Source organism: Acanthochromis polyacanthus, chromosome 2 (assembly GCF_021347895.1).
Source record: "Acanthochromis polyacanthus isolate Apoly-LR-REF ecotype Palm Island chromosome 2, KAUST_Apoly_ChrSc, whole genome shotgun sequence".
In the NCBI taxonomy this organism is placed as follows: Eukaryota; Metazoa; Chordata; class Actinopteri; family Pomacentridae; genus Acanthochromis; species Acanthochromis polyacanthus.
Genome location: NC_067114.1, coordinates 30058842 through 30347199, shown reverse-complemented (window position 1 = coordinate 30347199; position 288358 = coordinate 30058842). Strand labels below are relative to the sequence as shown.

General features: G+C 42.0%; 9 protein-coding genes across 17 annotated transcripts; all 9 read left to right on the top strand.

The window, feature by feature from the left end:
• The first annotated feature begins 45683 nt into the window (after window positions 1-45683).
• On the top strand, window positions 45684-58159 carry hoxb9a (homeobox B9a). Its single transcript, XM_022195942.2, has 2 exons — window positions 45684-46484; window positions 54910-58159. The coding sequence occupies exons 1-2, from the start codon at window positions 45872-45874 to the stop codon at window positions 55143-55145; spliced, it is 849 nt and encodes a 282-aa protein (XP_022051634.1). The 5' UTR covers window positions 45684-45871; the 3' UTR covers window positions 55146-58159.
• Window positions 58160-71112: 12953 nt separating this feature from the next.
• On the top strand, window positions 71113-77579 carry hoxb8a (homeobox B8a). Of its 2 annotated transcripts, none has more exons than XM_022195940.2 (2): window positions 71113-72398; window positions 77089-77579. In XM_022195940.2, exons 1-2 carry the CDS (start codon window positions 71966-71968, stop codon window positions 77496-77498), a joined length of 843 nt encoding a protein of 280 aa, XP_022051632.1. In that variant the 5' UTR covers window positions 71113-71965; the 3' UTR covers window positions 77499-77579. The 2 variants fall into 2 exon arrangements, with proteins under 2 accessions (XP_022051632.1, XP_022051630.1); XM_022195938.2 differs by having other exon boundaries at window positions 77086-77579.
• Window positions 77580-81007: 3428 nt separating this feature from the next.
• On the top strand, window positions 81008-89085 carry hoxb7a (homeobox B7a). The gene is made up of 2 exons (XM_022195941.2): window positions 81008-82183; window positions 87603-89085. The coding sequence occupies exons 1-2, from the start codon at window positions 81631-81633 to the stop codon at window positions 87869-87871; spliced, it is 822 nt and encodes a 273-aa protein (XP_022051633.1). The 5' UTR covers window positions 81008-81630; the 3' UTR covers window positions 87872-89085.
• A 3922-nt stretch (window positions 89086-93007) lies between these two features.
• Window positions 93008-177883, top strand: hoxb3a (homeobox B3a). Of its 8 annotated transcripts, none has more exons than XM_051938237.1 (5): window positions 93008-93461; window positions 137748-138092; window positions 162378-162444; window positions 168863-169554; window positions 174100-177883. In XM_051938237.1, the coding sequence occupies exons 4-5, from the start codon at window positions 168978-168980 to the stop codon at window positions 174966-174968; spliced, it is 1446 nt and encodes a 481-aa protein (XP_051794197.1). In that variant the 5' UTR covers window positions 93008-93461; window positions 137748-138092; window positions 162378-162444; window positions 168863-168977; the 3' UTR covers window positions 174969-177883. The 8 variants fall into 8 exon arrangements, with proteins under 8 accessions (XP_051794197.1, XP_051794200.1, XP_022051623.1 ...); XM_051938240.1 differs by lacking the exon at window positions 93008-93461 and adding an exon at window positions 114847-115858; XM_022195931.2 differs by lacking the exon at window positions 93008-93461 and adding an exon at window positions 124897-125642.
• Window positions 102317-107106, top strand: hoxb6a (homeobox B6a). The gene is made up of 2 exons (XM_022195937.2): window positions 102317-103945; window positions 105874-107106. The coding sequence occupies exons 1-2, from the start codon at window positions 103363-103365 to the stop codon at window positions 106155-106157; spliced, it is 867 nt and encodes a 288-aa protein (XP_022051629.1). The 5' UTR covers window positions 102317-103362; the 3' UTR covers window positions 106158-107106.
• On the top strand, window positions 110749-114372 carry hoxb5a (homeobox B5a). The gene is made up of 2 exons (XM_022195936.2): window positions 110749-111641; window positions 113027-114372. Exons 1-2 carry the CDS (start codon window positions 110951-110953, stop codon window positions 113272-113274), a joined length of 939 nt encoding a protein of 312 aa, XP_022051628.1. The 5' UTR covers window positions 110749-110950; the 3' UTR covers window positions 113275-114372.
• On the top strand, window positions 130020-135876 carry hoxb4a (homeobox B4a). The gene is made up of 2 exons (XM_022195935.2): window positions 130020-132516; window positions 134014-135876. Exons 1-2 carry the CDS (start codon window positions 132045-132047, stop codon window positions 134316-134318), a joined length of 777 nt encoding a protein of 258 aa, XP_022051627.1. The 5' UTR covers window positions 130020-132044; the 3' UTR covers window positions 134319-135876.
• A 3058-nt stretch (window positions 177884-180941) lies between the features above and the next one.
• On the top strand, window positions 180942-185502 carry hoxb2a (homeobox B2a). Its single transcript, XM_022195928.2, has 2 exons — window positions 180942-182501; window positions 183935-185502. The coding sequence occupies exons 1-2, from the start codon at window positions 182018-182020 to the stop codon at window positions 184789-184791; spliced, it is 1341 nt and encodes a 446-aa protein (XP_022051620.2). The 5' UTR covers window positions 180942-182017; the 3' UTR covers window positions 184792-185502.
• Window positions 185503-209452: 23950 nt separating this feature from the next.
• Window positions 209453-212431, top strand: LOC110952400 (homeobox protein Hox-B1a-like). Its single transcript, XM_022195925.2, is given in 3 exon segments — window positions 209453-209491; window positions 209493-210276; window positions 211845-212431. Coding segments are annotated over 3 exon segments (1161 nt in total). The 3' UTR covers window positions 212183-212431.
• The last annotated feature ends 75927 nt before the right edge of the window (window positions 212432-288358 follow it).

Below are 288358 nucleotides of genomic sequence, written 5' to 3'. Positions count from 1 at the left end.
TCTCCTTGTTGCAAATGTGGTAAGAACACAGAGCAGCAGCAGTGAAAAGGTGAACCTCATGTGATCATTTTTTAGTTATTTGCAGACTGAACAGGGCTTCTTACAGCAAATTAGAAGGCAGTGTGTCCTCTCTGAGTGGATGCATACATAAAAACACACATCAGATGAATCTGACTTAGATTCCTGCCATGCATAAAGCAGCTAAAGATTTTTGCACTTTCATTTAATTTGTGTGAAACTCTGTAATAAAACATTTTCTGCATCCAGTGGGAAGAAAATATCCCATAATTTTAGTCACAGTGCCACTGAAATAAAAGTTTTACAGATGGCCGGGCGCGTGCAACAAGCAGCTCTGCTCCAGAACACATCTGAGGTGTTTCAGGTTTGCACTAATTCCGCCTGCAGCTGCTGGAACGGACCGCTTTAGGTCTGAAGTCCTTCTTTAACTCACATCTATAAAGCTCCATGTGCAAAACACTGCAGAGAGCTGAGAACATCCACAGACTCTTCAGTGGACTCCCTCTGCTCTGAGAACAGAATCACACAAGTAGTAATTCTGTTAAACATAAAACAGTAAACAGCAGCGAGACTACGGAGGTTAGCGGTACAATGTGTGTTAGCTTTAACGATTCAAAGTGAAGCATCCTCCTCAGAGATCACAGCAGCTTTTATATGCAGAAGTCTGAGATAAATTCAGATTTTAACGCTGTGGTTCTCCATGTACTGACCTCCTATCTGGGTTTGTATCAGCTACAGCTGCAGACCAACAGTCACATATAAACTATTATGATCAGAGCTTATCCAAAGAAAAAAAACAGAAAAAGTAACAGAATTTATTTGTTACGTGTTTTTTTTTTGTCTTAATCCATTAATTCAATATTAGTCAAACCTCTATTGGTGATAATTTTCACATAAATAAAACATTTAGTGGCAAAATTATAACTTGTTGTCACCTGGTGTCTTAGATCTTTTTAACTAATCTATTAACATTTTAGAATAGAAGTTTAGCTTTCTGGCTTTAGCAGATAGACTGCAGTACTCAGTTAAAAGTCTGACGTGTATTCCATCTTGCTTCATCCAATATGCTATCATGCTTTATATTCTACCTGTTTAAGGTGCTTTGTCTGACTCTTTCTGCCTAGAATAAGAAAACCGATGATCAGGATTTCAAGTTAATGATAAACAGAAGAAAGTTTTATTCCCTGAACCACGTGAGACGTTTAATTTCTCTGCACGGTTCATAGAAGCTGCAGAAGTAAGATCATCTCCTCTGCAGATATGGAGCTACAATCCCTCCTGTCCTGTAGTCCTACAACGTCCAGATTCTGTCCTCCAACCATTCTATTCTATTGGAGTTTATGGGGACAGCAGGAGCAGAGGAGAGGACCCACCCCCTGACACACACACACACACACACACACACACACACACACACACACACACACACACACACACACACACACACACACACACACACAGCTCCCCAGAGTATACTTTATGCTTTAGACCAGGAATGCAGGACTGAGGCTCGTTTTTCTGTCTCAAGTTCATGTCCAACAGACCCCCCCCCCCCCCCCCCCCACACACACACACACACACATTCAGCCTACCGTTTTTACCACCTCCTCCTCCTCCTCTGTCTGCATTGTGGACGCTCTTTTTGTTTCCCAGGTTGGACTTTGCAGTTGAACTTGAGACAGACAGACAGCTTGTAAACAGTTAGTAGTCTGGCCCCTGTCTGGTCTGGAATGGCCTGGGGGGGGCCCAAAGGGACGTGGACACCGGACTGAACAATCTGCTTTTAACACAAACACCTTCACATGAGGAGACGTGGAGATGGTCTGCATCTTCTACATCCATGAATAAAGACAGAGAGAAGTCAGACTTTGGGTTTACGAGGTGAAAATTGAATTCAGTAACTGTCTCAGAGGTCACTTTATGTTGGACATAAAGTTATCTGTCTCACTGAGATTTTATTGTGCTAATGCAGCTGAAGGATTAAAGTTTTGAGCTGCACTGTGTGAATTAAACTAGCTGGTTGTGGGTTGAGCTTCCACTGAGAGAGGATGTGAGATGAATTCTGCTGCTACTTTGAGGTATTTTGAGGTTTTGTGAAACTGAATTGTCTCTTAACTGAGATATGCAACGAAATGAAACCGACCTGGGATGGGTAGTGTGCGTGGGTGTGTGTGTGAGTTTTAACAGCTCGGGAAGAAAAGGAAACGACTGTAAACACACTATACAGCCGGACGGGCCTCCAACAAAGCCGATGTGTGTGGGATGGAGAACGGCAAACAGAGACGGGACGCAGCGCACAGAAAACTGTTTTTACCCCACATTTTATAGAGTGTATAGAATTTACTGCATTTGTGGAGGAGATGAGCTTCAGAAACAAAGATGACAGGAACATCATCATATTTGCTGCTGCTGAGGAGGAGGTTTGGTCAGTCCTGGTGGATGTCTGTACTTAATGTGCTTTTTAATTTCTGCATTACACTGAGGCGTCCCGTCACATTAATATAAGACACTTTTGTCTATAACATGCACACTGTTTTGTTTTGTAATCCTGCCATAACGCTGCAGTATAATTAATAAAGTGCTGCATTAAAGCACCTAAAACAGCAGCAACATAAAAAAAAACACTCAGTGGTCAATTTTTTTCTAAAAGATCTCTCTGTTCATGTCTGGTGTTTTTTATTTTAAATCTTTTATTGTTAGGGCAAGAATAATAAACGTGTGAATAAATAAATCCAAGACACAGACCTGCATTAAACTTGTTTTTTCCTGATATAGATCCATGCAGCTGCCATGTCTGAGATATTTACTGAAATAAAAAAGTCCATTTATATTAGCTTTTAAAAGACAAACGTTTATTCAGCTTACTTTGTTTTAATGGATCATCGTCTATTTAACATGTAGTTTATCAAACATAAGTCAGGATTTCAGTAGAATGTTTGTCAGTGGTTTGATGGATAATTAATTTGTTTTGTGTTCCTGAAACTATGATTTAATGAAGACAAACATGCTGCCACAGTGGAGCACTGATGCAACTCTGCAGAAGCTGTTTTTAGAAGGTTCTAATGAGAGAACTTAGATTATTCAGAAGCAGAGTGTGATCTGTGTGCTCCAAAGTGTTTGTAAGCAACAAACAGAACAGGCTCTATTCTCAGCTATTCACTTTGTCAATAGGTTGCTCTTGCATTAAAAAAAGGAAAAGTGAATATCATTGTTAATAAAATGTGCTAAAAACTATGTTGGCAAACAGATCAGACTTGAACCCCCAGAGGCTGCATCGTTTGGAGGTAATTGAGTAGAAACCCAGCGGTAACCATGACGAGGCTGTAATGATCTGAGCTTCTGAACGCCTCTGAACTAATATTAAATAAGAGCCACAGAGGTAGAGAGGAAAGAAAGAGGAAAAATAGGATTTAATACAATTTTAGTGCCTGGTGTGGGGGGGAAATGGGTCTCAGAATTAAACATTATTAAGACATGAAATATTAGACTGAGCTGCAGCACGGAGCATTAAAGTTATGGCATCAGCAGTGGAATTTAATTAAGCCCTTAACTTGCACTTTATTTAGTATTTTCATTTCCAGGTACTTCACACTTCAGTTCCACCACATTTTAGGGGCAAATATTACATTTTATAAATCTTTGACTATGGCTACTTTGCAAATTAAGATTTTACATAAAAATGCATCATAAGCAGCTCCTGATCGTTTCTGAAGTCACACTAAAGGCTCAGATCAGCTCCAAACTGCTCAGATGTCGACGGTTTAAAACCTCAGAAGGTTCAACGCCCCAAAACGTCACAAATAAATAAAATCTGAGAAAAGTCCAACAGATTAATGTGTAACGGAGCAGCAGGATTTACCCTTTTCCTCCTCTAAGTATGAATTTAGATTTAGAAGGAGGTCAAACCCCTGGACTGGGAACCACTAAACTAAACCTCAGAAATTCACATCATGTAGTTAAATTTAAACATTAAAACATGAAGATCAGAAGACTTCAGATGAATTTTGCTGATAGGAGACCTGGTTTGTGCAGGACTTTTATTTGTAAGTGAGCATTTTTATTGAATGTTTTTAATATTTGGTCCTCCATGTGGCATCAGGAGCAACAAAAATGTTAACAGTGAGTGAAAAACATGAAGATTATCATCGACACAGAAATATTCTGTCCAGCAGACAGACGTCCTCTAATCAGATTCAGGACAAACAACCAGAAACTGAACCTCCTCTGACTCCATCTTTCTCCTTCTTGAAAATGTTCATAGTAGGATTCAATATTCCTAAATGCTGGTTTAGTATATAAATACTGGAATATTTTACTGAGAATTTCACCAAACAAAACCAAAGATGGTTATTTCTTTTCCAATAGCTTCAAGACTCATGATGTGCACTCTTCAATCTGCAGCCTGTGAAATGCTAAATAATGTAAATTATAGTGATTATATTATCTATGACCGGCTCAGTGCATCTGTACTTCACAATGAAAGAAGTAATTCAAATAACTGTGCAGAGGTATCAATGAGGCAAACTAAGACCTTTGCCACTCAACACAGGAACGAATAAAACTCTTGAATTGAAAAGAGAGAAATCTAAGCTGGATTTATGAAACAAAAGCAAACTAATTATGGTAGAAGAAGAAGAAAAAACGATAAAGGAAAAAGAATGAGAAGAACTTTCATATTTTATGTGAAACCATGCCGTCTGTAAACCGGGAAAAACATTTATGAGGGTTTCAGGGTTTCAGGAGACACTTCATCCAGTTTTTTCACACATATCACAAGAATAGGGGCCTTCAAAATTAATCAAGTCCTGATAAAAATGTCGTATTTATGCAGCTGCAGTTTTTGTTGAACTGTATCAGGTTCATATTTATGAAAATGTTTAATTAAATATGGGATCTAATCTGGTGTCTGATAATCCAATGAGTGAAGGACTCGGGTCAGGACTGGAGCCAGAAACCCTGAGTGTGAACAAATATTACTTGTAAGAGCAGATTCCTTACATGTTGTCAAATCTGAACACAGATCTTGTATAATATCATTCCTGGAAACACATACACTTTCTGTATGCAAGATGTGTTCAGACATACGTGGTGGTTTTAGGTGTTAAATACACAGCAACCTCTGGAACACGCCCACACACACACACACACACACACACACACACACACACACACACACACACACACACACACACACACACACACACACACACACACACACACACACACACACACACACACACACACACACACACACACACACACACACACACACACACACACACACCTTCCTGTAGCGAGCAGCAGACCAACATGCAGCAGAAAAGATGTCGCCGTCTTCAAACAAAGCTGAGGTAGGTTTAAGACTGTGTGCAGCCGTTAAACATCCAAATGCAGCTTCAGCCAACGCACCGGTCATCTGTGAAATTTTACAGCCATCTACACGATGCTGACCTTATAAATGTGAGTGTGGTTGTTTAGCAGAGAAATGAAGGCGCGTTGCTGCTCACAGAGTTGCATTTTAAATACCATTCCCTCGGATTTTCTCCCTCATTTGCACTGATTCATGTTGGACATAATTAGTTTAATTGTGAAACAAGTGAGGAAGCCGTTGGCACTGAGAGAGAAGCCTTTATGTTGTTTAGTCGGATAATTTGCACAGAAACCATGACATGAAAACAATGATATAAAACAGCTGTGGGCTCAATTTAAGTGCCCCAATCAACAGTGAAAGTCCAATAACTGAGCAGAAAGTGAGCCAAAACCTAACAACAGTTCAAAACAGGAGACGGCAGACGTTACGGCTCACACCTGACTCCAAAAATCAGCTTCTATCTGCTCATGTGAGAAGTAGCGTTAAGGGAGGTAGAAAAAATAATATTAATTCAGTTTATCATGTAAAACGGGAGAAATGGGCTGGATATGAACAGAAAGGGAAATATTATTTCAGTCTTTTCCCCAAGCCTAGGTTTTCAGTACTCATTGATTTAATAAGCAAATTTTACATTTTATTTGTTTGTTTCCCTGATAAATAAAATGTAGCTGTGTGTGGCTCAACAAAAATGTCTTTATTTGGCAAAATATGCATTAATTAAACCATCAAAAATAAGCTTAGATAGATGTCTAGATAAGAAATTAAAGGTCCCTAGAATGAAACCTTGTGGCACTCCCCCTGCTTCTGTAGAAAATAAATGACTTTACAGACAAATTAAAGTGTAGAATTAAGATTAGCTATCAGATACATTCTCCTACATATTTTACTGCCCTGTCTGTTCTATATAACATCTTTTAATGTGTAGTGAAAAGGCCCAGGGTAAATATTGACCTGTGGTTGGTCGTGTTCAGAGGATTCGCTCACTATATGTTGTCTTCTTTAAGGATGTTACATCTGCAATCTGCTGAAACTAAACTCTAGCAGCTTGTTGCTGTGCAGAAGTTTAGTAAGTTCAAATATCAGTGACACATAATATGAGACATTTAAATGGACTCAGCAGCAGTGGACGCTTGTTTCTGGTGTTGGATATGTCGCAGTAAAATAGGACAAATATCAGTGGTGAGGAGTCAGTTATGTGCTGTAAAAGAATACCACTTCAAGAACTCAGTTTTGGATAATAGACGTACAATATTTGGAATAAATTTGGATAACAGCAGTGGCCCTCACATGCAGCCATGCAAATTTGAATAGTCAAGGAAATGGATTCATTATACAACAGTAAGAACAGTCTGTCAGTAGTAAGTTTTGCACTAATTTTTCAGTTACAATTAGTAAAGAACTGTGCCTTAAATATGCACAGTAATGAGCATTAAATAAATGATTTTCCATTATGGTTACAGTCTTTAAATACAGAAATGTCCTAAAACTCATGATGTAAATAATTTCCAAACACATATTTGTGTATAAAAGTTACAGCTAAGATAATGTTTTATAGTTCTAACCTACAGAGATTATTCATTTGTTTAAAATCTTCTTTTAGGCGTGTTTAAACCTCATTTAACCTGCGCATAAACATTGTTTTGGTGTATTTAGATGTACATTCACACATTTTATTGTCTTTATCATTCAGATATAATTTAATTTGTTAATTAATACATTTAAAACTCTGATGCATACTCACCCTGTCATTACACCTGCAGTTTTCTCACATCCTTGAGAATCATTAAACTTTGAATACGTGTGGATTGTTTGTGCACACTTTGAATCTTCTGTAATAAAAACTGTGCACCCTGTCAGATACTGTTCGCACGATGACTCACTCCATATTCCATCATTCAGTATCAGATAACAGACTGTCATATCAGTGATGGAACACAGCTACTGGATAGAATAATAGTGAAATAAATGTCTGGCAGAGACACCATTCTGCTGCATGTTTCTATTCCAGCACGTGAACCCCACACACACACACACACACACACACGCAGTTGGCATAGTGATAAGAAGCAGATGTGCGTTGGGATCAGCTGACCTCTGAGTCACTTCCTGCTCTGACCGCCATGTTGTTGCTCCTGTAAAACCGTGTTAAAGAAGAGAGGATTTCCACCTGGGTGGTTTGGGAGCACCTGGACAGACGTGCATGTGTCACAGAGACTTTTTACAGCTTCTGTCCCCGTCTGTAGCTTTAAAAAAAACACACGATGCAGCAGATTCAAATAAAGATAAAAGAATGTAACCCAATCTAATTCAAAAAACATCTTCAGATGGTTTAAATTTATATTTTCAAAGACTTTTCATTTGTTTTTAAGCAGCTCTGATACACACATTGAGATTTGGACTTTTCAATCAAAGGCCTCCTAAATATCTGCGATAATTTACACTTTAAAAAGTGTAGAAAAAAATCATACATAACACAAATTAAACCAGGACTGTATTCTTAACCATAATAACTTTGATTATCCTTACTCCCAGTGATCTACAGACAACCAGGGTTTAGTTGGTTTACAGGTTCAGTCACTCTGTGGCGTCTTAACATCAATTCATCCACAAAAATGTGTCCATCTTCACTAGTTTTAGTCTTTATTATTATATAACAGTGATTGAAATGCATTTAATTGTGTTATCTGGTCCAATAAATCTAAACTATAGAGTATTACAGAGTCTAGTATAGCTGTTATTTTGAATATGAGCTTTACTGTCAGTGGATTTGATTAAATCCAGTTTGCAGATCAAACCCTCCTGCAGGTAGCATGGAGAGATAGACGGCAATTTAAAGAGAAAAAAGGTCAGAGAATGACACAGAGCCTCATAGTGTTTGTAACTGGGTGTAAATTGGTCTGATGTCCTGCATAGGTTTTTATTAACAAAAGAAGAACTGTTAAAAGTGAAACAAGAAAAATATGAGAGCAGCTCAGATTATATTGATAACTGAAAACAAAATTAATTTCCTTTTAATGCAATTATCAAAAGCCTGGATGTGCATAATAATCAATTCAACACCACTGTTTGATGGCTGAAAGTGCACAAAGGTTTTACTGTCATCAGCTTACTGCAGTTCAGTGTTTGCAGTCTGTAGACGACATCAGTCACACGTCCGCTGTTTAATATCTATAAATTACTTTCTATTAAAATGTGTGTCGTGTACATCCAGATGTTTTGCTGATGTGCACGTGTCAACCCTGAAACCACAGAGGACTTCCACGTTACATCCCAGACTTAACGGCTGCCTACAAGCGTCCTGAAACATGCGGCTGAGAACGCACATTTATCACCATGTTCAGTCTGAATTATTCTGTTTTTTAGTGGCTTGTTGCTGGTTTGAGACACGAACACGTGCACATGGGAGGGATGAAATTTAACATCACAGACTTATAATGAGAATTATTAATATTAGCTTTTAACAACCTAAGAGGCCTTATTTTTTGCAATTGTCTCATTTTGTCTTAAAATTAAATATGGCAGCATTTTGCTTATGAAAATCTTTTAAGGTCCTAAATGTCTGTCTTTGTGCAGCTAATGTTGTATTTTGGTTGCTTCAGGACAGAAGATAGAGCCGGGTTCTGCCCGAGGTTTCTTCCCTGTTAAAAGGGTGTTTTCCTGCCACTGTCGCCTTTGGGCTGCTCTGGGGGGTATATGGGTTCTGTAAAGCGTCTTGAGACGATTTGACTGTAATTGACGCTATATAAATAAAATTGAATTGAATTGAAGATACTCACAGAGCAGTGCAAATCATATTTGTGCTGAACTCTTTAGTGACAGAGAAAGATCTACAATCCCTGACAAAGCACATTTCATTTATTTATTTGTGCATTTAGTTACTATTTCCATGTTAAGGTTAAATGAAAACACAGAGTAAATCACTCGTTGTGGGTGGAATATTGGTTTTTGTCATGTTACAGCAGACATCAGGGGTCATCGTTCCAGCAGTAAAAGCCAAGTTTGGTTCCCTAAATCAGGATTTTAATAACCCATGGCTGGCATCCATCTACCCAGGATCACTGACTCAGGAGATAACAGGACAGAGAGGACTCACCAGACACAACCTGTTCACTCTGCTGCCGTCTGGACGGAGATAGGAGCTTCTGCTGCAGCGTTAGAGGACGACAGAGCAGCTTCTGCCCTCACAACTCCTCCTCATCTGGTCTATACATCACATTTAGAATATAAATTTAGCTTTTTTAATCACCTCTTTTATTGCTCTCTGCTGTTTCTTATATCCTGTGCACCATCTCAGTTGGACACAAATATAAATTGAAGTGAACAAATGCAGTGCACACAAAAATACTTTAGTTTTTTTTTACTTTCTCTCTCACTCCTTCTACCTTATAACTTTAAATTGTTGTACCTCACTGTGTCAAAGCTTCTTCTGTCAATACTGTATAAATTATAATCCTGATCATTCTTTTGTTCTCTTTATTTTGCTTATTCTGCTCATTTTTTGTGTCATTTATGCGGTCTCTATTCATGGCTTTTTCTGTCCGTTTGCTGCATTTCACAGTACAATTGTGGCTCGTATGGTAATAAAACTTCACACAGTCTCTGCCTGTACGGTGTCTTTTTATTTTTATAGTTTATTTGTATTCAGATCACAGGGAAAACCAAACCTAATTCAGAAATGTACCTCTAGCTGTGTGTCTGTAAGTGTTGGAGCAGAATAAAAGATGAATTCATCAGCAGAGCATGGAGGTGCTTTACTCAGACATGATCAGACAGAGTTTAATGAAAGATTGAAGTCATTAAATCAACAGATTTACGTGGTGATTTTAGTATTTCCTCTGCTGGCTGTGACTTTAAACCTTACAGCAAGTCAGAGGTGATTTGCTTTTTTTCTCCATTATTATAAAGTTAATCTGAGAAAGGTTAATCCAGAATAAATACATCATTACACATCTCATGAATGGTGATCAGTGTCATTCAGTGATATGTGTGTGTCATTTGCCCACTAAAACTATCCCATAGAAAACATTCCTGTTCTCTCATTCTGTCTGATGAGATTCAAACAAACTAAACAGATCTGTTCTTCTGCATAAGAAAGACATCAATAGTCAGACGTTTGTGCAGTTTACCAGAGGACCTTCAACAAGAAATGGTTTCTTTCTTAAAACTAAGATGGAACAGCAGCATTTCTTTTTAAGAGCAGTGTGGTAAGGACTGACTGACGTGGACCGATGCTTTCATCCTCTGCGGTCTCTGATGTGGATCAGCCTAAGAACTGCCGACTGTGAGGATAAAGAACAAAATAATACTAACAAACTTTAAACCAACCTTTTCTGCCTGGTATTATTAGCATGTTGTTATTTTTTAAAACTGTTTTCTGTTTGTTATTTTACTGGTGTTTTAATCATACTAAGCTTAATTTTAAATAAAAATGTAGCTCTTTTTCATTTTTTTATGTTCAGCACATGGAGTTGCACTGAATACATGATGTGTGCTTTATTAATAAAGTCTGACTGATTATTGGTTGATCATGTGAAACGACAGCAGCTTTTGATCAGCTGTTCTGAATACATGCAGCGTCTCTGCTATGAACTTTATGTTGCAGTGCAGAAATACAGCTGATGGTTTTATTTTTCTTTTGTTTCTGTACTTCATTAACTACATTCAACTTGTATTTTCAAGCACAATCATTAAACATGTCTAAGCAGTCTGAGCCACACTGAATATGCACACGTGGTAAAACTGGAGCTGCAAGTTGAAGACTGTATATCATCAGTTAATAATGCCTTAAACTGATGGCATATTATTTACAGCATGTAAGGCTAATCAGAGGATCTGTAGGGACCAGACTGCCTGAGGTCAACACCAAATGAAAAGTGATAACAACACGAAGAACAAGAAGTCTTTTTTAGACGCTGGCAGCTGCAGCCTGTCAGCGTGGATCCACCAGCCCATCAGAGCTGGAGCTGATTACATACCAGGCTGAAATAAATGTGACAGAAACTGCTGGCTGCACTGTAAAATAAGACACAGTGAGATAAAATATATTGATATGGATTCATATTGACTGAGGCAGAGCAGAGTTAGGGTTTGGTGTTTGGCTCTCTTTCTCCATCTAGTGTTCTTTAGGGTGAACTGCATCTCAAGGAACCCTAAATATTAAAGCACCAAATGCTAACTTAAGTCCTCTTTGGTCGGTTTAAGATCAAGAGCTGTAATGTTAAATAGATAAAGTCAGGAATTTCTCCTCCAGCAGACCTTGGTGTTGAAGGACAAACCATGATGAGTGAATGAAGCGTCTGCCTTAAGTGGGTGTGAGAGAAAAGAAACTACAAATATGAAACACTCTGCAGGCTGCTGACAAGTTAACCTGCAGAGAAGAACAAGAAGGACAGAGAGGATGAACACCAAGTACAGGAGAGAGAAGAGTGTGGTGCAGAGACTTATAAAGTAGAAAACAGATGCTTAGTAGTCGTAGATTTCAGCTGCTTCCTGGGTCAAATACCAGCAAAATGGACAACATTCCCCACCTTTTAGTTAGCTCATCTTCTCATATTCTCAATGGATGTACCGAATCTCCTCTGGATGACTGAGCAGTGTGTCTTAGAATAAATCAGATTTACTGATCCAGACTCTAGTCCTGATGCCGTGGAAGCAGCTCTCCACACACCGACCTTTTCTTAAAGCATATAATTTGACTACACAGCCGTCTATTAGCTCACCACATATTCAACCGCTGCACACAGAGTGATGCTGTTTGAGGAGAAAGAAGAGAAAGCAGAGGTTTGAGGGTTTCAGCTCAGTAATAAATATTAAATCATATCACTGACATCATTCTATACGGTTTTCTGTTAACAAATCTCATGAAAAGACCAATTAGTCGTCTCATTATTTCCTCACTTTCCTGCTCTCTTTGTGGCTCTCAGGCCCACAGATGTAAATCTTTAAAGTGTGTATGGTTACATAGTTTTTGGTTTGTTTGTTTTGCCTAATAATTAGCATTAAATAATTCCTAAAATAGCTGGACACAGTTACAAAAGGAATTTACTGGTGACTGCTTTCAACAGTGTGGCTGATGTGTTTTAATAATTAGAATAAGTTATTGAGTGAATTTGATTAAATTAATCTGATTAATTCCTGTGTTGTTGTTTTAATCTTTTCTTCATAGGATTTACTAGCAATAATAAAGACAGAATCAGTAAACTTCTCATTTAGAATCAATCTAAGACAGATATCCTCTGTTTCTATAAATATTCACTTCAGAGAGAGAAATCCAGCAGTGGTGTGTGAACAGAGTCCTGTTCCTGCTTTTAGAGCAGCATCACTGAATATACAGCAGATTTATATGTGACTTGATTCAAAATTAAGGAGACACTACAGCAGGGTTAGCAAAAGGCTAGTGCTAATATGCAAATATGATGCATGCAGAAAACTACATGTACAAAGCACCAAACACATCATAACCACAGTACAGCTAAAGAACAATACGTTGTGGCTTCATACAGACTGATCTGAGCATCATCCTCCCCGGTTTGGAGATTTACCTCTAAAAATCATGTCCCATTCAAACAAAGAAGGTATTTACAGTTACATTGTGAGAGAAATATATTTTCTCCTGGACTGTTCATAATGCATCATAAATACATCTTTACTTACTGAATGTTGCTCTCTACCCTCACTCCTTTTCAGCTACTAATCATACTGTATGTTAAATAGGGCGGGGCTCATCACCATGGTAACCCAGAAAATGGAAGCCCCCCTTCAGGCATGTGGTGAGATGGTCTGATCTACTGGTTGTAGTGGCTGAACATCTAGCCCGGTCTCAGAACGACAGGGCCACGCTGGACACAAACCCTGTTTCCACCCATCCTCCCTCCTGGACCGTGTGGCTCTTTGAAAGTGGAAACCTACATTATTACATCAGAAATGTTGCTTTACTGGGAGGAAATGTGTTTGTGTCAGTCCAGCTGGAAGTGATGTTTCCTACGGTAGACAGACTTTGCATCATCCTCTAAACCACACAAAAAACATCATTGTCTTGGTTGTCTCAGCAGCTGTCTGTTCATACAGTAGTTCTGAGTTCTTTTGTTCAGACATAGAATGATTAGACAGATGTTGATTACCTTCTTGACAGTTTCATTGAAAGCTTTCTAATCGTTCTGTCTGAACAAAAGAACTCAAAGCTACCGTATTAACATGAAGACATGATGGACGGTTTTGAGCTAGCTGCCTGTTTAATTTAGTACGGAGAGTAAAGAGTGATGCTTAAGCTATGCAAGTGATGTTTTTCTATAGAAATAATCATCCTGGATGGACTGACCTCCTCCAATAATGGATTTCGGCGCCTATTAGCCTCCAGTATACATAGCTCTGTCAATATTTCTGAGACACCAAACAAAAAGTTCAAAAACTGGCAACAATTACACATGAAATTTACTGAAATCTGGTCTTTGATGTCTCAGAATTCCCCTCTGAGTATTAAACGTACATATTTAGAAGTGTTTTCCCATGAAGATAATCCTGAATGTAGCTTACATGTAACTTTACACTGTAGTTTCTGCCTCCAGCTAACATTCAGCTCTATTCAAACACTGTTAAACTACTCTATGCGACATAATAAAGGTGGACTAACTCAGCCGTACAAATGCCAAAAAGAATCCCACCCTGCAAGTAGACAAGATTAGTTCCTTACAATTGTTCTACACAAAACCCCAAACATGGAGTGTGTACTCTGCAGCTTCAAGGTAAAAATGTTGAGCCGTGGTGTTCACTGCTTTTTCCTCATATAAAGAAATCCTCCATATGGAGACGTAAAAACTGGCCTTTCACTGGAGGGGGTCGTTAAATGTTTGCTACTTGCAGAGTTTTCTCTGACACACGTATAACAGCATGTGGTATTTGGGCGAGAAGGAAGAAATAATGAGTAATTCCACAATTTTTCTCTAACAAATTCAAGGCCTCAATTTTTATCCAAGAGATTCCTTAAAGTTGCTTTTGTATGCTTGCAGAACAAACATGGAATCCAAAGCAGCTGGACTCCCACAATTCATGTTTACGGTGAAATGCAGTTTCTACACCTCCTATGAACATGTGATCAGTGTCTGGAAATGTTACGTGGATCAGAGACAACATGTCAGCTCCAGATGTAGGATCACACATGGATCCATTATCCAGATAAGGTTTGCAGATCCAGATGTTGATACCAGGTGTCAACATCTGGATCTGGTTTTTACTCCATGCAGATTACAGAAACCATCCTCTCATTAAGATAAACTCCTTTTATTAACCCTTAGATGCATCAGTGGGTCAGAAATGAGCCGGTGAGGTCGTTTTCTTGGAATATCTTTGTAATGAAAGTTTTTATCATTTCATTTTCCAGCTACAGACAGTTTAGAATGACCAGTTAACCTCAGCATGTTTGTGGACTGTGAGGAAGCTGGAGAACCTGGAGAAAAGCCACACATGTACAGGAGAACATGGAAACTCCATGCAGGAAGATCCCAGGAAGGCCGGGACACAAACCAGGGATTTTCTAATGCAAGGCGACAGTACTAACCACTGATCCAATGGGCATCCCTATTCTTCTTTTTCAATCATCAAAATGTTCAAAATCTGTCATAAAGTGAAAAATAAACACATTTCAAACATGAAATCTTTGTTGTGTGGACTAAAATATAATTCAAACAATAATATCAGTTATTATTCTTAACCAAAAACACGCTGAGGATCATTTTTAACCCATTTATGTTGGAGTGTAGGTCCAATCACTGGAGCATCTAAGCGTTAAGGTGACTTTGTTTTAGAGGAGAAGATGTTTTGCTCCAGACTCTGGTGTCATTTTGTTCCAGCTCAGGTGTGACGCAGAAGAAAACAGCAGAAGACAGAAAAGCGCTCCTTAATTCAGTCTCAAGGTCAGATGTTTGGGGGGTTAGAGGGTTTAGGGGGTGGACTGCTGCTGCTTCTGCTGCTGTAGGGTCTCCAGCTTTATAGAGCTCAGAATAAAACCCTGATCGCTCTGGGTTTTCTATCTCCTTCTTATTCTCTCTCTTGTTTTTCACAGAAAGACGCCCTTTATGGAGCCGCAGCCCGCTGACGGGCAGCGAGCGTGTGTTCAGCAGACTTTAACTGTCTGTCGGTGGCAGTAAAAGAGCCGGTGAAATACACAACCGTAAAAGAGCTGCGGGCCAGAGACCGGTGCGTCCTGGGAGACGGAGAAGAAGGAAAACACACGGGGCTGGAGGCTGATGGTGAGGCAGATCAGACAAAGAGCCTTTTACTGCTGCTTGGAAATGACTCCACACAGAATCCATCCATCAGTCAGGGTTTTCAGCAAAAGGTGTTTTTACGTAAAGATGATGATGTCATAACTCCAAAACCACATCAGTCAACTGTCAGAAATTAATCTGCTTTCTTCATAAATATTATATTTTATATTAACTAGTGATCACAGATTTATTGCACATGGAAACCAGTTTTCATGCAAAACTGTGACAAGCATTAAATAATGCAACAATCTGACTGGTAACAGCTGGAATACTGATGAAGTTATCCGTTTTTAAATGATCTTTCTTTCATTGTGCCACACTGCCACCTGCTGGTCAAACCTGTGTTCTGCAGGTGTATCTCATTTTCTGATTCTACTGCAAGACTGGCATCTCTGAAGTTATTTTAAATAATCTTAAACTTTGCTTATTTTTTTAAAATGTACCTTATCTTACTTTAGATGAAAAATCATCAGGGGGATTCATAAAAAAACATCCCCAGTTTGCTGATTAGAAGCTCTCAGATCATGTGTTTCTGCTCGTGAGCTCACATCCAGTAGCATGTCCAACGAGCTGCACGCAAACACAAGAATTCATTTCAGAAATCTGTTCAGGACCAGCTAATGTCTTGTGCACAGCTGCTGTTAAACTGGAATTAGAGCTCCATGTGGCTGAGAGCTGCACAACAGAAACCTCCTCCATGAACTCACTGCACATTTAACTCGTACAGTTTCTTCTTTTTTTCTTCTGCCCCACATTTCTGTTTTAATAATTGAAGAGGAGAGAGATCTGGCAGAACAGAAAAAAGAAAAGAAAGCTCTGCTATTATGACTCATGTGCCCCGTTCAGAAGAAAACATCTGGATTCAGCTTCACAGTATGTGGTGGAAGAAGAAGCAGCAGCAGAAGTTTAAGCTTCTAGACAAGATTTTTACATGAATTTGGATGAAAACAAGTCAAAATGTAATTGATTATAATCATTTCTATTTATAGGGAGGACAATGGTGATGAAGGAAGTATTCAGAACATTTACTTCAATAAAAATTGTATCATTACAGTTAAAAGTTTCTGTGCAAGTTTGATGAGCAAAGTATAAGAGAAGCTCTCTTTCTGCAAATAATAGTAGCTTCAAACTTCCTAAAGTAAAAAATGTAACAAATAAAATTCTGTATTGCATCATATGGCCAGTATTTTGTACTTTATGAATTTTAGTCCTAAGGAGCCAAGAAGTAGGTCGCATTGATTGAATTTAAAAAAAAATAAACAAAAAAAATATAAGTGTAAGGTAATATCTGAGGTACTTAAAAGTGAGAATTTATTATTTTTGATGAACTTGTACATTATTTTTGAAATCATCTCTTGGATTTATGCACCTGATGTGAAATAAGATGCAGTTATGGAACATTAAAACCTTAGAAAAGTTTTGAAGGAAAACATGAAATTGTCTGGATGACCTCAAATTTTTGAACGGTAGTGTAAATTGTTGCTGCATTTTTTTTATACTATATTTAACTGTATTTTAACTTTATTTTGCTGTATTTTAGTACAAGACCACTCAAAAGTTTGGGGTCATTTAGAAATGTCCTTATTGTTGAAAGAAACTCAGTTTTTTAAATGCAGATACCATTAAATGAATGATAAATCCAGTGTAGACATAGTTAATGTGGTAAATGACTATTGTAGCTGTAAACAGCTGATTTCTAATGGAATATCTCCATAGGGGTACAGAGGAACATCTCCTGTGTTCTAATGCTACATTGTGTTAGCTAATGGTGCTGAAAGGCTCATTGATGGTTAGAAAACCCTTGCAGTTATGTTAGCACATGGATAAAAGTGGGAGTTTTACTGAAACATGGATTTATCTGGGTGAACATAAACTTTAGAACAGTCGTGTATGAAATTTAAAAGCTCCGACTGCAGCACAAACACAAAAGTTTACTTCAAATTTGGATCTTAGTGTAAATTTTGCTCATAGTATTTACATCCTTTGCAAACATTTTTACGTTTTGCTTTAAATAGCGTTTTTATGCCAAAGTCTTAATACTAACTGTCAAGGTGTGATGTGCACTTCTCTGATGCATTAAGAGCCACGTTTTTAATCATTTTTCTTCTGACAATGTGACCAGATGAAGAAACATCCTATTCCCTCTAATCCTCCACACAGAGAGCAGGAGATGTTCCTCTGGGATGGACTGCTGCAGCTGGAGGAGGTCACACCATCGATCTGATCTACTCACAGCTCTGAACTTTACATTTCATTCAAACCGACCTCGACCTTCAGAGACGCTCAAGGTCACCGGGGCCGCGAACCAGCCTGTAAAAAAATGCAAATCTGGCTCCATAAATATGTTTTAATTCTTCTAATGCGCTCACTGGTCCGCTTTAATGAAAAATGCCTCAATTCCCCCGCGGCTCGTTTTATGGAAAACAATTTGTGAAGGCATGAGGGGAAGAAAGACGGAGGATGTGTTTGGATTCTTCTTTACCATTCCTCACGGTGACGCACACATGGAGGAGAGAGAAGAAGAAGAAGAAAAAGAGGCAGAGTGGGAGTTTCGGGCCTCTTTCTGTGTTGTAAAACTTTATAGCAATCTGGGGCCCCGTTGCCATGGTAACCGGTTATACGAGCTTGACCGGGGGTGTGGACGTGAGTGGGGAGATCTACCATTTGTAGAAGTGTGTGTGTGTGTGTTCTCTGTTTATAATTATGGGAGGGGGGAAGAAGAGTGTGTGTTTGTGTGAAATTAGGAGGATGGAGAGAGGAAGAGTGTGTGTGCAGGAGAAAGAGAGAGAGAGGAGAAATCAGTGGAATGTCACTTTTGAAAGCAGAAGGCTCGACTCTCTGCAGCATGTTATTCACACACACACACACACACACACACACACACACACACACACACACACACACACACACACACACACACACACACACACACACACACACACACACACACACACACACACACACACACACACACACACACACACACCAAGGGTTTTACAGCAGGGCCCGACACACCAGACCCCCTCAGTCCCGGATCTGAGGACGGACGGACTGACTGACTGACATTAGAGCTCAAACAAAGCCTGGAGACACACAGAAGGAATAAAAAAGACGAATAATCCTCCATCACGATCAGCGCCGTGCGTCATGCGTCATCCCGCCACACGGTCTCCAAACACGGTGAGTTTAACCCTCTGGATGAAGCTCATCCACTTTAGTGATGAGCTAACTTTCTGCTAACGCTCTGACTGTAAGCAGAGAGATCATTACTGAGCAGAAAGATTAAAGTTGGATCTGGACGCCACATGTGTCTCATCCACAGTCCGAACAAAGACTGTTTTTACATCCATGTGGGGTTTCATGTTGCCGGTTGGTTTCACGACGGTTCATTTAAATACTGATATTTTGGAGTTTTGGAGACTTTAAGAGCTCAAAAAAAAGTTGTAGCAGCTTTGTTGTTATGAACCTTGCTGTTAGAAGTCAAACAGTGATCCAGACCTGCTTACATCTGCATGGCTGGTTGTTGACTGTAGCTACAACTTCTCCCAGATCTGTTCATATTTTCCGTTACAGTTTATTCATAGGAAAGAATCAGAATATAATAACTGCGCAACTCAAAGTGTGCACAGCTGGTTTTTGGCAATGGAGCGACTTCTGTACTCTGGTGCTTAATAAAATCAGAGGAAAAGTCCAAATATAAATGAAGGGAAAGTGATTTTGTAGTTACTATTTTACACATAAAGCAGTGCGGTGGCTGGATGTAAATAAAGAGGAAAGTGGAAACACAAAGATGCATGGACTTAAATGTAATAATGGTGCTGTTAATCCTGGATGATTTGTGCTTGTATATGAGCACTACATGCTGGATAAAGTTCTACATTTATAGCAAAAACAGCAACAGTCTCAGTTATGAAAAATGAATAAAAACCTTCCTGTTCTCTCAAAACGTTTCACCTTCCAAATAAAACATTTTTAATCAGGCCTGCAAAAACCTGAGAGCCCACGTTGCAAATACACACAGAAACATGGACAGAATTGTGCTGTATTTTTATGTGCACCGATAAGGAAGACGTCTGATCTTAAACATATGTACAGCCTCTTTTCATTTGAACTTGTGGATGAAATCCACCAAACTGATTATTTTTATTGAGTTTGTTTGCTCACTGATCACTAAAATCGAACAATTATTGCACAAAAACAGCTTTTTGCATCTATGTTTCAACTTTAAACTAAAAAAAGAGATTATCTTAAAATTATTTTCAAGCTCTGTAGCAGAGTAGGAGTGTCAGGGACAACAACGACACCTGCAGGCAGAAAAGGTGAACTGCATGCAGACATCCTCAACACAACGTACATATTTTATATATATATACACACACGTCATTGAGTTTAACCATCAGTGCCCTCATGTGCGCATGCGCTCATTTTCTTCTGTCTTTTCTATTGGATTGTTATCAGAACCTTTTAAATGTATTAAGATATTTATTTACACTGTAATTCTTTGCAGCCACAGTCTGATATTTTGTAGTTTAAGAGTCTAAAATAAGTTGTGACTGCAATAAATTCTGAATAAACTAATAAAAAAATACATACTTTGCCTTAAATACTGACAGTAAAGACTGCCCTGTTTCTTCAAGCAGCCAGCAGCTCTGACAAGACATTTTTGTAGGTCTAAACAGTGTTTGTCCTCAGCTTTGATTACAATTTATGTTTCCATCTATAAAGATAGAACTTCTATCCTATAATGCTCTTTAAAAAAAAAAAAAAAAAACATTAGCTAACACTGTACACTGGTTTGTGAGGCTATTATTCCTGAACTTTAATACTGAACACTGATTTTTTTCTCTAAATTACAGGACAGATTTAATTTGTTTTCTGTTCATGCTTGTTCTGGGAATGACCACATTTATTCCTATAATATTGTAAAATGTTGACTTTATTCTGAGATGATTTATGTTGGAAACTGGTGCTGCAGAAAACAAAAATTGCATAATTGTTTTCACCAAATAAGAAAAACATATTTATAGTTTGCTTTCCACTAGCACTGACATAACTGCTGTTTTCACAATCAAAAGCTGAATAAATCAATCTTTAATCGGTTCAAACACAGGAATTAACGTCTCACAGTATCTTTAAACGTGGTGTCATTTCATAGTAAGGACTTGAAAGATTTTTTGCTCGTTGCTCAGCTCCAAATGCTGCTTCACGTTTCCAAGAGTTTAAAAAAAACAAAGCTAAACTCCTGCTGCTGCACCAGGATCTCCTCATTTTTCTCCTCTTATGACATCCTCGGCCTTCCAGCATGCATTCCTCAGGAACATTAGAATACTTCACAGAGCATCCACTATCAGAGAGCGATGCTGGGCCTAATCGGAGGGGAAATTCCACAGCGGGCTGCTGCTCTGAGCTGCTCTGTAATTGGATGCAGCTTGAATCTGTCTGTGCCTCCTGCTGCTCAAACACGCGTGGTTCTCATTTGAAGAAGCGGTGAATTATGAACAGAGCGCGTTTTAATGGAGCCCGCAGTGCCATTACTGATAAATAAATAGGAGAAGACGGACACGTCAGAGCGCTGGGGGCGTGGCCTGCCCGTGAACCTCACACTGCCATTGGCCGCCTAACAGGAAGCGATTCCGGCCAAACTGTGTCTCTGCCCTCATCAACCCAAAGTATGCCCCCACCCCCTCCTGCTGATGTTCCCACAGCCATGTCAGAAGGTGTGTGAACATTAACTCTTTCATGGACCAACAGCTCCAAACAGGTCGAACCGGCGGTGCGCTCCAGTTGCTCCAAAATACCTCCAGAACCGTTGCGCGCAGAGAGGAGCGACGGCAGCTGGAGCTACACAGCCTGGATGTCACCCCGGTGTCAGCAGCCAGGCGCCAGGTGGACACGTGATCCGATCCTGCACCGAGGCGTGATGATGGAGCGATGATGGAGCGAAGACGCGCAGAAAACGCGTCCCCAGCTGTCCGTGAGCGCACGTGTTCACCGTCCGCAGCATTCCAGCTAAAAGGAGCCCTCCCTCCTCAGGTACGGACCGGCCCGGTGTCAGCAGCCGGACCGGGGATGCTTCTGCAGGTTCGGTTCGGGACTTCAGTCTGCTCCCCATCACTGCTGCGACCAAACTCATCCAACTAGTCCTCCTTTTCTTCTCTCTCTGGATCCATCCCGTCATCTCATACCTCACATGCCGCTGGATTTCCCAGGATGAAGGCAGTCGGTTGAAGGAAGATGTCAGTCGGTTCTGGTCCAAACACAGCCGCTAGGAGAGGAGGAGGAGGAGGAGGAGAGCGGCCTGGTGGAGGGAGAGGAACCAGCAGAGAGAAGCTACAAGGTACGAGAGGTGGAGAGGAAAAAGTGACAGAAAGGGAAGATTATAAATGTGTGTGTTGGTGGTGCAGGGGTTGATAAAGAGAAAAATGAAAAGTGGATGATATAAAGGAAGAGGCAGGAGTGTGGAAGAAGGGAAAATGAAAACAGAAAGGGGGAGGAGACTCAGGGAACAGCGGCTGGAGGTGGACGGTGTGGCACAAACAGGAAAGGAGCGGCAGACGGCGGGTCGGGGAGCTCGGCCATGGCAGCAGCCAGAGGGGGGAGGCTGTTTGGTCTGGAGGCGAGACAAGGTGACTCCTCTGTCTCTTCTTCCTGTCTGCCTCGCTCTGTCTTTATTTGGTTTTATGGCGGGCTCTTAAAGACAAAGAGACTCATTTTGCCACACCGCATCTCTCCCCGAAATGAATTTATTGCTCTGCCAGGATGGAATGGTCTTCTTCCTTCTACACCGAGTCCAGCAGACGGACAGGAGGAGCCCAGAGAGCAAAGTGTAGCAGAAAGTCAAGCCTCAGGACACAAAGCAAACACAGCCATGTTTGTCCCTCTGAGGAAAACATTCAGGGGGATTCAGACACGAAACACCGAAAAATAAGAAACCCAAGAATTTTAAAGTGAAATAGAAATAACAGAAAGCTGAGAAGTCAGTGAATTAATCATCAAAAGTCAAATAAATGTAGAAGCCTAAACTTCAATTTAACGTACACACACACACACACACACACACACACACACACACACACACACACACACACACACACACACACACACACACACACACACACACACACACACACACACACACACACACACACACACACACACACTCTTATCTATTCAGCAGCTGCAAACTTGGCCATATTTATGTTACATAAACCATTTTTATTTCTTTAACAGATTCCATTTCCAATAAATCAGGATTCTTTGCTTTCCTTTCAGGCTTTTTTTTCTCACTGAACTGACAAATATTATGTTTTATATTTCTCAGAATTAAAGGCTGCACTGTGTTTACCTTTACACATTCAGTTCCAAATTTTTAAACATAAAAACGAAACTACATGTGCAATTTGACACAATTTTAAAAAAACATTGAATATGCTTCCTGGCTAATTTAGCATAAATGAAAGAAAAAAAAACTAAATCTGCATTACAGCACAGCGTTTAGGCTTTTTAAAGAAAAATATTTATTTCAGTATTTGACATTTGAGTGAAGCACATGTACTTTGGTGTATTTTAAAAGCTTATATTGTAATAAATTAATTTTCTTAAATTATTGCCGGAACATTTTAAATTTTCTGAAATATGTACAAAACAAGAAAAGCGTTTGTTCAAGTGCATAAAAAGTAAAGCAAATACAGTTAGCTTTTTGTTTTTTTCTTCCAGCTCTGCTTTCATCCCATAATATGCAACATAGAACTGTACAAATACGTTCTGATTTTATCTGTCCGGGCTCAAAGGGAGCTCCATAAAATGGGATTTAAACCTTAAAATGAACCACGTGCGTGTGATCTTTCCTGCCGCGCGGTGCAGTTATTTATGAATTCTCTGATTTGACCTTAAGATCTCCGCTGCTGAGAGAGAAACCAGAGATCCCCGCGCAGAAATCGTGGGATGGAAGCGATGTCACCGTAAATCATAATTATTAAACCATAGCTTTGGGTCTAAAACGAGTCTGAGCGCAGAAAGAAGCGAGAGTTCAGGTTTAATCCCCGCTGCTCCTCACGGTGTGGGAGCGTGTTGGTGGAAGACAAAGAGGCCCAGAGAGTTTGCTGGCTAAATATGGCGACGTGTGGATGCATGAAACTGATCTCAAATGATAAAAGCGGAGACAAGCTGAAAGGAGATATGTTGCTGCCACAAAAAGAGGGAATGGGAGGATTTTCTGTCTTCCACCGTATACAGGCCGTGCGTAAAAGCTGCCTTCTTTCACTCCAGGACGCGCTAAAATTACAGCATTCTTAAAAATAAAATCTCCCTTCAGCTAGCTGATTGTTCCAGGCTGATTCTCTTCTGTTTTATTTAATGATCTTGTCTAATGTTTCATTTATTTATCAGGCTGTTTACGGCGTTTGTTGCAGTGTGGACAGAACAATACTGATTAACACAGCTTCCTAGTGTGTGTGTGTGTGTGTGTGTGTGTGTGTGTGTGTGTGTGTGTGTGTGTGTGTGTGTGTGTGTGTGTGTGTGTGTGTGTGTGTGTGTGTGTGTGTGTGTGTGTCAGACAAGATGAAAATGAACTCAAACTCGGTCTTCGTCTTTTTGAGTGAAAGAACGCTCCAAAATAGAAAGACATTTCTGACTTTTTAAAAATAACTTCCTGCGTGTAAATAACACCTAACAACGACATTAATTACTGTTCAGTTTCTCATATTTATTGCTCATAGTATGAGTGTTTGAATTACTATTTATCCAGGATAATCATTTAAATTATTTGTCTTCCCCACAAAATTAAATTTAAAGGAAATAATATTTTGTCCAGTAAAATAAAAAGCTGTCTGGTATAGTCATTGCTTTCTGTTATTTATTTTAGAATGTGTAAAATAAAAGGATCTAGTTTATCAGCCGTGTTTCCTCTCCAGATGAGTCTCCGGGTCTCTGCAGAAGGCTGCCCGGCACTCGACTCCTCGTTGTCGGCCAGAGCCCATAGGAAGCAGCGCAGTTCTCCCACGGAGCAGGGAGGCTCCGGAGCAGCCCAAGAAAAGGAGTTCAACCTGTACCTGAGCCGACAGCGCCGCCTGGAGATCAACAAGAGCGTCGACCTGACCGACATCCAGGTGATGATCCAGCTGCAGAACCTGAGGATGAGGAAAGAAGCGCCGCAGCGGCATGGCCTCCTCCAGCATCCAGTGATCCAGACCAGGATCTCCTTCCAGATCCTTCCACACGGAGCAGGAAGACGCAGAGAGGATGTGGAGGAGAGGAGCTGTAGCTGAAGATGAAGGTGCGCCGTCTGCTTTGAGTTGCTGCAGTCTCACCAAGCTTTTACGCACTGGACACACTAACAGATTACAGGAATAGAACGAGCTGCAGCTGCTTCAGTGAGAGGGCCAGAGACAAGGCGACAAATGAAAGAATCCACTGTTTATGTGTGACGTTGTGTTTACTACGGAAGGGACAGAGTGGAGTGAGGACAGTTAAACTGGACATCACTGTGAGTAAAAATCAGATGGAAAGGTGCTCGGGCTGATGCCTGAATACTGGAGATTTTTTTCTGTTCTTTTTTTGGTACAAATCCGAAATTGTGAAAATGAAAAATGACACATCTAAGCCGAGCTCTGGCTGAGGACGGCGGTGCGTTGGCCTCCTGGACGATCCAAGGTCGAGCACATGAACCGGAGAAGGAGCCGGAAGTACAGCTGATACAGCAGCGGGGTGGAGGCTGCTCGCGCTGCTTTTCTCTAATTCTCTGGGTGTTTTTTTTTTCACTTTCCTCATCTAAACACAGATCAAATGTGCTTTTTGATGCAGTTGTATTTATGTATTTTTTATTTCCTATCCAGGCAGCGTGGGCTCAGTGGTCTGTCCTCATCTGATGGTGAGTGTGTGTTTTATTTTTCTGTGCGTAAAGCAGGAGGTTGTTCAGTGAAAAGGCCGCGTATGGTTTACAGTGTGATGACTGCTGGTTTGAAATCATTATTTTATTTACTATTCATTCAAAACTGAAGGATATCAGGGAATCCAGGCCATATAATCAGGATTTATTAATGAGAACAATGAACCTAACAGTCTAATGACGTGCATTTGTTAAATAATATTATTTCTCCTGTTCTCTATCCTAAAATTTATTCCAACTTTTTGACACCAGTTGTGGAACTGTGTTTTAAGATGAACTGACTGTTTTAGAATCGTGGACACTTTTAAAATCCAGCAGGGACCTCCGTGAGTTAGAGGAACACATTATCTGCACTGCTTTTTTTAAATTAAAACATATTTCAGATAATTCACCGTCTGTCCTGGAACATTTACATCATTTAAAATGGAACATGTTTATTTAATATAAAAAATGCTGCAATAAACAGACGGCCTTTCAGCATTTTAGTCAATAATATTATCACAAAACAATTAAAAGCACATTATTAATGATAAAACTCATTAGTCATGCACTTCTAATATATTCAGAATAAAATATTTTTGGTTCTTTCCACTTTTGCTGAAACCACCCCTTTTATTTATTATACTGCTGGCCTTGAATGTACTAAAAGTTAATTCCTAGTGGAAGCAGCCTGCACTGTATTTCCAGCAGTACGGCCCCACTGTCCCCAGCCTGAGAACAACATCCCTGAAAGAACATTCAAGAGAAATTTCCACTAACAGCGTTTGAGCTTTCACCTGTTTTTATCCCGATACATTATTCAGTAAAGTGCATTCAGAAGCCTGAGGCAAAAACAGAAAACATAAGAAAGTGTAAATGTCAATAATTTAGTCATTTTAATTTGTCTCATTAAATTCTTAAAATAAGCTGCTGGCTGCACTGCTATGGTGTTTTAAAAGCAGTGATAATGTGAGGTGTTTCTGCCTCTAACACACTGGAAATCCATAATCCTGACATGCTGTAATTATGCCTACAGAAAGCCTCTGTGTTTGTCATCCGAGTAGAAATTAGCAGCTGTAATTTTACCTAAAATAAACCCGTCAGAGAAAGTTCAGCCATGAGACACAAGCAACAGGATTTATAAATTATTCCTATATGAACTAAAGCTAAGCATTTCCAGGACTTCAGTTTTTATTTATTCATGTGTGGAATCATTGTAAAAACACAACCAATAACAAAGCAGTAAGTAGTAGTCCTGCTGCTGTTGTGGTAACAGCAGAGGTGATGCAGTAAATTAAGAGTCCCAGTAACTCCAGCAGAAGGATCCAAATCCATTAATTTCATGTTTGTGCCAAAGGAGTGATTCACAATTCCACTAGTTTGTGGTTGTGTCTTTTTGGAGGATTTTCTGACTCACTCTGCTGTGTGGGAAACGTGTTAGCGCTTCTACTGAGGGGATATTTCCTGTGAGAGCTTTCTAATTTCTATTTCTGCATTTTGAAGACTTCCACTTCCCGTTCCTCTGAGCTGGACGTACAGATGGCACCTTATGTTCCGCTGGTCACACAGATAAAAGATGCTGTTGTCTTTTAATAACTGTAAAACTCAAACAGTACATGTAAAGTTTATGACTGACAAGTTTTTGTCATTACCTTTAATTTTCCATTTTATATCTGATTCTTGAGCACTCAAAAAATAATCACTTGAATGAACTTTAAACAAATATGGAGAGGGTTTCCAGCCTGATAAATGGTTTTCTTTCAGCATTAAGCAGCTCTGTTGGACCAGTTTCATTTACTTGGGTTGGATCAACTTTATTTACTGGTGTAGTTTTAATTCAGTAAAACTAGCTGGCTCATTTTCAGTAAATTAAGTCAGATCCAAGTCTGAGAAATTACTTGACACAACACAAGTACAATAAGTTGGACCGGCATCATTGCTTAAAACTGGAGAAAATAATTTAGACTTTATCTTACAATCATTTGAAGAGTTATTGTTTTAGTCTAAGCTAGATTGACTACATTTGTGGATCAAATAGAAGTTAAGTTGTTGAGTATAATGCAAATACTGCATTATTTAATCATGTGTATCCTATAATTATATGATAAAACAGCACGTTATTGCATTAGCATTAGTGCTACCAACAGCTCAGCAGTATTACTACTAACAATATTAGTTTAATGTCAGAAGCAGCTCTGTTGCATCTACAAGGACTGCATTTGAGTTCTGAATGAAGCATCAGAGCTTTCTATAGTACAAGTTAACGGTGACATCAGGCTTTATTATCAGGATCAGATGCACTGATGGAGCTGCAGTAAATGGCTCCTGTGGTCTCTGCATTTCTCTTTATAGACTCAGTAAATAACTATTGTCCTGTTTCCTGACTGATCTGGGTTAATGGTTCAAGACAGAGGCTGCAGAGTAAACTCAGCTCCAGAATATCATTTTACAGCACATATCTAGTCTCCTCGCTGAGTTTAGAGGAGCTGCACGTGCAAACAAAAGGAAATGGTCCAAAAAATGGCTGCTACAGTTAGAAATGTGAACATGTTGGGACAGTAGAGCCCCAGGAGTCAGCAGTGGATCCTCAACCTGACCGTCACCCTGCTTCATCGCCGGCTAAATGTGACACTCTGGGTTGCTCTGTTGCATGAGAAGCGACCCACAGGGCTTCAGCGTGGAGCTTTGATCAGGAACACATGGCTGAACTTCCTCTGCTGCAGCGATAGCCAGCTGCTGTCCGTTTGTGAGGAGAGGAAAAGAAAAGGCGCAGGGCTAAAGGAAAGCAACGCCGACTGTAATTCATCGGAGGGGGGAAACAGAGCAAATACAAAGTGCAGAGTGAGACAGGCGGGAAAACAGAAGGAAATAAACAAGAGCAGTAAATGGAAGAAGAGAGGAGGACGGTCATAAAGGAGGGAGGGAGGGAGGACAGCCGCAGTTCCTGCTGCAGGTCTGCAGGCGCCATGTTCTGCAGCGCCACGCCGTCTCCAGCCTCTTCCCTGTTCGTCTGCATGGCTCTCTGCTCTCCCTCTGTCTCTCTCCCACCTTTACTTTTTACCACGGGGGTAATTGACCAACTAGTTTATTGGCGGTCGGAGGAAGTGGAGGAGGCGGTTGTACAAGTGGTGTATATTACTGCATAGTGTGGTTTTACGGTGGCCGAATTGCCCCTCATTGCCTATTGGTGGTCAACAAAAGACACTCCAAAGGAAGGTTTGCGCCTCCTGGAAAGTCTGCCTCCTTTGTTGTCCTTCCTGTCTGTTGTGTTCTCTCCTAACGCCGGCTTTGTCTCTAGAATGCACATCCTAGGTTCTCTGAGAATGAACAGACACTGATTTCATATTGGTCGTCTTCTCTTCTAAACTGGAATTCTTTAATTTACTGACACACATGGTAGCTGACCTCTCCTCTCAGTTTCCTCTCGGAGTTCATCATTTTGCTGTTTCAGATCATCTTAGAAGAGCTCGAGAGGTTTCCAAACTTCTTTTCGCATCAGGGTCACACAGTTGGATATTCATTAAGCCAAGCAAGAACCTGGTGCTGAAGGGATTTTACTTGTTAGATATGATTTAGGGCAGCAGTCTGACCTCCTGCTGCTGGATTCGGTCACATGCACTCTAATCATTTGATTATAACCAGAGGAAGGCAGTGCTGCAAGTCTTGCAACTGTCACATAAAAACCTAAAGCGAGTTATTGTACTTGCGTGACAGTTAAACTGTATTTCAATTAACGTGGATTTGTGCTAGTCAGTATTTCAGATGACTCTTGGCATACGTTAAACATAGTCGTCTGTAGGTGTGTCAGCCCTCTGCTACAAATGTGAAATAGATGCAAAGCAGAAGGTGAAAAACAGGCGAGCATGAGCAGCTGTGGGGAGTCCTGTTTGGACAAAAGTGAAAGTGAAGAAAGAATGTAGCAGTAAAACTAAAAAGTAGTTCTGTAAAGCAGAAACTACATATAAAAATGTGAAAGTTTAATATGGTTTTACCCTCAAGTTCTTAGAGAGTAAAGCGAGCGTTAGCAGCTGCATTCAAAGTCAATAAAAAGGGAAAAATAGGTGCTAATTTTCTCAGGGCTGCAGTGCAAACTTATGCAAAGATGTACATGAAGCATTCAAAGTCTTTCAACCTGAGCAGAAAAGAAAGTGCTCGTCCTTCGTTTTTTACAAACGTACAAGAACTCAATGAAAGAGAAGAGAAATTCAAAGGAAATAAGAGAAAGACCTGGAGTTCTGAGCACACAGATGTACAGACATGCCGCCATGCGTCCATCTGCTGCACAGTTAATGTTTACCTTGGTACGCTAGATGTTTTGTGCAAATAAACAGCCTCTACAAATGGCCCTCATTTCTGTGAAGACGTCAGATGAACTTTCAGCTCAGCTTTGAAGACATTAAAGGACAACCAGCTTTGATGTTATTTCATTGGTGTGACTGTCAGTTCTTCTGGTGATGGTAATAAAGTCATCACCATCCAGTCAGACAGAGCAAGAAGCAGGAGAAGCTCAGTGTTGACAGTTCAGCTGGATGCCTTATCTGCAGGCAAACTGTGTGAGTCATAATAATATTGATCACAAGGTTATATATTGACTGTAAATTTCATCACTACATTCCTGATTCTTGCATGAAAGCGGTGTCCATGAAGGATGTGACTTCAGCAGGAGCTTCCACTGGACAGGCAAAAAATAGCAGCAGATCTGTGCGAAATGCTGAGGAACTTTTAAGTTTCTTTAAAAGATTTCATGCAACATAAGATTGATGTGTTAATTCCATGAAGTTTCTACATTCTTTCTCACCATCAGTTTCATCATCTCATTGCACCCTCTTCTTCTTCTTCAGTGATTTAATGTCACCCAAATGGTGAATTAGTGCCTCCAGCTGTTTATCTCAACAAACAAACTCCTGATTTTCACATAACATCTATCCATAACATGACGTTCTCATAGCCTAAAAGTCGTACGGTTTGGTTGAATGCACCAAGCATGTGACTTTCAGCTGGAGATCATTGGTCTTTTAACTATTGTACTGTCCTTAACTGAACAATGTAGGTGGTGAGTTTTTGTTCCTATCAAGGTCATTTCTGAAAGGTTTTGGGAGATAAAGATGACGTCATCATGATAACCAGCTCGACTGGCAGACAAGACTGATGTCAGTGTCAGATAATTCCAGTTCAAACATGAAATATGCTAAATACAAAGGTCTTTTACTGCAATGGGAAAAAGGTCAGAAAAATAACTGACTTGAGATCTGTCTGCATGAGAATAGGTAGTAAGTAAAAGCTTTTTTAAAGCCAATAGCTACATGTTATTGTGACAGCGCCATCTAGTGGCTGTAATCATGATGGGAGTAACAGAAAGAGAAGGGTAAAGCAGTCCAACAATGGAAGAATCTGTTCATTTCCCCGTTTGAACCAAAACTCACCATTTCATCTCCATAAACTTAACCAGAGTGTTACGTTATTGCGTAACCATGGCAGAGAAGGTCACTGATCTTAACCCAAACCCTGATTATTTACTAAACCAAAGAAAGTTGCTTTTGTGACTAAACCAATCCAAAGAGAGGTGAAAACAGCCTTGTATTTCACAGTATCTCTGCTATATGTTGTGACACTAGTAGGGGAAGCTTTACTTGAATTTCCCTCGGGATTAATAAAGTATCTATCCATCTATCTCCTACATCCATCCATCCATCCGTCCAACTATCTAGTTCTTATACAAGGAACTACAGTCTTCAGTTCTTCTTCAAACATCTCACTATGGATGCTCCTGAATCCTCATCACTCCCTTACATGGATCTTGTGAGAAAAACATGACGCATTTCTGAAGGTTTTTCATCAGCGCTAACCTCAGTGAGAAACGTGCTCCAGTTCCTCTGAGCGCTATTCCCCCGATTGACCAGTTCCAGTCCTCTAATGTGAGGCAGCTGCAGGAGATACTGGGTTAGCATTAGCATTAGCAACTTAATCCAGCTTTGATGCAGCTGTAGGAGAGGAAGGAGAGAACAAACAGCGAGGCCGATCAAATGAGATCAGATTACAAAGAGTTAGGGCGGATTGCATGCTAGACCATCTCCTGTCAGTCTGCTGGGAATCTGTGGGCAGATTTAATCCAGTGTGGGAATGGAAGACGCTAACAATGGAAGCTACTTTATAGAGTTATAAAGAATGTCAACACAGGGAATTGATGTTTCTGGAAAAAAATAATGAATTGGATCTAAAAAAGTGTTTGATTTGTGAAAACTGAATAGGAGCGTTTGGAAGCCATGTGATCTGTCCATTTCCATTGGTTTCAGAGTTTTTCGCACTTCTCTTGCAGTGCTCTGGTTAATCCTGAATGAAATCCTAGAACCAGCTGGAGCGCCTCCATGACCACTGCTGCTGTGACCGGAACCAGCGGATTCATCCAGGAGCTGTGTGATGTAGGTAGTTTCAAGTTGTTGGGCTGGATGCTAAAGATCACAGGAACCTGAAACTGCCTGAGTCACACCAGCTGCATGTCAACAGACCGAGAGGAGGCAGCGCTCAACCCAGCTGATCACTGAACGCATCGCTCTGCTTCTAAACAGACAGTCTGATGGATAAAACAAACTGCAGCCTTTTTAGATTGGCTGCTTCTGCTAAAAGCCACGTGAATTCAGAACACATGCTCTTTGAATTTGAGATTTAAAGTGATTACACGGTGGTTTTCCCATCTGTTTCTGCAACAGAAACCTCAATAAATACTCTGTTTGCTGCAAGGTGCTTCTAATGTCTCCATGTATGTTTTGTCTGGTGTGTACTACATACGTGTGCCGATGAAAAAGAGGCAGCTAAGTCTGGTTAACTCTCCTCCTCCTCCTTCATAAATGCTGATGAACACCACCAGGTGCTATTTGGGACTCAGCAGGTGTTGGAATTACACATCTAATGAGAATCAGTGCACCTAATAAAATAACTCATTGACTGAACATTTTATAGTCCTGGTAAGTTTTTCCACTTTATCAAATAGCTTTCTTTACGCATTAAGCAAATCTGTTGGTTTAACTTAATCTGCTTGTCTTGAGTCAACTTAATTTATTAGGGCTGATTCAACTTATTTCCAAGGTTCTACTTAAATTAATAGAGTTGGGTGAACTAAAAAACACACTAGTAAATGAAGTTTATCCAATGCAATTAAAAGAAACCAGTCCAACAGGATTGCTCAGTGCTGAAAGGAATTAATTTAATCACATCACCTGATTTAATTAAGATTATCCAAATAATAACATATTTAATTGAAACTCAAGTCTACAGCTTGGTGTGAAGGATGGAAGACAAACTGGAGATGTGACCAAAAAACTGTGACCCCAACAGCACAAACATGCAAAATTCAGCTTCTGTTCCATTTTTTATGATAAGCTGATAAAAGATTATAAAATAATACAGCACACTGCTTCCCTGATTCAACAATGCCAACAGAACAGACAGTAAATATGTATAAAAAATAGTCTAGGATGATCTGTCGGTGATTTATTTTCAGACTTTTAACTTGAAAGGTAGAAGCTGGTTAGCCTGCAGTGCTAGCTTCAGTGTTAGCAATGAAATACAAACTTAGCAACACGACGAGTTCTCAGTGATGCAGAGCACACACTATGTGGACTGTCTCCTATAAAAGTTCACACCCCAGATGCTGCATGTCTCCTAGAAACTCCTGTTGCCAGTTACCATGGAAACTGCCCAAAATATGGTTTCAGCTTTCTTTAAAAATTGTAAACCATAGTTACGTTACTGCATTTTACTTTTTCTTGTAGCAAAGCTGGGCTAGCAATTCAGATTTGAAATAATTAGCAAACAAAATATGATGCATTATATGGATTACTCCATAATTCTGAGAACAATGAGGGAGATGTCAATCAAATTCAGTCCTGAGAATACATGTAAACAGCCAAAATCACTGAAATGACCTGTGTGGATGTACACAACCTCACAAAGGTCCATTTAACCCTTTGATGCACAACATGGGTCACTTTTGACCCATGTTGTGCATCAAAGAGTTAAGTAGTGAAACATTGTATAATCAAGGCTATGTGAATCTATTTTGTACAGTAAGTCTGAATCTTTCATCCACACAGAAAATATCCTCATTACCACGTCCAAGTCCTGATTCTGAGGCACTGACGCGACCGTGTTCGACATGTTTGAACTGGGTTTGTAGTTTTTATGAAGACCGACTTCTGTTTGTCCACTTAGACACAAATGTTCTGACTCAGAGCTGAAGTCAGGACGTGGTTGGTGTAGCTTAACATAAAGGCTGCATTTATGTCCTTCAAAGCGTAAACAAATGAGATGTAATGTGTTAATTCTTGAGCTGTAAAGATGTTGGAAAAAGACAAGCTAGTTTGCCTCTGCTCCACACATCCACATCCTGCCTCCATGCTTTAAATTTAACCCAAAACATGAGATTTCTATCAAGAAACAGACTCAGTGTAGTTAAAAATCCACTTGATCTCTTAGGTAGATGTGTCAGTGGGTCAGTCATTGTAGTGTCTGTCAGTAGCCTCACATTCTGTTTAAAATCCAAACAGTCTCACCTCACAGAACTTTTGGGAAAGGTTCTAAATGCACATTCATAAGTCATGTAGTTGAGCGATGCTTGGGTTCTTTAGTGTTGGGTTTTATTAATTAATAAAGGAACATCATCTGCCTTCAATGGAGAAGCACATACAGTACTGTCAATGTGAAATAAGAACCAAGATGAGGTGTGAAAATAAGTGAGGGTCTGTTGGATTTGTTTGTATGACAGTAAAATGTTGCAAAATGAAAACTATTCGCAGCTATTTGGTACGAGGAATTGTTTTTGTTGGTATTCATTAAGAGTGCATGAGCTTATTACACCCACCCTTCATGAATAGAACCCTTTCTATCATTCCTTTATGCAGATCTATACACATAGGGGCTGCACAGTGGGATAGTGGTTAGCACTTTCACCTTGCAGTAAGAAGATCCCCGGTTCAAATCCCGGCCTGGGATCTTTCTGCATGGAGTTTGCATGTTCTCCCTGTGCATGCGTGGGTTTTCTCCGGGTACTCCGGCTTCCTCCCACAGTCCAAAAACATGCTGAGGTTAATTGGTTACTCTAAATTGTCCGTAGGTGTGAATGTGAGTGTGATTGTGTGTCTGTATATGTAGCCCTGTGACAGACTGGTGACCTGTTCAGGGTGTCCCCTGCCTTCACCCGAGTCAGCTGGGATAGACTCCAGCACCCCCCCATGACCCTAGTGAGGATAAAGCGGCGTATAGAGAGAATGGAGATCTATACACATGGCATGCACACTGACACACACATGGCTGCTGTCAGAGATGAGCTAACCACGTCCTGCCTCCTACTCTGTACTCATTAGCTTAAAATGACAACTCATGCCTTCAGAGTGACCTCAGCTACTAAAAGAGATGCCTGAGCTCATCAGCAGAGGGTGAGTCAACATGAAGTGACCAGTACTACCTCATCAGGTGCTGAAGCACAAAGACAGGTCCTGATAAAAACATCTCTACACATTTTCTAGTATTTCCTCTTATTCTTCAGAGACAGATGGGAGCATTTCTTCCGCCTCAGGCCTGCAGGCAGTGCAGTGATCAAAGCCAAGCGTAGCAGCCCTCTCTCTGCTGCGAACTTGTCATTTGGACTGTGTAAACATGATAAATTTAATGGCTCCTGGAGTCCACTGCTTGGCTTAGGCTAACAGCTAAGTGTGTTTAAAATCTGCTTTCACTGATGCAGGATTTGTCTCTATAGAGGAAACTTTGGTCATCAGAAAAATTAAACAAATGATGGTGCGTCTGTGTGTGTCAGAGGAGGGTCAGATGGAGTTGGCCTTTCCTGCTCATAGCCAGCAGCAGCCCTTGTACTGAGATGATAAACGCCGGCCGTGTTCATTTTCAAACATAATATGTTTTATGAAGTTCAACGTGCTGCCATGAGGCTGTAAATCTGTTCCCTCTCTTACTCTCCGGTGTCAGTGGCGGAGGGTTTCTGTATAATTTGCAGTGCATTTAATAGCGCATTAACATTTAGCAGCCACAGTTCAGTGTCTGGCTGCGAACTGGCGCCGCTACAACAGCCCCAACAAGCTCTGCATTCTCTCAACATCACATGAAACACACAGAGGAGACTGTTGTTGACATCCACACTGTAAATGAAGCAGCTCGCTGTAAAAACTCATGGGCCATTTTATTGAAAGCCACTAATGTTTAATCTGTACCTCAGTGAATGAAGATCAGTTTATTAGTATCAACATCAGCGCTGGAAATCACGAGTTCCTGCTTCAGCTAAAGGAGAGAATAATCCGATTCATCGGGCTGATCGTACTGAGCATTCATTCAGTAATTTACAAATATTATCAGGTCATGCTTTCTGATCTTGAAGTACATTTTCTGATGACAGCTGCATTGACTCACATTAGATTTGGATAAAGAATTTAGCAAAGGAAATGATTAATCTAATGCATACTGGCTGAAGTAGTAAACATGATCTGCAGGCTTATCATTGAAAGATAAAGTCCTAAATGTAAGCTTAATTTAAACAGGAAATGGGCAACATATGCAGGCCTTTTTGCACAATTGGAAACTTTAAAGGACAGAGAGGAATTGGACATTAATGGACACGGCAGTGCACTACTCAGCCAGTCAAACAGTTATAAAGTAAAGTTTTAAAGTAAAACTGTGGAGCTGCAGAGTTTGAATGATTTTAAGCATCTGGTTAAAGATGCATCTGAGTTATGGAAGATGTAGGATCTTGTATTTTGAAGCAGAAGTCTGGATATCTTAGTCTTAACCATGTACTAAAAGTCTTTCTCACAATCACAGCTTTAAGTAACCAAAACTCAAAATAGCTGGAATTCCCCTTTAAATCAGGGAGGTCAGACTCAATATGAAAATATTTTAATTTCTTGTGAAAAAAAGTTCAATTTTACCAACATTCATCCTCAGTTTATCATTTCCACATTACAGCTTCCAGATCACAGAGTGTCTACAAAGGAACACAACATTTAGTCACCTGGACCTGAACCACAGAGGATTTACTTTAAGATCAAAACGACCAAAGTCAGACAAAAAAAAGACAAACCCCCCCAAAAAACAAGACAAAATATCACAAAACAAGACACAAAACAACAAAAAATAGACAAAAAGGTCAAAAGTGACAAAAAAAATGGACAAACGAGACAAAAAATTACACAGACAACACAAACCAGACCAAAAATGACAAAAGAAAACACAAAACGACAAAAACATGAGACAAACAACAAAAGTCAGGCAAAAAAAGACAAAAAAACCCAACAAAAACGAGACAAAATGACAAATGAACAATCTAATATATTACTTTATGATCCAAATAACGTATGGTCTAGAAATGATTTTAAATTTATAGTTTTACTAATTTACAATCTGCAGTTAATGTCTTCTCTGTAATTTTTACACTTTGAGGGCCGGATTGGACCCTCTGGAGGACCACTTTTGGCCCACGGGCCTCATGTTGGACACCCGATTTAAATAACCCTGGAAGTAATGGAGGACAGATTAAATTCCTATAACATAAAAATACTCCCTTGCATGCCAGAACTTCTATGATACCAGCATGTGTTTATTATGTGGAGAAGCCCTTTTGTTGTTGCTGGTTGCTAAGTTCATATACTGTTGTTAGTAAAACCCTTACCCAAACATCGTATTTCATAATTTAATCATGTGTTTTGAGGAAGTGGGCGGCATGGTTCTGCTGTGGTTAGCTCTGTCGCCTCCCTTCGCCTCTGGATCTGAATCTGCTGGTTGGCTGATGCCTTTCTGTTGCACAGTTTCCATGTTCTCTCTTTGAATGGTTCTCAGTCTAATCACAGTCCACAGACATGCATGGTAGATTAGCAGCAGATTCTGAGTCACCTCTTGCCTCCAGTCAGCTGTTACAGACTGTATCCCTGCATAAGCCATAGAACAGGCCAGGTACGGCTAACTAACAGATGAATGGATGTTTTTTATGTAACACCTGAATCTGGAGATGAATTAAACGAGGAAAATGTGCAAGATCTGCCTCTGAAGTTATACTGTCGTTAGAGGTCTGGGGTCACTTAGAAATGTCCTTATTATTGAAAGAAAAGCAGTTTTATCAATGCAGATAGCATTAAATGAATGATAAATCCAGTGTAGACATAGTTAATGTGCTAAATGACTATTGTAGCTGTAAACAGCTGATTTTTAATGGAATATCTCCGTAGGGGTACAGAGGAACATTTCCTGTGTTCTAATGCTACATTGTGTTAGCTAATGGTGCTGAAAGGCTCATTGATGATTAGAAAACCCTTGTGCAGTTATGTTAGCACATGGATAAAAGTGGGAGTTTTATGGAAAACATGGAATTATCTGGATGACCCCAGACTATTGAACAGTAGCATATTACTGCTAAAACTGGTCTAAACCAGAGTTTTGGTAACATGGCAGCCCAGAAGTTATAGTAATTGTTCCTGCTTAATTATCTGTTAACTCTTAATAGAACAAAATGTAATCTTATGGTGCGGTATAGTGGTGCAGTTTTTTTTGCTTCTTTTTGCAGTTTTTGGGAAAAAATCATCTGAAATGTCAGTATTTTTACAAATTTAGTATTTTGATTTAGTATTTTGAGATATATATATAAAAAAAATGTGTGTGTGGTAAAAGGTACTGAAGGGAAACGACCAGGTTCAGGCCATCTACACAAAATACAATTACATTCTTCTACCATTTGCACTGGTGTGTCAAAAAACTTTCTGTATTTGATCATTATCAAACAATCAGGGATGAATCAAACATGGCCACCAGTTCAGCTCAGACTGGGATTTTTGTTGCTTTTCTTCACACAGACTGTCCTTTAATAATGAATGTTTGTTTTTTATGGAGCAAGGACTACAGATGGAAATTAGCTTGAAGCTATATCTGGTGCAGCCATCTTTTTAATGTAACTGCACGCTGTCCTTTTTCAAATAAACTTGAAAGAAAGAAAGAAATAATATAAAAATACTTGAAAACCGTCCGTCTTGGATCTCATCTTGTGTCTGTTTGGCTTCTTTGGAGGCTCATCTCCATTTCTCTTCCTCCCTGTGATGCTTCTGTTGACCACCACAGCTTTGTTCAGATGACAGCATGAAGCCCCAACAGCAGATCTCAGACATATTTAGCTCTAAACCACGAGGACCATGTTCCTCCGACACAAACCCACAGCTTCTGCTCTGTCACAAACAAGTCAGAGAAGAAGATGAGTACCGTTCAGATTCTTTCAGGAAAGCAGATGATACAACAACATGCAACTGATAAGATTTTGTCAGTTGAAAAAGATGAAGTTAATTGATTTTGTTCTTGCAGCTCATCAGGTTTTATTTGTTCAGATAGGTTCGGATCATTTGACCAACTGTGACTAACATGTTTGGTGAACTAAAACACAGCTGAATGTGTTTTTATTACATTAATTCACTGGGAAAAAGTCAGTTCTTTGTGCTTTTGAGAAATGTCTTAAGGGTCACTAAAAATGAAGCACATTTTACATTTTCTACTTTACAAATTCATTAATTTTACAGCATCAGAGGTGGCCAGGAGCAAGATGTTGCATCTGGTCTCCCTGTCTGTCTCTTCAAGGCATTGCTTTGATAATTTAGTCCGATCCACTGGGTTGTAGAGGAATAAACAGAAAGGACATAAACAGAAAGGACAGCTGATACGACCGCTGTCATCTTTACTAATGTGACTTTTAATAAGCAGAAAAACAACTAGAAGTAGGGGACAGAATAAAACAGCTCTCTCCTTAAATGAAAAGATGATGCAAGCAGGCAAATTAAAGAGTTAAAATCCTTAACGAGCGTTTTATCGACTAGTACAGCACTGATTACAATCCTGAGTTAACCTCTCAGTCAGTGAAGTCACAGTAAGCCGAGGATGTGATGATAAATACGTCACTCTGCGGCCGACATTACAGAGCTCAGACATGTTGAGGCCACAAATGAAGTGTGAAATCTTTCACTTGGGACAAAACTAGCAGAAGAAGCCAAAGGAGTGAGAATGGAAACACGACTGAAAGCAGGCAGCCTGCTAATTAAAAGAAAAAGAGAAGAGCTTCCTGGAAGAACAAAGTAGTAAATAAACGAGCAAAATGTGTTTATTTCATTTGACACACCCACTGGACCAAGATTTTTAATGTAGCTGTCACAAATATGGAGGATGGGATGAGAAAAAAGCACAAACAGTGCTTTCAGGAATAATATAAAATGTGGTTTCTGGTGGAAATTAGCACCTGGATGCTGCAATAAATGTCAGCCAGGAAGCAACATTTTATTTATCAGCCTATTCTGATGCAGAGTAAAGGAGTGATTGGAGTAAAATGCTGAAGATTAAATTCATTCGTGACCTGCTGATGAGAGCGTCTGACTGATGGCAAAATAAAGCTCGGATACAGAAGCAGGATTGTTGTTCTCAGCTTGTGTGGCAAAAACATATTTTTATACTTCCTGACACATGGAAGCCATCTCGCTGATGGAACTATTTAATCCTCTTTTCTTCTGTAGTAAATCTCACAAGGGATGGCTGAAATAAATTGCTTTTTTCTTCTGTTTTACAAGGAAAATAAGAGAGATTTCCCAGACACTTAAACTAGAATTAAAACGTTCTCTGGAATTGTGTGAGTCCACCAAGCATTTAGTTCAGATCATGTCTGTGACCATTTGGATATAAAGTTAAATTAGCTTATCATTTTAGGAAATCTGTTTGCATTAATTTAGATTTATTTTCTCTATAAATATTGTGCTGTGTTTAGGTCACAATGGCTTTAAAATTTGACCTTTTACCACCAAATTCTAATCAGTTCTAGACTGTAAATACATCTTGATTATTTTCAGGCTCTTTGCAGATTTACTCCAGTCTGTTCTACACGAACACACAGCTGAGGGGACTGATATCAGGACAAACTATTAGCTTATTGTTTAGTCCATGAATTATTTTAGGAATGCTCAGTAACACGAAGACTACTCCTTAAGGGAACTAGTTTTTTTTTTGCAAAAGGTGACTTGCAGTGACATTATTTATGAACACTTCATCTGTATTTTTATGTCATTAATTGGTCTGTTTCATACTTTTAAAACTATTTGTACATGAACAGATCATCTGTACATGAGCATGGGGATGCAGATAATTTTTTTGTAAATAACAAAAACATAATATTTAGCACCCTCCCCCTGCTGATAATTTCCATACAGTCCCTAAATTAGAAACTCTGATCCACTGAGCAACTTCTGAACATACAAAATGACAAGAATTCATCTCAGGAGAATCAGAGCAGTCTATTTTATGTTATATTTTTTAAATTTATGAGTGTATTTTTGCTTCATTTTCCTCAGTAACAAATAAATTATCTCTGCATATGGAGCACATTATGTTCCAAAAGCACACAGAGACTTAAATAAAGCCTCTAAAGCAGACATAATGCAGGACCTTTGCATGTCTCTGCCTAACAGGGGAACACTGCAGCTCAGGCACCGCTATCTCAGGCATGTGTTAGTGGTTACCGCCATACTTTGCTGGATGAGAAGGACACATAAAAGAAGTTTTCCAACAGAGTTTTTAATAAAGCAGGTTTTCATTGAAGCAAGATGATGCGAAAGATGGTATTCAAGAAGGACACACACACGCACGCGCGCGCAAAGAGCGTCCACGGCAGCTGGACGCGCCGCTGAGATGCGTCTCAGGACATTTGCTGTCGCTGAGTGTGTGTCCCACATCACGATCCGTTCCTCCTTCCCCTGCTGTCGAGGATCGGCGTTTAATAACTCTCCACTGACTTCATTTACAAAGACAACTTTACCATCTGAGCTGTAAAGAGGCTCGGGGAGAATGCCTGGAGCCTCTTCAAGCTTTTCAGCTGAGAAATACGATGCTGTGCATGATGTATGAGGCCCAGGCATGGGGCCGTTATTAAAATATATAGCTTGTATCAATCACACAGGTTATCATACTCGATAGCTTTTATTGGAAGGTAACAACCGGTGCCTTTTCATCAGAATATGACGCCTAAATCAGTCACTGCAAATCATATCAGTAAGTGTTAAATGACTGTTTTACTAGAGCGCAGTTGGTGTTGTGGTAAATATTGGCCCGCATCAAGCAAGAATTCATATTACATTTGAAGGTACGGAAACAGTCATTTGACGGCATATTAAGCAGAAACTGTAATCACTGCTGATCACATTATTTTATGGAATACAAATTTTGATTTCAGTCCACACACATGGGCAGAATGTCTGATTTAAAAACACTGATTCATATTTAAGTTAGGGTTTGGTTAAAATTATACCACATATATGTCGTCTTACGTGTGTTAAATACGATTGTAAAAGTTAAATAGAACCTGCTCTTCTCAAATAAACTTCTCTTCTGCATTATATAAAATATAAAAAACACATATTTATCTATTTCACCTTCTATTAAGGTCATCTCCCGGACTTTATGTTAAAAGCAATACATACAGAACGTTAAATTAGGGACTTATATTAATCCAGGGTTGGTGATTTAATATTCTCTGTATGATAGAATAAACTAATTCATTAAAAAAAAACTCTGACTAAATGAGGGAAGCTCAGTTTTTACGCACGACAATAACCAGAGTTTAAAACGCCATGTAGTCAAAAACACGATTTAGACTGTGTCTCCTAAACACTAAATTTTATATTTTGAAAGTTTAAAAGTCGATTTGGCTAGTATTTGTCATTTGTCTGGTATAATACGCATATTTCTGGTGACAAAACATTTCAAACACTTTGCTGAGTTTAATCTTTTCAGAGGAGTCCTACCTCAATAATAAACTGGTTTGGATCTAAAGGACTGCATCGTAATTAGCTATTTTAAAAACGTGTTCTTATCTACTTGACCAACTTTCTAAATTTAAAATATACATATTACATTTTTTAAATCCCATCAAGGACAGCTGGAGATATTCGATCAGAGTCTGCCCTGAAACATGTATGCATGTTGTATTTCTTACTTTTTATGGCTTTTTCTTCAACAAAGTACTAAACAATATTAAAGCGCAAAAGATTTTCAAGCTAAAATAAGATTTCTAGTTGATTCTGGTGTGAGAAAGGTTATTTTCTGTCCAGGGCGTGCTGCACCCCAACACAATATATCACCTCCAAAACAAAATAAGCCGTGAGTTTGGGATAAGTATAGACCTAATTAGAAATTCTAAATTTATGCCTTCTAAATCCAGGTCCGTTAGTGGAAATGAAAGCTTTCGCTCCAGGAAAAGCAAATTACCACCTAGAATTCAAGTCAGTATTTCAAATCAGCAGAGATGATGGCGGCCTCGCTGCTCTGACAGGGTTGCCTCCGTAATTTAAAATCCGTGAAGAAGAAAAAAACGTGCAAAGCTGGAATGTTAACTATTCTCTATGAGGAGTTCACTTAGTGACTTAAATTATTCTTTTTAATGATCCAGCTCGTTTTATGGTCGTTCAATGACTTCTTATGAGGGGATTCATATTGAGTCCAATGCTAGGAAAGGGATGCTGGAAGTGCCATTTATTGTACTGTAAATACCTTTACTGCTGCCTGTAAACCTAAAACAGCCTGCGTGGATTGGTTTGGCCACGCTGGAAAACAGTCACTTTAATGAACATGAGAGAACTTTGTCTGGTGTGAATTTCCCTATAAGGCTTTAAAACATGTCAGGATATAAAACAGAGTGAAGTGGAAGCTGCGTTTAATCCTCAGTACTCTTTACAAGCAGCAAAGCATCGTTTTCTGGCCTGATTCTGTGATTTGTTTGACGGAAAAATACTTTAACTTCATGATATTGTGCATTTGTTAATTTGTGGCCAAATTTAAGTGGAACAAGACTCAGTGTTGTGCGTTTTTTTAATGGAACCCCACGCATTTCTCATCGTTAGCGCACTAATTGTGAATATGTGCGTGTGGAAAAGGGGGGTTCTTTGTCTCTAACGTCTTGTGTCACACCACTGAGGCAACGTGTAGAAAATGAAGGTGGTTTGCAGATAATGTCTTCAAGCTTCTCAACGCCAGTGTCTCCAATTAACGCGCTGTCTGGTTGGCAGCCTGGCCTGCAGGGCGGAGGCCCTCCGAAAATTAAAATTCCCACAGCCTGCGGTCTGAGCAGAGGCCATTTTGACTGAAAAATATCCCGAGTATCTATGAGTGCAAAACAAAGTGGGTTTGTCCTCTGAACATGTCGGAAACACCGCGCAAAGAGCACGTTTAGGAGTCTGATATAAAAAAAAACAACTGCGTAAAAATGAATACGCAGGAGGTTGAGGCAATAAAATTAACATTTTTTTATTTCACTAAACTGAGGCTCTCCAGAACTACAAAATACACAATTAATACATTATTATGGATTTCATCGTTTTCTTGTGGATTGAGTCGATTCGGGGCATAACTTACATTCCAAGGTGCAACTTTAAACAGAACCAGTCTGATTCCGCATCCAGCACATCAGCCCTCAGTGAAGTTTACAGTTTTCAGTCTGGCTTCTCACTGAGTCGCTGCAATTCAACGGAAGCTCTCCAGATGGAAATAGGTCCTTTCAGACGGAAGGACGGAGGAATGCGGTGAATTCAAGCTCAAAGGCCAAAGCTGGGCGCCAGAGTCGCAACTGATGTTTAAAGGATTCTTGGTTTGGGTTTGTGTTGCTGCTCCTGAAATGAACAGGCACCAGCCGCTCAGCCAGCCTCTGGTCCAAATCATTCTCCTCAGCAGATCTGAAGCTGCGCTACGGTCCACCTTCAGCCTCGTAAATAACCACGTTAACCCCATAAGCAATGTGTAGTTCATATTTAATCGTCGTAAATAACGCTTTTGGCTGAATATGTGGCGCACAGATAGGATTTATAGCCCCGACTAGCAGGCCGCCATCTCCAAAGAGCCCAGGACTCCACGTCTGTGATAATTATAAAGAAATATAAAGACTTACAATCCCGGTGACTTTGACAAAGGTCAGATGGAAGTCAAATGTCTGAGCAGTCCAGAGTGAAGCTGAGTCTCCAGTATCCTCATTAAAAGCCTGATTTTATCCCTCAAACATTGCCGAGTGAGTACAAGTGAACACAAATCCGTGCGTCCAGCCTCCCCGGTGCCTCCACCGAGCTCCGGTCGGAGCTGTGTTCGCTCCTGGCAGCCTGACCGGTGAGTGAGAAGCTCCCTTTAGCCGACCGGCAGGAAGGCTGCAGCAGCCTCAGCCGCGTTTACGGTCCGCACCACCACAGGCCATATATCAGCCCTATAAAAGTAAAGCAGCCGCCCTCATGTAGGATTTTATTATGGTATTAAACGGACCCCAAAAAAGTAGTTGAAGTAGTTTACGCTGTAAAGACAAGCGGCATAACCACGCAGGACCCGATTTAATGGCGCTCGTTAACAAAAATGACTGTTAATCTGCCAATAAAAACAGTGTCGAGCAGCTCCACAGCTCAGAGAAAAGCTTCCAAGTGGGCCCAGAAAGCGGGTGAATAATTAAACATACCTGGGTGCGAGTTTTACCATCTATCTTGTCTTGGAAGGAAAATATCTCTGCTGTTGACTCGCCTTAAGTGTGGGACTATTGGTGCTTCTACTAATGGTGTTTTAAATGCAGACTCCCTGATGCTGGGATTGATTTAAGTGATTGCTTGTGCACAATTCAGCAAGACTGGATGTTCTCTCAGCTATTCGTTTTTCTCCAGTCTCACAGTGAAATACACGTGTATCTATTTTGCTTAGGTAAAAAATAAAGATAAATACATAAAAATAATGGCGGCACTTATTTGTCAGCCATTGTCTCCACTTTGCATTTCATGCGTAGTGTCCAGACGACGCATAATTTAACGGTTTTCTATAATTCCAGCCTGACAGCAGCCATAGATACGCAGACTAGATATACGCACGAAGTGTTCATTTTGCATATTGCATATAAACAAGACAATTTATTTAGAGGGAGGCAATCTATTAGAGAGAGAGACACGGAGAGAGAGAGGCAGAGAGAGAGAGAGGATAGGGAGGGGGCGCGTGTGCAGGATTGATTTACGCTCCATTGACGCTTTTTCAGGCTCGAAGAAAAAGTCCGGCCAATCAGTTTGCGCCTCTCACAGCCCGACAAACCCCCGCGCACCGTGCGAGGCTGAAGGCTGTAGCACTTTGTTTCGCTATAGTGAGCAAGTTGTTTGGAAGGAAGGGGCTAGAGGAGAGAGAGAGAAAGAGAGAGAGAGAGGAAGGGAGGGGGCGAGCTCGCAAAGAACAGAAGAGAAGAAGACGAAAAAGAGAGAGAGAAGGAAAGAGAGGAAAATCCAGTAATGTCTCTCTTCTCCTTTTAGTGAACTTGCGGCGTTTCGCAGATAATGTCCGAGAATGTCCATTTCTGGGACTTTGAGCAACTATTACGTGGACTCCATCATAAGTCACGAGAGCGATGAACTCTCAGCCCCGGCTCGCTTCCCCAGCGTCCAGTACTCCGGTTCCAGCTCCGCAGCGGCCGCGGGCGGGAGGCTGCCCGGCGGCGCTGCCCAGGCGGAGCATCCCCACCCGGAGTCCTATCCATCCTGCAGCTTCCAGCCCAAGCCTCCGGTCTTCTCCTCGTCCTGGAGCCCGTTCAGCCCGCACCACGGTGCCAGCGGCCTCCCCGCTGTCTACCACCCGTACATCCCAGCCCAGCACGTGCCCGCCGCGGACACACGGTACATACGCTCGTGGCTGGACTGCGCCCCGCGCGGCTCCGAGTCCGTCCCAGGGCAGGGCCAAACGGGGCTGGTCAAGCTGGAGCCGCAGCTCGGACATCTCGGAGGGGAGATCCCACCCAAAATCGGCGGACAGCACCAACACGAGACCACCACGTACATCCTGGAGTCGACGTCCACGGCGGCGCGAGAGCTGAGCCACCATCCCACCGCCATCCCGGGAGCAGGGTTCGAGGAAAATAAGGACATTTGTGAAGGCAGTGAGGACAAAGACGGCCCGGATCAAAGTAAGTTATTAAAGCAGGAAATAGGGCGCGGGAGAGGGAGAGAGAGAGCGTGAAGTGGGAGATTGTAAATGCTTTTAATGCCGCCATAAAACAAGAACAAAGAGCCGGAGAGCCCCCACCTTCTGCTCTCGAAGTTTACTGTGATATTTAGCTCGTATCGTCCCCGTGTTAGCGGTGCTCACTGGCAAACACGCACAGGATGCACACAGACAACAGATAAGCAATGACACTAATGCTGTGTGTAGTTCCCCTTAGTTTCCTGGAGTGACACACTCTTTTATTAACCTGCAAGTAGTGGATAAAATAACGATGTGAAACGTAATAAAACAAGAACCCAAAATAGGCTTAATAATTCAGCATATTTGGACCACCTCCTCAGATAATTTTAGCAGAAACTGAAGAACTGTAGGGGTCATTGTTGTATTTTGTATTTCTGTGTGAGGTGATGTTATTGCCTCCATAAGACAGTCTGAAAGTGACTGACATTATGGTTAGTTTGAATCACTTGGCTGGAAGCCCAGTTAAACACATAAAGCTGCTTTAGAGCTTCTCATCTAAAAAGAAAAACTTATCAATTTATTATAGATGCTTGTTAAAGACAAACGATTCTGGTGTGTCTGGAAAGCTTTAAGCAAGTAGATCGGACGGTTTAGAGCAGAACCAATAAATCCAAAAAATAATCTAATCTCTCATTTTCACCAGCGAAGGTGTTCAGGTTGGATAACCTCCAGATAATCAGGACATGGGCACTTCTGTCTCCTCTGAAAAGCACCTACTTTTAAATAAGTCTTTTTCTCGCTCTTTATTAAACTGCAGGTACATTATAGATCATAGGGCTCTCATTATCTCCGGCACACATGTGCTTCTGTCTGCTCCGTCGCATTTTAAAGCTCCTGCTGTCAGTCAGGCTGTAACAAACTGTCCCATTTAAAAGTGTGAACATGTCTGAGGAGCGGAATGCTACACGGTATGCTCGGTGTGGAAACGTGCCGGGCCCTCTGCTTCCTGATCCTGCAGCTTTACGCACGAATGAACAGTCAATACGGTGTGGAAAGATGAGCTCCGGAGCTCCACCGGGCTGCACCGGACAGGCCGGATTATCTTTTATAGGTCGGGGTAACTAGTCGTATAATATGGTAATGCTTCTGGGTGGACAGAGAGACACAGATACGCACTATCCTCTGCTTCTGCTTTGATTAGGGTTTGGACACATGTGCGCGTATTTCTCAGGAAGAGGAGCAGTGCATGTGTCGCATTTACCCTCACTCTCCTCTCATGATAACAATAATAATGAGGATAATGCAGTCTATTATTAGCTGTCCTCAAACAACACGTTTCGCTCCATCAGCTGAACACGTCTCCTGTATGTCTTCTTCTAAAAAAAATCATCAAAATCATAAAAAGGAGCCGGGGCCGTCCATCACTGACCTGGGCGGCTCGGAGCAGCAGAGCAGGCTAGATTAGTTCTCAATAGAGCAGAGGCCTCATAACTCAGCCTGCAGCGTGGACTCAGTGCGCTGAGCGGGACTCCCATCTGAAGGAGGGACGGTCAGGACGAGAACACTGGACTCTTAAAGCGCGTATAAATCTACATGGAGGCTCATGGAAATCCCACAGCGGCTGGTGATGGAGTTTCAAGCTGTAGCTGAACGAGGACAAGAGTGAAACTTAGATTTTTTTTTTCACCTAGAGTGTAGGGTTTTACGCGTTGCATGTGAAGGGAAGAGGATGTTCTTACGTTGTTTTTATTCTGATAAATTAATGCAAACCTTTTTTTTTAATTTAAAATGACTGAAAGCTGCATTTGATTGGACAGTCATTGGATTGGTGTTACTCTAGTCTCGGTCGCATGTGAGCGGCTGTTTGGTTCATTTGCACTCCGTAATAATAATAATATTCTACCTGTCAAGAGTCGCAGTCATGTTGATATAAAGCCGTGCAGGGTTCGGCCACTATAACAAGGGTTTGTTCTGTTTTTCTATCATCACTCGCACTAACAACAACATTTCATCCATCACGTGTTGGCGGCTCTGGCTCCGCTCGAAGCTCTTTCCCAAAAAAGCTTCTTGACTTATTTTTTTGGGTGGGACAGAAAAGCGTTCCCTAGAAAGATATTCATTAGATTTTTCTGAAAAAAAAATGTATATATCTATATTCATTATGTTGGATGTGAACGGGCTGTGTTTCCCTGCACTAATCCTGCCTGATAAATCTCACATGTGCCAGAGGAGTCTGATCCATCCGTCTGCTGTGAGAGAGAGGGAGACTTCCACCTCCATACTGGCCTTTTCAGGAGAAGAAACACAAATTACAAACCCTACACACGCTCACATATACACACTTTATGACTGCACGGCTGCCACACACACACACACACTCAGCCACCTTATTACAGCATCAGAGCGCGCTATCCATCAGCAGAGAGCTGGTTAAGAGCTGGACGGAGCCCAGCAGCCCCAGTCTGAATTATTAGACTTTCCACCAGTAACACTGTGTGTCCCAGTCTGGCCTGGTGGTCGTGAAGGCCTGTCTGTGGAAATGAGCAAAAACTAAATGAAAAAAAAAAAAGAAAATCCCTCATCTCTTCTAAAGGGTCAGCACTTTCTCCTGTGGTCTGTTTCCATGAGTCTGTGCTGCAGTGGGTTAGTGTGGCAGGTAGTGGGAGCTGCACCAACCAGTGACTAAAGAAAGGAAAAGGCTGCTTCTATTGTTCACCAGGCGGCCATTTTGAACCGTGTAGGTGCAAACTGTGCATGCATTTCTGCGTGAGAGCTGCCATTACTTCCATACATGTTCCTCAGTGACACCTCAGGGTTGCTGCTTATGAGGGAATCTGCTTGGAAATACAGATTTACACTTCAGAGCTGTTGCAGATTTTTATTGTTAGGATGAATTATTTTGTGCTGCAATAGAAGAATCATCTGTTGTCATAAAAGTACCCATTATCTGTTTGGAATGATTTGCTCACACTTGCTTCCTGTGGTTTAACATTTTAAATAATACGCTTATTTGCTTTCTTGATGAGGGCATAATGAGAGGATTATCCCACAACCAGGAGCCAGTTAGCTTAGCATTAAGAGTGGAAACAGAGGAGAAAAGTTAGCCATGCTCTGTCCAAAGCACCTCCAAACCTCACTAATAGGTTCTAGATCATCTATGAGGTTTTCACTAAGGCCTTGCTTTGTCAGTGACACTAAAACTTCTCGACTGCCTACAAAACATTTCAAAATCTAAAAATCTTTCATCTCACATAAGGGGCATGAGAAGGAGGAAGAAAATGTTTTACAGACTCATTTTAAGCTGCATCGTCAGCCCCACTGGGTTTTATGTCGTCCCAAAGTCATATTTTGTGCTCCATACCCCCTCACATAAGTGGCCTAACAATGTAGTATTCAACAGGGGCCAAATTCCACCGAGAACTTTGGACTTTATGAGCTGCTAGCCTGCAAAACATTACAGCATGGCAGAGTTTTTCAAAGTCCTTGCTTCTTTCCCCCCTTTTTCTTTTCAGATGAGGAGTTTCGGAAAGATAGTTGGCGTTTCGGGAATCCTGAAGGCACACAAGCCGGTGCCTCATATGTCCTGGCAAACAGCGAAACCTCCCTAAAAGAATGTTGTTTTTTGTCAACACCACAAGTGTAATGCTTTCCAGCTCCAAACTTGTAAATCTGATCAAATGAGGGCACTGTGAAAGCCAGTTGCTCAGAGCAGCAGCTCAGCTGGAAGGCAGGATGCTTCAGATTGTGATAGCGGCTGGGATTTACTAAACTGTCGACATGAGCTCCTTGAATTCAGGTCTTATTCCCCCTTTAGCGAGGAATCCGAGGAAAAAATGTAGTTTCGGCATGATTTATCCGTCTTAACAGCAGGGGAGACCCAGGCTCTGCATGCATTCAAAATGGCTGCCATGTGAACATCAGTGGAATCCTACTCCTTCCAAAACACCACGTCCAGTTAATGCTGGCATCCAGCTACACATTTCTCTTTGTGTTCCTGGTGCTGGGCGGCCATCCAGAATAAACTACAAGATTACACTTCAGTCTTTGTGCCGGTGCTGCTGCTGCCGGGCAGAGCGAGAAAGTTATTACCCCCGAAGTTTATTAAGTTATAACGCCGGGTGAGCAACCCCATTAATTGGCGTGTTGCTGTTGGTGGCTGGGTGAGATGGGGTGTAAAGGTTGGGGTGGATGGGGGTATTGGGACAAGGGAAGGAGGGGGGGGGCAGATAAAATACGACTTTGGGAAATGTAATAACGTGCCTCTGGGATATGAGAGGTCAATTTCTGGATCTATTAGGGTGAAATTGCAAAGGCGGAGGGGGGGGGGGGGGCAGTGGAAGAGACGGGACGTGATATTAGTCTTGTATCCGTTTCGGTCACTGTTTCCACGCATGAATCAAGGTGGACGCCCGGCAAAGACACACACACAGGCCAACAATCCAAGACACCACGCTGCAGGGCCACAGGCTATAGCAGCGCAGCTTTACGGGAACATCAATCTTTCCGTCCGTGTGCCTGTCCGTGTGCACACGTCTCCTCTGCAGCTACACATGTGGCCCAGAGAGAACTTTCAGATTGGGCTGTACGACCACAACACCCCCCTTCCACTCACATTTTCTTCTTTCTATCTATCATCATCGTCTCTGTCTTCCCACCCCTTTGGAGAGAGAGAGCACCCCATCTCCCCCCTCCACCACCACTACCACCCCACCCCTCCACCGGTTTGTCATCCCGGGTGACAGCCACGGTGGCGGCACAGCTCCGAGGGTAATGAATGGTCCTGAAGGTGATTATACACCCAGGGAATGCAAAGCACCCACTTTAACATGTGACAAAAGCACTGCACCCCTCTACCTCTTCCACTGCCCCCCCCCACCAGCCCACCATCACCTCTTTGCCAGACATTATTTTACTCTGAGATGAAATCGATCCTCTACATGCTGGCCATGTTGGAGGAAATTGATTCCAAAGGGTATTAAGGACGTATTTACTGATGATGGCCGCTAACGATAACTCCACTGGTGAGGCTGTCTCATGTCAGATCCACACAGGAGCAGAGGCTGAGGTGATGATGCATCTGCCACAAAGTCTCCTGCATCTAATCTGCTGAGATTAAACAAACTATGCAGAATTATTAGGAGGAAAAATCTCCACAAACACATTCTGCAAAAAAGTAATAAAAGTTACTACATATTGGTAGTGCAAATGTGAGGCTATAATCACGGGTTTATTCCCAATCTGTCTGCTTGTTTTTGTGTATTTTAAGCAGCAAACTCAGATTTTTTGGAATAGAAATTAGCCTTTTTATTTTCTGCATTCCGTGCAGCTTACCTCTAAATTCTAAAATGAAAACAAACATCTTGTAATCACTTTCTCTTCAATCTCACAGATTTATGTAGCAGAACAGACATGTAATGGATCAGCTGATTACATTTTGCTGGTAAATCAGATCTGGGATTTCCACCATGAGAGAGCTCTTTTGTTTTGTTGGTCATTGAATTCACATGCTAGTCTTAAATAGCAAATCAAACCGTGAGCACAGATGACTGGCATTACGGAAATATGATGAGAAGAATGGGTCCAAACATTCCCTCCAAACAAGCTTTGCTCTGCTTGGTCAACCATCTACACATATAAGAGTAAAACTAATAATAGCAACTACATGAATAAACTTTGGGCATAGATTTAGACAGCAATATTCACAAGAGGTGCTATATTCATTTAGTGTCTCACAAGATAAATGATAGATTTGATGAAAAGCAAAATTAGTCAAAATGAAGACATTTTAGGTGAAAATTATGCTAAAATCTCAAAATTGTGACAAAACAAGTCAAAAAGTTGTTTGTTTTTTTGCCAAAAGAAAGGATGTTCTCATCTTAATGAGTTATTATTACATAAGTTAAACTTAAAATTTAAAAAAGTACTTTTAAATCAGAATTGTGCCTTATCTCATCTATGCTTTAATCCATTTTCTGATGGAAATGGATTTCAATGAGGAATGGAAGCTTCACATTAGTATAAAAGAAACTTAAATCCATATGAATCTGACCAAACAAGAAGTCAGGGTGCTTGTGCCACACAGAATTGTCCTTTGTGTACAAGTGGGAGAGAAAAAAACACTGTCATGGATGTGATTAGCAGTTGCTGAAAGTATGATTGTCATGTAGTAAAATATTACCAGATATTAGCAGTGAAATGGAAGACAGATGAAGTCTCCACCCAAGATTAGTGAGGGAAATGACTGGCTCCTCAGGCAGAGAAACACACACATTTTAATTCTCCCTGTCTGGCGTGAAAAGGCGCGGAAGCTCCGTCTTTCAGCCTACGACTAGTGAGATCATCCCTTCTGCCTTTTTAGGCCGAAGGACTGAGGCTGCATTTAACATACGAACAAAAAATCTTTATCACCCCATTGCCCTGCAGACCTGAAACTGCTCCTGGCTGCACAGATAAATCTCTTTTTTTTCCGGACATTAGAAGCTCTTTGGCCTGCACTCTGTCCAAACTGATTTAGATGGAACCTCTATTCCAAAACTCACTCTGATGGTTAGATTACACATGTGCTGTGTTTCACTCTCTCTGACTTCCACCGCCTTGGGAAAGCTCTAGTACAACAAAAACAGCCAGTGACTCTACTTAAACCAACTTTTTACCAATAAATCCGGAGCAGAATCCCCTCCTGGAGTCACATTTTGGGGTTGTGCTCCAGACTCTGAATCGGCCTACTGACTGGGAGGGAGTCATTGACGAAATGTCACGGAGAAACAACAGCATAAAAAAGAAATAATCCCAGCGTGGGTTTGTTTTCCACTTTGCATGCTGCTCTCTACATCTCTGCAGATGACCTTTCATGGTTCCTTGTTTAGCTTTAGCTGTTCTGCTGAATTCTAAGGAGAAGCTCCACCCAATGAAAAGGCAGAAATTTAAAGATCGACCTTTATCATTGAATTTGTTTTGTGATTTTACACTCTGTAGAAAGTGGGAGCGTCTGTTTGTTGGTTTGACTGACTGGAAACGGAGCCTGACCAAACCACAGGGAATAATTGCCTTTGGTTAAAGGTTTTATTTAGAAGATGTAAAAGTGAAAATAAACCAGAAACAGCTTTGGTTTTATTTGTAATTTCCCCAAATCTGTTTTGATGGTTTTTTCATGGGTAAATTCAGGTACTGTGCAAAATGCTCAAAATTGGGCAAAGGGCATCCTCTTTCTTTTTGCTTGGAATTGTCCTTTTAAGAGCCTCGGTGCTGTGAGACTCCCTGCAAGCTGTCTCATAGCTGAGATGCCTCAGTTCTCTGCAGAGGGGAAGAGCAGATAGCTTTCAGCCCTAAACCAGACCCATGCGTCCCAAACAAGAAGTCTCTGCTAATTACATCGGTCTGAAAGCTATAAAGAGGGGTGGGGTGGTGGGAAGGGGGGGATGGAGGAGCCAGGGTGGCCTGGCAAACAAGAGAGGCTGATACGACAGGAAAAAAAAAGGAAGAGAATGAGAAGGAAAAAAAATCATGACAGCGGATAATTCATAATTTGCTCTCAGTGGAAAACAAGGAGATCACATTTCAGAGCCCTTATGTTTACGCATTACGCTACAGCATTGTTATTTACTATTTTAGACCAAAGTTTCCACAACGAAAGACGTGATTTGTGCTTTTTATTTCTTTTAAGCGAGTTGGGGCTTGTAGTTCTCACTGGAGCAGAGTGTCATTACAAATCATTTACAGAAGGCCATCACTGTTAGTTTCCTCAGTGTTGACTGCGCAACGATGCAAAAACACATTTATGTATTTAGTTATTGTTCTGCTTCTATATAAAAGAGTACTGAGTGAGATGAGAGAGGATCATACAGTTCCAGTATTCTTACTGAATGAAAATAACACCGCGTTACTTTAAATTTAGCTTTGATTTTGTTCGAATTATTTTACGCACGCAGTTTTAAGTTAACTGATACATATTGAATCATAGAAATGGCTCTAAAACTGGTTCCGTTTAGAAACACACATACTGTGATTGTATAAAATAATAATAGGGCAACAGGAACATCTAAGTCGTGAAATCAGACCGTTTTTAGAATTTCGTCCTTTAAATTCTGCGCATTGATGAGCTCCGTTCATATTCCCTGTTCTGTAGGTCAGAGAGAGCAGCATCTGGCTATGTCAAATAAAACAGCCATGAATTCACTCGTGTCAAAAATGCGCCCCTTTTGACACCATAAACCTAGTTTACGCACTAAAGTGTCAATTGCAGAGTCAGGTGTTAGGGAGCTACGCTTTTACGCACAAGGCTGTCCAACTTTTACGCACGGAGAGACGTTGTTCAGAGTGTTTCTCTACTTAAATGTTCCAAAACACAACTAAACAAATTACAGAGTGAATTTAGTCTTTATTCTAATTTAATGCCTTCCTTTCTCATTTATTTCTTCTTTTTCCAGATGACCCCTCGGCCAACTGGCTGCACGCACGCTCCTCCAGGAAGAAGCGGTGTCCGTACACCAAATACCAGACGCTGGAGCTGGAGAAGGAGTTCTTGTTCAACATGTACCTCACGCGGGACCGGCGGCACGAGGTGGCGCGCGCACTCAACCTGACGGAGCGGCAGGTGAAGATCTGGTTCCAGAACCGGAGGATGAAGATGAAGAAACAGAGCAAGGACCAACCCAAGGACTAGCGGGACTCACACAAACACTCAGACGCACGCACGCTCACACCATGTATCCGACATACAGCCCCTTGTTTCTTAGACACGAAATGGCCTTTCCCAAGAACTGCAAAAATATACATATATACATCTGCTGTTTTCACTCTGTCTTAACCTTCACTTCGTGAGCTTCACCCCAATCTATATCCTACACATGATCAATTGATTTATTGATCCCTAGTGGACGCCGTAACGTTAAAACTGAAGTCTTAAGAGCGTCTGATGTTCAGTGAGATGGACGGAGGCTGGAACTTTGGAATCATTTGTATTAATGGAGGATGGTAGTAAAACTCAGACGACCAACAATTCCTCCCGGACTTCTTCTCCTTTAAATGAGTCTGACTCCACATAAAACTGCGGATTGGACTGTTTGCTTGATGAACTCATGCATTGTTCTTGCGTCCTCGTGGTTTTTCGCCTGCATTAGATTATTAATTAGGCTTTGATAATAGGCTACATTATGAAAGGGAAGGAAAGGAAGCAGCAAACCGCGAAGTGATGCTACAGAGGACTAGTGGGAGGGAAAACGGAGAAAATGAAGCTTTTTTCCCTCCAGCTCTTCCTTTTATTAGTTATTTATTGTATTGTTGACACCGGAGAGGCGCGGAGGTGCTGAAACCGGGATTTCACACGGCCATTAATAAGCACGAGGAGCAGATGGGCTGGTGCACGCAGACACACCGCGCTCCATCCTTATTTTTCTTCTTCTCTTTTTTTCTTGTTTCTCTCATTGCCGACAGAATTTGATTAGAAAGCGACTGATTGTCGGCGTTGATAGAAGCAGCCAGCCGCCGTTTGTTTCCCGGTTGTCGGCCTAAGTAATGAGCAAGATACCGGAGGGGGGTGGAGGAGGAGTAGGGGAGTGTGGAAGTGATGTGGAAGCAGGGGTGTTAACCCGACTCAGCAGCTGGGGATCCGATTAGGCTGCTGTCAATACCGTGGATCTCCGCCCTGCAGCTTTGCTCTCCGGATGCTTTATGCGCGGCTCCTCTGCGGCCTGCATCGGCTATCGATGCCGCCCTCTGCGTGTCACACGAGCCTAAAGTTGCATGTTCAAACTAAGCTCGAAGCATCAAGGCTCCGTTTTTCGGTGAATCTAAGTTAGATTTATTCAGGCAAATTACATCCTCAGAATCAGTGAGGATCCAGCGCTGCTCTGACCCCAGTTCCACGATGGAAACCGCAGATTCTCTTCTCCTCAAACCCTGACGCAGCATGCTTGTGCACCACTTACTCTCAGATAAACACGACATTTTTAAATTAGACTGGCCAGTACAAATCCTCTAAGGCTGCTACTTCTTTTGCTCACTTCATTCTAGTGCACAGATCCGCGTGTGCACGTAGCACAGACTAAAATCAATAACTCCTCCTTGGTCACCACAGTCCAAATCTTTATTCAACGTGTTCCCTGGCGTTGCATAAAAAATAAGAATCAGCTCTATTTTTATACATACATTATATTGTGTATTATCTGCTATGCAAGGCGGCTTTCTCTCATTTCAGGAAATAGAAGTACACGCGTGCGCAACGGCGGTTTCCAGACACAACCTGGACGGAAAGAGCGAAATATTCCATCAGACGTTTACTGACATTTTTTTAAACTATATTCATTTTTTTCCTCAAAATATATTTCCTAGAGGTTCTACTACAGGCCGATATCAACGGACAGGATTTATTCCCGCGCTAAATGTTTCAGCAGTAGTGTGTACATTTAATGGCTCCGAGGATTATCTGGGTAGACTTCAGTTTATGCAGATTTTTATTGATCTGGGCGTTAAAACGTGAAGAGGCCGTGCTGGAAGGCCGCTCTGCTGTTATTTGAAGTGTTGGCGTCCCATGGCAGTTTTATGGACAGATCATAAACAACACGTTGGCCCGTGTGTGTGTGTGTGTGTGTGTGTGTGTGTGTGTGTGTGTGTGTGTGTGTGTGTGTGTGTGTGTACACCTACACATATATTCTTCTACAGCCTGTAGTTCACACTAGCGTGGGTTTTCCCTCCAGTTGAGTTGATGTCGTGTCAGCTTTTATTTTGAAAGGAACGGGTCCACAACCAGCCTCTTACGCAAAAGTCAAACAGAGAAGCGCTACGATTCTTTTTTTCTCTCTATAAGCAGCATCAAATCCTCTATTTAGAGTACAAATGTTTACATGGTTTGCGCATGCCTCAAGTCCCTCGTCATTTTGAAGACGTTATTTCGTCGTTTAGACTCTTTGTGTGTTGAATCTGTCGGAAGGGAATGCTTACTGAAAAATAAGAATAAAAAAAGACTAAATAGGAGTTTCTTGATAGGAAATATTTCTAATTTATTGTATATAAAGTGAGTAACCTCGTCTTTCTTATTGGAATGAGTTGAATATGATGAATATTGTTTTTGTCCTCTCGGGATGTGGCATCTTACTGTAATATAGATTTGTTTTTTCTTTTTGTCTGCCATGTTCTTTAGACTGTTTTTTCCATGTTGTTGTGCCGACTGTCTGAGTTATCTGTTCCGATGTCAGTCCGATGAGCTCTTTGTGTCTTTGATTTGTTTAATTGTAAACAGTACTGAGTTAGACTCTGCTGATGGGACAGAGGAGGAAACGGTTGGAATAAAAACGAAGCAACGCTTCGATATAAATTATAATTCTTAATTATTGACTCTTTCTTTCTGCCCTTCACTTCCTCCTGCTTCCTGTCCCAGTATTTACTCACCTGATTGGAGGAACACAGATTCTGGAGGTTTCTTGCTGCTGATTCTAATTCCCTTCTGCTTTTTTGTCTTTTTTTTTTTAACTCGACAAGCCATGTGGACGCAGTAAATTTAAAAAAAGGTTTTCTTAACGAGCAGGAGACCTCCAGTCACTGTGTTCCTCTCCTCCATGTGAAATGTTCTTACTTGTATGTTTTCTGCTCTTCTTTCCTCTGTGTCGTTGTCTCTCTCGTTTCTTTGTGCGATGGCACTGCTGATGCTGGATTCCTATTAAAAGAAGATACTTTACATAAGACCTGCTTCCTGTGGTTGCATTACTGCTGTTTAATAAATACAAGGCTAGAGGAGAAATTATGGGGGTATATATAGGTATATTTATTTGTGTATTTACCGTAGACTTTTGCTGTTTTCTGGAGGGAACGTGACGCTCTGTTCCTCCTTTTCATGCATCTCCAGATTGGATTCGCTCTCTGTGGGAAAACAGAGAGACGGAGGCGACAGAAGGGGGGAGAGAGAAAAGAAGCGGATGAGCAAGCATGTGTTTGAAATATGTACACTGGAGCTTAAAGGAGAGGGGCGTCTGTTTGGCTGCAACACCAAAAGACTGTCATAAACACCCCCCACCACACACACACACACACGCACACACACACACACACACGCAGTCACAGATGATGAGTGCATTCATTAGAAGTCTCATCCGTCCATTAGGAGCTTGTGAAGCCGCTGTGGTTCCTGTGTTTGTCTCTGCACCAAATGACTCTGATAGACACAGAGTCTGATTAGGGCTGCAGGGTCTCTATTTCCTCTCTTATTTCGCACATGCTATAGAAACTGTTCTAATAGCTCCGAGCTGAAGTTGCAGAAGTAGTAAAAGTTGTCCTTTTTTTGCTGTTAGTGCAAATAAAGTGGAATGGAAACTTCAGGAAGTGCCCCTGCTTCTACAGTTTACACCAAAGCAGTGCAGTGTGTTATTTAACAAATACTGTATGAAGTAAGTCAGAGTGTTTGATGTTCAACAATTGCTCTGCGAGTTGGTAATTGTGGTTATGAGCAGCAGCATAGCCCAGATTTTATAAATACTGAGGTCATGGATCTAAATTCCCTCATAGCAGCTCCACCCCACTTCAACACTTGCTTAGTCGCCAAATAAATCTCCAGATATGTTCAGATACACTGCAAATGTTTAAGGCACTTTAGAAGTCATAGAGCAGCATCAGAGAGGAATCTGACGGGCTGAGGATTCATTCTGCAGCAGGACAAGGAGGCCACACATCCAGCCTGAGTCATAAAGAACAAACAATAAGGAGGAGGAGGCCTGCAGATGATGTGGCCCCCACACAGACCCCAGCATCATGGAGCCAGTGTGGGATTACATGAAGAGAGGGAGGCAAGAGGAGCTCTGACAACTTCTCCAAGATGCTAAAATCAGCAGAAGCACTGAGTGTAGTGAGAGGAAGACTGCTGCTAAAGGGAGAGTTCAAGAATTAAAGAAAGTTCATGTAGTTTCTTCTGTTGTTGAGCTTTGCAGTCAATTAATAAAAGAAACTGTGTAAATTAAAGGGATATCGAGTAAAAAAAATTAGAATTAGGCTAAAATTCAGTTCTAAAATTTAAAATCTCCAAAGATGAGCTACATTTTTGTAAATCTAGAAAACCCGCTGTCTTAAAAAAATACATTTACTTCATGTGTCATTTTTTAAACTGTAATAAATAACTAGAAAGGCACTCGGACAGCGCATACCTCCGCCATGCCGTTTGTCTGTGTGTGTGTGTGTGTGTGTGTGTGTGTGTGTGTGTGTGTGTGTGTGTGTGTGTGTGTGTGTGTGTGTGTGTGTCTGCTTGTCTGTTAACAGCATAACTCAAAAAGTCATGGATGGATTTTCACCAAATTTTTACAGGATGTCCGGAAGAGCACAAGTAAGAATCGATTAGATTTTGGAGGCGATCCGAATCACCGTCTGGATCCAGGAATTTTTTGAAGGTCGAAGGACAATTGAGAGATGGCCTGGCGGCCAATTGTCCTTCAACATTCAAAAAATTCCTGGATCCAGACGGTGATTCGGATCGCCTCCAAAATCTAATCGATTCTTACTTGTGCTCTTCCGGACATCCTGTAAAAATTTGGTGAAAATCCATCCATGACTTTTTGAGTTATGCTGTTAACAGACAAGCAGACACACACACACACACACACACACACACACACACACACAGCCAGACAAACAAACTCCGGTGATTACATAACCTCCTGGCGGAGGTAATTATCAGGTGACTTTGTTCATTAGTTCCAACATAAAAATGGCAAATGAAGTTAACTGGTGCTTTCTGTTTCATCTTAAAGATAGAGTCAGCAAATCTAATCCAATGAACGTTTGGTTAAATCCAGAGAACATCTCCTCAGAGTGTGTAGATAAAATATAACCCAGACCACCCCGACTCAGAACAAACGGAGTGGCTCTTTTCCAGCGTGTCCTGTGCACATCTGAGCTCGTGCACAGTCGTGTTTGTGCACAGTAAAGTTGGCAGTGAGGGGGAGGGGAGAGAGGGAAGTGAGAAGGATGGTAAATCTGGAACAAGCTGCAGAATCACACACTCCAGTTTGAAGTAAAATAAATGAGTCTGATGTCAGTGAACAGTTCAGTCTGCAGGATTTAGGAACTAACTGGAGTAGATCAATAAAACAAGCAGAATAAAGGCTGACTAGCTTTGAAAGATTACTTTTTCTTTCACCAAATGCCCTTCTGAGCACCATAAGCAAAGAGCAGCGCTGGTGGAGGCAAATGAAATCATATAATCCAGATTTTAGTCAGATTAAAGGCTAACAGCTTCAGCATGAAGACACAAAACCTTTTAGTTTGGTAAAAATGCTGGTTGGTGTTTGGTGCTCAGGTATAATAAGAAGCTGTGGATGTACAACAAAAGGTGAAGCTTCATGTTTGAATTAACATTTTAAATTTCACTAAGGGTCTCAGAGTGCAGCAGTGCGGGCTGCATGGACGTTTATCACACGCGTGTTGTGCTCTCTTACATGTGTGTCTTGTGTTTGCCATGACTCTTTAATTTTTAAACACTGCATAAAATTAGCATTTTAAATTGGTTCAGATTGGCTCGGTAAATTAGGCTGGAGGTGGAGTTAGAAGCTTTAATGTGAACAACATGGCAGCTAACTGCCCCTGCTGCCGTTAGCTAGCATTAGGCTGCCCAAACGGATTTAAATAATTAAAGCACAGCAGACAAATGTAAATGTTCTGCTTCTTCTGAAACATCCAGTCCACACGCTTCCTCCACACGTCTCTGGTTTCTGCTTCTCTTTCACTTCAGAACACACAGCTAGGTCCAGTTTACTCAGGTGGATTTAGGTTAACAGCTCTTATGTGCAAAATGAGTGCAAGGCTCGAAATGAATTAATTTAATTAACAGGATAAGAACAAATAAATGAAGTGCACTGCTGGATTTCAAGTAAAGTACAGCTACAAATAAATTAGATTATTAGGCAGGTTACTTCTGTGGATTCAGCCAACTTGTTGTCCTTTAAACGGAGCTGACTTCCCTGTAAATGAAGCTGCAGCAACACAAACTGTTTATTTTAGAGGATTTAAGTGATTGAGGCCAGTCATTTTACTTGTTAACTTAATTCAGTCGTGTGAAGGAGTTAAAGCTGGTCCCATAATTCTCCCTTTTCTCTGCAGGCAGTACTTATTTAGAATACACCTAAACACCACATACTGTAGCTGTTAGAAGATATGAGGCACTTCTTTGACTTATATTCATGTATCTGTCAACAGTTACATCTGCTGTGAGAGCTTACAGTCATTTACCACAGAAAAACACGAGAATAAATCCTAAAGCTCAAGTCAGACTGTGTCATTATAACTCTCTGATGCATTCACTGCATTTTTTCAGTTATGAATATAGGAGTTAGAGTGGTTGGCAAATATATAAACAGTAAGAATGTCTGCAAATCAACTGCTCAGACTTCACTTACACGTCATTTCTGTTGACACAGACTCTGACTCACTAAAAATATCTTCTAGATCTGTTTATGGCTCCTTAACAGTGTGATAAATGTTGATTATTTTATAGAACTGTGTTTTCTAGAAGCTAAATGTGGCCTGTGAGGCTGTTATCCAACTGTGGCAGGATCAGTGGAAGCAGCTTTGGTGAGAACTGGTGAACAAAGTGTGAGCTCCATCCTGCACCAGCCAATGAGGCCTCAGGATGGGAGCATATTTAGGCCTGGGCCCCAACAAAGACATCCCATAAACCATCTGTGGACTCGACGGTGATTGTGATACTTCTGCGAGGTCTAGGAGGGTCGGAGCTTCATTAAATCCAGAAGCTCTCCTGCAGCCCGCCTCGGTCCCAGGGCAGGACTGCAGGCTGTGGGGGGGGCGGGGGGGGGGGGGGGGGGGGCGGGGTGCAGGGTTTGTGGTGACACATGGCACAGTAAATCTAAGAGCTGGAGCCTCACGCTACAACACACACATCAGGTTAATACAAGGATGTGTTTGAGCTCCACCGGGGAGACATCATGGTCACATCTGAAGGAGGGGGCCGAGCAGAGCTGCTGCTGTGGGTGAAGTGAGGGGTAGTTAATGGACCGGAGCAGTAGGTGGAGTGAAAGCAACAACATTTACAGCAGAAACCACCTTCTCTTTTGGTTGATTTTTTTTGTGAATGTTCTGAAAGAAAATATTAGAAGGTTTAAATTTAATAATTTTAAATATTTTTAGGATTTTTTGGACGATTTTTACTATTTTTTTAAATATATCTGCAAGAATTTGATGGATTTTTAAAACTTTTAAGGTAAACTTTTAAGGAATTATTGACATTTTCTTGTTGAAGGTTTTGCAAATTTAAAGGTTGAAAACATGGAAAAAATATCACTTCAGATTTTTTAGGATTTTTTTTGGAAGATTTTTACTCATTTTTTGAAAACATTTACAAGAATCTTCTTGTCAAATTTGGGCATTTTTAAGGTAAATTTTTAAGGAATTATTAGAATTTTCTTCCTGAAGGTATTTTTTGTTAGGGGTGTGACGATACACTCAGCTCACAAGACGATGCACGATATTAACCAGACGATATTTTCACATTACTTTAAGAAATCTAAAATGACAAAATACATAACTGGACAAAGAGTGTTTTTATTTGACAGTCACAAAAAGATGCATGGGCATTTTAAAATGTTTTGTAGCTCACATCTATGCATGACTGAAGCATGAGCTTTTAACTGCTGACCTTCTTTCCACAAATAAAAATAAATATTTCTTTTTTATTGTGCAAACAATATGCGCAAAACTGCAACCAAAGTACTATGTCAATACAGAGTGCAAAAAACTGCAAACTTGAGTCTGTGACTGTTTATAAAGGTTCGGGACCACTGTGCGTGTAAAATGCTTACCTGATGGAATGGTGTACTTCGGTTCCAGTGTAAGGAGGAGTCTCCGAAATCCCGGGTTTTCCACCACAGAAAACGGCCTCATATCAGCTGCAATGAAAACGCCGATTTCTCTCGTTATTGCCATGGCGCTTGAGTGTGGAAGTTCAGGTGCAAAGGCGTCAGTCAGTGTTGTCCGGCCTTTAGCTGCTTTCATCACAGGTGCAGGTGATTTTAGCCAGCTGTGCTAGTTCTGTTGTGTCTTAGCATAGTGCTCGTGTTAGCTGGGGTGTACGGCATTATTTTCTTACACTGCTCACATATTGTCCGTGTCTTGTCCGTCACTCGGGTGCCGTTTATTATCTCCACTGGGTACCCAAAATGCTGCCACACAAACGATTTAAATGTGGCGGGGGCATCTTCATTGGTGATTTCAGACTCCAACGTCATTCTGGCTACTGCTGTTTTCCTTCTCCTTCTTTTTGTCAGTTTTTGGCAGACGAGACGCAGCAAAGGCTCATTAGTGCCCCCACAGGTCACAAATAGATGTTTACATAGTCTGATAGGCTTCTGCCCTGTGCCCGCGAGACAGCTTCTCACTTAAAATAGAAATATCGTCATGATTTAATCTCGCGAGATCTCGTCACACCAGTATTTTTTTTTTTCAAATTCAAAGTTTGAAAATGTGTGTGTGTGTGTGTGGGGGGGGGGGGGAGTCATTTTACATATTATCAGGATTTTTTTTGGAAGATTGTTTTACTCATTTCTTTGAAAATATTTACAAGAATTTCTTGTCAAATTCGTTTTTTTATTTTAAAGGAAATTTTTAATTTTCTTCCTGAAGGTTTTTGCAAATTCTCAGAAACTTGGGGAATTTTTTGCTGAATTTTTGGATTTTTTTCTGACAAGGAAACAATATTTTTCGGTGCTCTTAAATGAAGACAACAGGAGGTTTAAGTAACAGCAAGCAGCAGTAAGTGGAGACAGATCACTGCTCTGAGCTCACAAATAAGATGTTTAACAGCAGCGGAGACATGTTTTCAACAGGAAGTCAGGCTGGAATGTTTCCTATTTATTGCTTATCTACATAAATAAAATCCTCCAGATTTTAACAAGATCCTAAATTAGAATATAGTCATTTATATTCAATCGGTTCTAATTCCAACAGTGTGTAGCCCACTGGTCTGGAGTCAGTTGTGGTTCTGCTGCTGAAACTGTCACCTAAATGTCACCCAGAGCCCTCTGAAGCCACCCAGAGCACCCTGAACCACCCAGAGCACCCTGAACCAGCTCCAGCTCTCCTCCACAGCGGCTCATTGTGCGGTGATTTAGCTGTGCAGACCTCATCATTTCAGTGATATTTTCAGAAACTAAATGGACTGCACAAGACAAACCACGTGCTGCTGCTGCTGCTGCTGCTGGCAAAAATTCATATTTCAGCCCTGGTGAACGTGTCCAATCCAATATGTCTTCACTTTATCCTCTCATATTAAAAGAGTCTACAGATAATAAGCGGCTTCGCTCTGGCTGGATGCTGGAGCCCAGCAGGCCCAGAGCAGCTCTCCCCTGTCCCCCGCTCTGAATGAGCTGTTTTACACCGCACAGCTTCTATAATTCATCAGGCAGCAGAGGAATATCATTCATATTCATAAATTTTCTCAAAGAGAGTTATGGTCCCGCTGATCCAAACGGCTGTATGGATCAGATCGCATCAGCCATTCTGGACTCATTAACAGTTGGACCAGGAGCCAAACGCTGCTGCTGCTGCGCACATGTTCCACGGAAAAATAATAATAATAATAATAACATCAAATACACGAATGATGGCAGCGCGCACATGGCACAGCTGCTTCTGGAACGAAAAACAAAAAAGAAGAATAACATCAAACAGAGCAGAGAAAACAGCTGGACTGGTACAGAGGGAAAATAATTCATGTTATTGTTATTATCATGGAAATATAACAATAATAAAAACATTATTATTAAAATATATATTATTAATATTAACACAAATAATAAATATTGACTCAGTAACTGACCTACTAGTGTTTTTTTTAAACTTTCAACTATATTCCATCTTTCTTCTCAACAGAAAAGCAAAATGTGACGCTTATGAGATGTTTTTTTTTTTTTTTTTTTTTTTTTTACCTTTTTTTAATTTTGTTTTCTGGGAGAGAAAAAAAATACAAATTCCAAGACAAATAAATACACAATTTTAAAATAATAATAATCCAGAAATAACAATCTCAGCTCCATAATTCCTTCCATCAAAATACATTTACAGTATTTCATGATAAATAAAAATTATTATTCAGTACCACTATATAATACAGCAAGGACTGATTTTACAAGTATTATTTACAAATAAATATTAATTAATTAATTCCACTGGTAAAATATTAATCATTAATTTAAAAAAAGAATATAAGAACAGGAATAATACAATGAAAAACAGACAAAAATATTTGAAAATAAATCATTTGCAGCCATTATTCCCTACTAAAGTTCTAAACTAAAATCTCCACAGTAACAGACAGTCCATATTCTCTGTTTGGCTTCAGTCTCTCCTCTGTTGGATCACCTGAACCCTTAAAGAAGTCCATCGCTCCGTTTTCTTTCTTTTTCCCTCCAAATGATTCACACCGTCTGCATTCCTCAGCAGTCCATTTGTCCCAGAAATCCCAGCACATCTCAGTCTGGTTTGATTTCTTGCAGCGAGCCGCCCGTTGGAGCTTCACAGGAAGGATGAGGCTTCCTGCATTTATTTCTTCTGTAATTGTAAAACCACCAGTGGACTGGGTCGGTCAGAGCAGCCCGTCAGGCTTTCTTTCATTTCTTTTAGTTTATTTTGTTGTGGGAGCGCAAAAATCTGATCACTTCTCCCGTCGGACCAATAAAGCTCTGGCAGCTTTCTCTCCTTCTTCTTCTTTCTCTTCTTCTTTCTCTTCTGTTTTTTCTCACGTCAGTTGTTTTGCACATTTCCTATTTTCAAACGCGGAAACAAACAGCACGAGAGGAGCAGGATGTGCTGCTGCGCGCACCGGGGGTCTGGAGCGCACGGGCACAAAAATAAAAAAAGAAGAAGAGCCGGGGGTTTGGAGGAGGTGGAGGGGGGGTGGTGAGGGATGCGGTGAGCGGATGAGCTTGAAGGAGCCGCCGCCGACTGTCGTAAAAACAGCAAAGAGGAGAGAAGACGCAAAAAAAGAAGAGGAGAGAGCGAAGAAGAAGAGGAAGAAGAGGAAGAAGAGGAGAGAGAACGAGGATCCAATGCAGTGCGGCGCAATAAAAGAATATGACGGCAATAAAAGTTTATAGCGTATAAATTTCTGAAGGTTAAGAACTAAACGGCTGTAAAGCAAACACACCGAGAGAAGGAGAAGAGGGGAGCGAGGAGAGCCACACAGAGAGAGGAAATAGGCCTATTAGAGGAAAAAGTTTCAAATCCCCCCGCTTGATAATTTATTTGGAGGTTATAAATGGACTGATATTAGCTGAAGGCACAGGGAGAGGAGGGCAAATGTTAGTGCAAAGGCTCCAATAAGCTCCCAGATATGAGACTTTGTGGGCTTCAGAGAGGCGCTGGAGCGGAGGGACAGGCCTGGATGTGTGAGGAGATCTGGAATAAAAATCCAGCAGCTCCTGGAAGAGCTTCCTCCTCCTCCTCCTGCTGCTTTTCTTTTCAGCTTTGGGAGTTTTATGGTTTTGTAGCCGTTTGGCTCTATGGGGGTATTTTGCAGCCCGTGTGTGTGTGTGTGTGTGTGTGTGTGTGTGTGTGTGTGTGTGTGTGTGTGTGTGTGTGTCCTATCCGACCTCCCCTTTGTCTATCTCAGATGCATCCTTACAGCCGGGGCCATAAACTCAAACACCCCAAACACACGCAGACAGCAGGCCGGCAGACAGGAGGTGTCGTGGCCGGGTCTCAGGCTCCTTTTCCGGCCTTGAGGGCACGGCTGGACCCCTGGGTTTGCCCTGCACAGCGGGGGAGGGGGCAAGAGGAGGGGGAAGAGGAACATCCACATGATGTTGAACCCTCTGTAGGAATAGCTTTAATCTGCACTCATTATTTTCTTATTATAACATCGCGTGTGTTATCGTTTTGGTTTTAATCTCGCGCTATTTCCAGAGTTCTCACCGTGGCGCTGCGTAATGTGGGTTCATGTCTCCACAGAGGTGAAAGTGAGGATTGTGGGGCTGCAAGTCTCTTCAGATAATAGTAACAACCGCTTTTTTACAGTCTGTTTACAGCCTGTAATTTAACCGCTTACACACACACACACACACACACACACACACACACACACACACACACACACACACACACACACACACACACACACACACACACACACACACACACACACCAGGTCCCTACAACATAAAAGCAACGATCATCTGCGGTAATAAAACGGGGTTGTCTGCTCCACTGCAGGAGAAACAGACACTTTTTACTTCACATCACTGCAGCTTCACTCATTTCTGTTTATTTTACAATTTAAGGAAGCAGAGGTGAAAAATATTCAGAAATGTTTTAAACACAACCGTAAACAAAACTACAACAACAAACTAATTTTAAAACGAGAAAAAATAAATAATGATCTTGGAAATAAATTATTTGAAATAAAATCTAAGCTACGTATTGTTGGACTTTCATAATTTATTTGTATTATAATAATACCACTCTATTTTGTTCCTAATTGTTCAGCTTCTTAATTAAATACTGCATAAAGGACAAATAGAACATTCCTGATATAAAATATATAATTCTTATATTATGATATATAAATTTAGTATGTTTATGTTTATGCGTAAGAATGTTATAAACAAACTGATAAATAAATCCTACAGATCTGGTAATGATATAGAATTACACACAGGATATAAAGTATTAAATAAAAGTGGAGCGCTGTTGAACAAATCTCGCGATGTTTTTTTTCCAATATAATTTCTGTAGATGTTTACATTTTTAAAATAACGGGTTTTACAGTATTTGCATTTTTATTTCAGTTATCTCAGCTAAAACTTACAACAAAAGAGGGGCAACCTAACATTTTACAGCTAGAATTTTAGTTTATCTCCAGCTATTTGTGTTTGTTTTTTTGTTTTAATTTTTCATTCCTACAAATTTAGCAAAATGTGTCGGTTTTTCCAAACATAAAAAAGAATATACAGGAGTAAGACATTCCTCTGTCCACCTTCTCTTTTACTTCAACATTTGCAGTTATCATTATGGATCATTTTAAACACAGACCAGATTGTACTGCCCTGTAGTTGGGATAAAATGCAAACATCTTTAAATGCGTTAAATGTTTTCACTGGATTCTTCCCCTTTTATTCCCTGTCACAGCTCTGTTTTCGTTCCACTCCCTTTCTCGCTCAAATCCCACATCGGGCTTCCAATTACACCTCACAGTTTTATTTTAAAGCCGTCTATTTAGCTTTATGTGTGCGGACTTAATAGAACCATAAAGCCACATTACAAGCCGGATTCCTCCCCTTCCAGGGTTACTGCCACTGACCGCTTGATGGCGCTCTTGCTCCACCGATAAAGCAGCTCTGGCCTCTGGCTCTGGATGCCACTGTGGAGGACGCGCACACTCAGAGGCTCCTTTAAGGGGGCAGACTCGGCCTATTCCTCTTCTTAATGCATTTTAAAGGGGGTGTTTTTAAGAAGGAGTGGGGTGATTAGGACACTTTCTGACTTTGCTGTAGAACATCCTGACATCTGAAGCTGCTCCAGGTCGTTTTCACACCGGACCAGTAAAGAGGAAGGGTTGAGGCCTTGGAAAATAATAACCCATAGGCATGCAGGATACGTATAGTCTGCCAGGAAATGTTTATTTTTTTTCCCGGTGCAAGAAAGAAAAAGAAAATTACAGCAAGGACGCACGCACCTTGACTCAGTGTGTGGCTCTGGTTGGTATGCGGCTGGTGCTGGTGCTTGGAGACGTTTGGGCGTAATGAGTGCCAGAAGCATTTTAATCTCAGGTAAAAATGTGACAAGCACATGCAAAGAGGCCCTTAGTGATGCAAGTCGAATCAATTCTCTACAGTCCCTGCAGAGTTAAGATGTAATCAGTGTCAGCGGACAGATCTGACGCAGGAAAGACGTGAGGAGTGAAATCCAGTTTTTTTTTGCTCCAAATGCGTTTGCGGTGAATGTGAAGGTAAATGTTTCCGGCTGGACGGAGCTCTCTGACCTGTTGTGAGTGTATTCTGCAGGACAGAGCCCTAGCAGTCTTCACGCTCCTCTGCTTTAGTGGTCTGACAACCGGAGACGTGCGTGGACACTTGTTCAGGAGCGTGCAAACTGATCACAGATAGTGGCTCTTTTTTCATCCACATTCATGCAGACAGTCAACAGATCTCATAAGCAAACTCTTTATTGGAAGTGTAAAACACGGCGCGGTGGAGTTCCAATAAGATCATATTCTGGGGTAATAAATCGGGAAAATACTGCGGCAATTACTCCTCAGAAAGTCCGCTGGAAGATCAGCTGATTTAACGCAACGCCGTGCGTAATTTCAGTTCTGGAGCTGGCAACATTTGGGCCTCGTGTGTCAGAGCTGTAAAATCTAAATAAATTAAATTGGGATAATGGCATTTTTTATTATGAGAGCGGATGAAATGAAACAAACAAACAACATGAGCAGAAGCAGAGGACGAACTGGTGATTTAGGCTCAGCACAGGTTCATGCACCCACTCCATCACCACTTCCTCGCATCTGATTGATTCCAGCATTTTTCCCCTCTTCTACTTCTTCTGGATAATCTCTGCACTTTAGGCCATCTTGCTTTTTACGAGCCCTGGCTGTTCTACGAGGCTGAGCTTAACCTTTTCCACAACTTATCTCTTGTTATAGCGCTCCTTACACCTCAGCTCACAGCCCGACAGGATGGACCACGGCCGTATGGAAAACAAGGCGAAAATGACAATTAAATACGGGTAAGGATGAGGCGTTTACGGCCTCCGGTCGCGTAAAGGGCGCGTCGTAAACCCCCTCCACCTCCCCTAGTTTTTTGTTTTTTGTTTCTCTGCTGCGAGGACGTAAACAAGCAAACACTGCCCCTCTTTTTATAGTTTGTTAAAGCGTTTACAGCCACTTTCTCCCAGCCTATTACCCTCCCCGGTCCTCCTTACATGTTTATGGAGATCAAATTTATAAAAGTATACGATGATCAGAGAGCATGCGTCGAAGCTCGTTTATTTTCTGTCCATAAGCAGCAGTCAGGGATGGAAGGGAAGCAAGGAAGGCTCGACAACCGGTTTTAAAACCTCAATTACATTTATAGGCAAGTACTTGTTAAAACCCATACCAATTAGGGCCGCGCTACCCTCCACTCCTCTCTCCTCAGTGTGAGTTAACCTCTCTCTGCCGAGCTCTCTGACATTTTCGGGCCTCATTCACTTCGCTCTCATTGCAGCCACGCGCTCTCACTTTAAGGATTCAGGGAGAGAAATGAGAAGCAGCAATTAATGACACACACACACACACACACACACAAACACACACACACACACACACACACACACACACACACACACACACACACACACACACACACACACACACACACACACCATCACCAACCAACCTCAATCTCAGCTTCAAAGTAGAAAAAAATCCATCACTTCTTCTTTTGGTTGGTTGGCTGGAAGACTAGTTTGTGTGTGTGTGTGTGTGTGTGTGTGTGTGTGTGTGTGTGTGTGTGTGTGTACTTGATCAGATGCAAAGCGGCAGAATTCTCATTAACCCCCCTTCCTTCTCCCCCTCCAATCCTGCTTGATGATGCACCTATTCTTTTTTCTCCCTCCTCCTCTTCTTCTTCTCTCCTTCCTCATTCTCTCACTTCCTTTACATTATCACAGGCGCACGGAGCTCCTCGACTATCATCTATAGGCTTTACAGGCGCGTGCGTGCGTGCGCAGGCGCAAAAAACCGAAGGGAAAAGTGCAAAAAGAGTCTTAGTGCGTGTTAATGTGCGCGAGTAGTTTGTGCACGTTTGTCTAGAAAAGCCAATGGGATGAAGAACTGATAATAGATGCAAATTATCCCTGAAACCGACACACACACACACACACACACACACACACACACACACAGAGGAGCCGGGAGGGGAGAGTAGAGAGGGAGAGTGAGCGCGCGCAAGAGAGAGAGCCAGTGGGGGAGAGAGAGAGAGGGAGAGAGAGAGGGAGAAAAAATATGAAACAACTCATTTGCAGAGGAGTAAATCACGGAAAACCCGTTTGAGAGCGCGACAGGGCTCCCGCTTACAGCGCGAACACCGGAATTGTGATGCGCACGAGCCCTTCCTCCTCCTCCGCTTCACCCTCTTCTTCTTCTTCTTCTCCTTCTTCTTCTTTTTCTTCTTCCTCGCTGGAGATTTTATGGAATCGGTGTGATTGTTGTTGTTGTTGTTGTGGCGGTGGTTTCTGCTCTGGCCGGCTGCCGTCACCGTTACTCACACCGAGACCGGCTGGCGTGTTGTGGCCGTGAGGGGGGAAACACCACAACAACGGTCACCGACAACCGGCGGCAGACCTGCCTCACTCTCCCTCCCCTCCGCTCCTCTGTCTGTGTGTCTCTGCTTCACACCGCACGACAGAAGCAGCAGAAAAAAGAAAAAGAAAAACACAACCGAAAGCCGCCGGTCGCCTCCTGCAGCCCCACTCTGACTCTACCGAGCCGAACACAAACTAAAAACAACAACACAAAAGATGAGTTCATATTTCGTCAACTCGCTCTTCTCCAAATATAAAAGCGGGGACTCGTTACGCCCGAACTACTACGAGTGCGGCTTCGCGCAGGACCTGGCCGGCAGCCGGCCCACCGTGGTGTACGGCCCGGGCTCCGGCGCCACCTTCCAGCATGCTCCGCAGATCCAGGACTTCTACCACCACAGCGCCTCCACGCTGCCCAGCAACCCGTACCAGCAGAGCCCCTGCGCGGTCACATGCCACGGCGAGCCGGGTAACTTCTATGGATACGACGCCCTGCAGCGGCAGACGCTTTTCGGGGCTCAGGACGCGGATCTGGTCCAGTACAGCGACTGTAAGCTGGGAGGCGCGCCGGGACTCAGCGGCGAGGACGCGGAGGGGACCGAGCAGAGCCCCTCGCCGACGCAGCTCTTCCCCTGGATGAGGCCGCAAGGTGAGACAGCGGAGAGTCTGGCTGCTTCAGGGGCTGTTTTTCTGTTTCTCTTTTAGACTTCTTCCAAACATCTTCTCCCTGAAAGGTGAGAGAGTTCACGGAGGAGCAAAACGCTGCTGCTTCTCCTCCAGCAGGAAAATGTAAGGAAACAGTGGGGGGAAAGTTAGAAAAGTGGCTCTAAAAGAGACAATTTAGGGAGGGCAATTAGGGCTTCCAGAGTTCAGAACGGGAAACAAAAGCACGTTTATGGTTTTATTGGCAGCACCAAAACTTGTGAATGAGTTTAGGGTTATATTACCCCGGCCATAGAGAAGCTCAGAGGAGAACAGGCTGGAGACGGTGGAAAAAGGGGGGAGGCAGAGGAGAGAGAACGGAACCTCTGAGACCTCTCCATGAGAACCCCCTCACACTGGGAAGCCCTGCTTGGGGCAGATGGGGGTGGTTGTTGGAGGTAGTTTCCACTCATACAGAATCATTTCAGACATGAGGCTCTGACCCGGGTTGAGCTTTTACGGCTTTTTTCTTCTTTTTTGGCCTTTACGACTCGTCTGTGGTCTCAGGGATTATTTGGATACATGGTGGCCGGTTCTCCACAGCAGGGCGAGAGTGCATGTGTGTGTATATCTGCTGGTGTGTGTGTATATCTGCTGGTGTGTTTAGAGACAGTAAAGGGACTATTTTCTCAGCTTCACAGCGTGCGTGATCTCCTAACTCTCACACCTGTCTGATCCGCTGCCTGAAATATCAAAATCATCCTGCAAGTGATGTGTGTGTGTGTGTGTGTGTGTGTGTGTGTGTGTGTGTGTGTGTGTGTGTGTGTGTGTGTGTGTGTGTGTGTGTGTGTGTGTGTGTGTGTGTCAGGGTGAAGCTGCTTTTGTGGGAACATCTAGTTTTTTTGTGATTGTAGCTCAAACAGCCGGCCAACGTTGGATTCGTTCAACAGAAATGGATTATAAATCACACTGTAGAATAAAACAAACGTGATTTTTTAAAACAATTATTTGCTTTAAAGGCAAGCCGGGTTTGTAATTGATGGCTTAAAGCAACACCACAATAAGACTGATTATGCAAGGAGGCATTTTTGTGTGTTGGAGAGACGTAGAGGGAGACAGAGAGAGAGAGCTGGGAATGGATTGGCATGTATAGTAGCCTATTTTGTTTGAGCCCATATTTCTTGTGTTGTGCTGGTGTGTGTGTGTGTGTGTGAGAGAGAGAGAGAGAGAGAGAGACAGAGTGAGAGAGGGGGAGATTTTATTTTATTGCTTATGTTCTCGGCTGTATTTTTAAAGTGCTGCTGCAGACGGGTTATGGCCTGTACAGGACTTTGTGGCTTCATGATTATAATCATAAAATAGAAAAATAATAAATTTTTTAAAAAGCAACCCAGGTCCTCTTAAAACTCCTCTCTCCCTGCCTCCATCCTTACAGCTTTTACGCGCCCTGCTAAAGACAACAGTGAGCGGCTAATAGTGGCTAATTCGTATTTACGCACAGCTTTATGAACTTTTCCCTGCAGTTTGGCGTCTTCACGGTGTGTGCTGCTTGTAAACTCCCATAATTTACATCTTTAAAGCCTCTGTTATATTTTCCCTGACTTCAGTTGTCTCCCTGCTCTCCTGTGTGTGTAACAGCTCCCTCTTTTTCCAAATCATCCCCGGTTTTAAATACGACCGGCCGCACTCAGGCGCAGAGGGAAACGACTTCATGAGGGCTTCGGTCCTTCTTTACCGACGCTGACAGTGATTAGTCCCGTGATGAATAGTTTTCTAACACTATACTCTGGTTTAACGGCGAGCAGGCAGCTCTGATCATCCGGGGGCTGAAAAGTCGAGTCAAAACAGGAAACCAGGCTTGTCAGAGCCCGTGAGGCTGAGCCGCTAAAGGTCCGAGCCTGGTCTGTGTGCGCACGCAGCTACAAGCCAGCGCGCGGCTTTGATGGGATATTATCGCTTCTTGGTGTGAGGATTTATTAGTTATAAAAGCAGGGGAAAGGCGGAGGTGTCTTTCGGTGGGTGAAACGGGAGGATGGAGCGCAGCGGCGAGGCGGCTGTCCTCCACGTTTAGCTCGGAAATTTCCCTTTAACGAGGGGGAACATTTCATAATTTGTATTATAAAGAGGGATCTCGCCTCCTCCACACCTTTTATGTTAGAGTCTCCTCACCGAAGGAGGGGCTCCTGCTCTCTGAATATGTCTGGAAACACTCCTGAGCCCCCAAGCAGGAGGTTTAATATCCGAGTTTGACTCTAAACTCGCGAATATGAGCCCGTTTTACGACTTCACCCCTGTAGTTGGGAGTCTTGATAAATCATTTTCTCTGTACGACCTTAAACAGGAGGGGGAAAAAAGGGAATAGAAATCTGATTAGGCCGATGAATGAATGTATGTCTGTAATGGCATTAGTTCCTTTCGCCTCGGCTCTCTCTGGCCACCAGTGGAAACCTCCTTCCTCCAAATGTCAACTGCCAACTGCTGTGCATTTGTTTAGTGCTTATTTAATTGGCTTTGCAAAGGTTTCATACGTAATAGGTCTTAAAATGTTCACAGTCCCAAAGCTTGTATCATTTCCCCACTCCATAAAAGACACTAACCCAGAAAAACATCCAATAAATAATAAAAAAATTGCACGTATTAATCTAAAATAGCTGCATATACACAGCGTGCACAGACAGGTTGGGGGTTGAATTCCCCGTGCGTGTTGCCCAATCAAAAGCCATTCAGATCAAAGCGTCTGTGGCTTTTTTTTTTTTATCAAGGAAAGTGTTTTCCATTTCCTTTAATTCATGGCTGGTGACAGCAGTGAATGTGGCGCCCACTTCCCTTCAGTCCCTATAGCACGAAATCACGGCGCCAGCCCTGTGACAGATAACACATCCACGACGTTCACAGCACTGACAAGTTCACGCATTTCCATAAAGACTCTCTTGTCTTCTCCTGCCGACTACTTTGCCATAAAAAGCAGCTTTCTGTGCTCAGACTGACGCTGTGAAAATCTGAGGAGACCACGAGGGTCACTGCTCTTTGTGAAAATTAGAAACCGACCTGCAGGAGTTGTGGTTCCTCTGAATAATGGGTCCAGAAGATGTTTTCACTCTTTACCTGCAGGCTTTGGAGCAGAACATAATGAGACCAGGCCTGATAGTACTGGACTTCTATGTGATTATAACACTAAATGCGCTTCCATCAAAGTCATGGCCCTCTGCTTTAATTTAATTCTGAAACTTTACTGTCCTGGAAACAGGGTCTGTGTGTGTGGATCTGTGCGCAGATAGCTTCAGAGTAACTCCTGGCGATAAGACGCTTCAAGAAATAAAGGAAATATAAAAATGGTGGCACTTACACTGTTGCTTAAAGATTAATTCACAATAATAAACGCAAAAAACGGAGTTTTCCTTCAGATCAGTGATTAAGAAGCAGATTTTTTTTTTTTAACTCAAAGCTTTTACGGTCACTGGCATATTTTGTCCATGGCGCAGCGCTCCGGTTTTATAGCACAATAATCTGAGGATGACAAACATTTTATGGAAATATAATCACTTACACAAATGTCCTCCTTGTATAAACCGTGGGGAGTGTGCTGGCAGACTTTCATGCTTAAATGTGTCATTTTATACGTCATGTCGCCCACTTTCTGCAAAAACAACTTGTAGTTTATTAGGAGCGTAAAGATGTGATTACGCACATTCTGCACAGTCTCATTCAGAGGAGTTTAGGGGATTTAAAATGATAATATCAGCCGGTTTGATGGAACAATAGGAAATATTATCTTGTGCGCGTGTTGTCGTGGTTTGTATAACGCAGGTGATATGTTTGTGCGCAGAAAGTGTGTGTTTATTTAGTATGTAGACGTTTTACAGCGGAGTACATGATCAGAGGGAGAAATAATTCCTCCTTATCTGCGCTTTTCATTGTATCTCAGCATTTCTAATTAAAAGTCTTTGCTCGTCGTGAGAAGAAGCTACTCCTTAATCTTCCAGCTCCGAACTCTGCTGTGCGGGATCAGTTTCCCCCTTTTAAGTGTTTACGATGTATTTATAGCATCAAATATTTATGTGCACTTCTGGAAGTGCTCAGTAGGTTTGTCTGCGTTATATAAGAGACTTTATGATGGGTGCAGCTATGGGGAGGGCTTCTGATGGACTGAAGGAGTGTGTTTGAATCCACAGCGCATGCTCTGAAATTAAAACTTCTTCACCACCTTTAATTAAGGACACCCTATTGAAGTCAGACTCTATAAATGTGCGTTTATTTGGGGTCAATGTGCAATTTACATTCAAATGTTCAATCACGGAACAAAGGAATTTATTGGCAATTTACCAAAACTACATCCTCTAAACCAGAAGTTCTAATTCTAACCAAAACGTTTTAAGTCTAAATGTTCCATCAGTGCTGGGACAACCAGTGGATCATTTGATACAAGAATGTTGTCTTTGATTTCACTGTAAATTAAATATTTTAGGGTTAAAATAAGCAAAAATCAATTGGAAGATGTCCCATTTGGTGTATTATATCTTTGACTAATCAATAAACTGTAAAAATATGAATGAGAATAAAACAAAACCTACAGATTAAGTTGCATATCAGTTGAAACTATGTAAAGTGTGCTGATGTGCAAGAATGTAGTTTTGCCTCTAATAATGCCTCCCCCTCTGTCTCCCCCTATCCTCACCCTCCCACCTCCACCCCAGTAGCTGCGGGTCGGAGGCGGGGCCGACAGACCTACAGCCGCTACCAGACCCTGGAGCTGGAGAAGGAGTTCCTGTTCAACCCGTACCTGACCCGGAAACGCCGCATCGAGGTGTCGCACGCGCTGGCGCTGACGGAGCGGCAGGTGAAGATCTGGTTCCAGAACCGCCGCATGAAGTGGAAGAAGGAGAACAACAAGGACAAGTTCCCGAGCAGCAAGAGCGAGCAGGAGGCGGTGGAAAGGGAGAGGAGGGAGAAGGAGTTGCGGGACGGCGGCAGCGGAGGCGGCGGAGGAGGAGGCGATGGAGAAGGAGGTGGAGGAGGAGGAGGAGGCACGGTGGCGGTGGCGGGCACGGCGGGGTCACAGGCCTCCGTGAACGAGGATTGCTGCGAGAAAACCCATAAGCAGATGTAGGGAGGCGAAATGGAAAATAAAGAAAAAAGAATAAGGAGCAGGATGAGGGGAGAGGTTTGGGTGAGTGTAAATGCTGGACAGGATGGGGTGAGGGGGGTGGGGGGTGGGGGGGGAGGGGAGGGGGACTGTTTTTGTCTTAACTGAGGCCATTGGACTGCCCCGCTGTCTCCACTGTTTCAATCCATGGAAGGGAACTTGGGTCTTCAAAATGCGCAAAAAAAAAAGAAAAACGGCGAGTTGGACGGACTGGAGAGGCCTCACCCCTCTGTCTGAAAAAAAATAAACAGAAACTCTGGAAAAAAAAAGAAAAATTGACGAGGGTGGGGGTGAATCAATCCAACAAACATAGTCTACACTAGTGTTTAAAAGAAAAAAAAAGAAAAAGAAAATGATAGCTTCCTTTCTTTGTGGAACAATTATCGTGGAAACATTTCTATATTGTTAGAAGTTTATCATTAACAATTTTATCTTTGGCAGCTGTATAGTTTTTAAGTTAAAAATGATGATGATGGTGCACTTTTTACTGTACTTCTCACTTCTATGTTGTTGTTGTTATGGCAATGATTGATGATGATGATGATGATGATGATGATGATGATGACGTAGCAATTAATGAAATTTCCAACAACATGAAACTGCCTATTTATGCCGTTTTAGTAGGTCGGGTCTCTTTTTTACACACTCTAATTGTCGTTTTAGTTCGTTTTTTGATCGATGGTGTTTGTTTTATGTTGTCTTCCTTTTTCTCTTTTTGGGTAAAAAGCATGCGCACAGTGCAGATTAAAAAAGAGAGAGAACTTCATAAAAATAAAAACGAGGAAAAATGTCATAAAAATGCCTCTTTTCTGCCTTTAATTGGAAGTGATGACGATTCATTTCTGAGCTTTAACTTGCTCTTCTTCTCCACACTTTCCCCTTTCATCCCTGTGCGCTCTGTCAGCACCCAGACTGATAAAACCGTTCAGTTCACGGGGCCAAACATTTAAGCCTCGACTCGGAAATCTCCTCTTAAAACAACAGATGCCCCCTCCCCCCTTCTTACATCCTCACCCCCCCCCCCCCACACACACACACACACACACACACACACACACATCTATCTAAACTTGGCTTTATTTATGTCCTGGTCCTCCACCTCCACTTACATTATTACAGACCTCTATATTCACCATTACACTGCCTTCCATCATCATCACTATGACGACTTGAGGTCGGATTGTTTCCATATGGGCAGTTCAAACACACTCAGAGTGGATTTATCCTATACAGTCCCAGTGTTTGCAAAGCAGCAAATATCTACCTGATCAGGTGCACGATAACTCTATCTGGGGACATTTTGTGCTTATTTTTATTTGCTAATCCCACCAGAGGAGCTCGGGTCTGGCTGCTCCAGTGAGCAGTTAAGATCATTTGTTAAAAGACAGCTCTAAATATTTAGCACTGCTTCCCAAAAGAGGCACATTAACAAACACAAAAGGCCAACATGGAGCCAGTAAAGTATGAAATATCCAAGCTTTTTACAGTGGGCCAAGTTCCAGAAACAATACAATTCATCTAATGCAGCCAACCCCTCCTAAAGCTTCAGACTTTCTGTAAAAAAAAAAAAAAAAGTAATCTGGAGCCAAAGCTAAAATAACCCTGATTGTATCATCAAGGTTAATTGTCTCACTTTGGGTAGCTCTTCCAGAACATAGAAGTGGTTTCACAGCAAGTCTAATTAGCACTTTTGTAGCAAATAAACTTAACTGGGAGCAGTAGAGTGTCCTTCAGATGGTTTAATCTATCAAGACTTTGTGGTTTGGTTTAACCGAAAACATTCTAATATTTTTTGAGATAAAACACACGATATTTTGCCAAAAACAGAACAGTAAAGTCTGTCGCTTATTTCAGACTCACTTTTCCAACATTAAGAAAACCGAAGAGGATGCCAAAACGACACTCAGCCTTTTGTATCTGGACCTGACTGGACGAAGCAGTGGGGAGCCATGGGAGTGAACACAAATAACTTCACATGGAAGCTTTACTGCATTCCCAGAACCCAGAAACGGATCAGCACTGGACCTGTTTGGTGTTAGTGTTCAGAGTTAGCATGTGTGAATCTAATTTCATTTAGTAATATGCACCAACTGAGAACACTAAAGGTTAAAGACTTGTGGCTGCACTAGAACACTGAGCTAACAGTTCAATGCACTAACAAGACGACATAAGGAGCGTTTTTGAGAGATGTTAGAACAGTTGGACTAATGATGCAAAAACTAGTCTTAGTCGTGTGAATTCTCAATGAAATGTACTGTTTATAAATCATCAAAAACCAAAATGAATGGACTGCAGCTTTGGGGGTCTGAGGGACCAGTGGATGCTCATCTCTGTTTGGACTTCTCTGCTGTATGGTATCACTTGTGTTTGACAAACACCTGTTCTAAGAGCTCCTGCACCACATTTCTGTTCAGTGATGGACTCATTTGTGATTACAGATGATTCAGCATGTGGTGTTAAACACACAACAGTCGACCCTCCATGTTTTACAACTTTGTGGACAGCTGGAGCAAACAGAGAAATTACCTTTGACCATTATAAAGGGTGAACGAATTAAAGGCAACACGAGGATCAGAGGTTTTACGCATAACGAGCCCAGTGCTTAGTGCTCACACACCAAAGCTACAAAGTTGAGTTTATACAACACCCGCTCATAGGAGGAAGGCTCAAACAGGTCCTCCAGTGTTTGTAAATGAAACAAACAGACCTTCATTTTCCAATCCTCTGATTGTCCCACATCCTTCCAGTTAGAAAAAAAAACAACTTCTACCAGACCTTAACGCACGCATACATCCTCGTTGGCCTGTTAAACATTACACTCGGCAGCACAGAGATTTTATCCTGCTGAACTCAGTGCTGCGTGGCGGGGAAAGGTCAACGTCACGGGTACGGATCTAAGCACGGAACACCTGCACGCCAGGTGAGTTTCTCCTGCCTGCGAGGAAGGACCCAGCGCCAAGGAGCAGAACTAATCAGATCTGTACTCACAGGCGGAGGTGGTTTATGCTGAACGCCCCGCAGTGTGGCTCTTCTCTCTCTGTAATGGATTCAGAAATGTGTTTGCTCTTTCAAACATACATCCTCTCCCACTTCTAACAACCACTTGGGTTTCTAGTTTGTGTGCTTAGTTTATAGCTCTAATATTTCAGGGAGCGCGACAGAGTGGTAAGAAATATTAACCTGTAATTCTCCGTGTTTTGATTATTGGCTGAATTAAAGTGGAGTGCGGCCTCTTCACGCTGCAGCAGATGGAATATTTCATGCTGGGCGTTATTGCAGAATGATTTTCGAAGTGACATGGTCTGCTTGCTTCCATAACACATTGTTGACATTACATCTTCATCTATGTGATGAAGATGTAATGCCGTTCCATGACTCACTTCATCCCTGGCTGCTCTGACCAGTCAGCAGCGGTCCTCTGTGCACCCAGCACACAACAGCCTCCCTGTTTGTTCTGCTCTCTGACTCTCTCTTCTGCCTGTGTGGTCTCCGCACTGTATGATTTGGGGTAAGACACTGAAAACGGGGGAAATCCATCTCCCTTTTCAGTCTTCTCTGCAACTTTACGCACGTGCCTAGCGTCGCTCCATTCCTATCCAATCAATATCACATCTAATGTTGTTTTCCGCTTTTTGCGCACGACTTCACCCGCTTCCTACTCGGCACGCGGGGCTGTAAAAGGTTTAAATTTGAACTGGACGTTTGTCAGCCTCAGCCGTTTTGTTTTCTAGCTCTACATAGCTCGGTGATTAGTGGACACGTTCCGAGCTGCTGCTTATTGATTGTGTTATATGGATGCTATTGTACGCTGTATGCTGAGAGAGAGTTGCAGCTTTCTCCACGTGAGCTGCAGCTAATTTCTTCCGTTATAATATTACATCCAGAGGGAAACCCCGTCGGCCATTGGGCATTTTGACATCACATGGACGCGCCATCACGTGGTCGGAGAAGCAATGGGAGGTAGGGGAGGAAAAGTGTGGGGTGGGGTGATTTTTTTGTGTAAATCTAGACAGTAACACCCCGCCAATAATTCACAGTCCCTCGTAAAAAGCCGACATTAAACCGCCCCGGGCCTACAAATCATCGGCGCCAAATTATGAGTTCGCTGTACTTCGCCAACGCGCTGTTTTCCAAATACCAACAAGCTGCCGCGAGCTGCCCCGCTCTGCTCTTGACAGACTCTCGAACTTCTCCCTCCCCGTCTTCCTCTGCTTCTCCTGCCGTGTCTTCCTCATGCGCCCTCGTATCCAGCGGATATCAACACCATCATGTCTCCAGTGAGAGAGGCAGAGGTAGGCTCCCGTTCCCTCCCTCTTCTTCTCCTTCTTCTTCCTCCTCCTCCTTCCCTTCCTCCTCTTCTCCTTCATCGTTCAGCTCGTCTCTTTCGGGACTGAACGGGAGCATCGGGGGTACTCAGCATCCTCTCAACCCCACAGAAGTGCGCACAGGAGGCTCTTATAGCTCTCCGGGAGCTGGGCCGCTGCGCTCTTCTCTGCAGGGGTACCCCGCGGAGAGAGTCCCCGGTCGGCCTCAGCTCTCTTCACTGGCTGCAAGTTTTCCTGAGGCGGCCTGCAGGAGGCAGAGCAGCCCGGAGCAGCGGCAGCCAAACGACGAGAGGCTGCGGATTTACCCCTGGATGAGAAGCTCAGGTGAGGAGGGAGGGGAGTGGAAAAGTTATGAGAAGTGATGAGATGATTTGTGAGCGGTCACAGGCGAGTTGGAGTGGTGTGTGTGTGTGTGTGTGTGTGTGTGTGTGTGTGTGTGTGTGTGTGTGTGTGTGTGTGTGTGTGTGTGTGTGTGTGTGTGTGTGTGTGTGTGTGTGTGTGTGTGTGTCTTGGACCCAATAATTACGTTAAACGCTCTTTAAACTGTTGGCCCGGTTGCGCAGCGGCCACTGCCGGTAGCTGAACTATGCCTGTCTGTCTCTTTCTCTGTCACTTTTTTTTTACAGCCTCTCCCTCTCTTTCTCTCTCTCTTTGCAGATCTTTTATGGCTCTGCGACCTCCATAAAACCATAATTTAAGACTTTGTGAATATTCATTAGCTGGTATTGTGTTTAAGCGGGGGACAGGGAGCACAGGGGTGGCTGCAGCTTTATCCTGACCTGTTTGAAAATGAAGAAAATCTTCGTCTTCGGTCGTTCACGGTTATGCTCATATTCAGTGTTTGGCTCAGCTCACCTCTGCGTCCTGATAGCCTTGTGTTACACTGTCAGTACTAGCAGGCCCGCTGAATGCCTATTGTGCTATTGTACTGAAACCACAATCCGCTAATACTATAAACATTATAAATTAGCAGACGGGTTTGATCTCTGAATGCCTGCCCTTTCCCTCGATTGTAAAGCGGCTTTGTGAGACAGCAGCGGACTGGGAGCTGAATGGATGCGAGGCCTCGGATCACAACAAACACACAACGTACAAAGAGCATTTTTATGTTAGAGTCTAAATACTGAATGGTAGCACGTCAAAACTGGGAAATATGGCGAGAGAGTCGGTGCGTAAAGCGTGCGTAAAAGTGAAGGAGATGTTTTTGTAACTCTCAAAAACAGAAACGCGGAACAGCACAGGAGACACGAGAGCTTGTTGAAGCTTTTTCGCCCTCCATTAGTGCGCAACTGAGCGGAGGCCAGGCGCGCCCATGTATTTTTAGTGGCGGGTTTAATATGGATATGTGTGCGTCAAGCTGCTCACGTCACGAAAATCGATCCATCTACTTGATATGTAAAGATAACGGCTAACTTTTTAATTAAATACATTTTTCCTACTCCTAGACTGAACGAAACAGTCATTTTAAAATATTTTTTCGCAGAAATCAGGTCCCTCCTCACTAGCTGGGGCATTCTGGCAACTACTAAACCGCTTTTTGTCTTTTGTTCTTTAATTTTCGTCACTGTGCCATCCTCCAGTCCCACTGCCCTCTGTGTACGTGTGATAGGAAGGGCGCACAGCAGCATCTGTGGGTGCCTTTCATTTGGAGATCTGTGTGATAGATTATTTGACAAGATGAAAACCAAATCATAAAGTTAATCGTTTTTCATTTGCTTTCTTATGAGGAAACTTGTTTGGAGCTCTCTTTTGGAAAACTAGAGCAGTGAGGGCCGCGGATAATATATATATTATCATAAAAATGTAATAAACAACAATGAAATTAAGTATCACTTTTTACGAGCAAAGAAAAGAGGCTCATAATGTAGTCTTCGGATAACTGTCTGATTTTCCATAGTCAGAATAATTCCTAACATCACACACTATAAAACAAAATGAAATAAAATCTGATTTGCATTACAGGAAAATAGAAAATATGTGAATAAAACACACACACACACATGCTGGAGAGGAGAGTAAAACATATTTCTTTCTGTTGGCACTTCTAATCTTTCCTCTGCTCTCTGCTCTGTGTATGTGTGCGTGGAGGGAGGGGGCGTGGTGGGGTCGGAGCAGCCAGCCTGTATAATGAATTTATAGATTTTAATTTAGATCCGATTCCAGTCCAAGGCGTCGGGAGATGATTGGAGGGAGAAGCCCCGGATGTTCCGCCGCTGAATAAGACAAACACATGCGCGCTTATCAGACGAGCAAAAACACAAAAACACACTGCTTGTGTTCTACTCGGATTTCTGTCCAACTTGCGTTTCTGTGCCTGAAAGAGAAAAGTGGAGGAAGAGTGAGAGGACAATGCAGCTCCTTGTTGTTGTAGACGACCAGATAAATTCACAGCTCCAACTGGAGCTCACGAACAAATCAGCGCCGACAGAAAATAAGTAGTGGAGCTGTTTTTTCTGTCTCTCACCACGCACGCAAACACTCACACAAAGTGTCACCTCGCCATGTAGCGAGAAGGAAGTGGCGCAGAGATAAACATGCACACACGTACTTAATCACGCACACTTCCACGCTGCAGTCACTCACACGTACTGACCGCTGCTTTCAATAAAACCACGGAGGAGGGTTACGCACGGAGGGAAACATGATGCGTGGGGAGGGAAAAGATTCTGGTGTAGCTTTTAGGAAGCACAGGAGGTAAAAAAAAATGTGTTTAAGTAAAATAGGGATGGCGTGCTTATTTCACACCAGTAAATACAGTTAGAAATAGCTTTCCAAAACACATGATGGTCCAGAGGCAGACATTTCTGAACGCTATGACCAAATATACCAAACATATACCACAGGGAATATTTATTTTTCAGCTGTTGTTTAATTTATTTTTTATTCTTTTCCTTATCTCTCTATTCAAATCATTAGTTGTTGCAGAGATAAAAGGAAAAAATAGTGAAAGCTCTTTGCTGCAAACAGTAAAATGAACAAAAACGGTAAGATATTTAATGACATGAATGAAAAGCAGACACACACATGGAGAGAAACACTAACATGATGTCATTAAATAGAAGCAGGAGCAGCACAGCAAAAAATGATATAAGGATTATATGAATAAAATCCATTCACTTTAATATTTATTTTTCCAATGAAATAAAAAATACAACTGCAGACAGGAAATACATGACTCATTCTGTGTGTGTGTGTGTGTGTGTGTGTGTGTGTGTGTGTGTGTGTGTGTGTGTGTGTGTGTGTGTGTGTGTGACAGTAAACCTGACAAAGCTGAAGTGATGATAAAAGTTTTATCATTATTGCTTGAAATCAGTGAAAACTCGTTTATGATGGCGCTGTGATTGTACATCGGTGACACACTGAGCTCATCCAGACAGCAGAGAATCCACACAGGAACGAGTGCTCGTATATCACTGGAAGGATTCATTACAGCTCCTGTCATTTAGGATCAAATAGGCTGAATATCTGAAATACTGAGGTCAGGACTGCAAGATCGGATTTCTCGATTCAGATGATGCAAACTTTGCTTCATGTAACTAAAGATTTTAATCCTTTATAGGACCTCTAACATTTAAATATACACAGAGATTAATATAGTATTTCCTTGTGTTCTTCTTCTTCTCTCCTGCTCACTGTTTGACCCTTTGAGAATTCCACTGGAAACTCTTCCAGCACACTTTTATGGGCCTTCACTAAACACCAGCTAATGCCGTTAAAGTTGTCACAAACAGTCACAAAGCCCCGGCTGACTGTTTCCAGGCTGGTCACTCCTTTTTATTGCTGCTCAGATGACCAGCAGAGTGAGCCTGGAGCTTATTCAGACATTCACCAGCGCCACAGCACTATCAATGCAGCACAAACCTAAGAGCTCAGGGGCCAGCTGAACTAAACAAAACACTTCAAAGATGCTACAAGGCTGCAGAGTTCAGCAGCAGATTGGCAGAGAGCTCAGGCGTTACCTCCCAGAGCTGTCGATGCAGCAGAAGGAGCTCTCTTTTCACTCAGATTCTGCAGAGGAAATGAGTTCAGACGTTTGTGTGGCCCACAGGCGACCTCTGAGCTGTGAAAATGTGACCCAGTTTCTCTTTAACCTTCAGGCGCTGTATGACCTGCTGCAGACAGAAGGTCAGGATGCTTTCTGTGCTCTCACTCAGCACACACTCGTGCATATTTCACATGAATAGCAATGGAAGGATCTTTTATTCCCTTTTCTTTAAATTAAATTAGCACAGCTCTAGCGTGGCTGTTCCACGCCAGCAGCCTGACCCTCAGCATTAGTCCTGTGAGTCTATTTCCACTAACTGTATTAATTCGAGGAAACAGGTCGAAGCGGCTCAATAGCACATCAGAGGCCACAGTGGGTCTGATTTTGCACTTTTTTCTCTGCTTTAAAGTCCCCCATTAGTCATGTAGTTTATCTCCTTTAATGACAAACAGGGTGTGGGGTAAATATTGAACAGCAGCTCCCATAGACAGCAGCTGAAGCCACGCTTCAAGCACATCATTAGGACAGTGTTTTATGCTGTTTACTGAGCCACAAGTCACATGGGTTTGTCAGGAAGTGGAGCTGAAGGATAGTGAAGTCTGGAAGAGGCCAGCAGGTCTGAGCTGAAGCATCCGAGACTCACAGGTTTAGACGAGATTTCCCCAATCATTCCAGAAACAGCGTGATGTCAGAAGTTATGGTAAAACTGAGCTCCTGCAGAACATAAAAGTGTGTGGGAAAGTGTTTGTTGTAGCACTGAGTTCTGCCTCCAGATTTAATTCAAGATAAATGTAAATAATGTGTTTAATGCAATGAAAGTAGATGTGTACGTGAAGAACATTGTATTTATTCATGTTTTATTTATATGATCTAATACAGCTTTAAAGAAAACAACTGGAGGGATATTTGGGGGCTGGGGATGGAAATAATGAAATAAAACATCAAAATGAGAAGAGTTTGGCCAAACTCAGATTCTAAAATGTAAAATTTTCATTGGTTGATGGTAATAAAAATGTTATTTTACTAGTTTATTATCTGAATATTTGAACCTATCACACCAGAATTAGCAGGTTATATTCTTCAGCTACTACTTACCGTAATTATTTTTCCTTTTCAAACATTTCATCATATTTTTTATTTCTTGGTAGAAACGGTATTCTATACAACGAGATAGCAGACTAAAGAGAAAAACAGCCTCTGAACCAAACACTGCAAAATGCCATACACTGAGCCAAAACATGAGCAGTTATTTCATTCAATGGAAATATTAAAGAAAATTGCACTTATTAAATCAGAAGTACAACCCAAGTTTATTTGGTTTTGTTATAATACTCTCTGACAAAGCCATTATAATTCTGGACTTACCTTCAGTACTTTTGATGCATTTAAATTTTCATTTATTAGTTTTTTTTGTGAACTGTGATTCCATATAACCTGAATATCCCTCAGTGAGTCTAAGCGTGTCGTTATTTAAAGACATGAATCCACTGTTCCAGTATTTATTATTTAGATCTGCTGTTCTGTATTCTGTGACCTGAAGATGGATTCCAGTTGTTCTGCAGCTGGAAGCATCTTTAGTGGCAGTGGCAGACCGAGGCCCCGGAGTGACACTGTGATGCACGAAGGCTGTTTTATTTTGAAATCTGTTTGTTGAGCTGCTAAAATGATGCTTAAAGATGCAGCGGAAACATCTAAATCCAGGCCACAGAATAGAATATTTCACCTGTCTGCTCCCTGGAAATGTGTCTTTTCACGCAGGTCCGGACAGGAGGAGGGGACGGCAGACGTACACGCGCCACCAGACGCTCGAGCTGGAGAAGGAGTTCCACTTCAGCCGGTACCTCACCAGGAGACGGAGGATAGAGGTGGCGCATGCGCTGGGCCTCACCGAGCGGCAGATCAAGATCTGGTTCCAGAACCGGAGGATGAAGTGGAAGAAGGAGAACAAGGCGGCAGAGGGCGGATCTCCAACAACAGCACCTGGAGAAGAGGAGGAGGAGGAGGAGGAGGCTGATGAAGAGGAGTGATTCTACCGGACACTTTAAAATGACAGCCTGCACTTATTTCACACCAGTGATGAAGATGCAGCAAAAATATCAAGTGACGTTGGCCCAGAAGTGACTCCCAGTAAAAGCAAAAAATACTTCAGACTCCAGGCATTTAGTTTTTAATGAGAGATCCTCACAGACTGACATCACTCTGCTTTTACTGTAGTGTTTACAGCTCAGTAGAAGTGGTTTAACTATCAGCTTAGATCATTTAAACATCACATTTTAGAACAAACCCGTCATATAATCCTTCACTTTGTTTCCTACAGAGGAGGAAAGGGGGGAATAATAATGTGATGTACAGAAAGAGATTCTTCTTAGAGCCTGATTTTTTGCACACTTAACTTTTTGTTATTAAAGCACCTCCGCAGCGAAAAGGGACGAAGCAGCTGTTAATACAGTGAAAAAAAACAGCAGCACGTATGATTTCTGTGGATATAAATCTCTGTGTTGTATATGTGCATTTATTTTAAATGTTATAGACTTGATAAGATCACCACATATCTCCTGTAGAGCCACAATCTTAATTTCTTAAGTGGAACTGCTCCTTTATGTTTGTTTTTGGTGTTCTTGTTTTTTTTAATGATAATTTTAAGCAGTCACAATATGTAACGTTTTATTATCATTACTATTAATTTAATGTCAACTATACATTATATAAACACAGATCTCAGTGGTCTTGATGGTGCTTCTAAAAGTTGTAATTCTGGTGGAGAGAAAAAAAAAGCCCTTTTCATTTATGCCTGACACTGTTATTTTTAAGGTGGAATCAGACTTCAACACTGCAGCTCTGACTGTCACCAGTTTGCTCCAGTTTTAAGTAAGAATGAGTTAGATCTTCCCTATTTGATTATATTCCAATAAAGCACAGACACACAGGAGACTTCCTCATTTAGGTGGGATCAGACATTTAGATGTATTTGGAGGAGCAATTATGAACAAAGACTTCTATTAAGGCTGTCAATGGGTTTTTAATGTTCTTATTAAGTTTAAAATAACCTTTTTTTTTTTTACTATCTGCATGAAATTAAAAGGCAGTAGGGATTATGGGGTGTGTGTTATTAAAGAAATAATTAAAGGCTTTTTGTTTTCAGTGTTCATTTCTGTATTTGCTCCAGTGGTTTCATGCTGATCTTCATTTTCACACTAAAAGACACTTTTATTTTCTTGTATGTGAATAAAGTTAATGAAAAAAAAACTGAGCTTGTTGTCATTTCTTGCAGCTTCTTTACGTGGAAATATTCCAAAAGAGGAGCTACAAACGTTTTCATATTTTTGTTGTGTTGTGCTTGAAGACAGATCTCCAATTAGACCAGTGCTTCTGAAGCTGCTAATATAACGTCGGTAAGAACAATAAATGCAGTTTAAGGCAATAAGGAGTCATCATTAAAGCAGCGATGCTCAGTTTGGAGGCAGATTCCATTAACCAGGACTGAAGTGACAGAATGTGGAATCTGACTGGTCCTGAGTCTGTTGGTCTTGGATTAGAGTTAATGCAGTAGAAGTGGAAAATCCTCTTTAACTAGAAGTCACCTCTTCACAATAGTAAAGATAATGGGCTCACTTTGGGGGAAATATTTATCTTCTGTATTTGGAAAAACGTCTGATCTGCTAAAAGCAAACAAGGTGTGTTTGACATGAAAAAGGAGATTTGTGTTTAAACGGGGAAAACTGGAATGCAATTCCTGATATGCATTTACTTCTACCGTCCACACATCTATTATTTATTTTTCAAAAGTTGACTAAAATGCCATTTATTAACTGAAATGACTGTCTTACAGAAAGGAGAAGTGTCCCGTCTCACCAGCTGCATTAGAAGCTTTTTGAGTCTTATCCAGCTTTTAGAGGTTTTCAGTTGGATGTGAGGCCTTCGCTTTCACACATTACAAACCGCAGTAATGAGTAAGTAGAACGTGCCCACCTTGTTTCCAGGCTTCAGCGTTTTATTTTCTCCTCGCTGCTGCGGCGGTGGACATTCAGAGTTCAAGTTTCAGTACATTTCTCTTTATTTTGTTGAGATGCAACCGCGACTAAAGCTGCCATCCTCCTCTAAAAAATTAAAAGGAAACAAAAATATTGACATCATGCAACAGAAATTATAAATAAGAAAGCATCGGCGACATAAGGATGGATATCTCCAGCGTATCACTTGGTCTGTGGCAGCAAATTGATATTATATCAGTGCGTAAAAACAGCATTACGCGTCATTTTCTGATACCAGGCTGGAACTGTAATTCAGCTGCAAAGCTTAAATATTTTCTTTCCCATCACCATCAGACACTCGATAAAGGAAATACTCTAGAATATTAAAAATAGACATTTCTTTCCCACTTTGGCTGTCATGCTGTCCAAATATTTGTTGACAAAAAAAAGTTTGTTTTGTAATTTCAGTGACATTTAAAAAAACACAAATTTTAATATTAGCAATTCGGTTTATATTTTCTTTTCTTTTTGATGCGTTTTCTGTTTAAATAAATCTAACAATGGAAGAGCAAGGTTGGATCTACATTATTCTGAGAGGAAATTGAAGTGTGCATTCAATGACACAGGAAAAAAATGAAGTTCTACAACCTTCAGAAGGGCAAAGATCGTTCAGAAACTGCAGGTATTCACCCCTAAAACACACATTCTACCTTCTACCTGAGATACACTGCAGCCAAAACATCCAGGTCTGCTTCAGCTGCACGAAACGTCTCCACATCCAGACGAAATTTCCAGGACTCGGGTTACCTCTGGAATCCTCGGCTGTCTGTGGAAGCAAAAAAAGAGACAACATGAAGGAACGGAGGGCTGTGGGGGATGTTAGAGCAGGTCCTGATGTCTTTATTGCGTCCATGAAAAGGCCAGAAGCCCCAATAAAAGCAACAAACACACAAAGAAACCAACAGATCGGGGACCGAGCGGCCTGTTTGTGCCTCCTGCTCTTTGCTGCTGTTTTGATTTTTGTTAATCTTTAACTCGGGGTATTTGCATAGAGGAAGCCTTGGATCCGTTTCTCTGCTGACCAGACGCTGTGCGCTTTGGAAAGGTCACATGTGGGTCAATGAAGGTTTAAAATCAAGTTTTCTGGGATTAAATTGGACTAAATCTAAATGTTGTCTGTGCAGGAAACTGATTTTCTACGAGCAGCCAGGCTTTAATCCAGGCGTGGAGTTTGCCAGTTGCCGTTATTTTGTCCTGCTAATAGCACTTTGGGTTGAGGCTGTACAGCTAAATTCATAATTGTAAATTTGATGCCTCATAATAGAACAACTAGAGAACAGCAAAGAGTGTACATCGAAGCAACCAGCAACACAGAAAAAGGTTATTTGGGGAGCAGAACTTGTCCAAGACGTTTGTTTGAATATCCCACAGCTCCGTAAATGAGCGTCGCTAATATAAGCTTGGACAAATTCTGGACCCTTAATTGGTCTTGTTAAAGCAGATATGGAGGCTGTTTTTACACACTGCAGCAAACGAGGGTGCATCTTATTTAAAATTCAGGAGACGACTGAAATGGGATGTGTGGGGGAACAGGAACTGCGTTAAGAGATAAAAATGATGCGTAAGAGACTTTAACACTGGCACAGGAAACCGAGTTCTCTTCCATCACAAGAAATTCAAACTCAGCTATTCAAGAGTGTTTTTACTTTGCACATCAGGCTGGTTCTAAATGCAAAGTGTCTGTGTATCTAAAAGAGGAAAACCCATCACTGCGTTTTCGTCTTTGCGGTGTCTCTGAGCATCCTGCGGCTCCGGGCCTGCAGGCCGTTAAATACTGACGCTTTGCCGCATTGCGAAACCGCTTTTACGCACGGCGTTCCAGGCCCGCACCAGCACTCAGGTGATGCTGTTTCTGTGTCTGCAGATCGCCACTGGGCTCAGGTTCACTTTGCTCACTGTAAACTGGAAGTTATGCAGCATTTCACTGCCCTGCAGCAACGTAGAAACAAACAAGGCGACAAGGCGCCATCGTGACATGAATTCCTATTTCACTCTGGAGCCTGAAATATACTTATTAATATTTGTCAAAATGAAAGAAAATGACTGATTGTAATAAGTAGCTGAGTGGTAATGATGGGTTATTCTGTTTCTATGCATGGAACCTTGGTTTAGCAAACAGAATCTGTTGTTTTCAGCCTCCTGAAGAGCCAGACTGCAGGTCGGAGCTGTTTTCACCAAACGAAACCTCTTCACTGTTGACTGTTATGAGAGACTGCTGAGGTTTACTCACACCAGACACTGTCCTCCTACAAACACACAATACTGACGCAAATATCCACAAACTGCTCTGCTACAGTCTCAATAACGGTGGTCTGTATTTTATATTGGTATCAACAAAGTGTCATAACCAGCAGAATTTTAAATAAATATCAGCAGAATAAAATAAGCACATCTTAATCTGTTTAGCTTCTAGGCTACATATTAATCTGACAGCCAGTGCTTTTAACCAGATATTCACAACAGTGTTTCTACTATCAGCAAATTAATAGAAGAAAATACAATAAAACTAAATGAAAAACGCATTAAATTTGGATCATTTAAAGGTGAAGACATGTGCAGGAGGAAAGGCGAACAAACACCAGGATTCTCTGCTTGTTTTCTGTGTTTTGGAGGCTTAAAGGTTGCTGTTTAGGAGGGCAGAAGAAGAAGAAAATGGCGTCGCAGAGAATGAGAGAAAGAAGGAGCAGCTCCCCTCTAACAGCGCTCCATGAAGAAATGCAATAAATTCCTTGTTGTTTTATGAAAATTTACAACTTTGTGATACAAGTTTATGAGTGGCCGCGCGCCGGGATTGGCCGACGGGCTGGTCATGTGGACGCGCTTAACGTGAACATGAACTTTTTATGATTTCCCAAGTGGCTATATTGCTGCTGCACTCCGCTCCTCCGGCCCGAGCAGCCGCATCTCCTCCGTGCGCTCCGCCCGGGGCTCGGGAGGCGCCGCGAGAAGGAGCCCCGGCGACGGCGGAGAGGAAGAACGACCGGCCGGCTCTAATTAAACGGACTAGTTAATGAGAATACTAGTTGTGAGCGTGGAAAACCGGCACGAGGAGACGCTGACAACAACCCGCCCCCTCCTCCCCCCTCCTCCCCCCTCTCCTCCTCCTCGCTCTTCCTCCTCCGCTATGGCTCCTCGCTCCGGCTGCTCTCGTGCTTGCCGTCTACGCCGAATCGGTGGACCGGGATTGAGGGGGGGGGGCAACGCTGTGGTGCCGGTTTGGAGATGGCCAGCCGCCACCGGAGGAGACACCGGAGATGAGCTCATTGCTTTTATTTTTCTCATCTGACATTTCATTTAGTTTGTCACCGCGTGGTTGAGGAGGATGGTGATGATGAGGATGATGATGATGAAGATAACGCCAGTGTTTTGGCTGCTGGGTGACAACGACAGAGGGGGGAGAACGTACGCCCCTCCGATTCCTCCTCACCCTCACCTCCCTCCCCCCCCACTCCACCCAATTATCCTCCATCCATCCGGGCTGGGGCTCGTCTCGTGCCATTCCGGGGTGCCGTGGCTTCCCTTGCACGCGGGACGCCGAAGTGAGTTGCAGGTGTGTCGGGGGCTCGTGACGGATTATCAACAAACGGTAAGAGGCTCGTTCATGCACGTTTCTGCTTCATCCGGTAGCCCTGCGCGCGCTGCCCCTGCATGCGCATTGTGTAAAGGAGCCCGACGAGCCCAAAAAGCGGCGGAGCCGCAGGAGCTTTGCGTTTCTCTGGCTGCTGCTGGTTGATCCGTTCCCGTTATAAATGAGGTGTTACTTTCCCAGCTCAGATTAAAGCGCTTCCTCGCCGGATTAGACTCCGTGATGAATTGTCCAGATGAATTGGCTCTCTAAGTGGTGGGATTAGGAGCGCAGGAGCCATCCATCGGTTCAGACTCGGCTGTTGGAGATCCGGAAGATTAGCTCAAGTCTTTTTTTTTTTTTTTTTTTTGCTAACGCTGTGCATGGAGTGCACGCAGGGAGGGGGTAGCTGGTGTGTTCATGAGAATGAAGATGGCTTTGATGTCTGGGCAGGTGTGCAGGATTTGTCACAGCATCGTTTTCTAATGATTTTATTTTATTGATATGGAACATTGGTGCGTCTTGTTCCTTCACTTGTTGGTGCACCTGGCTGCAGGTGGATTGGCTGTAAACTGAAGCTTCTGTCTGTCTTTGTGCTCCTGCCTCTCCTCCTGTGTTGTTTAGTAACTGTTTCACTTCCAGATCTCAGTGGAAAAGCTTCCAGGATCTTTCAGCTGATTGACAGCCAGTGTGTGGTTGTGTGTGTTCAGACACAGGAATGCTCCTCAGTCCGTCCAGCCCACTTTTATGACTTTGCTTCCCCTTCTCATTTCCTCCCTGGGGCGGCGGGCTGTTTTTTTTTCCTGGAGCTAACCGGTGAAGACACCACCCAACAACCCCCCACCAGCCTACTCACAAACACATCTGTGGGTCTGTCTGTCTGTCTGTCTGTCATCTCTTTGGTCTCCAATTTGTTGCTGTCTCAAATATCAAACACCTCACTGGTGGGAATCCTTCATCTCAACACACACAGACACACACTCACACATACAGATTTTTTCTTCTGTCTTAACCTGAGAATAATTCAATCATTTTAGCCTTTAATGTAGGGCTTTCAGGACTCTTATTTTTATTCTTATAACTGTATGTTGTTTGCTATTGTGCCATCACTAAGCAGAAATCGTGAAAGATTCGGCCTCCTGTTAAAATTTGACAAAGATTTTCCTTTTTTAAAGGTTGAATATTGCCCCCTCCCCCCAAAAAGCGCACAATTTCGCAAATGTTGTGGGAAAAGTGTCTTTATTTTTAGTTATTTCCAAATTAGTCATATTAAAACATTTATACAAATAGACATTTAAGTTCAGCAGTTAAAATAGTTTCCGCTGGTGTCCTGTTCTGTAGATGAATAACACATCTTCCTAGACTATATGGACTATCGCACACTGCTGACAACTGGAGAAATATATATATATATATATATATAGTAAAGAAAACACTCGTGAGTTCTTTAATCTTCCTTTCTGAAACATTACATAAATAAAAAAATGATCAGTCATAAAAAATACCATCACTCCAGAAAAGTAGGAAAACATTGCATTAATACTGAGCAGCAGCAGCTCCGAGTGTGTTAGTTTAAACCACAAGTAAGGAGAACCAGTAATACAGGCATTAGTGGCCTGATACGGCTGTTATCCATGACATATAAAAGCGCAGCATTAGATTATTATTTCTCTTATAATTTATTTTAGTAGTCCGTTTGTTGTTTTTTTAAATGTCAAAGTTTATGCAGTTATTGCTTTAGAATATGTTAACCGGATTATTGGCAGTATTAATAAATACTATGCCTTTAAATTGCAGTGATTGTAGTTTATGAACGTTATGAATGTAGACTAGTTCCTCTTATCACCAGGACACAATGATTTTTGCTAACCTGGGGAGTAAATAAAAACAGGAGAAAAGAAAAAACGCGTCAAGACGCATGCGTAGACCTGAAAGAGATTCATTTTAAAACGTATTAAATTCAGGAAGAAAAAATAATTCACAATTGTTAGAAACTGAATAGTTTGAAATATCCAAGTTATTTCATGAGGTCTACCTAGTGGTGTTTGTACCTTAAACAGATTAGGGAAACGATTCTACTGATTTACTAGACTTGGTCGCTGTTGTTGTTTCTGCAGTAGAAGTGATTAATAGTCACACAGATGCATTTGAAAAAAATATTTAAATTGAGAATAGCACATTATTATTATTATTATTACCTCTGAAACGGTCATTCTGTCTTTTTCGGCTGCAACAACAGAGGCAGGAATATTGTGTGCTTTAAAAGTCACAGAACTCAAGCGATGCTCATTAGTTTATTAATATAAAAATGAACTTTGTCAAATATATATTATACATCGAGCCTATATCAATATATTCTGTAAAAAATGAACTTTAAGTTGCAGCATATATAGAAGATCCAAATCCTGAAATGTCACCAACTGAGGAGTAAAAGTAAAAATAAAACCATTAAAGGCGGGCTTCAATTACATTAATGCGATCATTGATGGTAAACATCGTAGGATGTCAGGGGCTGGTTTTCTGGAAAAGAAAAAATCAGGCTCACACGTAAAAATCACTCCAACTCAAGGCAGTTTGAGGAGCTGCAGCGGCGGCGGTCACACGGACTCTGTAGCCGGGACAGAGCTGCTGTTGGGCGGCAGTGGTGAGCAGAGAGCCTCCGGGCAGCTCCGGTTCTCTCCTAACAAAACGCTCTGGTGCCATCTAGCGTCGTGTTGACAACAGTAGCCTCCAAAAAAAAAAAAAATCACAGCACACAAACACCCACAATCACAGGCTCAGTGCTGCGTGTGCGTGTGCGTGTGTGTCCTGTAGCTGTTGACAAACTGATGATGTGTGTTACTTCAGTGTCCTCTCTGGAATTAAACCACGCCAGCCATGACGGGAGGCAGAAAGCGCGTGCATGTAGTAGTGGTGGTGGAAAGGGGCGTGCACGTGTCTTTTCTCCCCGTGTTTGATGTGAACGCGCAAAAAGAGACAGATTTGTGGCGCTGGAGGAGAGAAAGAGAAGTTTCTTTCTCTTTCTCTCGCTCTTCTCTTCAAGGTTAGGCCTGACTGCTGCTGCTGCTGCTGCTGCTGCTGCTCTGTGCTGGTGAATGAGGCGTGGAGAAAGCCGTGCGCGTGCACCAAACCCACCTACTGGGCTTGTACGTGAGTGTGAGTGTGGGTGCGCGCGTTGTGCCCAAGGAAACAGAAGCTCAGGATGTAAAATTTGTGCTGATTGGTCAGGGTCGCTGTTTGGATGTGCAGAGACAACCAGCGGCTGCGCTGTGCACGATTTCATGTGCGTGTTTCTAGTGTGTGTGTGTGTGTGTGTGTGTGTGTGTGTGTGTGTGTGTGTGTGTGTGTGTGTGTGTGCAGACATAATAACTCGTCCTTGCGCTGTGATTTCATCATTTTTACTGGCGCTCTTCTGCAGATCTGTTGTGCAACCCCCCCAAACACACACATCCAGGTGTGTGTCCGTGCGTGTCTGTGTGTAATCATTTGAAGAACCCTCGTGCACGGGAGGCGGGGGACGTCATGAATCCACGGTGTTGTGTTTAATTTACGGCTCCAGCCTCATCTGACTTTAATCCGACATTCAGAATCAACTGGAGCCCATTAAGATCAGATGGAGAATCAATATTCTATCTCCTTCCTCTCATTTGGCCGATTTCTTCTCTGCTCCACAAACACCTCGATTGGATTCTGTGTGGAGGGAGATTATGATTACTTTGGCGGGAGTTTCAGGGGGGAATTCCACATTATTTTTGTAGCTCCATGATAAATCCAGCTGCATCTGTTCTCACGTACTGTCGTTTACAGGCTGGTTGGTGCTGCGTCTAATTTTTTAAAATTCATTTGGTATTATTAAAAGCTGCTTGCTGTGTATTTGTCTATATTTTAATGTGTATTTGTGTGTGTATTCAATTTGCTAACTTGCTGTTTTTATTATGTTTCTAGTATTATGATAAAGCTCCATGCGTTCACGAAAAAGAACATTAATAAAAATAATAATTAAAATGCATGTTTATATTATTGTTTCTATATAATTATGCTGACTATAATTCATAATATGCTGTTATACAATATGATTATTTGACGTCGTGAACATGCATGTGCGCGTGTCCGCTCGTCTCCTCTCATTCAGTCCGGCAGAAACTTTGCAGAAAAACAAGCGGTCCTCCCCGTGATGCCGCATTCATCCTCCCGTTAATCTTTAACTGCTCCCGGGGCCTTTCTGGGGCCGACGGCTCGCGCCCACCGGCAACAGTCCGGTGAAGTGACCCGGAGCGCGAGCTCACGGAACCCTGAAGGACACGACCGGCCGCCCCGAGCTGCCTGGAAACGATTAATGCATTGAAACAATAATTTAAAGAGAGAAAAAAGCACAAGTCAGGCGGTTTCTCTGGGTTTGGCATTAACTGGAGCCGGAGAGGTCGGTCAGTGCGCGCACACGTAAACACACGCACACGTCCCAACAGAAATCTGTTTAAACTTCTGCAGTGCTGTGGAAACACTGAGGTTAAATATCTTTTAGTTAAATTGGGGTTTTCACTCTTGTGCCCAGACGATCCACGAGGATCTGCATTTTTTTAAAAATCTGTGAAGTTAACTTTGGAGAATAAACTAAGTTGTAGAGACTTTAAACATAAATTACTCACATGTTTATATACAAGATAATTTCAGAAATTCCTGATCCTTTAAGGAGACATCATCATTATTATTGTTATTATTATTATTAATAAAAATAATAATAATAAAAATGATAATAATAATAATAATAATAATAATAATAATAATAACATAGTTTAAATAAAAGGAAACTCATTTGGCTCATTATTTAAATTTTGCATATTTTCAAAATAAAAGTTAATTTTCATTTAAGGAATTAAAAACAGTTTATTGCTGTAATTGTTGCTGCAATCTTAAATTCTAACTCCTCGGTGGTGAAGCAACATTTAAATGCGTAACTCCACTCTGGTTTTCTCTCCCTAATGGTTGAAATAAAAATCTTGCTTTAAAAAAGAGGAAAAAAAGTAAATGAGTGAAATAAATAGTGAAGTTTTAATTTCATAGACAGTTAATTATTTCTCAGTGCTTGTTAACAGTAATGAGTGAGTGCAGCCGCTATGAGCTTCGTCGAGGCGCAAATGAACCGCAGATGAACTGTACAGCGCGCACGCGCACGCGCGTTCCTCGTGTGCAGAACAGCACATTTGTTCATCTGCTGTTTGCTGCGGGCCTGTTTTTCACTTCGTCGCCATTCCTCGGACTTTACAAGGAGTCATAAAGAGTCATAAAGCCATAAAAGTCCCGAGTTCTCTGTGTGTGTGTGTGTGTGTCTGCCTCACGCACGCGCGCACACACACACTCAACGAGGTGAAAAAGAGCCATAAAGCTATAAAGCAGCAGTCCGACTCCTTCAGCTTTAATTGTCGATAATCTCTGAAGTTTCTCAGATTCCTGGAGTTCCTTCAGCGGCTCTCTGCTGTTTACTCTGAAGCTCCATCACCTCTGCACGGCTCTGATTTACTGCCCGGGAATATGCAGGGAATACAGCGGGCTTAGAGCGCATATCCGTTCAGAAAAACCTCCTGACAATTGGAAACCGTGGGAGCAGCATCCCGGAATATCAGGCTTTACTATGGGGAAATGCTTCAGTATCCTGCACAGACAGTCTCTATTTATCAGCCTAGTATTATTATTATTGTTGTTATTATCTTTATTATTATTGCATCTAATAATAATAATACTTTTAGAATTAGTGCTACTAGTGTGGTAATTGTGATAGGCTCACATGCTAGCTATAACGTTGTTGCTGTTAAAGCAGGCTAACAGTAGGCTAACTTAATTATTGCGGTCTGTTTTATCTTTCAGAAGGTCCAGTCTATTAGTTTCCTATTTATTTCCTCACTGTGTTGCTAAATTACTAATTAAATTAGAAATTGGACTCCTTCTTCTATAAAAACTTAACAGACTCAATGAAAACTAACTTCAAACTAGCTGAACAAAAGGACAGCAGAGCTAACTGTAACTGTCCAGCATCATTATTTACAGTAATAACTCTGGCTAAACTTCAGCAGGCTAATGCTAACATGCTACACCGAGGAAACGGCAGACAAACCCAGCAGAGTGACTGTTCTGGGCTGAGGGTGTGTAAGTCCTTCTGTTACCCTTTTATGCTTCTTTTTTTCACGCACACATGAACTGCTGCCTCCAAACGCTCCTCAGCTCTCGTCAAACTTTCCAGTCTCCATTTCCAGTCCAGAATGTTCCTTTTTTTTCTCCTCCCTCCTGTCGTTTGGTACCGTTTGTTGCTTCTGCTTCTCCCAAACTGAGACACACCTGCAGAGACACAACAGACACACACAGCTTAGTGTATGAACACACAGTCACATGCTGCTGGATGCAGAGAAACGAGGCCATGTTGTTGCTTTCAAGTTATTTTCAATGAAAGACTGAGACACAGTTGCTTTAACCCAGTTTTAAAAGCTTCTACTGGGGTTAATATTTAAGCTAACACTGAGGTCTGTGATGCTAGTTTTATCAGCATGGATCTGTAGCTTTCTGATGTGCTTTTTGGTGTTATAAAATTCAATACTACTACATTAATTGTCTAAAGTTGCACATGATTTGTAAAAAAAAGGCTGAAAATGTAAATGAAGTTAGCCTTTTTAGCTTACATTCTTGTATTTGTACTGTAGCAATTCCAAAAGACGAATTTTATGTGATAGCTTACATTTTCATAGCGTATAAAGGCTAACTGAAAAACAATATTTGGCACATGACGTTAGCCTACTTAACTTATATTCCTGTATTTGTACTGTAGCATCCCCAAAATATGTATTTTCACATGATATAAAAGCATATATTTATCTACATAGGGCAAATTGGAAAGCAGGCCTTGCTAATTTTCCCATTTATGAAACATGTTCAGCGTTTAAAGCACATATGCAGCCTTTGGTGGAAACCCTCGGTGAGGCCTGCCATTAATTTACGCTGCGTGACACCATTTAATTCAAAAGACGGTAAACAGCATTCCGAGCGGTCTGCTTGTTTTACACAGACTTATCCCGTCCCAGTAATTTCTACTGTAGTTAACTGCTACTTTGGATAAATCAGAATATGCCATTTATCTGTCAGGACGTCATATTTCCCCTCCAGGCTTCAGCAGGTTCCACTAATACTATATGCCAAAGCCACAATCTTGTTAAGACCGAACTAATGCATATGGCTGTGTATATATATAATGATAGTATTACCGTTCTGTGTGTGTCCCGGGCTGGAGGCCATGCCTGTCCTGTCCCGACTGTTAGTGCTCATTAATGATTAAACCACAGTCAGCTCCAACACAATGCTGCTGCTTCCCGTTCCCACAAAGCGGAGAGGAAACGGAGCGTCCTGCCTGCAAGCAGAGAGAGACACAGAGAGAGGAGAGAGGGAGGTCAAAATGAAAGTTTAAAAAAAGAGGCGAGATTCTCCATATGTCTGTAGGATCCTGCAGAGAAAGCGAGAGCCCAGCATTAAACTTATTATCTGTCCTCCTGCATCTGAGAGAGGAGGCATCGGATGGGAGGAGGGCGAAGTAAAAGTAAAAATAGAGCCTTTGTCTCTATTTGTCAGTCGGACTGTCTGCAGTTTGGCCATGCAGACAAGTCAGAGCCTGTGCAGGGAAACACGAGAGAGAGAGGGAGACTTATTTATGGCTGCGGTTATTTTATGACCTCAGCAACACATATTCCGTTTGGAAGTGAGAATAGAAAGAAGGGAGACTTTAAAATGCTCCGTCTTCCATTCTCTCCTTTTGGTTTTGTCCATCTTTACAAAAAGAGAACGGGCTGGAGGGATAAAGAGGGAGAGAGTTTAGTGAGTCATTACAAAATGTTAAGCAGGCCTGCACTGTGTGTGTGTGTGTGTGTGTGTGTGTGTGTGTGTGTGTGTGTGTGTGTGTGTGTGTGTGTGTGTGTGTGTGTGTGTGTGTGTGTGTGTTCTCTGTTTCTTTGCATTTTTTGACTTTAAAAATTTAAACAAGTATACTAAAAGTTGCCAAGATAACATAATAATAATAATATAACCTAGTGCAGGAAAGTTTGTGGTGAAAATTAAGTAATTAAATTTTAATTTTTCTCTCTCTTTTGCATATGTGAATATATTTTTACAAACTGTAAAATGTGAAGCATTTATGCAGCATTTCTTTTATTAGAAGCACATTTCTGTACTGTATAGCTAACTGCTAAAAATCTCTGACCTTTTTCAGACTAGCTTTCAGTATTTCTGCATATTTATTTATTGTGTTTTTAAATGTATTTTTATTTGCACTGAGGCTACTTCAGGCTAAATAGGAAGAATTTAAGACTGCTCATTTGTAATTAATGTGATTAATTCAGTGGAAGTTGTAAAATTGCTAAATGAATCGATGATGGCCACATTTCTCTTGCTCGTGGCCGCAGCATGTATACTGGAGGCTGCATTAAACAGATTCCTCTTGAATATATGGCCACCTAGGAAAGAGTTTCAGGAGCGAGGCTATAATCAGTGTCAGGAAAACGGGGGAAAAATGGGAAAGTTCGGGGCTGTTTCTTTTCTTCTTCTCCTTTTACATCTCAGCCTAATCAGTGTCACAGTAGAAGAAAATAATAATTCACGGCGCGCATTGATCAAACCCACCAGACTGCTGCAGAATGTTTGGGAGGAACACAGTCCAGCATTCATGCAGCACAACACGGCTTATCTTTCAGCAATAAAACATTAACAGCTATCAGATTATGCTCAGAAATCCTTCCCAGATTATCAATTGCTCTTTTGATGGAGGGAATAACCGCGATGAAAAGCCTGCGGTGGGAATATGGCGCACATATTGACCAGGGAGGGGCGCGTAAATCTACCCACCGACCAAATCTACCGGCTGCAAATACAAACACCTCAATTATAGGAGTGCATAGCCCACATTATATTGAAGGCTAACTCGCACGCCCGCCACACACACACACACACTCACACGGGACCACACATGAGTCATGCGCGCTCCTGGCTGTGATTTACGCTCGACAAATTCATTTTAATGCGCTCGGTATTATCTGCAAAGCGCCGGGAATATGTTTTATTATTCGGTGGCCTCTAGTGGTGCAGCAGCAACCCCCCCCTCCGGGAGAGCGCGTGTGCGTGCGTGCGTGTGTGTGTGTTTGAGAGAGCTGCTGGGTTTTATGGGCCCAACAACAGACGGAGGAAGACACACAGGGAGAGAAAGAATCAATTTAACGCGCCGAGGATTCCGGTGTGATTGCGCAATCTCACCGGGAACCGGAGGAAGATTAGAAAGAGACTGAATGAGAATTAAAAAGAGAGAGCGGGAGATTGAAGAAGGGAAATAGGAAAAGGAGAGCGGTTGTGGTGGAGCTGTGGGGGGGTCACAGTGGTTCCCAGACCCCCTCCCTCCTCATCCTCTTCCTCTCTCCAACGAAAGGAAAAGGGGCGAACGAATGCCAGGCACGGAGGCTTCCCATTGGTCAGCGGGAGGTCAGCTGGTCTCTGCCTCCCCCCTCACCCCCCTCATCACCCTATCCCGTTTTCTACACACACACACACTCGCTCACCCCCTCCCCTCTCTCTCTCTCTCCGTCCCACACTGGCACTCAGCCACCCCGGTACCCCCCACCCTCACCCTCCTCACCCCCTCCTCCCAATCTGCGATAAACTAAGTGATAGCAGCAGCCCGTCGGACTGTCGGCTATAAAACACAACAAATCATAAAGTGCAGGCAGGGGAAGGCAGAGGAAGGAGGACGGGAGGGAGAACCGTTAGCCGTCAGCCTCCGTCTACTCCCCCTTCTTCTTCTTCTTCATCGTGAACGTTGTTGTTGTGTTTGTTTCGTGCCCTCCTGTCCTCCCCTCTCCTCTTCTTCTTCTCTTCTCTTCTTCACCTCTCCTGCTTTCTCTCGATGAGTTCCTATTTTGTCAACTCCTCTTTCCCGGTGACGCTACCGGGAACGGGTGGCGGAGGGCAGGCGGCGGCGGCGGCGGCGGCGGCAGAGTCGTTCCTGGGTCAGATCCCGCTGTACTCGTCGGGATACGCCGCCGACCACCCGCTCAGGCACTACCCGGGGGCAGCCGCCGTCACCGCCGCCGCGGCCATGGCATACAGCGCCAGCGGGGGCGGCGTGCACCAGGACAAACCGTACCCGGGGTCCACCTACTACCAGCAGGCGACCAACGGAGCGTACGGCGGGCACCGTGCGGCGGCGGCAGCGGCCGGGGTCGGTGTAGGGGGCGCGACCGGAGCCGGTGCCTGCGATTACGCCACGGCGGCAGCGGCGGCAGCAGCGGCAGCCACGAGCTTCTACCGGGACAAGGAGCACCCGTGCAGTCTGGAGGAGCACCAGCTCGTGTTAAGCCAGGACGGCATGCACCGTAAAGCGGAGTGCGCGGGGCTCGGTGGGAAGGGGCTGTTCGGTGAGACGATGGACGACAAAGCGTCGTCAGCTCCCATTTATCCGTGGATGCAGCGGATGAACGCGTGTAACGGTGAGTGTCTTCTTCTTCCTCTTCCTTGCATATTTTATGATCCCCGTCATAAAACTGACGTTTGTTTCCTCTGTCAGCCTCTCCGCTGTCTTTCTCTCGTCTCCCTCCTCCTCTCTCAGTAGCTGCTTTATGATCCCCGTTTGTTGGCCTGTCAGTCAGTCATGTGCTCGCTATTTTATTGTCCGTCATAAACCGGGTTTGTTTGGGTTGTAGCTCCAGTTACTGAGTGTGACCTGCTGACCGACAGCTACCGAGCAGAAGGAAGGAAAGTTAGAGGAAAAGCCTGTCATACAGTGTTGTGGGTGAAAACAAGGAGCAGATAGAGAGATAGAGGTTAGTAGACAGAGAGGAAACTAAAAGCATGCATGCTCTGTGAGTCAGCTATCTATTTAACAGCCCGGCTGTTTGTCCATTTTTCATTTTAAAAACCTTATTCTTATTTCTGAGATCTGCTGCAACCTACAAGTAAAATAAAATTATGTAAAAATCATCAACAATCCTTCACTGAAGCGCATACAAAGAGAAAACTTTTTGTTATCCGCTACTGATAAAAACAGTGATATCAGAGCTCCAGCTACTATTTTTTTTAATCACTTCTCCTCTGCTATCTAATACGGAGCCTTTACTGTTAACCTTTTACCGCAGACACTGTTTATTCTAAACGGATTAGATAATCAGGCCTGTAAATGCTGCCAAGTTCGGAGGTACAGTGAGCCGTGCAGGGCCAGCTTTAGCATGATTTATCCCAAAAATACGCACAAGTCTGTTTTATTTCACAGCGCTGCGCGTTCAAGCAAAGTGTAAAAAAGTGTTGTGGGATGCTGAGCAGTTAAAACAGAGTATCTTTGTTTAACTGAGAAAAACGGCCTGTTGAGAGTGCAGTGAGTAATGGTGGATGATGCAGGGCTACTGTTGTACAAAGCCCTGCAGGACACTCCGAGTTATGACAGATGAGGTGGAAACAGGCTCCGCCGCAAAGAAATGTATAAGGAGCAAAACGCAGAGCGGGCTATAAATGACAGCTGAAGATGTAAATGGCAGCTGGAGAGAGAACAGAATGGCACAAAAGCCCCGCGTACTCCTCCATAATCCGGTTTGGCTGAGTTTTTTCTGTTCTTCATGGATCTTCAGATTTAGATATGTGGCCTGAGCAGTGTGCGGTTTTCCTTCTATGATCTGCTTTTCAGATCAATACACAAACTGAAGCTGCTAAACTGACAACATGGCGATTTGTTTACCACCAGGGGCCAAAACAGGCCTCCAGATAGTGTGGAAGAGAGCAGACCAAAGCCCTGGAAGCTGATCCTCACCGGGGAAATACCGGGAGATATGATCGTCTGTCCTTACCTTTATTGTTGTTGTGGTTTTAATAATAATAATAATATTTTTTAACGTGTGCTGGAAAACCCTCTTCAACAATGCGCGCCTTTCTTCTCCGTTTATCACTGAAATTACTTAATACTTCACCACAGAAGTCATGCAAGTTTTAAAGTTCATGAACTTTAATTCATAAATGGACTGGTTGTTAGGTTTTCATAAGAGAAAAAATTAGATCAGAGTTTCAGATAAAAAAAAACAAGAAAAAACAAGTGGCACTTTGAGCAGCCACACTAACATTCATTTAATCAAATATGATACAATTATATTGTACCGTGTTTTTTTTATTAAAGCAGCTCATTTTCAGAAGGATGCTTAAAACACAACTGATTAGAGGGTGGATTAACTTTTATTGATCTTCAATTGGTGGGTGGAGATGAGAATAACAGAACCAATGAGATCACAGCGCTTTAGAATAGAATAGAATAGAATAGAATAGAATAGAATAGAATAATAAACTGTATTTCCTCTAACGTGACCAGCTGTTTTTACCAGTTCATGTGTGACCTGCTGCTTAAAGCGTAACTCTCCGTGCGTCTCTCTCCTCTCAGGGACCTTCGGCAGCCCCGGGAGACGCGGACGGCAGACGTACACGCGCTACCAGACGCTCGAGCTCGAGAAGGAGTTCCACTTCAACCGGTACCTCACGCGGCGGCGGCGGATCGAGATCGCGCACGCGCTCTGCCTGACGGAGCGACAGATCAAGATCTGGTTCCAGAACCGGAGGATGAAGTGGAAGAAGGAGAACAAGCTGATCAACTCCTCTTCCTCCTCGTCCTCTTCCTCCTCGTCCACGGTGAACGGTGCAGATGAAGAGGAGAAACGGACGGAGTGAATTCACAGAATAACGGAAAGAAAAGGGAAAAATAAACTCACGTTCAACAGAAAAGGAGGAAGAGGAGGGTGGAGGAAAAGACATGCTGGTTATTCCCTTCCCCTTCCCGTCTCAAAGTTCGTCCAGACGGTTTTCTGGTGTAAAAACTCTGGGAAATGTCGCTGTACATTTTCTTTCTTTCTTTCATTTTTACCTGAGCAGGGTGGACTCGTTCAGAAAGAAGGACACGATCAGATCACCTGCTTCTGTAGGCTGCTCTGATAACTGGACAGAATCATTTGGACTGCAGAGAAAGAACCGTGTAACTGTGGGATTTCTTCATTAAAATGGAGAAACAAAACATGATAAGGGGTGTTTAAACACAGCCTCAGTAAATAAGTAATCCACCACCCAACGGTGACGAGCTGCATTCCAACAACACTACCCAACTTCTTCTCCTACCGAGATCTCCTTTCTTATTTTTGTTAAATGTACTTCCTATGTGTCAGGCACTTGTTTCGGAGCTTTAGGACTTGATTTTCCTCCCTGTTATTTTTCTAAATGTGCTGTGTGTGTATTTTAATTTCACTCTCTGGAAAACACACACGCGCAACACGACGCGGGGAGGAAAACGCCTATTGGAGAAGTGTAACTATGTCATATTGTGTTCATATTTAAACTGTATAGAAATAAGCAAGAGGGGGTAAAAATAAAAAAATAAAAATACCACCTTGTAGGGTGAGGGTAATTAGCGGGTGGGGGTAATTTAACCTTTCCAGCTGTTTTCCAGTATAGAGGTGGGGGGTGGGGGTGTTATCCTACTGATGTTATTCTGCAAACTACCTAAAAACGTTCAGGAAAGTGTATATTTTATGGATTTTTACATTGTTTGTTTATGTTAGTCTTTTTTGTCAAGTAATTGCATATACTACCTATGAGAAATGTTCAATAAAATGTAAAGAAACGGAAATTAGAGAGGCTCTGCTGTTATTTTGGGTTCAAACATTAACGAAGTGCGACATTCGGGTTTAGTTTTTATGATTTAGTGGAATACTTTACACCCGCGCGTAAACCTTTTAGCCTCTGCGGCGTGTGCGCGCACATATTTACGGCGTGCGAGGTGAGAGCGAGGCCCGTGGGGCGCGAAAAAAAAACGCACGCCGCGACGGTCCGGAGGGGAAGTGACAAGGAGGGCGCGAGAGCTGCCGCTGAGGGCGCGCGCTCTGCTAATTGATGAGCAGAAAGAAGGGAGAGAAAGTTGACCTGTCCTCGAGCCAGACACACACACACACACACACACACACACACACACACACACACACACACACACACACACACACACACACACACACACACTTCAGACAGACAAAGTGGACAATGTCCTCGTGACCCTTTGAACTCTGCGTGTCCCCTGAGTGACCGGCGCGCGGCTTCCATCTTGGGTTTCATTGATGCGCGCGCACCCAAAAAGGCCCTTTTGTAGCCCGCGTTCGTTCCGTCATCCCGTGCTCCTCATCAGCGCAGTTTAAACACACAAACATGATAACAGAGTTAGCATCATCACACTTAGAAACTACATCCTAACAGAGCCTGAAATGTTCCCCCACTGTTTCTAAATGTAGAAAACAAAAACACAATAACGTTATTTTAATGCTATTCAGCTTCCTTCAACAACAGGTCTTCCATTTGCATGATAAAATTCCATATTTGTGGCATGTGCCTACTGGAGAAACACATTTACTGTGATCTTTCATCTCATTAAATTCCATTTAAGTTTCCCAGTAAAGCCTCGTTTACTTCTCAGATGTGCTGCCAGCAGACAGCTCAGGTTGTCAGTGAACAATTAGCAATCTGACTCAGAGTTTAGATTTTGTATGATTTAATGTAATTTGCAGTTAAATATCAAGAAGTGAAAAACACAGAATACACTCAGACTCACCATCAAATGACCTCTCTTAACTTTAAGTTTAATAAGCCTAAAGGTTTGATCTACATCATGTACGGATGCATGCTTGCGGCTGTGATCATATCCAGAGTTGGGATTCCACTGCAGAAGAGAAGCTCCATGCTGGCAGATGTTCTATGTTAAACACAGTGGAAGTGATTTCACTGTGACCCAGAGGGCTCCTTTTACATACAAACACATTAACTGCACACACGTGTTGGGTGTTTCTCATATTTTTGGCAACAAAAAGAAAATGTTATGGGTTTTTATTTTGTCTGTGCTTGAAATCTGCTACTGAAAGGCTCATTCCTCCATATAAAGTTTCATGGAGTGTTGGAACTTTGCACACTGTACTCTCTGAGAGTCTGAAAGTGTTTTATTAGACCATAAATCTGAAACTAAAGATAAATATCTCCCAAACTGAAGCATCCTAACATCTGCCTAAAATGAGGATTAAAGTACTGGATAGATTACAAAGAACCGTGTTCACATTTGTGCTTGGTTTGTAAAGTTATCTTGTGCAATTTTAGATTATGATGATAAAATGTGCTGCTAAAATGAAGCCTTTTGCTTTACCGTGGATTCAAACCCAGAGTCCTGAACATCCTGACCTTTGGGATGACAGAAAAAATGAATAAAAAATGACCCAACAGATGAAGAATTGTTACAGAAGATTAGATGTAAAGTAAACACCAGAGGACTCAAGATGCTCAGCAGATTTCCACTTTTCTATTCTGAGCCAAAAATGAAAAATCACCAAACTGCCCTTATCAGAAACTGTGGGATTTGTTTGGAGCAAAATGTTTAGCGAGCTGTTTCATAGACCAAATATTCGGTGTGATGGTAGAAATCTATATATAACAAGGGGAGTGTGTTCAGAAGTGTGTGCCAACTGGGTCAGCGCCTCCTCCTCTTTGTCCCTGGCCATTCCTGGTACATTCTGAGCTGGGTGCTTTTAGGCTCTCCGGCCTGCTTTCAGGCCAGCAGTCGGCTGATTTAGTGCTTATATAAAAACTCCAGTGGATAAAATAATAAATATTTGATCCGTTTTGTGGATTTTAACCCCCTGTTGATGCCTGTTGCACTTGTTGTTTTTTTAACTGCCTGGTTACTTTGTTAAATTCAAGATGACTTCCATAGCAACTGCTGGTTGGTGTGGCTGACACTCAGTGTGAGAGCAGCTGAGTGTCTGAAACGTGGCCTGCAACTACACACACTCCCCCACAGAGTACACTCATTTGTATCATTTCACACACAAAAATCTGGAATTCTTCATCTGTCCCTGCTCTGGGCGGCGTGTCGGACTTACAATGAAACATGCACAGCCGAGCGCACACTGAGGCCTACTGCAAACACACTCAGACACACACACACTCACAGGCACCCTGGCTGAAATGCATCCCAACCAGGGAATCAACAAATCATAAATCAGCAGATTTCCATCCAGTGTGGACGTCACAGATCAGGTTTAACATTCCTCCTCTGCAGCTGGAAGGGAGATTGCAGGGAGAAAGAATGAAAGGGGAGAGAGGGAAGGGGCAAGAGAAGAAAGAAAGAAAGAAAGAAAGAAAGAAAGAAAGAAAGAAAGAAAGAAAGAGAAGAAAATCTAACATTTTTCATAATCTAAGTCTGTATATGAGTAAGCATCTGTGGTGGTAATGCTTTAGGTTAATGTTAGTGTGTGTTTTTTTACAGTAAAAATCTGAATCTGCAACACTTTTGTGTGATATTTGTGTTGAAAATGCCCACTGTACTATGGCAGAAAGAGAAAAGAAGGAGCACTGTACAATGCAAACTGAAAAAAATAATACTTTGGGTTGGTTTTTGGTAGCTGACTGAGTTGAATATTAATAAGTACAGTAAAAATGTTTGAACAAATATACAGAAATAACCCCTTTTCCACCACCGATTGTTGACTGATTGTTTTAGACAGTTAATGATTGTATGACTTATTATTTTTACTAAAATTATTCTTTTAATAGCCACACTTGCTATTCAAATTATTATTATTATTAATGTTGTTTTATTTTTCCTCGTAGGCCTAAATTGTGGATGGAACCTTCCCTCAGCTCTCTGCTGAAGGTGTAATGTTTTGCTCCATGTCTGCCGTGTTCATTATTAACGGGTTATTTTATGGTCGTCGCCTCCTAATTTCCAGCCTCAGCAAAGGTCAATTAACAGGCCTGAGTGATGACACACACACACACACACACACACACACACACACACACACACACACACACACACACACACACACACAGGGAGAGAAAGAATATTTTATAGCTAACAGACTCTTTTGGAGGGTCTACTTTCTGCCTCTCCTCCTCTTTCTGTCTTTGTGATCAATGCAATAAATTATGTCTGCAGTAGGTGGCGCTCTGAGCTCACCCCCTGCACCTCTACCAGTGGAATAAAGGCTGGGAGAGAGGAAGGGAGGTGGGGAGAGAGAGGGGGAGAGACAGAGAGAGAGCTTTCCCCGCCCAGCCCTTTATCATTAGAAACCTCAGAGCATGAATTACCTCTCCAAAGTCATCGGCGAGAATTTACGACTGGTCAACAAAAGCACGTGACCGCCCCCCCTTCACCTCCCCACCTTCTCTGTGTCTCTCTCTCTCCTCCCTCACCTCACCCCTCACCTCCCCCATCACACACACACCCCTCCATCCAACACACACACACACACACCACCCCACCCCCATATTTGGACGGCGCATACATAGCTAAAAACGAAGTACAGTGCAACGCCATAATTCACTAATACATCATAAATCGTTGAAAGTACCCGCGTTATAACGACCAAGAGAAATCTAACAAATCAAGCGCCCCTTAGTACTCAACTGTAAGCCTGCAACTCTCTAAAACAACCTAAATGAGCTCTTACTTTGTAAACTCGTTCTCGGGGCGCTACCCAAATGGCCCCGACTATCAACTGCTAAATTATGGAGCCAGCAGCGGCGCAATGAACGGCGGGACGTACAGGGACTCTTCCTCCGCCAACATGCACCATGCGACGGGCTCTTACGGCTACAGCTACAATGGCATGGACCTGACGGTCACCAACCGGGGAGGGGGGAGCAGCGGCGCCGCCAACACCGGAGGACACTTCGGAGGCGGCTCGGTCGTCGGGGACTCCCGGGGCTTCGGCTCCCCGGCGGCGGAGAGAGGCTTCAGACAGCCGTCCAGCTGCTCCCTCGCCTCCGCGGCGGACTCCCTCCTGTCACCCGGCAGTGAGAGCACCAAGCTGGGCGCCCAGAGCTCCTCTCCGCGCTCGGATCAACCAGGAAGCGGTAATCTCAGCTCTCCAAACCTGTCTTCAGCCTCCTCCGGCGGCGGCACGGCGCAGCGCTACACCGAGCTGGACGACGCGTCACCAGAGACCGAGGAGCTGCAACACAACCGGGACGCCGGGCACGGCAGCAACCCAGCACCTAGGACCGGGCACCCGCAGCCCGGGCAGAAGCAGGAGGGCGGCCCGGCGGGATCAGCCGCTGGCAGCACGGGCAGCGACGGCCAGACACCACAGATATTCCCCTGGATGAGAAAGCTGCACATTAGCCATGGTACATGCTGCTCTTGTGTTTACAGCTTATTAGCTCTGTATCATGGAAGTTCCAGGGCGATAATATTCATATTGCTGGCTCAGTAGATTGCAGCCTGTACGTATGGACACATGGGGCTGGTGACAGTTAGTGCTTCTTGGAGCTACATGGGGAGCCATAGTGCTCCGAGCCTCTTTGAATACACACTAAGATTTAGCAGACTTATTGCTGCTTTGATTTGATTTGAGTAAACTGGCTGCTTGAGAATAGCAGAAAGACACACAATTAGCCACGGCTTCTTGTTTTTGTCTGCACCCCATCGAGCCCTTTTCAGCTGTTTCAGTTTCATATTTTGATTTGGCTGTCATCGTAATAGAAAGCACGAATTACCTGTTTTATGTGATTTACAGCAGATGCCCATATTTCACTATTTTTTTACACCTGAAAATCAGAAAGTAACCAAACAGAACAGCTGGCCAACGTCTAGTTAAGCAGCTGAGCAACTTCAGTATTAGCGTGTTTTTTCAGTGCATCAGGGTGCAATTCGTTTTAAATTTTCCTCCTGTAGAAGACAGGCACGCCGGATGGTTGCCCCCTCTGTCTTTTCTTCCTTTTTTTTTATTTTAGCAAATTCCACAAAAGCGTCATAAATCTGTCAAGGGAGAGGCAAGCCGGGCAGCAAAGCCCAACAGGCTGGGGAGCGCAGACAGAGCAGGGTGGGAAAAGAAAGAAGAGGGAGAAAAAGAAAGAGGCCAGCGAGGCTTTGGAAGCTGCTGCTCCTTTGAAAGTGAAGCTTTATTACGTGTGGGAACTTTATTAGAGAGGTGAGGCAGAGGACGGGGCAATAAAATCTTGAAGGGAGCTAGAGGGAGTGAAAAGGGGGAATATAGAGGGTGATGGTGAAGAGGGGTGGTTAAAAAGGAAAATAGTAAGGTGACAAATAAAAGCAAATCCTTTAGCAGAGGCTGTGGAGTGGAAATGGCAGAAATAAAATGTGTCAAGAAATACTGTGGTTAGAATGGGGGACAGTTTAACTCACTGCTGCTGCGTCTTTACGCACTTTGATTCTCAGGAAAATGTGTGAGATTCTGCCTTCTGTATTGTGTAGTTTATGTTTGGCGGCCATAAATGAGGTGAACACAACAGAATACAACCTGTGGCCAGAATATATTAGAATGCAATGCAGCAAACCTGCAGCAAACAATGTGTTTATGAATAAGTCATCACGCTGCGTCACAGAGGTGTTGATCCAGTGGTATTTTAGAGCATATTTCCTGGTTCTTTTGCATTCTGGGGTGTTGTAAAGTTGCAGTTTATGTTGCCAGCTCTCTGTTTGTGTGTCTGTCTGAATGCTGACCGTTTGTTGGTGCCTCCTTAACCGCCATTTATCCGCTCCAAACCCTCAGATATGACGGGCCCCGACGGGAAACGGGCGCGGACGGCGTACACCCGCTACCAGACGCTCGAGCTCGAGAAGGAGTTCCACTTCAACCGGTACCTCACACGGCGGCGGCGGATCGAGATCGCGCACGCGCTCTGCCTGACGGAGCGACAAATCAAGATCTGGTTCCAGAACCGGAGGATGAAGTGGAAGAAGGACAACAAACTGAAAAGCATGAGCCTGGGCACCGCCGGTAGCGCCTTCCAACCGTAGAGATGAAACCATTTGGAAAAAAATTTAAAAATATAATATCCATCCGTCCATCTGTTTGGAAAGGTTACTACCAGGCTTCCCAGGAGGGACACGAGACAGAAACAGCAGGAAAATTAAAGAAAACTTGAAGAAAAACATAAAAAAGAGAGGCCAGCAGAAAATGGAGCTAAAGAAGAAGACGGTGATGAAGAAACAAACAGATTCCAAATCTAGATTTAAAAACATTTCATATTATCAACCGAGTACTGTACAGCAGCGCAGCACTTTTATTTGTTTGGCATGTTGGTCTTTGGTGTTTTAGGGCAACGTAAAAATAATGACTGTGGTACTTGCTCTTGTAAAAAAGAAAAAAAATCTAAAACTTAGTGTTCCTGTATGTTGTCGTCGTTTTTAAAGTAGCTGTCCGGAGGAGAGGATGAATATGCTACCTAACTACGTTTCTACCTTACGTCCTACCTTACAACCTTGCTACCTATTGTTTAATGTCTAAATATCGTTTTACGTGTCAAGTGCCGATGTTTTGTAATTGACCAAGTGCTTTCTAGAGAAGTCAGCATGTGAGCTCTTACTGTAAGTTATTTACACCCAGTAACCGTGTATATCCTACTAGTTTGAAGCCCCCCACCCCCCACAGTCCACCCCGCTCGCTCTTCTCGGACTTGCCATTCAAATCTGCTCCTATTTTTATTGAGGACGCAGCGAAGGTGTGTGAGTGTGTTTGTTTAAAAGCAAATCAGAGCTGCCTTCATCTCCGCATCCATCCATAATGTTGTGTATAGCTCTAATATTCGGAAAAGTGTAACTGTATCATATTGTTATTATTATTGTAATTATTGGATCTATGTTTCAGAAATGATGTATATAGATATATATTGACATTTTTAAATGTGACCAGTTGGCTCTTTGTAGTTGCAGTGTGTGAGTGCGCGCATGGATGAGGTGTGTGTGGAGAGAGAGTGTGTAGGTATGTAAGGGAAAATGGCTACCGTCCTCTAAGGCCTGTAAGCTTTCTGCCAGTGAGCTTTTTGTATTTGTTTGTAACTTGGAGTAAAAAAAAAAACCCAGAAACAATAAAGTTCCTCATACTCATCAAAAGCAGATAGACTGAAACAGCTGCTCATAAACCAAACTGCCGCACAAATGGCTTAAGAGGGATTGAGGTTTACACGGGCCAAACGTTTTAGAAGCCTCTAAGATTTGTTGGAATTGAAGCAGAAAACTGGTTCAATCAGTTCAAACTGGCACATTGTTTTGTTGTTCCGTATTTTATGTTTCAGATGCAAATCTCTGCCCCTGGATGGCATCGGCTGTCAGATGCAAAACTTTGAGTTCTTTAAACTATGTTAGTCTACATTACGAAGTCTGCCTGAGATGAGAAATAGCCTGGCACTGTGTGATTTGATCCGGATGAAGCTTTTTGCAGGTCTGGGCTATTTTCTTTTTCAATGCGAGTTCAGTTCTTGCAGGAAAAAAATATCAAGTTCCAAAACTTCGCTGTATTTTTACTCTCTGCCTCTTTTGCATATTTTTGGAGTATTTTGTGACATCTGATGCAAAAATCTATCCCTAAACAATGTAACATTTTCACTTCTTCCAACTGATTCACTGTGGAAAAACAGGGCTGCTCCATGCGTAAATACGCGCCACACCAGCATCACTCCGGAGGCCTGTCCTCTGTTCTCCAGGCCTCTCTTGAGCCCTAAACACCACATTTCCAAGGCGACAACCTCCTGCATCACAGCAGCATCACAGCGCCGAGCTCACCAATCACTAAACAAGCTGCATTAAACGCGCAGATACACACGTGCACGCACATACACACGCACAGGCCTGTTTCCATCTCTGCTGACCAAGTCTGACAAGACAACAAACTACTCGCGGTGGACAAATTGGTCACTTTTCTCCCTTTTCCGCCCTAACGGAGGCCACTCCCGGACAAATTAGGTTACCTTCTCCTGATTTCCAACTGTAAACAACCAACTGAACTTTTAAACTCACCGGCTGATGGTGCTGCAGTTTCCCTGCTCATACACGGCTTTGTTTCTGAGCTCAGGGGGGGAAGAGGTCCAGCTTCGAGCCTCATCTGGACACAACCTCTATCTCCTGCCTCTTCTGTGTGTGTATGTGTGTTGAGATATTTTTTTAAAAGCTAACCCCCTTCTGCTTTGGGCCAAACTATAAAAAAGAAGGCAGCTTTGACATTTACATGTCAAACAGATGAGGGTTTTTATCTCCAAGTTGGATCGTAAAGATCAGGCCTGGCCTCAGACTGATACCTCTCACTGGCTCTCCTCTGGTCACGTGGGGTCCATAAAGTTAGTTTTATGGTTTTGGGGAGTTGACAATGTACTATATATTTCACATTCTAGAAAGCAAGTGACGGTTTAACGGCTTCGCGGGGATCCTAAAGGGGTCAGTAAAGTAGAGACAGAGCGGGAGAGGGAGGGAGTGTGTGTGAGAGAGAGCAGGCCACTACTACCGGCCGCTGTTTCAGCTCCGGTTCACACTCGGAGCCCGGAGATCTGCTAGCTGTTCGGCTCTGGACTCTGGAAAACCCGGTGGAGAGAAAGAGTCAGGACGCACAGTAAGTAGAGTTAGAAGGCTGCCTGTAAGTGGGGGCTAAGCAGAGAGAGGGTGGGGGTGGTAAAGTGAGAAAGAGGGGGGGGGGGGGGTGTAATTACCATGTCACTCAGTCGCTGTGTACTGCTCCTGTATTAACGTGCTAGCAGAGTGCCGTCAAGCTCCGGTGTATTTGGAGATATTTGAGATACCTCGTTGTGGCTGGTAGGGGCCGCGCGACGTTCGTGGCGTCACAGATGGCGATGGAGTGAGATTGTGGATGTGGTGGTGTGTATGTACGCGCAGTTGTCTGTATCCCCAAGCGCACTTGCGTCATTTTAGTGCGTGCGTAATGATGGCGCACAGACACTCAGGACGCTGTGTATTTCTGTGGCTGGTGGTAAACACAAACTGGTTTACTTTGGTACAGTGATACTGTATGTCTGTATGCATATGCACAACAGCCAAAACTTTAGAAAAAGTAAACTGGAAAGAGAAAGAAATGTTGGTTGGAATGACGCTCAGCCTGCGTAAAGACTAGTTTCAGGTTCTACAGCATGTTTTTCCTTCTTACATTTGAACACGGACGGCTTGGAGTGCCTGGATAATGCATTCGCTGAAAGGTTGATGAATTGACACAAAACAGCAGATGTTGTTGGTTGCTGTTTATGTGATTTTTGAAGGCGTGAAATTGATCTGACTCATGTTGCTTCTCCCCCTGGATCAAACGGATCAAACGGATGGATCACCATTTTACGCACAGCCATCCTGTGCGTAAAATGGTTTCAATAAAGGATGAAGAGTTGTAAAAATGTCTCTATGTGCTAATATTAACTAACAGTTTGATGGACAAGGACACGCGCGCGCACGTGCACACTCACATCCACCCTGAGGTGATATGCGTCCTTGGGTACAAGAAAATCTTTGTCTGCCCTCCGCCCTTGTATTTTCCAGGCAGGATGGGTGTGCGTGAAAAAGCGTTGAGGATACAAACATTTCCAAGGCTCACCATTCTAGTCCTTAGAGGGGTTATTTTGTGCCAGAGCTTGGGCCTGCTGTTTGATTCTGAGCAGGCGTACACGCACACTTTCTAAAGTGCCTAACTCAAGTTGTTTTTGCAGCAAAGAAAAGCTTGTAATTTAAACCAAACTTAAAGTATGCCCAGATGAATTTACAAACTCCAACCATCCAGAAAACCAAGACAAAAACACAATATCTGTTACATGTTGCCTGAACGTATTCTACGAAGCACCACAGTTTTTCATCGGTGAAGGACAGCAGCAGCACTGAAGGATTTAACATGATGTAAAATGCAGATAATCTCAATTTTATACAGCATCAGTCACAGCTTATAACCCACCATAAATAAGGAATTAAACTGCCACAAAAGCATTCCGGTCGACAATAAAACTTAAATCCTCAGAATATCAGCGATGCCAGAATCTGCAGATTTGCGCTGAAGCTAATGGAACTCTAACAGCCTTTAGATCAGATTTAACACCCAAATACACAGAATAAAAGAAACCAGTGCACGGACGTGGCACGACTGAACAAAATTAAATATTAATGGGATTTTCTAAAGTAATACTTTGACGATGCAAAACATGCATTAAAACAAGCAGCAGGCCCAAATGGAGGATTCAATTAGACAACATGTTATCTAAAAGTTAACTCATCTGAAGCACCAGTGAAAGCCATTCCTCATAAATAAAACATCAGAACTAATCAAATGCAATAAAATAAATAAATAGACGGAAATAACGTTTTAGGGACGAAATTAATATTTGAGAATCTGATACCCAGCTGATGCATTAGAATAAACACTAATACACTTGTTTTGAATTTAGGGAGAAAAAAAATATCACTTTATTGTCTATAAAAACTTGCTGTGATTCTGTGAGCTAATAATAAAAGCAGCTCAGGTTGTGTTGGATGAAGGGGGAGAGGGCGGACGTGTTAACAGCACAGAGTCTTACTGTTTCCACTGACCCTGTAAATCTTTATTAGTCCTCCACACTGTTTCTCTCTGATGTCTGAAACGGGACTGAAGCTGTCAAACAGCCCGGCTACCAGTCACGCGGCGCCGTCCTCTCCTCGCGCACGCCCGGTTCTTATTGCTCAGATCCATCATGTAAATTGTTTAATGTCTGGTGTCATGAAGCCTACATGGAGTTTTTGAAACTTTTTTTTTCTCTTTTCGTTTTTTTTTTTTTTTTTTTTTGGGGGGTGGGGGGTGGGGGTGGGGTCACCCCCTCCCGGTGGATTGTTATCACGTCAGTTTTCCGGGTGGCCCAACTGTCGATCAAAGAAAACGACGCCACAATAAGACAATAAAATTAATAGATCTCCTTTTGTATTAAGGAAGAGCGCAACATGGCGCCCTGAAGAGGCCGACAAGGTATGAGGAGATGGATGATTCCCAGCGCTGAGATACAACAGAGGATAGGTAGTACGAGACAGAATTAAACATAGGATACGAATTTGTTCTGAAGAAGGCAGCAGCAGTTTGTGGATAAGAAAATATAACGCAGAGAAAAGCCCAAGAACTGTGCTCAATGAAGAATTCTCTCTATAAAATAGTGTTTTCAAAAAATCCTTGTTGGTATTTTCTCCTTAAATTCTGCTGTATTTGATTTTAAATTTAGATTTATATTACCATGATTTTAACTTTATCTATTTCAGTCCTTCAAATGATGTATCTCCCCCTCTGCTTTACAAAGTGCTCCGCAGTGGAAGTAAACCTAACGTGAAGCTGTTCTTACACTATTTATACATAAGCCTACAGTGTACTTCACGTATGAGTGCGCTTTACCCCGTCCTGACCACGCAGTTAATCCGGTGTCCTCTGCACTCCACTAATAAGTGAGGAGGAATTCTGCTTTCGGAAGTCCCTCTCTGCTCTCAAACTCTCATTTATTATGTTCCCTTTACACGTGAAGTCAGCCTGGCCCGATGCATTTTCAGTCTGGGGATTCCTGGTGCTGCCCTCCGCCATCGCAATGATTTTTCACAAACTTCACAAGAATGTTATTCGGAGTCATGTTTGGGATACCATAAATTACTGAGGCGCGAGTGGAGAGGGGGCGAGAAGAGTCAGGGAAGCGTAAAAGGTTTTTTTGGAAGCCAAGAAAATTAAAATACGTGTTTCTAAAAACGCTAAACATAAGATGGTGGTATTTTTCCCGGCTGTATTTAATAATAATAATGTTTAGTGCGTAAAATAGTAATTGAAATTGTGCAAAATGTATTTTAGGTATTTTAAGAAGAATAACTCCACAAACTAACATTTTATTTTATTTTAAACTGTGCTTTTAATCTAAGGTGATTATTTTTCTTTGCAGATCCCATAATAACGCTGCACTATTATTTAATTCTGAAACAAACCAAATTATAGTAATAATATCAGCGATAAAAGGATAATTTTAACTGATTTCTGCAAGCTACTGTATGTTTGTATTTTTGCAGCCTGTTTTATTTCCCCCAGTATGAGCTAATGTGGCATAACGGTCCATAACCCTCAGCCACGTTTAGGCGACATGTGTGCGTCCCGGGAGCCGCCTGGGTCCTTGAGGAAGTTTCAGTCCAGTAAACAGGAAGGCAAAAAAAACTTCCCCGTTTCATTTTTCATCAGCTTCCTCCTTTTAATGATGATACAGGAACACACACACACACCACTCTCCATCCATACACATACACACGGGGACGGGACATGACACGCGTGACACAAAATGTAGTTCCTTCTCTTGTCGGGATAAGTGAGAGAGGCTGTGACATGGGAAGGCGCAGCAGCGGCTCTGTATGGGCTCCTTTGTGTTTTTTTCCCTTGTGTGTGTGTCATCTGTTTCCCGTTTATGTACACAGGGCAGCTCCAGCCTGCCGAGCCGCTTCTCCTCAGCTTTATGTGCATTATGTGTATTATGTGTACGGGCTTGCTGCTCCTTTGAACTTGTCGGGGCTGTCAGAAGGCGCTGAGTTGGGCTTTGCAGCCTGTGTGTTGGTGATGATGAGTGGGGTGAGTAACTAATGCGACTGGCCTTTTTTCTGTTTTGTTTTGTTCACTGCGTATGAAAGGTGTGTTTGTGTGTGAGAGAGTCGCGGGCTTTGTGTGAGAGTAAGTCGGGTGTGTTTTGTTGGGTTTGTGAGGTTTATTAGAAAGACATGAGAAACCCGTTTGTGATTTTACGCACAGCCATTTGCGCGTAACTCCTGGAGGGGATTTGGTAAATTTAGGTTATCTGCTGCGTATGAAGCCTGTTCTGTGGAGTAGAGACACAGACAGGGATGTTGTGGAGCCCACTGGGAGAAAATAAAAGCTGCAGAGCTATATGCCCTGTCCTCTGCTGCCTCTGAGCTGCTGCTCTCATCTTTTTTCCGTCAGAGCATCTCCTGTGATTGCTTTACGTTTAAATTGGCATTTGCGAAGCCTTAATGTCTGCTGCATACTGATAGGGGTGAACCGCGCGGCCAAGCCTCATGAATAATGCATGCAGAGGAGTCACCGCGAGGTCAGCAGACAGACTCGAGCCGCGCACCAGCGCTAGGAGACGTCCGCGCAGGCGCAGAAGAGGGAGGCAAGCTCGCAGCCACCGCAGTAACCTCCATGGCAGAGTGTTTGTGTGTTTACCTCACCAACATGGGGGAAAGGAATTAGCAGGCGGCTGTTTTTATTTATCTGCAAGTGTCTCCCATTTCCGGAGCAGAAGGGAGGGAAGTTTGTTTGAGACAAACGAAAAACTTCCACAATGTAAATGAGGCAGACTGCGTAAATACGCAGATGTAACCCACAAAAACACAAGGTATTACCCACACCATCAATTATAATACAATTACCACGATATCACCGCTGGTTTTAGTTAAATTAAGAGCACATTAGTGTGTTTAAGTTAATCAGCACTCTTTAAAAAAAACACTGAAAGCTCGGAGTGAAGGGAAACCCGCGCTGATTGGGTTATTATTTTAAAAGTGTTTGCAGTCGATAAAAGCCTTATCACTGCCTCTTTGTGAGACCAGAATAGGTTTTGTTTGCTTTGGCGACCGGTTATGACAAGCTGATAACCTTGCAAATATTTAAAATAATAGCCAGGTCATGGGTGTATATTTGGTTTATTCTGCAGGTTCTATGCAGAGACTGTAAGCCGAAGAGACACAGCGGAGAGATGCTGACAAAAAACAAGAAAGGAAGTCTGTTCACAAGTGAGGAAGGTTATAGATAGAATACATGTAGAATAGGCTAAAATAGATCAAGTTGTCTGTAACGATAGGCTGCGGTAGGATGACTGCAGACAATTAAAGATATGCTATAAGTAAGGCCAAATGTACATTGATCTAATGCAATTATCAATTAAATAATATTAAAAAGCAGGCCTAGCAGTGCTTTGGTGTGACCTAATAATAATATTAGTCTGTTAGAATAAAAATGACACAGCCAACCCGCATTCTGCTGACAATTTACACCAGTTCGTGCCTCCTCTGCATAAAGTCTGCGTTGTGGCTTCTGTCTTATTGTGATTTTTCTTTAAAAATATAAGTTTATTTCAGGATGTGTTGAGTACTAAAAACTAAAAAGGCTCCACCACAAATTTACATGCATGCTAATAATATTATAGGAATAAAATGAGTGCTAAAACACTCAGGAACCGACTTTTACTTTTTATTTAAATACATGGTTGCAAAATAATTTTTCAAAATCTAATTCAGGGATTTTAATGAACAATTTAAGCTGTAAACATAATTATTGGTTTAATCAATTTAACATTGTGTGAGACTCAAACGTTTGTGGGTTTAGAACTAAACTCAGGTTGAGATAATTTAATGAAATCGACCCGATGAGTTATTTTTTCTTTACCTTGAGCTCAGGACTTCAGGTCTCCTCCCTTATTTTAACATCACAGAATAATTTTAGAAAATTAGACAGATAATTAAAATAACATTTGATTGCAGTTTGACCGTGTAACATATTATTCCGACTATTTACACAACGTGTTGCTTTGCTTTTGTCATAATTAAGAGTGCAGTTGTGTGATTGTTGGCCTCTTGCCTTATGGAGCCTTAAATGCTCTTTTTTATTCCTTCCCTCCACAAACACTAACTCCTCCGCTTTTATTGCTCATCCTCCTTTATTCTCTGGGCCCCTCCGTGCGTTCAGCAGGATTTTCCCCACAGAATGCAGCTCTCTCTCGCCGCCACCAGAGCCCGCTTCAGACCAGGAGGAAGGCGAGCGGCACCGAGCCCCGCCGCCGCCGCGCGCCTCCCTCCCAGCACGCGCCCCCCGTCCGTTTAGAATCCTAACCGGCGATAACCTGCACCGACCTGCCGTCCGCTAAAATACACACCTGTCACCGCTCTGCAGGTGATTAATGTCTGCAGACACACACCTCTGTTTAAAGTGTGAGGCAGAAATACAGGTTTTAAAAACAATACTCTGCAAAGAGGCGCCCTCCGTTAGCCTCCTCTGAGCTGTAAACGGTTTAAATCTACTAGCAGCAGAAACACTGGGCAACATGAACTGTCCTTGTGCCTCTCTTTCCCTTATTTCACCCCCTCCGTCTTCCTGCCCGGGGCAAAAGAGGAGGAGGAGGGTTATTATCAGGAGGACAACATGGCTGGATGTCCGAGCTGCCCCGCTAGCCTCCTACAGCTCACAGTTCACCAGTTGAAGGGTCAAAAGTTCACCGTCGTGCGTGAGTTCCGCCCTCCTCTCCCCTCCAGACCCAGTGCTGGATGTCAAAGGCAAAAAAAAGAGTGAGGGAAGGAGGGAGTGAGAGGTAGGGAAGGAGGGAAGGGGTACAGATGAGAGGAATGATGGAGGTGAAGGCCTGACCTCCCCTTCCCTCAGCCTGGAACAAAAGCAGAGCTCCTTCTGTACAGAGGGGAGATGAAGGGGAGGAAGGACAGGAAAAATGGGGGAGACTGGAGGTGGAGGTGGGAGGGGAAGGTATTCGGTGTCATGGAGGTGGGTGGATGTGTGTGGGGGGGTTACAGGTGTTTGGCTACACGTTTAGTTCACACCAGCTCGCCTTTGTTTCTAATAAAATCCTCTTTTTTCCAACAATTACTGCAGATCTTCATGGATTTACTGAGAAATCTGAGGAGCTTCAGCAAAAATACATGCTTACTCTTAAAAAACCTGAATAAGAAGTGCTTTTTACTGAATCTAGAGGGATATGCTTTACTGAGAGGAGGTGAAAATACCAAAACAACACTTCTGTTCATTCGTTACTGTAGTGAAAAAATGTGCTGATTAAAAAATAAAAATACACTCATTAATAAAACATCCATTTTACTCACTCCTTTAAGCTTCTATGAATAAAACAGTAAGTTGCTCTCATTATTTATTTGACTTACTGACATTCATGTGTAAACTTATTAATACTTCACTCATAATATGAGCTATAGCCGTTGTTTATCCTGCATGTTTATTTAAAAATGTTTGAAAACGTGCACAATGTGACTGATAGCTCACTTAAACAGCATCAGGTTACTAGAAGTGTGTGTTGTGTTTTCAGCAGAGATTAGTTCTGCTGCTGCTGCTGGTTGCTTGGAAATAATGTTTATGAATACATTTTGAAGAGGGAGTTTAGCAAAGCAGAGCTCTTCCTGCTCCTCCTTATCAGCAGCACGCTGTCAAAAATAAACTCTTATCTGCAGCAGCATCCAAAAAATATTAGGCTACTCTCCTTATCTGATTTTTCCATTCTGAGATTAATGATCTGTCCAGTTTACTTCTGTGGCGAATGAGCCTCAAACTCTTTTTCCCTCTCATTCCTCCATATCTGTTAAAGTTGAGCTGCAAAATCTGACATTATGTTGGAGGGACTAAAAATGTCAGTAAAGTATCACAGAAAAATGCTTGTTTTAGCGGTCAGAAGCTAACGAATGGGACAGACTTGGATTCATTTAAAGTTAAACCGGTGACCCAGAGCCTGGTTTAGAGTTAACAAAGTTTTAATCTCAGATTATAAATCTGAACTCCAGTTGAAAAGCACCATTTAGACTGCTGTTGTTGGGTCTGATGCAGACAGGAGGGGAAATTAGTTTCCACAGAGGAGCAAAAATGATAATTCAGTAAATAAATAATCAGTTTATTGACGTGGTCTGGGCTGGCACGGCTCCGCCCGGCCCGGTTTCCTCCCCTTCCACATCTCCAAAAGGTAATGACTGAATAACTGCGTTATAGATTCCTTCTTTCTCCCGGGTTCAGCCCGAGTTCACCGAATTAATTCAGTTTAGGTCTTACTGCGCCTGTCTGTCTGTCACTGTTAAAAATCTGTGCCATTTGCGCATGCACGTCTCTCCAGAAACGCCCCGTATGAATGCCACACTCTTTAAACGTCCAGAAAACTAAACCATTGGGGGATTATTTACATCTAACGCCGTGTAAAATGAAATGGAACTGAGCAGAATAGGCAATAATACGTCTCTGTTTCCTGTAGCGATAAAATATGGAAACACGGAAATAGTGGAACGAGGAGGCTGAAATGTGGACATATGGCTGCAGTTAACTCGATAAGAATCCATCGGCTGGTAGCAGAGAGTCGAGTAACATCAACAGAAATCCACCTGATACCTCCACAGGCTCACAGCCTGTTACGCGCAATAAAAACCCGCTTGTTTATACGAACTGCGCTGCAACATAACACGCATTTATCTGCGCCAAACACTCTTTCTAATCCTCTGAAGTGATGGTGCGGTTGCTCTGCGGGTTCACATGTCAGCGTGCACCGCGGTGTCATTTATATTTATACGACAAAAGGAAAAGGAGAAATGATCCTAGAAGAAAAGAAAAATCTGTGCGTGAGGGAGAAAGAGAGAAAGACCCCCTCCCTCCTCCACATCTACTGACCATTTTTCTTCAAAGTAATGACTCCAACTCAATTTAGTATGACGAAGAGAGAGAGGGAGAGAGGGGATCCAAATCACATGGGGATGAGCGACAGAAGGGAGTGAAAGAGAGGTGGAAATGGCAGAAAGAAAGGGTGTGGAAAGGGGAGGGGGGGAGAGAGAGAAAGAGGGAGAGAGGCTTGGCTTTGCTCGGGGTGAACGGGAGGTCAGCGCGTCTCTCCAATATTAAAATGTGTACCGGGGACGCGGGGTGACACGCCTCGCCCGTTAAACAAAGAGTGTGCCAAACTGGCAGATTAATTTGAAAACTTGAGTCCGTGCACACACACACAACACTTAATGCCTTAAAGAGCCCACAGTCTCCACAGCAGCCCCAAACCGCTCCCTGTAGCACCGGGAAACCGGGGAACGGCCACCGGTGAGGGGGGGTTTTCCTCTGTCATTTAAACGCAGATCTGCTCGCGTTTTTAGGCACGGATCCTCCGGTGCCGGTGTGGCGTCGTTAGGCTCCGTTTTGTCTGGATTACCGCCGTCAGATTGGCTCTAACTGCTCCGTATGATCGCATTTACACGCGGATTGTGAGCGGCGCCGTCTTGTTTACCGGAGAGCGGAGGGCGTGCGTGTGCCCGGCGTGCGCGCGGAGAGCGGGGGAGTCCGCGGAAATGACAACGACTTTCTTTTTTTAAAAGATAACACGAAGAATCTCGAAGAGGTCAAAAAACCTGTGGCGTCGGAAGAAGAAGAAGAAGAAGAAGAGAGAGGAGAGAGAGAGAAGGAAGGAAGGAAGGAGGGGAGCTGAGGTGTGAATGTCGGAGTAGGAAGGCTGCTCATTACCGAGGGGAGGAAAAAAAGCTGCCGAGTTGTTGGAGATGTAAAGAAAAAGAAGAAATTAGGAAGAAAAGATGAGGAGTATGGTTCGATGTGACGAAGACGAAAAGAGAGGAAAGAGAGGCGGACCTGCAGAGGAGTGAGTACACAAAATACACACCGCCTGGTACGAGGAGAAGCTGCTCATTTGCGTGTGTGTGTGTGTGTGTGTGTGTGTGTGTGTGTGTGTGTGTGTGTGTGTGTGTGTGTGTGTGTGTGTGTGTGTGTGTGTGTGTGTGTGTGTGTGTGTGTGCCCACTTATAGCTGTGTGTGTGGCAGGTGCTTTGCCCATGCCGGGAGGAAGGGGAAGACCACGTGTTAGAGGTGCTGCAGAACCCCCACCCTCCTCCTCTTCCTCACTGGTTTATCATGACTTTTACCAATTCATATTTCTGATGGATAGATTGCTGCGTGTGCACGTGGCATTGAGGGGATCTCAACTGCGTGTTTTCTCCTCCTAAGCTCCATGTCCTCCTCTGTACCTACACTGTGACGCTGCTTAATTAGCTGAGCCTAATTGAGCCACTTGGGTTGTGTGACTCTGGCAATTATTTTACATTTCTGCATCCAAATCCACTATTTTTCCTGCTTTTTCCAACGAGGCACAAATATGACATATTTAAGCATCATTTTTTAGCATCGACATCCCCTAAAGCTTCATATTTTGGGGGTTTAAATCCTCCTGAGGTCTAAATTCAGCCCCACTGGGGTATCACTGAGGTGAAGGCGAGGTCGTGTCCAGAGGAGGGCTAAAGGTCACTCTGGACAACTTTCTCCCTCTTTTAGCCCCAAAATCAGTCCAGATTCATACAATATTCTTCTGCTTGCTCCATTCATAATAACAAATAGCTGCTGTGTTAATGATCTGTGTGTTTAAATGCAGCAGGACATTTTCTGGCCTTTGCTCCAAAAAGAACGAAAGCAGAACAAAGAAATTCGTTGTTAATATCCCATCTGGCAAAAACTGTGCTCCGAACCGGCGAAGAAAAACATGCATCGACTATGAATCACACTGAGGCTTTTTTTTGGACTCAGAACTGCGTCAGAACTGCTGCGGTTTTATCAGTTTGCATCCAGATGTGCGGCTCTGTGCTGCAGAGAGGCGGTTTCAGCGGTTTGTTTTCCTCTGCTGATTGCTAATGCGCCGTTTCTTTGATTATAATTCGACTGTGGAGGAAAATACTGCAATTTTTACTGAGACTGTTTGTTTCCTTTCCATCGTTTGTGCTCCTCTATCCACACACAGACTGCGCTAATATTGAATTATGGCGTGCAGTCAGTTCATGTTCAGAGGCTGTTAGCATGTTTATTAGCATCAGAATATGATGCTGTTTGATTTGATGCGTGTTTCTGGGACGTTGTTGTGCAGCTTTTTTAGCTTTCAGGAAAATAGGAATAATTCGTCATATTTCACTGTAGAATAAAAAGCAGATTTAGAGCTGTGGAGGTGATTTTCCTCTCAGCTCTCGGTTCTGTCGTTAATTCCTCCCTGCTGGTTCTATTTCCCAGCTCTACCTGACCCTCCTGCCGCATGGTGAAAATAATTTCCATCCTTCCTCTCCTCCTCTCAGAGCTCAGAGTTTAGCTTCACAATAAAATCCAGAAAGCAGCTCCAGATTAATACTGCAGGGCCAGGCCTCTGCAGCCTCATTTTCCCCCTTCTGCCCTGAACTTTGCATGACAATAACCCCAGGAATGGACCTCGGTTTATTTTTCAAGCTGCACAAAAGAGCAAAACCGCATTTCTCTTCTTGGTCCTTGTCTCTGTAGCTTTTTTCACGTCGGTAATATTTCAGACATTGACACCTCTGGTCGCTGCACATAAAGAGGCCGTTTAACCCTTCAATATGTTCACTTTAATTCTCAGGGCCTGATGTTTGGGGGAAAATCCTTTGTGTGTGTTTTTTTTAAATGATGCTTAAATATGAAAAGAATCAGGCTTTGTGGGTGTTATTGTGCACGGAGCTGATAGAGGTTTATTTTCTAACACACCCTGTATTTTCACTATTAAATCTCAGCATTTAAAAACAAACTCTCACCTTAATGTTCATTCAGATTAGTCCATGTCAGAGCAAGGTTTTAAATCGCAGTTTGCAGTGCCAGCAGCAGCACAGAGGGGTGAGTTTACGGGAAGCTGCTGGGACAAACTTGTTAGAAAAAGGCGGATTTAAAGTTATTTATTCTAACGCGGCTCTTTTCCGCTCCCTGAATGTTTTATTGCTTTTCATTTCACCCCTCTCCCTCCCCTCCATTTAAAAAAAAACCTTTCAACCTCCAGGAAGCTTCTGTTTGAGCTTGTTTCTGTTTGAGCTGTAAACGGAATTGACCCGCAATAAAAGTCACATGTTTAAATCCAGATCCTCTGACCTTTATGTCATCCTCTCTGCTTCCACTGCCTCTGTCCGTCTGAGATGAAATATTTCCTCACATCCTCACGTTTAAATGCTACATGTGAGGCTCAGATTATTATTATTATTACTATTTTAAATGTGGAGCAGCTGCTGCAGTTGATCCATTGTGTGGTTTGAAAACAGGACGGGCTGGTTTGTCCAGGTGGGGGTGGCACAGCGAGGAAACCGCTCGAAAAATGTAAAATATCAAATTAAAAAGAGGTCAAAACTATAATATGACGTATTATAAAACTCCAAAATTAGCCTGTGCACACGCATCATATTTATTTAGTTGCTTTAATTGAAGAGGAGCAGCTCTCTGTTTAATCCGTGAGTGTGGATCTTTGTTTCACGCGCTGACCTCTACCTGGACCTGAACACAAAGGAGCTGAATGGCTGCTGCTGACAAACTTGACAGAGGCAAAGGAAGTGCTGCAGTCAGACCAAACACACCTTGATCGATACCTGCGCTGACCTGCAGCAAAGAGGGAGGTCAAGGTGACAGAAACACGCCCACACCCGTGCAGAAACAGGACAGAATGGAGCAGGATAGAGGAATAAGGGTGGTTAAAATGAGATTAGAGGCTAGCAGTGAATTTTCCCTCCACCCTCTGCTCCCGGTGTCCGGCCTTCGGTGATGTATGAGCAACTTTTGGAGGAAACGGAGAACAGCAATATCGCCTGCAGCAGGGAGGGAGTGTTAGTGTCACAAAATCAATGCGGCAGCAGCGTAAGAGCAGATTGAAATTACATGGAAAATATAGCAGGGAGAAGCCGTGGGTACATGAGAGCGCGAAAAGCACGAAGCTCACATATTAATCAACTTATTTTATTTATATTGGCACCGAAACGATGCATTTTACGCAGCTTATTAATGTGATATTTTACTAACTAAAAGAATGAGGTCACGGTTAAATACATTTACAGAGGATTTGTTCTTTTTTTTGTATTTTGTTCATTTACTTTTTAAAGAAAGTCAGACAGAACATTACAGATTGCAGGCCTTTATGTTTTCGCTGCTCGGATCACTTTTTAATTCGGTTAAATCAGAGTTTTTTGGAGACAGACTGCATTTCATTTACCATGCTGAAGGCATATTTATCCATTTACGCACCGCTCCATCCATTCTTCAGTCAGAACACTGGGAACTATTTCTGATAGGACAGCGTTTTCTTGTGCCAAGTGATTTGTCTTAAATTGCGTCCATTCTGTTAGAACGATGCACGGTTTGAGCTGCCAAGATTTTTTTCTATCCTTCCCCCTCCTTCTTTTCTTTTTTTTGGAATAATTACAAATGTAGTTCTAATTAAATTTGGTGTGTGCATTACGTTGATAGAAAGTTTGTTTTAATTTTGAATCAAACTTTTGTTCTAATCGCAGTATATTGTCGGAGAAAATATTAAATTTGGAGGCACAGAAAGCCACTAAAAGCGGCCTAAAAATCCATGTTAGAATGATTTAATTTGACATTTTAAAGGAAAAAAATAACAGATTTTATATGATAATAATATTCCAATAAATCAGGGCTCTACAATGCGCGTTCTCGTCGTGGTTTGTGAGGAATTAATCAACGCGCATTCCACTGAAATAAAGAAAATAGGCCTTTATCTGTACAGTGAAGATTTATGTCTAAACCTGCAGATGGAAACAGAGTTCTAACAGGCCTGGAAAGCAGCTCGGAGCTCACCTGTCCTCCCTGCTCTCCTCCGCATTCCCAACAAACCGCCGCACATTTATTTTATTTTTTTCACCAGCTTGTTTTGCTCTATTTGCGCGTTGTCTTTCCTTTTTTTTTAATCGACGCCCTCCAGTTAGAGGAAGTGTTCCAGCATTATAACTTCATCTCCCAGATCCCCACCAGCGGTGAGGAGGTCAGCGGTCAGAGGCAGCACTGACGGATGGAAATATCCCCGTGTGGCGGCGGCGGGGAGTTTATGAAAGCAATAAAGGCCCATCGACGGTGTGGAGCCGCCCCTCAGAGAGCCCATGTCTTCTATATCTACCCTGTAGATCCGGATTTGTGTAAAAATCATTAAAACAATCACAAATTCGCTTCTAGGGGAGTATATAGTGGATTTATACGCGACGGCAGCGATGGATCCAAACACAGGGAGGCCTTCAGCTGCTAGTATCAGAGTGGAGAGGCTTTATTAAGGAGAGGTTAGGTCTGAACACGTTCATGGATGAAAATGGAACAGAGTAGATTTAAAATAAAATGCATTTCAATAGTAAATATAAAGGAGAAAATGTCTTTATTTTAGAGCTTTAATGTTTCTTATTTGATGTTGAATTCGCACAGTTTGTCTTTTTCTTCCCTAAAGTGCTGAAAACTCAATCCAAGTTTTGTACTTTCGGTTTTTTTCGATCATCCAACCGCCTCCCCGCTTTAAAGGCCAACTCCAGGTTGAATTGAACTCTTTTTATTTATTATTTGTCTGGTTGAAAAATGATGCGGTCGGCTTTACTGTTCATCTAGGAGGGCGTAGGAGGGGGGAGGCTGTGCCTGTGCGTGGGGGTTGGCGGGGGTAAGGTTTCGATTTAGAGACGGTCAATTTTCTCGAAACAAAGGGCTTAGATATCTCCATCATCTTGGCTGTGTGTGTGTGTGTGTGTGTGTGTGTGTGTGGAGGGCACATTTAACATTTAATCCTGCTGATAACAGCCCAGAAATGTACAGCATCCTTAATGTGCACAGAACAAAACAACCACTCTGTTCTATTCTATTCTATTCTTTTCTATTCTGATATTTCGTGTTTTATTAGTTTTTATGACCTTTTTTGTCTTGTTTTAATGCTGTTCGAATTACAATGAGCAGATTTATTGCATAAATAATAATTGAATAATAATAAAGTGCTCTTTGTTCGTCTTTTCTGTGCGTAGTGCAGCTCAAATCCTTTAACTGTGGGTGTTTTGCATTCATTTATGACAGTATAAGAGTGGCAGCAGCAGAAAGTGAGAGTGTATCACACATATCAGTGTCTGAGCTGAGCAGCAGCTTGTGTGAGCAGGTCATGGTTGAATCCATGAATTCCCCTCAGCAGAAAGAAAAACAACACAAAGAGCTGTGGGTCTGTGCTCAGCAACGCGCAGCTCAAGGGCAAAAGCAGCCTCACGCAGGCACGGTGTGGACTTACTATGCCAGTGATGTTAATATCAGAAAGTGGAGGGAAATAAATCCTGTTTATTCATGCAGAGCCTGGCGGAGCTGCATTACTATGCGAGGGGAGCTGAACGTGAAACGGGAGCCTGTTGGAGCAACGCGGGGTTTTAAAAAGGGGGAAACGGCGCTGAATTCTCGTTCTTAATGCAAAGGTCTGCCGGTGATTTAGGAGGCCGTGTAACCTGAATTAGTTGATGAATTTTCTATCGATCCTAAACAAGCCAGATTTATCTCTGACACGGAGCTGCTGGGTGGCGGAGCAGCAGCCGGCCAGGCCACTCTCCCACTCCCGTTATTAGCGATTTAAAAAAAGAGGAGGAAAAAAGAAAAGCGCTTTGGCAAGCACGTCCCTACACACACCCAAGTATACACACAGAGGGTGGTGCAGGCGCCACTTCAAATCCCCCCGAGCGCTTTCTCTCTGCTGCCTCTTTTTTCTTTATTTTCCTATCTGAAGTTCCAGCCAGACGCGTAAGAGGGGGAAAGGGTTCGTTTGCAATAAGGGAGGACTTGTCATCTGTGGCTTACTGTACTCTGCTGCTTGTGTGCGTGTCCGTGTGCGCGCACGTCTCCATTTGGAGCGGGATGTGTTTTCAGCGTGTTGTTATTGTTGTGATCCTATGGCTGTCGACATGTGGCGTGGAGACATCCAGGGAGGGACGGGGCGGGAGAGGGAACGTACTGGAGCTCCGTGAATGCCCACAAACTGAGGCCATATGATGATGCGCGTGCGGGGGCCGTGTATATGCTTAATCCCATTTCCTTATCCGGGGTTCGTCCTGGAGGCGCGCCATTGGCCAGCCGCTGTCACGTGGCTTTTTAACTTTGTTCACTTGACAGAAAAGTAGGAGGGTTCAACGGAACAGGAATAACCGAAGAGTAAAGGGATGAGATATAAATTTTAGTTATATATTTTCCGAGTAGGTGCAATTCCACAAAAAGACTGAAATTAATGGCCATGAGCTCCTATTTGATCAACTCCAACTATGTGGACCCGAAGTTCCCACCGTGTGAGGAATACTCTCAGAGCGACTATCTGCCCAGTCACTCTCCGGACTACTACAGCTCCCAGAGGCAGGAGCCTGCTGCCTTCCAGCCGGACTCTCTCTACCACCACCACCAGCACCACCCACACCACCAGAGCCACCACCAGCAGCGAGCCGAGCCGCCCTACACGCCGTGCCAGCGCGCGTCTCAGCCCGCCTCGGTGGTGATGTCCCCCCGGGGTCACGCCGTCCCTCCGACCGGGCTGCAGACCACCCCTGTCCCGGAGCAGAGCCACCGCTGCGACTCGGTGACACCGAGCCCGCCTCCGCCTCCGTCCTGCGGCCAAACGCCCCACAGCCAAAGCACTTCTTCCCCCACGAGCACCCGCAAGGACCCGGTAGTCTACCCGTGGATGAAGAAAGTCCATGTAAACATCGGTAAGAGCTGCATGCAAACTTCTCTCTCTCTCCCCCCTCTCTCTCTCGCTGCGCCTTTGTGCAGTCAGCTAGGTGTCCACCGTCACAATCTACGGCTTCCCAGCTCTGTTTTCCGTTAGAAGTAGGAGAGTAGCCCTTGGGTCAAGATTTACGACCGTCTGTTTGCAGGGCCAATATAATTACACCCTCCATAAATTTTTATTGCACCTCTCCGCTGAGGTGCCTCTTGAAGTCCGATCTCCGGCTCGTCTGCTCTAATTCCTCGCCTTATGACAACTCAGACCGAGCCCATAAGTTAGCTTTTATGCTTTGGTAATTTGATTTTAAGTGGTCGGGTTGTATAAACGGTGTACTTTACTCTGTCGAGCCTTCCTTCCCCACTCGTTGTTCCAGGGGAAGGAAAGTTTTATGGCAGCTGAAATATTCATGTTTATGGAGGAGGCCGTAAAACACTAATGTAAAAGCGAATAGCTCCGGTCTGTTATGGCTTCTCTGTGATGCTGGAACATGCCTGCTGCCTGCTGCGCACTGGGAGAGCCGGAGCGCGTGTTCAGGCGGCGACAAAACGCCACTTTTGCAAAGTCACCATAATGCGTTCAGTCGGTAAGAAAAGCGTTTCTTTTATTTGCTCTCGGCGGAGTGATTCCAGCTGTCAGAAGGCTCTCTGCTGCAGCAGCTCTGCTCTGCTGTCCTCTGCTAGTTTTCAGGTTTGTTGAATCATTATCTAGTCGCCATTCAGTGCCGTCGTGTAGCTCTGCACCCCCACCTCCACCTTTATTCTAACCAGTTGGTACAACAGACAATGCCACACTCCCTGCTTTCAGTCTGTGCATAAGATCACTAAAAGGAAAAGAGAAAACCAGCCCGAGCCGCTGCTGCTGTTTTGGTGCATTTCTATTTCTGATCTGCGTCAGACCAGCTCCGGTTCTCAGTCTTCAGAGCCCCGGTTTGTTCTCATCACAACATTTGGACACCAGCGTCAGGCTGAGAGGATTCACACCGCCGCAGGGCCTCAAGTGACACCTGACGACATGTGCTGTCTGGAAATGCACGGAGTGTCAAAAAACAGAAAAGAAAACGGAGCGAAAAATAAAGGAGTGTTTGTGAAAGTTCGGACAAAAGAGGGTCTCACAAGGTTACGGCCATTTTACGTCCTGCAGGTCCAGCCGCGGTGCCCACAGCTTTAATTCTCCTCCTGCATGCTTGTTTTTGTTCTTACTGAGGCTCTATGTGCATGAAGCGGTGCTCCTCTGAAACGAGCCACAATAAAGAAATGTAACACAACTCATATTTATCTCCTGCAAGCCTTTAGAGGACTAATAATGCTGCAGCTGCTGTTTTTCTGCCACCATGTTGTATTGTTGTAATTTAGAAATATTTAATTTTATAGCCCAGGCAGCGTATTTACACATTATTATTATTATTATTATTACTGTTGTTGTTGTGTTGTGATCATGTTGTGTGTTTGTTCACGTGTGTCTCCGTTGTTCTCCACAGTGAGCTCCAACTACACGGGGGGCGAACCGAAGCGCTCGCGGACGGCGTACACGCGCCAGCAGGTTCTGGAGCTCGAGAAGGAGTTCCACTACAACCGGTACCTGACGCGCAGGCGCAGGGTGGAGATCGCGCACACGCTGTGCCTGTCGGAGCGGCAGATCAAGATCTGGTTCCAGAACCGGCGGATGAAATGGAAGAAGGACCACAAGCTGCCCAACACCAAGGTCCGCTCCGGGGCCGGCGGCGGCAGCACAAACTCCCCGGCTCTGAGCGGCTCCCAGACCCGCTCCTCTGGACCCCTATAGCCCGGTCCCGTGGCTCTCTGTCTCACGTTTGCCCTCCCCGGTTCCCAAACTGAACGCCGAAAGGGCAAACACGCCTGTAACCACCGGAACCTGCACTTTGGAGCGGAATAGCGGCTTCCTGCTGTGGAGGGGAGACGCGGCCCTGACCTGATGTTACTCTAGAATATGACGCTCTGGGTGGGAGGGGTGGAGGGGAGATTCATTCAGAAAATATGAAATGAACAAGAGTAGGTGAAGGAGACTGAAAGAACTGAAAACGAAGCGGCTTCCTGGCTTTCAGCACCCTCTCTCTCACCCTGCTTTCATTTCTGTCTTTTTATACTCCTCTCTCTCTCTTCTCTGACGGTCGGCTGAAGATAATGTTCCCGCGTGTGTGTGGGTTCTTTCCTTTTCTTTTTCTATCCAAGACTCTCTTTTTTTGGAGAAGATGGATCCTCGTTTTCATCTTTAATCATGCCAAACTCGGGCCCCATTTGTCATGTTTACTCTGCGGGTACAAAGCAAAGGGGCTCTGCCCGTTACCCCTCACCCCCTACTCCCCCTTCCTCCCCCATCTCCAAACCACTAACCCCCCCATACACACGCACGTGTAATAAATGGAAGTGTGGTTTAGTCCAGAGCAGTATTCCTCCTCTCTCACATCTACTAGAACCTCCGGTTTGATCCAAAACCACAGCGGACACTTTTCTGCTGCGTCGCTGATTCAAGTATAATTATTTCTGTTTTTGTTTAATGACAAAATATAGCTTTTGAAATTTTAATTCTAGTTATTTTTGAATTCAGTGTTGATTGTAAAATGATGAGGAGCGTCTCTGTGGTCCGTTGATTGTTCATGTTGTGATGTGGTTTTACAGGGAAGCAGTGGAACAGGGTGAAGATAAAAATACAGAAAATTAATAAACAGGGTTTATAAAGCTGCCTAACACTAATAACCACACCAAAATACTGGTACAGATAGTCCGAGAACACATTATAAACACAGCACTATTGCAATGTACTACCTATTACCTCAGTTGTACTTATATATATTTTTATTTTTTGGTCATCTTACTTTTTTCTTGCTCGTTTAATGAAGTGACAGCTTTTCGAGCTTTTATATTTTTTGAAATTGTGTGACGAGTTATGATGATAATAATTATTATTACCTGCAATACAATTCTTGTATTCTTGTATGTGGAAAGTTAAAAAATGTAATTTAATTATAAGCAATTGTTCTAGAAAGGAACATTCAGAAAAATAAGGAGCCTCTTATTGCATGAACTGTGTTGGTTTTATTATTTTTCTCTTTTCTCCGCACATTAAATGCGCGCACACTTTACTTTCTCCCCTCTGTTTCCTTCTCCTCATCATCTCTCTCTGTTCCTCCACTTTTTAGATATTTTATTCTGCAGGTGTTTTAATTGATGCTATTTTATTTACATTCCAAAGATGAGTTTCTCTCCTTATTGATGATGGTTTGGTGTTGTTGTCTCCTTTCTCTGCTCATGCCTCCTCACTGTCTCCCTTCCTATTATTTGTAAATAGTTCATAGAAATTTAAATAAATGGCTGAAAATGTATCATTTTCTATCTGCTCTTTTTTCTTCTTTCAAAATAATGTTCTGCTCAGCTTCTTCTATAATTAAATGTCTAAACATGCTGTCCTATAGTCTTACAATTCATACATAAATTAAATGTTTAACGTCAGATTTTATTGCATTATTTTCTAAAATGTCTAATTTTTAAATAGCACCGTTTCTTTTTTGGTTTGTTTGTTTTCCTCAGCGTTTCCTTCTCTCTGCTCTGCTCTGGTTTTTCGGTAACAGGATGTATTTAAAGCAAACAGACACCCGCTTCCACGCGCACATAAATGATTTAACGTAATTTCAGTGTTGGCTTTTGCCTACAAAGGCGCAGCAACCTGTCTGGAGAAATCAAGAGCCCGCGATGATTAATCTGTCCCGGCCGTGAGTGATCTTGGTACATTACGTCCTGTAATCTCGTTTTAAATCACAAACCGTCCCTCCGTTTCACTCCTGTTCTCCCGTTAATTTAACGGCTGCTCAGATGCGCCTGCACCGGCCCGACACCGAGCACAGGACCCCCTCCCTGCCTTCTTCTGCTGGTTCTGAAGGAAAAAAAATTAAATAGTTTCTCGGTTCGTGGTCTTTTAATGCTTTAATGAGTGTAATTTTTGCACAACACTTTTTTCTCTCTCTCTCCTCCTATCGGTGTTTTCTGGACCGGTGCTGTGCGCGCATGTGTGTTTTATTTTTTATATATTACAAAAAGGGAGCGGGCCAGCGCCATAGCTCAAACCCTGACAACCAAATAGATAATCAACAAGACGAATGGCTTCTTTTGTAAGACGCGGCTCCCGTATTAATTTTCATTTTCTTTTCTTAGAGCAGGTATCGAAAATATAGAGCAAGAGAGGGGGAGAACGAGAAAATAGCATTCCTCTCGATGAACTTTAAACAAAAAAAGTGTGCCCCCCAAATTGGTCCGCTCGTATTCCTCGGCCCAGAGAAGATTCCCTATTACTTGTTGGTTGATTTCTCCCTGGGCCTCTTGCCACAGAAACTCCCTCTGCCCATTTATCTGTTTTCTTCCTATTTATGAAAGGCTCCTCCAGTGCACAAAAACCCGCCCTCCTATCAAACTCTACATCGAGGTGTGCTCACGCGCACAGACACTGCGCCAAAACGCGTAAAGCCTCGTGTATGGCACACACGGGCCTATGGAGCATTGCATTTGCACACATTTAAGTGTGTCGTTATTGAAATAATCCATTTCTCTGTCTTATAACATCAACCACTCTGCTCCATGACGTCTTCTCACTTTGCCAGATTACGCATTATTTCCAGCTGTTGAAAAGGAGACACGTATATATATTTCTAGATGTATTTCTGATATTGTGGAGAGCATAATACTGTGAGCTTTAACACCCCCCTCCTCCACGCACATCCACGCTGCCTCAGGCGGTGTGCACCTCTCCTCACATAAAGATAATATTTGTGTCCGAATGCTGTAATTTTCGCTACACACCGATTGTTCTACATCTGAGCATCCAAACAGTATCCACACACACATGTGCCTCCACAATAACCCCAAAAGCCCCAGAGCACTAGCAGTCCCAGTTGAAATAAATGAATTAGCGTGCGGGTTGACAACTGCGCACAATAAAATCCACCGAGGAATCCTTATTCTTTTTTTTCAGCCTCCTTTATCAGTCGAGGCCTTCTGCTGCTTCTGTGAATGGGAGCAGATTTTTTGTGTGGATGCCCCCCCAACCCAACCTTCTAGAAAAAAAAAAGTTCAGCGCCATTATTTTGCGGACAGGACAGAGGGGACGGCACCTCAAGAAAAATGCGAGAATTATACAAGAAAAATCATTAATCACTTGTTCTTCTTTAAACACTTCTTCTCCTTCTCTATTGTCATCCGGCAGCCACACACAAGACCTTCTGCCAGGAGAGAGGGAGAGGGCGAGGAACCGAGAGAGACAGACACAGGAAGAGAAAAAGAAGACGTCTTGGAAGACACCCCCCTCCCCCTCCATCCCTCCCTCTCACACACACACTCACACATAAACACTAATACACACCTCCCCTCCCCACCCATCAGCAAGCTATTTTTTACACCCCACAAGTATCCAACCATAAGAGAAAAAAAAGTTTTTTCTCCGTCATTGGAAAGAAGAAAATCCCTCCAAAGAAACTTCAACAAACCAGTGAGAGTCCTCAGAGCGCAGGAGAAGATGGCCCCGAGGTTACTGGAAGGGATGGCGTCAAAGGTAAGAGGCCTGGGAATTTAATTCTGCCTCTGCTTTCCTATCTTTAGCTCGCTTGTTTCTCCGTGTCTGATGGCTCCGTGGCGTTTTTATGGTTTTATTGCCCCCTGCGCATTTGGCGAGGTCAGGCGAAGGGGGCACTTATGGCCGTGGGGGCTTTGGTTTTTAAAGCAGGGACTTTTGGAGTGGAGTATTTGTGTTGGAAGGAGGGTGTTTTTGAGAGTGTGTGTGTTGCTTGTTTGCTGTTTTCTCTGAATTTGTGCAACTGTTTCCGCCGCGGTGTCACTTCTGCGTTTGTTTGCCACTCACGAGGCCTGAGCATCTGTTGTTGTGCGTAAAATCTCTTTGACGCACTGGATTTGTAGGAATACGTTACAGTCCACATGCAGTTTTTCTTTTTTTTTTTTTTTTAAATTAATCTGAAGGCATTTTTTTGTTTTTATTCAGTTTATATGATGCTACTGGACTATAAGGTAGAATGGGCACCTATGCAGGCTCACATAACTTGGAAAAAAAAACCAGAAATGTTGCAGCTAATGTATGACAGAAAGGCCCAAGTGAGTAATTCCTGGTTCACCCGGAGCTTATTATGCATTTTGTCTTGGCTGTGTTGCTGTGGTTAAGGCCTATAGCTTTTAATGAGGTACTGCGCGTGTGTGTTTTGTTCGCCAGGTGCAAACACGCTTCAGAGACAGCGGTGGGAATATGAATAATACCACGTTCAATTGGAGAGAAGGATGCAGGGGGAGGAGGGAGGGCGAGAAAGAAAAATTAAAAGAACTGGGGGGAGCGCTGGTTAATGGATACTCTCTCGGTTGCGCTCCAAAACAATTTACCTCGAAAACAAACGATCTGCGAGGTTTTCCAAATGAACTGCGAACGATCGCCGCTCGCCGTGCGCGCTCAGGCCTCTGGGATCTGCTCAGCCGACCGGTGAGGGCGGCCTGAGGAAGCGCACTCACTTCTGTTTGACCTCTTCAGAAATCAATCTTCCAGGGATTAAAAATAAGAGGGAGGCCGTTCAGGTGGAGGGGGACGGGGCCGCGGCGTGATGCGGAAAGTAAGAGAAACAAATGACAGAAATACAAGCGGCGAGTATCAGAGAGAAGGTAAGAACAGGGAGAGAGAAGGAGGAGAAATCGATGGCCATGCAGGGACAGCGGAATAGCCAAGCTGCGGACACGGAGGGTTCAAACAGGGGGCACGTTTTTCTGACCGATGAGGTCCACTGGCTCTGAAGTCAGAGGCTGACCCGTGGTTACCCCCCTCCCTCACACACACCACACCTACCCCCACTACTCCTGGCCTCCCTTGACCCCACAAGGTTGCTGGACCCTCCGCTCCCTCGGACATTCCCAGACCTCCGGAGCCCCCGGGCCACTTAGTCATAAGGCCGAGTTCAGGGCACTGTAACCCGGGGGCACGGCAGCGATATCTCCGCTCCCACAGCCAGACGGACACACAGACGAGCCGTCCACCGCAGGGGTCAGCTCCAGGCCACTGCTGACTGTCACTGAATCTAGGCTGTACTGAGGGGGCTGGATGAAACCAGTTCACAAACATCTGCAAACGTGTCTTTCTAATTTAGAGCAGAGGTGTCAGGTTGTGGTTCTACTGTCATTTAAGAACAGTTTGTTCCTCTCACTGCTGTAGGATCCAGTGAGACATTCTGAATGTTGTACAGTCAGTCTGGTCTGTGAGACTGGAACGGACAAAATGTTCAGTCTGATGCTGCACAGCTTTAGGACAGACTTAGACCTTGGTGTAAACAAAACCTGCCCTCCTGACCGCCAGCTGAGAAACTGCTGAGCAGGCTTTTAACTTCCTGCTCCAGTTCTGCTCCCATATCACTACAAAGCATTAAGGAGGAGAATCCAGCTTTGGTTTGGTGAAAATTCAAAACATGGCACGGCGATATGATGGTTTATAGCAGCTGATGATCAGAAATGGAGCAGATTTCTTACAGCACAGTGACAGTGGGATTCTATTATTTATCAGTACTGGGCTGCTGGTTATTTTCCAGTAATCTGACCTGCAGCTGGCTGCTGGTGTGCTGATGTGAGCCTCATCAGAGGAACATAAAGGCAAAATGCTGCTGGCCAGTTTGGTTCCACTTTTCTTTAACTGCTATAGAATACTTCCTGTTCAGAGTATGTTTCATGTTATATTTCCACCATAAGAAATGCAGCATTCAACAGCAGTTTATGTGATTTCAAGCATTTCAAGCCACCGGTGGGACTAAAATTACACTCAGCAGCTGTGCAGAGGAGCCAGTCAGCCTCCAAACACACCAGAATGACTAACAAGAAGAATAACAACAAGAGAATTAAAATAGTCAGCTATAGGTCAGATATTTTCACATCACATGCAGCATATTTAACAAAGAAATGATGCTCTGCACTCATGTACCTCAGTGACCCTAAAGGCCTCTGTAGTGGGAACAGAAGTAAAACTTTTATTGTCTTGTCACCTTGCTACCTGACCATCTCCTTAAACGATCCATATATTTGACATATTACAGTCATTAGAAGTCAATAAAACCGGCCCTTTTGCATCATGAGGAACCTTGACTCTCAGATATTCTACATCTTGTGTAAATTGCAGAAGGATGAGCTGCATACGGTGCATCTTCTTGCAGATAGATTGTTTAACGTGTGTTAGCCGTGCACATAAACACTGTATGGATCAGTTACATGCTACAGAGCAGGTGTGGAAAAGGTCCAGATGTGTCTAATCCCTCTTATTTAGATGTTTCTCCTTCAGATAGTTCTATCTGTGACAACTTACCCAAAGAAGTCCACTTACAGCAGATAAGATGCTACAACACCATCATTCACAATAGTGTAAGAGCAGAAAGGTCAGAGGTCACAGTACCTGATATTCTGAGGGTTATTGGAAATCTTTAGGAGCTGACGTCAATACATAGCACAGAGTGAAACCGTTTTCTCTTTGTCTTATAGAGGATGCTTTGCAAATTAAGCTCAGACTCATGAACTGAATCGTACAAAAATCCAAACAACCGTAAAATGATTCAAAAGAAAACTGACAATATTTCCATCAAAACACAAACTTGATTCAGATCTGACTCCAACTTTCAAACATGGTGCAATAAGGAGAAACATTAAGTAAGGAATCCACAGATGTGTAAAAAAAAAAAAACTACACAGATGAATACACAACTATAGCAACAACAAGACAGACCTACAGGAACAGAGTGGATGACACTGATGAGTTTATCCTCAAAGTTTATGATGGAGAATGAAAAAACAATTGTTTAATTTAGGTTAGATTTCTGTTAATCTCAGGATAAACTAGTGTGTCCAAAGCTTCCTAACAGGCTGCTATGCACCAATAAAAGCCAAGATGGTTCAAATCACAGCACAAATAAGCAAACCATGTGACAGAAAAGGCATTCAGTGTGTTTGTGAGACCTTAAAGATGCATTTCGGTGAGAAATGTTGCAGTCAGATGACAATATCATAAATATACGACTAAAACTATGGAACACATTGATGCTAGCTGTACTTCTCAGTGATTTACAGGAGATGCTGTGCAGCAGCTGATCAAGTTTCTCACGCTGAAACCTTGAATGGAGCTAATGCAATTTCTACCCCGAGCTCATGCAGGTTCATTAAAAACACGCTGGTTAAATTAAAACTGTGGCTGGCCTGCTGCTGTAGGAGCACGCTGAGCTTTTATCCAGTGAAAGCAGACATCCCTGCGTTCTGTGATTCCTGCTCCTCTACCAGGCTAAGTGTTGTTTTCTCTGCAGCTTTATCACTTAGTCCTGATGCTCGGCTCCATCCAAAAGGAGATTTGTTTTTGTAATCTCAGTGGGATTAGCAGTTAAATAGCTGTAAAGTGAAAGCAGCAGCAGCAGGAGGTCAGGGGGAGGCAGATCTCACTCAGACCTGCTGCACTTCCACACGGAGGAGGGACTTTTTCTGATTTCTGAACTAAATGCAGCTTTGGCACTGTGAGCTGCAGGCTTTAAAGGGTCACAACACTCCCATGGACACGCACTCTAACATGCATGGCACCAGTGTGTCTCCAGTGTGTGCGTGCATGTGCTCAGTGGTTCCCAAACTGGCACTCACACAACCCAAACACAACTAACTTCTCTCTCTCTCTGGCCCGGGGAGTCTCGCGGTGGTTTGCTAATTGCCAGACAAATCGCCCGCGTGTTTTTCCCTCTCCTTCCTCTTCTGGTTGCTTCCGTGTTGCCCGAGAAATTTATTATAATTCTGGAGAGCGCGAGGAGCCGAGGAGGTCACGGTGCAGGCGCGCGGGCTGCAGGAGGAGGTCGTCACGAGAGATATATGGCTGCCAGGCTGTGTGTGTGTGTGTGTGTGTGTGTGTGTGTGTGTGTGTGTGTGTGTGTGTGTGTGTGTGTGTGTGTGTGTGTGTGTGTGTGTGTGTGTGTGCGCGCCATTTAAAAGTGGACACGTATTAAGTATTAAAAAGAGAGCCAAATAATGGCTGCCAAGTTGCAGCACGCGCACACAGTTTCTTTTTGGAGGCGGGTTGTGGGAGTTCAGATCTGTGGCGTGTCTGGTTAGTCAGTGGATATTCTACATGTTCAGGCAGTTATTTTAAATAATTAGGCAAATTAATAACTCGCTTTAATATAGTTTTATCCCAGAGAAACGAAGAATTTAAAACAACTAATTGCAAGTCTCTGGATTTTTTAATAAGAAAGACCTTTAAGTCCAAAACTATGAGTGATAAAATGATGAATTCTACAGTCAGATTTAAAAAAATAAATAAATTTCATATCTACAGTTAAATCACAGCTGGATCATTGTGAGGTCCTGTCTCTGATCATAAATACATTAGAATAATGAACAAAGGCCAGAAATGCCGGTTTGTGACACTTAGAATCCAGTCTCCCTCACTGTAAAGTCATGCAGCTGCTGCTCAGCGTTCGGATCCATGATGCTGCATTAGCCTCCACTACAGTGTGATGATCCTAAAGCATTGTGCTCATATCCGTTAGATGTGAGTGATAAATAGGCTTCTGTGGCCCGTATGACTAATGGCGCAGCATTAGGCCCGTACACGCGCATTGATACTGCAGGATTAACCAACCTCTCTTTACCTTTTTACTTCAATATCCTAATGGCAAAGACGCACCGGCTGCTGGTATAAAATATAACCGAGCTGCAGTAACGAGCTGTGGGCAGCAGAATGGGAGACACAATAGACTACAGGTCGGGTTGGTTTATTATGGGGCGCTTTGTCGAAGATTATGGGATGGAAGAATTCATAGATACAAAAATAAACAGGAAAATAAGAAACTGAACACTGGAAGTCGTTAATTTGGACGTGAACTTGCGTTTAATTTCACAATAATGATGCCGAATACGAAAAAACAGAATCCTAAGACGCGCAAAAACAATAACATTTTAACTATAGTTCGTGAAGAATATGCTACTGATCATTATTTATACGCAGAATAGACACGGTTTGCAAAATGTTTCCTCCAGCATGTGTCTACAGTTAATTTAAATGCTGCATTAAGAACAAATTACAGTTCATATGAAGGCACAAAAGCTCAAGATTACATGAGGAGTTCTGTCTGTTATTTTAGGAATCAAAGCGCAGTGATTCACTGAGCGCTTAAACCAACAGAAGTGGTGTCCATGTGAGGATGTAAAACACAGAAAGTGGAATTGATTCTGTACTGTAACGCTGCAGGGCTCTCTCTGAGGCTGTACTAAGTTAACAACAGTGCAGGCAGTTCCAAGGCTGCTCCAAACTCATTGATCCAGTCAAGTCTGACAACAAAACGAGTCAAACAGCAGCTGATTAAAATGCACCGGATCTGCTGCTTAAAGGCGGGTTCTCATAAAGGATTCCAATGTCCAGATCCTGCCTCTGTCATAAAAAGAATCAAACACTCATCAGAGAGTCCAAACTTACAGATGCATTTAAAAAAAATCAACAACAATGTGTCAGATGGGATTGATTTGGAGATGTCATTTTACGCACACGCTTTTATACAGATATATACAAGGACAGAATAATGCAGGAGGGTGTGCGAGGGTTCTACCGGCCGGGGAAGTCTCCGGTGTAATCCCACAACGGAGGGAAGACCTCACGTCTCGCGCAGGAGAAGAATATATTTCAAAAACCGGTTGTGCGCGTGCTGCCGTCCTGAGACAGATTTACGAGCCGCAGTAAAAGGCGAGATGTCGGGGCTTGGTAAATCAATCTCCCTCTCTCTGCTGCTGTCTCTCTGCTTTCTCTCTCTCTCACACACATCACCGTGGCCTCAGCGCAGCATATAACAACAATAATAATAGTAATAATAATAATAATAATAATAATAATAATAATAGATTCTGCAGTGGTCCAATATTTAACCACTTAATCACGTCTTGGACACTTTAATTTTACGGCCATTCTCCATCTTAACAAAGAGACATTTTCAGTTTCTCTCCTTTTATTCAAAGCCTAGTTAATCATTAACAAGGTGGAAGAATCTACCTGTCCTAATCCATCACGGACCAAGAGACCCCCAAGACCCCCCCATCACTTCACTGACTGCCTCTTAGCAGCTATTATTCTGCACTTAGCTGATAAATGTTGGAATAACCATTTTAATGTCTAGAATGAATGAATCCCGCAGAGCTGCGTGATGCTGGATGTTTGCTTTTCTCTCAGTGTTTCAGTTATCAGCAGGTTAAAGATGTGAAGTTTTGCTCCTGTTGTTTTGGTTTCATCATATTCGTGTGTTGAATTGTTCAGACATTCCTTTCTGTCAGATGGCTTCAGTTTACTCTCAGTTAAGTCCTAATGGTTTAGCTGCACCACTCTCGTCGTGTTTCTTCCTGGTTGCTCCTCAGCCGTCAGAATTCGGAAGTTGAGGCTCTTGAAACGGTTCTGTGTGGGGTAATAGCTTCGCATGTGGCTGTGCCAAGTTTCCAGAGCTGAGTCGCGTCGCTGTTGTCAGGCCGGCCCAGGTCTCCGCTGCTACTTATCTTAGCTGTTGTTTCACACTGTGATTGCTGTAATTTATGGCCGTCATTAAAGACGCCATCATCACCACTGCAAATGTTTGATTTCAATCTTGTTGTGGGTAAAAATCTCAGGGAAGAGCCGCGGTGCTCGGAATGCAACTTTAAAGGACTCTGTGTGCGCTTTTTCCCCTCTGCGCATCACAAAGAAGTCATAAATAAATAAATGAGCACCAATGTGCTGCTCTGATAATAGCTCCACAACCACATTTCTTTCGTTATTGTTAATTATTTTTTATGTTGTTGTCATGTTGTGGGTTGTATTTTTAGAGACAAAAGCTCAAAACAAACCAGTTTTTCTGCTTTTATCCAACCACAGAGGAGCTGCTGCGTCTTTTACTCCCTTCTCTCTTCTTCTGCTGATTTTGGAATTAAATATAAAACTGGTTTAGTGTTAACAGATGAAGACTGCAGCAGCAAATGGTAAAAAGAGGAGCCTCAGTATATTATGTAGCTGAAGGATGAGGAGCAGATTCAGATTTATTGGAGAGTCTCCTGCTCCTGTGAGGAGAAGCTTCGCGTCTTGAGGCTGCTGCGGCCCATTCTTTGACCTTGAAGTGTTTCTTGTTTGCTACTCAGCAGCTAGGTTAGCCCTGTTCCTGCCTCCCAGCCCCGACACTCATTTTTTCTCTTCTTCTTCACGTCTCGGGCTCCATTGTTCTGCTGGAGGCGACTGGAGCTGTGGCACCGTGCGCCAAAAGGATTCCATCGGTCTATTGTTGCTGCCCTACACGGCCTCACGGCGGGGGTTTTGTCTCTCCGTTGTTTCCTCGTCTGTTTCTCACTCTCTCCTTCTTTTTTCTTTTCGTCTTAGCATCTCTCTGTTTTTGCAATATCTCTCTTTTCTTCCTCTGCTACTTGCCCGATGTTCCCACCTCATAAATAAACGAATTACAGCTCAGGAGAACTTATTAATGGGATAAAATAAGCCTCGCGTTTGGACAATTTAGTCTAAATAAAATACTAAATATTAAATTCCGATTCAAACTATCACATAAAGCTGAGGAGAAAGGCCCGGCCTGTGTTCCGTTTTTATTTTTTTTGAATTTCCTGCCACCTCACATTTCGATGCGCAGCGTGCATTTATAATTATTAAACAAACTATTTGGCGTGATTTGTTTCCACGCTGACGCGGTTGGAGGGAGTCTTTCAGGCTGTTAAATATTTAGTTTAGCTCCAGGACGCGCGGAAAGCTCTGACACCGAGCGGGAGAAATAAACTCTGATGTGCAGGCACAATGTGAGATAAATTATTCTCGTGCTTTGCGCCGTCATCATCGAATATTTCCTATTGCTGAAAACAGATCCATTGAAATATAAGACAGGACAGAATAAGGAATCCCCCTTGTTCGGCCGACTGACGGCGAGCTGAGGAAGAGATGACAGTGAGGAATAACAAAGAAAGAGTCTGAGGCGTGCAGTCATTTTTAAAAAACGAACATAGTCGGTGACAATCATCTTTTATCAGTCCCTGTGTGTGTATGTGTCACGGGCCTACCCCTGCTTTACCTTACTTTTTCTAGCACACACTCACACACAGAAACACACACCACTCCACTGGAAAGTCAACACAACTGCTCTGCTTTTGTTTTCATGTTCATTTGGACTCTTTTACGCACGGCTCCGGATGGGTCCCACAAACGGAGAGGCGCACAGATTCCCCACCACCACCTCCACAGACCCCCCCACTGCCACCCCCAAGACACCCCCTCCCGACCAACACGTCACGTGATTCATTAAATAATTAATGCAGAGGTTGCAGAACAGATATGTATTCGTCAGGAATAGAACGGTAAGACATGGTGCTGCTCCGGTGTGTGTTGTGTGCCTGACGTGGAAAATTCAACTGTCCTTTCAAAAAAAAAAAATACAAGCCCCCCTATAGCAGCGGAGAGAGGGGGGAGAGAGAGAGAAAAAAGAGAGAGAGGGAGAGAAGGGAGAAGAGGAGACACTGAGAAACGCCAACAGAGAGAGAGAGAGGAAGAGAAAAGAGAGAAGGAGGCTGCAATAAAACAAATTTGGACGGGTGTGCGTCTTGCGGGTCGTTGTGGACACCGTGAGTATTGCGGAAGGAAGGGGACTGCATGGGGGGAAACCACTCTTCTTCCTCATCTTCTACGCCGCTGCGCCGCCTTCGCCCGCATCCCTCTCACTGAATCATAGGCTATTTTAACAACGTGGTAAATATGCCCAAAAAATACCCATCTTTCGCCGTGTTTTCTCATCGTGCATGTTGCTGTCGTGTTGTTTACACATCACCCCCCACCCATCATCATCAGCCATTGTTTATAGGCTGGAGCTGCGGCCGCTGCCTGCAGACCGGAGAGAGAGAGAGAGAGAGAGAGGGAGCAGAGCGATGCTAGCCGGTGGCTGTTTAGATTTTAAGACGCACTCGGATATTCTTCCCCATCTTTCTCCCATCACCTCCTGTCTTCCTCTACATCTCTCTCTATCTGCCTGACTCTCTGTCCATCCCTCCCTCTCCCTTCCCCTCTCTCTCCTCTCTTTTTTCTCTCCCAGCCAGCTACTTCTCTTGATTTATAGTGAGGCAGGGTGTCAGCGTGCGGCCGGGGCTGCCATTGTGTGTTTGTGAGGGAGTGCTGTTGTTTATGGCGCTGCCCGCGATAAATCATGTTTCCCTCCGCTGTGGGAAGACGGAGGGGAAAAATGACGGTCGATGGACCGATGATGCACCGGAACGAGGAAGAAGAAGGAGAGGAGGAAGAGATCTCGCCTCGGCTTCCACTGGCTCCTCTTCCTCCTTCCTCTGTGTTCCGGCTCTGTTTCTCCTCCTTCTCTGCCCTCACTCACACCCCTCCGCTTTTTTCCCTTACACTTGATTATGACTCGGGGTGTTTTCTTCTTTCCCTACATCAGTGTGACACCGGCTGGCTGTGGCTCTGGGTCTTGAATTACTGCGGCGACCAATTAACGGGAGATTTGTTTAAATTTGGCACACCGGGCACGCCTCGGCCGCCATGAAATCTCATAAAAAATGAGCTGCCGGCCAGGAAAATCTCATCTACCTAGCCAGGAGGTGTGAATGAATCCAAGTAGCTCAGCCAGGGGAGTCAGGCTGGAGCTGTAAATGACGCCGGTTCGACTCCACGGCTTCTCAAGCACAATTAGGCCCGTGGTTTAAAGTGAAATGCAGTCATTACGCTGCTTTCTGCACTGACTGAAGCTGTCCAGGGAGAATCAGCTTGGCTTTGGAATTCATACCGGCTTTATTTATGTCACCAAAACTCCCTGTGAATCCTCTGCTGCTGGTAGTAGTATTTAAAGGAGACCAGAGGTGCTTTAGCGCCGTCTAATTTCACTTTACGCACAAACCCAGACTTTGCACCGACACCGGGTTCATTTTTAGATGTTTTTATTCCTCCATCTCGCTGCCTGCATTTTCTTCCCAACGTGTTTTCTTTGGATGCCTGCTGGAATGGAGCTGGTCGCCATTATTCATGTCAGCACTCAGTGTCTCTGTCTTTGCTCAAATCCTTCACCGTGAATCAGACCTTCTTCTTTTTAAAAAAAAAAAAAAACGAAAATTAGATGCAGAGATGGGAGGATTCATCCCCCCTTTTTTTTAAAAAAAAAGCTGCATGTTTATATCCAAAACTATCCGGTATCAGATTCTGTTGCTCTACGGAAAGTCTAACGCAATCACTGGAGAAAACACTGTGCTTCCATTTTTAGCTTTTCCCCCATTGCCAGTAGAGAAGCCAGTGGGGTGGAGGGAGGAAGGGGTGTGTGTGTGTGGGAGGGTAAACGTTATTTCATCGGCTAACCTCATAACTCACTATAGTATGTGATGCTTGTTGTTTTGGTGTGAAGCCAGCTGGTAACACATGCAAAGTGCAATAATTACAGAGTGGCAGAGGAGGACCATGAACGCAGCATTGGAGGGATTTATTGCAAACAAACAACACAGGAGAGTGAGACAAACTCACAGGTATTATTGCATATTTATGAACAAAACTAGAGCTTCATGCACTGATGGATGGATGGATGGATGGATGGATGGATGGATGGATGGATGGAAGTGCACCATTACAATTTACAATCACATTTCTGAGGCTGGACTCTCCCCCTGCCTCTCTCCCCCCCGTGTCTCCCCCTGCTCGGCCATCACTCCCAGTGTAAACCTTAGTGTAACCAAATTAGAGCGGCTCCGCGGCTTCCCATCCCATAATAATGGCAGCAGCAGCACGAGGCAGCGCTGTTCAGAATGTGTATTCCTGCTGTCCGCCGCCGTGTCAGAAACAATATCTCGCCTCATTTCTGTGGATGGAGAAGCAGAGATGGAAAAGAGGGGGAGGCGGGCTGTGTGTGTGTGGGTGACATGATTTCTTTCCTCTCTTTTTTTCATAAATGCATTTATAAATTTATATATTTCACCGGGTGGCTCCACTTCCTATCTGATTTGGTTGACATGGAAGCATTGGGGATGTGTTTCCAAACAGGAGGCGGGTCAGTGCGAGCAAATTAGTCAAATCACAAATTTTTAAAAAAGTGTTGCATTAAAAATGAGTCACAGAGCTGAAGGCAACACGACAGCAGCAGCAGCAGCGTTGGTTTATCTTATCTTATCCCAGGCATGTGTCCACTGCTAAGTGTGTTTTGTCTGGCGAGATAATTCCACATCAAACCCAACTGAAATAGTTCAAATATTTGAAACGGTGTTGAGAAATGATATCACTCCCTGTCTGACATCCATTCTCGCTGCAGGAGGAGAGTTTCAGCTCCTGTGAGGCCTCGGTGCTCTCCACTGTCTGTGGATCCACGCTAGTGCGCGAGTTTTTATTTTAGAACCCACATGTGAGGAGGCGTGTTGGTCACTAGTGAAAAACTGAGCATTAACGTGCACGGTTCTGAGCTGTGGCTTCTATTGTGGCGCCACAAACTGAAATAATTGAGGCTGGAATTAATGTTTAGCCCGAAAGCTGCTGCAGGACAAAGGCAGCATTATCAGCTCATTGTGGCATCAGCAGAATGAAGGAGGCAGCTGGAAAACAGACAGAGGGCTATCTAGTCCCTGTGTGCTGTTTTATAGATTAAAATAGTCTGATTTTTGTTGAACCAGTGCATGGAATTAGCCTCTTGGCCAGATAGGCTATTTGAAAAAGCACGCTGTTGTTCTTAATTGCCACTTTTACGCATTTAACTATTCAAATGTGGTGTCTCTCGCATGCAAAAATACATATTCAATATCAGTACGACGTGTCTTTTTGACAGATATTCTGCTTTCTATCGATGTGACCGTTCTGCTTGTTTCCTGTGGCACGTTTCTGGATCAAATACTTCAAAAAAATACGGCTCATACGCACAAAAAATATTACGATTTCGCTCGTATTTACCGCGATCGTTTACAGCAAATGGTCAAAGACAAGGTCGGTGCAGACCCACGCGTCTGAAAGACACGCGTGGAAGCAAGCAGGCACGCGGACAAGACTCCACACAAGGCGCATCTTCCCACTCAGTGCTGAGACTGGCAGCCATATTGTCTGCTTCACTGTTCTTTTTCCCACACAGAAAAGAGCTGAAGCGCGTAAAGCGACCGTTTGGATAAATGAGGAGGAAATCTCTGCCATTTAATTTAGAAAAACCCCGTATTTTCACTTTAAGTGCATATTTAATTAAATATAAACCAGATTCAGAGATACAGCATTTCATATGAACATTATATTGTTATATTAGCAAAACCCAGAGCTTGGATATGAGCAGCTACCTCAAAGCGCCTGGTTCTTTTCTGCGATAATACGGAAAAGAAAAAAAATCATAAAAATACGGCTGAAAATAAAATACAAGGACAGAGATAAAGCGCAATGTAACGTGAAATTAATATTTTTTAGAAAAGCAAAACGTCTTTTCATTAAAATGCCTGGCGTAATGTGGTCCAAACATGCAAATAAAAATAAAGGTGCACAAAAATCAAACTAAAAATAAATAAATTCTAAAAACAGAAGCCTTTAAACGGTGGAAATAAATCCAATGAACGAAATAGCACTCTAGACTGGAACCGAAAACGTCTCCTACATCCATAAGTCTGGTGCTTACTGCTGAAAGCCGCCTTCAGCTGCTAATAAAACGCTGCGGAGTGATTCAACATTAAGGTTTTTACGCGCGAAGCTTTAATAGTTGCTCGCAGAAAAAAGAGGTTTAATTTTTGGGGGTGGAATAAAGTGAAACGGGTGAAAAAAAGAAAGAAAGAAAAAGAGGAAAAGCCTTTAGGAGCATTGAGAGGGCTTGGAGCTCTGGATTCTTCGAAAACAGTCAGACATAAATCAGAGGTTCGGCTCGGCCTCATAAATCTGCAGCCGCTGGACGTTAACGAGAGAAAGATTTAAGTGGCGTTAACAAAACGCGTTAGGATGCGCGTAAATCACCCAGTTATTACTATTATTATTATTATTGTTATTATTATTATTTAGCCTAACTTGCCATCATATCTCCTACACGCTGTAGATCCAGTCTCGCGCTCCAGGTACTTCCCAGGCTCTTCCTCTCGCGGAGATGATTACCAGTTCGGAAATAAATCAATAAGAAGCCTTCGCGCTAATTTATAATCGTCTGCGCTCGGGCAGTGATTCAAAGCTGGTGAAAAATGAGCGGCTGAAACCGTATCCAGAGCCCCGGAGCTGAGCCTTTTTCCCCCTCCCTGCTCCTCCTCACTCCAAATTCAAGCAGGCCGGAGAGGCAGCACGCAGGAGAGCGATAAGAAGAGAGCACCGAGCAGGAACCACAGAGGAGGGGACCGGAGCCGAGCCCATTTCCCTCCTTCGCCGCTCTTTGTTTTTATCAAAGCCAGAACAAACTCAAATACCAGCTTTGCTTTGGTGTGATTGAACTTCTCTCTCTCTCTCTCAGCCTCTCTCTCTTCCTCGCTTTATCTCCCTCAGTTTTTTATTGCGTGTGAGTGTGCGCATGGTAGAGGGCATGTCTATACGCGTGGGCAGATAACACAAATGCACGCACACGCAGGGAGAGATAGAAGGAAATCAAAGCCAAGTGCATTTGCGTGAGATGAATTTGGTCTCAAAATGTTTGCAGCTAATAGGACAGGAGCGCGCACAAAAAAAATGCAAAAATAAAGTTTTAGAATCCAGAATTCAGCTAAATGTCCCAATAATCTACATCTGTGTCGCTCTGACAATAACTTAAATACAAAATATATCCTCCAAATACTTCCTGAGAATTTGTAAAGGCCTAATTGTGAAATTAAAACAGCTGCTCTGACTTTGGTTCCATTTCTGGTCACCATGTGAGGGTTTCAGCAACATTTGATTACAGAAATGGTCAGTTTATTTTCATCCACTGCCTGCTAAAATAGAACAATTCGCTCAAAGTTTGTTTAGATTAATGTTGCATTTTTTCACCGCATTCTGTTTGAATAATGACCATTTCTCAGTTTTGACTCTAGTTCGCCCAAATCGACCACTGAACGTGTAAACAAGCGGCGGAAACGGCTCCCCGTGTGAACGCGCAGGGTCAAATCACAGCGGACTCTCTGCTCTTCTTCCCCTCTTCTCCCTTCTTCCTCTCCTCTGATCGCGCTCAGTTTGACGCCATGTAATAACCAACATCTGGCCCTGGCGCAGGCAGGACGGACAGGCAGGTCAAGCTGAAGCTCGCTAGCCCCCTGGTGCACCTCAACCACACTCCCCCATTGGACAGGAACAAGAACCAGAACCCCCCTCTCCCCCTCCCCGACTCCCTAGGTTCTCCCGGCCTGTCGAGCTGTCATTCTGCAGCCCGGTTCAGGAACAGTTCACGGTGTCAATTCGTCCATAGTGCATCAGGAAAAGCCGAGAGGAGCCAAAAGAGCCAGAGGTCCGAGGAGAGAGAGGAGACCGGAAAGGAGCGGTGCAGAGGAGGGCAAGAACCGGGTTTTGGTGATCCGCTGGTGGTCAGTGAAGCAGTTTAAATGCACAAAAGAAGAGCTATTTGAAAGTTTAATGTAGTTCAAGTGGCGTCTGGACTTTGAAATCTAAAATGTGTTGATCCTGAAGGGCTTTAGGTCAGCGAGGTGACTCCAAAACAGTGTTCTGGTGAGTTAGGCCACTGAACCAAAAGATAGTCAGAGAAGAGGCAAGGAAAGAGAAAAAGAAGACCCTGAAGGGCCCAGGAGGACTGTGGCTTTCGCTTTAGGTGAACAGAGACAGAAGAAGACATAGAAGAGGAGGAAAGAAAGCGGTGGAGGCAGAGGAGGGGAGCCCAGGGAATACAGCGTCACGCTCAATCCAGGAAAGCTGTGGTCGTCTCATTCTGGACTCTCGGTCAGCGTGAGGCCCGCCGTTAGCACCGGAGCCGGTGGAGAAGTGAGAGAGAAGGCTCACAGGAAAGAAAAGCGCGATCCCTGGCCGCGGTGCTGGCCAGGCACGCACCAGTCCGCTATACGGGGAATTCTGCAGCACAGGCGGAGGGGGGGTGAGCGCGCGCACACGGTGTGTTTTTTAGGCTAAAGTAGCACCGCGAGCCCCAGACCAAGCAGTCCCCGTCAGCTCGTGTGCCGAATGTAGGCTTTGATCGGCGGAGATTTATAGCGGAGCCGCTCAAGATTTATGTCTTCTTCCAACCCGGGCATGAAAACACTTGGCGTCTTCTTTACGTTCTGTTACTGAGGCAGCTCTAATGGCTGCACCGGCGCTGCAATAACAGGCAACGGTGCAGTTTAAACGCCAGCTTTAATTGGGATTTAGTGCCATTTTGGACGCGAGTACACGTCAGAAGAAAGCCAAACTCTCGGAGAGACTGCGCGTAATTACGCACTGCAATCAGTGAGAAATACATCCAAGATTTTCCACAGAGGGATTCTTCTTAACTGCAGCCGGTGTGTCCGTCCGTGTCCAAAACAGACTGCATCCAGGGGACAAAAAAGAGCACCAGGAGGAGATCCAGCAGGAGAGACACGCCGGGAGAGAGCAGGTAAGGTCTGCCGGGATGCTTCTCGCTCAGAGTCCAGGTGTGTGTTCCCGAGGCGTCCCCATCCCACGCGCTCCGCCGCTCGACATGTCATTAATTATCTGTTGTGTGACCGTGGTCTCTCTCACACTCACAGAGGCATCCACGGGGTGTGCCTGCGTGCAAGCGCTATTGATAGCCCTAAACTTTTTTTCCTCCTCTCTCTGTGTGCGTGAAGGCAGCTGAAGACAGATGCCTCAGAATAGGTAACAGACAAGGGGGCGAAAAGGGCGCCACAGCACGCTCTCTGCCTCTCTGTGTCCTCATCTGAAAAGAAGTTTACCTGCAGCGTGAAGAGCTGGTTTGGACAGAGAGGTGTTGTGGTATGTGTGTGACAGAGAGAGAAAGAGTCGTAGTGAATGGGGACCTGATGGCTAGGTGTAAAGAAAGAAGATGCATGTTTGCCACGCGGTGATTTATGATAGTGTGAAAAGATTGCTTACTCAAGAATCCGCCCCCTCTCTTTCCTTTCCTCTCTCCTATCCACAAATTGTCATGTCCTTCCCTGCCCCCCAACACACAGCAAATGGACAAATGGTGCTAGAAAAACAGACTTCTCCTCTAACCAGATCTAAACTTAAACAAAGTGGTTATAAATAAATATGTAATTACAAGTGCAACTGTTATAGGATTATTACAAACTGAAGCTTATCCCATAATGACTCTAATCCTCCTTTACTCTGACTAATGTGCTGAGTTTGTCCTTGTTGTAACAGCCAGATGTAGCATGAGGTCCACTTAATGGGATATTTGAAGGATATGAAACCACCATAAGCAAAACAGGAACACAATCAAATTATGCTTGGGCTGAGGTGAGGAATTCATCTCCATAAAAACACAGAAACATGTGCATTAAATGCAGTTTTAACAAGCAGCCAACAAGTCTTAATCCTTTCAAGTCCTTTGCTGTGAAACAACCAGATTTAAAAGAGACTATCTGAGATCAGGTAACACTGAGAAACAGGGACAGGATTTAAGAAAAGCTGAGGTCCTGAATCCTGGTTTTCTTATCTACAATGAATAATTATTTACGGACATGGGCTAAAAAGAGGGGAATTAACATAATTCTGCAAAAGTTACAAGCATAAACATGAAGAAAACAGGTCCACATGGGGTGATCTCCACTTCAATTTAACTTTCTTGATCAATGTGTCAAATGTTTGATTTTCTTTAAACCATCAGAAAATACGTTCTGCTGCATACGGCCGTATAAATCACAGGACCTGACATATGGCCTAAATTTCAAATTAGAAGTGAGCAACCAGTTTCTTTATATATTTGCTCATTTGAGTTACACTGAAATATGAATTTAAACAGGTTTCTAAATGCCCCACATCCCCTGAAATACTGAGAACCTTTGTCCTCGGTGTTAGTTTCAATTTTAGCATGACTAAAGTGATTTCCTCCTTCCATAAGCTACTGCAGCTCAGTGGATGTATGATAAATGTGTGCCACTTTTGGTGTGGATTTACCCAATTTAGAGGGGAAATGTTTTAAAAAAATGAAAGTTTTGATTGGATGAATGAAGCAAAAATTCATGTTTTTAAAATCATATCATCTTTGAAAATTAGAAGTTATCATGAATAGGCAGGGCACAAATGTTCACTTTATGTCAACTCTCAACCTACGAAAAACATCCAGAGTCAATCCAAGACTAACATTACTATTGTTTTGCTTCTTTTCTTGTGAAATATTGAATAATTTTGCAACATTTGGACATTGGAAAGTTATTCCATTTAAACAATCTGAGAGGACAACATCAAACTAAACTGAAAAACAAGTCGCAAGAAGACAGCGCATCATTTGAGAGGGTCACAAAGTAAAAAAAAACATCTGGAACATCTGTGTGCGTGTCACCTCCATAACTAGCCGACAGCTCCTCCAGCAGCTTGACCTTGGTGGTTTCTGCTCACTTCCGGGTATGGAGACTTTAAAGTCACAAAAAACCCACAGCAACTCCAACACAGCCGTGATTTAATTGATTTTTCATACATCACTGACAAACTATGGGCAAAACACCAATCAGAGTAAAATAGTGGGGGCAAGCACGCCTAGCACTGTGGCAGTGTATAAAGGCTGACAGGTCTGGCCCGGATCCATACAGCCGCTTTCTCCTGCTCTAACGGGCTTAATAGCAGGCCTGTCTGCTGCCGGGCCAAGTGGCCTGATTATATTACAATCACTGGCTTCTTTTTCTGATCCGTGTGTCATAAGAGGAGCATGTTGTTAGGAAATGGATACAGGCCTGTTGTAGTGGTACAGGTTGTTCAACACTCAGCGTAATGAGGCCTCAAAGCTATATAATAACAACTCAGGAAAATCCATTTTTAAGGCACTGCCAAACCACAATTACTACAGACACGTATCACTGAGCGCTCTTCTCTCCGGATGGACGGACACTCCGATGCAGGAAATCATCTTTTGTGACCAACAGGCAGCCACAGCGGCCGCATGTCCTAAAGTTCAGCACGGCCCTTAGATACACTGACTAAATCCCTGGAAAAACATGGTCAAACAGGACAGCCAAACCCTGCAACCATCCTGCTGTAATCCCTAGGAATACATCAAAGCTGCATTTCATCCAGCATGAATAAATAAACTGTGCTAAATCGAGTTAAACGTTGATGCAAAGAGGCTTTGAATCATCCTCCTGCAGCCATCTCCTGCCAGTACTTTGGGCGTTCCACGGAGGATCCAGCACAGACTAGACTGCCTATAAAATCCACCATCAGCCATGAGATATGACTGTGTGTTTAACTGGAGGGCTCGCTGTATTTTTACACATGGTGACATTTGTTGACTGTGGCGCTCCTCAGAGGGAAGTGGAGCAGCAGATTGGAACTTCAAGTCATGAAAAATGCTTCAGCTCAACACAATTTTACCAAAATAAACCCATCAGCACACAGAGCTGAGCTTATGTGCAAACCAGACATCACTGATTGGGATTTCACTGAATAATTTCTCCTAAATAATCACAGAAAGCTTCAACATTAAACAAATCACTCTGCATGTTTTAAGTCGACCAACATGTTTTGGTTTGTTGTTTTTTATGGAGATGGATATCTGATGTTTGGATAGATCCATATCGAGAGTAAAAATTTAAATGTAGAGTAAAACCAAAATATGTTTAAAATGCCTCTGTTCATTCATATGTTTTGTATGTTTATTTAAAAGATTATCTCACCGTTTATCCCCCATTACCGATGACGTGTGGCTCCTCATAGAGACAGGTGAATGCATCAGAGCCAAAGCAGAGCACTTTCCAGGTCATTTATTCTATCGGGAATGGCTTGAAACGCTTAATATCAGTCAGAACCAAATAATTTCAGTCAGTTTTGGTGTTTATTTACTGTTCTGATGCTGCAGACACAGTGCTTAACTTTAAATGGTATAAATGTCAGTGAAGTGCAGCAAACGGACTGATACGTTTATCAGGACTGCTGTGGCATTTTCCGGTTTTCTGGATCTTTATATCTTTTCTGCCACCTCACACTTTGTCCTTTTATTTCTTTGACCTTAGATGTAAACACAACAGAAACACAAAGGAAAATACCTACACAACCTGCACACAAATCCAGACCTTGCAGCGTTAGTATTGGTGTTTAGTGCTATAAGACAGAAGCTGAAAACTCCCAAATGTTATAAATTTCAGTGAAGTGCAGCAAACAGACTGATGTAAAAATCTGAGCACACACACACACACACGCACACACACACACACACACACAGACTCACATCCATCCCTGTTCATCCTCTGCCTGACAGACTTGGTGATGTTGGCACTTTTCATGGCCCAGAAGCAGAGAGGGCAATTTGACCCTCACACCACATCTCCCTCCAAACCCCCAGACCCACCCATCCTCTCTCTCCTTCTTCCCCCATCCTCTCCCTCCTCCCTCCTCCCTTCTCTCCCTCTCCTGACGTCAGGGCTTTCTTTGAGTTGGAGGTTAAAGATTAGCATCTCTGATAAAGATTAACTCCCTGTCAAAGGAAGGCGCTGATGGCATGAGTTTCTGGTTGGGGACTGTTGGCCTGCAGCACCAGAGGAGGGTCAAAACCGGTGAAAAATACCGGCTCCAAGGATAGGATCAGGGCTAATGCAATCTAGGAAAAAGTCATTGATGGCACTTGCTTTGATCAGCTGATTTAAGCAACAAGCAACAGAAATCTGGTTGTTAATTTCATTAGAATCAGGTCAGACTTTTGGAAGAAGCTGAAACAGCCCCTTCATTGTCAAGAACTCATTGAAGCTCAGCCGTCCCACTGAATTTTTCTGCATTTTGTGAGCCCAGTAATTGGGAACAAATTAATCAAGTAAGACTTTCATACACAGGATGATGATGAGTCTTATTTATGTGTCTGTAGCCAGGAGCAACAAACAGATACTGGAGGATCTGTTCACATTTCAGCAGCCGAAATGAAAAGAATGTCTTCAGCCTTCCACCCTGGTGTAGAACATATGCAAAGCTGCTCTGAGATGTAGCTGAGGAATCTTGACTAGCATGGCTGTACACAGACTGCTTGTTGAATGAACAGGCTTCCATGTGGACTCAGAGGAAGTCTAAATGCTCCTCATGAATGCCAGCTGCTTCGTTCCACAAGTCGTTCTGATAAAATGCCAACACTAAAGAATGAAAAGACACGAATTCCTCAATTTCCTCGTGTCACAGCTTTTCCACATCAACATGTTTCACGCTCGATGGTTTTCAAAACACAGAAGTTGTTTGAATTGATTTTAACTTTCAAACTTGTCCCTAACCGATAACAGAACACAGAAAACAGTCTGAAGGCGGCGAATCGAAGCAGATGAAACATGTGAGGTGCTTTCCTCTCCAGTTTCTTTCTATAGTGCATATCTGCCCTCTGAGAAATGGTGTTGAAACTAGTGTGTCATCCAGCCGGAGCAGGAGGGAGGAGATGAAACGTGCAGCAGCGCCGGGTTTGTCGTCGCTCGCCCATTTGGTGCGACTGTGTCTGTTGTGCCGGTGATGATGCTGCATGGCCGTTCGACCTCATTACACTTCAAGGAACTCTTCGAATAGACTTGATGAAAATGTCTTTTTCAGTGCAAAGAGTGTGGATGCTGACAGTGGTGGTGGCAGTGAGGGCTTTAGCGGCCCGAAAAGGTCAAAAGAGCTACAGACACTGTCCCAAAAATGAAGAAAAAAATGGGAGTTTGAAAACTTCAAACATTTATTTTTATCTATTAATTAATTATGGGTACATTAAAGTTAATCTGTGAAAATAACATTAGTCATAAGGAAAAAAGTCAAGTGGAAATAAACTCCCATAGACAGTAAATGTTTAAATGTTTTATGATCTCAAACAAATGAATCAGTGTTTTAGTTTGGATCAACAGTTTTCTTACATGACTCTTCTTTGGTTTTAGGAAAAGACCATAAACAGAGGAGAACAGCTTCTGGGGAAAGAAGCGTGATAAATCCTTCAAACTTAATGAAACTCAAACCGTGAAGATCACTGGAAAAGAATGCAAGTGTTCATGAGCCCACTGACGCTGCAGAACATGACGTCAAATCCGGAAATCGGATACGTCTGGGGGGGATGTGCTCAACAGATAGGTTGTTTGAGAAGTTATTATTGCCTCTTTAAACCCCCAGCCACCCCACCCACCAACCCTGTTTTATGTAACTTAGTCTGAAACTGCTCCTCCAAGACAGAATCAACATCGGTCAAATTTAGAAAGACTTGAAAGGAAACAAAGATTTGCTATGGTTCGAATCTACAATTAATCTGAAAGTTATAGTTTATTTCCTCTAAATCTGTGTCTCAGTGCAGTTTAAGAATTAAAGCATCTTAATGTTACTCCAAAATTGAATTGTGCTGCACTTGGCCAGTTGGTTGATCATTAAAGAAGTGAGTCATTGCTGCTGCAGGTCAGAGGTCACTGCTGGAGAGCTGTGCAGCAATATGTCACTGTGAGGCTTCACTGAGCTTTCAGCTTCGGTCTTATAGCACTAAACACCCATACTAACACTGAAAGGTCTGGATTTGTGTGCAGATTGTGTAGCTGTTGTTCTTTGTGTTTCTGTTGTGTTTGCATCTAAGGTCAAAGAAATAAAAGGACAAAGCAAGAGGTGGTAGGAAAGTTTTAAGATCAAGAAAACAGGAAAACACCTCAGCAGTCCTGATAAACATATAGAGGGCATGTGTACGAATGCTGTGAAAAAGGGTGTGTGTGTGTGTGTGTGTGTGTGTGTGTGTGTGTGTGTGTGTGTGTGTGTGTGTGTGTGTGTGTAGTCAGGCCGGTGACGGCACCACCAGACCAGGCAGAGATAAGAGCAGAGAGCAGCGATAAAGTTTGTTCAGATCTCGAGACTTTGAGAAGAAGCTGCAGCAGTAAGCAGCAAAATGTGTAAAGAAAGTAGCTTAAAGATGCACTGACTGCCTTTAAAGCTGCACTGTCTGAATCCTTTAACACTGCTTCATGTTTTAACATATCAGTAAAAAAAACAGGAAAATTAAAATTCACCACAGATTGAAGAGAAATTGAACATTAACTTACAATGTAAGATCTAAAAAATATCTAACTTTATATGAGTAAATGTATACAGTGTCAGTTTGTGTTCTTCTCCCTGGAGTCTAAACCTGCTGTTCACTCACTTAATATGCATTCTGTTAAATTATGCACGAGCAGAGCCTTTGTTGCTCCCATCAACACCTACTCTACATCACTGCTGCTTCTCCATCCTTCCCACCAAACTTTAACTCCATCCAGCCTGGGAAAAGCATTCATCTGTTTTCTTGTTTTATTTGGAGTCCTGGTTCCATGTGAATCCCCCCTCTCTCTCCCTCAGCCTCCTCTTCGTCTCTAAATTCTGGCTCATCAGCTGTTCTGGGGCTCTGGAGGCGGCCTCCTCTCTTTGTCTCGGCCTATAGGCTAGCTGGCTAAAGCTAGTCGGCCCCTGCATCACTTTCTGGGCAACTTTAGACTAGTCCACTCCTGCTTAGTGGCTGCAAATTTCCGACTAACCCGCGGGGCTGAAGGGGGGACGCAGGGAAGGAAGAGCCCGACTGCTGGTGCCGCGATGGGGATGGACGGCAGCCAGAGCTGTGCGTGAGTGAGTGCACGGATGGAAACAATAAATAAGTTTATAGTAGCAGGAGTAGTGGTGCTGGTGGTGTAGGCTGGTACGGGGAGGTCGGGGGATCCTTTGCTTTTGATTTATGTGTTTGGGGGAAGCTGTCAGGAGCAGAAACAGAAGCAGAGCGGCCCAGAGATTTTATTCCAGCGCTTTAATAATAACAGCCAGTATGCAACAACGCGGACAGCGCTTTCATCCTGCGGTCGTGGACGCTTTTATACAGTCACTCCAGCCGCCTTTACGCAGCGTTCAGCGCGGCATGCAGCTCTGGATGGATGCGTTTCTGGCCGGAGAGCTTCCTCCTGCTCCGGGGGCTCAGGCCGGCAGTAACCCTGGATGTTGTCCGGGATGAGTGCCTTCTCTCTGAAAGATGCTCCGCATATTATGGGCTGCGAGGATTAAACAGCTGTTCGACTTATGGGGTCCTTTTATGACTTTTATGGAAGTTATTCTTTCTGTGATTATAGTGGATGTGTTCAGCTACGATGAGTAAAACGAGTTTATTGCGCTTCAACTTTATAATATTCTATTTAAAAGAACCAGATCCAGGATTTAGACGCAGCCAGGCTTGTTGTTCATTCTGATTATTTGCCATTTTAAATGCTGGTTTAATTTTCTTGTGTGTATCTAGTGGATTAATTTGCCAATTTATGATGCTAACGGCCAAAGCAGCTATTAGGATATTTCTGCATGCAAATAAGCGACGATTTATTATTTTTGAGCATTTTCTTTTCTTTCCAATTTTGGAATAATTCCTGCTATATTTGGAAGTCCAGAATGTTACTTTTAAATTATTTTTGGGATATTTTTCCAACATTTTCTGTCTCTCCTGTTCTGGTTTGGAAAGTGGAGACATGTTTCCTTTTTAAATACTAACATTTATCAGAGATTACTACTGCTGTTGTTGTTTTAAACAGACGGAAACATGGTAAATATAATAGGATGTGTAATATGATAAGCAGAATCAATAACACCTCGGATCCTTTCCCACCCAGCCTTCATCCTTCCCGCTGCTCTTTTTGCTTTTATTCCGGGAATAATTTCAGGTCAGCAGTACCTGTCAGCGGCCCCAGCCGTTCGATTCCACTACAAGAGGTCTGTGCTCTGTATCGGATTTTACCGAGACCTTTTGATTGCATATCTCATCTCTTTCTTTCCTGTCTTTTTTCCTCCCTCCCCTCTGTCTCTCTTCCCCCCTTCATCCTGCAGTTCTTAGGAGCTTTCTGGAAGCCGTTTGCGTCCATTAAAACACCAAGAAAAAAGAGAAAGTCTTTCGGTGAGTCGGACTGTTTTACATTCCTGCTCCTGATGCATGTGCACCTTAGAAAGAGGCCTTCAGTCTGAGCATGTGATCCATGGGCACTAAATTAGAGCTAAAATATCCTCAGAGTGTGGATTTTTTAAAATCTTGCAGTTACACGTATTGCACAAAAAAACAAGCATGATAATTTTAAAAATGTATATTTTAAAGGGGAAAAATACATTTGGCTTTTTAATTATTTGCGCAAAGCTCCAGTAATTAGGATTCTTGCTATTTATTATTATTATCCACAATTATTTGCATATTTTCGATGACGCCATGATGGCACAATTTTAGAACCGCTTCTTGCAACGTGCAGATGCTACATCAATGTGGAAATTATGTGGAAATGTTGGTGGTTTTGTTGCTCAAAATAGCCGGACGTTAGTAGGCCTGCAGCTGAATGCATGTGTGTGTGAGAGGTTGTGTGTGTGTGATTGTGTGGGCGTGTGTGAGTGAGAGTGATGCAATATAATGTAATGACGCGTGCTAATATAATGTAATCCAGAGGTGTGAGGGGCAGAGTGATGGCCGCGGGTTATAGCCGTAGCAGGAAACATGAGGGTCAGTTCATCAGAAGAGAGACAGTTATTAAAACAGCACTTTGCAACTGCAGTAATGACACCGATGCTAACACTGCTAGTAGATATACACAACACAGCCCTGACAGCAGAATAAAGTAGGTCACAGTAGTCCGAGGAGAACAAGGAGAAAAAGCATTACAATTAAGCATTCTTCATCTTTCAGAAGTCTGTTTGCATTTACAGCAACAGTGTCTCCACACAGTAAAGCCGTGCGTAAAATCTGCACGTAAAATTTGATTTTAAAACCCCAGTTCGAGGAAATTCCTTAGAGTCATCCTCAGACTCCGACATGTCTGAGGTCCCAGAGGGGAAAGGAAAAAAAGAAAGAAAAAAATAGAAAGAGGATTTCCATAGCGCTGCAAGGCACGAAGTTTCAGTTGTGAAACCCAACACCCGTGACTGGATCCGAAACACGGACCGTCGATGCGCGTCTCCATCCAAGGAAAATAAAGAATAACTGCCATCCTCCACAAGCACCGGCGTGCTTTTACAAGTCAATACATACATGTAATCCGCACTGCTTATTTCTCCACATGCACGTCTCTTCCCACAGTGGAAAAAATAAAGAACGACCGAGACAAAAAAAAGCTGATTGTTGGTTTGGTTAATGAGTAATGAGGTATTTCAGCAGCAGCTAGCAGATCCTCAGTCCGCACAAAGACCGGCTGGAAGGGAAAAGTTGCAGACGGACACATTTCAGACTCCCACCTTCCACCTACACGGAGCTCATCCTCTCATTTCAGCAGCCCACAGCGAATGCTATCTGTTTTAAAGTTGGGCTGTTTACACACACACAAACACGCACACACACGCTGCTGGGTGCGAGAGAACTCATAAATCTTACGTAGCCATAAACGACAGGGGTAGCGTCCTGAATAATAAAAATAGAGGGAAGTGGGAGAGAGAGCTACACTGAGAAACAGAGAGAGGGAGAGAGCGAGTGGTGGGGAATGAAAACACTGGAAGACACCTTCATATTTTCATTTCCATTTTAGTTTCTCCTCTCGGCGTCTCTTTCCTCCTGTTCTTGTCACTCTTCCTCGTTTTAAGCTCTTTCTTCAAATGTTGCTCTCTGCTCCTGTCTGCCTCCCCAGCGGGTAAAAGTCAGAGCATGAGGAGGAACACAGACTCTCTTGTAATATATCTTTTTTTTCTTTAAAAGGACTAGAAAACAGGCCTAACACTCCCTTTCAGCAGCCTCATTAGAGCAGCACGTCTTCTTTTTATTTACAGTTTGTTGTATTTATCTTCCAATATGGCTTCCTTTTGTTTTTATTTACTTTCTGCTGCGCAGAAGCAGAAGAAATGCTGACATTTTAACGACACATGGGCTAGACCTTTACTTTAAAGCATCTATCTGAAATCAAGTAAGACAGATAAGGATTTACCTTCAAATAAAAACTTTATTTAAACTTACAGAGACAGTCCAAAATGGTTTGAAGACACAAAATCTGTAAATACATATCCCCAAATTTTCAATCAGTCCATATTGAGTTCATAACAGCCACACATAATGTAATAGTATATTATCATTGTTTATTTATTAGACTTCCTGTTATTAATTTTTCATGTTAGATTCAATGTTGAGTAGACTCCAGTGGACTGCAAATTAGTTTGATGTCAGTTATCAATCTATTTTTAAGTTAAATGTTTAAAGTAAGGCCTAATTAATACTCAGCTAATGAGAAGTGGCTGTAAAATTAAACTTAGTCTTATACTAATCCTGAACAGTTAATGCCTTATATAAGGAGGCCTATCTGCATATGGCCTGCTGTTGTAGATCAGCATTTTTAACAGGTTTTCCCCAAATACACTCCTTAAATAATATTAATTTTGTGTTGCATGAAAGTCAGGCCAAAGCTCACATGATGAATAAACCCAGAGGCTGTACAGTCTGTGTGAAAACAACTACAATAGAAGAAAAAAGTCCAGATTCAAAGACGTTATTGAGAACTCTGGAGACACGTGGAGAAGTGGCCTTTCTGGCTGCTAGCTGAGCCACACAGCTGCCTGCGTGTTTCACTTCAGCCACACAAATTAGCATAATCTGTGAGTGACGCTGAGCTCTTTAATGAGGGAACCGTCGCGTTCTGAGAGTGGAGCCCCGTTATTTGGTCCGTTACAGCCGGGAGAGGGTTGCTGATCCCCGGTAACAGCGCCATGAGAACACCGAGGCCACTATTATTAATACTACTGCTACTGCTACTACAACCAGCACCACTACTACTACTACTACTATAGGTTACTACTGCTGCTGATAGCCGTGAGCTTTAAGTCCACCTACAGCCTTCCAGAGACCGAAGCGAGGCGGGAGCTCAGACCCAAAAACAGAGAGGAGGACGCGGAGGGAATAGAGGCAGTAGAACCGGAGGAGAGCCGGAGAGGGAAATAAAAGACCCAGAATGAGATGGGGTGACATTCTGCGGCTTCCTGACTGACTGAGTGTCTGTGTGAGCGACAGAGGCTAAAAAGGAGAGAAACCCGAGGCCATTGTTGTCCTCCTCCAGCAGCAGCAGCAGCGGTGCAGGCAGCGCTGGGTGCTGGGGCGGAGGGTGGAGGTGGAGGGCGGGTGGGGGGTGGGTGGGGGGCGCGAGCAGGCAGCAGGCAGGCTCCCGGTAAGCTCGTTCAGCTCGTGCGCTAAGCTAGCCTGCCCGTGAGCCTATACCGAGCCCGTCGCACACCGAGCCCCCCACCGACGCCGTGAATCCCCCCCAGCCAGCGGCTCCTCTCCCAGCAGCTCCGGCCGTTCATGCCACACGGTGCCCGGTGCGCGCAGCCCGGTCTGCCGCTGCTGCTGCTGCTACGGCTCCTGGAGGTGGTGGTCGGGAAGAGCCGTGCTAGTCTCCAGACGGCACCGGAGGAGCAGCGGGGTTTGCGGAGAGGAGAAGAAGAGAGGAGGAGGAGGAGGAGGAGAGGAGCCGAACGGGAGAGAAAGCGGAGCGGATTATTTAATTATTTATCATTGTTATTGATTACCCCGGCGGACGTGCGCGAGGACCTGTATCTGTGATGCGGTGCTGCTGGGTCCGAGCCGGACTGGACCGGGACCGCCGGTGCTAAGGGAAGGTAAGGAGCCAGCTCACCGGCGCAGGGCCAGCCGGCGGACAACAAACCGGAGATACATGCGGTGTTTGTGAACGGCTCAGTGATTTATGGCCCGTATGACTCGAATCCCGGTTCAAGAAGAGTTCACGACGCTTTAAGCTGCCGTAGCTACCCGCCACCAGCCGCCCCCCTTCCCCTTCTCCCTGCCGTCCATCTCTGTCCTCTTCCTGTCCTCTTTCCTCTCTTCTGTCCATCCTCTATTTATTTACTAAGCAATGGCCGACCGTTCCTGTTATGGATCATCCACTTCTCCCTCTCGTGTTTTTTCCTCTGCTCCCACGGGCTTCCCTTTTATCAATTTGCCAATACGTGACATTTATTTTAATCCTCACTATTTTAATCCTCAAACGTTTAGATTGAGGGTGTTTTTTTGTTTTTATTCTATAATTTGGTGATTTCAGGCTGAATTGAGGCCACAGTGGAGATAGCAGCCACAGCAGTGATCAGTCCTTTATTGTTTCTGCTCTCGGCTCTGTATAATTACCCCTCTCTCTTTCCCTCTTTCTCTTTGTGTTAATGGGATAAGGAATACGTGGATTGTCCAAGTTAATGCATTCTCTCTCTGTCTCTCTGCCTGCATAGCTCTTCATGGCAGGCGCCATTTGTAATGTTATATCCCGGGATAAAATCCAGACACTGGACACCAAGGCCGACCTCTCCCTCTCTGTTGTTGTTGTTTGGGTGGCTGTTTCTCTGTCAGTGGAAGTGGATTATTCAGGGAGGCGTCTAAAGTTGGTGATTGTATTAAGCTGCAGCCCTACATGCCAGGGGCACAGACATTACGTGTCCCGTTTAATGGCCAAACAGCGATATGATTTAATAACATATTCCTCCTACACCCACTGCCACGGCCTCTCTCCCTCTCTCTCTCCTCGGGACTATTCCTCAGAGTAAATAATTAGGATTCCAGCTTGTCTAGCAGAAAGATAAATGGCTGACATGTGTGACGTGCTGAGAGCTGGAGTAAAGCTGCTCTGTCTGATCTGAAGCACAAACATATATGGTGATACATTTAAAAGAGGTTTAAAGGAGGATATTTTATTATTTTTAGCAAAATAATTCATAGTGGAACTGCTGAAAATTAATTTATTTGCTGTCTGTCTGCAGAAAACAAATGCCTCGTTCGTAGCTTTTAAAAAATATATCAACATCCACGAATAGAGACTGCATTTTTATTATTATTTTTATGCATAAAATGTATTCTTGCACGTGTTATAGGCGTTTTAAATGTGATTAGAAACGAAAGACGACATGTTTTCACATTATTCTCAGTGTTTTGTGCCTCAGGGCTGATATCTCTTCCTTTTTTTGTTGTTTAATATTTTTTCTACATTTCTCTTCAACGAACTCGACCACAAAAAAAAATCACAACGGAGCTCTAATTTCACGACATTAACGGAGCAGAAGTGGCAGCTACGTGATAACTGCGTGGCTCTGATTTTAACACAAAAAAATCAATTCTCGGCAGCAGTTTAAGTTTGGCTGAACTGCAGCAGCTTTTAGACGTTTTTATCTCCGGAGCAGAGTGAATGCCAGGTGCTCTCCAGCCACAGGCCCACCCCAGAACAGGCAGTCCGTGGGGGCTTAGTTTTTCCTCTCTGGTCCCCTGAAGGGGCCACGATAGAGCACTCTAATGGATCACTGAGTCGTGAAGCTTCTTCCTGCATTTCTTTCCTTTCTTTCCATCCATCTATGATTCGTCTCGAGTTTTGTGCGTAATTATTATTTTTCCCACTCTATGTTGATCCCTTAATATTAACAAAAATAAAATGCAGAATATTTCCAACAAGTCACACATGGAGGTGTGATTTATAGCCTGCATTTCACCTCGCCACTTTGACAGACCTCCATTAACAGCGCGCGTTTTGTTTATTTCTTAATTCGGACTCCGTTCAGAAAATCTGCAAATTTTACCACCGTGCAATAATATGCATTAACCCCAGTTAAAAATAAAGAATAAAAAAATACAGTGAAGCAAAAAAAAATGTCCCGTTATTCAGCAGCAGCCATCGTGAGGAAGAGTGAGGTAACAGGAGGAAAACACTAAATCACACGTGGAAAGCAAAAGGTTGACAGAAGTAGGCTACCTACATCAGTCACAAAGGAAAACACACACACACACACACACACATCTACTGCCGCCGTTACACAACAAAATGTCAGCTTCAATAACAGCACACAGCATGGAATAATGCTTTATTAGAAGAACGTTTAAAAATAATAAACCTGAAATAATATGACGTTTAATTTCATTTTAATGCCTAAATTCTGAAGCGAAACAATCCATCCTTGGATTAAATGCTAAATACTGACAATAAATAACACAATAATGATAATAATAATAAAATCTAATAAATAATACAACTACAGTAAACCACCAGGTTTCTATTTATTGATATATAATTATAATAGTGAGGATAATTGCTGCTGTTTGAATTAAGGTAACATTTATATGAAGATATAGAATTAATAAGTGAGCATGCTTTGTGTGCGTGTGCATGTTTGTGCGCGCAGAGGGAACAGTTTGCCCTCCTCGTGCCCCCTCCACCGGAGCATCTGCAGGCTGTGCACTGAGGGGAGGAGGGTGAGGGTGGAGGGGTGAGGAAAGAAAAGCAGCGGTTTCTATTCATGTCATGGCGCCTTTCACTGCAGGAAGATGGATTTATCTCTCTCATTTCTTCATTCTGTCTCCGCTAACCTCTCAGGTCAGACTGCAGGGGAACGTTGGAGAGACACCGTCACGTGACCCCCGGTACCAAATGGTCTTCCGGCCGTGGCTCTCAACAAGGACCGGAGCACAAGCAGCCACTTCTCTCAGAAATGCAGAAGACAACCTACTACGACAACTCCTCGACGCTCTTCGGTGGCTACTCGTCCTACCAGGTGCAGGGGGCGGCAGCGGCGGCCGCCAACGGCTTTGGGGGCTACGATGCCCCGGTCCCAGTGTCCCACCACCAGCCGGCCTTCCAGTCGGCCACCCATCTGGACGTGGATTCGTACCAGCGCTCCGCCTGCTCCTTACAGTCTCTGGGCAGTAGCGGAGGCCACCAGCAGCAGCAGCTAGCCAAGACCAAGGAGCTGAACGGCAGCTGCATGCGGCCCAGCCTGCCCCCTGAGCACCACCCCGGCTCCCAGGTGTCCCCTCCACTGCCCCCCAACCCCACTAACGGTAATACCGGGGCTCAGCAGCCGGGTGGCAGTGCTGGGGCCTCCTCAGTCTCCAAATCAGGCCCCAATAAGTCCTCCAATTCTTCCTCCTCCACATCGTCCTCGACATCATCCTCCTCCTCACTGCCGCCCAACCCAGCCCTGGCCAAGCAGATCTTCCCCTGGATGAAGGAGTGTCGGCAGGCGACAAAGCAGAAAAACTGTTCACCCAGCAACAACTCTGGCAACGGTGTGTTAGACTACACCTGTCTCTGTCCCTCTGTCTGTCCCCTCCATAGCCCTCTATCCCTCTGGTCCTCAGCCATCCATCCTCTTCCTCCTCCATCCTCTTCCTCCTCATTAGCGTCTTTGTTCCTATTATCCCGCCTTCTCCTTCTCATCACCACATCCCTCTTTCCTCACCTCTCTTATCAACATCCTCTTTCCAGGCCCAGTCCCCAGAGGATGGAAAAGGCTGTTTTTAGGCTATTATGGCAAAACAGTTTTCCACAGGCACTAGTTCAGAGAGGGAAGAGAGCACAGGCAGCTACAGGCTGGGTTTGATTGTTCTGCATGTGGTACGTCAGTTTTCTGTATCCAATATGGCTGTTATTGAACTAGTGTGTCTGCTGAGCTGCATTCACTGAGGCATTCAGCATTGTTGTGAAGACAGAAAAGTATTTACCTAAAATCAAAACCACTTCACGAGTTATTTCATTTCAGTCTTTTGACTAATTATAGACCATCAGTAGGGTTGATTTCCATTCCGTAGTTTTGGTATAAAATTGGTCAAAGGTCAGAGGCAGGGCTGTCTGACAAATACTGAAAACCTTGCAAGTAAATTTGTAAAAAGAAGGAAGAAATGTATATTTTTAATAGCAAAGAAAATTCAAATGCACACAAGAAAGGAGAGTCAGGTAGTGTGTGATGTGTATGAATTAAGCATGGATGTTTGGATGCAACAAATTAAGAACAAAAACGCAGCCTAAAAACAGGACTTCACTTCCTTTTTAGGAGTTACAGTAATACTGCTATCGTGTGAACTGCAGAGCAGAAGTCAAGAGGATATTAGCTTAGCTTAGCATAAACTGGAAGCAGGAGGAAACAGTTAGCCTGCTTCTGTCTACAGCAAAAAACAGAAAAAGTTGAAAAGTAGTAGTTCCCAGCACCTATAAGGTGACAAAGCTAATTCATTCTGTCTTCTTTCATTGAAACTGTACACATACAGAAGTGCAGAAAGAGCAGCTTATGGATTTAGAGTCAACGCGATGGAACGGTTTATTATGTTTTGTAGTGATTTCCTGGAATCAAGGGCGAGGCTGCCAAGTTCGGTACTATCATGCCTACAGAGTCTGGTACTGGAAATTATTTTCACAGATTGTATCAGGAAACTTGTGTTGAAGGAAGCAGAAGTGCACAGGAGAACCGAGTGGACGGAAAAACTGCTGTCTGTGAAGACGACCGCTCACACCTTCTCATTCAGTGGCCTTTATTTAATTAACTTATACATTCCACTGAAGATATGAAAACTATAAAAGAACACATATGAAATTATGTTGTAAACAAAAAAGTGTTAATTTTCAGTATTAATCTACAATTAAGAAAATAATGCAAATAAATAAAAAGCACTGAATGAGAAGGTGACTGGTAGTGTAGCTCCATCATGAACCATAAATAAAACTACAAACTGCCATTGTATGCCATCTAAAACAAAACAGAAAAGTATTATAGTTATCAGTTCAGCACAGGTTGGAAGAACAGAGAACTCGATATCTGGAGATCATAGGAATCAGCGTCGAACATTGACTAAAAGAACAAAAAGACTTGATACTTAAACATTAATGGTACTTTTTTAGCAGACTCTAATAATGACGACTGAGCAGTGAGCAGTTCATTACAGTAACAGCAGCGTTTGCTAACCAGATGGTAAAAAGCTGCAGAGTGCACCTTCTGTCATTCATTTACCTTCTCCTCCTCCTCACCCTGAACATCCTCCTCCTCCTCCTGGTGGCTCTGCTCTCTCTCCTCTACATCTCCACACCTCCTCAGAAAGCCTCTGCAAGTAGGAAGATATTAACAGAGCGAATTTAAATGTCATGTACGATAACAGATGAATAGATTTTCAGAGAGAGAGAGAGAGAGAATGACGAGGAGACATTTGAAATGAAAGATATTAGCAAATGGGAAGAAAAAAACTGCAGCTGGATGATAAATCTGAATATCATCTGCATGTCTGATAGCAGGCTAAGAACACAGTCATCGAGGCAGACAGATATGCTATTTGAATTGGTAGTTATCAATGAGGAAAAATATGTTGTGCCATAATGAATATGAGCCTGACATTCATATTCAGAAAGCTTTGAGCTGACCAGACAAAGAGCTGAGAGGAGATTAGGCTGTTTATTGATGGCATTGGAAACGATCATTCAGAAGAGAGACGACAGTGGTTAGTTCTGTCTCTGCCCATAGAAATAAACACTGGAACCAACTGTTTACAGCGCGCAGACAGAGATGGGATCACACTGCTTTCTTTGAACTGTACGGCATCTGCTATTATTAGCATGAACACATAGCAAGCATGCACATTAGCTCATAGCAACTTGCTCACAACAGCAGCTTCCTGCATGCTTACAGAGACACTAGATCAGTAGAAAATAAAACCAGGATGGAAAAGCAGCTCAGAGCTACCACAGTATCACGAGTTGCTGTTTAAGTTAGCAGGAAAACAACCACCATGCATGTTAGCTGTTTAGTTACTGGGTTCAAATGAGGCATTGCGAACCCAATTTTACTCATACAGCTCTGTCCATTGGCTGTCCTTACAATAACCTGCTATCTACCAAAATAACCGCTGTGAGCTCAAAACACAGCAACAAATAAGCTGTAAACAAGCAGCCAGGTTAGTCAGATTTATATGGAAAGTAAGGAGAACAATGAGACTGTTAAAAACAATATCCCTCACAGTTTGACGGCAGGTTTCTTGCTTCACCTTTTTACCTGAATATTATAACCTTCAGGTTCAGGTGGGACTAACTACAGGTGTGCTTTAGTTTCATTCAGGCCGATCTGATAAACTGGCCGGAGAACGCAGATTATCTGCTTTACCGCCAGCTTGTTTACAACCTCACTGCACAACATTCATGCTTCACCAATATCTCTCTTCTAAGGACTTAACATTTAGTTGGAGAACAACACTACACTGACAGATTTTGTTATGTTCTGAATATCCAAGAATTGTCCTTTTAACTATGGCCGCTGCTCTGTTAAACAAAGATGGAAGACAAGGAAAAAGACTCCTTTCCTTCAAAGGTTGTCTAAATTATGACTTTTGTGATTTAACTTGCAAAACAGTCATTTTTTCTTTTCATTTTGTCAGTAAGGTACATGTGTGAAAGAGGTCAGAATAAGTTTAGAATAAGATTAACTTCTGTTTTCACCTGAACACACTGAAACTCTGTATTTATCTGATTTATTTGAGGTTTACCAGAATTATGGCCTTTAGGGAAATGATAAGAAGCTTCATGCAAAGAAAAACTTTACAACTTCTAGGTAGAAGTGACAGAAGGATGCAGGATAACTAGGAGTAACATGATGGTTAAATAGAGCTGGAAGCTGATTAATCAATCAACTGTTGATAATTGATTAGTCAACTTTCCCTGACTCCACTTTCTTAAATGTAATATTTTCTGGCTTCTTTACTCTTCTGTACTTCTATTCTATTACTCTTTTTACCATTACTGATGTTTCATAGTCCAAACAACTGATCAATTATTCAAGAAAATGACTGACAGATTTATCAAAAATAGAAATAATCATTGGTTGCAGCTCTAGTGTTAATTGTGGCTTGTATTTTGGGGTATTTGAGCTCTTATGTCACATTTATCAGCCGGTGTAATTGACTTTAACCTGTCTTGTAAGTAGCTGGTGGAGTTTTAGGCCTGAAAACTAAATTGTTCCTGCTGAGAGAGCAAGCTATAATTTCTGAAATAATCTCTACATTTATGGCTTGTAATCACTAAGAGTGACGAACAATGAGCCGATATGTAGCAGGTGTTAAAAGTTCATGACATTCACCCAACATCAGCAACAAACAAATCAGTCAAATCAAAGTGATTAAAGCCTTTTAACACGCCTCATCCTCATCAGCAGGAGAATGCCTTTAGCCTCCTTCCTGCTGAGTGTCTCTGGGCAGATTTCTGCTTCTTTTAGGACTCAGTGTTACTCTGACATAAATGTGGAGAGAAGTTTAAGTTTTCTTGGCGAGCTGACTGCAGTGGGAGCAGGTCAGCCTCAGTCCTGGTGCTGCAGCTGCCGTTGCTGTGGGGGGGTTTGTCTTTCCAGCCAAGATGCAATTTTGCTGCCCTCGGCCAGCACCAGGGCCTCCGTCTCTTAATAACTGCCACTGTTATGAAGTGTTGACAACTAATATCAGGGGATAATTCAGCCGGCCTGCCTGGACCCCCTCTGCTTTATTAACAACTTGAATGCTTTCAATTTCCTCCAGCATGCAGCCTGATTGGGTTATTCTCTACCTTTCTTGCTCTCTCAATTTTCATTTGCTCTTTTTTTTTACCTGTTTCTTACGATATCCTCCTTTTTTAATATCCACAGTTTTCTTCTTTTTTTGTACATTTCTCCCAATTTCAATCTCTTAATTTTCTGGAGGGACTTTCTGGAGGATGTGCCCTCATGTCTCTACTCACAGTTTTTCTTTTTATTCTCCGTACCTACTAGAATTTAGAATTATATTTTCCATTTATTTTTCTTAGTTTAATGCTTGTTCTCCTCCCTGCAGCATCAGGAGGAGCTGAGAGTGGTAGTAGCGGGGAGAAGAGTCCTACCGGAGGCTCGTCGGCGTCTTCTAAACGGGCCCGTACGGCGTACACCAGCGCCCAGCTGGTGGAGCTGGAGAAGGAGTTCCACTTCAACCGGTACCTGTGCCGACCGCGGCGCGTGGAGATGGCCAACCTGCTCAATCTGTCCGAACGCCAGATCAAGATCTGGTTCCAGAACCGACGCATGAAGTACAAGAAGGACCAGAAGTCCAAGGGCCTGAGCTCCAGCTCTGGAGGGCCCTCACCGACGGGCTCCCCTCCTCTGCCCATGCAGTCTTCCGCCAGCTTCCTCAACTCCATGCACCCCATGGGGGGAGGTGGAGGAGGGGCCCCCGGCTACGACGCCCCGTCTCCGCCATCCTTTGGCAAGCCCCACCAAGGAGTGTCTTACTCCATGTCCACTGCCTATTCCAACGTCCCCATGAAGGGCTGCCCCCCCCAGCAGAAGTATGGCGCCCCAGACCCAGACTATGGTGACCCCCATCCCCACCACAGCCTAGTGCAGGCCAACAGCGCTGGCTATGGGACTCCCACCAACATGCAGGCCAGTCCAGTGTACGTGGGGGGCGGCAGCTATGTGGAACCCATGCCTGGCTCGGGGCCCTCCATGTACGGGCTAAACCACCTCGGCCCCACGCCTCCTCACCACCAAACCATGGACTACAATGGCGCAGGGCCCATGTCGGCCGCCAACCAGCACCATGTGGGTGGAGGGGGCCCCCCGGGCCCCTGTGACCCACCCACACACCCAACGTACACCGAGCTGTCGGCGCACCACACCTCGACTCAGGGCAGAATCCAGGAAGCACCCAAGCTCACTCACCTGTAGCAGGTTTGGAACAAATGACAACGTAGGAAATAGTGAAGACGACACACAACAAGTAACACGACCTGACTCACTAACAGACTAACTAACACGTGGGGACTCCACTGCTGCAACGGGACGGCAGGACAGACAAAACCAGAGCGACAGGAACCATCCGGTGGTTTGTCCGGTGCTCTACAGCCACAAAGGAACAGTCAGTGTTCAGTGCTGCTCCACCCTGTTCTCACTGCCTTCATAAAGAGCGGCATCAGATCTGATTAGAACCAGTGCTTTCCCTGCCACCTTAGAAGAGCAGCTAATTTCATTTTAAAAAGGCAGGTTGCAACTAGTATCAAGTAGCACAGATGGGCCAGAACCAGTCATGTTGCCCAATAAGCTGATAAAAGGAAAATCTCTGCAGTGTCAAAGTGCTGAAATCAATAGAAGTTGCCAACATTTCTAAAGGTATTAAAGATAGTCTTCAGCAAAGGAACTTAATCTGTAAGCCACTTACTAGTGTAGCCTTTTATCAGAGTTTTTAACTTGGCTCACACATTCAATACTTCCTACGTTTTAGAGTACAATAGCAGATATGTAGCTTTAATTTTACAACTCCTGAGTCATTCTACAGAGGTCTACAACTTGTCCAAGAACCCGTTAACATCACTTCTTTACACTCTCTCAGCATATTCACTGGTCCCTGGGCAGTGAGGCACACTGTCAGCGTGGGAGGTGAGGTGTACAGTCAACTGTCCCCCAGGAGACACCCTCCCCACCCATCCCCAAAAATGTCAGGAGGCTCGTCTGGTGCAGAGACATACTGGCAGCACCATTGTTTAGTCACTTTTCATTAGACTAATAATATACGGCACAGTTAATCAGAAAACGGAGCTGCAGACTGCTGGATTTGGGCACAGCAGATGTTAGGACAGTCATCTGCTTTTGATTAAAAATATTTGTTATAAACAACAAAGAGAAGTTTAAAATGAAAGAAAAATGGCTGCAGAATTCATACTTAGTTACTAAAAAGGATTTCTGGGCTTTTCCAAGCAGCTCTGTGTGGGTGGAGCAAACTGCAGCAGGAGTTCAGATAGCATGTAGTAAAAAAGCCTATAATGACTCTGTTAGAGCTAGTATGTGGTTTAAAATTATACTTTGATAATAAAATGTCCCCCTTAAGACACACATATACAAACAGCCATCCCGCCTGGTAAATGAAATAGTTGAGATTTTAATGGGCAGTTAACGAGGTGGTTAGATTTATGACGCTGAGCTCTCTCCCCCTCCAGGCAACACATGTTGTTGTCAGCCGAGCTGAGCTATGTGGAGGGCTCTGCCTCTCCATCAGCCGGGCAGAGGGAGCGAGAACAGGAATATATGACTGGAGCCGGCAGCACTCATCTTCCTCTGTTCCCCCCGTTTCACAGAGCACATAAAAACCACCGGATGGTCTCCCCCTTGCTGTCTCTTTTTGCCTCCTGCTGCACCCATCTCTGTCCGTCCAGACCCAGTCACTACTAACCCACTGTCTGCTGTCTGTGGCAGCAGCACAGGGCTTCTGAAGGAGGCAAAATCTCCCACAATCCCCCACAGATTGTGCCCCCCCACACACATCCATCAGCACACCCCTCCCATCACTGGAACAGGGTTTAAGAAGCTACGAGCTCACAGGCTACACTAGCTCCCACAGACACACATCAGTCTAAGCTAGCTGGTCACACCTCCACACAGCAACGCTAAGCTAGCTTCCTTTGGTTGACACACATCCAGGCAGGGTACGCCAGCTGTTGACAACTTCAAACAAACACATGAAAGGACATGGAAGAGAAATTTTTAATGTTCTTATTTTAGCACATCATCGACACAGGGTAAATAATAAGAGTGGAGAACACTATTTATTTATGTTTGGGTAAGTCTTTACCCTCCTCTCTCTCGCTCTCTCTCTCCCTCCCTCTCTTTCTCTCTCTCTCTCCCCCTCTCTCTCCCTCTCTCTCTCTATCACTTTGGAAGGGTTCACATACATTAGCGGACACCAATGCGTAAAGTCCACATTTTCTATTGTTTTGTTTTGTTCTCACATATCTTGACTTTTAACGTGGATACAGGGTATATATTTGAACAAAAATGCATGTCCCAGAAATCTGAGCCGATGTGTACAAAGCACTTTTAAAGCAACCGGGTTCATCAGTTGAACCGCCAGTGAGGGCACGGTAAACCCTTCCAGACTGTTTCTCTGTCCAGGACTGAAAACAACCTCCCTAAACTCACTGATGTTCAGGAAGGACATCCATTCACTGGGTTGTGCTTAAAAGTGCACATTTTACACAAAGGCTTTTCACATCTGGGCATCATTGTTGCACTTAGAGTTTACATTTTGATGGTTAAAAGGTAAAAAAATAATAATAAAATCTTATTTTGAAGACGGAAGGCCCTCCAATCAAAGCGTCTTTCGCCAATGTGTGTTCAAGTGAACATTCATATATAAATATTTATTTGTTATAGCCAGTTTAAAAAGACTTTCTGTTTTGTATTATTATTATTTATCCTTCATGTATTTATATCGAGAAAAAATACTGTACTTTTTTAGTATTTACCTGTTATGAAAGAAAAAAAAACAACATTGTGTTTCTTCTTGTCCATTGTACTGAAGTTACATTTTTTTAGTTCTTGTATTTTAGAAGAAAATAAGTAGTTTTTATGTTCCTATAATGACCCTTGTACATAAATGTCTTGGCTTGTACAGGGAAAAAGGCAAGGATGGGGATTGTGACCCAGCCGTGCATAGTCAGAAAATTTAGACAAACTATTAGCTGGAAAAAAGAACGAGTCTTTTTGGAGAAAAACAACTTCTTTCTTTGTCCTTTGTAGCTCCTTTTTCTTTCATTGTTGAGAGAGTTGTCTGTCGAACAATTCTTTAATAAAATGTTATGTTATTCAGAGCTATCGTCAGTTTTTTAAGGATCTCAAGAGGGAAAAACTGGACTCATGTTTTGATAAATGATAAAAGAAATGTCTGTCAGGTGAAAACTTGCCAAAGCCTTTAGTCCTGATCGTCAAGAAAACAAACAAACAAGCCTTTGCACTCAGACTTTTAGTGAATAACGGCACAGCAGAATTCAAACCCAACTAACTTGATGTATATTTTATTGATTATCAGCTTTGTAAGACGACTATTCAATAAATGCAAAAATCTGCCCAACCCTTTAAAATAATAATCTCAACAAAACAAAGCAGTTAAGTCTAATAGAAGACAAAACATGTTAAATGTACAAGACATCATCATTATGTTACTTAAATGCTTTAATATGTGGCCTTCATTCTGCTGTGGGGATATTCATGTGTCATAGTGATGAGTGCTGCTGGTGAATGTCAGATCAGGTGGAGGTGTGACTGTCTCTGCTTCACAGATGACCTGACAGGATGCCAGGATTGAATATCGGGTCAAAGCCTGCGGGGTGAAATGTGGCATGGCTGTCAGAAAACTTTTTCAAGAACTCAATCCAAGAGTCACCCATAACATGACAGAAACCAAAAGAAAAACTTCAGATGTGCACCTTTCTGCTGTAACCAGACAGAAAGAGAAAACAAACCACAGTGTGCTGAGCTGCTGTGTATTATGAGCACCAGTGATCCGCTATGATAATGTCACATACTGGGCTGCTTCCCAGAGATGGTTTAAAGTCAGATGCAGGAACTATTCCTACTAAAACCTGATATCTAAAATATTTAACGCCTCCAGAGTTGCCCAATGGTTTGCTGTGTTAAGCTCTGTTGTTTTTGTGTGACAACTGTAGACTGGAGCTAAGATAAAGTATGTTCACCAACAAAAACAGCTCAGACTCAGTGTCCCAGTGCCAATACCGGTCAGTGGTGCTGAAAAAAAACACTCAGGTCATGGTTAAGATGATAAAGATAGCTGTTGTCCAAACACCCCAGTTAAACTGAGCAGAGTTTAGGACCTGGGACATAAACAGCTCTACTTATTTACTCTGAAAATGTGAAGCAGCACTAAGAGGAGTGGATGAAAACTGTGGAAATATAAAGTGAGTGGGAAATAACAATAACCACACAGATGGTTGGAGCTGGGTTTATCTGACACCTTTCTTGGCTTAGTGTTAGCAGAAAATCCACCCTTTAGAACCCCCTAAAACTGTTTTTATGACTTTAAAAAGCTGATTGTTGTACGCTCTTACTGAACTTTTTGGGTAACATTTTCCCGCTTTCTTCCCTCTCCATTCACACAAACACGTGCAGATCCTCCTGATAGCGATGTCTTCATGTTTATGACTAAAAAAAAAGCCCCGAGGCCTGCGCCTTGGCCCGGTCACGTGGTCTCTAACCCGTCACCCCTCCTCCCCTCCTCTAACTTCCCCCTTTCCCTTCCTCTCTCTCCGAGCACGCGCGTGCTCGGAGGCCTGAGAGCAGCATAAAACTGAGGACATAAATCAGACTCCCATAAATAATGGCCGTACTTCCCTTTACATCTCCGTTGGACTAACAGACAATAAAAACACCAATAAGCAGAGATTGGATCTAATTTATAGCCTCATAAAAACAGATGGAGAGCTCGGCTTGGCTTCAGACACTCCTGAAAAGAGTACAGCTATTTCTGTAGAGCGTTCACAGCCAGGTACACAGAGGAGAGCTCACAAAGTCTAAGTGCTGTTTCACAAGGAGGCAGTTTAGGTGTAAGATTAGTCAGGAAATATGTCAGAGTAGGTGTATGTTAGGCGTAGATTTACCATCCAGTACCGATCAAACATTATTATTATTATTATGGTAAATATAAATATATACGTAGTGCTGGTAGCAGAAGAAAAACATAAAATCTGGGTCATTAGTGAACTGAACACAATGTAAGATTATTCAAAATATATTATGTTATGTTCTATATTATTACATAACACCTAAAGCTCTCACTTGTTTGTTGTTTATTTATTTTACTTAGATTAATCAAAAGCTAAATTTAAATGTTCTTACTAAGAAAAAATACATGTCCTGCTATTACCAGTAAAGCCTAAATAAAGTCAAATTAAATTAAAAAGAATAGAATATAAAATAAAAATTTTAAAAAAATCACAAATTCCAGTCTCCAATCGACCAATCCATGCGCTCCACGTCTGCACTGCGACGACAAAAACACTTTCTGCTCTCCAATGAAACTCCCAATAAACTCCAAAGTAATTTATAAAAATAAAAATAAAACATACAGATTTTAAAAAGTAAAATATAAAATAAAAAGAGAAGGAAGATGGGGAAATCACAGCGGCTGTGATGCTGCAGCTCGTGTTTTCTGTGTGGGCTTGTGTTTGCGGTGTGCTCGGCCTTTCTGCTACGCTCAATAGCTCCCACTCCCACACACATTTCTGCTTCTTTCTCAGAGCCTGGGGGTGAAACCAAACGGCATGGGAACGACAGGGAGCAAAAGAAGCGAGCTAAACTTCTTACATCCATTTATCGCTGGTATCTGAGTGTTTTTTTAATGTATTAAAGAGATAAAATGCTTCACCGTGACGCGCCTGTGTGTGTTTCAGCTACGCCTAAAATAATAAAATACGTCGAATCGTGGCGCTAAAAGAAGAGAGGCAGAGGGAGAGAGGCTGGAGGTTTTTCTTGTTATTTAGGGAGAGAGAGGGGCTGCTGTCAGGCTCTTTGCAGGGAGAGAAAGATTGATCACCGCACTTCTTTTTTTCCCACTCGGGGCTCTCCGGGCCCTCCCCAAAATACCCTCTGCTAAACTCCAGAGTTTTTGATCTTTATAAAAATCTACATGTGCAGAGGCTGAAGGCCACTCAGCACAGTATCACTTTCTATTAGGATTCACATAGCTGCGCCTGTAGTATTATTTTTATCATGAGGTAGAACAGGAGGCCCGGGGAGCTCTCCTTTTTTTCCAGCTCCACGGAACGACCTCGCTGTGAACTCTCTCTCTCTCTCTCTCTCTCTCTCTCTCTCTCTCTCTCTCTCTCTCTCTCTCTGCGTAAACACACCGAACATTTTTAACACATCACACTGGAGGGAGAGGGTGAGATTGGAACCCTGCTATCTTGCAAGAAGGACTTTGGAGGCTATTTTAGGATGAGAGTATATTTAGACAAAAAAGCAGGTTGCTCTCTTCCTCAGACGCACGCACAGGGATTGATCGATCATAAATACGCAAAGAAGCCTGGAAATACAAAAATCGTACACTTACACACGCACAGGTCCCCCCTCTCTGCCTCTCCTCAAACCTAAGCTTCAGTTTGTCTCTAAACCAAACTGCTCCATTTGTGCTACCGCTGAGTAGAAATCTCCACCATCCTCTCCTCCTGAGCTGCTGCGCCATCTAAAACCCTCTCCAAGTTTTCTGCGCCTAAGTTGGAGAGATTTCAGCCTCTGTGAGATTAATGAGCTGAGAGTGTAAACAGCATTGTGTTTTTTTCCCCTGAAGGAGACATATTGCAAACGGTTCTGGCCAGCTCCGTTCACCCAATGTTAGCCGTCACTACATCACCCAGAAGACTGGAAAAAATGTCCGAGAGATGCTCTATTGTTTGCGCGCATCAGCGGGCCGGGACGCTCCGACCCGTCGCCCACACGGCGCACATGGCGACCGGCCGCTGTGTCGCTTTTTTCTCCCCACATTATACCCCCCGTAAAGACTAAACAATAGCAGCTATCCCCTGATATAGCCCCTGTTTGCCACAGCTATTTGGTGGAAAAATAATAATGCTGCTTCCCACAGCCACCACCGCCGCCAGGCCCGGGCCCCCAATTGGCTGTTTTGGGTCACATGACCAGGAATTGGCTGCAATTTCGCCCCATAGTTCTTCAGTTTAGCCTACCCAGGTCCCCATACGCTAGTAATATCACCAATATACACAATTATTATATAGCCACCGCATTTACGCCATTGCGGTCGAGAGCCTACATGCTCGTGCGTTTTTTCATTTCGTTTTATTTTTTTAGGGGGGCATATTGTGTTGTGTGCGTGTGCGAGCGTGCGTGCGTGCATGTGTTTTGTTTTTTTTATTTTGGGGAAGGGATTGTTCGGGGGTCTCGCCGTTTGAGGCTGAAACCGGTCTGAGGGAGCTATGAATTTTGAATTTGAGAGGGAGATCGGTTTTATAAACAGCCAGCCGTCCCTAGCAGAGTGCCTGACGTCCTTCCCCGCCGTCCTGGAGTCATTTCAAACTTCATCAATCAAGGAGTCGACAGTAATTCCGCCTCCCTTCGAGCACACCATCCCCAGCCTCAGCCCCTGCACAGCCAGCCAGCCGAGATCGGCTACTAGGAGCCAGCAGAACCGGAGAACCTCCGCCACTAATGGCCTCCAGACGCACCACCGAGCCGCCCAGCAGCCCTGCCCGCCCGGCCAGGCCCCTGCCCCGGTCACGGCCACCTCGGCCGGTCCGCTGGCCCACGAGTTCCCCTGGATGAAGGAGAAGAAGTCATCCAAGAAGTGCCCCAAGCCTGGGAACAGCTCGAGCGGTGGCGGATCCATCATCCCCCCCGCCTCATCCTCCCCGTCGCCAACCGCCTCTGGGTACGCTTCGGCGGGCATCGAGTCACCCACAGGTCGGTATGCTGGGATGCGCGGGCCACTGTGGATGTGTGTGTGTGTGTGGTGGAAGTGTTAAATGTGTGCAGCATGCTCTGTGATTTTCTATTTGCATTTTCATGTCACAGCCATTCCAGAAATAATGCAGCAGTTATTACATGGATGTTGTTATATGACATTGTTTTTTCCTGCATCTGTGTGTGTGTCTGTATTGTGCAGTGCTGTGATGCTGTGTCAACAGGGAAGCCATATCTAGACCACTGCATTATGCTGCAGTGCTGTGCACACTCTTCCATCATGCATTTAAAAATGCAGCCATTAAAGTCTAACATGATCCCTGTCCTTTGAAGAATTAACACAGATATTCAACACTGTAATTTCTGCACAAAAAAGCCCAAATTTCCAAAATACATTAATTCTATGCATTGAATATCTCTATATATATGGTGCGTAAAGACGCACAAAGGGGGATTCTTTACTTTTCCAACCTGCGGATGAAGGCTGCTGCAGCTGTACTATTCTGTTTACTGCGTGGTTAGCTTTCAGATCAGCAGCATCATCCTGGGATTATATATTCATAACACAACTGAGATGGTCGCCATATTGGATGGAGGTAGGAAAAATCATGGCAAGGCAAAGCGAGCGAGCAGAATGTGTTGGGGTGGGGGCTGGGTGGGGGTATAAGCTGCATCCACACAGGAAACACACTGCACACAATCTGATTTTCTGGGCCCTTTCTGTTTCTCACACTGACTTCCATGACAATCAGCGCATTCTTCAAGTTTTTTTTTGCTATTAGTCTTTTTATTTGTTGCTTTCAGTCCCACCCACTTTCATTTTTAATGGAAATTCTTGTTTTCTTCTCTGCCTTTCTTGCGCAATTTCCTGCCTTTTCTGATCTCATTCAAAAAGCCATGCAGAGTTTTAGTTATGCTTCTGACAGATACTGCCACGTTTGTTTCACATCGACATTCCCACATTTCCATACACATTTCCGTCCAGTGCAGTGATTTATTTATGTTCCTCTCGTTGCATTTCTCTGGTCACACGCTGCAGCCTCTCAGCAGGCTGGCTGCTCTCCGGGCTTTAGGACAGAGAAATTATTGGGGTTTTTATTTATTTTTTACAATCACCAAATTGGCTGCTCTTACATTTATGACTTCGGCTGCTACTGTAATTGCAAGGTGTATTTTTATGACACTTTTTGTTTTTTATTACGATTTTATTACAGACATAAGAGCCGAGGGGATTTGTGTTTGATGCTGAAGCTGCTTATTTTTTGAACGCAATAAAACTGAACGGATTATAAGTGATTCTCATGAAGCCTAGATTGTGGATTACAAAGTTCAGATAAAATATAGAAGCAACATTTTAAAAATCAAAACACATCTTGGATTTTCCACATAATTATCTCTGCCTATTTCCCTTATTTGTCTGTCTTTGCGCGCAGATCCGAGCCAGGCGGGTCTGGACGCTGGAGGAGCCGGGTCCCGCCGGCTGCGCACCGCCTACACCAACACACAGCTGCTGGAGCTGGAGAAGGAGTTCCACTTCAACAAGTACCTCTGCCGGCCCAGGAGGGTGGAGATCGCCGCCCTCTTGGATCTGACCGAGCGGCAGGTCAAAGTCTGGTTCCAGAACCGGCGGATGAAACACAAGCGGCAGACCACGCACCACCGGGACGGCAGCGGAGGAGGCCACGAGTCCAGCGACCCTGGCGGGTTCGAGCCGCTCGAAGGCGCCGACGCCTCCTCTCCGTACTCAAGCCAGCCGCTGGAAGCATCTGGCACCGGGGAGGCTGCAGCAGAGGGAGAGCCGGGGGGAGGCAATCCATCTTCGGTCGCTGCTTCCACCGCCTACACTAATGACAGCGGGGACAATGCACAACCCACGCCGGAGGAGGAAGGCCGTTTGGGCCGTCCCGAACGCCCACCGCTGTCCGGGGCTCCTGCTTCCTCGGACTCCCACCACTCTCCGCCGGCCTTCACCGCGACGAACTCCGCGGACACCCCGGGCCTGATGCAGCTGAGCGAGGCCGGGCCCGCCGCAGCAGCCGCCGCCGCGTCCGAGGCGTCATTCCCAGTGCAGCGGAACTCCTCCATCACACCCACCGCCTCCTCTGCTCCTCCTGTCGCTCCCTCTTCATCTTCATCGGCGCTCTCCGACCTGACCTTCTTCGCCGGGGACGCCTGCCTGTCCCCCAGCCTCCAGAGCTCCCTGGACAGCCCGGTGGATTTCTCCGAGGAGGACTTCGACCTGTTCACAAGCACACTGTGCACCATAGACCTGCAGCACCTCAACTTCTGAGGCCGGCTGCTTCCAGACAGACTAAAACCGGAGAAATGAAGTGTGTGGACCGGCCTGTGGATGAACAATCGAGCGGAGCAGACAAAAGGACTCTGTTGTTAAAAAAGCAGAAAAGCTTCTCGGCAACATTCCTGAAACATTTCTGAATGAAAATTCTGTTCATTTTTAAATATATATTTTTTTTTCTTGCTGGTTTCGTTTTGAGGCTATAATGTAGTTTAAGAGAGATGCAGTTATTATTTTTTAATTTTAAAAAGCAAAAAGGAATAGTTTTTTTCCTCGATCGAAACGTTGTGGATTTTTTTAATCTCACCTTGTCCAAATTTTCAGGTATTTATTGCCTTTCTTGTTTTTTGATCACTTCTTTTTCCTTTTTGGTAAAACCCTAAATCCTTATCAGTGTGTGTGGATTTGTTTCCTCTTGTCCGTTCTGGTGCAGCTTCGTGGATCCTTCATAACTTCTCAGGAACTGTTCACAGAGTCACGGTGCAGAAAAAAGCTGGACTGTTTTCAGAAAAGCTAAACTGAAGAATGAATTCATTCTCTCTCTGAGCGACACAAGACGAGAGGGAAGCCCTGCTGACGACCCGAGGTTTAGACCTACTTTATTTATTCAGATTCTTTAATAGTGAAAATCCAAATTATTTATTGTACATATATTTTCATAGTGGAATAATAATAATAACAATAATAAAAACACACAAACATTTACGATGTGGCCCATGTGGTTTTGTTTTATAGCGTATGAATTAATAAAGTTATGACTAGATATGGTACAGTAATTCTGCTACAACATATAGCAAGCAGTAACAATTTATTTTACTACTAATAATACTGCAAATTTATGCAATTATGAAACTACTTTTTTATGGTTGCTTTTAGGGTAATAGCAATAAAAGCTAATATATATTTTTATTTATTTTTTAAAAGTAAATTATATTTGAAATATTTTATAGCCTAGACTATTTTATAGCTTCTAATATCCAGGTTCTAATTAAATTCACGTTCAAATTTGATTACATTAAATAATTTAGTTTCTTTTTATTATAGCCTATTACACCTTATAATAAATGTGTTAATTTTGTCTCAGTATTTGCCCTAAAATGCTCGGCTCTGTTTTCCCACAGCAAAGTGGCCTGATATAGCTCAGTATGGCCCGGTTTGGTGCAGTTCGTGTGTTTACACAGAGATAACCCTGACATTTGGGACGGAAATGAGATATTTTCCAGAGCTGCTATTCTCTGTTTTTCTTCATCACAGATTCGCTCAGCGTGGCTAAAGCAAACACTTAGCACAGCACGGCCCTCCACCGGCTAACACCAGAGCTAACAACAATGTAGCCTGTTTACTGACAGCCAGTGGAGCTAACACTTAGCACGGCACGGCCCTCCACCAGCTAACACACGCTATAACAACAGTCTGTTTACTGACAGCCAGTTGAGCTAACAACAGACTAGCACGGCGATGTGAGCACCGAAGCTGCTCTGCATCGCGGGTTTTGTCCCGTTATTGAGCTAGCAGCGCTAACGTTAAGCTAACGGTAGAGCTAGCACGGCTAGCTCCTTGCCACCAGTGTGTGTGGATGGGATGCTAACTAGCTGCTAACTAGCTGCTCCTCAAAATGGCTGAAGACAAAGAAGGATGTGAACAATGAGCAGTGGCAGCCATTACAGGATGACAGGCACTGAGAGCGTGTGTCCGTGTGTGTGAGGGGGAGAGGGCAAGTCAAAAACACTGAAGGATAACTGGCTTTGTTATGTCTAATTACATGACAGGCTTTAGTTCTTGCAATTATTAGTATTACCATTATTATTATTATTATTACAATAATAATCTTAATATTTATATATTTTTGTATACAAAAACAAATTGTGAAAATATATTATTTGGCAATGTGCAGACCTATGACTGAGACTAAAGAATTAATAAGCCTTATACAGTGGTGGACACCCCATACATTTACATGTAGGCCTATATTGCATTAAGAATCACACTTAGGTCTTCAGTGTAATTTCTGTTAGTCCAATCACAGCAATAATACTCAACATAACCTTAAAAAAATCCATCAAAAACTTAAAATTTATAAAAATAAGACATTTTGGGTCATTTTGGTAGAATTTAGTTTTTCTTGTAAACAATAAACAAACAATATCACTTGTATTTGTTTGTGTCTGTCTAATGCAGCCACACCTTTAGAAAGACAAAGATTTTTTTCACAAATATTTCATAATATTTGAGATTGTGTAAAACTTTAAGGGTGTCTGAAAACTTTTTTCCACCACTGTAGATATTTACCCAGAACACGTGATCTAAGTGCAATAATGTTGTTTACAGTCAGTACAATGATCATTTACTTCTACAGCAGCTGAGATAACGCTTTTTAAACCGTCTTTCTAAAACAAAGATTCAAGCAGATATTAAAATAACAAGGACAAACAATTTAGGACGGAGCAAAATAAAAATAACCACTAATTAGTAAGATATGCTAATTAGGTCATAATATATGCAATAACTGAATAAAATAGCCATAATTAAAGCAACTAGGAAAAGGCTGTAGGATAAAAGTACTAATATTACAAAAGAACATGCTGACTTTTGCAGCCTGAGGTCCTCTGGAAGGGAATTTCTGCAGCTTAGAGGCAGCAAAGGTCTGATAACTTCTGGTCAGATTCAGAAACAGAAGGTTATCCTAAGAGCTTCAGTAAAAGTCAACTGGACTCATTTCATCCAAGAGGCACATTCAGCTCCGTAACAACAGACTGGCTCAGTTTAGAATCTAACTCAGAATGGATGACTTAGAACTCACAGACTATCAGAAGGTTCCTGCCAGGGGATCTCAAACAGAAATGTGTTATTTTATAGCTTTAAAAACTAACAATAAAATCTTAAAATCAATTCTAAAACTAACTGGTAACTAGTGAAGTCTGGCAAAAAAAGAAAAACTGGAATAATGTGGTCACTTCTACTGGAGCATCTCAGAAAATATATTTGTGGCAAAAGCCACAACAGTTGTGGAAGTTGTTTAGAATAATAAACCATTCTGGATGTCTATAAGGTCTAACGTCCTGCCACAAAACAGAATGGATGATGAAGCTATGTTAACTTTTTGTGGTAGCTTATTTTCAACATTCTTTCCAGTTAAGAAGCTGGATGTGGACTTTAGGAGCTCCAAACAACAGAAACAGAAGTGAATCTAAACACTGAGCTGGCTGAGCTCCCACTGGGGATCTCTGCTCTTCTTTTTTTTAAACTGGCTTATTTAGGGAGACTTCTCATTTCTTCAGCCGAAGCTCATTTGAACATTATGGGATGAGCGAACGCTGGCAAATCATATCAATCCACAGACCCACTAATATTCACTGTATTACTGTCTGGCAGACTGATTACACACTAATGGGGTGAATTTATTACAACAAAATACCCGTCAGCAATAATAATAATGATAATAAGGAGTCCTTTGTGTTGCAGTGAAACGGCTCAGAGACTAAACCCACTGAGGTCTGCATGCCAGCACAAGTTTAAAGCTGGCTGCGTGGTTCCCATGGCAACCAGCAGGCACATGACAGGACAACAAACCGTACTTCTGCAACATGGAATCCAATCAGAGAAGACGTCCCTGGATGGGTTTAGCTGCTTCTCCGGCACAGCGTCATGTATCATTTAATGTAAAATGGTTCTGAATGACAAACTGTTCATGAAGCTCTGCTGAATCCCATCCCACTGAGCAGCAGATGTGTTTTCACTTCCATAGTCTGTTATCCTAAAGTCACATGTTGAAATAATGCAACTGTGAAGCACATATACACAAGACAAAGCTTTACACGGCCCTGTAAAAACACCAACGGGCTAATTCTACTTAAAACGAGCAACGACGATTACATAAAATAAACTCTTCAATTCAGAAAATACAATAAAGATATCAGTAAAAAAAAGCAAAAACAGTAATAAAAATACTAATAAATACAGTATATAAAACTAATCAATAAAAATGCAAAAAGATAAAGTGAATGTATTCAAAATCTATAGAAAAAATGTCAATGTGAAGTCAAATTTGGAATTTAAAAGAAGATTTTATTCTGACTAATACTTCACCATTTAATCTTTCGGTGTGTCCATGCAGGTGACCCAAAGAGGAACATCCAAACTATCCTTGAAAAACACTAACACTAGTTGGGTTTCCATTACAGTTTTTCGCAAAATAAAAGCGATATTTCTAAAATTTTGACAAAGTATATTTGCGCTTTGAACGTGTTTCCATTGAAGGTTGTTCTGGGCAGAAGCATCGTAACTCTAGTAAAATATCATCCTGCGAGATTTCACTGCAGGAAGATGGACGCCCAAAACCTGTTTCTATCTCCTTCTAACACTCTGCATTCCTCTGCTGTTTGCTGTCCAGTATGGCAGTGATGTTTTTCCTCAAGAATCATGGCAAGAAAAGTCTCTTTCTCCTCTTTGTCCACACATACGTCGCCATGTTTACTCTTAGAGAACTGGTCATGTGACCAGGTACGACACATCCGGTGACGTATAATTGCAGAAAAAGTGTTTCCATTGCGCTTTTGTGATATTTTTCAATATCGAAACGTCTGAAAAACCACCTCATGAGAGCTTGAAAACTTTTTAGCGATATTTTAGTCTTTTTTCGAAATTCAGGTGTTTCCATTACCAGTTTTTTATTGCTCTATTTACATTTTGCGCATATCTAAGGGTAATGGACATGCAGCTACTGTCTACATAATTCAACACACCCAAAACACATTAAGGCACAGAAAAAGCGTGTTAACTCCAGGACTGGGTTTAGCAGACTGCAGGCTGGGTGGAGCGACGTACAGTCACTGCAACACATGCAGCCTCTCCCTGTGTCTCCTGTAACCATCCATCTAAGTGTATCTTGTAGACAAAGAGATTACAGCGGAGTACATCTCTATGCTGGAAGACATATCTCACCTTCTGAGTGCCTGCATGTGTGTGTGAGGCAGAGGCTGGGTGTGTGTGTTCCAATAATCTCTCTCTCTCGTGGCTGTCACCGCCTGTCGGCCTGCTGCCATGCTCTAATACGTGGACTGCTCCTTTATCTCTTGCATCACCGTCGCCATCATTGTTATGATTTCTGCCCGTGTGTGTGTGTGTGTGTGTGTGTGTGTGTGTGTGTGTGTGTGTGTGTGTGTGTGTGTGTGTGTGTGTGTGTGTGTGTGTGTGAGTGTGTGAGTGTGTGATATTGCATAACTCAGGCGTGATAGATCACCCACTTAGCAGCAGTGGTGAAATATGTGAGCGGTGGATTTTTATCATCCTGGGCGTCAAGAGGAAACTTTACCCTCAGACACATGGACCGTCCTGCTCTGCTGCTGCTCTAACTTTGCTGCTGACACACGTTACAACCTGCAAGTCAGAGTGATGGCCATAAATAGGTAGGTTTAATTATTTTAACATACTACCGTCCAGAAGACGACAAAAACTACAAACTACGGCATCTCTTCCTCACAAGGAACTCTTTGTGAAATCTTGACGAGCAGTCAAACCAAATTTGTGTTTTGTTTTGCAAAAAGCATCAGATCTCCCACACTTGCACGCATGCATTGTTGCATAAATGCAGCCTATGTGTCAGTGGCCAACCATAATAAACGATATAAAGGATTAGACCAAGCACAGTTTCTCACAATCATAATCTGGCAGTTTTGATGCTTATTTTATCAAGTGTGTGGGCGGTCTTATGGCCATGGCATCTTAAACATCTTTTAAACACAACCTTCCTTTGGAGGATCTTTTCAGAGAGAAATCTCAGATATTCATAGACTACACAGGGATTGAAATTCTCCTTCAAAGTGCCTTTTTTGTACATACAAACAAGCGCAAGAGGACAAATGTTAAGACGCGTGTGCAGTTATCCACAAACATATGACCCACTGTGTTTCAGACTGAACTCTTAAACTTATATGCAGACATTTAGTCAACGACATGCATTGCAAATTTCAAGTGAAGATGTTAATGGCTGCATTTTGAAATAATAGAAAAGCCTCGAGTCTCAGCAAACAATTCGTCCTGACCTTAAGACGCATCGGAGTACCGGCGTGTCCTGGCAGCAAGAGACTCAATACAGATCAACTAACTCAATAACCAACATTAAACCAAAGCTAAGCTAAAGATTTGGTGAAGTTTAGGCACAGACACAACTTGGGTTTCAGAAAAGATCACGGGCTGTTTTGAATTTGTGTTGTCATAGTTCCAATAATAAGTATTCCCTTCAACGGTATTAGAAAAGTCATGATTAAAGGAACCAAAGTTGACTCTTGATTTGAAACAGGAAATAAAGAGTTGACCTCCCATCTAAAAGTCCACTATTTTGCTGAACTATCCATCTACCTGTGATTATACATCCTTTACATGCACACAGATAGCTGCAGACACCAGCTTCCACAGACAGAAACGTAGAGCTGAGAGCAAATGTCAGATTAAATTTACACTACATGAACCATAGTTAACTCTTGTGAATTTGTGGGTACAAATGATAGGGCACTGGTTACTTTTAAACTTTATGATTCTGGAACGATATCACCTAACTTCCTGCTTTGCTCACGGATGGATGGATGGATGGATGGATGGATGGATGGACGGACGGACGGACGGACGGACGGACGGACGGACGGACGGACGGATGGATGGATGGACGGACAGACTATGGACTTGAATTAGCTCCAAAGTATTTATATTTCATCTTCCCCTAAGCCCCTAATGTATTCTGTATTGCTGATGACTCAGCATCAGATAAATTGCATTTTTAAACAATAAATGGGTATAATTATGACTTTACTTCATCTCTTTTCCTCTCTTCCTGACCCATGTGAACAGATCATCTGTCATTACTCAAACACCACAGGACTATTGTCGCTTCCTTCCGACTTTTGAGCTCCAACTTATTTGTTCTAAATCTTCTAACAACTGAACTGTATCAGATTTACTCCAAGTACTTCCACCTAACTACATCAGACAAATTACTCTGCTTTACTGTCCACAAGTGTAATTTATCTAAGGTGTTTGGGGACCTAAAAAATTTGTCAAAGTGCTCACCGCCCCCACATATACGCTCTGAGCCAGAAATGGCCTCCCGGTGTGAGAGCTCAGGTTTAAAGAGAGGATACCGAGGATCAGGGCAGGGTCACGGCTGGAAAACGGTCAGCCAGGGTTCACACGTGTGTATGCTGTGTGTGTGTGTGTGTGTGTGAGTCACATACACATGTACAGCGAGGGACTTATTCTCACACTCTATATTCTACAAAGTGTGTGAACGGTGTGTTTATTACCATCCGTTCCTGTAGGTGAGACAAAGGCAGGTGGATCAATGCTTCGGTCTCTGAGGAGCCCATTGATATGTGTGTGTGTGTGTGTGTGTGTGTGTGTGTGTGTGTGTGTGTGTGTACTGTTTTCCCCATACGTGCAAACACACCAGTCTGGATGTATATTGAGTTGTCAGGTGGAAACCTTGGAGGTTACACACCAATCACAAATCACTCTGTGTTCGTATGTGTTGATGCTCCTGCAGTGTTTCTCCAGTGGGTCAATAAAGAGTCATTCCACAGGATTTACGGGTATTTACCAAGGGACCAGCACAGACAATTGTCAGTCAATCCAACTGCAACAATTAACAGCCAGTAAATGGACTGCTGAGTGGTGGACTCGGACCACTAACCAGCAGGCATGGATTCTAGGCAAAACCTCTCTGAGAAAAATCCAATGAAGAAGAAGCAGCTAAAAATGCAGCACGGTAAAAATGTCTGGTATGTAATATAACATTAATTTAAGTGGTGCTGCAGAGACAACACAAAAAGACCCAACTCTACTCCGTGTGGATTTATACTCATGGGTTTAAAGGATCTGAACATACATGAACACCAATAGTCAAACCTCAATCCACAGTAACTTTAACCACCAACCACAGCAGAGCATCCCTCCAGCTGACACAAGCCAGTATCAGTCTTTATCCATCAATCTAGACTGTTAAGATCATGTGCTATCATTGCCTGCTGCATCTGTTTTGTTTTAATTCATTCAGATACAGATGCTTTACCGGAAAATTCTGGGGCTAAAGCAGCTCCAAGGCAGCATTAGTTTACTTTAGGTATCTTGTAACTTGTGTTTACATTCACTCTATTTCAAGAAATGAATTTTCAGTCCGTGTTTACTGTATTAAACAGGGGAAAAGATCTGCAGGTTCTATATCCTTTAATTAAAAGGGTAACTGCTTTTAAATATGTAGTATTGGAGTTTTTAAAATCTAAAGATAGTTCATTGTCTTTTTTACTGAGGCAGTAACCATACAGAACTCTAATTTGCATATTTGTGGAGTTTCCTCCATTCCTGACACAAAACAGATGCTGTACCTGCAAGGAGTGCATTTAGCAAACCTCCACCCATGATTCAGTGGTGAAAGGGTGAATATTGCACACTGCCATCTGCCAAAATCTGACTCTGACTTACAAGTCTAAAGGGGAATCTGGAGTGATGTGCATACCTTGGTTAACCTGACTTCTGCCTCTCAGGCGCCTACAGATTGTCACATTGTACTGATTGATACTGTTAGGATCATATTAAACACATGGATAACAGCTGATCATGTCCTGAAACGTCTTCTACATCTTGTTTTATAAGAGATTAGTCTATTTAGACATTTATGTCCTTCAAAAGATTAGTTCAAATTTAAGTTCAATCAAAGATACAGCAATAATGCACAGTGTTGGTCAGAAATACAGACATATACCACTTACATTGTTATCTATTATAGTATCTATTTCAGCCCCATTTTACACAATGCATAAAAAATATCCAAATTGTGTGCATGCTTGTATTAAACAAAGAAAGAAATAAAGACATGTTGTAAGCTTGTCTCAGTGTGATCATAAAAACCTTTCAAAAGACAAACACTGACAGTAGACAGTCCTGTACAAATCAGAGTAGCGTTCAGTGACCGCTTGTTTTTGTAAGTTTTTCCTCAGTATATCAGCTCATTATAATTATGACAAACTGGGGAATGGAATCGTAGCAAAAAGCAATGGTTACATTTTGGCAACTAAAACATTTAGCTAAACAGCAATAAGGGATTTGTGGGGACTGGTGGGCAGCTGGAACAAGTTGGTAACAATGAAATATTATCACCTTTAAAGCTAAAATGACAAACTTGTTGCCATACAGTTGCCTACACATCTGGAAGTACAGTTAACTGCTCCAATCAGAACTATGGCTATTTTGACAGTTTACAATTTTTGTTGACTGGAAACAAATTAAAGAAAAAAATGTTGCTTGTTTGTTTTCTCTACTGTGACCTGACCTCTGTATAGCACCACCTGCTGGTTGCTGCTAAATGCTTCATCAGCTAGTCGCTAACTTTATGTCTGTCCTAACTGAGCTGAACTGTAGGTTCATCAGCATTGTTTCTTACTGAACCTTTAGTCATGGGATTCATCTTTTTACAAAAATATTGATCACAACCACTTTAAGGTTAGAAAAAATCAGAATCAGCTTTAATGGCCAAGTACGGTGTCACCCTACGAATAAGGAAAGAGAAGAAAAAAATAAACTATAGAAAGAAGAACAGGGAAAAAATGGTAGTAATAAAAATAAATGTAAGACATGTTTACATGCCAGAAAGGAATATATAAACACAGTACTGCAAAATGATAATTGCTAGATAATGACAGTGCAAAAGGCACAGAATGCTGTTCTTAGTGCAAAAACAGTGGAACATATCCACTGGAATACTGTTTGTTGTACAAGTGTGGAGGAACGACTGCATAGTCATTTAAAGAAAAACATCATTATTCATAGGTGATAATACACAAACCTCTGGTCGGCTGCATCAGAGCAGATGTTCCCTCCATCATCCCACTACTCTCATCTTCTGCTGCTTAAAGGACAGTCATACCTCTAACTACCACACTGTAGTCTGCCAGAAAAAGGCCTAACATGTCCCAGTAGTCACATTTTTGCAGCGTGAAAGCCAACTTGCTTTTCTGGCCAATCTGACCTCCAGACTATGTCACACACACCAGCATCACAACTGATTACAGACGAGTGCACAGACGGTAAAAGCTAAAGGTGGAATGTTGTGATGAAGTTGTTGAATACTGCGAGCAACAGTTCACACTTTCAGGGCGGGGCAGCTGTAGTATAACTGACAGCAGAAAGATAAAGTATGGGATGTGGAACACAGCGTCTGTCTGAACGTTTTCCATGCCTATAAAAAGGCAAGGAGCACGGTGTGGACTAAATTCCAACTGGAAGCGAACACTGACATATAAAGTCAGTTTTGTTTATTTGGGGGGTTCTACTTTCCAGCATGCTCTAGAAAAGAACACATACTGACCTTTAAATACTTCTCTCTGCACACAGCCATACCATCACTTTCTGCTTTCTTTTCTCTTTCAGCTCCTGGCAGCTCCAGGAATCCCACACAAAGCAGAACATAAAAGAGCAGATAGTTCCAGTCATATAACGCCTGAGTCAAGCTTTAAACCACGTGTTGAATGGGGAGGGCTGTTTTCACTGCAGCACCCTTTCAAAGCTTTTAACGCTTTACAAAAGTCCAGCTTTTCGTCCTGACTAACAGTCCGTGATGCTTCTGCAGCTCACATCAGAGCAGTGGGTGGTACAAGATCACACTGCTTTTCTGTACATTAGAGGTTATATATGATTATAGGAGGTTATATGATTACTTTGAATGATAGCACTAAAACTGAAGTCACACAATCTTATTAAAATCAAGAAGAAACTGTGAAACTGATATAAAGTTCGGCATTAAAAACATTTCTTCAGTGGCAGAAAACTGTCATGTAACGTGAGCTTGGATTAACTGAAAGGCAGTATTAAATTGAATGGAAACATCTATTAAAAAACAGCAATATTAGCGTGGTTCAGAAGTCAATTATGTCTTTAACCACAGAACATCTAGAACAGCAACAAATGATTGTTTTAATTCTAAATTGATGTAAGCTTATCTAAGCGAAACAAAATATCGTAAAGCTAGAGTAAGCAGTACAATGGAAGCCCGCAGGAGTGGATTATGAACAGTTAAAAAAGAAGCCACACCCTCTCTCCGTGTCTCCTTTCAAAGCCACATGAGCGTGCACTAAATGCTGCTGAAAGACAAACACACGGCAGAGAGCGTTGGTGTGGAGCAAAAACTACATCATGTGAAGAAAAAAGTCACAAGGCTCCATCATGACGTTTGCAAAATGCTCTGCTCAAAGACATTACAGTCCAAAACCAGACAAATACCATCAAATCTCAGCGGGTCACAATGAAGCTGCAGTGCAGAAAAGATATGTGTAAACATAATCTAATAAAACTGAAGGAGGAGGGAGGCCACGAAGACCCTGAGAGACGCACAACCACAGAAATGGCCACAATTATCCAAGATTTACATTTATAACTATGATCGAAACACTTTGTTTATTGATTACTGCCAGGATGTAAATATACTTTCTAAAAGTATAAGAAAAAACGCATCTGGAAAACATCCCACTCTTGCTATAAACTAAATAAAAACACATTTAAATTGTTGTCTGAAATATTTTCTGCTGTCATGGAGCTTGAAGAAAAGCATCCAATTTTGAAGGTTGCTTAAAAATTAATCACATAAATAATGTCTAATTTAAAACGTATTGGTGAATTTGTTCGTGGACGAACCAGATCATTCAGACAGTTTCTAACTGGTTGTGGATTACTATAGTTTGGTAGTACTGTTGTTGTGTTACCCACTGGTTTTCAGTCACTAAAACAGAAATCATGAAGCCCCTGGTGCAGTTCTTCACACCGCCACTGGATGTCAGCTCCAAGGAAACTCAGTGTGCTGAAGTAATTGGAAAAGATTTTACTTCTAGAATAAGTTTTCCCAAAAACAGCCTAACCTCAGAACTTAAACTAGACACGTTTTGATGGCAAATTTGGAAATAATTCCTCTGTTAAAATGACTGTAATGAAAAACTTCAACAATTTTTCTTATACAGATATGAAAAGTTTAAGTTTAAACTTTGCCAATGTGAAAAGTTGTTTTATAAAATATTGTTGTCGCTCTTAACAAATCAAAGTATTTCTTAGGGTACTGTCAAACTATTGAATCTGAAACTCGATAACGTATGGTTTGGCGTAAAACATTCATCGTCACTTTCAGCAACAGGTGCCATAAAACAACACCGGCATCATTCTTAACTTTCTGTTCATCTCTCTCTTAGTTCCCATTGACTAGAACTCTGTCCATGGCTCTCAATCCCAAATCCATGAATTCTAACTGAAGCTGCACAATTCTAAAAGCAATTAACAAAAATATATAGTTAGATTTTATAAAAATGATCTGCAAGATCCTTAAACAGCTTAGAGTGTAGCTTTGAGCAGATTTCCCTTTTTTAAAACACATTTATGGTCCTCAGGGCAATAGGCAAGTTCATGGTTTCATGTAATAAAAGAACTCAGAACTTTTAACAGCTTTTCATAGAAACACTGTCCTTTCATAGGGAACTTAAGTCTTTTGATAGCAGTTAACCACAGTAAGGAAAAACATATCTGGATGTTCCACTGTGTGACCGTTTTATGGTAGAAAGAACACCAGCAAAATGAGCTGGGAACAGATGGAGTCTGTAAAAACACACTACCAGTGAAAAGTCTGGACACCTTCTCATTCAGTCCTTTATATTTGTTTTAAATTCTATATTTTAGATTAATACAGAAGTTTAACATCTTTTTGATTACAACATAATTCCATATGTGTTTGTTTGTAGTTTTAATGTCTTCAGTATTAATCTACAATGTAGAAAATAATTAAATTAAAACCACTGAGTGAGAAGGTGTGTCCAAACCTTTAACTGGTAGTGTATCTTCAGAAACCAGAGACACACCTTCCCACACTAAAATATGAGTTTCTGCATCCACATGGCTTACGCTACACAAACCAATACTGCAAGTACATTCTCAACCTGGGAGAGACATTGAAATTTATAATTAAAAACAAGAAGTTTTACCAAACTTGGACCGCCCGGCGACAAAGATGACCCCTGTGATCTTGAAAATGAGGTCACGGTCACCAAATGCGAACTTGACCTGTGTCTTATTATGGTACACCTGTGTACCAAATATGGTGAGGCTACATCAATATTTTATCGAGTTATCGCGCGGAAACCAAAGTGTTACAGACAAACAAGCAAGCAAGCAAGAGCATGCAGCTGAAAACAATAGCTTCCGGAAAACGCAGTTTTGCCGGGCGGTAATAAACAAACAACGAACACTATGCAGCAGCCAAAACCTGGATGGAAACCAGACACTTGTGCATTAATGTAGGAGCATCAGTGTTCCAGTTTGGAACATAAAAAGAAGCAAAACGTCTCAAAGGAGGTTCCAGTAAACCAAAGCACCAGCCAGCAATAATCATAAAATCTGCCTCAAATATATCCAAAGAAGATCTCCCTTTTAGTCCCAGAACATCCTCATAAAAAAAATGGTTTAACATTTATTCCAGTTGACAATCATTTGCATAATATGTTAAGAAACTACCAAAAAAAAAACACTTAAAATGTGCACCTTGATTATGTGCTTGTGGATCTAAATAAAAAGAAAGTACGTACACCAGTACAACCAGCGTAAAAACTTGAAACCCTGGTCTGGATCTTCTCCTTCCATTACAGAATCACTGAATATCTAACTGAAGTCCTCCTAATATCTCATGTTTACTGTTATGACATTCACAGCCTGACGTTCCTGCTCAAACATGAGGAGCTCCTGGCTGCAGGCGGTTCTTCGTGGCCCTTCTCCTCCACCGTAGCCTGGGTGTAAATGTGTTGTGGAGATAAGAGAGGCGAGCTGACAGTGTCTTATCAGAGATGTCTGATTGCAGCGAGCCAGCAGGAAAATCCCTCCACTTCTGATTTCTCTCCTCTGCTGTTCACTCATGTCATCATTCTGCACACAGAGGAAAACTACACAACCGCTCTGACCTCCGACTCAACATTTCATCTCAATCTCTGTGATACAGCATTAAAGTTAAATTCAGATGACAGTGGATGTGCATTTAGGAGCTGAAAGCAACTCAGTTCCTGAGGCAGTTATGTAGAAGATCAATGTGATGCAGTGTCAGACAGTATTACTCTAATTTCTCTCAACCATCTGCTCAGGCTCAGCTATAACTCTGTATAATAATAGTTCAGCTGAATCGAACATGACTACTTTAGGTCAGCCCAGTCAAACAAACAGCTTTTGGCACATGACTGCCTCCAACTGGACTGGTGTAGAATAAATGGACATGAAAGTGGGTCAGGTGGTCCTAAATAAAAAGTCTAATGAGGCTGAGAGCTGCATCACTGAGCTAAAGTAACTTAAACCAGGATGTTTTCAACCAAAGTTACGAATGCAAAAGTTAATCTGAACTAAAGAGGAAAAAACTGCAAATGTCAAAACACTAGAACTGAAAGATCTGATCTCCTCTGTTCAATATGAACTTTAAAAATAAAGAGCGAACCTACAAAATCACTGATCATCAATACGCCGTTATTCTGAGTGGATTTTTTCCTGATTATATGTCATGTACCAGCTGTTTATTCTTGCATCCATTGGCTGTTCATCATACAGAGCTAATTCCAGTTGGCATTGTGCAAAAGGCAGATTACGCATAGACATCACACTCACACCTGCAGCCAATTAAGAACCCCCAATTAACCTATCACTTTGGATTTGGCATGAGAGGAAGTTGGAGCACCAGGTTTAAAGCCCACACAGCTCCAGGAAGAAGAACATGGACCAGCAGGGTTGAAATCTTCTTATTGTAAGGCAACATTGTGAACCACTGGCCCACTAGCCCACCCTTTCATACACAATCCTATAAATTGATTCAGCAGATGCTTTAATTTAAAGTGACGTACATCTGAGAGGAGATACAACACAAAGAAGGATCTAGCCAGGAGGAAACAACCTGGATAAGAGCCATACAAGTTCTAGTGTGATAAAAGGACCATGCTGTCTACAGGTAATAGGAATGTTTCTTTTATACAGTCTATCAAGTGTAACGGTGTTCAACTCGCTTCTTACAGATGGAGGAGACTCTGCAGATCAAACAGTTTGGGAACTCATTCCACCATATACATGCCAATCATCAAGAAAAAAGCTTCTTCTACTTGTTTTTACCAGGAGAGGCACTAATCAAAACTATGAGATGAAAACATCAACCACCTGAAATGACATTTATATAAAACCAGTTTTTGGCAGCTTGAAGAAAGCTTCAGGTCAACAAGAATTCTACTGGCATGAAGAGCTAAAGTTGTTATTGTTGATATTACATACATCAGTAAGATGATGGTATATTTCAATGGTTTTCTCCAATGTTTTGCAGTACAGTAACCACTGGTGATGACAGCATTATTTAGCATTTTTACAGCTATGTTTTCTCTTGGTTATTGCTTTAAAAAAAAAAGCATACCGAGTCCTGGCTTAATATGAAAAAAGTATAGTAAGGATACAATGTGTTTATCGAGAATTAACCAAAACCAGCCAAAGTGCATTTGTTTCCTACAGATGGGAATGTCAATGTGAACGTAGGCCGTGAAACCACATCTGCACGGAGCTGGGTACATTATGTTCCAACATGCTGTATTTGGACAGAAGCAACACACATCCACAGACATTTCAGCTTGTTTCTGCAAAACACACATCCACATTCAAACAGCAAACCTGGTAACACACAACACACCACCAAGCTGCAGAAAAGCAACGACAGCACAGTGCAACGCCATTCTCAGCTCATTGTTTATGGCACGTTCATTTCTGTAAGAAAGAGACTGAACTTCAAGCAACCAGACGCTCAGCTGGTTTTAAACCTTTAAACAGCCATCCAACCAAACGAGTCCAAAGCAGCTTCACATTTTGTCCACACAGACAAACATTTAAACATGCAACACATGGTTAGGTTGGTTAGACTCTCCACAGTTCAACTAACGCCTTCATTTCACACAAACCAGAAGCACCAAAGCACAATTCACCGAGAATCACAGCAAACAAAACAGACAGTAAACGCTTCTTACCGTTCAAACTGCTCCTGAAGTTCAACTCTTTGTCCATTCCTCGCCTTTTCATCCTCCTTTGGTCCAAAAGAATCCACGAAAATCAAACAGACTCAAAGCACTCCCTCACAAACTTAAGCTAAATTGTAAATATCGTCGTTAAAATCAGCTGTTCGGCGTCGGTCATCTCCAACTGTCAAACAGAATTCAAAGTGCTTCCCGCTTAAATATCACCTCCTGTACTTCCGGGTAGGTGTGTTTGTTTTTGTTGGTTTACTTCCTGCAGACTGGACCTGTCCCTAAATGTTTAGGCTTCAGCTCCACTCCTGGACAGGCCGTGCAGTACAACAAGCGCTCCCAGTTCAAAAGGACCAATCAGTTTGAACAGGTGTTTTTCGCGGGAGACAGAACGAGCTGCTATTGGCTGACAACCAGCCAATCAGTGGGGTTGTTTACCTGAAGCGTACCTGCGTAGAATCGATCATATCAGAGTGACGCAAAATGGAGGACGGTTTAATTTCTCCTCATTTTAATGCCAGTTTACCTGGATTTTGATGAAAGCTGCTGCAGGTTGTGGAGACAGTTTCTCCTACAGCTGATGCTCTCCTCAGGACATGATGGGAAGACCTGATCTAACAGCTGATTGGTTTAGATGTCAGATCAATAAAAATAAGGTAATAACTTCTCTTTTTCTTCTATTTCTTCTTTTGCTGTAAATGGAGATACTTTTATTTTATTAGCCGAATTTTAAAGGTTCATTCTGTGAACAGACTAACTGTTGTGTGGTTGATTATGATATTTATAGTTAGAGAAGCTGAACTGATCAATGTTACAGATCAAAAACTGCATACAGTATAAAATACACTATTATGGGGTGGGACTCATCACTCCAGCTACATAGAAAACAGTAACAGCTCTGTGTTTATTCTTTCAGACAGTTATATTTTATGCCAAACTAATAATACAGCTACAAAGCAAACTTCTTATAAAAAGTTGTGGTTGGCTGCGGACTCTCTTATCCCGCCCACATTTTACCGCAGAGGCTTCTGTTGCTGTCCATCAAGTATAGCCACGCCCCCTGGCTCCGCCAACTTTAATGATTTATTTAAAATTCAGTATTGATTTATTTTAAGATCAGCCACCTGATCTCTCATTTTGACCATGAAAACTAACGGAAAAAAATCCTGAGCTGTAGAAAATCAGTCTATCAAATTTTATTTTTTCCAAAAATGAATTGGGGTCTATGGAGAAAAAGCTTTTTGGAGCCAACCCTAGCGGACGGCGTGATATTACAAGTTTTTGACACTTCCGGGTTGGCTTCCATTCTGGAACCAGATGCTACGTCCACTTTATATACAGTCTATGGTTTTTAGGCTGCGTTATAACCCTGATGTGCTGAGGCAGAGGTCAGATCTGAGGCAAAACATCTGTAAAATGGAACCTGAAATGACGGCAAAACAGCTTTAGTGAGATGAATGTAGTGAAAACCAACTACAAGGTTCTCTTGTCCAGCTACTCATCATCATCATCATCATCATCATCATCACAGCAAACAAACAAAGAAGGTGTCTGGAAAAGGGCCGACCACACGCCTGGCTGCTGCTTTAATCTCATTAGCAGGTTTATTCAATTTAAACATTCAAACCGACGGCGGACTTTCTTTTATTTATTTTTTAAAATTTGAGTCTCTGCCTCTTTCCCCGTCAGACAAAATGTGTGTAAATTTTATTAATAACGGTTAATAAATGCTGCTGAGTGTCTGCACCACTGGTTCAGGTTTCACAGTTAATGCAACTACGTCAGCAGCCTCCTCTCTGCCTCGCTCTCATTCTCTCTCCTGGATCATCTTTCATGATTTTCAGAAAGCCCCTCATATCACACGCGCACACACAAACACACACACACGCATTACTCTTTTCCAGGAATCCTGCAGCACGACTTCCTGGTTCTGCAGTCATCCGACCTGTCTGACAGTAAAACTTATTTATCCAATCGCATCTCTGCGTTTCTCTAAAGCATTGAGTAACTTCACAGTGTTGCCGTTGTGCGTCTACTTTCTAATCGTTCTCCTTAGGTGACCCAGACTCATGGACATTACAGAGATGCATACCAGCCAGTCAGGAGCAGTAACAGATAGTCTGAGGTCGTAGGACGGAGCTGATACTTAAATTCCTGTCCTGACCGGAGACAAGACAGAACCTGGAGGTCACGACCCCTCAGCTCAAAGCTCCGCCACCACAAAACCAGAGAGAAAACTTATTTCAGTTTCTGTTTACTACATGGTCTGTAAATTTAACAGGAAAGCCCATATAATGAAATAGCTGATAGACATGCAGGTCAGACCTTTTTCTAGATCAAATACTCCTTTATTTCATCTCTCATTCTGATCATTTCCTTACATTGACCAAGCTGCCACGTAGAACTACATGAGAGTTTATATACAGCTTCTTTATGCAACTCTCAACTGATTAATTTGTGCTTTTTTAACGGCTGATAAAGCCATTTGAATAGCTACAATTTAAATTACACAGTTTTAGCGCTCTCTTTTGTAAACAGTTGGTGTTTGGTGTTGTTGAGCAACATGGAGAATTTATTTCTAGAGTTCTTTAAAATAGGTTTCATCTTTAAGAAACAATACAAGAGAGATATGCAAACATATTCTGTATTTGTACATTTAAAAAAACTGCATTTTTATACTGTCTATACACTTTTCAACACAATAACAGGAAATTGCTGGATTGCTATCCAAAAAAAAACAGTGTAACTATTTTTTAGTTGGTCGAAACTATTTATTTTTATGTGATTAAATGAGGACTGGTTATGCTTTGTAGAAGGTTCTGCTAGTAACTACATGTAGAGCATTTTATTAGGCTTTAAAGGGATGGTGGCTGCACCTTTATTTCTCACATGCTCATACAGTATGGTCAGTTAATTGCAAAGTGTGTTATGCAAAAAGAGCAAGACAAAGCATTCTTTAAAACAGAAGAAAAAAGTATAGTTGTAAATAATGAATGTGCACATGCAGAATGTGGTCTGGCACACAATTAACATGACACACCTTATAGTTAGAAAAGAACACCTGCAGCCTGTTAGCCTGCAGCATAAAAAGCAGGTCTTTGGTAAAGGTACTGTTTTTGTTGAATGGAATTAATTCAGAATTTCTGTAGTTGTCCTGGTTTGGCAATTAAACCCAAATAGAGACAAAGAAACAGAGGTACCAGCTGACAGATTATTTGTAGTTTGTTTTAAAGGCGCACAGGATAACTTGGGAATTAACTGGATTTGGGAAATGAAGCTGAAAGTGAGCTGGACTGGAGCAGCAAACTGAAGCTAGAGATGGTACAGGTTACAATAAAAACCTGCCAAGTGGGGCAAGAGGAAATGTAAAAGAGAGTGAGACATAAAAAGATCCTGGAGCCAAACTGAACTGAAGCGAGGTGAGATGTCTGAGGGCTCAGAGAAACAGGAGTTAAATAAGCTGAACAGTGAAGAGTAAACAATGACTGGATCAGCAGAGAGGAGATGGAAGAACAGAGCATTTGAAGCAGGTTGGATGATGCAGAGGAAGTGCAGCTGGTGAAGCTTTACTGTAGGACATGTGAGAAAGAAAGCACAGAAATACAGAGCATGATTATAGTTTTTACAGCAGAAGGGCTGTCTCTGTGGAATTATTAGTGTGCATGACTGATTGCTGCTTTCATAGAGTTTATCAATCGCAGCTCGTCAGCCTGGAGGTCCAGGTTAAAGGCCGTGGTCATAACAGCAGGAAGCTTTATTGCACAAGTGAGTCAGTATTTAGGAGACAATCTACAACAAAAAGTCAAAGACATTAATGTTAGTTTCATGTATCTTTGTTCATAGCATTCATGAAGGCTTCATGTTCTGTCCAAACTGCCTGTTGGAGTGTTGAGTTGCTGAAACCCTCAGTATTGATGAAGCCATGAGCGATGCAGAAGTCATGACGATAGTAAAAGGAATGCACTTCTCCCTGTGTTTTCTTTTGTTGTTGTTGTTGTTGTTGTTGTTGTTGTTGATGATGATGATTGATGAATGACTAGAATTCTTTTTTTAACAGATATGTCCATTTTCCCATTAAGGTTAGCACATTTCATTGAAGGTTTTAGCAAGCTGATGTTTGTTTTTATTTGCAGATTTGCAAAATGCACATTCAGATTTGGAATTTCAATGTAAGAGTGTCTTGTTTTTAAAACATGCATAGAAATGACTATATGGGGCTTAATTAACTAAATCCTTCCAAATGTGACATTACAAACACAATCTAATACATGACCTGTAGTATATTTGCAGATTTGAAGGCAGATCTCTAACTATTTACCAAAAACCTCAGTTAGAATCTTGTTTTCATCACAGTAGCTCTTTTCTATCCTCTCATTTAGGGTGAAATTGGTAAACATTTTGATCCTTATCTATGTGCTTGGCAGCTACAGAAATTGTAAAATGGTACAGTAATAATTCGAGAGCCACAGGTGCAACGTATTCGACTGGACAACTGTTAGAAAGAAGAAGTGTTAATGCTAACTCCTCTGGATCTATTAGCAGTCACATGCTCCAGGTCATTGTTGTGTTGAGTTTCCTTTAAAGCAGCTTAATGTTGTGGATCTCAATGAATGAAGTACCTGGTTTTATTTATTCTTTTGTTGGTGTGCACACAATGAAAGCCAGTATATAATTCTTTAATTTTAGCTTAAAAAAGGTAGTTTTCTAAATGTAAATGCCACATAATGATGTGGATATGATGGATATGGATAATGAACTTCTTCTGGATGTTCACTTCTTCCACCATGTTCGCTCATCAGTGATTCCACTTTTATTGATGTCAGACGTGATGTTTGCTGAAATGCTGAAACAGATCCAGGCTGGACTGCAGATGCACGAGGAAATAAAGACAATCTACCAACACCTACCACGATCACAGAGATGTCTGCAGAGCTGCTGTTGGGCCTTCAGATGAAAACAAGGTTGGTTTTTAGAGTTACAAAACTTTTGTTGGCTCCTTCACCATGTCTGAATTCAACCTTCAGCTCACTTATTTGTGTCAATAACCATTAAACTAATATGAGTATCAGTTAAACACACATCCCTCAGTCCATATTACAGGTGTGCTGTCTGGTAAGTCATTACTGCTCATGCCTGTAGTCCTTATTACCTAAAACACTGAGGTGTCACTGCAGTAATCATGGAAGGAGCAGACTTTAAATTAAGCACCGTTTCCTTCTTTATACAAAGCTCATGAGTCTTCCTTTTTACCAGAAGTTGTAAGTCAAGTAACAAATACAAATTAGTGCACATTTAGTGTCATTCCTAGTAGAAAAGCTGTACCATGTGAGTGAAAATCATGAACTATTCCCTTGTGTGCACCTCTCAGATTTCACTCTTTTTCATGTTGGATAGTAAACTTGTAGGGCTTTGTTGAACTCTTCCTACATTTTTTTTCTTTCTAACCAAACGATTCATCAAGAAAAAGTGATTTCCTGATACCCTGGTAGGGAACACTGCGGACTTGCTTCACTGACCATGTCCACTGACAAGTCCTCTGCTTTTCCTGCCTGATTTACATATTTGGATCTGATCATGAATGCAGAATGGAGATAAAGCTTATTAAAATCTTTCCTGGAGAGAATGCAAAGGCCTGATCAGATGCTATCATCACACATCACAAGAAACCACACCTGGAACTTAGACAGAGAACTTAAACACACACAAATGACCCAGAACAAAGAAGAAATGACCAATTATGAATCTGAAACTGTAGACACGGTGCCACAGTTTAAGCCGTGACCTTCTGCTCTGTCTGCTGTAGCCTGTCCACCTCTCAGACAGCCATGTGGGCGTCATTTAATCTCCTGCTTGTCCCGCTCTGTTCCTGCACACTTCCTGCCCACTCGCTCTGCCTCTCTGCCCCTTTCAGCCCCTTACTGATGATTAACCTCCCTCCTTGTCGCTCGCCCACGCCGCTCGTCCTGATTCCGTCCTGGCGGCGGGACGGCAGTGCGTCTGCTGTCAGGCCCTTCACCGAGGCTGTGGAGGGGAGAAATTGATGACGGGTTCATTGGAGGCGGCTATAATGGAGGCTAATGAGCAACGAGAAGGTGTCCAGACTGTTAAACACACACTGGATGAGCATACAGGCATGAAGAGATTTAGTTCTTTTGTCCATTTTAAGAGTAAAAGATGATCTAAAATACCCACTAAAGCAAAGACTTTCCCTTTAAAAGTCTAGCCATGTCTGCAGCTCCACTCCTTTGTTTCACACACTCACAGAAAGCACACTGTGTTTGTTGTTCCAGCTTCCTGTCCTGCTGGAGAGGCAGAGTTTAACCGACCAGAAGGCCTCCTGTCTGCCTTAACCTCGTTTCTGTAACAGATCAGCTCATTCATTCAATTAGCACACACTCGTGCACCCGCACATCAGAAATCTATGGCTGCCCCAATCCAATTGTTGAAAACTATAAACAGACTCCCAAAAGTCCCCTGCGATCCGCTCTGTGGTCGATAGGAACCGTTTGGGTCCATGGACAGATTTCCTTTGGAGGATGTGCAAATAGGAGATAAAGTCAAATCAATGAACTTTAGTGTTAGCAAAGGAGGGATGCAGCAGAGGCAAACTTCATCCAGAGATCAGCACTGATAGTATTCTATGTACTGTATTTGGCTGGTGAACAGTCTGTGAGGTCTGGAGGTCAGTGGATCATCTACACACTGACAGATTTCAGACCCACTGCAGCAGCATGAGGTTCAAAGCTGATTCATAGTTCCTCTCAGACAACCAGAAAAACCGGAGTTAATCAAATCTCACTTCACGCTCCTGTTCAGCACACGCCAGGGCTGGAGCTGGACATAAACTAAAGCGTTATTTTCACATGACTGATGTGTTTTAACAGAAGGGCTGAGGTGGAGCGAGGATTGGTCAGACCTGGGCTGGAATGAAGAACACTTTTAAGGATAATTCTGGTTTAATATGTTGCCGCAATAACTTTTATTAGGCTTATTTGGAGGAAAAATGGTGGAAAACAGTGGAATTATCACCAAAACGAGACCCACTTTTCACCTATGTCCTCGTTAAATTGGTGGACACTGAGTTTTCTGTGTCAGTGAGGAGTTACTGCCAACATTTTCAGCAACTCTGTGGATTTTTCCATCCATCCATGTGTGTTGCCGGATTAGTTCTGACTTTTTTCCCCAGGATTGATCCCCCAGTCTAAAATTCAGTTTTTGATGTCGGTGCCTGTTTAGTTCTGGTGAGCACTCCAGATTTAAAAAGTTTTTATTTTAGAGCTAAATACAGTTTTTCCAGGTCGTATCCAGCTGTTGAAGAACTCTTTATTCTGTATTCTAGAGACTGAACAGGGCAGACTTTGATGATGTCTCATGTTTTATACTTGAAGGGTGTTTTTATAGCAGAAAACTGACAGGAATGATTTCTGCTCTGATTAATTGCCCTTCCATTGTGTGGCAGGTTTGTTGTTTTGGTGAACCACATCAGATTACTGCAGGATTTGGAGGAACATCGAGGAACAAGTTGGTCTGTAGCAATAAAGATGTAGTAAAATGAAAACACGTCTTAGCAGCTCCGTCCCAGCGTACAGTAGAGAGCTTTCTGTGGTTCCTGTGGTGTTTCTGGGAGAGTTTTTATCCAGAGGAGGAGGTCTGCAGGCCTCACAGCTCCTCTTTTATTCTCTGCCTCTCTCTTTGCTCTGACAGATCCGCGCTGATATCAGATTGATGGGCCGGTTTGATTGAAGTCTCTTTGTCGTGCTAATGTCACGGCGAGTGATGGATGAGGCGCGTGCACCGGTACGAACGCGCGCAAAACTCCACTCCTGCACCGAATGGACCCCCCTCCTTCCTCCCCACCTCCTCCCTCCTGTACACACACACACACACACACACACACACACACACACACGTACACGCACAGACTCCCTCCTTGCTCCCAGGACCAGCTGACAAACTTCTGGCCTCCGGTCGCCATAGGCGACGAGCCACGTGACCCGCGGCAGAGGTAAGAAAAGAAGTGACACGGAAAAGACAGAAAGAGAGAGAGAGGCTGCGGTGTTTGGAAACAGAGGAGGCAGAGGATTTGAGGAGGATTTGAGGGTAAAAAGACAGAATGGAGGCGGACGGAGTGTAACCTGTGTGGAGGTGAAGAGGTGACTCGACTCTTTTCTGTCTTCTCGCGGTGTTTTCTGAGCCTCAGGTTGACTTACTGACAGTAAGGCCTTACGCACAGAAACACACACACCGACACACACCACAGTAGAGCACATTATTCATGTGTGTCTCTGGATTGGAGACGTGAAGCTTCCTCTTTGATCTGGAAGTTTCTGCTGCTTTTCATTTTATTTTTAGCCTGATTTTCCAGAAATTTTCACCTTTTTACGCAATCTTTTTTAACCAACACAGCATTCTATTTTTGTTTTTTATTTTTATGTTTATATCAAAATAAACTTCAGATTATTGTGTATATTCCTGGAAGTATTTCTAAATGGAATTTTTCGATTTTTGATTTTTATTTTCTACATTTTTTAACCACTTTATCCGTGGGCTCGTGTTTCTTGCTGTGAATTAGCGTGGAGACTTCCTACAGCCCCACGGTGCCTCCGGTCTGCATGGACAACATGAACTCCTTTGTGGAATACTCCATCTGTAAACCGACCGGGGACCGGCGCCTACTCTGCGCCTAAATCTGGATACCACCACCTGCACCACCACCACCTCCCTCTGGAGCAGAACCAGGCCTTCCCGGTGACCTCCGGTGCCTTCCATGCGGGCCTCACCGGCTCCCAAGTCTCCGTTAACGGGACGAGAGGTGACAGCAGCGCCGGGGGAGCCGGTTACAGCACGGATGGACGGATGTACGGGAGCACCGGGCAGGACACCGGCGGCGGAGGAGCGAGTCAGCATCATCAGCATCCTCCTCCTCATCACGACCAGCAGCAGCATCAGCACAGCAGCTACCACCACCTCAACCTCCACCAGAACCAGAGCCTGCAGAGCGGAATACTGTGTCCTTATAATACCGCCAGCGGGAACACCGGGGCCTACGCGGCTCAAGCGTGCGCCACAAACTCCGAGTACGTTCCCTCGGTGGGTCCTCCCAGTTCCGTTCACCCGCAGTATTTCGTGGAGGAGTCTGTGGCCTCCACCTACTATCATCAATCAACCTTCCCCAGCTCGGCCCCCACCGGGCCCAGCTACGGGGCCCTAGCTGGGGCCTACTGCGGGCCTCAGGGCGCTCTGGCCGGGTCACAGTACCCGCAGCAGGTCGGCGGGGGCCTGGACGCAGCGGGCTACCTGGGACTGCCACACGGGGGAGGGTACGGGGAACTGCCGGTGTCTCAGGACCGGGAGAGGGAGGATGAGGAGGGCCAGCAGGCCGGGCAGGGCCAGACCTTCGACTGGATGAAGGTGAAGAGGAACCCACCGAAGACAGGTGAGGGTTACGTTTGGAGGATTTTACCGTCAGGATGAGCATGGAGTCCCTTAAAATACATTAAATAGATTATTATTTAAATCTGTAAACTGAGGAAACCCCACTAGATGTGTTACAGTGGCCTCGTCTGCATTTCTCATTATTTATCTGATAGCATGAATCATGTTTGAGCCACAAAACCCACAGAAACAGGAGGTTGTTTAATGAGAGGAAATGCAGCCCGCAGGCTGACACACAACATTCAGAACAGAGCTCTTATCGGAGAGGAAATAAAATAGTTTAGATCATTTTTACATTTTTATTTTATGATTTATCGTTAGTATTATCCTGTACTGTCGCTTCCTTTCTCCTCGCAGGCCTCAGTTTTCTCTCCAGATGTCAGCTCTTCTCATGCTAATGTTCTTGTCTTAATCACTCAAGTCTGGATTCATTTCACTTTTAAACTACAATTACAATAAATAAGTAAAGAAACAAACGTAGAAATAACATGTTTGAGGTGTTCCAGCTGTGTATTTGTAGCTGGCCTTTGCAATTCCAAGACGGCTGAGATAATCAAACAGTTAAAAATTCAAACATTTTTCTTGTTTTTCACACATTTAGAGAAGCATTAATACTTTTTAATTTCCAAAACAGAGGCTATCAATTCCCTACAATAAAGACAGAAAAAGTAAATTGTTCTTTCATTGTACTTAATAGACTGTGAAGCTTTTTTTAAATGTTAAATGGATTTTTTAAAGATTGGTTATAAAACATTCGGTCGAAAAAAAACGAAAATGAACCGCATTTACCGTTTTATTTTTTATTTTTACAATGCCGGCTCACTTACTGCTGATCTGCATAAAGAAACATTACATCAGGATAGTTTATTTAGGAAAGTATGAATGCAAATTGAACAGCCCACACTGTTTAAGAGTTAAAACCAGAAAGCTTTATGTGTTTTTAAGCCCTGGTCATTCATATCTGAAGACAGACAGCGGGTCTGGTCTGGGTCAGCCACGTCTGATCTCTCCTCTCCCAGTCCTAATGGAAGCAGCAGACGGCTTATTTCTCCCTGGGAAGTCCTGCTCTGTTATCTTTTAAAGCAACACCCCTCCTCCTCCTTCAGGCTTCTCCATCTCAGACACGTTTCTGCTCCAGCTTCGTCTTTTATCGCCACTTTTTTGTTTTTTTCTATTCTTTCTAGCTTCTTATTTTGGTTTAAATTCTACCTCCTTATTTGTGATGTGTTGGTTTGCAGATAATGGAAAAATAGCAACAGAAAAAAGGATAGTTTGGTTTAGGACAAAGCAAGTTTAATTAGCCTGATTAGCACTAAATTGATTAATTAATACATGATGAACAACTCAATGCGTAACAAAACACAAAACAGAAAAATGGGATTGTGCGTAAAAGGAACAGAGTGTTTAGTGCAGTTTTAAAACAAGGACAAACTGGTTTTATACACAGGAACACTTCATCCTGTTCTTTGTTCTCACATTAAAGCGCATTTCTTTTTATTTCTTAGTTAAATAAATAGAATAAGCTGGTAAAACCAGTGCGTAACAGCCTCTCCATCTCCTTCCATCCAGTCAAAGTCTCGGATTTCGGCCTCGCGGGCGCGAACAACAACGCCATGCGCACCAACTTCAGCACGCGGCAGCTGACGGAGCTGGAGAAGGAGTTCCACTTCAGCAAGTACCTGACGAGGGCGCGCCGCGTGGAGATCGCGGCCACGCTGGAGCTGAACGAGACGCAGGTGAAGATCTGGTTCCAGAACCGGAGGATGAAGCAGAAGAAGCGCGAGCGGGAGGGCGCCTCCGCCACCGCGCGCCCCTCCTCCTCCGGTACCGGCGGCAAAGAGCTGGAGGACACCGACCACTCCTCCACGTCCACGTCTCCAGGCGCGTCCCCGAGCTCGGAGACGTAACGTAGACGTGACTGGTGATCCACTATTTAATGCGTTTCTTCTTCCATTCAGAGCGTCTTTGAGGAAATGCGCCTTTAACGGACAGAATCTGCTTCGGCTGCTGATTTCCTACATCTCCCAGAATTCCTTACGGCCCTCTGCAGTTGCACATTTAGCTGGAGGAACTAGTTTGTGACACACCTCAATCAGATGTTTCCTGTTTGGTATAAATGCTGCTTCTGTGGGGTCTTCAGATACATGATCTACAAATGCTGCAGCTGGAAGCGACTCATTTAGCTCACATCTGGACTGCAGCATCGGCATAAAAGGAGGCTACTGTCATGAGTTAAAATGACTTGTGTATGTTGTGATATAATAATGATTTAATAATAATAGGTTCTGCAGACTGAAAATTATCTCAAACCAAAAATACATTTCTGCTTTGAATCATGTACAATAGATTCCCAACCTGTGGTTCAAGACCCCTCATTGGGTCACAAGATGATTATGTGAGTCAAAATGTTTTGGTTACACAAATCTAGACCAGAGGTGTCATTTTAGTTCAGGTCCACATTCAGCCCAGTTTGATCTCTAGTCACCAGTAAAACCACAGAATAATAACTTATAAATAACCACAACTCCACATTTTCTCTTTTGTTTTAGTGTAAAAATGTATATTCTCAAAATATTCACATTTAAGGAATTATATTTTTCACAAAACATCATGAACAACCTGCAACTTCTTAAGCAAAATAAGTTACATTTCATCAACTTTCAGTTTATCATTTAGACATTACGACTTCCAGATCAGAACACCTACAAAGACACAAAACATTTAGTCACCTGGAACTGAATAATCTAGTGGTTAACTTTGTGGTCAAACAACTTGTCATGGTCTAGAAATTATTTAAAATTTATAGTTTTACTAATTTCCAATCTGCAGTTAATGCCTTCTCTGGAATTTTTCCACTTTGAGGGCGGGATTGGACCCTCTGGAGGACCGCTTCTGGACCACGGGCCTCATGTTGGACACCCCTGGTCTAGGCTATATCTGTTTGCAGAATATTATGCTGTGACCTCCTTCAAACATTTAAGAACTTCTTCAAACAAAACAACCTGAAAAACACCAATAATGAGTTGTTATTATTAATCACACCTCCCATAAAATCTACACCAAGGTCATAAAGGTCATCTAGGGCATATTCTGTTTTTAAAGGAGCTATAAGTCGGTATTTTTGTTTAAAACATTTTAAAAATAAACTTAATGTGTCGTCTGCTGTTCCATCAAAGACATCAGTGCTGCTGTCTACTGAGGTCTGGATGCTAACCAGCTAGCCCCAACCCGTCCCATCTCATTGCATCACTTTGCACCTAAAAAGTCAATAATGAGTCACTGTAGCGTCCTCAGCCCATCATGAGGAGAAAAGCTGATAGCAAACCAACCAGACGTACTGGAACTGTCTGGATCATTTTAAACAGCGGCTTTTCTTCCTACTATGATCAGCCCAAAACAGAGATATAATGTCAAACATGGAGACTGTAAGATAGCAGAAATACTTCCAGAGTTTCAGCATCGAGTTCTGCTGCTGAGTGAGTGCAAAGTTACTGATTAAACTTTTGCATCCCATATTTCCATGATTTATGATGGTAAACATTACTTATGTTAGATTTATAGTACTGCTCTTTTTGCCTCATTTGTCCAGAAAGGTGAAGCAGAATCACCAAAAAGATGCTGAAATTGTGCATGTACAAGTCAGTGAGTTGTAAATTAACAAAATAGCTGCTCAGAGTTCATAAAACATTAACTTTACTGGACAATAAGCAAAACATGGTGGTCCTGCAGTGACTCACTGTCACCCTTTGAGGAACAGCGTGGTGTTTTTTTGTTTTAAAACGAATACTTACTAATTAATGGGTCAAAAGCCAGAAAGGTTGAAATGTTTCTGCTCAGGTGGAGCTCACCTACAGTCAATCACAAAAGGTGTTTATCACTCACAACTGCAAGAAACTAAAATGTTTAAGAAAAATTCAGGAGTCTTAAAGTTCGCACCTCTTATTTTCAAGACGCTTAGCATCAAGTGATTGGTACAGCATCTGGTGGATGATGATGATGATGATGATGATGACAGGATGCACTTTGACATCTTTATTTGATATCTGAACTGTAGATCTTGACTGGTTTTGGTTTTTTTTTAGGTGGATAGAACACATTTCTGCTGATGTTTTGTGACTTTTCTCACTTTTTTCCCCATATTTCCTCACCTGAAAGCCTTCCTGACTGATGGACATGAACTCGGGGATGCACAGCGGTGCTACGTCCATCTTTAACTCTTACACCAGCCTGAACAAATGAGCCTTATTATCTGGAAAACAGGGAGCCTCTGATGGCAAAAACACATCTTCCTCTTCATGATTGTCGCTATTTTTTGCTTTACTTTGAAAATTTACAGTCTATTTTTTATTTTTGAATGTCTTAAGTGTTGTTCTGTGTGTGTGTTTCCTCCCATGCAGCTCTGGTCTTTGCACTAAGTGATTGTAACATAAAAAAAGCTAGAATATTCAGGTTCCCTCAGGTTTTATGGATGATGACATGCAGCCTGGTTTACAGGTCAGACGTGTTGCTTAGAATCAGGTTAATATGGAGTGTGTTTGATTTAAGAAAATGACTGAACTGAGGAGGAGTTTATATTTTACTGCCCGTCTCTTCCCTTGAGAGTAAATTATTGGATGCATTTTAGGTTATTGATTATAGATGATGGGAGAATGTGTGAATGTGAACGGGGTGACCTGACAACATCACTGTACAGAAATGCTTTTTACTCCGATGTGACTTCTGCAGAGCCAATAATAGTTCAAATATTAAAACAGATTGTGGAAAAGATGGTGTAAACATGGTTCAGGAGTGAATGTCTTCCTGTGTGTAACGTTGTTGGGTTTAATGCCGGCCTCTACTGTGAACTGATTATAATGTGACTTTTTAATAATGTTATAATAATGAGTTGTTTTGGATGAGAGCAGACTGACTGAGTTTTATTAGTTCTGCTGCCTTAAAGACACTCCCAATCATGTTCCTGTCTGACCTTTTTCTACTTTGAGCTACCTCAATTAAATATTCTTCTGTCAATATGCTGAAGAGGTGAATTTATTTTGCTCTTAAACTGAATCATTTATGAAACACACTGATTTATTCTTGAGTTTCTGACATAAACAAATATATTTTAAGTACCCCACTGTGTCAAAACATTATTACTTTTGAAGTATTAAAAATAATTAAATTCCAAAAAACAAAAGTTAGATTTATAACTGAGCAAATTCTTGAGATGCCGAACCAGGCAGGCTTATTGTCAAATGATTTGTGGTTAATTGATTAATTAAAAATGTGTGTACATGTTTACCACAGAGATGATGAGAGGTGAGTCTGTTTCCTGATTTGGACAGTCTGTTGGGGAAAAGGTTCCCTCATTATTTCAGAATTGTGCTGATGAGCATCCTGTTCTTGAATTAATTTAGGTTTAATTTACTGAACAACAAGCCGAGGGCAGCTGCTAGATTCTACTCTGGTCCTCTTTAGAAGGAGAGAGGAGCTGATGGAGGAACACAAGACTGAATTTACAGTTTAGTTGGTTTGTTCTTCTTCTTCTTCTTTTCCTTTCTTCTTTTCCCTTCAGGGGTCGCCACAGTGAATCAATTGCCTCCATCTAACCCTATCTGCTGCATCCTCTTCTCTCACACCAGCTACCTTCATGTCCTCTTTAACCACATCCATAAACCTCCTCTTTGGTCTTCCTCTAGGCCTCCTGCCTGGCAGTGGGAAACTCAGCATCCTTCTACCAATATATTCACTCTCTCTCCTCTGGACATGTCTGAACCATCTCAGTCTGGCCTCTCTGACTTTATCTCCAAAGCCTCTAACATGTGCTGTCCCTCTGATTTCCTCATTCCTGATCCTATCCATCCTGGTCACTCCCAGAGAGAACCTCAGCATACTTTGGTTGGTTTGTTGTTGCCTGGAAAGTCCAGTTTAGGGTGATTTGTTGATTGCAGAGACCAATCAGTACCATTCATCAGCTTCTCTTCTAGAAGTTTTAAACTTGAGGCCGGCTGTGTTTAATTTAAAAAAATATGACTCTCTATTATATATATATATATATATATATAATTAAATCTATAAAAATGTATTTTTTTGCTCATGTTTCTTGTCTATATTTGGTCTTACAGGGTTAATCCAGCCTTTTCTGTCGCTTGCTTCCTGGTTCCACCAGTCATGATGGATTCCAACCACTGAAGCTGCTTTTTAAGGCTCATTGAAGTACTTTCCCCTCCAATGTGCTTTCCTTCCTGAAGTCTTGGCAGTCCGGAGTTCTGAATTCTCAATGACTAAATCCCACTAACAACTGCTGTTTGTGTATCCGAAGCCTGATATAATTTCTTCTTTGCCCTTTAGCTCAATTGTCTAAAATCGTGTTCCATTAGTATAAATTATTTTGACTCAGCATATATATTTCTCAACAAGTGCACAACTTCAGACTAATTGGGGGACGTTTTTGAAGCTATATATTTGCACGCTGTTTTTACAGATTTCGTTTCCTAGAAGTATCCAGAGTGTGAAATTAAATCCCTGTTTCCACACTGCAGAACATCAGCCTAGAAGAGAAGAGAACGAATCATGTAAATGAAATGTTTGACTCCCCAGAAAACAATGTTTGACACCAGACAACATACAGAGAGCTTCATGCATCTCAATAGCAGCCGTTCCTCTCTCCCTGCAGCATGGCCTCTGAATGACCCACACACCTACAGGCAGGCCTACAGTGAGGAATGTAACACGGCTTTCCGGGTGGTTCACCAACCTGCTGACCTCTGGAGAGCCTCTGGGATCTCTAAACATGGAAACACACACTCCTCCTCCTCCTCCTGCTAATCTTCATCGCCTCCTCTCTGCTGGTCCAAAGATGCCTGTTCTGCATGCAGCTCAGCTGTACGTCACGAAAACACATGAATGCGTTAGTATTGGCACAGTGTACATTTTATGCCTTTTTATTGTAATTTTGTGTATTTTTTTGTCATTCTGGATCTTTCTGTGGTAGTTTTGTGTGTTTTTGTTGTAGTTCCGTGTGCTTTTGTGGTCATTCCGTTCTATTTTGTCTTTGTGCTAGTTTTGTCATCATTTTGTGTCTTGCAGTAGTTTTGTGTGCTTTGTTGCCATTTTGCGGTAGATTTATATGTTTTTGTGGTCATTTGTTTTGTTCTGGTCTTTGTGCTAGTTTTTCCTTTGTCATCTTGTGGTCTTTCTTGTCTGTTTGTGGTCATTTTGCGGTCATTTTGTACTATTTTTGTCTTTTTGCCATCATTTTGTGCTCAATTTATGTTTCTTAGTTTAATGTCTTTTTGTCGTCATTTTGTATCTTTGGCCATTTTGTTTTATTTTGTAGTCAGTGTGTGTTTTTGATGAAAGTTTAGTGTGCTTTTGTGGTAATTTAGTGTGTTTTTTGGTAATTTACTGTGTTTTTGTGGTAATTTACTGTGTTTTTGAGGCAAGTTTAGTGTGCTTTTGTGGTAATTTAGTGTGCTTTTTTGGTAATTTAGTGTGTTTTGTGGTAATTTAGTTTAGTTTTTTGTTAATTTAGTGCATTTTTTTGTAATTTAGTGTGTTTTTGTGGTAATTTAGTGTGTTTTGTGGTAATTTTGTGCACTTTTGTGGTAATTTAGTGTGTTTTTTAGGTAATTTAGTGTGTTTTGTGGTAATTTAGTGCGTTTTTTTTGTAATTTAGTGTGTTTTGTGGTAATTTAGTGTGTTTTTTAAGTAATTTAGTGCGTGTTTTTTCGTAATTTAGTGTGTTTTTTTAAGTAATTTAGTGTGTGTTTTTTCGTAATTTAGTGTGTTTTTTAAGTAATTTACTGTGTTTTTAGTACTTTAGTGTGTTTTGTGGTAATTTAGTGTGTTTTTTGGGTAATTTTGTGTGCTTTGTAGTCTCCGTAGTTTTGTGTCATCAATTTGATCTTTTTATGTCTCTTTGTGGTATTATTATTTGTGTTTTTTGTTGTCATTTTGTTTTATTGTGTAGTCTTCATTTTAGTTTTTTGTTTTTTTGACATGGCTTTGTTGTCATTTTATGTCTTTTCCAAACACTCAGATCCTCCTCCATGGCCACACCTCATCCTGTCCAACGCTTGTTTTCTGACTGACTCTTGTAAGTTCCTGCTCCGGTCAGAATCCTCTTTCGTAAACCACAGCTGTAAAAGTGTTACACATGAAAATCTGTTTACAAGTGCTAGGGAACAGTTTGACAGATCTGAAAATAGTCTTGTGAAGCCTTCTGCATCTCCAGACGGAGCTGTGTGAAGTCTGATAAATGTCCTTAAGCGACACCACTTCAGTCAGAATCGGTGGGGATAAAAGTGGTCAAGGCTGAAGAGATATTATTTGCCTTTTCCTCTAAATATGATGAACAGGAACAATCCCAGATATTAGAAAATAGAACACGATTCATATTTTGGCACAAAATCAACTTGATTAGCATTAGCGAAAGGTCAGGGTGGTTAAAATAGTTGCAATCATAAACATGCTTAAGACAGTTTTATTGGGGTAATTACTGGGGTAATTCAGATATATTTTAACATGGGGTTACCCTTAGCCACTGTATTCCCCATACACCACATTTTAGAGAAGGAAGGATTAATGCAACCATAGAAACTAAGCAGTGTACTGTTTTGGATGGACTCAGCAGCAAAATGTATGTTAGCCACCAAAGAAATAGGAGCTATCTTCACTGCTTTACCCTTTCATTAGATAGCCTTTAAGATGAACAATTGAACTAAACTGGACATGCTGACTTGGAGCATGCCAACCACCATCTACTCTATGTAGACCACTGACTGTGGATCAGTCCATCAAACAACCCCACATCAATGAACCTCAACAAATCCTTTAAAGTCCAATGTTTTGTCAACCCGTCCATCCACCCCACCTCCTCCCACTGTGGAGTTTTTGGGTTTTGTAACTACATCAGTTCACTTCTGCTTTTGCTTCCATCATAACAACCACTACATGTTGCTTCCAAAAACAGCCTGCACTGCCATTTATAAATTGGAGGAGAGAGAGAAAACCTATAGGTGGCTGCAAGCACCAAAGAGAGACTGCACTGCATTACAGAAGGATAGGTTCAGGAATAAAAGTCAGACTATCTCGGTCACTGTTGATTTAATTTTGATCATTGCTTTTTTTTTATTACTGTCTTTCACAGGTTTCCCAAATTTCTACAAGTACATCCCTACAAGAAACAATGAAAGGCAGAGAGAGAGAGAGAGAGAGAGAGAGAGAGAGAAGGACAGAGAGTCCTTGAGAATGAATGGAGATTCTTTCTGGGTGACCTCATGAGGTCTGACCCCAAACTTCTGTTTTCCTTTCCATAACTCATCTCAAGTTCAACACAGGCCTGTCTGCCTCTCTCTCTCTCTCTCTCTGTGTGTGTGTGTGTGTGTGTGTGTGTGTGTGTGTGTGTGTGTGTGTGTGTGTGTGTGTGTGTGTGTGTGTGTGTGTGTGTGTGTGTGTGTGTGTTCATGCCCTCACAATGAGCAGTGAAAGATAAAGTGGTGTGGTTGCAGTTCAAGAGTTCAGAGTCTCAATCAAATAGATGAGAGCACATGCAGACACACACACACACACACACACACACACACACACACACACACACACACACACACACACACACACACACACACACACACACACACACACACACACACACACACACACACACACACACACAGTCTCTGCATGTTGTGTTTCTTCTGACCAGCCAAGCGATCAGTCAGACTCTGAGTTCTGATCAAAGATAGGTGAAAATCTATTTTCTAGAAGGTAAAAGCTTAAAACCTTATTAAAGGCTACTGTACGTGTGTGTGTGTGTTCATGTGTGTTCATGTGTGTGTGACTGATTGGAGCCAGATGGCAGAGAGTGTGTATTTCTATTGGACATTAGTTTCATCGTGTTTCTGCTTTTCTACAAACTGCCGTCAAACAATTTCTGTTTTTTTTATCCTACAAATTCTTAGAGATTATGAATCAAACAGTTTAAAATTAGAACACACATTTTACACTGACAATCAGCTGATTATGAACACGCTACAATAATAACTAAAGTGTGCTGTACGTGTTTAAGTGGCCCTGACACCAGATTACACTCATTTTATGATTTTTGTGTCTAATAGAAGGTTTTTTAGTCATCCAGGTGATGACACACTGTCATATCTGTCAGTAGAATTTGTTCATACCTTTTTGCTTCTAATATTGTAATTATTACCTATAATAATTGGTTATTTTACATTATTTTAGACAGTAATAATCTGTGTGTATTTACACTACATTTGGATGTAGATATTCATTTTTTTTCTTGTTTAATGGAAGTTAAGGCTATATTTCAGCTACATTTGGCTAAATAGTTGACTTTGCAGTATATATATTATAAGTAAATAAAGTAATAAGGCTTTTTCTGTCATCCTATTGAGATTCTTTTTGCTATTTTCTCGTGAGAAGATCTAATACTAAACAAAAGACGAGTGTAAAATTCTTATTATTTTTACAAGCATGTTTCTTTCATTTGTAGTTAGTTTTTTTTCCTATTTCTCACTTCTTTTTTGATTTTTCAGTTGCAAACAAATAATAATAAAGCTGACATTGGCTTAATTTGCGGTTCCCATCATGCATCATAAATGTGGAACTCAATTCTCTTTATTATATTCTGCAGAAAAAAATGCAATCTATTTGTTTTACTACCATCAAATACTAGAATGTTGGTAATTCTATATATTGTTGCACTTGACAAATGATTATAAATGCTCAGACTCCACAGAAAACCTTTTCACTGTGACTACGGTGGCTCTTAAAGCTTTCTTATCTGTTGTTCTGCACAGTTTGATGAACTCAGACCCAGAGATGCAGCCAGAAGGTTTCAGTGACGTCTGGAAAACAGAAAAAGGAGCTCCTGTCTGTCTGAAGCCCTGCATCACGCCTGAAGAATATTTATGTGCAACAGGAAAATATCCTCACATTCTTTCAGGGTGGACTGCAACATTACACGCTGTATTCATTTACATTTTTATTTTTTATTAATTCACAGAAACTTAGCAAGAAAAAATAGACTGTGAACCAAATAACATTATTCATTTCCATAATTTATTGTTAGTGTATTGTCATCTGCATTTCAGAGAAACATTTATTGACTGCACTTTTCACAACAACAACAGAACATTATTATTATTATTATTATTATTATTATTAAGTCATTCTGAAGGTAAAATGAAGTTTTATTTGTTTGTTTCAGTTTAATGCCTTGCCACTTCTTCTCATAACAGCTGGTAATAATAGGAAATATAAATATGCTTGATAGTGCTCTACTTTATTTCATTTTATCCTTTTTTGTTCACATTTTTGTTTAATGTTTTGTGCAAAAAAAAAATGAACGACTAATTTCACTTTGAATGAATTCTCCTCTTCTCCTAGATGTTTCCAAAAGTAAACAGTATTAACCATTTCACTGAATTATACAGAGAATAACAGTGAATATGTGTTAATCTCATATTTGGAGTACATTTCTTAAAAGTGAGAAAACATCACAGTTGTGATAATTGTGGTATTTTGGAAATTGTTTGAATCTAAGAATGAAATCGTCAAACATTTTATTTATTAAAGTGAGTACTACCAAAAGTAAAAAAAGCAGCAGCATGATTAAAATCAAAGACTTTGTTGTATTTCTGTGGTGATGTGTGTGTGTGTGTGTGGTGTGTGTGTGCTGTGTAGGGATGTGTGTGTGTGCTGTGTTTTGTGTGCAGGTCATCCAGAGTTCAGCTCTTCTGCCCACAGAGGAGCTGTGAGTCCTGCAGAGCTGCCGCCCTGCTGGCTGAAGCTGCTGCACAAAAACAGAGCAGAAGCTTCTGAAGGTGATCTGAAGATTCATCATAAAAACCTCCTTAATATGTGCTTCCAAAGATCAATGCCAAACGTATGACAGCTACGATGAAAAAGGGAAAGGGTTTGGAGAGAATCTTAGAAGCTGAACCAACAGTTCATTTATTAATCTGTATGAAGAATTATAAAGTATACGACTTAACACAAAAAGTGAATTAATTAGACTTGCACCAAACTGAAGAGGACTGATCTGTGTCTTAGCCCGGGATCTTTCTACATGGAGTCTCCATGTTCTCCTGTACATGTGTGGGTTTTCTCCAGGTTCTCCGGCTTCCTCACAGTCCACAAACATGCTGAGGTTAACTGGTGACTCTAAACTGTCTGTAGGTGTGAATGTGATTGTTAGTCTCTATGTGTAGCCCTGTGACAGACTGTTACCTGTCCAGGTGTCTCCTGCCTTCATCCTCAGTCAGCTGGGATAGGCTCCGCCCCCATGACCCTGATGAGGATTAGGTGTGCAGACATTAGATGGATGGATAATCATAAAGCTAATAAAAGAAATTATAGCTTGATTTCAGTCTGAAATTAGCAGAATTTCTGACTCCAGCAGCAACTTTTACTCCATCCAGGAACATGAATGAGAAATGGCAGTTAATTGAAAACCTATTTATTGTACGTTACGCTGCTTTTTTGGCATCTATGGTTGTAATTTGTTGTTCATAGTTTATTACAGGTTCTTTTCAGGACTCCCCTCATCTCAACGACTCCATTAAAGCTTCTTAAAATATTCACATTTTTAAAAATGTGAATATTACTTTACAGCTTTTAACAGCAGAGTGCTTACTGAAGAGAGTTTACCATCCATTTATTATCATACAGCAGTCAGGTGTTATTGTTCACATAAATTTTTGGATCTTTTAAGAGGAAACTATGCCAAAGAGAGGAAAGAAAAGAGGTCATGAACCAACAGTGGAACTGAAATGATTTTTTTGGAAAGTGTGCCTGTCAGCAGGCTGCTCTGCTGAGGTCAGAGGTCAGAGGGAGGTTATCAGGCCAGACATTCCTGTTGGTCCAGCGTTTGAAAAGACCAGGAGAGGAGAGGAGAAGAAGAAGTGGACAGTCTGAAAGAAATCTGAGGAATATTAAGTGTGGGTTGAGATTTAAAATATGCTCATATATATGAAAATGATTCGTCCCTGCTTTTCCCCTGGTATAAACCTTCTGTGTGTGTGTGTGGCAGACAGGCCTGGACATCTATGACTGTTTGCTGTAACTGATGCTGTGTATCCCCTGACCCTGTGGCCTCATCACACACACACACACACACACACACACACACACACACACACACACACACACACCAGAGCGTGCATGCTGTGTTAGCCTGAGATAAACAAGCTATTGTGCTGCGTTCTTTCAGCACCCGGTGTGAGTGTGTGTGTGTTTGAGAGAAAGATGGAGGAAACAGGAACAGCTAAAGTGCACGGACTGTCCTCAGAGCTGGGGCGAAAGCAAGGGCACATCCATCACACACTGACAACACACACACACACACACTCAACAATACAAAATGACAATCAGTCAAACAATATTTAACCAGCAAACATGTCTGACATGAAATCAATTAGTAATGGGCTAATAATAATTCAATAGACATACTCTACTGTTTACCAAGAACACACACACACACACACACACACACACACACACACACACACACACACACACACACACACACACACACACACACACACACACACACACACACACACACACACACATGTTTGTACTTCTATCTTAGTGAGGACATCCATAGGCGTAATGCATTTCCTAGAGCCTTACCCTAACCTTAACCATCACAACTGATCGCCTAACCCTAATCCTTACCCTAACCCTAACCAAACCTCAATTCATACCTGTTCTCTAAAAACAAGTCTTCACCCTCAAACATGGCTGTTTCAAAGTGAGGACCGGCCAAAATGTCCTCACTTTGTAAAAATGTCCTCACTTTGATAGTTAAATGCAGAAAATGGTTCTCACAATGTAGCAAGTACAAGAACACACACACACACACACACACACACACACACACACACACACACACACAGAAATAGAAATGGTGGACATTTCCCTGAACAGAGACCTCAGAAAGCTTCCAGGTGCTGTAGCGCTGATGGGATGTTCATCTGTTACCGACAGCATTCTGAAAGGAAAAGACGATGTTATGAAGCGTTACTGAGATACTTTGTTATTTACAACATCCTGATGGGAGATAGTTACATTTTCTACAGATTTTCTTGAGGAAACATAAACAACATGCTTCAGTTTTACCTTATTTCATCTAACCACATGTAATTTAGCCCAAACTGTTATATTTTTCCAAACCTGCCGTTTTAATCGTCATGTCTGTGTCTGAATGTCACCAAATCCATTTTCATTTCCAGGGGATCAAACACTGCCATTTCTCAGAGAATCATTGGTGTCGGTACCATTTGTGGCAATATTAGGTAGAGAGTTTTCCACTTTAATACATCTAAATTTGATCTCAAGTGAAGTAAAACCACAGCATAATAACTTATAAATAACCACAACTCCTAATGGTTCCTTTGTTTTAGTGCAAAAAAGTACATTCTGAAAATGTTCACGTCTTTTTAGAAGGCATTAAAGAACAACCTGAAACTTTGCATGAAAAATATGTGCACTTTCAACGAGATTAAGCCTCAGTTTATCATTTACACATTACAACTTACAGAACAGAGTTTATCTACAGAGGAACACAACATTTAGTCACAGCTATCTGAAAATGTAGAATTACGCTTTATTATTAAAACAAGATGTCAAAAACTATGAATTATTATAAATTTACATTCATTTTCACACCTGTGTAGTAATCCTGACCACCTGAAGAGGAACACCACACAAACTAAAGTGGGAACTATCAGGGAAGAAGGTTCAGTTGGCTTGTAAATGTATGAAATTTATATATTTAAAAAAAACATAAAAGTTGTGGCAGTGCGTGAACAATAAAGCTCCACCAAACCAGATAGTTTTGTACTGAATCTGCAGACTGACATCATATTACACAATGCTGAATGTCTTTAAATATGTTCACAGTCAGGCTGTGGGCTGCACAGTGGCCTAGTGGTTAGCACTTTCTCCTAGCAGCAAGAAGATCCCCGGTTCAAATCCCGGCCTGGGATCTTTCTGCATGGAGTTTGCATGTTCTCCCTGTGCATGCGTGGGTTTTCTCCGGGTACTCTGGCTTCCTCCCACAGTCCAAAAACATGCTGAGGTTAATTGGTTACTCTAAATTGTCCGTAGGTGTGAATGTGAGTGTGATTGTGTGTCTGTATATGTAGCCCTGTGACAGACTGGTGACCTGTCCAGGGTGTCCCCTGCCTTCACCCGAGTCAGCTGGGATAGACTCCAGCACCCCCCATGACCCTAGTGAGGATAAAGCGGTGTATAGAGAGAATGGATCCTGGACCTGTTTCAGCCCACAGACCATACGTTTGACATCCCTGGGTTAGAGGGTTGTTAATGGAGCGCTTTTTCTTAGTTTCCTTCATCTTTTGACTTGAATTCTGTTCTCTCTTACTGTGTAGTTAAGTCGAGCACCACATTTACTTAATTAAATTCAGGAAAACATCATAAATTGGGTTAAAATATACTTTTCATAACATTAGGCACATGGTAGAAGGAAAACTTCTGAAACAGTGTGTAGAGAACATTTGGTAATGGACTCATGGTTCTCATGGATTTTTAGTCAATTAATCTGTTAACTCTGTGTTTGTGAGGTCAGGACCACCAGCTTCCATCCATCTGGACCAGTTTGACCATTTAAACGCCTCAGAGACCCACCTTGTTGAACACACGGCGTTATAAAACAAAGGCTGCCAGGTGAGAAGTCCCTCCTGGTTTTATGGCTCTGCTGCTGATCTTTCTTCGTGCCCGTTTGTCTTGTTCTTGTTGGAGCAGCTCGTTCTGCTTTTATGGCTCTAAAGGACTCATGACTGAGGCCTTCTGCCGCCTCTCAGCGTGTCCTTATGGTTGCCAGGTCAGACCACTGCTTCACATTTCTTCCATCCTGAGTTTGTGACTCACTGAACTCCTGCTTCTGTCAGCTCCATCCTTAAAGTTAATAGTTTGGACTTGTTAACCTTCGATTCGTTGCTGCTGACCGTCCAGCTCTCCGTCTGTCTGCTGGGTCGCTGCTTAATTACCACGCTTACAGCAGTCCATCGTCTTTTATGACTCCCTGTGACTGAGCTCTGTCGTTAGCCTGTTTCCCTCCTCGCTGTTATTACTGACACGCTGGTGTTTACATCACGGTTTCTTAAAGTATGGTTCAGGGCCGTCGGCGGGGTCACGGTGGTTGTTTCAGTCCGGTCATCTCCATCTTACTCAGAGGTCTGAGGAGGAAACTGGAGAGATGCACAGAAACTCTGTAATGGAAGTAAAGCAACCAGTTATTCAGTTTTAGTTCTGTTAGACCTCCATCCTGAATGTTATCTGCTCTCCTAGTGATGGTTTTTACATCCTCATCCACTGACTGCTGCACACTTTGAATGCAGATGATCAGGGTTTCCATGGATACTACAGCATTCACAGATGGCTGCATCGCTGCTCACACTGATCTCTTGTGGATGTTTCTGTGACTACATGTTTTTTTGTTTTTTTACAGCAGGTAGTTACAGATCGGGCTGTAGCGCTGTGTCAGTATGATTACTCCTCATTGATGCTGTGTGCTACAGAATAACCTCCTTCCTATCCCCAGGCACAGAGGGTGAACACAGCACAGGATCTCATGAGGATTAGGAACGTTTAACCACATTCAGGCACCACAGATGGAAAACTTGTACGAAGGAACTCCTGCAGCAGGTGCTTCAGTTGCATCCCCTTTAACCATGAATTATAAGAACAAATTCCTGCTTTCTGTGTGATCAGAGCAGTGCTGTATGCAGAGAGACTTCCATAGATGAGGAACCTTTGGAGATGTGTGGATGCAGAATGAATTTACAGTTAAACATCTCTACTTTGAGCAATGACTGCAGGAAGTCACAGGCTTTGGTGCCCTCGATTACATTAACAGTTCAACTATTTATGACAAGGCTGGTTTCTAATGATTTCTCAATGATTTGTGTTTGTGTTTTTGGTATTGACTTTTGAATCAGGAATTATTGCATTTCAGTCAAAATCAGCACTAATTCTATTCCTTTATTGCTCCAAAGCAAAATAAAATTTTAAAAAAACCCCAGCTAAACCCACAAACAAACAACTAATTAAACATAAAACATCAAAAAACACATCCTATAACTTCAGAATTGGTGCTTTGAATGCCAATCATCCACTGCTGGATCAACTTTCTGAGGAGCAAAAATGTGTCATTGTGCCCCTAAGGATCCCTCTAAACATGCTGGCTTTCATTACTTGCACAGATGCCCATAAACCAACCATCACTTCAGGTTTTAGGTGATTAGTTGTACAATTTATTGGTCATTTGAGGAAAAATATGAAATTTAAATGATTTTTTTGAAGAGAAAATTTGTCAGATTCTTATTTAGGAACTTTTTAAATGTGAATATTTGCTAGTTTTGTCTGTTTTTTTTGTGATAATAAACTAATAATAAAAGGCCTTTTATGCTATTTTTCACACCCTGATTTTTAAAGAACATAATCGTCATGTATGAAAATGATTGTTTGTCTTCTTATGGTTTGGTTCTAACTTGATGTTTTCTGTGTCTTAACTATTTGACATATAGAAAAAAACAACTTTACATGAAGCAACCACAGTATCAACTAAAAAAGAAGAGGTATTCAAGTTAGATTTGGACTCTCTGGATTATTCCATCCAGTCGTCTAGACTCAGTCAGTCCATGTAGTGTTTATATTTATCACCATAACCAAGACTGTTGCCAATGAATAAGATGTAAAAACATTATAGCTACACATAAAGAAGGTGTCATGCAGCCCCTTTAAATCAGTAAATGTCCTCCTCAGTGACAGATATAACTACTATAAACTACATAACCCAGACAGCAGGCAGCAGCTTACAGCAGTCTGGTCGGTTTGTACAGGAAGTGAAATCTCTGCTTGTTTTCCTGTGACGACTTCAGGTCCAAAAAGGTCAACAGTTGTGGCTGAACTTCTACCTCCAGTCAGAAAATGAACGTTGGAACCAAACAGAAAGATGACAAATAGAAGGAAGTGTTTAAAAAATGGACAGAAAGGGCTTAACTTGACCTGAGGGAGACAGAGGAGGAGACATGAGGGCAGAGGGGTAAAAGGTGGTCAGATGTCATCAGCATCCTTCATTTTTCTCTCTTCTGTTCCTTCACCTTCTCATGTCCTTTCTTTATTAGTTTTGCCAACTCTGTCTCTGCTGCATTTGGCTGTGCTCAAATTAAAGACGTAATTTTTGCTGTTTTTGTTGGTTAAAAAAAAGCCAGAAATGAAGACGTGCTCTAATAACGCTGAAGTAACCAGATATAAAAGTGTGAATGTTTATTCCTCAACTGCAGCCGTAAACACGTGACCGAGGCCGTATGTCCTCCTTCACACCCTGTCCTGACAGCATCACCACCACCCTCCGTGTGTGTGTGTGTGTGTGTGTGTGTGTGTGTGTGTGTGTGTGTGTGTGTGTGTGTGTGTGTGTGTGTGTGTGTGTACAGAGACAGCCCAGGAGGTCAGGTTTCGTTGACCTTTGTTTAGGTCATGGTGAGGTTGGGCCAAGTGATTCTTGACATATCTCTCTACAACACCTGACCCAGCACGCCACCACCACTCTGTGTGTGTGTGTGTGTGTGTGTGTGTGTGTGTGTGTGTGTGTGTGTGTGTGTCTTTATTTCTGTCTTCCAGCTATGTGTGTCATGTGGATTATCTGTTCTCATCGTGCTACAGTGTGCTGACAGTGGAGACAGTTTTATATGTAGAGCTGAGATCATGACAGGATGACAAATACGCTCAAATACAAACACGCTGAAACCTGAATCAGGTTTATTAATTCTTAGAAAGCAGCCTGGCAGAGCTCAGAACAAGCAACCTCATGAAAGACCTCTAAGTAGACCTTTAAATACATCTTTATGTTCAATAAAAAATGAATTATTAAATGCACTGTCTTTTAATACGAACCAAATTGTGGGATTGCCATACAACAACTTCTTCTTAACTTATACGCTGTAAAATTGACCTTAAGTACAAAAATTTTTTTGCCAAATGTTATTTTGATTACACTTGTATGGAGCGTCTGTGTTTTAAAGTTTTCAAAATCCCTTCCCAACCTACCACAGTTATTAAACCTGTTATTTAATCTTCCACAGATTAAATATGGCTTTGTGGAACGAAGAAAGAGTTAAACTGGTATTTCTCAGTGGACGTGAAGGATGGACTTATGGACAGATAGCAGACGAATTTAATCATCCAAGGAGGATCCATTTGGCTTTTCCACGGTGGTTAAAAAGTTTAAAGAAATGGGCAGATTCATGGACAAACCCCGTTCTGGACGACCAAATATATCAGAAACTAAAGAATTGGTCAGGGCTCAAATTCATGCTTGCCCCAAAAAAATCACTTCCCTAACCCTACAAACCCTATCTTTCCATATGTCCATCCTTCATGTCTTCTGAGAAGTACCAGCTCAAGTCTTTCTTCTATTAACAAAGCCAAACATGGACAATATCAAACAATATGCAGAACAGACTCCAGGTTCCTATACGGAGAATGCTGAAGATATCATGGGTAGAAATAGTCATCAAACCGAGAAAAATTAGACTCCTAGGATATGTGATGAGGAGGAATAGCATAGAGAATCTTGCAATAACAGGTAAAATAGAAGAGAAGAAAGTACGAGGAAGCCAGAGAATGACCTATACTGACAACATCAAGGACTGAACGAACACATGGAAGGCCAACACTGTACTCCATGCAACGTATGACAGAGACACATGGAAAGGCATGGTCATCAACACGATTAATAAGACACCTAAGAAGAAGAATGCAGCTGAACTGAACTGTAATGCAGGATAAGATGGGAGGATTGTGAAACACTACAAACCCTGATTGACATTTTGGCCTCCACTTCATCAAAACTTCTAACGAGTCCTCGGCTGGTTACAGAAATGAAGCCATTTCAGCCATAGCAGCACTCTGAGAGCTCTTTGAACGTGCCACACTCTGCCACCTTTGACAAATGGACGGTGGGCTGCGTTTAATAACAGATATGAAGCTAATGCTCACCGTGTTTAACTCCTGGGTGTCGTTAGCCTCCCTCTGTCAGTGCAAACATTCAGCGATGTGGGTGGCTGATAGGAACAGAACTGTTGACCCTCCAACGCCACGTTCCAGTTCACCGTTTACCCCTCAGAGCCAGCGACTCCCCGCTGCACACTACATCTATATCTTTCTATAGTGCCTTTATGCTTTTCCTGTGGTTCTCCTGACTTTTTATTCTCTTTCTTTCTTTCTTTCTTTCTTTCACACCGTCTTCTGATGTAGCTTTTGGGAATAAATCTGTATTATTACAAAAACATGTTGCCAGCAAAGCGGTTAAATCCTTCCAGAAGGCAAAGGTTTTCTTGCTTTCTGGTTTGAAGTAGTGCTGAGCCATGTATTTTTAGTCTGATGCATCCAGAGCTGAATTTATTTACAATCAGTTCTGTATTTAATTGGGGAACTGTAAAGGATGTCTGTGGAGGAGTTCTTGTCAGTTTTAATGATGCTAACCTCCTTTTAAGCAGAATAAAACCTACTTTTGTAGAGTTTTGGTGATTTTTCACACCTCTACATGTACCTTTACTGGCTGTGAAGTGAGATAACAGCTCTGCCAAAGATAACATGAGACTATAGCAGTGTGAGGAGGACAAATCAAAGGGGAAATCTCCAACTGTTAGTCGTGTGTGATTCAGAAATGAAACATTATGGGGAAAAAGAACTAAGTGGGAATTTTGCAGAGCTTTGGAAGATGAGCCAGTATTGATTTAACTGCTTCTAAGATGTGATTATTGGTATGAAATGCCTCAATGATTCCAGATTCTGTAACATTAATCCAAATTTTTAACACCCATACAGAGACATGTGGCAAACCCTCTACCTGTGGAGTGAGTGGGAGGCGACATGGTGACCTGTGTGTGTTGGTGTATATATATAAATGTGTGTGTGTGTGTGTGTGTGTGCAAAGGTCAGAGTGTTAGAGGTTGACAGGAGGACACACAGAGGTGACGCCGCATCTTGTCTGCAGCACGGCATGGTGGGAAATGTGAGAAGCGAGGAGGGGAGAGAGACGGAGAGGCAGAGAGGTCAGCCTGTCATCACCGTCATGTGAGTTATCTGAGCCGGGGGAGGATGGAGGGTGTTGGAGAGAGAGGTGGAGGCATGGGGGGAGGATGAGGGGGAGGATGGAGGGTGTTGGAGAGGGAGGTGGAGGCACGGGGGGAGAATGAGGGGGGAGGATGCTGTATCTGTACTCTATAAAACACTAAAAAACACAGAATTTTCATTACAGGTCTGTTGGTCACGCCTGAGTCAATAATGGTTTCTTTTTTTCTTCTTCCTTGTATTCACATTTAATAACATGTTATTAAATGTGAACATGTTAATAATGGTTTCTAGATTGTTGACAAGTTCAGAATTTTTAGGGTTTTATAGAATCTGATTAAAGCAAACATTTTATTTTTGGCATTTTACAAAAAAATAGACCTTTAGAATGAAGTGATTTTGACGAGTTATCATGATTACAAACTTATATTATCAGATGGAACAGCAGACCACAGATGAAGAGTTCATGGACTGTTGAAAACTTGAAAATCTGAAGATTCTTTTAGATACTTTTAATGATTTTTGGTTTTTGGCAATATTTTGAATGATGGCATGCTTTGAACCCTGGTTGCAGGTTTGTAAAACTCTGTATTGCACCTGGTTGCCCCTCTGGGACAAATAAAGATTTTTCTTACTTTGATTTGGGGTTCAGATGGTGAAATCTTTGTAACAGGATTTAATGCTGTAGGTAGTTTTCAAAAATGTGGGACACTTATGGATAGGTTCAGTAGAGATTATACTGACTGCATGTCTTATATAATATAATAATAAGTAATCATTAAAGGGGTTTTAAAATGAGCGTTAAACTGACATTTAGGACTCAGTATAATATCCTACTGATTTTCTTGAACCAGGACACCTCAGAGCATATAGAGACACCCCCAAAGGTCTAATAAAAAGTGGCCTTTTCTTAAAATTCAAAACATATTTTGAAGAATACTAGCATCATTTTTTATTTGTCATATTTTGAATGAATTAAAATCAACCCCTAAACAACGATTTGTTCGTGTTTCAGCGCTTTCTAACGTCCCTACTCTCCCTCTCTGATCCCTCCGGTGCTTACAAGGAAATCTTTAAAAACCACACATAAATATAGATTTTCCCATTTTAGAAAAGACTCAGCAATTTCCTGAAAAAGCTGCCCTCAAATGGTGCACTTTCTGTGAACTATTATCAGAGGCAGAATGATCCACATTTGGAGCTTTAGTGAGGATTTGGCTTAGAGTCAAAATAAACTACAGAGTTCAGGTTGATGCAGGAACATGTCATGGATAAGACAGATCAGCCTTCAGCCTCGTCCTCTGAAGATTTCAACAACATAATGTAAAAACATGTTGAATAAAGTGTCTGGAAAGACTTTTATAGTTCTCGTTGATTTGGTGGTTGGTTTAGTACAATAACTTTATATAAACAAGATGAACTTCTAAAAAAAAAGAACCATGTTGCATCTCAGTAGGATCAGCTGCTGGAATAGCTGCTGGTATCTACAGCAGAATAACAGACAAATCTGAGCCAGCGTTCGCCCGCTGCTCCTCACAGCGATCCATTCAGCGCTGCGTGTTGGCTGCCAGAGGAAACATTAGCTTTCTGTAGCGCCGCAGCATCCGTCCTCCTCGCTAAAGCCGAGCTGCCCTGGCGGCGAGACACAAACCTCACGCAGGAGCTCCCATTTTTTTTAGCCCGGAGGCAGGTGAGCCCCACGGTGCAGGTGAGCCCCACGGTGCAGCTCGTCCACAGGGCACTGCGGCCTCGGCTTCATTCATCACCGCGCTGACACATTCCTGCTGTCTGCCTGAGGCTCACACACACTCACACACACACAGCGGGTTGTTGTACTCCCACACAGTGCCATGCGGTCAAACTGACAACCCCGCTCACCCCAAACACTGAGTACATTCTGTTTGTTAGCCGGAGGTGAAGAACGCTGGGATTCCACGCCGCTTGTTTTTCAAGAGATAGATGGTTTAACAATTTTCAGATTCATAAAAAATTTCTACAAACGCCTCCATTGAAAAATTAGTTCTATGATGAATTAAAGCTCGTTTAAAAACCGCCAGCGTAGGTGGTTCAGTTCCTAGTGCTTTACAAGGAATCACATTTTTATACAACACGTTATGGACTGTTCTGAACATTCAGTTTTTCTAAAAGTAGTGTTGTTTCCCTTGTATTTGTGGGTGGACAAGTTTCTCTTATCCGGCTAATTTCCTCTGATACTATTCTTTATACAAAAAGGTAACAGAAGAAAGAAGCCTCTGCTCTGAATTTAAAATGTTCTTCAGCCATGTTGCTGATTAAAGTTCAGAGTCTTAAATCCCATTTTCTCACTTCCACTTGCTATTTTGAGAGCTTATGCTGTTGAAGGTAAATGCAAAAGCAGAACTCTGCCTCCATTAAAAGTTATAAATGTAGACGGGACATTCAGATAGAGGTGAGCACATGCTGAAGCTCACAGAGCAGCAGGAGATGGAGGATGGCAGGCCTGGCAGACCGAACAGGAGGCTGAGCTGGTTGCAGGAGCATGGAGATAAGAGGGAGGAGATGAGAGGGATGAGATGAGATGAGAATGAGGAGATGAGAGGGAGGAGATGAGAGTGAGGAGATGAGATTGTGGTGATGAGAATGTGGAGATGAGAGAGAGGAGATGAGAGTGTGGTGATGAGAATGTGGTGATGAGAGGGAGGAGATGAGAGTGAGGAGATGAGAGTGTGGTGATGAGAATGTGGAGATGAGAGGGAGGAGATGAGAGGGAGGAGATGAGAGTGTGGTGATGAGAATGTGGAGATGAGAGGGAGGAGATGAGAGGGAGGAGATGAGAGTGTGGTGATGAGAATGTGGAGATGAGAGGGAGGAGATGAGAGGGAGGAGATGAGAGTGAGGAGATGAGAGTGTGGTGATGAGAGGGAGGAGATGAGAGCGAGGAGATGAGAGTGAGGAGATGAGAGTGTGGTGATGAGAATGTGGAGATGAGAGGGAGGAGATGAGAGTGTGGTGATGAGAATGTGGAGATGAGAGGGAGGAGATGAGAGTGAGGAGATGAGAGTGTGGTGATGAGAATGTGGAGATGAGAGGGAGGAGATGAGAGTGAGGAGATGAGAGTGTGGTGATGAGAGTGTGGTGATGAGAGGGAGGAGATGAGAGCGAGGAGATGAGAGCGAGGAGATGAGAGGGAGGAATGACGTGGAGCTGGAGGGACAAAACATGAGAAAAAAAAAGTTTCATGATGCACAGTGAAAATGGCAACACGAGAAACAGCTGAACTTTAACAGCAAACACAAACACAAAGACAAGAAACATGAGACCAACAACAACAAACATAAGGGAAGGAGGAAACACTGGGAGAATTAAAAAGAATGCAGATTTAAGACATGCTAGCATTGGCTTTACTTCTCAGACCTGGAAGTTACGATCAGTTCTTTCACGCAGTCTGTGGTCTGATTTGGTTCATTTGTCGTCTTGGCTTTTATATAAAAATGACCTGGTTGTTAATTCATACATGACATCAACATGTTAAATGATATTTCTGAAAGCATTACTTCTGTTGCCCTCGTGTTTAGAGAATAGTTCAGACACATGAACACACACTCAGGCCCAGTTGTTGGTAGCAATGACTTTCAGATTGTGTGTTTTGGAGAGTTGCTATCATTTCTGGACACGGCGTCCTGATCGTGTTGTCGGCTCTCAGATGCTGCTGGACGCTCCAGCGAGCACTTCATTTGACGCAAACGGAGCTGAACTGTCTTTGCGTATTACTCTCATATTCTGAAGTAGAGAACACTGAATTCACCTGAATCATGGCACATTTAGCGCCTCTGTCCTCTGGTCGAGCAGTTTGGCGCCGATGAACAGATTCCACTCTGCTGACCAATGAGCAGGTTGGAAAGTAAGCGTTACTTCCTGGTCTCAGATTATTGGCTCGTACACAAAGAAAAAGGGCAGATGCTTTGGCACATGGTCACGCAGCAGCATGTGGAAACTGTGTGTGTGTGTGTGTGTGTGTGTGTGAATGGAAGAAAACTGGCATTCGTTTGTGTGAGGAAGAGCATTGTGTGTGTGTAGAAGTGTGTGTGTTTGTGTGAGCGGTGTGGAAGACGGATGAGTGTGTGAATTCATCTGACTTCCTGTGTAGCAGTCAGCTGGAAGCTTTTGACTTGATTAAAGCTTTTGTGTGTGTGTCTCTGCATGTGTGTGTGTGTGTCTGCATGTGTGTGTGAGAGAGAGAGACACTAACCAATCAGGAAAAAGCAACATTAAGAGAAATGATTTGTGAATCTGTGAATGTATGATTGTGTTCATCTGTCAGCATCAGAGTCTGCATACGGTGTGTACAGTAACTGTGCATGTGTGTGTGTGTGTGTGTGTGTGTGTGTGTGTGTGTGTGTTTGTGTGTTTGATTTACGGAACAGATGCTGTTTGCTGTGAGAGACAAGACTGTCTGGCACAAACTTCTGAACGCCACCTGGAAGACAGAGAGAACGAGTGTCGCTAATATTTGTCACACGAGCACAACGTCCCAAAATGCAAAAAACAAACTCTATCAAAGCAGTGAGAGGGGTTTGTGTGCGTTTGTGCAGAGGTGCAGCAGTGTATGCATGCAGGTATGGGGTGTGTATCCACCTCTGTGAAGGGGAATTTACTGTGAACTCTACTAAAAATAGCCACAGATACGTATCAGTGAATATCTTGCAGAGCAGGTCTGCACTCGATCATGTGATAGACTTTAATGTAAAACTGTGTTTGCTGCACACAGGTGATTGTTTCATGACTTTAAACGGCAGCTAACAGGCTAGCTTAGCATTTATTAGCAAGTATTACCATACACCACACTAAATAAAGATAAAGAATAATGGAAATTTGTAAAATTTTCTGCATAAAATCTTCATGATAGCACATTTAGCTCAAAGCACCTAAAGACAGCCTTTGCAGATGTGAAATGCCTTTAAATGTGGAATTATAAAATAAAAGTTACCTGAATTTTTTAAATCTGTATTTCATGATTTATTTCATAACTGTATTTATTTATTTTATAGGAACATATACTCTACCGTTCAACAGTTTAGTCACTTAGAAATGTCCTTATTTTTTAAAGAAAAGTTGTTTTTTTTCAATGAAGATCACATAAAATGAATGATAAATCCAGTGTAGACATTGTTAATGTGGTAAATGACTATTGTAGCTGTAAATGTCTGATTTTTAATGGAATATCTCCATAGGGGTACAGAGGAACATTTCCAGCAACCATCACTCCTGTGTTCTAATGCTACATTGTGTTAGCTAATGGTGTTGAAAGGCTCATTGATGGTTAGAAAACCCTTGTAGTTATGTTAGCACATGGATAAAAGTGGGAGTTTTATGGAAAACATGACCCCAAACTTTTGAACGGTAGTGTATTTATTTTTCATTGTTCAAGCCCCCTGAAAATACACTCCATATTTCTACTTTTTCCCTGTAAAACTAATTCATTCCTGTCTTTAAATAGCTAAAATGTTACTCAGCATCTTTACTTCTGCTATAAAGTGCAGATCTATGAAGTCATTTTTTTCTCTCTCCACTCATCAGTTACCACTAGCTGCAGTTTGAGCACACCAGCTCACCTTTACCTGCACAAACCCTGTAAAACTCTATGCTACATACTGGCAGCTTATAATGTCTTTCAGTCACACACGTTTCAACTGAAACCAGATTCTGAAGGAGAATAGTGGTGCAAAAGTTGATAGAATTAGTACCTTATGCTAGTTACATCCGAAACGCCCCAAATCTGAATCTCTGTTTTTGAGGCTGTCATTGGTACACTGAGGTTTTAAGCTGGCATCTGCTCATGATGTGGCTTCCAGTATATAAAAAACACCATATGGATATGTTAACAACAAAAATAACATGCTTCTTCAAAGTTCTGCTCACAAAACTGTTGACATTTTCACAATCTGTTGAGTAAAGTTCTCATGGTAGGAAATCTTTCTTGCCATCAGCAGTCAGGCTATTCAATTCAAAATTAAACAGATAAAAACCCTGACAACTGAAATTCCCTTCGGGGATGAATAAAGTGATTCTGATTCTGATTCTGGTGATAAAAGACACCACTTGTTTGTAAAAGTGGAGTTTCTGAACTGCATCTGGACCATTCTGATCTTCCCAGATCCAAGACAAGCTTCTATCAGAAACCAAACAGTCAAAAAGAAGGGGAAAAAGCAGACTGTATTTAAAATGGTTATAAAAGACATTTGAAACTGGCCTAATCCTCTGCTCAGAGTAGTTGTAAGTGAAAAACCTGATTTCTTGGCTGCTCAGCTCAGGGCAGCTTAGCACCACTAATGTTCTCTGTCATTAACTGTCATTAGAGTCTGAGTCTGAAAGTCCCTTCACCTATCAAATGATGCATCAATGCAGGTTTTGGGGCAATAAATTTCTAACACCACCAGTGGGAGGTTTGATAAAGCCTCAGAGATCTGGACGGTGATGCGCTGGTGTGTGACTGAAGAAGAGGAGGAGTCTCTGTCCCTTCAGTCTATTGCTGCGCTGTCTCATCAATAACTTTGGTATTGACAGGTGAAGGGACACACACAGACATGCAGCGACACCCACAATGTGACGAGTGTGTGTGTGTGTGTGTGTGCGGATGTGTCTGTGTTTCTAAAGCAGCAACATGAATGAGGTTTTCAGGATTATGAAACGTCTTCAGTTCTGTCAGTGAGCAGGTGGTCAGTCCAGTCTCATCTGCCTTCTCCTCCGTCACACACACACACACACACACACACACACACACACACACACACACACACACACACACACACACACACACACACACACACACACACACACACACACACACACACACTACACACACACTAGCAGCGTCTCTGTTGGAAAGGACAGATGTGTGTCGACTAGAAAACGCACACAGAGGGAACATCTGTCAGACAGACAGCATCTCTGTCTCATTTTGTTGGTGTGTGTGTGTGTGTGTGTGTGTGTGTGTGTGTGTGTGTGTGTGTGTGTGTGTGTGTGTGTGTGTGTGTGTGTGACACTTTTACAAGAGTGAATGCAGAAACGGAGAGAATCACTGTGGAAACTCAGACTTTTATAGATACTCTGGTGTGTGTGTGTGTTTTGCTGTGGATAATTAAATGCCAATAGGGGAGAGAATCTCATTTGCAGTGAAGGTCTTTATAGCAGAGTTCCCATGTCAATCTCACTCACACACACTCACAGACACACACACACAGGTTAATGAGGAAATTAGATGGAGTGGATGGAAAAGAGGTTCTATGTTTAGACAGAGGGAGAGAGGAAAAGAGAACGAGTTCAGGAGGAGGATTTGTAGGTCAGAGGCAAAGAAAATGAGAAAAGATATAGGCTGTGTCACTAGATGGTCTCTTACACTCAGTTGTTGGAGTGAAAAATGCAAGATCAGGGGAGTCAAACTCATTTTAGTCCAGGGGAAACGTTCAGCCCAATTTCATCTCAAGTGACCAATAAAACCACAGCATCACAACCTACAAATAACCACAACTCCTAACGGTTGTTTTTGCTTTAGTGCAAAAAAGAACATTCTGAAAATGTTCATATTTAAGGAATTATCTTTTTACAAAACATCACGAACAACCTGAAGTCTCTGAAGAAAAATAAGTTAAATTTCATCAACATTCATTTCCACATTACAACTGACCTGGATGACTGAGAATCTACACAGATATATATGTTTGTTTGTTTCTTGCTTCTGGTAGTTGGTCTTATTTTCATAGATGGCTCCACTCAGAGAATTAAAGATGCTCGGTATGATTGGTTGGTGACTAGGCATAGCCTCGTCTATTGGTCTTTATGTCTTCTTTCTAATCAGGCACAAAAATATGTTGTTTGAACCCAGAACAAGGTTTTAAAGGTGGCTTATTGTTGTACTGTGTTCACTATGATCAATTTAGAAATTTTATTAAAAGTTGGTAATGACAGACGTCACTTTGTCATCCCCGTACATGAAGAAGTGTGTGGCCATAGCAAACATTTCTTACATTTTTTGCCCATCACAGGTCATTTTTCAGGCATAGACAACATTTTAAGGCACTAATCCAGGACTGTCTCCATGATGTGGAGGCCAGAACATCTGCTGCATCTGTTGTTCTTCTAGTGGCTGATGATAGCTGTGTGTGACTCTGACTGGACGTTTGTTCTTGTTGTGTTGCTGTAGAATGAATCTGGGAGCCATCAGAGTTCTCCCTGAAGGTACCATATGATGGATAAGAATCTAGAAAAACAGCACATTGTGTGAGTCCTGGACGTGGATGTCAATAGCTTCTCTCCTCATAACAAATGCTTGCAAAGCCAGCTGAATTTAATAGTTTAGATTCTGTAATGTTTCCATCTTTGTTTACTTGCTGTAAGTGTTTTCATTGTGTGTGCGTCCTGGGTCATTGTTGGCTCCTGTAGGTTCGTTTATCTGAACTTTTTATCAGGACTATTTGTGTACCGGCGAGTCTCTCTATGTGTGTATGAGGCAAACAATCTTTAATCTTTGCTCCATTTGAAGAACCTGCAAATTTGTCAAAGTCCTGCTTATGGTGGATTTCAACTTTTACAGAACAACCGAGGATCTGGATCTTCTCCAGTTGGTTTGGTGCCATCAAGGCTGTTCGGCCCTAAAATACTACATTATGCAGACAAAATAAACATAAAATAACAAAAATAATTCAAAACAAAGCTCCTCCAGTCTGTGGAAATGAAGGAGTGAGACGAGAAGAAGAAGGTAGAATAGAGGGACCGAGAGGAAGAAAGTGAGGAGAGATGATCTAATGTCAACATGTTCACACACACAATTAACACCGGGCATGAGAGGCCATCACATGTTTTGTTTCTGTGTGTGTGTGTGTGTGTGTGTGTGTGTGTGTACTTGTTTCTGCTATATTGGTGGGGACTTTGACCTGACTATTAGCTATAAAGGTGGGGACTTGTCTTACGGTGGGGACCTAAAATGAGGTCCCCACGAGTGGCAACACCGTTTTCTTGGCCATATTGTTGTTAATAAAAAATGTAAAAGTGCAAAAACGTTTGTTTAGGGTTAGGCATTGATTTGGTGATGGTTAAGGTTAGGGTTAGGGTAAGGGTTAGGAGTTAGATATGAATGGGAGTCAATGTTAAGTCCCCACCGGTATAGAAAAACAAACGTGCGTGTGTGTGTGTGTGTGTGTGTGTGTGTGTGTGTGTGTGTGTGTGTGTGTGTGTGTGTGTGTGTGTGTGTGTGTGTGTGTGTGTAGACCTGTGGATTGATGTGTGGTCAAATGAAAGAGGAAGGCTGGTGGATCGCGCTTGAATGGAGCTTAATTTACATGCTAATGCAGCGCTAAAGCGGCGTGTGTGTGTGTGTGTGTGTGTGTGTGTGTGTGTCAGTGCTGTGGATGATTATTTTAGTCTTGATCAATGGTGAGATGAGCTGACACTGCTACAAAGTGACGTCACACAGATTTGACAGGCTTGTATAAAGGGTTTCAAGCAGCTGACCGGTCATTCAGCCACAGAGCTCAGTTTCCATCCAGACCACAACCTTCATCCTCCAACAGCAACTTTTTCACTCTTACAGTCATTTTTACAGTTCTGACTTGTCACAGCTGTCATTGATTACATCGATGTTTGCTGCGTTCCATTTACTGCAGGAATGTCAGCTTCAGGTCCCTTGTGTTGTGAATACGGTTCAGCTGCATGATTTACTGAGACGTAAATAGAAAAGCGTCATTATTAATGCTACTAATGACGCTTTTACTGCTATGACTAGTGTTCCAGTTTCATTCATATTCGAAGCAGGTTTTGAGCATGTAGTGTTTGATTCTGTAGTGTGACAAAATTAAAAATAATCTAAATGCAGTCAGAATAATACATTTTGGCGGCTGTGATTAAAACAAGCTGTAATTTTTAGTCTTCTGTGATGTCGAATTTTCCGACAGATTCCATGAATAGAATGCAAATCATTAAAATCTCCCTTTGGTTGTTGACTAAACTAGATGTTTAGTCAAGAACCAAAGGGAGACTGTAAAACTCATCTCATCTCTATTAAAATAATGCTTACCCTACATTAAAATGGCTTAGATGTTACCCCATTGCTTCTTTATCCCCCTTTAAGGCCTCTACACACTGTGATTTTAACAATCTTATAAGTTCTCAGCTTGTTACGTTGTACCACATGAATCTAATAATCTTTGGGCACGACATGAAGTTTGCTCTGTGGAGATTGACGATGAAAACGCAGCTGAATCTCAACCGACGATGTACATGAGTGGACATGAATGAAGAATAAAACGTCATCAGCGTGCGCCATCCATCCATGAAAAATAAACAACTAAAGCATAAATGGAGCTCCTACAATCATAGGGAAACTAGCCAAACATGAACCCTACAATCACAAGGAAACTACCCAAACATGAGCCCTACAATCACAGGGAAATTAGCCAAACATGAACCCTACAATCACAGGGAAATTAGCCAAACATGAACCCTACAATCACAGGGAAACTAGATAAACATGAGTCCTACAATCACAGAGAAACTAGCCAAACATGAACCCTACAATCACAGGGAAATTATCCAAACATGAACTCTAAAATCACAGGGAAACTAGCCAAACATGAGCCCTACAATCACAGAGAAACTAGCCAAACATGAACCCTACAATCACAAAGAAACTACCCAAACATGAGCCCTACAATCACAGGGAAATTAGCCAAACATGAACCCTACAATCACAGAGAAACTAGCCAAACATGAACCCTACAATCACAGGGAAATTATCTAAACATGAACTCTAAAATCACAGGGAAACTAGCCAAACAGGAACCCTACAATCACAGAGAAACTAGCCAAACATGAGCCCTACAATCACAGGGAAACTCACCAAACATGAGTCCTACAATCACAGGGAAACTAGCCAAACATGAACCCTACAATCACAGGGAAACTAGCCAAACACGAACCCTACAATCACAGAGAAATTAGCCAAACATGAACCCTACAAATACAGAGAAATTAGCCATACATGAACCCTACAAATACAGAGAAACTAGCCAAACATGAACCCGACAATCACAGGGAAACTAGCCAAACACGAACCCGACAATCACAGGGAAACTAGCCAAACATGAACCCTACAATCACAGAGAAACTAGCCAAACATGAGCCCTACAATCACAGGGAAACTAGCCAAACATGAACCCTACAATCACAGGAAAACTCACCAAACATGAGCCCTACAATCACAGGGAAACTCACCAAACATGAGCCCTACAATCACAGGGAAACTAGCCAAACATGAACCCAACAATCACAGGGAAACTAGCCAAACATGAACCCTACAAATACAGAGAAATTAGCCAAACATGAACCCTACAAATACAGAGAAACTAGCCAAACACGAACCCTACAATCACAGGGAAACTAGCCAAACACGAACCCGACAATCACGGGGAAACTAGTCAAACACGAACCCGACAATCACAGGGAAACTAGCCAAACATGAACCCTACAATCACAGAGAAACTAGCCAAACATGAACCCTACAATCACAGGGAAACTAGCCAAACATGTCAGTAACAACAGTAAGTTTTGACGTTGGAGTAATGTATTATCAGTGTCAGAAACTACTTCTGAAAAAGAAGAACTATACAGAAATCCCTCAAACCACAAGTTGACAGTGTTGGCCAAAGCCATACAGACACGTTAACATAGTGAAAGACTTTATTTTCATAAGAGAGGTTTCTATTAATGTTAATGTTTCCCATTGGCATGTTGACAGAACAAAAGTTTCCTTTCTCTTAAGGAATATAATTATGTTCTTATTTGTATACATTTTTGACAAAAATGTAATTTCTGGCAGAATTATGTTAAGTGGAAACAGATTTTCCAGGGAACAGCTCGTCTGGTTCATATAGAATCTGTAGGGGGATGTATGATGATACATAGAAGTTTAAATCTTAATAAAAATACACTAAAATATGTTCTATGCTTCCTGCCAAACAAATTAGTAGTAATTTGACAACACTAGGCAGGTACTGGGAGTCTTCAGGGAAGTGTTTTCCCACATTGTGGAATGAACTAACTTGCAAGATGTAAGATTACAACATTCGAGCTAACATTACTAAAAATAACTTATTCCCCATGCAGGCACCTATAGAGTACTGAGGAGAATGATGGTTTTTCTGGTTGTAACTCAGCTGGGAACAGAAGGTTAGTAGAAGCCAAACAAAGTGGTCTAACTCCAGAACACTTGGACCAATGAGACAAAAAAGGTTCCACATGCACTTTGATTCCATTATTCCCATACGTGTAGAGGAGTGTAACTTAGCTCCAAACACACTTTCACACTCTGATGATTTATTGTTCTAGGAATCAAGTTATCTTCGTAGAAATCACGTAACAACTTTTCTACATGAGTGAATGATTGGGAATTCTTAATCAAACTGTGACCAAGTTTTACAGTTAAATCAAATTGTGAGATTTTTAAGGTTTGCCTTCCTAATAGCATTCGAGTCTCGATTCCTCTCCAAGATTTAAATAATTGCAGATGATGGAGAAACAGCACAAGAAAGATCTTAGAAAAACAATCAGATGTTTGTCATCATCTTCCTCACAATCGATCAATTAATCAGTCCATCAGTTAGTATACATTTGTAGAGTCTGGATTACTGACGTATTAGGATCAATTACGTATTGAGACAGATGAATTATTAAGTGTAGTGATAGAACAGATGAAGTGGATGTCAGTCTGCATGCTGTTAGACCACATCAACTACAGCGGAGATCGATTCCTCAACCTTCATCTCAACCTGCTGCAAAAATGCAAATATTTAAGACAAGAAAACTGACAGAAACTGCAGACCTCTTCCTTTGTTCATTCATTCTTTAAAGACTAAAGAGACGGAAAGGGATGAAGATGTAACTGAAGACGGAGGGAGACGGCGAGGAGAATCTGCTGTTACCGTAGCAACCGAGAACCCGTCACCCGTTCTCATCAGAGCCCATCGGCCCTCATTTACAGTCGGATCCCGTCAGGTCCCGACCCCAGCTGACGCCGCAACCATGGCAACCAGCAGATACAGCGATATAGGATAGATAGATAGATAGATAGATAGATAGATAGATAGATAGATAGATAGATAGATAGATAGATAGATAGATAGATAGATAGATAGATAGATAGATAGATAGATAGATAGATAGATAGATAGATAGATAGATAGATAGATAGATAGATAGATAGATAGATAGATAGATAGATAGATAATGATGTTGCATAAGCAGGAAAAAGGCATATTTGATGAGGACACTACAAGAGCAACAGTACTCAGCAGTACCAGTACAGGATCTAGAAGAGCGAGGAAAACTTTCAGATAAAACTGCACATCAGTCTGTTGGGCAGAAAGACAAAGAAAAAAACACATATGACTGCTGAGGAATGATGCACAAACAGGATCTATGTGGAAGAGTCATCAGGGGGAAACCTTACCTTTGAGCTTATCATACTAGTCAGTATCTGGTATGCAAAATATGCCAGGAAACATCTGGAGCTGTTGTGGATGGATGAAGTTCAAATTGAGCTCTATGGCCACAATCACCAAACATATGTTTGGAGAAAAAAATGGAGGACTATATGATGAAAAGAATATCTCGCCAGCTATTGGAAATATTCTGCTTTGTGACAGACAGAGGCACATGAAACAGAGTGAATTCCACCAAAAGAAGACCTCAAAATCCACCACAAAGAATCATTATGTTACTGGAATATTATTTACATGGTTCCGTTAAAACCACAGGACTGGACAAAGACAGGTTTGTGTCTGGGATGGTTTTAGGAGATTTAGAACACACTAAAGTCGAGATTTACCTGATCCTTCCAAAATACTGACTCTGTGCAGAAACAGTAGAGGTGGGACAGCAGCAGCCCAAACAGTAATCAGCCCCACCACCAGGCAAGAACGTCAACTTCAGATAATTCTTCAAAACCCAGATTACAGTCAATGACAACCTTTCTGATGGCATCACTGACTGACAAAGAACGGCTGTGGTCGTGGCTACAGCGTGGCGACTAAAGAGGTTAATTAAAAGCATGTGCGTGGAGACTTAATCTCCTGGTCATGCTTCACACCCATCCACCAGTTAGTGTTCAATCCACAACATAAATTGCTAACCTGATGATGAGTGTTTCTGTTGGACGTCCATCCTGAGCTGCAGAATCATTCGGCAGGAATCAGTGGATTTCAAAATAGCAACTTACTCTGAGCCAAAACATTCTTTACTTTGCAGCTTTTCTCTGTTTTTACTGCACCAACTTTCCATTTTTAGCAGCTCTATTAGTGCAGTTTTTCTTGTAAGTGAGGAGATTTTGTCACCCAACTTCCACACTCTGCAGGACTTTTTGACTTGTGATCGTTGGATTGCGACACAGATTTGACTTGACCACGTCTTGCAGTCAGGATTCACTTTCTGTATCATCTTCACGGCTTTGTTTCAACATTTTCTGCTGCAGCACAACCTAGTTAAAGTTTAGTGAAAACAGCTTTTACTCAGACGTATTTTTAGATAAATAGTCTTGGGAAGATCCTCTGGAGATTAAATGGTCTGTTGGGTAAATTACTCATTAGCTTGACTAATTTCTCACTGGGTATCTTTTCTCTAATCCTTTCTTGGTTGTTTTCTTTGATTTTCTTGGTTAAGTTCTTGCAAAGTTTGATAGTCTCAATATCTAACGGCAATTATAGATGTATTTCCCCTAATAGCACATACAAAAAGTGGGTTTTTCTTGCCATTTAGCCTAAAGGTTGTATTTTTACATGAGTAAGAGCAAAAAGTCTGTTCAGATTGTGGTACTGTAAGGTGTAGAGCCGTATCCTACTGAGTTTTCTTGAAGCTAATCATTGCACCCCACCTTATTTGGGGGACTTTTAAGAAGTTTCAGACCCTAAGATATTATGGAACCTTGAATTCTTTACTTTAAAGGTGAAAGACAGCCTGAATCTACAGGTTAAAGTCACCTCTTGGCCTCAAATTGTTGTATTTTTCTTCTTCTTCTGGGTTCAACTGATGCTTGTTCTCTACATATCTGGTCAGAGGACACTGACAAAGGTGATGCCACCACTTTATGCAAGGAGAGATCGAGAATATATGTTATGATGCATATTAATTTCCTGTTGATATACATTTTTAAGCATATAAAGTTGCTTTTCTATTTTTTTAGTGTTTGCCTTATTTGTCAGGTAATATTTAGGTTTCTTTATTAACCATATGAAAGTAAAGCCTGACTTTCATTGCGTTAAAGTTTTACTGCGTGGATTCTTCTGTATTTTAAATGAAAAACGCTTTCAATTTTTATAGTTTTGTGGTTGTTGATATTCTGATTATGGGGCTTATTAATGACAACAAGCCTTTCTTGAATTGTTATATCCCAAAAAGGCAGTTTGCTAAAAGGCTGATCTCTGTAAGTTAAATTAAATCCCTGTTAGTTGTTAGTGTGCAGCTCTTTCTCTCATTTATGATTCATTTGACATGTTTTTTTACATATAGACAACTGACTTGTGATTATAAAACTCTTTCAAATTCTACAACAGCCACTGACACAACCAGCATCAATCTGCCTGCAGACAGAACTCAAATTTCACTCAATTACAGCTCTATAAATATTAATATTCAGAACATCACACACCGTCAGTTCATCCTGCAGTTCAGACACAGTGCAGATCGCCCCCTAGTGTTGGGTATGGTGTACTGCAGGAGGTGGTGTGTGAGGTGTAAAATCTCCTACTCAGTGACAGCACTCAGAAAAGTCAAGAGGCTATCTCCTTTTCATTGTGACAAACACACACACCCTGACCCTCAGCCCATATCAGGGTAACACACTCCCAGCCTGCAGCTATCAGAGAGCGGCTAGCGGTGGGCTAAAAACACAGAGGAGGAGCTGATTTAGATCTGGAGACTTCACAGAGCAACCACACATGCCTGGAATCTGATTTTTATTATAGACATATGCAGAAGAAACAAAAAATATGCGGTACATAATGTAATTAGAGCAAAATGTGGAAATACATGTTTGTTTTTGTGTGCTGTGATCACAAAGACGTTAGAAAGAAAGAAGAAAAGCGACAATGGAAAAGAAAGAAAGAAAGAGAAAGAAAGAAAAAGAAAGAAAAAGAAAGAAAGAAAGAAAGAAAGAAAGGAGCAGCCATTATATCGATCATGCTATCAAACGCTTCACACAACTTTACTGCACAGCCATACCCCAGGGCCCGTTGCCATGGCGACGTGGTGATGAAGAGAGCGCGGGGCTGATGTCAGGGTCACCCAGAGTGTGAAGAGAGGGAGGAGGTGTGTGTGTGTGTGTGTGTGTGTGTGTGTGTGTGTGTGTGTGTGTGTGTGTGTGTGTGTGTGTGTGTGTGTGTGTGTGTGTGTGTGTGAGTGAACAGGGGAGGTTTTGCCGAGCAGATCTGTCAGTACCTCTTTGGACTTTTGCCAAACACCATCCAAGCTCTCTCTCTCTCTCTCTCTCTCTGTGTGTGTGTGTGTGTCACCGTTAGCCCCTGCCATCAGTTTTCAATTAGGGGGTTAGTCAAACTGAGAAAGTACATCACACGAGCATTATTAGGCTGGATATTCAATATGACTGCTGCGTTATTGCGGGGAGAGGGGGAGTAAATAGAACTAGTTCTGCTAATGTTCCTCCATTAATAAAACTAGTTCTATTTAATTCTGATGCTAGTTGTGTAGAGCGTGTGTGTGTTTGTTTTCTATGTGTGTGTGTGTTCTATGTGTGTGTGCCAGCAGCAATGTAGTTTGGATAAAATTAACTCACTATGAAACAAAGAGACACCTGAGATTGCAAGACACACACACACACACACACACACACACACACACACACACACACACACACACACACACACACAATACGTCCAAAAACCTTACACGCTGCACTGCCACCCACTGGAGGGTTGAGGTAAAAGCAGCTCCTCCGGATGGAAAGTCCTCCAGGAGACACAGAATGAAACCACTACTGCTAGTATTTACCCTCCTGTTATTCTCATTTATGGACACCAAAAAATACTGCTTCCTTGTATGAAAAAAAATCCAAAAATTCAGCAAAAAATTACCCAAATTTCAGAAAATTTGCACAACCATCTGGAAGAAAATTCCAGTAATTCCTTAAAAGTTTCCCTTTAAAAAAAAAGTTTTAATTTAAAAAAAAAATTCCTCAAATTTGGCAAGAAAATTCTTGTAAACATTTTCAAAAAATGAGTAAAACTCTTCCAGAAAAAATCCTAAAAATATCTAAAATGATTTCATATATATCAGTAAAACTTCTAATATAAGAACATTTTTGACATTTCTTTTTTCCACCAAAAAATGTTCAAAGATTTCCCAAAAATGAAATGATCATGTACACTGTAAAAAAAAATGTTATTTTTATGGTAAAGTTCCAGCAGCTTTGATAGCCAGAACGCGGCTGTAAAATCACATTAAAACATTTACTTCAATAACGGTGAAGAAATGAATTGATACTGCTGATTTTACGGTTTAAAAATGTGCTTTATTCCATATTGTTTCTTACTGTAAAAAAAAAGTTCCAGCCTTTAAAATCTTGAAAATTTACAAGTTTGTGTGACTTATTATAAATATTCCAGTATTTGTCGATTATCAGCACAACAGGTTGTGTTTTTAACAATAAATGTGTATTTTTAGCTGCAGCTGTCATAAATATTACAGCATATGTTCGTTATTAACAAAAAAGTACATCAACTGGACCGTCACAAACCAATGATTACATGAAATAAATCAGCACAACAGGAGGTCCATCTAAGTGTGAAAACATTTGTTTTGAGAAATAAACACAAAAATTACAGTACTGATTTGTAATTTTCTTTTAAATAACTGTGCAAGAGTAGAAAGAAGAAAAAATTTGAAAATACAGTTTATTTACAGTGATTAATTGTTAAATAAACATTATCAAACTGTTTTAGAGTTAGATTTTTACTTTCATGGTTTGACAGCTTTTTACTGTAAAATTTACAAACTTTTTTTTACAGTGTTGGTCATTTTTGTGTACAAAAATTGTAATTAAGTTGACATACATATGTTCTTGGTTGTCACTTTTAATTTAGTTTCAGGAATGTGAAATTAGCAGCATTCTTTGATAAATAGATCATTTTTTTGTAGATGAGTTGGTTGAAAATTTCTATAATTTCCGTTGCAATAAAGTGGAATGTGAACATTTATCACTTTTATTTATATCTTCAACATTTTGCCAATATTTACATATAATAATACTTCATATGGTAAAAACTGTACTTTGAGAATACGGTTATTGGGTTTTTTTTAGTGTCTGCCTGCAAAATACAAACGTAAAGAGCCTCATAAACGCTGTCATACTTTAATCTATTGAGCTAAAACTAAACCCCACGTCCAACAAAGTGCTCTCCTCACGCCGTGTGATGCCTCATCCGTAACATCTGACAACACGTCACATTCAGGTGAAACAAAGAAAAGTTTGTTCACTTTTACAGCAGAGGAAACTCTTGACCCTACATCTCTCAGTGACGTGTCAACTGTTCTGCCACGCTTTGCTGAATGAACTCATTTACTGTATGTACAGAGCAGTCATTCAAAGTGTGTGATAGGGATTAAAATAGAGGTTCATGACCATTACACAGGCTAAAAAAAAAAAATCACACAATCCTGTTACAATAGACACTGAAGAGGGAAAAGCGATGCACACCTCATGAAAACACTGATCGGTTCATAGAATCCTAACGTCACATAAAAAAGTGGTTGATTCTGCAAAACCTCTTAATGATGCTGTCAGAATTTTAAAAAAAAAACACGTTTAAGTTCTGTAAACTAACAAAGACGACATGCTAACAGTGACTACAGTTTTGGGATGGGACACAAACTGAAGTCTCCAACATAAAAACAGACTTGTGAAACATCTATCTGCCTCCATAACTCTTGATTTCCTTGTTGCTACAGAAAAGACAAATACTTATCACAGTGGTGCTCCACTTTCTGCACGCTGCACCAATATAACAACATAAATATCAGGAATACATCCATGCTCAGCTCCTATTATCAAAATTAAAGGTGGAATCTGGAGAAATGTTGCTGATATTTTGCAAATGTGCATATTTACATTTATTTATTAGAATGGAACCAATTTAACATCCGTCTCTCCTCCGCCTTCCTTTACCCCCGTCTGATGCATAAGCAGGAATATTACAGTATTCTACTGCATGGACATGCACAGGGATAGAGTTATAGAGCTTCATGCAACAGAGATGTGCATAAGCATATTATTATCAGCAACCACACACAAAAAAACAGACAGAAAGTGGAAGATATTTGCTGAATTTGACAAAAACTGTGTTTGATTAGAATCACTGATTTTACTTTTAAGTTCACTGCCAATGCAACAAGCCAGGCATCCCATTACAACCTATAATAAAAGTTAAAAGTCCCTTTACGCATCTGCAATTTACACCTTTTGATCAACCCTTAATCATTTACCACAGCCATGATTCATTCTAACTTTAGTCGTTGCTCTGCACAGATATTGCAAAAACATGGATTTTAAATAATATTCAATAAATGTTGCTTTTCTTTTTTTTAAACCATTCAACGTGAGTGTCATTGTCTGCTATAAAAACAGATTATTCACCTCCATGTGAACAAAAACCTCATATTAGAAGACAAACCGGTCTAGAAATAACAGAGAAGATGTTGACTAAGTCATGGATCTGTTTTGTATTTCATATATTTTTAAGAAGCTTCCACAGATCTGACAAATCCATAAAACCAGTTAAATCATGCAGCAGTTTTCCAAACACACATGGCAGACATACAGTCAGAGATGTGAGCGACCAGGCGAGGACATACAGAAAGATAATATTGATTTGGTTTGGAGTATAACTGCTAATATACACACACACTTGAAAAGAGTCAGAGAGTTTATTTAAGAGCCTCTTGAGAAGCAAAGCAAATGATTACAGCCGTTCACCTTTTCTTTCTGGTGGGTTTTTATCCTCTCTTTCTCTGCCTCGCTCTGTCTTTCATCGGCGTGATAACGAGGTTGTAAGAGCTTGTTAACCTCACACACACACCGCAGCTCAACCCGAAACCACAGCCGGCTGCATGTGTGTCCTCCGCTCTGCCCGCTTCTGTCAGCACATGATTTGAAAATACTTAGGATGAAGTAATATTTGCCTCCAGCCATTTGTGTGTGTTTGTCTAAGAGGGAGCGGGAGAGATGATTCCACATTAGAATGTTTAACTAAGGCTTACCAAGCCCGCTAGTGTGTGTGTGTGTGTGTGTGTGTGTGTGTGTGTGTGTTCGTTCCCTGGCTGCAGCTTTACAATGTCAGAGTGTTGGCGACCAGGTGTAAAATGTTGCTTCCTCGGCAACGCTGTAACCAGGAACAGACAAACACTAGAAGCAGCCAATCACAGCGAGGAACAGCCTCTGACTACTCCCCAGCCCGAGCCATGTTAGAGCCATGTTAGAGCCATGTAACACGCTGACACGCTCTGACCTGTCATGAAGACGTGTCATCCTTTGAATAACGTCCATCTTTACGGTCCACTTGGGGCTGAGTCCTGATCTGGTTTCATGTTTATAAAACAACCAGATTCATTAAAGCTGCACTAATCAATATGTTTTATATGAAGTATTGATCCGTGGTCATTCATAGAACCAACAGTGAATTTTCATCTATCGCTGTAATTTTTCTTGTGCTTAAAGCTGTTAAACTCTTTGTTTGGTTGAACAGCCCCGACCAACGCTGTTCTGATTGAGTCTCTCAGCTCTCATCAGGCTTTCAGCAGCAGGTGGCTGTTTTTAGTTAGAAGTTTCTGTAAACCGACTGCGCTCTACCCGCTCAGACAAACACAGTAAGCTGAGCGTTAAGCGGCTAAAGATCCAGACATCTTTCTCAACTGTTGGTGGAGACTAAAGGCGGGGTTATGATTTCACCACGAACGTGACACATGAAAATGAGACACTTGGAAATCCGCTCGAGAGAATGTGCCTGACTTGACACTCCATGCGGCGTGTCCTCCCAATCTGCAGGGGGCAGTGTATCGAAACACACGTCTACCTAGCCTACTTCAGTACTAGAGTAGAAGAAGTTTGCCATCATTTACGAAACTTACAACATGGCATTTTACCAAATAGCTGCATTACAGCAGTTAGTTTTAATTTCTGGGATTCAACAGGAGTCAGGCATGAACAAGAAGCCACCACAGCTTTACAACGACATTCAGGGTCAGACCGTGCTTTCAAGAAGTGTCTGGATTCACCACCAACAAGGATGAAGACAGAGCAGCAGGATCTGAGGTCTAGAATCCATCTGATAGCAAAATGTTCTGTCACCATCCATCTCCATCCACAAGGAGGGAAAGACTCTACAAGCCTGACGTTAAGATCAACAGAGATATTGAAATGATTTGGGGATTTCCTTTTTGCAAATAAATGAAATGTAAATCCACTGTGAACTGATGGCTCTTTTGCATTGTTTTCTTTTGTTGCTTTTAGCGCAGCATTGATATCTCGTTTCACTGCTCTTGTTGTTTTGGCGCTCAGCATTATGCGTTTCATTAAACATGAGATTTATCGGCAGGAGTGTTCAGCTCCATTTCTCTGCTCAGCGTTCATCTCAAATATAGACAGATAAGATCATTCATAGGGCAAATTAAGCCTTATATGTTGTTAAATTTCAACAAGATTATAACAGGGAAGCAACTTGAAATATTGCACATAAAATGACAATACAGAGGCTGCTATACATGCCAGTTTATGTGGTCCATGTTATGAGTCCACATCACTATTTTGGCATGGGAAAACTGCAAAAAAATTGCTGTATTTGCCACATTTCAAATTAAACTGATGTTAGAGGTCTCAAATATGGGAAAACGTCAATCAAAGACTGTTTTTTTTTTATCAAAAATAAGGATACATCCATATTTATACACTTACAGGGTTCCTAATATTGCACTTTATTAAAAATTCTGCACTTTTTCCTCATTTTAAGAGTCTGTAATTATAAATTTGGCCTTAACTGCAGACAATAAAATATCTGGATCTGCTGGAAACACATTTGTTTGTGTTTTATCTCCTAATAGCCGATAGCAGTGACACTTAAATAAGATTATTTACAGGGTTGTTCACCTAAAATAGAAGAAAGAGATTTAGAAATATTTAAACTACTTCTGGTAATGTCAGTGGGTCAACAAGTTACAAACAGGCATCTGGTGTTTTTCAGACATGGAGGCTCTAACTAAGAGACATTAATCTGTTGCATTATGGGAAATGTAGGATTTTAAACCATGAACAGAAATGGCCTTTCCTGCATTCAATTTCAGCTTTTTGATATGCTTCTTGAAAAAATCTTGCAAATTTAGGCAAGTGAAACACTACATTCCTTAAGTCTACTATTTACAAGCCTAATAATGCTTTAAAATCACTGGTTTCATGTTGACTTTTACATGTTTTTATGTATTTTCTGGTAAAGATTAGCTCATGCAGTTCACTCATGCAGATGTCAGTCATTCACACTGATGTAGCCTTAAAATCACAGGTGCTTCTTGATCTCTTTTTGGACTTGATAAACCTCAAAAGAAAGCAGCGTCTCCCTTCACAAGCTGCATACAAATCAAGCAGAGACTCATTCTCTCTTTTAAAGCGGTTACTTTTGCCTGGAAGTTCAGGACCACCGGCTGAAAGTCGACAGTATTTCACAGTGGAAATAACCCCAAAGCTCCGACACCGTGATACTCTGAAGAGGTAGAAATATGACTACATCCTGTTTCATGTATCATCTTACAGCTGCCAAAGGGTCCGTCATCCTCAGGTGGAGGTTTTCAGATAAGGCTGGACCACACTGCCCCTAGTGGCTGCATGGGAAAGTGACAGACGGGGGGAGAGAGCGTCATAAATTCTACCTCGATCTGTTTCCTCTCACTCCAGAGACAGAAAAATGAGATAGATCGATTCCTCCAAAAATCCCACCAGTGGCAATGGAAGAGTTATGTCTACTCCCAAAGAGACTCACACACACTCACACACATTTGCACAGCGTCACACTGCACTGCCCCCCACAGTTCAACCAGAGGAACTACATCACAGTCTGCTCCCATCAGCTTCCACATGACTGGTCCCTTTGCTGTCAGTCAGCCAATCAGAGGCCAGATATAAAGCAGGGGTGAACATCTGAAGTGTGTATAAAGTGTGCAGTTACACACACACACACACACACACACACACACACACACACACACACACACACACACACACACATAATGGTGTTTTGTGTCACGTACACTCTGCAGCAGGTCCATTCTGGTAGTGAGTAGTTCTGTCAGACTGATCCACTTGTTTCCTTGCATCAGAGTGAAGTTGCTGCTGAGCTCTCAGTAGTTTTCCAGCTCAGATCTGAAGCAGCGTCTGTCCCAGAGTGCATGAGGTTGTGTGTTCCCATGTGCATGAGGTTGTGTGTTCCCAGAGTGCATGAGGTTGTGTGTTCATGACTCACGGCTCTGGAATCGGGTGTGGTTCTGTTAGCTTAAACGTGTGACTGACAGGTGAATGGGAGCAGGAGTTTACCTTCTCCTCCGCTGCATTTACACCTGATCTCTCACTGTGTGCCCTTTAATTCTACTCTATCTCTCTTCTTTCAACCCCGCAGTATAAATGCATATAAATTACTTACATATTTAATATATTAGTTGTAATTTGAATGCATGTTTTTGAAAGTTCAGGTGCAAAAATGCCATTCAGTGCATGTTTTATTACTGAATCCTGCAGGTGTCATGGAGAAAAATAAAACACACCTGTGCAAAAATATTTATAAATCCCAAATGTTCATATTTAAGGGTTAAAAGTAGACATTTTGACATTTTCAATAAATGCAAGTGTTGTTTTAAAAGTCAATAAAAGAAGATATATTTTATATTTCCGGGTTCAAATGAACAGAAATAAAAAATCTCTTGAAGCGTATGATCATATTTTTTTTTTACCACAATCATTAATTACAGGCTCAAAAACCTCGAAATATTTTAGCCCAACTGATCCAAAATGCATTTAAATGCCTGTAATAAAACACAGATGACTCAAAACTTTGATTTCTAACAAAACATGTGGGGTTACTACAATGATAATGTCTGTTTGTATGTTTAATGTCCTTCAAAAGTTTGCTAACAGCAGAATAAAATTAAGACAAATCTTAAATTTGGTCAAAATCTAAATAAAATATTTAAATAACTACATATGCATTGTAATTCTGGCATTATCTGTTTTATGTTTGCTTGGCTGTGGTTCTGGTTTTCTGCACATTTTTCTTTTGTGCTGTTAAAATACTCTAAACAGTGGCATAAACTGTGCATTCAATAAAAATCTGTAGAAGGTGTGAATGTGAATTTCTGACTGAGTTTGTATCCATGTTTTATATTAGTCTAACATCAGCTCACCTAATAGAGGCAGACACTTTAAAATCCTGATCAAATAAGTTGTTAAATAGATTTAAAAAAGAAATCCTGTAGCACGAGATGTAATCAGAATAATTACCTTCAACTATTCACTCAGGCAGATTTCCTACACAGTTAAGTCCAACCTTAAATCTATTTTTCTCTCTTCTAATTTCTCTGGTCTTATAAAAACAGGACACGCTTCGTTCTTGAACAGAAGACTCCATTCATGGAAACTTGGCAGCTCCATCTGCAGCCTTTTCTCCGTACAGCTACCTGCTTTTCTTGGAGCCTCCACCATCCCTGCTTCTCTTTCTGTTTCCTCCTTCTGTATTATTTCCACTTTATCCCTGCAGCTCCTGATTACTATAATCATCACAAAATCAGCTGAACAAGGCCGGCGTTTACTGTCGACACTGCTGAGTGCTGTTAATGTGGATATAAACACGTGCACAGTGTTAATGTGCACGCTGACAGACTTATGTTGTGTTGGCAGTATGGAGGTGTTACGCTTTGCCAAATAGTGCGCCTCTGTAAGGACTGAGAGAGCATGCAGCAGGTCAAATACTGCTCCATAATCATCAGGAAAGCTCAGTCAGAGTAATGTTTGTGTGCTGCAGCTTCCTCCTCGTATCCGATTGGCTGAAAGCTCACAGTGAACCCTCCACGACCCCGTCATGACCCCTCAGTGCCCTCACCGGAGTACCACACCCCACCCTCCATAGGGCGTGATGATCTTAGATAATCAACCTGTACATACAGCTGTGGTTCCTCATGCAGTGAATTTAAAGCTAAATAGCTCCTCTTATTTCCCTTTATTGTATCATCCACATTACACTGCATCGCTGGTTAAAGGCTGGTCTATAATGAAATATATTTATGGGTTTATTTGTAAAGGAAAGCAGTTTTCATCTGGGTCAGTATATAATTGTGGGACTTTTTGTATCATAGTTAACCACGCCTGACGTACATCAGCGGGGTTACTGCATTCGCTTCGGTATCTGGCTGGGTAATGTGTGTATGTCCGGTCAGATATCTCTGCAAGTGCTGAAGTCAGGATATTCAAACTTGGCACTGAAGATCAGTCTAAGGTCCCCTGCTTAGTTGTGGAGTTAGAGGTCAGCAGATCAAGTAGGAAGGGATATACGTAGGATGATCTAAATTGATACAGAGTACCATGCATGGGCGAGGTTCTGCCCTCTACTGGAGGCTCGTCTAGTTGATATTTTTGTTGTTTTCAGGCCCAAAACCAACATGGCCGCCTTTAACCAAACACCACATGGCATTTTAGAGAAAGATTCTTCGAAGTACTATATATACAACTGATTTCTACAGATATCATAGTAAACCTGTTGACTACTTTATACTAAATAAGTCAGAAAGCCTTGGAGTCTGGCCAGTCTTTTCTTGAGGAGGAAATGACATCATGTGGAGCAGGTCATGTGATCTGGAATCAACACACTTCCTGGAGAGGAGTTTTTGGAACGGGGAACTTAGTGGAAAGGGATTTAATTAGTTATTTTCCATATAAGATTTGATATATTGCCAAAAAAGAAATATCTGTCATGATTACCTCACCTTAATAAAAGAACACAATCCAAACTATTCCTGAATCAGCTCATTTTATTATTGTTTAGCTCATTAGAAGGTGGTTGGTGTTAAATTCAGACGGTTATTTAGTTGACATTTTAGTGAAATCTAGTCAGTTTTTATTAATATGTGATTGCTTCCATAATAAATAATTGTGGATTTTTTAAAGACATGATCATAATTAACATAAAAACATTAGTTTTTTAAAAACTTTTAATAAAAATGTATGCAAGATCCACGGACTTCAAAAATCTCTCAGAGGTTGACAAATTTGTTGAATTTGTTTTCATTATTTGTGTAATTTGACCTTTGTTTTATTGTGAAGCGCTAATAGAATGTTACTATTTTGATTGCTGTTGTATGATATAACATCCTCATCTGTATACATATCAGTGTGTAACCATCACATAAACACAGTGAATCCCACATTCACACATTCTGCTGCCACTAACTGACAAAACTGACTTTCAGCTCCAAGTCTAGTTTCACTGACTACAAGAAAAAGTCTGTGTGAGTGTAAACAATCAAAAGCAACAATACTTGCGTTTAAAATGTATAAACCTTATATCTTTTCAGCGTTTTCTAAAGCTTTATACTTCTATCATCACTGGTTTTTGTCTTTAACTGTGATAAATGTGAAGTTAAAGTGAACTGCTGCACCTCATTCTGCTCATTTCAACGCTTCGGTACCAACAGAAAACATTCCATCAGAACAACAGAACCCTCCTCCTGCTTGTGATTACAGCATTCATATCAGCAATAAAACCTTATAGACTTGAATCCTCTGCAAACGAGGCAAAGTGACCAAATCCTGGAAACACGATTAAAGGAAATAGATCAAATTCAAACGACCACAGCAGGAATGAGTCCGCTCTGCAGATTAGCATGTTAGCGCTGATAGAGATTAGAGATGTCTGTCAGTGCTGCCGGGGACTTTAATGCTTTTTATGCATGCATCCACACATTTATTGTATTTTTATAGCAGCATTAGTGGAACCGAGGGACTCTGTGGAGCCCCTCAGGGGTCATGTCATGGAAAGGAAATATTTACTTGATAATCTATGTGAACGGATAAATAAATGCGTCTCCTCCGCCTCATGAAACGTGTTATATGTGCTTCAGGCTACGTCCACGCTAATACGTTTCATTTTTAAATGAAAATAATGTCTATAACAGCACTTCAAGATTACTTCTGAAATAATCTCTGTCTGCACCAACATGAGTGGAAACGCACGTTGTTTGACCCTTAACGTGCGCTGGCCATGCACGTGGAAGCATGAAGCAGGAGGTTAGCTGTACATGACATGCAGTGATGGGTAAGACCTGATCAGGAGGGAAACGTGGCTGTTTGCATCACCGCCTCCAAAAGTCTTATCTTCTTTCAGTTTTCACATCATCTCATTTTTCAGGAGCAATATTTTATCATCATGTATAATATTATTGATTACTATTTATTCGTTTTTACTGTTCTATTCCAGCTTTATTTGAGAGTAATGTATCTCTATCTTGCTGCTTTTCTACTTTTTAGAACTGCTTTTATTGTCATTTCGTTTTTTCTGAGCTACTACATCTGGTAAAGGAATTCCCTTCAGGACTACTATAGTTTTATATTATCCTGTCTTACATTGACTACGTTTATATGCAGTCAATAACCCTTTCATAACCGGAATATTAGCAATAACCCGGTTGCTTACGGCCATGTAAACACCCGCAAAAACCTGAATATGATCATATTCCGGTTTTTATAAACCCGAATAAGACCCCTGGGTTACTCCTTTTCTAACCTGAATATCTCGTAATATAAACGCGCATCAGAATATCCCCATAGAAAGAAACATTAATTTGCGTTCTGCGCATGTTTTATCCGAAAGGAGTCTTGGTCTTTTGAGTACAGCAACGACTTGTATTCTGCGTCTGGTGCCGGAAATACACAAGGAGAGGTAAACAGACATGGCGAAACCCACACGCGGCAGCACAGCGAGGAGGAAACGGACTACTTTATTAGCATTGTAAAAGACATGAATATAATGTCTTTCATTGACGGCAGAAAGCATCGTGTCATGACGTTGTCTGTGCGTCTCGGTTTGGATGGGAATATCCCAATTGATTACGCTGATCATGTAAACAGGAGTAACTGTCTGTTTAGGCACATAAACGGGTTATTCCAAATGTTTCAGAAACCGGAATATTGACCTTAACCCGAATATTGATGGCATATAAACGTAGTCAATAAAATTGAAAATAGAGTTTCTAAAAGGTCTCTTTTCATGGACCTAAACCTGTATTTTCATAGAGACAAAAGGAGAGAACACCTGGCAAATGTTTACTAAATACGTTTTCGAAATTACCTAAGTGCATGTGAAGAAGGTCTCTGTTTTAAATACATTCTGCTTCCCCTCATGGTTTTACTCTGTGGATGTTCTCACGCAGGTTTTTGACTCCATACGTTTCCTATATGTTCATAATAAATGCATGAAGTGTATTTGAGAGCTCAGTTTTCACCAGTTCTCTGCTTTCATGAGCACGTAAAGAGGCTGCACCGTATTCTAGATAATTAAAGTTTGATCAAATGGATGATTTATTTCTCTGATGTGTTGTAAATCTGAGGTAACACCGGATGTCTCTTCATTCTTAGCTGAGACAGGAACATATTACTTCTTGTTGACCATTTGTGCAGCTTGAAGTTTAATGCTGAGATCAAACTGAAAACACGTATAGTCCAGTGGTCAGTGAAGACATTCAGATTCTGATTCATCACATAAAAGCATGAAAGAAGCATCGAATCACAAATTCATTCTGCAGCTTGACAACATTATAGACTTACAGCCAGAGTTGTGAAAAACACTGTTTGATGACAGAAACAATGAGAACAGAGTGACCAAAAGCTGATGAAATCATATAAACTGCCTCCTTATCCTTGTTGATTTTGTTGTTTTCTATTTCATTCATAATTTTTTATATATTTGTCTCAAAATAATGCACCTACAAAATGTGCACACAACCATTCATTCCCCAGTGCATAAATTAATCAGATAACCAGAAAAAAAGCACAATTTGCAATCAACCCCCAGCCTTTTAGCAGTAAAAATTAAAGCTTAGGAAAGAAATGACTGCTGTTTTTAGTAGCTTCTTTAGTTTTTAACTCAGATGTAAATGTGAAGAGGAGACGACAAGTAGTATTCCTAAAAAAGTGGACTGTAATCGCTCACACCACTGCTGTCTGATTAGATGTGTCTGGAATGGAAGGAGGTTTTCGGCAGGTTTGCGTGAGCCTCATCGAGCTCATCAGTTAGAATCCACTATCAGGTTCCACATGGTGCCAGGCTTCAGTACCAGGTCATGAATTAAGAATAACAGCAGCGGAACAACAAACAACCTGCTCTCCTGTCCCACTGGAGGAAACTATAACCCGGTACAGTAGCACATGAAACTAATACGAACAGCACATTTTCATTTAAAGATTTAAGGAGGCGACACTGAGCCTTTTCTATTAACTTTGACATAAACGAGGAAACAGCACCTGTAACCATGGTAACCGGTAACAACGATGCTGTGGCCTCAAAGTGTCTGAAGACAAAAAAATTAAAGAGCCAAAACTTAGACAAACATATCCCTCACAAAATCTAGACGAGGTGTTTAGTTTTAGACAAAAACTTAATGACAATGAAATCTGCCTAAAACAAAAACACATTTTTGTGACAAGAATGAAACTAAATGTAAAGCAGGGGTCAACATTAACCCTGTAGTTCATAAACACTGTGAACTGTGTTGGGTTCTGTCCTGATGTTCAACTAGAGGACGAATTCCAGAGCTTGACTTTATGTCCTGAATTGTCCAACCTACAGCATCCTCTATCTGTAAACAAGAGTAAATATCAGCGTTTTACTGCAGATCACAGTGAAGTGATGGGAGGCTGGGACTTGACCTCGCTGTGACACATCACCGTGACCCCACAGTGACTCCACGGTGACATCACTGTGACCCTGCTGTGACCCCAGTATGACCTCCTAATGACATCACAGTCAGATCAAAATCCCCTTTTTCAAACTGCTTCCACCCGCTACGACCTGCCGTCCAATGAGGAGGCTCGTTTATCACCCTGGGGGCGGGGCTCTTCAAACGGACCGTGTGCGTGCGAACAAGCACTCTTTGATCCCAGCTTATATCCTCTCGGCGTTTCCTCCCTCTGGTCGCCGTGGGAACTGCCTCCCTTGACTTGTGACCTCCTGTGCACCTGGCCTGCTAGCCCACGGCTTCCTCCACGCTTTGATCGCATTCTGATGAGTCATGTGGCCACACCCTCACCTTTGGGGCGGGAAGATAGCTGGGCAGGTGTCCAGCACACACGCACACACACACACACACACACACACACACACACACACACACACACACACACACACACACAGATACTTTAGAAGTGTCAGAGTGTGTCCTCATCCTGGTGTGTGTGTTTTTGTTTGTGGCATCGAGGACAAAACGGGAGCTGCGACCTTTCATTGTTGGTTTGACATTTCGGGATCAGTGTGGTGCCGGTCGTTGCCGCGGCGATGATGCAGAACTGAGACAAAGGGAGAAAAGTTGTTTCTCATGTCCATGAGTTTCACTTTTCTTTTGATGAGTCCAGAACCAGAGCAAACAGTCTGCCGCTGGTCACACACACATGCAAATAAACAGTACCTGTCTGCTGACGTGTAAGCTTCACCTGTCACCGCGCTGCACGGTTCCACGCACCGAAAACATCCATGCGCTCTCTCACACCCACACACACACACACACAGAAAACAACACACACACACCAGGGCCAAGTGTGTGTTATACCATGAATGCGTTGTTGTGTGTGTGCTGCTACGGTTGAGTGTGTTTGTATAGCTGTATGTACATAAATGTGGCATATGTGTGTGTGTGTGTGTGTGTGTGTGTGTGTGTGTGTGTGTGTGTGTGTGTGTGTTAGCCAACAGGGCGGTTTCTCTTAGACAGGATTAGATGTCGCCATGGCATCACTATGTAGGGATGTATGTGTGTCACGATGACATCACCGCGCGACGCTCCTCCCCTCGCCAACCTGTCGCCACACGAAAACGCCAAACGATCCGACCAATGGGGTCGCTCGATGTTTTGTAATCTCAGACTTTCGTCATCCTTCGGGGAGGGAGGGGGACTCGAGGCTCCTCCCACTCGTCCCCCACCCTGTCGTGTCCCTCGGTGCCTTCTAGCTCGTCCCAACACTGCCCCCTGGTGTCCGGTCTTCTCCACCAACTCCTCCCTTCTCCTCTTCGCCTTTGTTCTCCTTTTTTTTCTTTTCTGTTCTCTGCATCCTCTACAGAACACGCTTTCTGCTTCTCTACGTTCTCCAGACCTCGCTCCTCTCCTCGTCGTTTTTTTCCTTCCTCCATTTTCGCCTCGCTCTTCTTCCTCCTCATCCTCTCGTGTCCTTCCCTCTCTCCTCCTTTTTTTCCTCGCTCCTTGTCTCTCCTCTTTGTCTTCATCCCTTCTCCTCATCTTGAGCCTTTTTCCTTCAACTCTTCCATCCTCTCTCCTCTCAGAGGTCAGCAGGAGGTCGGAGTTCGGAGGGAGTTCAGTGTCTCTACCCCTCAGCCAATGACGGATCACTTCCTATTTAGAGGAAAAAAATGAACAGTGTGTGTGAGAGGGAGAATAAATGTGTGTTGGTGTGTTTCTATGAACAGGCAGGTGTGTGTGTGCGAGATAAAGAGGAGGCCGAATAATAGGCGCATAGAAAACAATGAAATCGGGGAAATGTAGTGATACAGAACAGGCTGTAGATTATTATTTTGTGCAATTTTACACAATAAACAAACAAATTTTAACAATAAACGCTGTAGAAAAAATGAATGTGTGAACATATTTCTGTGTGTAATTTTTTTTTAAACTAAGAAAAGTAATTGTAAACAAAATTTAAAGATTCTGCAAGGGAAACCTTTGAAAATGATCACAATGGATGAAAGGTTTATCACATCAACAGTTTGATATTGCATATATGTTGTAATTTTCAGGTCATCACTGTAAGTTTCCAAATTGTTTATTCAGCCTGAGACCTAATAGAATAATTCTTTCAGCCATAAAAATCTTTTAATTTTGCAGTTTTATTGAAATATTCCAAAACACAAAGTTGAGAGATTCATGGTTTCATTAAAAAGAAGTAGATAAATATGTTGTTTGTAAAATATACATAAATAACTGTGAGAGTGACTGATGGTGGACGTGAAAAGGGGTCGGAGGAAATAAGCTCAGGCTCTGTCCTTTTCGGATACGTTGGGTTTTATTTTTTGCTTTGTTTTGTCGTTAGTTTGAATATTTTTGTCCAAAGTAACACATTCATTCATTTATTCAGAGCTAGTCCCATCAGTGAGATGAATAGTTTTCATTTTGGTGTGATGTTGTTTTGTTCTGATGTTCTGTTTTTTATCCACCACCTCTAATTTTGAAGTTTTCCATGATTCCATCTCAAGGTTTTGTTTGGAACTGCTCATTTATACATTTTCTTCTGTATATTTTCTCAATGCCTTTAAAATAAATTCTGTTCCACATCCCTCCGAACACGACAAAAATGCAAATTTAAAGAGTCCGACTGCAGATTAAAGCTGTTTAATGTTGTGTTAATCTCGGCGTTCTCTTACGGTCCTTCTTGGAAATAAGGTGGAATATAATTATTGTTGTGACACAGAGCAGGTGTGTTTAGTAATAAAAGGAAGTCAGTGTTACATGGACACACACACACTCATGTTAGTGTGTGTGTGTGTGTGTGTGTGTGTGTGTGTGGTTAGAGACCCCTGGTGGCCCCTTGATGACCCGGTTGTTGGTTCAAGTTCAGTTCAGGAGTTCACAGCATGCAGACATGTGTGTGTGTGTGTGTGTGTGTGTGTGTGTGTGTGTGTGTGTGTGTGTGTGTGTGTGTGTGTGTGTGTGTGTGTGTGTGTGTGTGTGTGTTTATTGCCACCAAAGAAAGGAAGAAACACTCCTCTGCTGCTGACTTCAAAGACACCGGTGTTGATGGGATGTAGGAGCGATGTGTCGTCATGGTGATATTTTGAAACGATGCTGCGGCCTAATGTTAAAATAAAAATACTAATGTTTAAGGTTTAATTTAGGGGTGACCTGTACAAACAAAACCTTCTTCTACATTTATAATTTGTGGGCCTTTCAAATAAATATTACACTAAGATCAAAAATCTGCAGAAAATATTGGTGGGAAAACATTAAAAAGTGTGTTTTAAACTGAAACATGACAAAAGAGAATTCTATGTGATGAATGTTTATATTGAAGGTCAAAAATAATTCTTTAAATATCTGACATTTACAGGAGTATTTTAATAAATGTGTAAAATTCAACTGATTAAATGAAAAAGACAAATATTGAGTTTATTATTTAATACCCTTTAGTCTGATAATATATTTATATTTTAAGAAAACTATTTAAAGAACAATTGCAGCAGTGATAATAACTCACCAATAATTGTAGGCCACTAATAAAACAACCTGAGCTGTAATAGTTCTACAAATATTATTATAATATTATTTCAGTTTTTAGGTTTAATAATAATAATATTAATAATAACATGATATAATAGCATGATAACATAAAAGAGACGTTTTTTGTACTGCTAAAACAAATCAGGAAATAAAGCCAATACTTATATGTAATAATAAATAATATCTACATATAATATATAACTGTTTACAATAAGTAATGAAGGCTGAATTAATAAAGGGAAATAACAGCAATGAATAGAAATCTGAACAATTATAAGGAGAGGAAATAAGAAATTATGCAACTGTAATGTTTTATTTTAGTAATAATTCAGATTACTTGAAATAAAGGTCAATCTATATTTACATTAAGATTCATTTAAAAAAATTTTACATAAGAAGCACAATCATTTTTGTCTTCTGTTAATATTGCTGCCATGCTAGAAGGCTGTTAGAGCCTTTAGAGTTAAAGTAAGCAATAAATGAGCAAAAATTAAAATATTCTATAAATAAAACCGCTTAAAAAAATAACCTCTTTGGATACTATAAAATATTCTAACAACAGTCAGCTATAAAATATTGTCTAATCACCTAATCTGTAATTATTACCATCATTGTTGCTGTTGTTTTATTATCTTTAGCATTAGATTTTTACTGAGAGTCATGTATGATTTTATAGCTGATATAAATGATGACTTATTTTCTAGCCTGTTACAGTTTGTGTCGAGGGGTTTTATTTCATTTGTTTAGGCAATGTTTAGTTTCACATGTTTTTTAAGGAGGGAATTCATTTTAAATGTTATAATATTTTTGAATTACCTAAATATTTACTGTATAATTGCAATATATCAATAGTGATAGTTTAATAGCTATTAATTAATGTTTTCATTAAAATATCAGTGAAGTAATACCACTAAGCTGATGTTCATTCCCTACAGAGTGGAAATATAGTATTTTAGAAATTCCTCTTGTTTCCTCTATTTTAATATCTGACATCAAAGGGATCCAACCAGATTATAAATAAATAATCTTTAAATGAAAAAGATTAAATTCTGTCACAGAGGAGCTTTTCATAAACAGATCAATTTAACATTTCACGTTCAGTTTATTCCTGAATGACTTGGAAACAATCACAGACCTCTGTGTGTGTGTGTGTGTGTGTGTGTGTGTGTGTGTGTGTGTGTGTGTGTGTGTGTGTGTGTGTGTGTGTGTGTGTGTGTGTGTGACCTCTATTCTGCAATAACCTTGCTCTGACACAGCAGTGAGCCCACTAAGTGTAGCTCCGATCTCAGAACACCTGAAACCAGTTTATGTCCTGCTGTGTGTGTGTGTGTGTGAGAGAGAGAGAGAGAGAGAGAGAGAGAGAGAGAGAGAGAGAGAGGAACGGAGACAGATGAGAACAAATGAAGGTGTCAGAAACAGGAAGAGAGAGAGAGGAAGGAGGAAAGCAACAATAAAGGCCAGATGAAGGATAGACAGAACAACAGAGAGAGAGAGGGTTAAACACAGTTCAAGGGTTCAATTTCTGTTCAACACACACTCTCACGTAGACACACACACTCTCACGTAGACACACACACTTCTCTCACACCTCTCTAGTCTGTTATCAGGTAACTGATGAGAAACAATCTCTGGCGTGTTTGAGGGTCTTCCTCCTACAAATTATAGATGTTGAGTGGTGTGTGTGTGTGTGTGTGTGTGTTTACAGTATGCATAAGAATGTGTGCAGAGGCCTTGGCTGAGATTGGTTTTGAAATGTGTGTGTGTTTGTGTGTGCGACCAACCCCAGGAGGTTGGCAGTACGGCTGCTTGTGTACTTTATTCTCATAATGAGACCCACACGTGAATGTTTGTGTGTGTGTGTGTGTGTGTGTGTGTGTGTGTGTGTGTGTGTGTGTGTGTGTGTGTGTGTGTGTGTGTGTGTGTGTGTGTGTGTGTGTGTGTGCGCGCTGCCACAATAGGAGCTCCATCTGTTGGCGTCGCTTGGTTACAAATTTGGTGTCACCCGCCCCAGTGGAGACGAGACACATACTCACACACACACCGGGCTGTATGGTAATGTGAACTCAGTTTCACCCGAAAACGCAGCGTTTGACCTGACCGTGTACTCCGCCACTCGCTTCCATCTTCATCTTCGTCCTCGTGTCTCCGTTCTCCTCCTTCTCCAGCGTCCTGAACAACATGACGACATTGTCAAATTCCTCGACGTCCCCTCGGATCCTTCTACTGGAGTGAAATCACGTAAACAGGAGAGAACTGCACCATCTTTGCTCCAGGTCAAGTTTAGCCTCCGTCTCCATGGCGACAGGAAACAGTCAGAGGTTAGACAGGTCACAGATGTTACCGCACTTCTTCTTTCTCTTTAGCTCTTGTGACCTCTGGATCCAGTTTGTCCATCATTCTGTTCCAAAAGGAGGATTTTCAGTTGTTTTGGAAACAATGGTGAATGATATCCCCCCTTTGGACCTCTACTATACAGATACACAACGTTAGCATCCTCCCACTGCTTAATGTCCGCCTCCCACATCTCTATACGTGCTGATTCTGACAGGGGAGTACCGACAACACAAATAAACACTCAGAGACACGTCGTACATACGCACAGATGAGCCCCAGCATCATGACCACCCACAGACGAAGAGCTGATTATCTCAGAGCAATGGAGCAGATCAAGGCCTGGGAGATATCAGAGGAGAAATGAACAGATGCTTCTCAGACGGTTGGACCTGAGAGAAATGTGCAGGTATGAAGACCTGAGCAAACCTGACGAGGACTTGTTGGGTGCAGTAGAAAAAACCATGAACTGGCAATATGGCGGTGGGAAATAAAAACTGATACATATACGGTATGCTAACCACAAGTATAAACATGCAGCTCAATCCACAGCAATTCAATCAAAGAAGTTTTAGCACCAAGTATCAAGAGATGTAGTTTCAAGCGGTACTACATCCAACAAGAAAAGCCGTCAGAGAGCAGTCCTCCTGCAAAGCTGCTCAGTCGCATCATTTCTGACTGATGAAATCTTGAAAAAGTTCATGCCAGAAATCGCGACAACATTTAATACAGATGTACCCACAAACAAAATGACCTTGCTCTGAGCACAGGCGTGTGTTCTACATGTGTACGTTATGTACCAACAAGCCCTCAAACTCATACGACCACACAGGTCGTATGTACCATGCCCCTGAATACGACCCATGAGAGCGTATTTAGGTTAGCGCCCCTACGGGGGACAGGAAGGCATTACGGGATTTAATTCGAGAAACGACTTTTCCCTCACTTTCGCAAGACGGGTTTAGGGTTATGGTTATGGTTATGGTTAGGGTTAGTGTTAGGTCAAAGTTTGTTCATGGCGACGTTTCAGCTGAGACACCGGAGTGTTGATATTTACTCAACCGCTAGTGGTCACTTAACTTCAAAACGTAACACTCGGTCGTAATAACGGCGTGTACAGACGACCTATGTGGTCGTTTTTTCAAGGAGGACAGTCTCTTATGTACGGATACCGGCTCACCTGACCTAAATATGTAGCGGGTGGCGGGAATTAGAAACACCCCCACAGTTTAATCAGTTGTTCCTTGGATCATTTCTGATGGATAAGTCCTGATAAGTCCTCAGAGGTGGATTTGTAGTAGGATCATAATCAGCTGATGCAGTGTTCATTTGTTGTCATGGTTACAGTGATGCCATGCTGCTATCTGGCAACGATACAGAAATCTGTAACAAATCCGTGGATCCAGACTATAAGCTGCATCACTGCCAGAATCTGATCACTTGGTTCTTGTGTCATTTCTGACCTTCCCTGGAAATTTCATCCAAATCCGCCAGTCTGTTTTTGAGTGATGTTGCTGACAGACAGACGGACAAACGCACAGCAATCGTCACATAACTCTGTTCTTTCTTGGCAGAGTAATAATTGGTAGCTACCCCTTTTTGATAACATGGATTGATATTGGAACATTACTTGAAGTAGAACTGAACTTAAACTTACCAACACTGATAGTAACAGTACAATAAAGAGTCCTGACATCTCCAAAACCATGAGCACAAAAATCCTGATCTGTGATCTGAGCAAAACCATTCTGGACTGATCTCTGCTCACTCCAAAGTCTGACCTGGTTCTGAGGTCTGGAGAGTCTCACCAAAACTACACAGTGCACTGCGTTGGAGAAAAAAAAACTGAATGAAAACATTGATACTCATAAAACGCTGATTAGAAAGGCAGCGCCGCCGTAAACAGGATTTATGTTTGACACCAGAGCCGGGTTGATTCCTCCAGCAGAGGAGCAGGTTGTGATTTAATGTTTGGCATTTACATGGCGACGGCACCACCAGCACCAGGACGCGCCACAGATATACCCAACATCATCAGGCCTGCTGTAATAATACCCCCAGGAGTGACAGTGGGCTCACATGGAGCTCCATCCTGGTTCCTTCCATTACTCCTGGAGTCATCACTGAACAGAACCACACTCCTGTATTCTCCTCCAGTCCTTCAGTGATCACATTAGGCTGCTGTGTTGGAAGGTTCCTGAAGCTCCACGAACATCCACACCATAATGCTTTAATGGACAGCTGTACAGTAAGCTATAGCTAACTATACATACAATAATGGAAACAGACTGATTAGGAATTCATTGTTTTGTCATTAATGAATCATTTAAAAGCAGATTTAATTCAATGGCATGATGATCAAAATATATCTAGCTGTGTCCTAAGAGAAGTTGGGATCTGGAAAAATTATAAAAAAGCTCAGTTATTTAGACCCAGGTCCAGCAAACTTCCAAAGCAGAAAATCTCCCAGGCGTTACCTCAAGCTGCTGCAGGCAATGAATCATGAGCCTCATCTTCCAAAAGCTAACTGAGGCTATTAAGACTTTGTCAAGACGAACCAAAAAGAATAAATGTAGCTGTTAAAAATGCTGAAGATTCTTCATCCACATCCAACTGAACAGATTAGCTGCACAGTCTCTGTGTAAGGATGCAGTAAATGGTGAATATTTGGGGTTTGGATGGTGTCATTTATAAAAGAAAAATTGCAGAAGGTGGGTGCAGATAAAACAGCAAAAACATGAAATATATCAGTCTGCTCTGAATTTGGAAAAAATAATTTCAGTGACGCCTGTAAATTAAGATTCAAAAATGAGAAACAAGCACATTATTGTGTGTTAATAATAATAAACTCTAAAGAAATTTCATGCAATATATTTTTATGCATGGCTTAATTAAAAAAAATATTTGTAAAAATCCAACCCATGCATGTGAGGCTTAAACGCATCCCTACACGTTCATTCAGCTCTTCTTAAGAAAAACAAGGAAACTGGTGTGCAAAAGAATACACACGAAAGTCATGCTAGCAGAAGAAACAAGGTGTGAAATAAGTACGGTATAAAAACAGAAACAATACGCATATAGGAGGGGTGTTTGGCTCCTGATGGTTTTATTGCACGGTGGACAGTTGTGTAAATATCTGCAGAATATACTTTAACACTGTGCAGCACATTAGAGGTCTATTTGCAGCAATTTGAACTTGATTTGAAGCAAACCACAATCTGAGCTACGAGGACTGAGAGCTGTTCAGTTCCATGTAAGATTTGGACACATTTAGGGATTGTTTTTAAACTTCTTTGCATATAAAATGTGTCTGAATTTGTTCTTTATTTAAAATGATCTGCTCATCACACACACTCGCTGCAGCACACCGTCTGTCTGCTCAGCGCCATGCAAACATGCTGCCTGCTCATTTGACTCGTCAGTCCAAACAGCCACGCTGCTGAAGAAGCTCTCATTTGAATGGAGATGAGTCGCTGTGGGCTTCTTGTGCAGCTGCAGGGCTGGAGTCCCGCTAATAGAGCTCAGTGTGCACGAGGCAGCCGGTGATGGACTGTGGGAACGTGAGGCGCTGACGTGTTACTGCTGAAGAAAAGGAACAAAGTCTTTCTCTTTTTTGATACTTGTGTCTATCCAGAGGAGGCCGACCCAACAGAACACTCTTTCACATTCACACATTTCCACACATTCCACACATTTTCCACAGTCGCTCCCTGTGATGTTGGTTCAACAGCTGCAGAGGCTCAGAGCCACGTCTGCTCATGTGCTGTTGTCATAATCAGATGAAATTATGAGAATCTGATGCAATTAGGAGAGAAATTTCTTTGGAATTAACTCCCTAATTTAGATTCTTAAGGAGAGCTGAAGTCCTGTAATGAGCTCTCTGAAGTGGACATGAAAGAAGAAACATCAGCGCCTCAGACAGCTGGGAAGATCTGGAAATCATAAATGAAAACTACCAGTTAAACGTCTGGACACACCTTCTCATTCAGTGCTTTTTATTCATTTGTATGTGTAATTCCATATATATGATTTTTAGGGTTGTCAAAATTAACCCTTTAATACAGATTAATCCATCATCTTGACTGACCTGATTAAAAATTTCAATGCAATGAGCTCATGTGCAAGGACTAAACCCCTGAAACGTCTCTGGCAACACATTTCAGGCAGTTTGTGTTACGGTCACACAAATAGGCAATTGATCCAGTAGTGGAGGAACCAAAGAACTCCACATGGAAGACGGTAAACAGCACATTGGCCATCTATACATACACTTTGAGCCCAGTTCTGTTGACTGATTCTAGAAGCGTGCTGAACTTCTGCCAGATGTTGTTGGTTGATTTACAGTTTAAAGGGCAATAATAACGTCTGATTAATTATCCAAATGATGAATGCTGGGATGATTGAATCTCTGACAGGTGCAGAAGTTTGGAAGACGGTCCAACAAGGGGCTGATTGATTCATGCGATGTGAGCTTCTGGCCGAGCAGAAAGCTAAATAAAAATGTGTAGCGTGTCCTGACCCTCCTGTTGTTCTTATTTATGTGCTCCAAAAAATATTGTTTCCTTGTCTGAAAAAAATCCCAAAATTCATAAAAAAAAAAATTCCCCAAATTTCTAGAAATTTGTAAAAGCTTCAGGAAGAAAATTCTGATAATTCCATAATAGTTTTATCTAAAAAAAAATTCCCCAAATTTGGCAGGTAAATTCTTCTTAACATTTTCAAAAAATGAGTAAAAATCTTCAAAAAAATCCTAAATATATCTAAAGTGATTATGCATATATCAGTAAAACTTCTAATGTTTTCTTTAACCCTTCTGCTGTCTTCATTTACAGGCACCAAAAATAGTTTCCTGGTCTGAAAAAAAATCCAAAAATTCCCAAAAAAATCCCCCAATTTATGAAAAATTACAAAATCTTCAGGAAGAAAATTTCAATAATTCCTTAAAAGTTTCCCTTAAAAGTTTTATTTTTTTTTAAAAATCCCCAAATTTGGCAAGAAAATTCTTGCAAATATTTTCAAAAAATGAGTAAGAATCTTTTAAAAAATCCTAAAAATATCTAAGGTGACTACATATATATCAGTAAAACTTCTAAAATTTTCTTGAAGAACATTCACATATAAATGAACCAAAATCCAATGAATTTTGGTTGATTTTTTTTTGTGAACGTTCTTAAGAAATATTTCTAACATTTCTTTTTTTCCATTAAAATATATTCAAAGATTTCCCAAAAATCCTGAAAATGTGGACATCAGAAGTTTCACTGTGAAAATATATTATTTTTTCCACATTTTCAAACTTTAAAACGGGTCAGTTTTGACCCACAGGACGACATGAGGGTTAATACGATGCTCTGTGCTCTCCTAGCTTATGGTGTTGGCTCGTTCCCACATAACTTTACTTAAAGGTGACACAAACTCGCAGCTCACTTAGCGAATGCTGACAGGCCTGTAACGGTTCAGGATCAGATCTACTTCACAGATGAGTCACCGGTTCAGCAGGTATCTGACTGGATCTTAACACGAGACGGAGACGCTGGAGCATCGGAGGATTCTTCAGGGATCAGCTGTCTTTGTCATCTCAGAGCCACACCGCCTGCAGCGCCAAGTGGCATGAAGACAAGATAAATCCAGGCCTAGGAATCACAACACGGCGACGGCAACTCTTCAAACACAGATGTGCACATGAATGCACGGATCTGTATGGACAATGAGCTGCCGTGTCCCAGACAGCGTGACAGTGACATTCACTAACACCTGCTGGACCAGACTAACACAACAAGATGATACTTTTATGAAAACCAGAGCTTCAGAATAAATAAACGCCTGGTCTCAGGTTTCAGCTCATTGTTTCCTCAGTCATAACAGTAGTTTGCATTGACAGTTTACATTGAGCAGTGTCGGAACTTCTCTCTCTGCTTTGAATAGGACTGTATTCACGGCTCAGCTGATGGACCCTGACATGCAAAATGACGGTTTGAATATCAACAGCAAGTCGGCATGGCGAGGGGCTGTTAAAGCCGAGAGCATGTTGGTGTGACGGGGGATCTCAATGGGGCAGAACGCTTTAGCCAAAAACATTTTAATACACCTTAGATGAGCAAACACAACACGACCATCTGTGTAGTTAGATCTGATTCCAGGCCTGTCGTGTTTTTCCAGGTCGGATCTGTAAGATTCCCGCTGCAGGAACCTCAGAACATGACCGTCATGCAGTTTAAAAGGAATTAATGGGACTTGTTCTGTTTAATACGATCATGTAGATCCATCATTCTTGTTGCGTATAAAATCTGCAGAGTCAGACTCATGTTTCACACATTCACCAGGGCTCAGAGTGCTTTTTGGTTGCAGTGATGGGTTTGTAAAAATACGCAAGAAAATAACACATAACAAAAATCTTAATAAACCAGACCACAGGATGTTGGGCAACTTTTGTTATTTTTACAAATCTGGAGGAAAGGTAAATGTTTCGGGCAGAAATCCACAGAGTCTAATGTCTGTGAGTGGAAACTTCACATCAATTTCTGTAGTGCCACAACTTGGGATATTTTTCCTTCCTAATGACTTCAGGTCCCTTTGGGGATCTTGGATATATTGTAGGAACAATGCTGTTACACCAACGACTGGATTTACCAAAGACTTGCTTCTAATGCAGCATCAGGGCTCCACCTGCACCACGACACTAAGATTCTGTTCTCTCCTCTACTTCACAACATAAGCCTGTTCATCTGAGAGAAAGAGTTTCAGCGAGCTGACGGTGACGTCAGGATGACCTCTGGCCTGTTGACCGGGTCACTGTGTGCATACGTGTGAGAGAAAAGATATTAAGAGAGTCTGAGGCACATTTCAAGTTCCAGAGGAGAAGAGAGGAAGCTGAAGAGATCGGTCTGCCTACATCTGACTGACCTCTGTCCGGCTGACCCTGTTGGTCGCCGTGGTGACGGTCGCCGGGGTCGTGGTGGAGTCACAGAGAAGGAACCCTGCTGGACATCCACAGACTTCCTCCCTCTCTAGCACACTTTCCTTTTTATTGTTTTAGTCTGTGAAGATGCTGATGGACGTGCTGCAGCTTGTTAGGATGTGTGTGGTCTGCTGGAGGCGGGTAGTGACGGACAGACTGCAGACTGACACAGACCACACACTTCACTCTGATAATAATAATAGAGCTGTACATTCTGATGTCCACCTGAACCAGCAAAAATACATCAGTTTGATTTATATATATATATATATATATATATATATATATATACATACCCAAATATTAAAAAAAAATAGCAAAAAATAAAAAATAAAGCAAAAAATTAACATATGTATATATATATATATATATATATATATATATATATATATAAAGCAAATGTGTTGTCTCCCATGGTTTAAATGCACAAAAGTACTCAAGCAAAAAGTCAACATTGGAGTCCTTACTCTCTGGAGTAGAAATCTTCTGCACAATAAGAAGTTGTATGGATTCTTTTTTTTTGTTGCCTAATGCCACCAAAAACAAATTTAAAAATCCGCCTACCCCATCTGTCTGTCTATACTGAGAAAATACTGGAGCTGTCTGAACCACTCTTCAGCTGTATTTTGTGTGAAAATATGAAGCTTCTGGACAAACTATATGAACTTCAGCCGCAGAAATGAACCATGGCACAGCTGGACAGATGTGTATCAGAAGTATTTAACTCTGTCACAACATGTACAGACAAACTGCACACTTTCCCTTTACATTCAGGATAACTTTGGTACCAACTGCGGCTCCTACAACAATAACACAACTCTATTACCACCATAAACATCAATTAGTCTCCCTAAATGGCAGCGAGGAGCGTGCGGCCAACACCCAACACACACACAAAGTTTCATTTTACTGGAGTGCAGGACAGGGGAGCTAATTGGATTTAATGGACGGTGGCCTCACACACATTCAGCCTCTCTCTGATGGACTGGGATGTGTAAATATTGGCAGGAACAAACTCCTGCTCTAACTCCATCAATAGATTTAAGCAGATTCTGTGAGCGAGGACGAAAGGCAGACCATGCATTTACAGTCAGAGTATTTGTCAAATACAGAGCAGAGAGTAAATGAAGGTAATAAATATAATGAAGCAGCGAGAGAGGGAGGGGGAGAAGGAAAGCTCTGCTGCAAACATGCTTTATTTTTTGTGGCAAATGTAATTCTGTTATTAGATGCTGTAGTATATAGACGTTAGTTTCAAATAATCCAACACAAATATCAGCAAACACTAAAACAGGGATGCCAAACTTATCTCAGTCCAGGTTCCACATTCAGCCCAGTTTGACCAGTAAAATCACAGCATAATAACCTATAAATAACCACAATTAAACATTTTAGTCACAGCTATCTGGAACTGAATGAGAAAGTATTTTACTTTATGATCAAAATAACAAAAGTCAGACAAAAAAGACAGAAACAAGACAAAATATGATAAAATAAGACACAAAGCGACAAAAGTGAGTAACAAAATGACAAAAAAATAATACAAACAACACCAAAAAACAAAAAAGAAACATAAGATCAAACAAAAAAGTTACAAAGTGACAAAAAATGGACAAACGACACAAACAAGACAACAGACAAAACAGCAAAAATGAATAAAGCAACACACAAGATGACTAAAATGAGGACAAAAGGACAAAAATGAGACAAACAAGAAAAAACAAAACAAAACAGAGGCTAAAAAAATTGACAAAGACGTTACAGAGCAACAAAAAATTAGCAAACGACAAAAATGAGACAAAAAATTACACAAATTACACAAAAAAGACAAAAAATGGCAAAAGCAAGAAACAAAGCAACAAAAACGATGCACAAAACAGTGAAAAAAGCAAAACAAAATGACAAAAACATGAGACAAATGTCAACAGTCAGACAAAAAAGACAATAAACAACAAAACCAAGACAAAATATTACAAAACATGAGATACAAAATGACTAAAGAACAAAGAACAATCTAGTATTTTACTTTATGATCGAAACAACTTGTCATGGTGTAGAAATGATTTTAAATTTATAGTTTTACTAATTTACAATCTGCAGTTAATGTCTTCTCTATAATTTTTACACTTTGAGGGCCGGATTGGACCCTCTGGAGGACCACTTTTGGCCCACGGGCCTCATGTTGGACACCCCTGGTCTAAAATATTCAACAATATCTACCACATGCACTGATGGAGTTGCATGAAAATGTAGTTTAGCTCCAATATTAGCATGTAGGACGCCGTAAAGTGGAATAGGAAAATAATGTGAGTGAACAAGAACACACAAACACACACTCAGCAGGCTGTAAATTCTATACATGCACAGATGGTGTGTGTGTGTGTGTGTGTGTGTGTGTGTGTGTGTGTGTGTGTGTGTGTGTGTGTGTGTGTGTGTGTGTGTGTGTGTGTGTGTGTGTGTGTGTGTGTGTGTTTGTCTGCTTGTGTCGCACTGATTTACAGCCTCTGACATGTCAGGAGGAGAAGGAAATTGAAGTCTAAGACCAGAAAGCATCAATCCACACACAGGCACGTGGACACACACACGCACACACGCACACACGCACACACGCACACACGCACACACACACGCACACACGCACACACGCACACACGCGCACACACACACACACACACACACACACACACACACACACACACACACACACACACACACACACACACACACACACACACACACACACGTGGCAGCTGTGGCTCTAATTAGCTCTGCCATGCTGAACACACTAATCACCATTACCTCACTCTGTCTGCTAATTCAAAGATCAATTTAATTTTATGGATTCTTTATTGGAATTATAATTCACCAGATATCCCGCCTCTCCGCCCTGATTGACAGTTTTAACCACCTGTTAGTGGATGGCAAATTCCAGCCGATTCACTCGTATATTTGTCAGCTTTGATTTGTCAGTTATTTACGGTGGAGAAGCTGTTTTTATTTCATCAGGTTTCATGTGACTGATCTGTAAAGTTGGATTTCATGCAGTTTGGAATTTAAAGTTTGTTACGACTGAATTAACTGACGTAAAACACATGTGACTCTACTTTGCATGTTCCTTCTGACTGTGGCGGAGACACAACTGTTTTCAGAGGTGATTTTGGGATCTGTAGCAGCTTTGAAATGGTTTTCAGTGACCTTTTTGACTTCTTAAACACTTCCTCAATGTCAAGTTTGTGGCCGAGTCCAATCAGTGTCTCAGAGGAGTCACCAGCTGTAGTCAACTCTAATCGCTCACTCAGTTAAGAGGCCGCTGTGAAAACTTGATCAACACAACTGTCTTTGTCTGAGGAGTCAAACTCACTTAGTTCAGGTTCCACATTCAACCCAGTCTGATCTCCAGTGGACCGAACCAGTAAAACCACAGTATAATAACCAATAAATAACCACAAATCCAATGTTTTTCCTTTGTTTCAGTGCAAATAGATACATTCTGAAAATGTTCACATTTAAAGTCAGACAAAAAAAGACAAAAAACAACCTAAACAAGACAAAATATTACAGAAAATGAGACAAACGACACAAAGCAAAACAAAAAAGAGACAAAAAGTAAGTTGTTCTTTTAACTCCAAAAAGGCAGGAAATAACAAAAATTTAGATTGAAAGATATTTTTTCCCTCAGTTCTCAGGAGAATGTAAAAATTACACAAAAGAAGCTAAGAAAATATCACAATAATCACCTAATTTGGGTCATGTATGATCATATGAACCACATCCTGTATTGATAACTCCGTGTCGCTGTCTGTGGTGGTGAAGTAGAAGACAGATTCCTAATCGAGGTTTTCTCGCCCAGTCCCACCCCTCTGTTATATTCTTCTCTATGCTAAATACTAGAAATAGTCAATTTTGTACTAAATCGTAGCCTATCTACTCTGTAGAGACATAAAACAGGGCACAGTGTTGCCTGTAGTATGTGTAATTTATTACTATTATTATCATCCCATTACCTAATTAAGCGTGTTGTTTTAGCAGGTCAGACGATGCTCTGGTTCCTGACTACATTTCCATCTAATACAGGAGAGACGTGGACATGGCAGGACTCCAGGTCCAGTTGGAAAAGCTCCAGAGCCATTCGACGTCCTCCTCAACACACACATCACTGGAATCACCGTTACTGCTGATGTTCTGGCAACTTCCAAAGCTGATGCCAGTCAACTCAAAACAACAGGCAATGGATAAAATTATTACTCTGGATACCGCTAAAACTAAATCTGAGAAATTCACTTTTGCACAATTAGCTTATCTAAAATGTATTTATTTTTTCTTTTTGGCCTATATTTAACCAGGTTGGTTAAAAATGCAACAACTGAAAACCGAATCACTCAACTAAACAAATAAAATTCACACTAAGGTTTTATATTAGAACAACAACAAGTGCTATAAGTAGCTGCTGCAAGATCTTTTATGTGTTCTAATGGTGATGAGTTCCTTCAGATTCATTGTTCTGCTGAGTTCCAGGCAGCAGGTGCAGAGAACTGAAAACAGTGTTTCCCATGTTCAGAATGAACCTTTGCTCGTTTAATAAGTACAAATCATACATGCATCCTATTAGTAGGCGTCTACTTTTTTTAGCTGAAGTACTGATAAGTGACCCTGAGTTAGCCACGGCTAACGTGTACAGCATCAGATGTATGTTAGCTAATGGGCATCATCTGTTGTTGAAACTATTAAGAAAATGAACAAACATTTACATACAGGAAGTCCTCAGTTTACGACGTCCTCGGCCTACAGCGTTTCATCGTTATGTTGTTACTAGTTAAGTGGAACTAGTTGAAGAGTGGAGCGGATGAATACGTCGTCACACGGCGCTATCAGACGGCTTTGTTTCCATTCTCCAGTTCTACACCACCTTGGATTGTGCTACATTCACTAACTTTTAGCCCTTCAGCATCAGTCAGACTCTTCTGCTGCTTGGAAGAAAAGGAAAGCCGTCTCCATGGAAGTGAAATTAGATCAAATAGAACCCTGGGAATACAAACACCGACCAACCTGGGTCAAGTTGTAATAAATAAATGCATGAAAGTCGTTGGTATTCATGACTTTTATGAAGGACTGATCAATATCGTGATAACAATGGATTAGATTTACATAGCGCTTTTTTGGCCACTCAAAGCGCTTTACAATGGATCATTCACTCACACATTCTCACTCTGGTGGTGGTAAGCTACATTTGTAGCCACAGCTGTCCTGGGGCGGACTGACGGAAGCGTGGCTGCCAATCTGTGCCTACGGCCCCTCCGACCACACACCAGTGTGAGAGCAGCACTGGAGGAAAGGCAGGTAAAGCATCTTGCCCAAGGACACAACAGCACATGACTAGGCGAGAGTGGGAATCGAACCTCCGACCCTTCGATCATTGGACGACCTGCTCTACCATCCGAGCCACAGTCATTCTGTGCATCACAGAACGACTTTGTTTACATTTCACCAGAGTTCCGACTTCCATCTGAGTTCCGTTCCTACAGATTGACGTAAGGACCAGATGGGGAGAACCCCTTGTACTGAAAAACCTGGAAACCTGAGTTCCAAAACTGGTTAGAGAAATCAATGAACAGCAAAGTCGTCCGTTTTTTTTCACTCTATCAATGAATGATGACAAAATATCATATAAATAAGTCATTATATCACAACTGAATGAAAACAGTGAGCTCAAGTGTCAATCATTCCAGACCATGTTAATCAAACCAATCACTCCCCCAACGACTCCTCCCTCCGAGGCCTGATATCTACTTAGTTATGGAATTAATTTCAAAAAGTCCACCAGCACACTGATCACAAAGAATGGATTCAGCTAACGACTTCATAACGACTTGTGGGAAAGATATTTATTGACTGAGTAAATCATGCTTTTTGAATGGGAGTCTGATGGAGGCAGAGATTTTTGGAGAGCAGGAACTTCAAAGAGTCTTTGCTGGTTGTTAAAGACAGAACACCAAGAAATAGGCTGGTTCTTAATTAATCCACAGAAATGAGAGTAAGAGCTGAAACTATTGGACTGCTGTTTTGAAGGTGGTGCCATCAGAACACAAAAGTTTGATTAACCCTTATGTTGACCCGTTTTACACAAAAATCCAGCAAAATTTGCAAGATTTTGGTAGATTTTTATGTTAATGTTCTTAAAGAAAATATTAGAAATTTTACTGATATATATAGAATCCCTTTAGATATTTTTACAATGTTGGAAGATTTTTAATCAATTTTTTAAAAAATATTTGCAAGAATTTTCTTGCTAAATTAGTTTGTTTTTATTTTTTATATAAAACTTTTAATAGAAGCTTTGAAGGAATTATTGGGATTTTCTTTCTGAAGGTTTTGCAAATTTTCAGAAATTTGGGGAATTTTTTTGCTGAATTTTTGGAGTTTTTCTGACAAGGAAACAGCACTTTTTGGTGCCTGTAAATTAGGACAACAGGAGGGTTAAGAAAAATTAAACGCACACTGATCTGCTGCTGGATATCCATCTGTGATCATGACACTCTTAAGGCCGGGCGATGCAGAAATCGAAGGTGTTTGTAGTTTTTCCAAACAGCAGAGTCTCCACGCGCCTTTTCTTTCCTCTTTACTACAGACAGGGCACGCTGCTTTCTGCATTCTGCATGGGCACCGAGGGGAAGTCAGAGAGGGAAAAAGCGGGAGAGTTGAAAAGTTCACGGCGCTCCCTGCGGGCGATAAACGGCTGCTACTGACATGGATTCTTTATCATATATTCCTCTGCTCTTTCTCTCCGTGTTCATTTAGTTCTGAGCCGCCTTCATTCTGCTTTACCCTCAGATTCTCCTAATTCACTTCTTCCTTTCTTTCCTTCAGACTGCAGCATGTGTGTGTGTGTGTGTGTGTGTGTGTGTGTCGTCATGCTCATACTGTATGTTTTATGGGACACACACATCCATAAGCGTTCGTCTCAGTGTGTGTGTGTGTGTGTTAGTGCTTGAACACAACCCTAAACCTTTTTAAATGAATCATTACACTTGTTATGAAAAGCAGTATTTATATATGTGTGTGTGTGTGTGTGATTGTGTATTTCTGTATGTGTGTGTGTGTACGTGTTACCATGGCTACTTAAGTTCCATATATTTTCCTACCAAAGCAGCAGGGAGCCTCAGACTGTCATCCATCTCACTCTGCAGCCACTCAGTGTGTGTGTGTGTGTGTGTGTGTGTGTGTGTGTGTGTGTGTGTGTGTGTGTCTGACCTCCTCATGAACCAGCCTCCGACTGCTACGCCATCATCCCTCTGCTGCAAACACACACATCCACTCACATGATTCTCCTTCAGCCGAGCTTTTTCCTCACGTGTTGGAACGTCTGCAGCTCCAGAACCTGAGTTCAATCAGAAAATGTTCTGTTACTGCTTCTCATATCCTTTTGTTTTTTATGACATGAAGCTGTAATATTTTCTGCCTAGTGAACTTCAGTTCATACATACAGCATGCAAACATATGTTGGAACATTTGGAGTGCTCTGGTGATGATGTAGACTCCGTATTTCAGCAAACTTTTACATACATATGGTATATTTCTATAGTAATGTGTATCAAGGAAGTGTGCAGGATGGATTGTCATTAAAACTGACGAGCAAAAATGACCTAATTTTCAGTAAAAACTCAATTCAGCTGCTAAATTAACGATAACGCCACATTTTAAAATATTTTCTCTATAAAAAACACAAAAATGGCCATGCTGATTTTAGGCCTGGAAAGAACAAAAATATCGACTATGATACAAAAAGTCCCACAGTTATATATCGATCCAACAACACATGGAATATAACCATGAACATTAAAATACACACAATGTTTGATGGACAATAACATATTAGCATATAAGTGTATATGTTACGTAATAATATGTCACACAAACAAATAACTAATTATTATATTCATGCTTTTTATCCCTGTTACTACAAGTATAATGTGAATAAATCAGTTCACCTCATATTTAGAAGCAGCAACACCTCAACAAATAAGAATCTAACAGATCAGGTGAGATGAAAACGTGCAATAACTGTAAATAACAGTCAAGAACCAGTCATTATGTCACATTTAAAGCTTTTATAAACCACTTTACTCATAAATATATCAAATATCTGTCAGATTATTTACAACAAAAGCATTTAATCAACCAGGGAGGGATTTCTTTGAGGCTAACTAATGCGTTAAGGTGATGGAGGTGTGTGTGTGTGTTTTGTAGGAAACCACATGTTCAGCAGCGATAAGAGAGTAAACGAGAAAGAAAGATGAGTTTCTACATCTCTGTCCCTCTTTGTCTTTTCTAAATAATCCTTTTTTCTCCATTTCTGACGATGCAAGGTCAACAGCCAATAGGACGGCTCGATGCTGAGCGGTCCCCCTCCACACACACACACACACACCTTAAAGTAGACGAGGGGAGATGAAGTAAACAAGGAGAATGAGGAGATCTGAAGCGATGATGGATGGAGGAGAGATGAGAGCCGGCTGAAATCACAGGAGGAAACGGTGATAAAAAACCAAGGAGGAGACGTAAGAATAAAGAAAAAGAGGTGAAAAGTCCAGATGGAAAAACAGAAAGATAATCCTCACATCAAGAAAAAGAAAAGGAGGAGGAGGAGGAGTGAGAAAACACATCCATGAATCAACTTCAGGGGAAAAAGAAATAAGTAGGAGGCCGTTAGAAGAGGAGGAAGAGATGAGATGAGAGGAGACATAAAAAGAGGAAAACAGAATATAATAACGTATCTGAAAACAGAGGAGGAAGGGAGAGGACGAAGAGACGAAATAGACGATATCAGCATGAAAACTTTCATTTTAAACGCACTGGAGCAGCTGGATGCAGACTGGAGCACTGTCAGCTTCTGGACCAGGATACAGTCAGAATCAGTTCATTTTTAAGGTCTTTTAGGTATCAGGATACAACCCTCTACTTCTGTCCTAATGAGACACAGTTCTAGTTTAATATTCAGCACATAGTTTAATATCAGCTCATTGTTTTCTCCAATTCTGGAACCTAAATTAGGCCTAAAAACGTTTAAATGCCACTACTTTTAATGCTAATTTTAGTCGCTTCCTTTATTCCAGCTGTGCTTTTATTAGTTCTGGTCCAACAAGACAGAGAATGATGAAGGTCCATGAATCTGATTCTGTTACAACAATACGAACTGATTAAAAGACATTAAATATTAGCGGTGTGTGATGCTGCAAGATTTGGTATCGATATGATATCTAGTAAATACAGAGCCACTATCTGGTCCACATCTGGAATGAAGATGGGGTTGTAAACACTCACAGGGTCTAAGGAGCGGACTAATTCCTGGGTAGGTTTTCTGTGGGTCAGACGAGGAAGAATCTGGGGCATTGATGAAATCACAAAGTGAGGGATAACCTCCTTAAACAGGATTCATTTTAGACAGTTTGGTCAATATTTGTGTAAAACGTCTGTCACTGAAACAGGAAATGCTCTATTAAGATGCATTTTAAAGTTAGTTTTGTAATATAAGTACTGGTAAATGTTCCCCAAATGCCTCCCAGTGCAGAAGATGCTGCTCAGACATACAGGAGAGAAACTGAAGCTAAAGCAGCATTTTTGTGAAATTATGTTATGTTTAGTGTAGAAAATCCTGTGGCTAAAAGCATGTTTTGACCAAAAAAAATGTAGTCAGTTCATCCATGACACCTGTCCAAATTCAGAGAAGTACCCTCAGCAAATGTTAAGTTCACAAAATGAATGGACAGACAGCCTGAAAGTCTTTACCGGTGTCAGTAGCAGGAGCAACAAAACACGAAAAATCACAAAAACGGAGCAACGCTATGAATCTGCAGCATGGCATCAACACATGTAGGACAAAAACTGACCCTGAAACTAACTAATGCTACCTGTTACATCACAGTTTTAACATCACTGTGTACATTAAGCTTCACATTAGCAGACATTAGTACACTTTGGAATAAAACCTGAACATCTTCATGCTATTGATTCTATTTAAAGTCCCTCTCCAGGAACTGAGAGCTAAAAGCTCATCTCTGTTTGTCAAACTTAAAATCTAGATTTAGAATTTTGTTCCATGAAAATAATCCAATAATTTTTCACCAGTTCTTTCCCTCAGAAAGAATTACATGGAACTGTTAAGTCCTCTAGAATGTTCAGATCTATGAAGTTCCCACCTCTCTGCACCTCAAGCACTCCAGCTCATCAACTACTCTGTTCAGAGAGATTCTGAAGAATAATAATGATTCAGAAAGTAATAAATAATGACACAGAAATGCTCCACACTGTGAGATGACAGAGCTGAATGACTAATTGACAAGTATTGTTTCGTCAAATTAATACAAAAAGCGTAAAAATCAAACAATAAGCAGTAGTTTTACAGAGGTTTTATGAATATTTTTGGTCCATTTGTTGCCTAAATCTCAGTTGGTTTCTAAATATCAAACCCAGCAGTTCCAGTCTTCTCTTGCTGATTATAATCATGCATTTATCAGACAAAGATGGGACTGAATCGATCTACTTATCTGACAAAGTCTCATCAAAGAAAACACACATGCAAACTTCTTATCAAGCACATTTATATTTTCTAAAACTGCGAGGCCACAAGTTTCCCCAAAAGACACCAGAACACAAACTAATCATCAACAATAAATTTACTATCATGTAAACTGACAAACTACGTTCACAGTGTATTTCCAACAAAAGGCAGATATGGTCCAAAAACTGCAGCAGATAGAGAATGCAAACACGGTTTATATTAAACTATGAATGATACTCAGAGAGCTTCCATCATCCTCTTCTCTAGTCTGAATCCTGCTGCTTCTCTAATCTCACTCTAACAATCCTGTTTTGCATATCTGTGCAGTTCTGATGTAATCAGTCATATGAATGGGGACAGACTTTCAGACACTTCCTCCTGGATGGCGTTCATGACGGCGGTTCACGTGCAGAGCGACGGATAGCTGTGGAAGGAATCCATAAAGAGAGCTGAGAGAGGGAGACGTCTGAACGTTACGATCCTTAAAAAGTAACCTGCATTATCTGTTAGATTTTAACGGATACGTTCTTCATTTTCACATTTCTGTTTTACTTTTCACATGTGATGAACAGGATTCATCACTACGGCAACACAGAAAATCAACCATGTTTTCAACGGTTAAAGGTTTCAGCAGTAGTTTTGGTGCTTTTATCCAACCAAACAAACAGAAATGAAAGCAAACTGTAAGTTCTAGCTGAAAATAATGAGTCCACATGGGACATGAGCAGTCTTCATGCTCCTCCTCCCTCCAGCTGCCTGACCTGCTTTCCTCCTACATTCTATCTTCCAAAGCATGAATCAGAATTAATTTTAGTTGTATAGAAACACGTTTGTGAGACACAGTGGAAACCTCCTGACTTGTGTCTTAAAATATGTTTAGAATATCATTATTTTAGAGATAGTTGCTTTCAAAGAAAATAGTTGATATTAGGCTTGAAAAAATGATAAATTATTATAAATTATTTAAGACTTTGTTTCTTTTGTTAAAATACAAAGTTTCCAAAAAAATGTACACGCTGACTAAAATAAAGAAATGAATAAATAAAGGCCAAACCGGTCATAATGACCACAATTAATTTAATGATATTTTGAGTATTTTTAAAAATATAAATTATCTACTCCTAAACAGCGCGTGAACGTGAAATTTTACGGAGCTACAGTGTTTAAATGAGCTAAAAATATCATTTTTAACAGATATTTGTAGCAATCATCACCATATTACATTTTATTTCTAACATATTTTTTGCTGCACCCTTGCTGCCAGATTTTCACCGTTATTTTTCCACAGATCTTATTTTATGTTGTTTACTTGTCAGTATAGTTGACTAGAAAACCTTCCTGTATCGTCTCGTACATCTCACTCCTCAGCTAGACTCTCCCTCTGACTGCAGACCAGCAGAGTGTCCTGAGGTTGACCTCTGACCTCCGACTCCCTCATGACTGGTATCTGCAGCGCTTCAGTGTGTGTGTGTGTGTGTGTGTGTGTGTGTGTGTGTGTGTGTGTGTGTGTGTGTGTGTGTGTGTGTGTATATACAGTAGGTGTGTGTTGGTATCACAGCAGCGTTATTGAATCCACTGATCTGAGCTCGTGTCTCAGAGTGTTTGTGTCCCTGAACGCAGCTCGTTTCCTGTCCAACATCTGCACCACATAAACACCCCGACGTGTGTGTGTGTGTGTGTGCAGCCTTTGATTGTGTGAGTGTGTATACACAGGTCTCACTGTGGATTACGGCCCATACATCATCCTGTGTGTGTTTCTGTTCAGAGAGAATACGACACGTTCAGCTTTCCATCCTCTTCATCTCTAACCTCCGACTCACACGCCGGCCGATGACAGCAACATCCGGCTGCTCTTCTTCTGCTGGATTCTGATTAAAAAACGTGCAATCGATTCCAACAAATGTGTGTGTCTTTGTGTGTGTGTGTGTGTGTGTGTGTGTGTGTGTGTGTGTGTGTGTGTGTGTGTGTGTGTGTGTGTGTGTGTGTGCAGTCGTTCACTCATCCTCTGCTTCAACATTCCTGCTGAGCAGAGCAGAGGTCACTGCCAGGACAAGTCAGGGAGTGTGTGTGTGTGTGTAGGGTGTGTGTGTGTGTGTGTGTGTGTGTGTGTGTGTGTGTGTGTGTGTGTGTGTAGGGTGTGCACGTGGGGCCTCCTCTGTCCAGGATGAAGGATGGAGGGAGGGAGGTGAAGGAGAGGTGAGAGGGTGACAGGGAGGAGGTCAGCCGGCGGTCAAATTCAAACGCCTCCTCCGCCGTCTACGCCGCTCACCCTGCTGCTGCTTCTCCTCCTCTTCCTCGGCTCTTTCTCTCTCTCAGTTCCAACCCTCTTTCTCTTCGTCAAATCCATTTTTTTCCTCCCGTCTGCTCCCTACACACACACAACTCTGGAGCTATTTTTAGTTGAGGAAAGAATAGACGACTCAGAGAAACATACCGGGCCTGAATGGATCTAATCTGGTGATGTGGTTGTGTTTGTTTCACACACACACACACACACACACACATAGAGCCGTGACCCAGAATGTGACCCTGAGCAGTAATGGATAAAAAATGAGAGTGACCTCTGACCTCCTGCCTCTCTGTCCTCCCTTCTTTTCTTCCCTCTACAGTATCCTCCCTCCTTCCTTTAAATCCTCCCTTCTCTCCTCCTTTCCTCCACCCCCCCCTCCTCCATCTTTCTGCTTTTTCTTTCTCTACCACACAGACAGAACTCCTCTCTCCTCCCTTCGCCTCCTTCCTGCTCCTCATGCTGCTTCTCTTCTCTGTTCTTTCACTCATATTCGTTCACTTTGAATTTAAATGAAGCATTTCATTTCAGGCTTTGGTTTCTTTCTCCCTTTTCTGCTCTGACAGCATTCATCTATTCATCATGCGCATGCATATTGGACGTACACGTGCGCTTTCAGGGAAATGTACCGCAGATTTTGGCTGAAAAACACATTTTGTTTAGTGTCTTGTTCAGATGTGATCTTAAGATAAAACGCTGATTTTTATGTGTTGTCTAAATCCATGCATCAAAAACAGAACTTTTTAATAACTTTCCAGATTAAATCATATTTCTGATGGGAAATAAGATCAGTCTTTGATATCTGTAACTGTTTTAATTTCCTCTGCAGATGACCTGACTTTATTTTATTTCCTTTTTATTTATTTTAATTTGAAGGTGTTCTTATATGAGACAGAAATAAACCAAAGATCAATTCAGTTGTGTTCTGTGTTTATTAACCATTTTAAATCCACACACACGTTAAAAATGTCTTGAAAACACCCACTGGGATTGTATTTTTTCATTTATAGATGTATATATTTATACAAACATGCGCCATTCTTTGACTATTTAGACTTTTTTATTTACATTAAATATGTAAATAAAAATATGAACATAGAAATGAACACAAATTAAAAATATTAATATGATCCTGGATTTGTAATATCAGCTCAGTGCATAAAAATAAAACAGACAGGTGATTTTAAAGATCATTCTCGTCTTATTTTATGAGTCATTGGTATTGTGTGATTAAGCACAACCTTTAGTAATTAAAATAGCTGATGGAACACATTCTAACGTTTATTTTATTCCGT

Coding starts and splice junctions, on each gene's coding strand:
- hoxb9a (XM_022195942.2), top strand. CDS start 45,872: ATGTCCATTTCTGGGACTTTGAGCAACTATTACGTGGACTCCATCATA. Junction 46,485..54,909: donor CAAAGACGGCCCGGATCAAA/GTAAGTTATTAA, acceptor TTCTTTTTCCAG/ATGACCCCTCGGCCAACTGG.
- hoxb8a (XM_022195938.2), top strand. CDS start 71,966: ATGAGTTCATATTTCGTCAACTCGCTCTTCTCCAAATATAAAAGCGGG. Junction 72,399..77,085: donor CCCCTGGATGAGGCCGCAAG/GTGAGACAGCGG, acceptor CCTCCACCCCAG/TAGCTGCGGGTCGGAGGCGG.
- hoxb7a (XM_022195941.2), top strand. CDS start 81,631: ATGAGTTCGCTGTACTTCGCCAACGCGCTGTTTTCCAAATACCAACAA. Junction 82,184..87,602: donor CCCCTGGATGAGAAGCTCAG/GTGAGGAGGGAG, acceptor CTTTTCACGCAG/GTCCGGACAGGAGGAGGGGA.
- hoxb6a (XM_022195937.2), top strand. CDS start 103,363: ATGAGTTCCTATTTTGTCAACTCCTCTTTCCCGGTGACGCTACCGGGA. Junction 103,946..105,873: donor GCGGATGAACGCGTGTAACG/GTGAGTGTCTTC, acceptor CTCTCCTCTCAG/GGACCTTCGGCAGCCCCGGG.
- hoxb5a (XM_022195936.2), top strand. CDS start 110,951: ATGAGCTCTTACTTTGTAAACTCGTTCTCGGGGCGCTACCCAAATGGC. Junction 111,642..113,026: donor AAAGCTGCACATTAGCCATG/GTACATGCTGCT, acceptor CCAAACCCTCAG/ATATGACGGGCCCCGACGGG.
- hoxb4a (XM_022195935.2), top strand. CDS start 132,045: ATGGCCATGAGCTCCTATTTGATCAACTCCAACTATGTGGACCCGAAG. Junction 132,517..134,013: donor GAAAGTCCATGTAAACATCG/GTAAGAGCTGCA, acceptor TGTTCTCCACAG/TGAGCTCCAACTACACGGGG.
- hoxb3a (XM_051938237.1), top strand. CDS start 168,978: ATGCAGAAGACAACCTACTACGACAACTCCTCGACGCTCTTCGGTGGC. Junction 169,555..174,099: donor CAGCAACAACTCTGGCAACG/GTGTGTTAGACT, acceptor TCCTCCCTGCAG/CATCAGGAGGAGCTGAGAGT.
- hoxb2a (XM_022195928.2), top strand. CDS start 182,018: ATGAATTTTGAATTTGAGAGGGAGATCGGTTTTATAAACAGCCAGCCG. Junction 182,502..183,934: donor GGGCATCGAGTCACCCACAG/GTCGGTATGCTG, acceptor CTTTGCGCGCAG/ATCCGAGCCAGGCGGGTCTG.